This window comes from Cupressus sempervirens, chromosome 3, assembly GCF_028749045.1.
Source record: "Cupressus sempervirens isolate cs-2001-9-10 chromosome 3, ASM2874904v1, whole genome shotgun sequence".
NCBI lineage: Eukaryota > Viridiplantae > Streptophyta > Pinopsida > Cupressales > Cupressaceae > Cupressus > Cupressus sempervirens.
The window spans coordinates 897,939,353-898,193,411 of NC_143120.1; the positions used below are offsets into that span (position 1 = coordinate 897,939,353).

The window sequence follows — 254,059 nt, forward strand, 5'->3', positions numbered from 1 at the left end:
TCAGGACATTTTCCAATATTCTTAATTTTCACAGTATATCATTTTTTTGGATTTTTAAAATATATCATTTTTTTGTATTTTTGAAATATATCATTTTTTTTAATTTTCAAGATCAATAAATATTTACAAATAATATACAATGCCCCCAAACAAAAATAAGGACCAAATTCTCAAGCAAGATCACATCATGCAATCCCAATGTCTAGCAAGGTAGATGGTGGAAGAAATGAAAAATAGGAGAATGAAAGAGAATAAAGGGAAGAAATCCTCAAGGGAAAACTCCTCAATAGTACCCAAGCTAGGGAAAATTGTCATGTAAAGCACATTTGGACAAAAAAATGAAAGGCTAGCATAGGATAATTCATGAAAGCATAATGTAAAAGTGAGAAAGATGCAATCCAAAGGAGTAGACATGTCAAGAGGCTTCATAGAATTGTGTTTTACTCTTTTTTTATTAGATCAAGACCAAAGGGGTAAATGGGAAAAGGATAGCAAAAGACTAGAATGAATGGAGGAAAATAGATATGAAGGCTAAACATGAACGGAATGAAAACAAGATCATCATAAGATAGCTCACAAGATAGCCAAATGTTTGTGCATAGGTCAACATTATCAAGATCAAAGAAATAAGATAAAATGGATGAAAGATGTACAAGAACTATGCATGATGCCTAATTGTCAATTTTTCATCATGGTACTTATCCAAGGAACCACAAGGGAGTGGTTTTCACCATAGGATGAATTTATTTCTCTTTACTTTTTCTACCAAGGTGCCTAATTACCAAGTTTTCATCAAGGCGCATTTTCAAAAAAATAAAATAAATAAATAAAATTCTTTCAATATTTTTTCTTTTTGGAATTGTTAGAAAGAGCTCAAGTTATTTCAATTTAAATAGTGCTCCTATAGGAAAGATGAGTCATGATAAGCCAACACCATATTTAAGTATACTCAAAGATGCTAATAGGATGATGGAAATGAGATGGTAGATAATGTATATGGAGGATAAGGTTTTATGCTTTGGAAAGATAGGAGAAATATGGATAGCAAGTAAGTGTAGGATTGAAAATATTGCATATGGGTAGGTGAGAAAGTAGGCAAAATCAACATCAACACACAACTTGAAGGGTTGTGAAATGATGGAGTAATCATGGAGGAAATAGTTTGAGGTTTAGATGTATGAGGAAGTAGGAGAATTTGGAAGGAGATTGAGTGGAATTCTTTGGAAGCTTCTTAGGAAGATTTTTGAAAGAAGATGGAGTGGAAGCCTTTGGAAGCTTGAATGCCAACTTTGACATATTTCCAATATTCAAGTTTTTCAAAAGAGACTTGGGAATCCATATAGCTTTAGATTTTTATTTTTATTTGGATGCTTTAGAATGTATTTCTTCAATGATGGATTTAGGAACCCATATTTTCTTTGATTTAGCTCTTTGGGTAGTAGACCTTTGTAGTCTCTTGAATAATTGTTCTTTCTTTTCATTCACATGTCAATTAGATGGGACATAGTGATATTCATTTTTAATGGATTCTTATGTTTGTTTTCAAATTGATCATCAAAATTGCTTCCAAAAGACTTTGGATTTGTGTATGAATAAGGTTTATATGACTGGTTCATATGGATAGATAAATGAGAGTTCATCAAGGATAGTATCTTTATTGATCTCGAGGTATGATAGGAGAGCCAGGAGATGAGATAGGAGTGAAAGTAGGATATGGAGGAACATAAGGTCCCAATATAGATGGAAGGTTTGAAGGCTTTATCTTTGATGGATAACAACCAAGGATAGATTTAGGAGATGCAAAGGGATAGTGAATAGGGATATTAGAATCTTTAGAATGAGCAATGTGACCAAGGCCATCAATAGACTCATGAGTATCTTTAATAGGAGAAACACCTTTGATAGGAGCATTTGAAGCTTGAGCATAGTTTTGAAGTGAACATGGAGAAGTGGAATAAGAAGGGATTCTTTGATCTTGACAAGTTTCTTTGGATAAAATAGGCATATAACTTTATTCACAATTTTTAGTAAGCTCAAAGGAAATAGTGGAAATGGTGTTTTCATTATACTTAGGAGGTGGATAAGACATAGGATACGGAGATGTGACATCTTGATCTTTCTTGAAATTTTTATTTTTATCTTTTTGAGAGTCCTCTTGACATGGATCCACTTCTAAGGACAAGGGAGTATATGAGGTTTGCATGATAGGATCTTGAAGGGGTAATGAAGGACTAGCTAAATTGGGCATAGTAGACATAACGTTGCATGAAGGTTGAGGATGTTTAGTCTTAGAAGCATGAAAAGGGTTTCCATCCAAGTTTAGATTAGCTTGGATTTCTTTAAGAGGTAGCCCTTGAGGATAACTATAGGGAATCGGATGATAAGAATTAGGACCTTTTTTGATGGAAGAATGTTGGATAACTTTGAAGCTTTGGGAGATGCATAAGTATTGGAATAAATGAAGGTATCAAGGAAACCATTAGTAGACATAGGTTCATCAACATGATCTTGCTCAAGAGAAGCATATTCATTACATAGGTCTTTAGGAATTTCAACATCAGTGATTCTGTCATCAATAAGATCTTGAATTGTATGTTTGAATGCAATGCAATCTTCAGTTTTATGACCTTTGCATGTATGGTAGCCACAATAATGATCATCTCTCCACCAATAAGGTTTTACCTCAGGTTTATAAGATGTAGAAAATTTGTATGGTAAAGTAATGATCTTTTTTGCAACTAAGGTCTCAAGCACCATGTCATATGAATATCCCAAAGGAGTAAAAGTTCTCTCAAAAGTATAGCTAGGACCATTTTTGTAATCCTCATATCGATCAAAGATAGGCCCATCATGAAATATTGGCATATTCTCAAAGGATTTATTACTCACTTTCTCTCTCAAGAGGTCTTTGGATCTATAAGATGAAGACAATTGATGTCTTGGAGTAGAAGATGTAGACCTTGAAAAAGAGAAACTAGTAGGTAAGCCTAGATATCTTTTAATGGTAGAGGAGAACTCATAATCATTTAAACTTGATTGAGGTTTGGTAGGTAATTCTAGATACTTTTTAATGGCACAAGAGAACTCATAACTAGCTAGACTTAATTGAGGTTTGGTAGAATGGGGTTTGAAGGCCATAGTGGTTTTGAAAGCATATAAAAGGAAAGAATCCTTAAGGCTCAATTTGATGGATGTGTCCCCTTTTGTTCAAAGTGGGGAAGGTTCTAAAAATTCAAGCACATTAAACACACCAACAACCTATTCAAGTTTTTATAAGTATGCACAAGCTCAACTAGGGGATGTCCTCAATATATGCAAGGTACGTGAGGCCCAAATTCATAGATGAAAGAGAATACTGCCAAACAGTTGGAAGGAAATAGTAACCGAATCTCCACCTTCACTTCCCGAAGGTATAAATTTCTTTGTGGCTTAGCCAAGATTGACAATATTGCTACTTCCAAGAGACCTGTCTTTAGATTCAAGTCACGCTAATTATACTCTGCTAGAACACAAGAGTTGAGGTTCTCCCCTAGAGTGATCACTTCTCTAGGCAAGTCCCCTAAAATAAAAATAAAATCAAGATCCCTCATTTAGGTTCCCCTCAAACTCCTCAACAAGGATGCAAGAAGAAAACATCAATAAGAAAATCTTGGGGATTAAAAGACAAAGGGGGTTTTTTATTTTAAGCTCAAATCCAAATGTGAATGATTCATTTTAAGCCCTTTTTTCAATGTTGGGAAGACACACCAAACAATTTGACAAAATAAAGAAAATTATTGCACACTGAAAAAGAACACAATGATCACTTTTTATAATTCAAATGAGAAGGTTTGGAATGTGTGCACATTGATTTCACGCTTTCCAATTTTTTCTATTTTTTTCCCTTTAGACCTCCAAGTTACCTTCACAAACTTCAACCAAGTATATGAAATCATGCAGAAATAGGAAAATTCACATGAAAACATATTGAACTATTTGATTCCATGAAAAATGATAACTCATATCATGCATTGAAGTTTGTGCAAATAAAGTGCAATTTAATCATAATTTTTAACCTAGTCAACAAGATTGAACCTATATAATATGAATTCAGATCCAAAACCCTAAATGTAGAAAAGTGACCCCTATCAATAATCAAAGAGCTTTTCAAAAATGTTAGAATTTTGAAAATATCTTTTCATTTGCATCCTAGGGAGTCATTTTTTTCAAAACAGACCTATTTTTGCAAATTGAATTATTGAGCCCTAATATGATCTCTAAAATCAAAATACAAAGAATAGACTCTATTTAGAATTTAGATAACTTTCCAAAAATACAATTTTTTTCTGAAAAATGTGCTAATTTTCTCACAAAAAATGATTTTTCATGAAAAATCATAAAAATTTGAAAATACCTCCAAAAAATATGAAAATTACACTGGAGCTTTTCTTCTATGTCTCCACCTTGGAAAAACAATTTTAGATCAAAATATCTAGTCGTTTGGGAGATATGATCAAATCTTTTAGATCTAGGGTTTTTTGTCTCCAAACAAATCCATACAAGGAGGTTAGATATTAAAATGTCCAAAACCAACAAGTAAAGGTGGGTTGTCCCATGGTGGGTGCCAAAAAAATGTATGCCTAAAATGTGGGCACACTTCTATGACTCATTATATCCAAGATTGCTCAAGAATGAGGTCTCGAATGGCGGCTCATAGCTCTCTATTCATGGAGTGCAAGGGTTTGTAATGGAGGCCCTCAGTTTGATCTAGTTTGTGCCCATGCAAGTACACCATAAAAAAAGAGATTCAAGGATCAAAATATGACTGCAAATGAAGATGCAAACTAATCTAAATGATGACAATGCAAAATAATGCAAGATCTAATCTATTCAATGCAAGATCTAAGCTAATATGAAAATGCAAAGATAAAACCTCATGATGATGGAAGCCATGGATGCAAGAGGGAATAAGACAAGAAGATATAAGTTCTCCACAAAAAGTTTTAATGCTCAAATTCCTCCAAAAATTGCTCTCTAAAACTACAACATAACTATAACCTAGAGTGTGTGTATGTGTTCAAACCTGCAGCATAACAATAGAATAATTGTGGATGTATAATCATGGATGTCCAAAATGAGGAGAGGGCTCTCCCTTATAAAGAAAAATATGGAGGTGAGAGGCTTCTAGAAACCAATATAGGAAAATAGAGTTTGATTCATGTGAGACAAAATTCCACCAATGAGAAAAGAGGAGTGTTTGAGAAGAAAGTGGAAAGAGGAAGAAGAGGACTCTCACTTAGAGATATGTGCATTTAATTGTAGAGAAAATAAAATAAAAGATTTATTTAATTTCTTTTTTCAAGTGGGTTTAATTTTTATTTATTCAATTTCCTTTTTCATCAAAAAGAGATATTTAAGTGGGAATTGTATTTAATTAAAAGGGAGCAAATTCTTTTTTTATTTTTTATTTTTGTTTTGGAGAAAGGGGTAAAAATTTATTCAGAAAAAACCAAATTACAAAGGCCTCAGGCCCAATCCATCAAACCACTACCCAAAAACCATTAAGTTCTATCTTTTTCCACTAAATGCTCAAAAATCCCCACATAATCAAGAGGAAGATCATCCCTATCAGAAATATCCCAACCAACTCCTTTCTCCAAAGCCCATTTAGCCAAGACATCAGCAACCCCATTCCATTCCTTGGGAATATGACAAAATGAGATCTCATCTACAAAGCTACTCAAGTGAAGAATCTCTCTAACAAGAGAGGCAATATGCCAGTTACAGTCCTCAATTCTCTGGTTACTTATCATGTCCACAACAATCTGAGAGTCTGATTCACGCACTATTCTCCTCCATCCAAGAGAGAAAGCATGCTCCATAGCTACCTTAATGGCTAAGGCCTCCATCATGTTATTGGAATGAACTCCTTTGTGAATAGAGAAAATGAAACAAACCTTGCCATCTACATCTCTCCCAATCCCTCCCACACCAACCTGTCCAAGATTTCCACGGGAGGAGCCGTCAATGTTAATCTTTAGGACACCGTCTGGTGGAGGTCTCCATCTCCTTGTCCTACACACTCTTCTTTTTAGAGGCTGAGATCTCTTATTGCTTCTACTACCCAACCCTTTTTCCACCAATCCAAAATTCTTAACTGTCTTGAAGTCATCAAAATCCACTGGCTTTGTCATATCACATTTAGCATAGATGGTTTCCTGAAGCCTGCTCAAGATCACCTGCCACAATTTGGTGACTCCCAGGCTGGAGTTAAAGAAAATATGATGATTACACTCTAGCCAAAGATTCCAAACAATGAAAGAAGGTCCAACAACCCAGGCCACTTGGAGGAATGAAGTTTTTGCAAGGGATCTACCCAAGCTATCCCAAAACTCAATAAGAGATTCAGCATGAATGCATCCATGACACCATGCCTCCCACCACTTATGCCAGATTTCTCTAGAGAGAGTTCATAAGAAGAATAAATGAGAAAGATCTTCTCCATGCATCCTATAGAGGGGACAGAGTGAAGGACCCTAAAATCCTCTTCTCTGGAGGTTATCCCAAGTAAGACACTTTTTTTGAGCAACCAGCCAAAGAAAAAAATTACATTTAGAATCTATTCCAAACCTTTCGCCACCAAGGAATTTCTTGGATTTCATTACACTAACTATCCAACCGAGCATACCCCTAGGCCACAATGTAAATACCTTTAGGGTTGGGACCCCAAGCCAGGATATCTTTGTCCTTAGAAGAACTGCATAGCCTAAGAGAGAGAAGATTGGCCAGCTCAGCTAGAATCTTTGAGGAGCCCCCCGAGGGCCAATCCTGAGGATCTTTCCAACTAGCCACAGTCATCGAACCACATCTCTTCATAGTTTTGAAGTGAATAACTTTGGCCCATCCTATAGTTGAAAAAATTAGACATAGAGGTTGAAGATGAGGATGGCTGGAGAGAATGGGAGGATAGCCATCCCAAGAGTCTTGCCAGAATAACACACTTGATCCCTCATTACATATCCAAAAGAGGTCGTCCTTGATGAGAGGAGCACCTCTTTTAAGAGTGTCCCAAATAAAGGATCCCTTACCATCCAGCTCCAGTCTAGGAATATCCTGAAGATCCCCTCCTGGGAAATACTTATGGGCCATAATTTTAGCCCAACTGCAATCTTGATTCTTGCACCGTCTCCAATATAACTTAGCCACCAGAGCCTTGACAAAAAGAGCCATACATTTAAGGCCTAATCCCCCTGCAAACTTAGGCAATCAAATAATGTCCCACTTGACCAAGTTCTATTTAGAAGAGAGGATATTGCCTAACCAAAGGAATTTTCACAACAAAGCATCAAAATCTTTCATAACTCCAATGGGAGGAGTTGCACCAGACACCTATAAATGGGAAGAGCCTGAATCACAGTCTTGAGGAGGGCGACTCTTCCAACTAAGGAGAGCCATCTATGAGTCCAGTGACTCACCTTGCTATGAAATTTTTCCAATAGACCTTGCCAATAATCTTTTAGTTGAGTTCCTAGAGCTAGTGGAACTCCAAGATAAATCAAAGGAAGGGAAGAAACCTAAAACTTTAGATTTCTAGCAATCTTGACCTAAATCAACTGAGGAGTATTAAAGAAATAAATAGATGATTTACCTTCATTAATCTGCTATCTAGAAGCTTTCAAATAAGTATCCAAAATTGCTCTAAAGTTCCTTGCTTCACTTATGGTAGCTAAACCCATCAATCCAGTATCATCCACAAACTGGAGGTGCATGTATGATGGAATATCATTGTGCCACTTCCAGCCTTGAACTACTCCCTTTTCTACTTGAGATTTTATAAATCTGCCCAGAGCCTCTGCCATAATGATAAATAGATATGGAGAGATAGGATCCCCCTGCCAAAGCCCCCGAGAAGTAGAGAATAGATCAGTAAGTTCTTCATTAATAAGGACTAAAAAGGATGTGGAATTCACACAACTAAGAACCCAATCCACCCACTCCATATCAAATCCAAAAGCAAGAAGCACACGACCAAGGAACTCCCAACTAACTTGGTCGTAAACTTTAGCCAAATCCAGCTTAATAAACATAGCCTTTTCCTTGGATGTGGCCATAGAATGAATAGCTTTTGAAGCAATAACCACTCCATCAAGAATCTGTCTACCACCAACATAACCTCCTTGTTCCTCGAAAATCAAAGAGGCAAGAAAAGGTTTAAGCCTTTCAGCAATTAATTTTCTAATAATTTTGTACGTGACATTACATAAAGCAATAAGTTTGAATTAATCCAACCTATTAGCTCCATCAATCTTGGGGATGAGAGTTAGGAAAGTAGCATTTAGGGATTTGAGCATTTTTTTATTTTGATATGATTCTCGAACAACTTCTAGAAGATCAAATTTAATAATCTCCCAAAACTCCTGGAAAAATTCAATGGGAAATCCATCTGGGCTCGAGGCTTTACCTTTCTTCATACCAAATACCACCTTCTCCAGTTCTTCAAGCCTAATAGGTTTTAACAGATCTCTATTCATACTGCCAGACACAAGATGAGGAATGCAATCTAAAATAGCCCTTGTCTCCACCAAAGAAACAGGTTCCTCCTTGGAGAAGAGCTGAGAGAAGTAATTAGTGGCCTCTAAAGAAATTGCCTCCTTGGAAGAGAGATGATCTCCAAAAGAAGAAACAAGAGAAGTAATGGAATTTCCAAACCTGCAAGCTTTAACAGTGTTGTGGAAGAAAGTAGTGTTTATATCTCCTTCTTGCAACCAATCCACCTGAAACTTTTGTTTCCATAATATTTCCTCACGAAGCTCTCATTCTTCAATCTCCTTCAGAGCTGAGGATTCTTCAGACATTAAATCAGGAGTCATTCCATGGTCCCTGATCTAGCGAGTGACATTGTCCAGCCTAGCCTAGGCTCCTCTTAAATGCTCTTGAAGGTTCCCAAAACATTATTTATTCCACTATTTCAGCCTAAATTTCACATGCTAAAGCCTCTTCTCAAAGGTGTACATGGAAGTACCATGAGGGGGCCTGCCCTCATACCACCAAGCTATCATGAGATTCTAAAGGGAAGGATCCCTCAACCACATTAGCTAAAACTTGAAAGAGGGATTCTTAGAAGTCTTGAAAGAAGAGACAGAGAGCCTGATAGGCTAGTGGTCAGAGCCTCTCCAATCAAGAATTTTTGAACTGGTGGCCCATCTAAAATTCATCCAAAAAAAAGATACCAAGAACCTATCAAGCCTTTCAGAGATAGCCTCCATCCCACTTCTTCTGTTATTCCAAGTGAATATACCAGAAGTAGGTTTAACATCAATAAGGTTCAAAGAACTAATATTGTCTCTAAGCATACTAGAAGAAGGACCCAATCAAGAAATCTCGCCCCTCTTTTCCTCAAGATTAGTAACCGCATTAAAATCTTTAGCAACAATTCAAGGAAGGAAAGGGTCTAAAGATCGGACAAATATAATATGTGACCACATAAGATATTTTCCAACTAAATCAATAGGAGCATAAATATTGGAAAACAAGCACCTTTCACCTATCTCAAAGTGTGAAGCCATAAAAGAGATGGAGGATTTTCTCGCAATCCACCACAGGGGAGTCACCTTCTTAGGATTCTAGAGACAAGCAAGACCACCTGAGCTCCCTTGAGCACCTACTACCTGCCAGCTACCATGGGGCCATAACTTTGGTCCACAACTATTCAATTCATTAACTGAAAGTTTAGTTTCCTGAATGAAAAAAACATCTGGAGAGTGAGAATCAATCAATCTATGAATAGCCTTTTGTCTAGGGATACTGTTCAACCCCCTAACATTCTTTGAAATAATAATCATTTAGAAGATTGTGCGAAGTGGGAGTCAATGGGCTTCACAAACCCCGCTTCAACCAACATCTCACCCATCATCTTAACTTTCTCTTGATCCATTTTCCTTCCACTCTTAGGAGATTTTTTTATGGTTCCTTTTTTAGAGGGCTTTTGTTTTAAGCCTAATATGGATGTAGCTTTGGAGCCTTTTATGTTTTCAATCACTCCTTTCTTGCCAAGATGGGTAGAGGCTATGATGGACAGTTATGGGGATGTGAACCACCAAGACTATCACAACATAACTCCTGAATCAATTGATCTACACCTACTGACTGGAATTTATTTCCTCAGGAATCTGGACTAGATTTTCAACTTCCTCTAGCTGGGGTTCCAAAAGAGAGCCATCACCTAGAGGTGTCACAATAGGTAAACCTTCCTCCTATATCAAGGTCTCTAGCACATTAAACATATTGAAGGTGTCATCACCTTGTCTATTCGTCCAAGTTCTCTTCTGCCCCTTTCCTTTATTATGTGGCTTCACTAGGATAAAACCCTCCTTATCTCCAGAGGGACCAGCTGGCATAGGGGTTTTACCCTTTTCATCCTTAGGGGTCAGCATCATGGTTGTTGATGATTGAGAAAATTTATTTCGAGGGCATTTGTGTTGCAAGTGTCCATACTCACCACAAATCCTACACCTGAAGGGTAGAGTCTCATAGTCCAACTGTTGAATCCATGAACAATGACCTAAGCAAATTTCCATATAATCAGGTAGTGAATTAGTAAGATCAACCTCCACACATATTTTTGCATATGAAATTACCTTCCAATCTTGTGTTTGGGTGGCTGACCCAACTAGTTTCCCAAGCAGAAGAGATATCGAATGAAGAATATCTTCTCTCCAAAATTCCAGTGGCAGACATGGAAGCCGAATCCACACAAGGACCTGAGACGGGATCTCCTCGGCAGAATTGAATCCAGTGTGCCAAAGTTTGATGAATAACCCAACTTGGTTAAAGAAGTATGGGCCTCCTTCGAATAATTTGTTCCTATTCGACATGCATGAGAAGATAACCATAAAATAATTGTTAGTTGCCAGTAGAATTTCCATATCCCCTTCTAGATTCCAAGTCCGATGTGCCCATGATTTCAGCATAGGTAGAGGGAGTCGAAGACCCAAGAACTTGCATATGAGTGCATGCTTGCCCCAATATTCCACATCTTTTAAAACTTTCTCCAGTTGAATAACCAACACTGGTCAATCATCAAATCTCTCCAAACACCCATTCTTCTTCTTAATTCAGATAGAACCTTTTGATGAAGCCACGTTCTCTCTAGATGGGCTATTGTCCATCTGGCCTTTAGCCCCTCCTCACATTTGAAATGATGTATCAGCCATATCTAGATCCTTAGTCAAAATTTGAGCCCTAGGGGCTTTCGATTGCCCCATGCTCGGACTAAAATACTTAATCTCCAAGCTAAACTCCAAAAACCTAACCCACCAGAACCCAAAAGTGCTTCCCATGCTGCAGAGGAAAGAAAGCACCCTTTGAGTGCCAAACTCTGGCTGGCCCTGACTTCACAAAAACCTACAAAGCTTTCCTCATCGCTCTCCACTCCTCCAATGCAGAAACCTTCTCCAACATGCAGGTGAAAATCAGAAAAAGTGGCTACAGATGCACAGGAGCAGCAGGCTTAGGGCACGCAGGCCCTACCCTCGCAGGATGTCCATTTGCAGCGCAGAGCTATCAAAAAAAACTCATTCACCAACTTATTAGATCAGAGAAAATTCTTTTAATTAAATAGAAAATATTTAATTAAATTAAAAGAGGGGTTTTTCTCTTAATTAAATAAATGTGGATGAATTTAATTAAAAGAGAGGTTTTCTTTTAATTAAATGGGGACGTATTTTATTTAATTAGAAGGGAGATTTTCTTTTAATTAAACAAGACTTAGGATAAAATTATCAACCTTAGGAAATATTGAAATAATCGAATTTGATCAATGAAATTGATTTGAATTGATTTACTAAAATATTGCAGACCATTGATTCAGGAAATTGATAAATTGAATAATGGGGGCCCATAGTCTATGTGACCATTTTAAGGTGCATACACATATAAAGGGCCAAAAGTGTCATTTTTTTTTTTTGGGGGGGGGGGGGGGGGGGGCTGGGCGCGGGTGGGTTTCTTGTGTTCTTGTGTCTCTCTTTCTCTCTTATATTCTTTTAATTCTTTGCATCATGGGTTTACCTAAAACTCCACTTTTAACTTCACGCAATTATACTACATCGAAAGATATTGTATGGAGTAGACTAATGGAAAAAGGTTTAAATTTATATGTTGATGGTACAATTGTAAAACCCACTAATGTTGTTGCAAAAGTTGATTGGCAAGTTAAAGACAACCAGGCTTTAGGAATTATTAGGAGTTGTGTTCATAGAGATCTCTTTTTCCACATTTCTAGCTTTAAGGATGCCAAGGGTGCTTGGGAGAAACTTCAAGGGTTGTATGGTAAGGTGGGTGAGGAAAAGGGATTCCAAATTGAGGATGGTCTACTTTTATTGGATCCTAAGAATTTTGACACAATTTAGGACTATGTCAACAAAGCCAATGAATTGAGACCACTACTTAAGTATTGTGGTAATCCCATGAAGGATGGTAGATTGATTCAATACATCTTGAAGAGGCTACCTTCAGAGTATGCATATTTGGTTTCAAGTTACAACACTCATACGTTGACCATGGGAAGTGCCTTCACTAAGCCTTCATTTGATGCATTTGCAGAAATGTTGATGTTGGAACAATCAAAGTTAATAGATATGGGGATTCTCAAGTCATCCAAGTCTACAACATTGGTGGCTACTAATGAGAACCAATCAAATCAAGGAGGAAAAATTTTTACCAATAGCAAGAAAAAGAAATGGAAGCCAAAATCACAATCAGAGACACAACAATCTTCCTCCTCACAACAAGGAAATTCTTCTTCCAACAAGAAGGGAAACAACAACAACAAGGATAAATTATTTTGTGCATATTATAAGAACCCAAATCATGATGAGTATCATTGCAAGACTAATAGAATAGATGAGTTGGAAAACTTACTTAGGAAGAACAAAATCAATGTGCCAAATGCTTCCAAGGATTCAAATCCATCCACTTCACAAGGAAAAGGGCAAGCATTTATGGAAAGTTCAAGTTCTTTACGGGAATGGATCGGGTGCTTCATATCATTTGGGTTCTTCAAAAGTAAACTTTTCTTCATTGAAGCAATCTAAGGTACCTCACATCTTTGTAGGGAATGATACACAAGTGGAAGTTGAAGGGAAAGGACAAGTTGAGATGGAAAATGGAGAATTCAAAGACATTCTCTATGTTCCTAACCTTAGCACTAATCTCCTTTCAATTTACCAAATCACTCGCTAAGGAGGTGGCAATAAAGTTGAGATCCTTCCTAATTCAATAATGGTGCAAAATCTTAAAGATGATTCATTGGTTGTAGTGGGTAAAGTCAATCATGACAAACAACTTTATTCTTTCTCCCACTTTGTGCCTAAGTCTCCTTCACATGCCATGTTTACAAATTCACAATCACAAAGTAAATTATGGCATGAGTGATATGGACATCTGGCCTTCCACTATCTTCATCAACTTAGCTCAAAAAATATGGTCAAAGGTCTACCTACAACCAACTTTTCTAAGGGTGAATGTTCAACTTGTTCAATGGATATGCATCTTGAAGAGAAGTTTGACAAAGGGAAGTCTTAGAGAGCATCAGTTCTTCTTGAGTTTGTTCATATGGTTCTAGCAGGCCCTCTTTTAGTGACATCTGTTAGCAAGGGTCACTATGTCCTCACTTTCATTGATAACTTTTCATGCTACACATGGGTCTACTTTCTTAATCACAAGAATGAAGTGTTTGATAAGTTTCTAGCCTTCAAGAGTCATGTTGAGAAGCAATCAAGTAAAGCCATTAAGGTTATTCGTATGGACAATGAAAATAGATATGTGAACTCAAGACTCAAATACTTTTGTGAACTTGAGGGTATTGATATTCTAAATCTAGTAGCATTTAGTCCACAAAAGATAAGTGTTCCAGCAATGAGGATTAGAACTCTTAAGTCAATGGCAAGTTGTATAATTAAAGCTAAGTTTCTTGATCCATCACTTGAAGCAGAAGCTATAAGTAGTGCCAATCACATCCTTAATAGGTCTCCTCATAATGTCTTGGATGGAATGACTCCTTTTGAGGCATGGTGTGGAAGAAAACCAGTTGTGAAACACTTCAAATTTTTTGGTTGTCTAGCATGGGCACATATATCTTCAAGGGAATGCAAGGCACCACCACCAAGGCCTTGTAGTTTCATTGGATATGACGAAGGTGTTAGGGCATATAGACTTATGGATCCTAAGACTCACGAGATATTCATAGAGAGGAAAGTTCACTTTGAGGAAAGTTCACCAAGCTTATACTCTAATCCTCTCCATACTTCATACATTGTGGAAATTGATAGTGACAACAGTAATAGTTATTCAACAGGTTTAGATTTGGGGGATCCTATTGACAAATCCAAAACAAGGTCACAACATTAGCCCATTCCACATGCATACATTGCTATAGTGATAGGTCCATGTACTTCAAAATAGTTGGGTACACCTTGTCTTCTAGTTCTAGCATCAGGGGATGACTATATAACAGATATTTTAGGTTTATTTGTGGAGCCATACATAGCAGATTCGGGAGACATCATTGATGATATACATCTTCTCTTTGATGAAGAAGATCTTCTTCAGTTGTTGCGAGGGAACACTCTGACCCTCTTGTCCATTCTCTACATGATCAGTCTTACCAGGTTGATATGATTGTTGATCCTTATGTACAATAGTTGTAGGAGGTCTCTTTATCATTTGAGGAGATAGTTGGTTCTTTGGGATATCTTCTACAGCTATCCTTGTTAGATGTGAACTTTTTCTTTTTAGTAGTGTTGAAAGGGGTGACTGTTAGTATTGACATAGGGATATTTGAGCAAGTTTTAGAGACACCATTCTACACTTTGGGAAAGCATCTCATATGTACCTATGACATTGTTTCTTCCTAAAGGGAGGAACATTATTTAGTAGTCATGGATCAAATTTTACATTTATCTTAGAGAAGCTATCACTGATCGACATTCTACATTTGGGGGGGGAGGGTTTGGGACTACCTTGTCTTCTTTATTCTTCTTCTCTCTTATGGGGGGGACTTTTTCCTCTTATGGGATTTTGTCCTTCTCATACTTTCTCTATTGTACATACTTGATGTATGGTGTAATGGGGGGTCTCGATTACTCCATCCATTCATGCATCTTGTTTATTCATCTCTCTTTTTGGGGGAGGTTTTTTCCCAATAGGTTTTCCCTCTTGCTCCACTTTCAAAGATATTTCATTGCATTTGTACATGGGTACCTAACATGGCCTAGTAGCTGGGATCCATCATGCATTTTCATTATAGCTTTCATAATCTTAAGTGCATTCCCCTAAGTTGCACTTAAGGGGGGGTATTAGTGTAAATAATTAATTATTATTACACTTTACTTAAGTTTACTTAGGTTAATGCATTATTTTATTATTTATTAGTTAGACACCTAGGAGTATGCACACTCATCTGAGTTGTCTTATTGACAACACTGGAGTTAGCATCTCATTTTAACACATGGTATCTACAACACACGAGTTCACATTTTTATGTGAGTTGTGATGCAGACAGTATAGTTGTTCACACTCTAATTAAGCACAAGGTGTCTACAACATCTTTTTACATGACACACCTATGTAAGCTTATCCTCTCATCATCGTACTAACTTCTATGCTCAATGGAGGATAATCCACTCTTGGTGGACATGTGGTTAGTTGTGAGACTTATCACTTTGCTAACTCCTAGTCATTCTAGAGGCCTTTTTACGTAGGAACTTCTAGTGTATGTACATCAATTCATTTTCCATATTGTTATTCTGATCATACTTTATTGGTCCATATTGTGCTAGTCCTTGAGCTTCTTTATCTTTTGTGATTTTTCCCTAAGAAAAATTCTTACATGGTATTAGAGCTATACCAAATTCTTACAAATTTTGATTTCTTTCTAAATGCAAAACTTTAATAAATATGCTTCCAAAGAACACACCAAACAACTAAAAATGAAGATGAAATTGATTTGAATAACACTGATTACAAATAGGAAAATATGCATCTATATCAATAAGACATTAGGGCAGAAAATTCTAATATAAAAACTTTGATATAAATTAGATTACAATAGATTTTAAAAATCCTACCAATTCCCTAAATATCTATTCTCAAACAATGCAAAATGTAGTAGATAAAAACCTGGAATTGCTCCAAAAATATGAATTTGTCTATAGCAAATCACTGTAGCAAATTCCAACTTATTCGTTACTCCACAAAGCTAGCCCTTAGCCACAAATTTGGCACAATGAAAAGACTAATTTTCCTTCTCCAATAGTTGCAACCCTTTAGAAGATATTTCACCACCTCAATTATGCAAATCAATGGGAGTTTTCATTCCCAACGATCAATATAACAACTATAGAAACCCTTGGCTCCACAAGCTATCCAAAAGAGTAGATAGCAACACAACACATTCGATGCTCAACAATGAGGTTTCCCTCCTTATTTATTCTTTTCCTTTACCCTTTTAGAAGGAAATAAAATATTATTTAATTGCACTCTCTAGAAGCTTCCCCCTTTCCAAGGAAATAACTAGTTGTACTTCTAGAAAATGCACTCTCTAGAAGCTTCCCCCTTTCCAATACAATAATTAGTTGTGCTTCTAGAAAATTAAATTAATTAAATATAAAATCACTTTTAAATTTTAATTTATTTAATGACTTTATAAGAAGTTAATTTAATCAATTTCTCCTTATTTCTCCACTTAGCTTTCAGAGAATATAAAGGCTAAGAACTCTATTGAGATGTTAAAAAGATGGGGACATTATAGTCTACCCCTCTTGAAATTACTTGTCCCCAAGCAATCTTAGCTCTGGATGCTATAAAATTTCTTCATTCTCCCAAGTGGCATCCTCTACTGGTAGGTCCTTCCACTTTACCAAGTACTCCTTAATAGTACATCTCCTCAAATTCCTCTCCCTAAACTCAATGATAGTCTCTGGTACTAAAACCAATTTCCCCTTATCATCCAAGGGTGGAAGCATGATAGAAGGAACAATCTAGTGTCCTAATTCATTTTTGAGACATGACACATAAAAATATATATGGACTCTACTCTCTATCGGTAAATCCAACTCATAATCCACCTCTTCAACTCTCCTAATCACCCTAAAAGGCCCATAATAATGGAGCTTAAGTTTTTTGTTACCACTCTTCTTGAGAGTGGACTGAGAATAAGGCTGCAACTCAAATATACCATATCACATACCTCAAAAGTCTACTCAGTCCTCTTCTAATCAGCATATTGCTTCTATTGATTATGTGCCTTGGTGATATTATCCTTAAGAGCCTTCACAATATCTTGACTCTCCTGTAATAAGTCTCTAGCATTGGGCACTTTACTATCTAATAGCAAAAAATCTATGAAATTAAGTTCCTCGTATTCATATAATGACATGAATGGTGACATCTGGATAGACATGTGATAAGTGGAATTATTACAATATTCACATAGATATATCCACTTAACCCAAGCATTTTGTTGCCTTGCTATATAAGTCCTATGGTATCCCTCCACCCATTTTTTCACTATCTTTGTCTGACCATCTTCTGGGGGTGGTAGCTAGTACTCAAAGTGATATCTATCTCGCACAATCTAAACAACTCCTACCAAAAGTGACTCATAAATCTACTATCCCTGTCGTCGACAATGCTTCAAGGTAAACCATGCAACCTAAATACCTCTCTAAAGAATAAATCTACCACCTATGTAGTATAGTAGTGTTGATTGGGAAGAAGTGGGCAAACTTTGTAAGCTGATCAACAACAACATATATATACTCTCTACCCTAGGCTCTCGATAGTCTTGTGATGAAGTCCATTGATAAACACTCCCACTTTCCATCAAAAATCAGAAGTGGCTTAAGTAATCTGGCTGGGTAAGAGTGCTCTTGTTTATTCTATTAGCAATTAGGACACTCTCTAACATATTGCAACACCTCATCTTTGAGTCTTTTCCATGAAAAATGCTACTGAATCTATCAGTAGGTTTTGTTAAAATCTAGATGTCTTGCCATAGGTAAGTCATGATAAACTCTCAACAACATCATCTTCACCTTTGACCCTGGCACCAAATAAATGTGCACTTTGTAAATGATGATCTCATTAACAAAGTTGAAATCACTATTCTAGATCAATCCATCTATGAATCCCAATGCCCATGTATCCTTTGCATATTCTACAAGCATCAAATGTCTCCAATCCTCTGATATATCTGACATCAAGCTCAAGTGGGGTCTTTGTGACAAGGCATCTACTACTACATTATGTGTCCCCTTGAAATAGGTAATATCAAAATCATATGCATATAATTTACTTACCCACTTATGTTGCCTGTCATTAAGATCTTGTTTCCTTAGGAAATGTTTCAGGCTATTGTGGTCAACTTTTATGTTGAATTTGCTACCCACTAAATACTGCTTGAATTTGGCCAAACCATACATTATGACCAACATTTCCTTATCATAGATGTTGAAGCTCTTCTCAGGCCCCTTAGGCTTCTTACTCTCATAAGCAATCAGGTTTTTGTCCTATATAAGCACCACTCCAACACCTTTGCCAGATGCATCATAGTGCAACTCAAAAGGTTTGCTAAAATCTAGTAATGCTAGTACTAGACAAGAAGTCATCAACTCCTTGAATTTATCAAAACACTCTTATGCCTCAAGAGTCCATAAGAAAGCTCGCTTTCTCATCAAGTCCGTTGAGGGTGTTGCATGCCTAGAATATCCACTAACAAACCTCCTATAAAATCCACACAACCCCAAAAATCCTCTCAACTATGTCAAGTTCACTAGAGTAGCCCACTCAGTAATATCATAAATCTTTTTCAGGATCCATGTGTACTCCCTGAGCACTGATAATGTGACCCAACTATAATAACTCTAATAATCCCAAATCACATTTGGACTTCTTTGCAAACAAGGACTTCCTGCTTAGAATGTTCAACATAGTGTCTAAGTGTCACACATGCTCATCCCATGTCCTACTATACACCAGGATGTCATCAAATAAGACTAACACAAATTTCCTCAACTAATGCTAAAAAATCTTGTTCATTGTGGACAGAAAAGTAGTTGGAGCATTAGTTAGCCCAAATGGCATAACTACAAACTCAAAATGGCCATAATGGCATCTAAATACAATCTTCTTTATATCATGTTCTCTGACTTGGATCTAATGCTAGCCTAATCTCAAATAAATTTTGGAGAATAAACATGCTCCATGTAGCTCATCTAATAACTCATCAATCTATGGGATGGGGTACCTATTTTTTATAGTCTTCTTGTTTAGGACCCTGCATCTATGCACATCCTAAGAGTTTCATCCTTCTTCTTTACCAAAACCATATAAGAAGAAAAAGGTGACTTACTTGGTCTAATGTTCCCCATAGCAAGTAGTCCCATCATTTTCTCAATCTTATCCTTCAATCTCTTTGGATGCATGTAGGGTGTGATCATGATGGATTTAGCACCCTCCTCTAGCTTAATAATATGTTCAATACCTCTATCTAGAGGTCTACCTGGTGATATTTTACTAAAAACCTTGTAGTGCTTGATTCTCAGTTCCTGTATGTCTAGGTGATATTCTGATTTTTGTTACCCCTATAATGGCATTAAAGTGCAATGGGCTGCCCACTCAACCTGGTCATGTCTCTACAAGCTCTCCATGCATCTACAAGACATCATACTAAATCCACTATCACAAATGGCCTTAATTATATGGATCTTTCCCTCTGACTGAAACTTCATCTCCATATCTCTCAAATTCAGAGTGAACTCCCCTATGTCATGTAACCATGTCATACCCAAGACTAAATCTATATCACCCATGTTAACAACATAAAAATCTACTTTAAAATCAAAATTGTTGATCTTTAGGGGTAAACCTATAATCTTCCTGTCACATTTGAGAATGTAGCCATCAGCTATCCTCACTCTTAGACCCTCAAATTGCTCCATCTATATCCCACACCTCTCAATAAATCTAGAATCAATAAAATTGTGAGTAGCACCTGTATAAAGCAAAGTAATAACTTGATCACCAGCCAATACTGCTCTCATCCTGAATGAGCCCTCTTGTTGTGCACTAGTGAGACGGGGCTCATTAAGTCTACCCTCAGTCTTCTCATCACCTATATCATCTGCGCCTTCCTTTTCTTCAATCAAATCCTCATTTTCAGATTGTTGGTCTAAATTTTCAAAATTAGAATCCTAATAATATACCCACATAACCCTATTTTCCCCTTTGGCCTCAAAGGATAGTCATGGTTCATGTCATAGGATCCTTTGCAATAAAAATAAAGTTTTTTCTTCCTTAAATCATTCAATGTCTCTCTATCCAAAGGAACAAATAATTTATCTTTATTTTCAACCTTTGTTTCATTCCTATCATGTTTCTTGAAGAATAGTTTTTCTTTGCTAGATGATGGTCCCTTTGACTGAAATTTATTTACTAGGGTTGCTTGTTCCATACTTCTATCCTTCTTAATTTCTTCTTGCAAATTGAATGGATCAAAGACTTTTACCCAACCCTTCAATGGTTTAGATAATCCTCCATGAACAAAACAACCAATCTCTTATCTGATATATCTAGCACCATAACGGATAGCCTCTGAAAATCACTAATGAAATACTCCAATCCACCTGTCTATCTCAACTATGCCAACTCCTTGAAGTAGACTTCTGGATCCTTCCTATCAAACCTCTCTACCAACCTATCCATGAAGTCCTGATATGAAGTCACTTGGTTATGCTAAAGGGTAACCATCCCATGGTACCACCAATCATGTGTAGCTCCCTCTAAATGTAGTGTGGCATATTTTATTGCCTCCACTTTTGTCATAAGTCTTAGTGCTAAGAAGGTATGAAGCTTTTGAAACCAAGCTTGCATTGTCATTCTACTACACCCATCAAATGTAGTTAAGGAAAGCTTCCCTGTAGCCTACTTTAACTCATTATCCTTGCCATGAGGTCTCCTATTCTATTTGACTACATAGTAGTGTTCTCTTATTTGGTTCACAAACCTCTAAAAAGTCATTCTCTCCTATACCTACGGTGTCAGTAATTTCCATTCATCATTAGAAGACATAAGGATATCTACAAATGTCTCATCCTCAACTTCCTCTGCTAGCTCTTGTACTGGTTCCTCTCTAACAAAGGTAAGACATGTGGGTCTGTCTGCTATTCTAAAAAGAGGTTTATGAGTTCTAGTCAATCCCACTATAGTCTTGTTATCCTCTTGTTCCTAATTTCATCTATCTTGTGGGTTCATGCACTCAACCATGGTGGTGAGTGCCTGTAAAGCCTAAGTCATTCGCTCTTGTCCTATAACCATTGCTCTAAAAAATTCCCTTGTTTCCTGATCCTCATTCCTATTGTCTCTTCTTGGGCTATGCTCTTGCTTATGACCCATGGTGTTTGGCTGCCTATTAAAATCTTGTTCCATGTCAAACAAAGCTTACCTGCAAGTGGAAAATTTATGAGAGCCAACCCCAGCTGGCTACATGTGCTTTCTAAATTCTCAATATGGCAAGATTTAGCTCTGATACCAATGTAATAACTCCAATAGGTTATAACTTTGTCAAACACAAAGTCCTCTCTAATTCACTTGTTTGACATTTTGTCAAACACTTTGCAAGCAATAGATATATTGCATATGTAAATTTTGATTGCTTTCTAAATGCAAAATTTTAGTTAATATGCTTCCAGGGAACACACCAAACAACTAACAATGAAGATGCAAATTTTTTTAATAACACTAATTACAAATAGAAAAATATGCACCTATGTCAATAAGACACTGGGGCAATAAATTATGATATAAAAACTCTTATATAAATTAGATTACAATAGATTTTACAAATCCTACCAATGCCCTAAATATCTACTCTCAAACAATACAAAATGTAGTAGATAAAAACCTAGAATTGCTCCAAAAACATGAATTTTCTTGTAAAAATTCCAACTTATTCCGTACTCCACAAAGTTGGCCCTAGGCCACAAATTTGGCACAATGAAAAGACTTATTTATCTTCTCAAATAGTTGCAACCCTTCAAAAAATATTTCACCACCTCAGTTATGCAAATCAATTGGAGTGTTTATTCCCAAAGATCAATATAACAACTATAGAAACCCTTGGCTCAACAAGCTATCTAGAAGAGTAGATGGCATCACATTTGATGCTCAACAATGAGGTTGCCCTCCCTATTTATTCTTTTCCTTCACCCTTTCCAAGGCAATAATTAGTTGTACTTCTAGAAAATGCACTCTCTAGAAGCTTCCCCCTTTCCAATACAATAATTAGTTGTGCTTCTAGAAAATTAAATTAATTAAATATAAAGTCAACTTTAAATTTTAATTTATCTAATGACTTTATAAGAAATTAATTTAATCAATTCCTCATTATTTCTCCACTTAGCCTTCAAAGAATGTAAAGGCTAAGAACTTCACTAAGATCCTAAAAAGATGGGGACATTACAAAATAGAAGGCTAAACTATGTGTTTCAACATTAACTTGATTGGTCTATTTAGACCCATTGATTATTGTCACAAGCTTTTAAACATAATTATATAAGGATTGAATTAGGACATATATATGTTAACCTTACATTAACTGTAAACTACAATGCAAAGGTTACACCAGGGTATTATAGTATTATAATTATAGAAAACTACTTGATTCACCCGAGTGGGTTTATGATGGCGAACAATTTTATTAGGTGAGTAAAGCTCACCAGTGACTATAGGAATACAGCTACATCAAAACAATTAGAAACTAGAACTACATATTCATTAGAGTGAGTAGTTCAAGGGTCTTGATCTTATGGATACAAGTATGTAGGCATCCTAGTAGGTGGAGTATGCCTCCAGTGTGCAGATGCCTTGGACATAGTTAGGTAGCCTTGGACATAGTTAGGTAGCACTTAATCATGTATGTATGTATGTAAATATTCTCCACTTAACAGTGTCATCTGTAACTATAATTTTCAAATAATACAAACCATAATAATTTCTTATAATTCTATGGTTCTCTTTGTAAGTTTATAAAATTAAAATTTAAAAATTAATTGCATTTATGTACATTTTTTTCAAGTTTGATATTTCTCTTTTTCCTAACTCACTGTCCAAAAATAATTTTTCAAAACACATACTGACTAGTTGGAGATTGAGCCAAATAATTATAAGAACAATTGTGCCAAAAGAGTTAAAAAATATGATTGGTAACGATAAACATCTTTTTACACTCTTTTTGGCATAGTTGTTATTACATTTTATGATTTTTGGTGAGAACAAAATTTCAAACTAATCAGGTAGGTGATCCAAAACTAAATCATAATTGGTTGAGGCATGTTTAAATACCTTATTTCACATGCTATTGAATTGTATGTGTTTATATGCTACTATTAATGACTGTTAAAGGATGAACTAATGTTAGATGTTAGCTTTGGACATAATAAGATTATTTTATGGATGCTCATAATTTTTTTTTACTTCATGTGATAATGAATGAATTCTATATTTTATTAATAAATTAATGTGAGATCCATCTCTTCTTAGGTACTCTTTCTAGGCTATTGTACTAGTTCTTAAGCACATTCCCTCTATCTAGATGTTTCAACAAGGGGAAATGTAAGTCTTTGGGAGCTATAAAAATTATAGGTAGTAATTATAGAAATCTCATAGATATCAACATCCTTGGAAGCTCAAGACAAATCCTCCGTAAGGAGTGTCTAGATAGCAAGTCTACTAGGATTCTCTACTTACGAAATTTACTCCCTTGTACATAGATAACTGAGCTTTCATCTTGTCTTGTGATAAGACCTATTTCTTTATTTAATAATAATTATATAAAAACATATATTACAATTCTATATTATTTTTTAAATTATTAAATGCAAGTATACCACATAGACAATTCATGCGTGTAATCTTTCTTGACCTAAGTGCATTACGAAATCTTCTAGAAGTATTTGAGATTTATTATCCCTAGAATGCCACAACTCATATATTAATTGACATATTTCATTATGAATGTGCATTGCAAGTTGACAACAAGCATAAATTATTTGAAGGAGAAAAGATTATCAAAATTAAGATTATAAGAGCTCAGATATAAAGAAGAACATAAAGGTAAATTAAGAAAGTTTAGATGTTTTTGATCTCATACAATGTCAATCAATTTGGGTTAAGTGAAATGGTTGGTCAATATTTTAGCCACATTCTGATTATTGATGCCCATTTAATTTAGTAGTGCTGAAAACTACTTTCCTGGCCTAAAATAGGAACTTTTTTCATTCCCTCTTTTTTTCTACCAATTTTAAGCACAGTATAAAACTTTCAATAATATTGCTTTGAATGCTCTATTAAGATGCATCTAATTTTCCCCCAAACAAGAAACCACATTAGATAATTTGTTGCCTAATAAATTCAGACAAAGTTTTGACAACGTAGGAACAAATGATATTTTCAATGGCATGGAAAAATTGAGTTGATTTTTATTTGATTTTGGCTATTAAAACTTTTATTTCAAATATATGTTTTTCTTCCAAATGCCATGATTTCTAACAAGAAAATCTAGCTAAAATATCATATAGAAATAATAGAATATATCTAATAATGTTAAGGGAAAATTTGTTCAACCTTTTAAAGAGTATCTATATTTAATGATTTCTTTCTTTTGCAATGGGGTTTGAAATATGTTTACTTGTCTTTTCCTCTTAATTATAATTATGTTTTCTATGTGCTCAAGAAATACAAGTTTTTGAAATTCCAATTTGACTTCAGTTAGATTCAGGAAAATTAGCTAAGACAGGGTATTAACAATGTAGGAACATGTTGGGAAACTTAGTGGACTATGTTATTATTTGTTCTATGTTTGCTAGTAAATTTAACTAGAATATTTGGATCTAGTAGATTTGGTATTTTAAGCCTATCTTATTAATAGTTAAGAGAATTATAGATAAATAACTTGATTTAAATTCTATGGATTTTGAATTGTATTGGCACACTCTCCCTACGAGGATCCTAAATATCTATTGTTGATGTTAATATGATCTAGTTGTTGATTAGCTAGGTTGAGTACAAATTCCTATAGAGTTGTCATCATATTAGGTACAATAAAATGAGCAATCAGTTGTTCCCAGCTAGCAAGATCAAATATAATTCTCTAAGATGATAAAATTGCATATGCAGATGCATCACTTGAATGTCAGGCATGAAGTGCATTCCCCAATTTATAATGAATGATGGGATATAAAGGCTCCATAGGTTGGCCCAATAATGGAAGAAAAAGATGTAACCATGCATGTATTGGCAAGCTCTCCCTGCGAGGATCCCAAGTATCTAATGGTATTGTTAATTTGGGCATCACTATATGATCCATAATGTAATGAAGTACTAAAGCTGGTAGTAACTTCTCCCATGTCTCCAGAAAATGTAGTATAGGTTCAGGGTCCCTTGGCTCCTAGAAATTTGTAGCAACTATTCTCACTGCTAGAAGAATAACTTCAAGTAAGAGTTGAGTGTAAGGAGTTGAAGAAGTAAGTTCTGCTTCTATATAAATGCCTTAATCACAAGGCTCATTCCCATGCAGAATCCATAACCCAATTTTACACACACACACACACACACACAAGCCATAACATAGTTAAACAGGTCTAGTTGTTGATTACCTAGGTTGATTAAAATTCCTATGGAATTGTCATCAGACTAGGTACAATAAAAGGAACAATCAACATTATTTTTATGTAGGATCTCAAGCTAAGTCACTTGGAATGGGTTGAGTGAGTTTGATCCAGAAAGTTATGAAGTACTAAAGCTAGCAGAAATTTCTCCCATTTCTCCAAAAAATGTAGCATAGGTTTAGGGTTCCTTGGCTCCCATGAATTTGTAGCAGATATTCTCACTATTGGAAGATTAACTTCAATGAAGAGTTGAGTGTAAGGAGTTGAAGAAGAAAGTTCTGCTTCTATGTAAGTGCCATAATCATGAGGCTCATTCCCTTGCAAAATCCACAACCCAGTTAAATATACATATATATCAACTAAGATAATCAGAAACAAGACCCATTTAACTAGGTTATGGCTTATTTCTTTCTAAAAATATCTACTATGGTATGTTTTGGTAAAAATTTCTTGCACACTCTACCCATTTTTCCTGGTCTGCATTATTTTTGTGAAAGATCTTGAGGTAAGTCACTTAGCACCTTAAAAAATATATTTGTATATATATACATACATGCACACATGTATTTATATATGTATATATGTATAAGTATGTATGTATGTGCCCTTGTGATCATTTTATTTTGTTTGTGTGCCCTTGTGATCTCTGCATCTTGTTGGCATGCCCTTGTGATCTCTATATATGTGTGTATGTATGTATATAAATAGCCAGATCTTGGCATAATAGAAAAAGAAATAAAACTCACTCAACAAGTAGCATGGCCATAGATGTGATGGCAACACCCATTGGTAAGTAAATTCCTCTTTCTCTCTCTCATTTTTCATGTGTTTATTTCACTTGAACTATTATTTCTTATGGAGCATTTTCTAATGCAGAGCCTCACCTTGGAAAATTCTAGAGGAAATTAATCACTCAACTAAGTTGCATCAAGGGGCACATACACCTTCAGGAATGATTATAAACTTCCTCAAATTGTTAACCGACTTTCTCAATACCTACTAATAAACTAACATGCAACCGCAACATTCTTAACCTCCTATCACCACATTTTGGTTTCCTACATCAACTTAATAGAATTTGACCCTACTCTTCTACAATGTATTTGAAAATACCTTTTTGGGAAAAGAAAACTTTACATCAATCGGACTACAAATTGACTACCAAATAGCATTTACTCATATCCAAATCTATACCACCTTTTCTACTTGCATGGATTGAAAACCCAATAACAAACAAATTATTGAACATGACATACTCTGTCATTCTCCCAAATTTGCAAGTTTTTTTCAAATTTGAATCAAACTTTGTCCACATCACATATCAGTTATGTATTTTTTTAACCCATTGATGAATACATAAAGATATTCACCCGATTCAATAGCTTTCTTCCATGTGGATACAAGAAAAGATCATTGAAACAAAAAAACAAAAGAAAATGAAAACAATATGATACATACTCTTCCATGATCCCAGAAAATAGATTGTGGAGAGTTTAAAAGACTTCCATCAATTTCTAGAACTCTCAAAATAGTAGATATTCATATACAAATAAATAAAAAATTGTATTTCTTAAGATTGCTTCAAACCAAAAAATTTACTTTAAACTCAAAACCAATCAATATACTTGATTCTAAAACAAAACCATTGATAGATCCATTGAGTTCAAAATATCAATTTAGAAAGAAACACAGGAAATGGTATATCCAAAAAAAACCATCAACTCATAAGAAATCAGTAAAACTCAAAATAACTTTATATATCTCTTGGTATCTAATCTCTCCCCCTTCTATTACGAAATTTACCTTTTTAAAATACTTTCCCATTTTTTTATTGGGAATCAAAAAATTTCACATTAAAAACAAGAAAATGAAACCCATTTTGGAATCATGAAAGATCAGTCAGATATCAGAATCTGCTATCTATTTTTTCCATTTTTTTAAAACTTTTTGTAGCCATCGATTCTTCAGGTTCCTTAATTATTTAAAACACACACAAAACTCTTAAATAAAATTGACTCAACTTAAAATGAAACACACTTTGTCCTAAATGGCTAAAATTGGAAGGCTTAAATGATTGTTATTCTATTTATGCCACCACATCGTAGGACTTTATTACAAACATCAAAATTTAAACACACTTTAAAACATGACATTAAATTTCTTCATAATTTATGTACTTCCTATAGCATATTTAACCATGTTAGTTCTTGTAGAAGTAGTTGTCTACTCTGCCACTACAACATTTTCTAATACTGGATTCATTTTATGTAGGAGGTGATGAGGACATTCCTAGACGTAGATGTCAGATGAATTTCCCATGACAAATGAGCTTCCACCTTCATGTGGTTGGTCCTGATTAGTAGAGAATATTAAACTATTCTTAAAACCAAGTGAAGCTCAACAACAACCTATGATTGTATGACAACTAATTATGTGAATCTTTTGGTTTCAAGCATTGTAGAAGGATGTCATAATTCAATATGCAATGCCAATTCATATGCATAAGACATTAGGAGAAGCTAAAAAATGAACAAATTTGCATTTTTGTTAGAGGTTTTTAATTAGGTATTTTAAGTTATAGACCATCACAAACATTGTTCATGATGATGGTCTATAATTTTAAAAACTTAATAGATCTATTAAATAAATATAATCGTGTTCTATTTTATTAGCTTTGCCTATTGTCCATGCATTTGAACATAGCTGCATGTGCATTCTCAATTCAGAGTGGCAAAATCTTATTATGGATGTGAAAGAAAAATGACATGCACTAGAAGATGGGAAAATGATGTCACTTTTGCAGGTGTGGAACCTTTTTTTGTACTTTAAACATTGATCATTTCTTAAAGATTTTAGATGTTAACTGGGAACTTAGATGTTAGGGGCAGGAGGGGGGGAGAGTGGGGGACAAATGAGCTTCCACCTTCACATTGTTGGCTCTGATTAGTAGAGAATATTAAACTATTCTCAAAACCAACTGAAGATCAATATTAACCTATGATTGCATCATAGCTATTCAACATTTGCTTCCATTTTTTAATTATTAATACAACACATCATCACAATTGTGACAGTTGTCCGTCTATCCCACAACATTCCTACAACATGCCCATCCTAATTGTGATGGAGGTTTCCAACGGCTTATCATGTGACTCATAGCATTTATGTCACATAGATTTTGCAATTGTGACAGTGTCTTCTACAGATTTCTGTTGCAATTCTTATAGTGAAAATGAATGGTTTGCTAGTTTGGTAGCCCAATTTATGACACTTGTATCCATCTCAATTACAATGCTAACCCTTTCCATCACAACTTGTGATAGCAAAAGTATGATGCTCATATGACAGGAGCTAATTTTGACTAATGTCAATTAGGCAACAGGATATTGTCGTAATTGCAATGACCTATCATTGCAATTCAGGCCCAAATGTAGTAGTGTAAAAACATTTTATTTAATCATTTTATTCCTCCTACAAGAAGATTGTTTTTTTTTACAATGATCTGAAGGCATGCGCATCTTCCTTTTTTTTCCTTGGTCCTCTTCTACATGGGGTGAAGTTCGAGCATGAGGGAGGATTGATTCATCCCACCATCCCTTAAGGAATTATCTTGTTTCATCTCTAAACTTCAATTTCATTCCTTAAAATTTTTCCATCTTCTTCATTGTTCTATGTGACTTATGAGATCATTGATTATATCCTTCCCTTTCCTCATGACATTGAGAGCCAAAAAAATTTCTACATTTTCTTAGAATTTTTGGATGATAGCTTTTGCCTGTGAGCTTTGGTTTGCTTTCAAGTGGATTCTCTCTCACAACATGGCATGGAAGTTTGTTGGGTATAACACATACCCGAAGAGGCTTGCAGAGAGGTGGAAATAAATGTTGTTCATTTACACATTTGTTTTATTATCATAAAAAGTGGAAGTCGCATATGTTTGTTTCTCTACGAGTGAAGGTCTTATATGTTTATTCCTCTTTGAAACACTACAAAAACTTGGGTGTTGTGTTATGTTTTTATCTTGTAGATATAGTGGAGAATCTATTTACAAGCTACCTAGTGTGGATGTTATCATCAATACAACAGATCTATTCAAGGAGCTCGCATTGATAACTTCCAATATAGTTCTTTTTGTTCTTGCACTTGATTATCGAGTAGAAAAAAATTATTTTTATATCTGTGCATCTCCAATTACTTTCTACTTTCTTGTAGGAACTTTGAACTTTGCAAAAAATGGGTGCCATTCTACATAAAGTTCAAAATAAAGAATAGAGCACCCTTTATGTATTTCTCCAAAGAAAATGAGTCATCTGATCTTAATTTTGTCCAAGAATGGCAAGACATGAAGGTGATGATGATGTGATTAAAATAGAGGAATAAATAGTTCATGTGTTATTAAATCATCATGCCTCCTTAACATTGTTAAATGATATTTTGTAGGATGAGTATGAAGGTTTCAAGAAAAGGATAAGCAAAACATTGGAAGAAAAACAAGTTCCACCTAATTTTACTTCTCACCACAGTGTTGTTGGTTTTGTGTATAGAAGTTCGGATGTTAGAAACCATAAAAGTATAGTACATGTAATAGGGAGAGTATGAAGTTAAAATGATTGTTTATTATGTTTTTGTAGTATAAAATTTAATCAAGATAGTAAGAGCTTCTCTACAAGATGAATATATCACACTATTAATTATTTATATGTACAGGTTATTCATGAAAACAAAATGGTTCATGACAAGAAAGTTGATGCGTTGCCCCACCTGATATATATTGCTAGAGAGAAATGCCCCAAGGTCAGCCATCATTATAAGGTTGGCACCATGAATGTCATGTTTAGTAGATTTTTGTTATTTATCTTTCTAGAACTTATTTACAAAGTTTCTGGTATAAATTGTGATTGAAAAGGTTTTTGAATAATTGTTTGGAAATTTTAATAGTAATGTCAACTATGAAGAATAACATGAAATATATAATATTGTACGATAAACTATGATAGGTTTTGATGGTATTGAAAATATACATTGTTTCTTAACAAGATTTTTATTGATCTAATGTGGTGTTGGCTTTTTAGGCAAGAGTCTCAGTGTTGATGACAAATGCTCTTTTTACACTAAATCTGGACAATGATATTCATGTCAGTAATTACAGAGCTATACAACATGCTATGTTTTTTTTTCCTTGAATGTAAATTAAAGAAAGAGAGCAGTTTTGTTCAATTCCCCCAAGTGTTCCATCGAAGTCTCAAGGATGATCCATTTGGAACCTAGTTGAAAATACTTGTAGAATTAAGAAATAATTTACTATTTTTTTTCAACTAATTACTCAAGAGCTCTATAGCATTTTTATTCAAGTTATTACATGATTATAGATGTAACAATGGATATGTTGGGTGTATGTAGACTATTGGGAAGGGATCAAATGCACTTCAAGGCCCTCTTTATGGAGGAACAATTTGCTTTCATAGAAGAAAAGGCTTGTGTGGGTTGCCACCTGAGATTGATCAACACCACAAGAAAGGAAGTGAAAGGCAAAGACAACGTAATAGCAAATCTTTCACATTAAATTGGCTTAGAGATTGAAGTTCAATAAATGGCATGTCATTTTACCAAATTCAAATATTTCACATGAAATAATGATATATATTACTACTTTTCTTTTAATATCTTAATGTTCATAATAGTGTTGTATAATAACAGTAAATATTTAATTGTTTTTATATTTAGGTATAACCTTGATATCTTTGTTGATTTTTATTTTTGTTATTGACTATTTGTTGTGTACTTACAACATTGTAAAACTGTGGGAGTCCTTTGGAAAACTCCCCAAACCTTATTAAAAAATAATAAATTATAATTTCAATCTCATTTGAAGCAAGCTTTCTAGAAGTTACTTTTATAGTTGTACAACACTGTGTTTTCATGTGCACGACAAATATAGTGTCTAGTAGATGTTTGAGGTAATTATGATAAGGACTCTTCTTTTTTACTTTCTTTTATTTACTAAGATTTTATTGCACTCAATCCTCTTTTAATTTATTGTTTTTAAGAAGCTTCATCTGATAATGAATTATTATATTTTATTAAATAAAATCTTTTTATGGAAAATGAAATGTGAGGAACACTCATGTTGACATGTGGTTGGAATAGTGATTTATAAAAGGCTTATAAAATTTATTTTATAAACCCTTTAAATAATCAATCAATAACATGTATGATGTTGCGTAAGAAGAGATTCCAGACTTTGCATCATCTTGTTTGTCTAAGCCATTATGGAAAGCATTTGGAGAATCGCATGCCCTAGTTGAAGCAGTTTGGGCTATACTAAGTGACATTCCATGCAATATCCACACCCTTCCTTCCCTAGTTACAGAGGAAGCTTTGAAGGTTGCTAATTGTAGCTATGAAACCAAAACTGCTTGGGGCAAAGTGGTAGAAGATGCATAACCTTATTTGTTTCTTAAAAATAATTCCTACTCAAAGATTTCCCATCATCTTGTATTACTCTTATCAGATGTCCACTATCCATTTGAAATGCAAAATTTTATTTTTGGATTTGATTGTTTATGTTTTCTTAATCATCAATTTTTTGGATCACACTCCACAATCCATCATCAGGATAAGAGAAAACAAGAATGGAAAAGTGAAATATGCATACCAATCATATTTTTATTTTTATTTCCCTTTGGTTGGGCTTGGTCTGTACATTTTACTTTTCAATACATTCTCTCATCCTGATGATGAATCGTGAAGCATGATCCGAAATATTAATGCTAAAAAAACATACACAATCAAATCCAAACACAAAAATTTACATATCACCTTATAAATTAGATATTTGATGCAACCCATTAGAATATTCCATAGCATAGATGATAACTCACTTTTGACTGGTTGCAGGTGGGATGGATTTATGGATCTATAATTGAGGATATTATGACAATAATGAAGAGTCATAGTCTAGGTTGGCATTCCATTATGTCCAACTAGAGGAACTAGTTTTCATGTGATGTGCAGCAACCACTAGTCTAGATACCCTTGTTTAGCAAAAGAGATGGGCAGTAGGACTATAATGTCTACCCCTAGTTGACTTTCTTGTTGTATTGCCAGATTCTTTTAGGCCAGAGTTATGATTATGTTTTATAATTAGCAGTACTTGGTTACTGAATTTCATTAGATGTATTTGATATTTAGTTGATATATGTGTTGAGTTACTTAGTTATTTAATGTGTTTGTGATTATTATATGGTAAAACATGTATGTTCTTACAATGATTTCATTTATCTCATGATGATAGTTAGATGAATGGTTTATATGTAGTTCTATGGTTACTTACCCCATACTTTCATGTGTGTGGTGTACTTGTCTATTTTACTTTATGATTGGCATTCCTAATGTGGTTGAGGGAGGGAGTCATAGTCACCTGCTAGTCAGGATCTACATGATGCACCACTCCCTGCTATTGCCTATTTATTTTAGATTATATGTGGATGTACATGCTTGAATTTTATGTAGATTGTAGGTACCGGGTATAGACTTCCTTGAATTGCTAGAATGAGTGTACCTATCGCAATGTCTCAATGGTAAAAGAGGGGAGATAATTCTTGAGTCCAAATCCTAACATTAACCCAATTGTCCTAGAAAGTAGGACAAGTATCTAAGTTGTTTTCCCTTCCAAATTTTTCAAGTGACGCAAATTCATGATTTTGACCCTTGAGTTTGATCTAGTATTTTGTACTTTATGATGGGTTTCATAGTTCATCTTGTGTGTCTATCATGATTTTTAGATATAATTAAAACAAATTAAAAGAGTATTTAATGATTTAATTTAATGAAAATATCATATCAAAAATTAATATTTAATTATATTTAATTAATTGAGAAATTAATTAAATAAAAGAATTAAATTTAAAGATATATTGAAAAGTTCTAATTTTGATGTGATCATATTTATTTAATTTAATAATAATATAAATTAATTAAAGAGAGAAAGAAATTGATTTAACAAAAATATTTTAATTAAATTGTAAAAAGGTTGCACACAAAAATTAAAATATAATAAAAATAATATAGGAAAAGGGGTTTCACATGATTGCAAAATCAAAACCCTAATTTGGGGAAAAACTCTTTATTAGGAAATAGAGTTCATTTCTCCATATCGAGGTTTGGAGGAGCCAATTTTTGAGAAGAGGGTTTTGAAGGAAAAGTGAATTGCTTGTGAGTTCTGTGTAGTCGATTGTTCAACATCAGATCCAGGTAGGATCTCATGGGTTTTGCATAGTAGATTTGTCATTTGAAATATCTATTTTCTCCATGTTTGCATATCTATATTTGGAATTTAAGTTAGGTTGAATCCCTTGTTGTGAATTTATTTATTTCTTTTCAAAAATATATGTATACAAATTAATGTTTGAAAACCCTTATTCAATGAATTTTGGAAATTCATATTTAGCTAATTGAATTCGAGTTGGGGTTTGAATAAAAAGGAATATTAGAAATTTAAAAATCTACAAATTTGATAGTTCCTAATTTTCTTTCTATCAGATCTATGTTGGTTTCTATTTAAAAATATATATCTATATTTATATATGTATTTATAATTGAATATATCAAGGTTATTGTGAGGGCATTGTCTTGTTTGTTTTAATATAAAACAAAATTTATAAATGAAATTTATTGAATATGGAAACCTACAATTTTTCCATGGGATGGTGCCATTTTTGTTTTATGGTATTTTTTTTTTTAATTAATAAAAATAATTACAAATTGAGTGAAGAGGGATCATGATCTCCCCCCCTCATGGTTGCCAAGGTAGCTCGGCTACGATGGTAGCAAGAACTGCCAAAGTAGTGAAAGCTGCTAAGGCAGTGAATGCTGCCAAAGTATTTTTGACCAATCATGATGTTTACTAGAGGCTTGGGGGTTTCTTCCTGTGATGATGTTATGGCTATATTTTGGTCATGATCTTTTATACATGACCATGGTGATGTGTTATGTATTCTCTATGATGATATTGTTTGGATAATTGTGGTGCTTTCCAGTTTTCTTGTGTAGAACTGAGGTGAATAGTGTGACTTTTCTAATGTAACCTTTGAGTCTTCGATCAGTTATCTTTTGATGCTTTCTAATTTCTTGTATAGGACTAAGGTGATTTTTTTTTTAATCTTTTGGTACTTTCTAGTTTCTCATATAAGATTGAGGTGATATTGAGATTTTTCTTTAGGTGCTTTCTAGTTGCTTGTAAAGGACTAAGGTGATTACTATGTTTTATCTATAAGTGCTTTCTAATTGTTTGAAAAGGGTTGAGGTGAAAATTTTGATTTTATGAGTTGTTTGTTTATGAGCCTAGGGTAGGTATTCTATATGTACACTGGGAAGTGGCTTGCAATAGAGGTCAAAGCCCTAAGTGGTTTCCTGGGTAACCCATTGTAAGTTTTTTTAATAAGTGATAACATTACATTAAATGAGAGTAAAATGAATTAATAATAGTCATTTTTTTCCTCACCCATGCCTCGAGTACTAGTATAGGCTAGGATGGGAGTAGAGAGTATGTTTGGTTGCCTAAACTATATGCAAGGATACTGGTGTTGCATAGAGACACTAGGGGGCGGAGTCTAGAGAGGCTACTAGGGTAACCTTAGAGTTGGCTCATGTGATGACACTTGCCCACTTACATAGTAAATTTCCTATGTCTCTTTGTTGCCTCTAGGTTTAGATGATACTTGTGTCTTGGTACCCTTTGAGATATTTTTCTATTAGGATTTCCTTGACCTAGATGTTGGTTATGATTTGTGGTTTGATATCTATATAGGACTTGAGTTTATCTCCTTAGCATAGTGGGAGTGGTCCATTTAGGTTAGCACAAGGTTGGTTGGTAGTGCATTTTTATTATATCATTAAGATCTAATAGTTGGATGTCAATCCCAAATGTCCTTGTGCATTTGATCCTTTCTTTCTAATCTTATGGTTTTTGTTGGATGGTTATACTCTATTTCATTATACTTTATTGTAATATATCTTGTGAGATTTTGTATATTATTGATGATGTATATTCTTTGAGCTTTTCTGCAATTCCTCTTTCTTCCTTGTAAAAATAATGACATCAGTAGTACAGTCACTGACATATACATAGGTGCTGATGTCAGCATTTTTAATGCCAAAATTTGATGGTCATTCACCCATCATTGTTTGATTTTTTTGTCCTAAAGACCTATTGTTAGTTTTTTTTGCAATATCTTGAGCATATGATGGTCTTTTTCAATCTGAAAGAAGTGTTAGAAAGCTAGTTCAAAGATGGAGACAATAGTATAGGTATTTTTTGGATTTTTTTTTTACTTTTCTACATATTTTGCACTTGAAGTCCATTGATGATTTCTATCTTCTGGGGGGCATAACTTCTTCGTTATAGCTCCAATTTTTAATCCAAAAAAAGTAGTGGATAGCTCGCCACGAACCCTCTTCAAATTCTCTACTATTTTTCATTAGTATTCCTCAAAGGTACATTTGATTGGAAACTAATTTTTTTGCTCTTCTTGTTTATGCATTACTTCTACTAGCTGAGGTTCAATTGTTGTATTGTGGGGGATGTTTTGTATTATTTTTTCTATTACTTATATCAGTAACCTAGAACACTTTTCAAAAAAATTCCAACAACTTCTAAGACAATGGTAAGGACCTCTTCTTGTCTAGAACTTCTAGCCCCTCATAACTATCACACATGGAAGACCTTGATGACACGGCTTCTTTGGTCAAAAGAGTTGTGGTCTTGTTTAGATGTAGTGTAACTAGTTTTATAGAGGCCTTTTTAGGTCATGTAGCATAGGAACAAGATGGATGAGGCAATACAATTAATCTTTTTACAAGTATCTGACAGTCTATAGTTTTATCTTGATGGGTGCAATACCTCTCTAGCTATGAGGACCAATCTTGAAGGCTTGATTAGTATAGTGAATGAGTTCAGGGCACTTCAGATTGAGGCAGAGCTTACCTCTCTTGTACCAAATTCTTTTCCTTCCATTGAGGACTTCTTGATGAAGTTCAATCAATAGAGATCTTTATTCTAGGGTTGTGGGAAGACCAAGACTAACACTGAGTGCATTTATTTGATTATTTCTAAGCTTTGTGGAAACTTTTAGATTTTTGCTTCTACCTTAGATATTCCACCAAAGATTCTTTGAGTAATAGATTTACCATGCTATCCTTTGAGGTTTTTTGTGACCATATGACTCGAGAGAAATATAAGCTCTCTCAGTTGGATTCTCTCATAGGCTCATAGAATTATGAATTGGTAGCTCAACCATCTTTAGGGACAAAGGAGAAGACACATAAATCTCATTTTGTAGAATTTTGGATTGATTCTAGCACTCACAATTCATCATGGCTACCTCCTCCTAAGAGGGGTAAGTCAAATCCAAAAAGACCGAAGTGTGCTTATTGCAATAAGCCTAAACATTATGAGTCACATTGTTATGAGAAGAATTTAGATGGCTATGCAAAACAAGTTTCAAATTTGACACCTCTCCTTCAGAAGAGAAACCTTGATATTCCTTCTACTTATCATAGATCTTCTTCATTGTCATTATTTCAATAAGACGGTAAAGATATAGGAAAGTGTCATGCACTATGTGAAACTAATATTTCTAATTCTTCTAGATGGTTGCTGGTAATCTAGGGTAGGTAATATATGTGTATGTTGGGAAGTGGCTTGCAATGGAGGTCAATGTCCTAAGTGGCTTCCCAAGTAACCCATTGTAAGTTGTTTTAATAAGTGATAACATTAAATTAAATGAGAGTAAAATAAATTAGTAAGATTTATTATTTTTCCTCCCCCATTCCTTGAGTGCCAGTATAGGCTAGGATGGGAGTAGAGAGGATGCTTGGTTGTGACCTTGCTTTGTTAGTATGCCTTGTTGATACAAAAGGATACTGGTGTTGCACAGAGACACAAGGGGGTCAGAGTCTACAGAGGCTGCCAGGGTAACCTTAGAGTTGGCTCATGCAATGACACTTTCCCACTTTCATGGTATATTTCCTGCGTGTCTTTTTTGCCTCTGGGTTTAGATGATACTTGTGTCTTGGTACCCTTTGAGATAGTTTTCTATAAGGATTTCCTTGACCTAGATGTTGGTTATGACTTGTGGCTTGATATATATATGGGAATTGAGTTTATCTCCTCAGCATGGTGATGTTACATGTTAGATGTCCTTGTGTAGTTTATCCTTTCTTTCTAATCTTGTGCATTTTGTTGGATGGTTATACTCTATTGTATTGTACTTGATTATCATAGTTCTTATGAGATGTATATTATTGATGATGAATATTTTTTGAGTTTTTATACCCTATGACTTGTACAGTGGATGATTAAGTATTCTAATTATGTCAAGTGGCATTTGATAAATTGTATATTATTTAAATGGATTTGTACTTGTAATAATTCTATGATGTGGATTTGTTGTGTATTGGATTTAGTATTAATTAAATTTGAATGTTTTTCAACATCATGGAACCCTTAAGAGATGCAATTTATTTTATGATGGTTGTCATGTATGTGAGTTATTGCTTCCACTATATTTTATCTCTTGTTGTTATTATCTTTCTTTTTTTTAAATGTTTGACAAACTTAGTAAAACTTTAGGTTATGGGTTCCCTAGCAAGGCATTACAAGGACTACTTGAAATATTTGTAAGCAAACTTTGTCCTTTCATTGGAATCAGAAGAGGCATTATGAGGTAGAGGATGCTTTATGCTTATTTTTTCCTATGGGTTGTTTGGTCAATACTAGTTATCTGCTATGGCTTACTTCCTATCATGAGTCTACTATATCATAAATCATTCTTGCCCAAGGTTACTTAAATTTCATTTTATATTAATATCATCTTATCTATCTGAATTGAAACACACTAGTAACCTATTAGCCACTAGTCTCATCATATAGTTGCGTTGTGACCAATATATTATGTGTTTTGATTTAGATCATCTTTAGGACAAGATAAGTTTTGAAAAAGGAAGTCAATTTTGACTATTTAACAATTAGACTTTAGTGTGTGATGTTTAAGCCACCCATTTGATTCATTGAGTTGGTGCATCTTTAATCATATTAGTAAATGAGTCTATGTGATTTCATCTAACCCACCCAAACAAGTCAAACCATAGAACACATTGCTTAAATTATATCATAAAGATGGGCAACAAACCACTCAAACAAGTTATATCTTATAATGTGTTGTTTAAACTATATAAAAAAAGATGAACTCTTTTTTATTTATAGATTTGTATACCATAATTTTCATTTTTTAACACTAGTTTTACTACTAATGTAGATTACAGAGGTTTCTTTTCTAATTGCACTAGCACTCTTCCTCTTATTTTATGGATATTAGCTTGTGCAATAAATTCTTCTATGGTGTTCTGTAAGAGAGTGGTGGAATATCCAATTCATGCGGCTCACTATGTGCACATCTTCAAGGTTCATTGCACTATTTGATGTTGTAGAGAAGTTGTTGGGATTGTCTAACACAGTATTTTTTGTGACTCCAAAGGGGTCAGAGAAAGAAGAGAATGGTGATGGGGGAGAGTTTATATTTGATTCCACTACATTATTTATCATACCAACTATAATATTATTATTAAAATTAGCTTGCCTTGCTTGGAACATTGTTTCAATTGTGAGCAGTGTCGGTGAGATCAAAGAGAGGCTATTTGTCTAGAGTATTTATGCAGTGTTTGGGTAATCATATTAAATCTCTAGTTGTTTTTGAAAGGATCAGTTAGAAATTGAAAGAGAGGCACTCCTTGGAGTGTTATCATGAAATATTGTGCTTTGGTTTTCTTCATATACACTACTCTAGCTTAATTCAGTGAAGCATGTTTTTCCTATCTGCCAATCTCACTTATTCAAATTGTATGAATCTTCCTAGAAATATTCTTCTATCATGGAATGATTTATCTTTCATCCTTTCTAGTGAGGAACTCTTCTTCCATTAACAATGTGTCTATAATTTTGTACCATTTCTAAATATATATTTTTAACCCACTAAATTCTTCGAATAAGAACAATTAGAAAACAACAATATTATAATTCAAATATAAGTTGGAGAGGCTCTAGGTACTTGATAAGTATGTTGTGTATGGAAATTACAATTGATTTTTGTTTTCCCCCTTGTGAACATTTCTGTAGTTCCTTTCTCAATAGCAGACATGCAATATATTTTTCTATGTTACTTGCGTAGGTCTCTTATAGGCATTTCTTTATATGCTTGACATGAATTTTCATTTTAAAATATAAATATATTCTCTTCTTTTTTTGTATCCATGCTGAAATATTTTTCTACTTTCAATATATAAAATGTCAATAGTTTAAAATGTAAATTTGAGATGATAAGTTATTTTCTTTGAGTATTTTGATAATTATGAAGTAATTCCATATAGCTTTTAAGGATTTTTTATAACTAACTAACCATCTTCCTTTTTCTATTCGATTACATGGAGGCAACTTCTCAAAGAGAGATGGTAAACACTTGCAATTTACTATTATTTGATTACTTAATAGATGGTGTATATCTTAAGTCTCATGGTAAAACATACTCAATGTAAAGTATAATATGATCTAAATCCAAGAACCTTCATCTTTCCTTATTCTAGATTGGGATGCTTGCAGGGATGTTGAATGCAAAGATAATACTTCTACAACTTCAAGTTTGTGTGCCCTATTCTATGAAGTGCATGTACATGCGATAACTGTAGACACTTTACCTAGAGTTATGTTTAACTTTTTTAATATCTTTGTTGGGTATATGAAGATACCCATGGAGCCCAATGCTTGTAAGAAGACCTTTTTTATTAATGATTATTAATACAGTACAAATAGACTTGAACTCTTGAGATAACTACCTAATATAAATTGTATCTATCTTATTATTCTCAAGAATACTACAGGCATTCAATCTATTGGGAATTTAGTGTGTAGTTAAAATCTAAAACTATATGCATGGTTCTATGTAGGTGCATTGTATCCCTTAATTCTATATTATTAATATAAATTACAAATGTGGATCTATACCGAGACATTCTTTTTTTTTCTTTAGTTTCCTAAAAAAATATGATATTAATTCCTTTTAGATCAACAACTTTGTATAAAATCTAAACAAGTCAATGTATACACCAATCATGTTATTTAGGAATCATGTCTAAAAAAAGATAGCAATAGAAAAACTACTAACAACAAGTGAAGAGGCATTATAAAGTATTAGGCTCTATTTTGCATCATAGTGAAGAACACATTGAATAACCTGGGTATGGCAAGATACTTCTCGTAGTTTTGTTCCTATGATTTAAGTCTAATCATTCTCACGCGCAAAAAGAAATTGGTAACATGCATTTATTATAATGTTCCCTGTAGAATAACTTAAATTCTACCCTCGGTCTAAAAGATCTAAAAGGATCCTAGGTTATGAGAAACCAATAATTTATAAAGGTTATATAAAATTAAATAACTGGTTATAAAAAAAAATCTAGTTCACCCTTGGTTTTATTCAAATTTGAACTCCTTTACACTAGAATTTATTAATGAACACCTTATACATTGACAGAGGAAGGTAATAGATAATATTATCCACACCCAAGTCTGTACCCTTAGTTTTATGTGAATTTGAACTCCTTTACACTATAATTTATTAATGAATACCTTATACATTGATAGAGGAAGGAAATAGATAATATTATCCACACCCAAGTCTAATATGATTTAAGGTAATCTATTTTGAGCACTAGTTTGATATTGAGGGTTGACAAGATGTGTATAAGATAGTACTTATCCATTTATTGTTTTCTAGTTAAACCTTTATATTTTGCAATGGCCTACTGATGATTTGTCTAATATAATATCACACTACTAGTGCATGCTTATTATGGTCATACATGGGTCATGTACACTCTTCACTGAATGTGTGCTAGGTTATGAATCATTTCCTATTTGACTTCTTCAAATATGTAATTGATAATTCTCCTCCAATCTACTAGCTTATATATATATATATATATATATATATATATATATATATATGATTTCCTTTTTTCTTCACCAATATGTTTCAATGAACTCTTCCTTGATAACATTAAGTGAACTAGTGAATGTGCAAGTAGTTGTGTTTCACACCATTGTTGCCTTGTATAGGTCATGTTTCACTACCTTGTATAGGTCATGTTAACTAAAGTGCCGAAGGTGTGAACATTGTAACCCTCATTCGACAAAACATTGGTGGGTTCATAAAAAACATTGGGTTTTGTATATTTATTTTTATATCTTTAGGGATGGATGGAGTAACTCACCTAGATGTTGTGGTTAGAAATCATGTAAGCATTGGCCACACTAATTCCACCAAACATTTAGAAAATGTTGTAAAACCCTACCTTGACTAATTTTTATATTTCTTCAATGCCCTACCTCACTCAAACCATCGAATAAGCATTGGAATCCATCATTCAGCATTTTGTTTAACCATTAATAATATTTATTTTGCATAGGCACATTGAAAAACTCAATTGATAGAAATGTTGTTTCTTTGTTTGATGTTTCATATACAGCTATAGTTACAAGGATTAGGCTTCATGAGCTAAGAACACTATAGAGACCATAGTATGGTCAAAAGAGATTTTTAGTTTGATATTGAGGGTTGACAAGATGTGTATAAGATAGTACTTATCCAGTTATTGTTTTCTAGTTAAACCTTTATATTTTGCAGTGGCCTACTGATGATTTGTCTAATATAATATCACACTACTAGTGCATGCTTATTATGGTCATACATGGGTCATGTACACTCTTCACTAAATGTGTGCTTATATATATATATATATATATATATATATATATATATATATATATATATATATATATATATATATATATATATATATATGTATGTATATATATATATACATACATACATATATATATATATATATGTATGTATGTATATATATATATACATACATATATATATATATATGTATATATATACATATATATACATATATGTACATATATGTACATATATGTATATATATATGTACATATATGTACATATATGTATATATACATATATGTATATATATACATATATGTACATGTATCTATATATATATGTATATATATACATATATGTACATATATATGTATATATATATATATATGTATATATGTATATATATATATATACATATATGCATATATATACATATATATGTACATATATGCATATATATACATATATGTATATATATATATATGCATATATGTACATATATGTACATATATGTATATATATGCATATATGTACATATATGTATATATATGCATATATGTATATATATATATATATATATATATATATATATATATATATATATATATATATATATATATATATATATATATATATATATATATATATATAGATATATGATTTCCTTTTCCTTCACCAATATGTGTCAATGAACTCTTCCTTGATAACATTAAGTGAACTAGTGAATGTGCAAGTAGTTGTGTTTCACACCATTGTTGCCTTGTACAAGTCATGTTTCACTACCTTGTATAGGTCATGTTAACTAAAGTGCCGAAGGTGTGAACATTGTAACCCTCATTCGACAAAACATTGGTGGGTTCATACAAAACATTGGGTTTTGTATATTTATTTTTATATCTTTAGGGATGGATGGAGTAACTCACCTGGATGTTGTGGTTAGAAATCATGTAAGCATTGGCCACACTAATTCCACCAAACATTTAGAAAATGTTGTAAAACCCTACCTTGAATAATTTGTATATTTCTTCAATGCCCTACCTCACTCAAACCATCGAATAAGCATTGGAATCCATCATTTAGCATTTTGTTTAACCATTAATAATATTTATTTTGCACAGGCACATTGAAAAACTCAATTGATAGAAATGTTGTTTCTTTGTTTGGCATTTCATATACAGCTATAGTTACAAGGATTAGGCTTCATGAGCTAAGAACACTATAGAGACCATAGTATGGTCAAAAGAGATTTTGGGTACTATATCATTGTAGGATATAGTGAACTCTTGTATCACTATACGAAGAAGGCCTAATATTTACATAGCAATGAGTGATGAGGAAAGTATATTGCTATGACATATAGCAATACCTTTTATTGCTATACAAAGAAACTGCAAAAAAGATACAGCAATGAGCAATAAAGGAAGCTTATTGCTATAACTGTTAAGTTTCAAGATTTGCACCCTTTACTGAACTGGAAAATGTTCAGTAACCCTTACTTAACATGTGGTTCACTTCACTATATGGGACTGGACAGTGAGATGAAACCTCTAGATTCTAGGCTAGCTCCTATTGAATCTCTCAGTGATAACCTCTTAAAACTTAAAGAAAACTTTGAGGGAAAAGGGGAAGAATTTACTAAAAACCAAAACCTAAACCTAAAGTTTAAACTAAGTAGGTGATACACCAAAAAGGGGTATGGAAATGTAACCCACATGCAACAAAGAGGATTATATAGCTTTATGAAATGCAGATGAAGCACAACTTCCTGTAAAGGCTTGCACAAATGATTTATAATAAGGTTTTCCACTAAAACTACAAAAAGAAAGATAAACTAATATACCATTGACAATTCCACCATTTAACCAGTTACCTGCTATTCCCAGCCAAGAAATTACCATGGCAAGCCCTTCGGGTACTACAGGCCCTTCACAAGAGCTGCAAGAGATAAAAAAATAGTCAGCTCAAGATCGAAAACATGATGCAAAATTTTAGTAATGAGCTAGTTAATCCTAAAAAGCAGTAGTTCCAGCCTAGGCCGCCTTACCAACAATAGAATCCAGTTGTAAATATGCCTTACCAATAGCAAAATCAAGGTTAGGCCCAAGGAAATAGACAACCATTTCAAGATAATGCGATGAGTTATAGGAAAAATATCAATCAAAGGCCTTTTCAACCTTATAACCCAGCCCCTCTTAATGCTACAAATCCAATAAGAGACATAGTCCCCATGCAAAATAACCTTGCAGCAGATTTTGAGTGGTGTTACCCCTGTAGTGAACCACATAATCAAGCCACTTGCATGAATGGAGTTATAAATTAGGCATTAATGGTACAAAATATGGTGGTAGGACAAAAAAATGTCACTTATGATGCATCTAAATAGCAGCATGATGCACCTACTCCTGAAACTGGTTTCCTTAACTGGCAGAAAGATGAGTTTTGTGTAATCAATAATGACTCACCAATATCAGCAAATACCTGAGCTAAGAAAAGAGCCCTTGAAGTAGAGAAAATAGAAAATAAGGGTAAACTATCAGATATTGTTGAGCCATCATCAAGTGCCACAAATGCAGTGGGAGACACTCACGTCCCTATCGCCAAAGAAACCGTTCATAGGCCAGTGGAGCATGGTGTTGTTAAAGCACATCAAAAATTACACTTTGCTGCGCCATTTAATATCATGGAGAACATGAAGAAGATGAACTTGTCTATTTCAATGTGGGAAACTTTGGCCATTCCTGGTCAAGTGGATATCTTGCAAAAGGCTCTCTTGGATGAAGCAAATCTCGCAAGGGTGATGGATGAACCAGCAAGAACAGTGTTAACCAACGCTGATGAAAAGGGGGAGGACAGAGATAAAATTGCCAAGGAGCCAAATAAGGTAATAAAACCACCTCCTTTCTATCTTTCCTTGATCATTGGTGATAAACTAGTCCATAATTGTATGGTAGATAGCGGAGCTACAAGTTCGGTCATGCCAAAAAAGATAGCTGACCAGTTGGGACTAAAATACCAACCCATTGAAAAGGGTGTTGTTCAACTTGATGGAACATCTATAGGTACTATAGGCATAATTAGAGATGCAAGTTTCACCCTTCATGCTTGTTCTGATGAACCAGCAAGAACGGTGTTAACCAGTGCTGATGAAAAGGCGGAGGATAGTGATTGCCAAGGATCCAAATAAGGTAATAAAACCACCTCCTTTCTATCTTTCCTTGATCATTTGTGATAAACTAGTCCATAATTGTATGGTAGATAGTGGAGCTACAAGCTCAGTCATGCCAAAAAAGATAGCTGACCAGTTGGGACTAAAATACCAACCCATTGAAAAGGGTGTTGTTCAACTTGATGGAACATCTATAGGTACTATAGGCATGATTAGAGATGCAAGTGTCACCCTTCATGCCTGTCCTAATTTTTCTATCCAGTAGGATATCTATGTTATAGATTTACCTCCATACTTTTCCATCTATTTGTCTAGAGATTTCACAGCAAAGATTGGTGGTTACTTGTCATCCGATTGGTCCCACATGCTTTTTAGGACTAGATATGGCACAAAAGTAACAATTAAATCTAAGTTACTTGCAAAAAACCACATAGAGCCTTATGTTCCTAGTGTTGTCAATGTGAACCTACTTGTATTTGACTAAGCAGAGTGTCATACAGTTGTTGAAAATTGAACCCAGCTAGACGATGTCCTAGATATCCTTCTTGATGAATGGGCATCAAGTCAAACCTATGAAAACTAGTTTTATCAGATGACGAGTGTTGACTTGGGGACCTATATTATACATGAGCAAAATGAAGTTGTTCCCAATTTGGTCAAACTGGCCAATCAGTTGGGGGAGTCCCAAGATCGGCTATGGAGCATGTTTTTCGATGGTTCAAGGGGTAAACAAGGTGCTGGTGGAGGCGTCGTGTTGGTTTCACCCGAAAATGATAGGTACTATGCCACTTTCAGATTCAATTTTTCTTGTACCAATAATACAGCTGAGTACAAAGGGTTAATTTAGGGATTAGAATGGGCAAGAAAATGTGGTATTAAGTGCTTGAGGGTATATGGTTATAGTGAACTAGTAGTAAATCAAATTAGATGTCTGAATGCTACAAAAAATGACATTTTAAAGTCTTATAGACATCGTGTTTGGGATTTACTTGAAAATTTTGATGCATTTAATATACTGGTTATGCCTAGAAAAGAAAACCAGCATGCTAACAGAATGGCAGTTGTAGAAGCTTAGTATGATATTGTTAAAAGTGTTTCAGCACATACTAATCAGCAACATATTAGAATTATTACCAGGACTTCCATTCCTGATAATGATGTTAGTTGGCAAGTTTTTGACAGCAATGAACAAATTTTGCAATTTTTGCTAGAAGAAGACATTTTTGCCAATTCTAACCAGCAGAGATATAAAGATCAGTATGGTGATCAGGTGATACAATTGAAGAACAACAAGTTGCCAAAGGGTCTAGTAACGCTGGAAAGCATTTTCAATTCAGATGATCAACTAAAACCTGGAAAAGCCAACTTGTTGTTCAAAGAAAACCAGTATGCAGTTCTGGAAATTGCACCTGGTAAATGCCTAAAATTTTTCAAAGTAAATTTAGCTAAAGAAAAGGAGGCTTTTCTTCATTTGTTCCAAGAATTCAGTGATGTCTTTGCTTGGCAATATAGCGACTTAAAAGGATTTGATCCAAGACTTGCACAGCATACGATAGAGCTAGAACCAACAGTTAAACCAGTTCAATCAATCCTAAGCTGGAACCTTTGATGCAAAAGGACGTGTTCAAGTTGATTGAAAGTAAGATAATTTTCCCTATCAAACACACGAGCTAGGTTGCTAACTTGGTCCTGGTAAGGAAGAAAATGGAGAGTTACGGCTGTGTGTGGATTTCAAAGACTTGAATAGAGTCTCATTGAAGGATAGACACCCGCTTCCATCCATGGAGCAGATATTATAGTGTATATCATGGGCTGAAAGGTTCTCTTTGCTGGATGGATACTTGGGTTATAATCAAATCCTGGTGAAGGAGGAAGATCAATTCAACACAGTGTTTACAACAAAATGGGGAACAATGGCGTACAAGAGAATGCCATTTGGATTGTCCAATGCTAGAGCAACATTTCAGAAAGCCATGGAAATGGAATTTGGTAATCTGATGTATAGATTCATCTTGGTTTATTTAGATGATGTCACTCTTTATTCACAAAAAGTAGCAGATCATATTGATCACCTGAGATAGATTTTTGAGCATTGTAGAAAGTCTGGCATCTCATTAAATCCCAAAAAGAGTACTTTTTTTGTGCATGAGGGAAAATTACTTGGATACATTGTATCTAAGTCAGGCATCACAGTAGACCCTGAATGAGTTGCAGCAATTCTAGAGCTGCCTCTACCACAACACAAAAAAGGCCTTCAAAGTTTCATCGGCCGTATTAATTTTGTGCAAAAATTTCTACCTAATATCACAGCTCTTCTCAAGCCATTAACAGCCATGCTTAAAAAGAATGCAATTTTTACATGGACAAGGGAGGCCAAGGAGAATTTTTAGGCCATTAAAGATGCATTGGCAGCAGCACCTGTTCTAATCAATCCTGATTTTGGTAAGGATTTCATTCTTTATGCATATGGTGGTCATGATGTGATTTCAGCCATGCTGGTACAAAAAAATGCAAAGGGATTGGAGCAGCCAATCACATTCTTCAATAAAGGACTAGAAGAATATGAGCAAAGGTATAGTTTTGTTGAGAAACATATCCTTGCTATTGTAAAAAGCCTTAAAAAATTCAAGCACTTGTTGATGCATAACAAGGTCATTTTGCATGTCACGCATCCAAGTTTCAAAGAATTCCTCTTGAGTAAAGACTTGAATGAGAAGAGAGTCGATTGGATCACATGCGTCATGGAATATGACGTAGATATCCAGATAACCAAGCTGGTTAGAGGAAAGGGGTTGTGTGAGCAAATTGCGAATAAAGACATTTCAAAGCTTGAGGAGCAAGCAAATGCTATTTTTCTCATCAGTGCTGCTTGAAGCAATGATGGAACAGCGAGCTGGTTACAGGATATGATCCATTTTTTGAAAACTATTCAATGTCCAGCCACCTTAGATTGAGCAAAGCAAAGGTATTATTGCTTGCAATCAGCCCCTTTTGTGCTAATAAATGACATTTTATACTGGAAAGATTTCAATGGAGTCCTTCTTAGATGCATAGATTCAGATCAAACTGCTCAAGTGTTGCATGAATTCCATGATGGGCATTCAAGAGGACATTTTTCTCCTAGAAAAATAGCCTATAAGATTCTCCGAGCTGGCTATTATTGGCCTGATTTATTTAAAGACTGTCATGTACATGTCAAAAAATGCACTAAATGTGCCATGTTTACAAGAAAAGATAGGTTGCCAACTTTGCCCTTGTAGCCAATTAAGACTGAACAGCCCTTTCAGAAGTGGGGCATTGATTTTATAGGGGCCATTAGCCCTCCATCAAGTGGATCATTACAGCCACTGATTATTTCACACACTGGACTAAGGCAGTAGCATTAAAGGATGCAAATGAATCATCAGTCTTAAGCTTTTATGATGACATTATGAACAGATTTGGAGTACCAGATTCCATTATCTCTGATAATGCACTTGCTTTCATTGGAATGAAAGTCACTAATTGGGCTTTTCATCATGGAATATATCTCAGTACGAGCTCTAATTATTACCCGCAAGGTAATGGATTAGCAAAATCTTCCAACAAGAATCTGATAAGGATCATCAAGCACAATTTGCAAGAGAATCAGAGAGATTGGCATTCGAAATTGAAGGCCGCCTTATGGGTTGACAAGATCACCCCAAAGAAAATCATTGGAAACTCGTCTTATAGGCTTGTTTATGGGAAAGAGGTCAGATTGTCAATTGAGACAAAATTACTAGTGCTTGATCTTGCTACACAACTGGTTTTATTTGAGGAAGGTGACCCTATGCTAGTGCGGTGTGCCTAGTTGATGGAGCTGGAAGAAACTAGGAAAAAGGCCATGGAAACCATGGAATATCAGAAAATATAGATAAAGAGGAGCTTTGATAAGAGAGCTCGAGCTCTAGAATTCCATGTTGGCAACATGGTACTGAAGTGGGATGTTCTCAAGAGCAGACCCGGCCAGCACAATAAATTTGATCACATGTGGACTGGGCCATTTCAAATTGTTGATTGTAAACAACACAATGCTTACCAATTAGCTACCATGGAAGGAGACATCCTACCAATCCCTGTGAACGGGATCCATCTCAAACCATGTTTTGAGGTATGATTTTCAGTCCTGCCTTGTACATAATAAGTTAGTTTCCCTTGTTTTCAATAAGTGCATCTACATTTTAGTTTAGTTTTGTTTCTGTTCTAGGTTAGCTTCCTATTTTGTTTGTAGTTTAGTTTAGTTAAGTTGCTGGTTTATGTTGTGGAGACATCATATCGACTCATTTCATTCATGCATGCATAAATATGTGTGCTTAAATGCATACACATATCTAACATACACATACATACACACATATATATCGCTGCAAATAAATGTCTGGCTGCAAGCCATACATATCTGCATACCCATGCATACGCTGCATACATGCTTTCATCCAAACCCACACATCCACCCATGCATCAACCAAATGGTCAACTATGACTGTTTCGACTCCTAAAGCTGATACTTGAGTTCTAACCCTACATACCCATCAATCCAATAAGAGTTTCCGATCTTATTGAACTCACATGCATGCATTCAAAACTGAACCAGCAACTTTAGAAGTCACTTTTTGTCAGGTCTAAGTGCTAGGAATGCATAATCAGACTCTGTGCCCAATGAATAAGAACAAATTGGTCAGATGTCAAGCAGGTAGACATACAGCAAAAGTTGCCAAAAATGTTACCAAAATTTCACACATGCTGAATTTTACTTTAAGTAACATCACTAAAAGAATTTTGTAGGAAGAAAAATTCACTTTCTATTCACATTTCATCATTTTGTAGTCATATATGAAACCATGTGCAAAAGAGATACAATGTTCATTGTATAGATCATCAACTGATACGTACAATTTTCATTTTTACAATATGAAATGAATTAATATGCTGAATGGAGAAAATCTCACACAAGCCATGAGGATAATTGATTAATTTTCTTTCCTCAAGAAATACACTAAAAGATAAATATAGACATGAAAGAAATAGCAATAGAGATAACCATTCATTGCCTGTTGCTTTGACTGGTTATGGTTTCTTTTCCTGCCACACCCATCTAGCTTTGAGCTCCATGATCCCCAACAACTGCAAAAAACATAAAAAGAACTGAAGTTAGATCTCAAGAGATCTAAGCAATGACTACCTATCTCTATGACTACATATTCTATCTGTCAATGCATTTTGTCATGAAAGAAAACAAGCAGTGATATTGGCATTTAGTGCTGAAAGAAATAAAACTATTTATGAGTGTCACAAGCCCGTGCTCGAACCTTATAAGATATGCAATAGGATAAAGAAGATGAATAGACTAACAAATCTGTATTATGAAGTTATTTATGAACATGTGCAACAAGCAAACAGGGATACCCAGGAATGTTGTTTGCATCTTATTTTCAGCAAAAATGGCAAGTACCTCAAATATAAATTGTATTTATAGCAAGTCATTTATGTTTGTATTGAGCATTGAAAACATCTATTCAGATTTTTCGATCCACAATGGAAACATGCAAATTGGAAATCAATGAGAAACATCTTATGCAACATGATAGTAGGACAACAAAAATCAGATGAAGTATTTCTCAAGCAATGTGATACTCATAAAGCATGTACAACTACAGCTACAACAAAGTTTAGCAACATGTGAAATCATCAATCAGCTCAAGCTGGAGGACTTTGGCACATTAATTGATGTATGGAAGCATTCACAAACAAATTAAACATAAAGGAGCAGCAAAGCAAATGAATGGTGATGTCTTCAGAATAAAATGCCAAGGGGCATTGCCATCCTAATTAGGATGACAAGGTATTGTTCATAGGCAATGAAATATCAAAGAGACAAAACTTTAGTTTTTTTTTTGAAACTTATGTTTCACATATGTAAGAATGAAAGCTATAGTACGACAAATAACCATTTTCAGCTTGTAAATGGCTTGTGATTCTTTAGCTAGTGACCAAATGTTGTATGATGCAATAGGTGCTAGTCATAGCAATGACAGAAACATAAGACAGAAACATAAGTAATGTCCATCAAGATACCTAAAAATGCAGCATTATATGAAGTTTCAAAATCATTTCTAAGGATTATGGACTGATACATCTGAATAACAGCTTCAGTTGGGGCTAGAAACACAAAGGATGTATAACTTAGTAGCCATGGGACTATATAATAGGTAAAACAAATGACAAACAGGGGGAGCATCTTTTCAGCATACATGTACACAATTAGGAGGGACTTTATTACAGTAAATTGTGTTGCCTTTATCATAGCAAATTATGATTATGATGTACCAATAGGTGAAGCTACAATTTCTTCCTACCACTCATCCATAAGGTATGAGAGTAAGATTAATTGCCAAGGATGCAACACATGAAATTATAAATGGAAGAAGATGTTATTTTAAATTAGCAGAATGGGCTGATGGCAATGATAGACTAGGAACAACAAAGGGTCTTCATGGGATTACAAAGGAATTCATCATTAGTCGAGTGCAAGGTGTCATCTTTACTAATCTGTGTGCCTCTAACACCCATGGAGGAAGCATTACCTACAGGTGTACCCAAAAGAGAATTGAACAGTTTCCAGCTTCAAAGGGAGAGACAAAGCATGGCTAACAAATTCCTGCCACTCAAGTTTTAAAAATAAAAAAATCAAACAACTCCATAAAAAGAGTTATAGAAGGCATCATGTTTGGATGCCTCAAACATTTTGCTACAGATATCAACCAAAGCCGACACCCGCATATTGGAAGAAAAATTTGTATGTTATGATCTACATGAGAAACCTGACTTGGATTTTGTTACAAAGTAAGAGGTATTGCAAAGTCCATATCCCTTCAAGAAATCCAACAAAAAACTCAAATATGGAGAGTTAAATTACTACTAACACATATCATAGTGACAAATGAGAAAAACAGCATGAGATTATGCATAGGAACCCCATTCAGATGTTTTAAAATGTAACAACTTCAACATCAATGGTGGCCAACAGGAAAAAAATTAAATAACCAAATGCATTGAGCTACTTTTCAAACTCTTTCAATGGCAGCAAGCAATCGATTTTCTCATTCCAAAAGCAACCTATAGGTGTATCAAAAAGAGAAAGAACATATAACAGCAGAGTTTTTTGATACCTTTCAGCAAATACATCGCATGGCGGCTTCATTGAAGAGAAATAACCTGCAAATCCCTCAACAAATGGTGGCTTCGACTCTCAAGTGACAGCAAAACTCAAGCATGGCGGCCATCAAACTTTTCATGGCGGCGAATAACTCCAAGAAATCCTCCTAGCCGCAATCCTAGAATGGGCTTCTAGAACATGCGAATGTAAAAATGGATGACACTTTAGGGTATTCGAGCCTTCTTATGCCCTGATTTATTTTTCATAAAAATTTTAAATCTAGAGAGCATTCTATGGGATTATTGTCCCTTTGCAATTGTCTTTGTAATTGCTTTGCAAGGGGGGGAATTTTACCCATGTTTAGCATTTTTTCATTTTTGTTTTGCATATTGTTTGTCTTTTTATTTCTTTTAAAAGGTTCAAATTAAGTTTATTTCCTTGCAAAAAATAAATTACTATAATATAATTTATTTGTGTTATTTTAATAAGTATCAATTATTCTGATGGAATATTAGTTGATTTAATTATCACTTAATATTTTATAAAATAATTAATATTTATTAAAATAAAAGGAATAGATCGTATTATAATAAATTATTATTTAATAAATACTAAATGATTTATGTCTTATTTATAAAATATAAATCATTCAATAAATATTTTTGTGCAAAGAAATAAACTTTTAATTTCCTTTTAAAAAGGGTTAAAAGATAGATATTTTGCAAATCATTATGACTAAATGTTGAGTCAGGGGTGAAGTTTTGTTTAGATGGAGGAGTTATTGCATTTTGGAGACCTTTTTGGAGGCCTGCCAGGAGATGTGACTATAGTTATGAGGGGTAGTTGATGATATTATCAAGCCATGTCTTTTGGGTTGTTTTGTCCCCCTTTTTGAAGTCTTTTTAGGGACTGAAGTTTGGCCTTTGGAGCTGGATCTGACCCAGCATTTATGGTTTTTGAGAAATGCAGTTGGGAAAAGGTGTTAAGTATGATTTTTTCAACTCATTGTGGAGGTTCTAATTTGGTGGATGGAAGTCTTGTGGCTATTCTCTAAGTCCTGGACTTCATTCTACAGAGTTTGTAATTCATTTTTGGAGATATAATATAGGTTATAGTAGTGCGATTATGCTTGGTGAAGTTATCAGTGAGCCCTTTTCCTTTCTACAATTTATGTGTGCATTTTAAATGATTGGATAGGTTAACTTGTGAATGTTTCATTATTCCTTATTCTTTTATCTCATTTCAGCACCTTTGTGTAGAATAGTAAGTTTGTTTGTAGGTTATAACATATTTTTTAGTTGAAATTAGTCAAAGGGAGGTATTAGTTTATCTTTCTTTTTGTAGTTTCAGTGGAAAACCTTATTATAAATCATTTGTGCAAGCCTTTACAAGAAGTTGTGCTTCATCTGCATTTCATAAAGCTATATAATCCTCTCTGTTGCATGTGGGTTACATTTCCATACCCCTTTTTGGTGTATCACCTACTTAGTTTAAACTTTAGGTTTTGATTTTGGTTTTTAGTAAATTCTTCCCCTTTTCCCTCAAATTTTTCTTTAAGTTTTAAGAGGTTATCACTGAGAGATTCAATAGGAACCGGCCTAGAATTCGAAAGTTTCATCTCACTGTCCAGTCCCATATAGTGAAGTGAACCCCATGTTAAGTAAGGGTTACTGAAAGTTTTCCAGTTTAGTAAAGGGTGCAAATCCTAAAACTTAACAATAACATATAGCAATCATCAACAAACAAAAAATAAATATAATCATTACACTGATGAGCGATAGAGATGTTGTATCGCTATAACTCATGGTGATGAGTGTTTTCGATGATCGAAAAGGAGGAGATATCACTATAGAATATAGTGAACTCTTCTATCACTACACAAAGAAGGCCTAATCCTGACATAGCAATGAGTGGTGAGGAAAGTATATTTCTATGACATATAGTGATCCTTTTATCGCTATGCAAAGAAATTGTAAAAACAATATATCAATGAGCAATAAAAAAGGCTTATCACTATAACATATATCAATCATTGGAAAATGGAAAACAAATATAATCATTATAGCTCGATGAGTGATAGAGATGTTATATCACTATAAGTCATGGTGATGAGTATTTTTAGTGATCGAAAAGGAGGAGATATTTCTATAGAATATAGCAAACTCTTCTATCGAAAAGGAGGAGATATTGCTATAAGTCATGGCGATGAGTGTTTTTGGTGATTGAAAAGGAGGAGATATTGATATACAATATAGTGAAATCTTCTATTGAAAAGGAGGAGATATCACTATAAGTCATGGAAATGAGTGTTTTTGGTGAGCAAAAAAGGAGGCTTATTGCTATAACATATAGTGATCATCAGTAGTTTGATCAAAATTTTGAACAAAGCAAAGAATAGTCAAAATTTTAACGATAAAAATAGCAAAAAAATAGTTTGTCAAAAAATGAGTCAAAATATACTAGTGAAGGGTTCCATAATGTTGAACCACGCATATAATTTTAATTAAGATAAATCAGACAAATAAACAAAGTCCATGTCATAGATTAGCCACATGCACAAAATTGCCTGAAGTAAGATACACTTATACATAAGATGCCACATGACATAACCAAAATGCATACTCATCCTCTGCACATGTTGCAAGGTATGAATTGCTAAAAGAATATATGTCATGATAAGATATAACATCCTATAGGATCTCAAATAATTAAAGTACAAAATACCAAAGTATGACCATAGAACAAAATCACAAGATTAGAAGAAATAGAACAACTAGACAAGGTACATCTAGCATCGGCACCCAGTTATCAAATCTCAATGATATAAGAAACACTACCACCCGACCTCATGGAACCTAAATGTCCCACTCCCACTATGTTGAGGAGATAGTCTCAAGTCCCAAATAGATAACAATTCAAAAGTCAAAATAAGAATCTAGGTCAAGGAATCTTGATAGCAATCTATCTCAAAGCTACCAAGTACACAAGTAACATCTAATCCCAAAGGAAAAAAAATACACATAGGAAATGTAACATGTATGTGGACAAGTGTCAGGAAATGAGTCAACTCTAAGGTTACCCTGATAATCTCTCAAGACCTCATCCTCCTAGTGACTCTATGCAGCATTAGTAACATTTCTTACATACAAGGCATACAAACAAGGCAAGGTTACAACCAAGCATCCTCTCTACTCACATCCTAGCCTATACTAGCACTCAAGGCATGGACAATGTAACACATTAACTCTTGTTAATTTATTTTAACCTCATTAATGAGAATAATATCACTTATTAGTACAACTTATAATGGGTTGCCCAAACAACCTCTTTCGGGCTCTAACCTCATTAAAAGTCACTTTCCAACATACACATAGATAACCTACCCTAAGCTCATAAAGGCATATCTCATTAAATCACAATATTCAACTCAGTCCTATATAAGCAATTGGAAGGCACCAATAAACAATTTATCAAAACCTCTCAAGTTAAACTAAGAAAAACACAACACATGAGCTTGCAAAGAAGAACTAGATATCATCATAGAAACATGTGAAATATTGCACATGGGTTGGGAATGAAATAATCATGACAAAAAAAAAATCACATATAAGCATCATACAAACAACCACTTCCCAAGCCTCTAGTAAACATTCATATTTGGCCAAACTACCAAGTTTCCCAAAAAAATCGTCACAAGATAAAACATGACATCTCGGCATGCATTTACAACAATTGTAATTATTTAACCCTTTTAGTTTTTGATATAATTTCCTAGAATTTGATTTGAGTAACGTTTCAAGTTTTCATTTTCAAAGTTTTCCTAGTTTGTAAGGGTTTTAAATTTAGATTGATCATCCTAGTTTCCATAGTTTAGAAGAATCCATTTCTCGTAAGATTGTGCTTTTTATTTAATTCATGATAATAGTCATTATTATTTACTTTTAAAAAATTATGATATTAAAAAATATGTTAGAGAAATCCCATTTTCAAACTAATACTTAAAAAATAGTTTTAAACTATGTTAATATTCAACTAATATCTAAATTTAACAAATCAAATCTAATTTAATACCAAACTATATTTAATAAAACTAAATTCTTTTTTTTAATACTATCAAATACAATAGTTTACAGATCATAAAATAATTTAATAATAATAAAATTTATCAAAATAAACTAAATTATAAAAAAACTATATTAAGAAAACCTTACCTTCTTTTTAAGCTCCTAGGCTAGCTACTATGGCATCTCGTGGGGCTTCTTAGCAGCACTTATGGCTACTACAACAGCCTTAGTTGTTGCATCAGCACGTGAGCTCCTATAATAGCCCTCATGCGTTTCTAAGGCACGATGGGGGGTAGGGTGGTGGTGGCCTCGCTTCCTAATGATTATTATTATTATTATTATATTTTAAATTAAATAGAGCACCCCCCCCCACCCCCTTGCCTTTCAAGTATTGAAGCCACTAGAAAAAGGGGGTTGCCATAGTAATATTTTATTATTGTGGTAAGTACCATATATTTTTAATAACTTTTTCAATATATATCTGAAAGGGAAATTATTTGTAACCAAATGAATTTATAAAATAATAATATTTTCTTGATTCAAACCCCTACCCCACAAATCCATTTTCTAAATTCAAGCTTTTTGATTAAGGGTTTCAATTTTGTTGTTCATAAATGTTTCAGTAATGAAGAACAATAAATTTTTCGACAAGGGTTTTAATTTCAAGTATTTTTTTAATAAGAAAAATTGATATAATAGGCACAAAGAAAATAAATGTGTTCAAGAGATCTCCTACAATGGTTCTACAAAACCCTACCTCAATTTGATGCTATAAATCTAGCAATTACTTTATGCTTGTGAAAAATCTTGCTTCCTAGAACCTTTGAAAAAGTCTCATCTTTCAATTCTAAAATTGCTCCTCCAAACCTGTGTGTCTAGAAATAAGATTGAATCTCTTAATGAAGAGTCTAACCCTACCTAGGGTTTGCAATTTCACAAACATACAAAGGCTTCTCATTAAAATAAACTTTTATTATTTAATTAAATTTAGTTCATTTCTACATGGTTTATGCCCTTTAATTATAATAATCTTTATTTAAATTACTCCCACTTCATTTTTAATAAGTAAGATGTTTTTAGATTACATATTTATTATTTCAACCAATATTAAAATTTAAAGTCCATTATGTGAGCTTCTTGTTAGTGGAAGCCAAATTCCAGTGTTTAATCTATAAACATTTGCTAGGAAAGGTGAGTTGGTTGTTAAGCAACAAATTCGTAGTCTAGTCAGCTTTCGTTAGGTATCCAAGGTGGGTGTTGCTGAAATAATTATTAAATAAATAGGAATGAAAGTTAAAGAATTGTGCATTATAATAAACTTTAAATATTATGAAGGAGCAAGAAAAATTATATAGATTTCTAAAACAAAGAAAAGATATGAACATGATGTAACTAATCCTGAAGTAAGAACTATTAAATTCTTTCTTTTTTGTTCTCAATGGAAGGTTGCTAGAATATAGGTAGTAAAGAATGAAATATGTAACCATATACTACAATTAACTAATTCAAGGAAATTATTTATTCTAAACAAATCAACCCCTTAATAATCAAGAAGATAAAAGATAGAACTGAGCTTAAAATTTTAACTTAAATTAAAGGGGATAAGTTCTTAACTATTAAGTTTCAAAATAGTCAAGAATTAAATTTAGTTTCCAATTTTTCTAATCAAAATCAGAATATGAATAGATAGCTAGTACTTGTAGACACCTAAATCCTTTACAAAATAAAGTATTTTTTATTTTCTGGAAAAGTCCCTGATGACATCATCATTTATTAATTAATTAATTATTTTATTTATTTATTTATTTTTATGCCATTAAATCCCTTTATCTTAATTAAAAATATTTAATTAAGGAATCCCTCCCAAAAATGTTTAAATCTTATTTAAACATTATTTCCTTATTTATTAATTATTTAATTAATAAATTGACCAAAAATCCCTAAATAAATAATTTATTTATTTTTTGCCCAAAACTTGGCCAATTTCTTTAAGACCACTAACCTCTTCCAAAATCTTCTAATCCTTCTTTAATTTCGATTAAAGGCTAATCCCATCATTTCCTACCCCTAATCCCAACTCAAAATATTTAATTAAGATTAAATATTAATCCTCATGTTTATTAAAAATATTTTAATAAATATCTCCTCAACCCAAACCCTTGAAATAAATAAAACTTTATTTATTTCTTAAAAACCTTATTTATCCTCATCCTAGGAAGTTATAGACTCTTCTAGAAAGTCTTCATCCTCATCCAAAGCCTAGACTCTTCTAGAAGATGTGAATCCTTATCTTTGACCCTAATCCTAATCCCCCCTAACCTTGTAACAATCCCCAAACATGGGTTAAGACTTGCTAACCCAAGCCAAAGCCAACAAATATCTCCTCCTTCACCCACCCTCATTAAATGTCATCCACTTGCCCATCTCTAACAAGCCTAATCCAAGCCTTAATCATTTGCACATTCCTAAGTCAAGCTTAAGACTTTCTTAATCCAACCCAAGTCAAAATATCTCAACTCTCTCACAAATATCCCAACCATAAAACTATATGAAGCCCACAAAGTTATAAATGACTCTTACAAGCCCATTCATTGCTCTTACAAGCCATTATGATGGTCTTTATGAGCTTTGAGACTCTTTCGTTGACCCCTCAACCCCTCTTGCTCTAACAAATGACCCTGTGACATGTGTCACTCCCTGATTGGTTGTAAGGAAGCACAATCTATGTGCTCTCCTCTCATTCAATCTAAAACTTCCATAAGCTTTCTCCCATCCTTGCATCCTAGCCCTTGATCCCTCAAGCCCTATGCCTATTTAAGGAATCCTTTCCCAAGCCATTTTAAACACAATCACCCATAGTAACAAAGTAATGCCATTTTGATTATGAAGTAAAGCCATAATGCCATTTTTGAGAAGCCATGTTACATCAAATCCATTCACCCAAGCCAAAATCCATCAAGAACAACATTGAAGCCTTTGGAGAATCGAGCATACATCCTATCTAATTAGACAAAGCTACTCAACAAGAGAGCTTCTCATTGAGAGAGCCCATTAATGGCTCATATTCTCAATTGAGAGCTCATCTTAGTCTATCTTGAAGTTATGTTTATTTAGTTTTGTGAATACTTTTGATTTTATATTTAGTGTTCTTTACATTACTAATCCTCGTATACAGTACTAACTTTTTTAAAAACCAAGTTTGAAGTGGTTTGTGATTGTAGAGAACCAATAAGAAATTCCTCATCAATAGAGCAAAAAGCTTAAAAGGAACTTGAGGTTTAGGCTGTGATTAGAAATATCGATGGACTATTGAAAATAGACCTACAAAATAAATTTGGATTCTCCTCCAAAGTTCCAATTGTATTAGAATTTAGTTATTAAACTTGGTAATAGGAGAATTTTAGTATAGAATTTTGTATTATGATTATCAAACTCTAAAACTGGGGAATGCCCATTTTATAAATGTAATCTATAAAGGATTAAGGTCTCAGGCAAGATTGGAGGTTTTCTTCTTCGTTCTTTCCTACTAGTGCCCCTTTAAACAGAGAAATGTGTAATTATATTTTTTATTATAATATAATATAAAAGACTTCGACCATTTACTAATAAAATTATTTTAAATTAAAGTCCATTATTTAAATGCAACTTCTAAATTTATTGTTGTTAGATTAAATATATATAATTATGTGAAAATTTAGCCATAATAGATGTAATTGCTTTCATTTCTAAGTTTAGATTTTTAAATTAAATCTTTTAAATTTCAAATCTATTATTTAATTAATTTTCAATTAATTAAATATAATATAATTATTTTTTATCCATTATAATTTTTGTTTAATTAAATCATTTTAATAATCTCTTTGGCTGATATAATTACACTTTTAAATCACAAAAGGCATACATACTCAAATAGGAAACTTGACTAAAAGAAAAAGTATGAAATCAAACTCAAAGGTCAACATCTCAAATTCACGTCACCTTAATGAATTCAAAAAGGTAAAGAAATCAATGTTGTCTAGTGTGGAGCCTGATCAGTTCCCAAGTGGGAGATTCTTAGTTTGTGGTGACTGATTAGGGAAGTACTATACATACTTTGTTATCACAAATATTTTATTGGTAATTAGATCCATAAATGGAATTACTCACAGTCATTACCAAACCATTCCAGCTTTCAGGCAAAGAACAAAAAGTCAAGAGAGCCCTAATTTCTTCATCAAAATTAATACCCATAGAACATAACTGACTAGTAACAATATTAGACTCATTTAAATGATTTGCAAAAGATTCACCTTTTTCCATTATCATATTAAATAAACGCTTCATGAGAAATACCTTATTTGAAGCAGAGGGTTTTCATACAATTTTTCTATGGTTTCCATCAACTCTTCAACTGTCTTTACTTTTGTAATGTTAAATGTCATCGATGGTGCTAGGCATAATCATATGCTTCCAAGTGCCTTTTGGTCTAAGAGATCCAAGTCCTCATTTGTCATAGTTCCCTAGTTCTTGGTTTTTCCTTCCAATGACTTCCATAAATCCTTTTGATAAAGATAGTCCTCCATTTACATTTTCCATAACTAAAAGTTCTTCCCATTAAACATGTCAATCTTCAGCCTACCCTCATCTACCATTGCTCCCACTCAACCGTGAGACTTTCCTACAAAGGATAACTGATAAAACAACCTCGCTCTAATACCACTTGTTAGAATTAAACCATAGATACAAATGTCAATTACATGCGAAAATAAACAATATCATAAAACAATAAATCTCACAGAAGAGAACACAAGGCACGAAGATTTAATGTTGTTTACCCAAACCCTCTGTTGATTACAACCTAATTACAATATGTAATCCCTTATGGCTCAATACCACCACAAGAAGCAATTTCCACATCACACCTTATGGAAAAATCCCTAACCCTAAGCCATTTTATACAAGTATTTTTATTGCTTTAGGGTTATAGTTAATTACAATGTGTTCGCCCAAAATTACGGATAAAATATTCACGATAAAATAGGCCCTGAACCCCAAAGAACTATGAAGTATGTACAATACTTCCTTGATCAAACACCACAAACTAACAATCAAATACTTGCCCTTTATCTTAGGATAATTAGGCTTGGGTTCAAGATTTGGACTTGAGAACTATCTCCCATATTTTACCATTGCAATAGGGTATGCTCATCTTGGAAATTCAAGGAAGTTGATGCCTAGTACCTGCAATCTACATAGAATTCAAACATGCACATATGTGTATATATCTAAACTAAATAGGAAATGGAAGGAAGTGGTACATCGTGTAGATCCAACTAGTAGGTGACGACGAATCCCTCACTCAAGAACATCAGATACATCAAACATAAAGTAAAACATACACGTACACCATACTCATGGAAGTATGGGGTAAGTAATCATAAAATCACATATAAATCATCCATACAATTGTCATCATGAAAATAACTTAAATCACTATACGAAGTATAAAAAACATCATTATCAAATGAGTAACTATGAACAATGACAACATATGAATTATCTTAGTACAATATAGTTCATCAAACATATAATCCAAACATGTAAATAGTATCAACCAAATATGATAACCAAGTACCATTACTATATCAAATCATAATATCATGCAAATTGGCCTAAAATAATTCATCAATGTAACATAAAGCAAACTAGGATAGGAACTACACTCCCCTAATATTATTCTCAAAATTCAAGATTTTGGCAATGCTTGTGATTATTAAAGAAGCTTACTTTGATATGGTATTTTGTGGGTAGAACTCATTCTGAAAGAATGCTTTAAAAATGGGTTTCCAAGTCCTAAAGTCCTCATGGGTTCTAGCTTGAGGGTGTTCAAAGCCTTACCAAGGTATTTTTTTGTTTTAGTTTGCTAACCCTTCCTAGTGTCTTTCTCTTCTTATCCTTCATTGGAGATTGTTCTAATTACTACGATTGTTGTGATAGTTAAACCAGTGGTGCTACCAACTATTTGAAACCCTACTTCTCAGAAGATTGGGGTGTCTATGGGTGCCTCTAGACCTACTTGGGTTTGCATCCCATAAGTAGCCTCAATGATAGTTTTCAAACCTTTATAGAGGTCTCACAGCCCAGATGATCATGGAGATGAACTAGAAAGTGGTTTTGAGAAGTGGAGAATCATCTGTAGTAGAGATTCTTCTCCCACCTTTACCACCAATTGCTTCATGCACAACAATTTCTCCTCTCTTAAGGAAAAAGATGGCATGTAAGAGTTGTTGTCATGAATTTTCTCTCATGGAATGTGTGTGGTCTCATAGACTTTTATCTTAAATATTGTGCTAGACACCACATCGGCTTAATATCCTAGATATTTTGTGTCTCTAAGAAGTCAAAATTTTAGGGTTTTTACTCAATGTTTCTTGCCATTTTATTTGGCTAGACAATAATATCTTATCTTCCTAGCATGAAGTTGTTCAAGGTGGTGTAGTTACTCTTCTTTCACCTCATTTAATTTTTTCAATTATTTCTCATGGTTCTAACCCAATACACAGGATTGTATGGATTGTGTTATCTTTCAGTAATCATTCTTTTGGCATAGTTAATGTTTATAATCCAAATGATGTCGTGGAAAGATTGTAGCTATGGAATCGGATGGAAGATTCTTTTTCACCTACCACTTGGTTTGTATGTGGGGACTTCAATATGGTTGATCATGTCTCTAACAAAGATGTTATTTTACCTTTTTGATGGAAAACTAGGGAAAGAGAATCATGGTACTACATGTGTAAGGCCTTCTTGATCCCAATCCCCATAGCTACCATTTTGGTGGAATTTGGCATACTTGGTCTAAGTTTAGAGTTGGATCTGAAAGGATTTCTCATGTGATGAATACCACACAATATTTTTTCTCTTTTAATGAAGATAGGGAATTACCTCTCATTCCTCTATCAAATGTGACATTGTCAGACCACTACCACATTCTTTTTACTATTATCTAGAAAACATCTCAAAGGCATCATTCTAAAACATAATTTTTCCTCAACGCATCATTGTTGAGTCATTCTCTCAATATGGCTCACATTTTGCATGTTTGGAATTTAAAGCCTTGAATTCATGCCCACATTGGTTGGATTTGATGGTTGAATGATGCCATCTAAAATTTATTTGCATCTATGAAAGATAACTTTCTTTTTACCATAGGATTCCTATGATGCAACCATCAAAGGCCTATGTGTGACCTCTAAGGCTCTGGCCATGAATATGTTCGATTCAGATCTCCAACTTTGGCTTTTCAATCTCTGTCATTAAAAGTAGGTTGCTACAAATTATACTACTAGAGTTTCTCATATCAAGGTTTGACTTTACTGGCTTGATATTGGAGACCATGCCTCAAAGGAACTATTTTAAGCTCTCAGATGTTGTCACACCTCTGCAAGGATTAAAAAAATTAAGGTTAGAAGATCTTCTCTGACCTAGATGACATTCTTGAAGCCTTTGTCTATAATTATGAGAAAGTTTTCACCTTAGAGGATAACTCTTTGGAAAGGGACCAAGCTTTGAAGGAATGCATAGTTGTTACTCCTAATTGAATTGCAGTTATGAAGTGTTCTTTCTATTAGAAAATGCTCACCCTCAGTGACCTCAAGGAATATTTCTTATCTATGGAAGATGACAAGGCCCTTGGGTGTGATGACATTCCTTCTAAATTATACAAATATTTTAATTATAAATCACTTGATCATCTTATTAACAAAGGAAACATCAAATTCATACCTAAATCTAGTTATCCTAAAGATATATTGATGCAGGAGCATCCTAGGTTTCCTTGGAATCCTACACTTTTGTTCATTCTACTAGTTTCTATCGAGTAACTAGTTTTCAGTTGATGCCGAGTGACCAGTTTCCAGTTGATGTCAAATGACCAGTTTCTAGTTGATGTTGAGTGACCAATTTTCAGTTGATGTCGAGTGACCAGTTTTCAGTTGATGTCGAGTGCCAGTTTCGAGTGGATGCCGAGTAATGTTGAATGCCAGTTTCCAATTGATGTCGAGTCATCTAGTGGGTGTCAAGTTGTTTGTGTCTGGTTCCTTTTTGGTCCAACTTTGCTCGCATTTAATTTTGGTATAGGTAGTTATATTTGTTGAGAACTGACTTGTGGCTTCTCTAAGCTCTAGAAAGTTTTATAAGCCATTCTGGTAAGTATAAATAGAGTTCTTAGGCTTAGATTAAAGAGATATTTGCAAGAGATTTTTAAAAAAGAGCAAGATATAAGTCTGGAAATGCAAATTTGAAGCTAGATCGTGGATCTGGAAGTTGTATTCTATATCTAGTCATAACCCAGAAGGCCTTACAGTTGGGCATGTATGATGTTTACTTGATGAATTAAATAAAGATAACTTGTTCTCTCTCCTTGGTGTTGTGTTTGTGCTTTGTTTTTTGCTATGTTAACTCTTGCAAGGTGGTTTGGATAGTTGGGTGAGCCTTTGGCCCTAGTTATTCACCCTCTTGCCTATGTTTGTTAGTATTAGAGCTTGAGGTTCTTCCTTGTGGAGATTGGATCATGTAGAACCCTAATTTGGATTTGATTGTAGGGTGGTAGATCTATAGATTTGACCTATAACTTGCAGAGGGTTACGATCTTGTAGGAACTTGATTTGTAAAGATGGTTCATGGTAGAGGAAATAATGTTGATAATGCTATATTGGATCAGTTGAGACAAATTCCAGCTAGATTAGATACTGTGGAGACAACTTAGAGGAGAGGAGCACATCTTGATGATGTAAGTGATGATGAAGTAGTAGCACCAAACCATAATCCAAAACTTGAAGAAGACCAAGATGAAGCAAGATTGTTGAGAGTATTGTCTAGAGCGAATTTGAAGCCTGCTTTAGAAGTTATTCCTTATTATGGAAAATTGGACACCAATATTGTGTTGGATTGGATCTCTTATATGGAGAATTTCTTTGAGTATGAAAAAACTCCTGATAATAGAAAGGTGAAGATTGCAATCACTAGGTTGAAAGGTCATGCATCTCTATGGTGGGAGCACTTGCAAACTGATAGACAAAGGAGAGGAAAGGAGAAGATCAGAACTTGGCCAAAGATGGTGAACAAGGTAAAGAAAAAATTCCTTCCTGCTGATTACCAAGTTAGCTTGTTGAGAAAGATGCAAAATTTGAAGCAAAAAGACATGATTGTGAAAGAGTATATTGAGGAATTCTATAGAGTGGACATCAGATCTAGACATGTGGATGATGATGTTGAGAAACTTGCAAGGTACATTAATGGATTAAGATCTGGAATACAAGATGAAATAAGTTTTGTGAAGCTAGAAAGTGTAGAAGAAGCATATCAATATGCCTTGAAAGCTTAGGAGATCTTGACAAAGAAGCATGAGCAAAGACAGAGAGGTAGAGGTGGTATATTCCAAAGAGGTAGAGGTAGATCTTATGGAGAAAGTGGCAAATCTGATAGTTCTATGTAGGATAAAGGAAAATTTGAATGGAAGAATGATGACAAAGGTAAGACTGAATGGAAAAGTGGTAATTCTTACCTAGAAGGCACTAATTCTTACCGAGGAAGAGGTAATTCTTATTCTAAAGGTGGATTTCATGGTAATTGTTTTAGATGTAGCAAAGAAGGGAATAGATCCTTTGAATGTAGATCTCCTGAAGGTGGGCAGAATAATAGAAATACTATGATTCAAGAAGATGATAAGGGTTCACCAAGTGGACCTGAGGTTGGAGAAAATTTGATGGTGAGAAGAACCTTATGTAATAAGGGAGGTGATGAAGAACCTATTTTAAGGAGAAGTCTTTTCAAGACAAGATGTAAGATGGCCAAAAAATGTTGTAAAGTGATCATTGACAGTGGAAGTTCTACAAATCTAGCATCAGAAGAGTTAGTTAAAAAGTTGCAGTTGCAGAGGCTGAAACATCCCAAACCTTATCATGTTTCATGGATCAAAGATGAACATAAGATATTGGTAAGTGACCAATGTCGTGTGAAGTTCAAAATTGGACATTACTTTGATGAAGTTTTGTGTGATATTATGCCCATGGATTGTTGTCATATTTTGTTGGGTAGACCTTGGCAATATGATAGATATGTTGTACATGATGGAAGATTGAATTAATATACTCATTTGGGTAAATGGGAAGAAATAAACATTTTTTCCTTTGATTGAAGTTCTAGATGAGATTAATTGTACAACTATAAAAATTTGCATGGTTAATGGGAAAAAATTTGAAAAGGAAGTGAAGAAGAATCAAGTTTGTTTGGCTATAATCCCAAGAAAACTAAGTTTTGTCAATGGAGATCGAGTGCCAGAAAACAATGTTAATCGAGTGCCAGTCAGTGATAACCAAGTGACAGATGGTACTATTGATCAAGTGCCAAGAGAAATTACAGAGTTGTTGAATGAGTATAAAGGCATTATTGCTGAAGATATTCCTGATGGTTTACCTCATATAAGAAGTATAAGTCATTGTATGGATCTGATCCCTAGAGCTAGTTTGCCAAACAAAGAACCATATAGATTGACACCTGCAGAGAATGAAGAACTTAACAGACAAGTGCATGAGTTGTTGCAGAAGGGTTTGATTAGAGAAAGCTTGAGTCCATGTGATGTACCTACTATATTAGCACCTAAAAAGAATGGAGAATGGAGAATGTGTACTGATTCTAGAGCCATTAACAAGATAACAGTGAAATATAGGTTTCCTATGCCAAGGATGGATGAAAAAATAGATTGTTTGAGTGGAGCAAAGTATTTTACCAAGATTTATTTGAAGAGTGGCTATCATCAAATGAAAATCAGAGAAGGTGATGAATGGAAGACTACTTTCAAGACAAAATATGGTTTGTATGAATGGTTGGTTATGCATTTTGATTTGACTAATGTACTTAGTACTTTCATGAGGTTGATGAATGAAGTTCTGAAAAGATTCTAGGGTAAATTTTTTATTGTTTATTTGGATGATATTCTGATATTCAGCAAGACTAAGGAAGAACATCTTGAACATATTAGACAAGTATTATAAAGGTTGAAATAGGAAAAGTTGTTGATTAATCTAAAAAAGTGTTCTTTTATGCAAGAGGAGATTTTGTATCTAGGACTTGTGATTTCAGCTAATGCATTGAGGATGGATCCTAAGAAGGTTAAAGAAATTTTGGAATGGCCTACACCTAAGAATGTGAGTGAGGAAAGATCATTTCATTGTTTGGCTAGTTTTTACAGAAAGTTTATAATGAATTTCAGTGTTGTTTGTAATGCTATGACTGAAACAATGAGGGGAGATAAAAAGGAATTCAAGTGGACACATGGAGCTGATAAGAATTTTGAGAGTTTGAAACAAAAGGTTGTTGAATTACCTGTATTGGCGTTACCTGATTTCAACAAAGTATTTCAAGTTGAATGTGATACAAGTGGTAATGCAATAGGATCTGTATTAAGCCAAGAAGGTAAGCCTGTTGCTTTCTTTAGAAAAAAGTTGAATGATGCTAAAAGGAAATATTATGTGTATGATCAAGAGTCTTATGCTATTGTTAAAGCATTGAAGAAGTGGAGACATTATTTGATGCCTAAGGAATTTGTGTTGTATACTGATCATAAAGCTTTACAATACTTGGGAAGTCAACATAAATTGAATCAAAGACACATGAAGTGGGTTGAGTACTTGCAGAGTTTTACATTTCTGATCAAGCATAAGAGTGGAGTTACTAACAAAGTTGTTGATGCATTGAGTAGAAGATGTTCTTTGTTGACTAAAATGAAGGTTGAAGTTCTTGGTTTTGATGAAATGAAATAATTGTATGATGTTGATCCTAATTTTTTTGAGGCATGGAGAGAGTGCAGAGCACCAAATCTGACAAATCACATAAGTAAGTATGATGAGTATTTCATTCAAGAAGGTATGTTGTTCAAAGGTATTTAGTTGTGTATTCTTAGAAGTCCTATGAGGTTGAATTTGATTAAGGAAAAGCATAGTGGTGGATTAGCTGGACATTTTGGAATTGATAAAACATTGAGTTTGCTAAAAGAGAAATATTATTGGCCACAAATGTATAAGGATGTTTAGAAATTTGTGAAGAGTTATGGAGCTTGTCAAGTTGCAAAAGGAGTGAGTCAAAAATACTAGTTTGTATACACCTATTACTATTCCTAAGAAACCTTGGACTAACATTAGTATGGATTTTGTTCTTGGATAGCCTAAAATAGTGAAAGGGCATGATTGTATATTTTTTGTAGTGGACAGATTTTCTAAGATGGCTCATTTCATACCATGTAAGAAGACATCAAATGTTGAGCATGTTGCTAAACTTTTCTTTAAAGAGATTGTGAGATTGCATGGATTACCAAGAAGCATTATTTCAGATAGAGACAGTAAATTTGTTGGTTATTTTTGGAAGACTTTGTGGAAGAAGATGGGTATTGAATTGAAGTTTAGTTCTAAATTCCATCCACAAACAGATGGATAGAAAGAGGTTGTGAATAGAAGCTTGGATAATTTGCTGAGATGTTTAGTTGGGAATAAGCTGAGTAATTGGGAGATGGTATTGGCACAAGCTAAATTTACATATAACAATTCTATGAATAGGAGTACAGGGAAGACACCTTTTGAGATTATTACTAGAATGCATCCTAGAGGTATATCAGATTTGAGAGATGTTGCTAGTGAAGAAAAGAGAAGCGCTACAGGAGAAGAATTTGCTGATTTTATGGAGTCTTTGCATAAAGAAGTGAAGTTGAGGTTGGAACAAAGCAATCAAGAGTATAAGGAGAATGTTGATCAGTCTAGAAGACACCATGATTTTCAAGTTGGTGATGAGGTGATGGTTCATCTAAAGAAAGGAAGATTACCAGTTGGAACATATAGCAAGCTAAAGATGAAGAAATTTGGACCTTGTAAGATACTGAAGAAGTTTGACAGTGGTAATGCTTATGAAGTTGAGTTGCTTGATGACATGGATATATCTCCTATATTCAATATTGCTAATTTGTATAAGTATCATGAGTCAGATAATGAAGTTGTTGTAACTAATGATTATCCTAAGAAACAGATTGAGGAAGTTGAACATATTTTGGATCAAAGAGTTGGCAAGAGTGCAAGAGGAAAAGATTACTATGAATATTTGGCGAAGTGGAAGAACAAACCTATTGAAGATGCTTCATGGATTTCTCAATTTGAGTTGGATTCAGCTCAGGTTTGGACATCTCAATGATTCAGGTAAATCATTTCTTTCAACCCTGGTTTTCTAATGTAGCAGTGTCCTGGGTTTCCTTTGAATCCTGCACTTTTGTTCATTCTACCAATTGCTGTCGAGTAACCAGTTTCCAGTTGATGTTGAGTGACTAGTTTTTAGTTGATGTTGAGTGACTAGTTTCCAGTTGATGCCAAGTGACCAGTTTCCAGTTAATGCCGAGTGACCAGTTTCTAGTTGATGCTGAGTGATCAGTTTCTAGTTGATGTTGAGTGACCAATTTCCAGTTGATGCTGAGTGACCAATTTTTATAGTATGTCGAGTGCCAATTTCCAGTGGATGTCGAGTGATGTTGAGTGCCAGTTTTTAGTTGATGCTGAGTCATCTAGTGGGTGTTGAGTTGTCTGTGTCTAGTTCCTGTTTGGGCTAACTTTGCTTGCATTTAATTTTGGTATAGGTAGTTATATTTTCTGAGAGCCGACTTGTGGCTTCTCTAAGTTCTAGAAAGTTCTGTAAGCCATTTTGGCAAGTATAAATAGAGTGCTTAAGCTTAGATTAAAGAGATATTTGTAGGAGAGTTTAAAAAAAGAGCAGGATATAAGTCTGGAAATGCAAATTTGAAGTTGGATCGTGGATCTGGAAGTTGTATTCTATATCTGGCCATAACCTAGAAGGCCTTATAGCTGGGCATGTATGCTATTTACTTGATGAATTAAATAAAGATAACTTATTCTCTCTCCCTGTTGTGTTTGTGTTGTGTTTTTTGCTGTGTTAACTCTTGCAAGGTGGTTTGGATAGCTGGGTGAGCCTTTGGCCCTAGTTATTCACCCTCTTTCCTGCATCATATATGCAACTAGAGACCTATCACTCTTTTGAATGTCTCCTAGAAAATTATAGCTAAAGCCCTACCTCTCAAAATCTAGCATCTTTTTCCTTTGATTATTCATCCTGAGAAGACTAGTTTCATCAAATCGTGATACATATTCAACAACATTATTGTTGTATGGAAGGCTATGGAATTGGACCGTCGATCTAAGAAGCAAGCTCTCTTTCTCAAAATTGATTTTTCCAAGGCTTATGATAGTATCGAATGGCCCTTCACTCTTGCTATGCTTCCAGCCTTAGGATTTGATCCAATTTTTATTCAATCACTGGAGATGCTTTTTGGGGATGCTTCTACTTAGATCACCATCAATTTAGAGCAACTTGAGGCCTTTGGGATCTTTAAGTCCTTCTGTCAGGATTGTTCGCTAGCTCCATCTTTGTATGTTCTTGCTACTAAAGGATTTGGATATCATCTTGCTAATGCCATTTCTTCTAGCCATGTTACATACATTTCTTTGTCTAAGTCTCTTACTTTTCTTTTCAATGGGAATTTTTCTAATGATTTCTTCCTCACTCTAATTGAGGATGAGGACAATTTCTTGAATACTCTCCAATGTTTGGATACTTTCAATTTGGCTTCTAGGACTGCCATTCAATGACACAAAACTATGTTCTATAAGGAATCTTTTCTCCCTACCCCACCTTGGCTTTTACAATATCAGTGGAAATGGATTTATCACAGTGATATTTTCCACTTTCTGGGTATCCCTCTTACCTTTCAAGCTTCACTTGTTCACCTTTGGAATGTCATTCTTACCAATATTTCTAAAGAGTTGGATTATTGGCTCATGAACCCCCTTTCTTTGGCTGGTAAATTCCAAATTTGTTCCAAGGTTTTGGCTAGTACCCATGTTTACTATTCCTCATGTTGGGCTCCTTTTGAGGCCTCTTATTTAAATCTCAAGAATCTTCTTAGAGATTTTCTCAAGACCTCAAGTTCTAAGCATCATGGATTTCATAGAGTCACTTTGGAATATTATTGTTTACCCAAGGAGTCTAGGCTTTAGCCTCATTTCCACATAGAAATAGGGTATATCTTAATGTGTTAAATTGGTTATCTAAGCTCTCACTAGAGATGAAGCCTAGAAAAATTTTCTCAAGCATTGCATTTCCTCTAGTTTCCTAGTCAATAGACCTATGTAGAAGAGGATTGAATTTTAATCCATTATTATCACTTCAAAACCTATGAAAATCTAGGTCTCCTTTGTTCCCAAAAGCATCTAGAGAGCTTGGGAGGCTATCAAGCCTTGGCTTCATTAGGCTAGAGATGGTTTCTAAGATGGGATTTCCATGAATCAACATAATCTTCAATTGTCACCCTTGTTTTCCATTCAAGGTGTACCTCTTGCAAAGATTCAAGGTGCTAGTTTGTTGTATTTTTTTAATGTGAAATAAAGACTCCCAAAGATCTCTTTTCCCAAGATAAAATGATTCTCAGGTCATGAGAGGACATGCACATCCAATTTTAACTGACTCGTCTAGATCATCAAACTTTTGATGAATTGGCCTTTACTTTACCTTCCCATATGCTTCACATGTTGGGCATCAAGCTTGTCAAGCCATGGTTGAAGTAATAGAAGTGGTATCCATGTATTCCTCTTATCAATTACAAGCCCAAGATATCTATATTTGGTGCCTCCAATGGTTGAGACTCTCAACCAGTATTGGCACCTCCAGTCTTTGTGGAAAAATTGGAGACATGTGTTTAGCACTATTTGGAATTTCATCACTAAGCCAAAGATAACACACTTTACCTAGCATGTCCTCTTCTAGGGATTTCCTCTGGGTCCTCAGATCAAGAATTTGGGTGTTCTTGGCCCTCATTGTCCTCTTTATGGGCAACTAGATTCTTTCCTACACATCTTTTGGTTTTCCATAGAGCTCAACAGTATTGGCTTTGGATACATGACTTTTTAAGGCCTTTTTAGCTAGAGATCTTTTTCTAGGCATATGGTTATGCTAGGTAATTCCCCTAGAATCCCTTTCAATTTTACCCAGATTTTGCATTCTTTCATGATGAAGATTATTTTCACTCTTTGGAAAGATAAGGATGTGGTTTTATTCACTCACAAATCTATTGATATAATTGTATTTATGTACACTAAATCTTGCATATGTAATAATGTGATGACACAAATTCAATTTTGAGCCAACAAGGTGGCTCTTGAGGTGGCCCACTTGAAAGAGCTTCTCAATCATTAGGGAAATATGTCTTATACGATTTCTCGAGTGTTTTTAGATTTCACTTTGGCAGATTAGACTCCTCAATAGGGTCATCATTGAAGTAGTATCTCCTTAGCCCACCACTTGCACACACCACATTCATAAACTCCCCACTGCTCTCCCACCAATGATTAGGATTTCTATTTTTGCAACTTTTCCTTTCCATGATGGGGTTCTAATTGGTCCTTAGTTGCTCCTCCTATTTCTCTTCCTGCCACTAGTTGGCCTACTGGTGTTTTTGACCCCAAGTGGTCATTCCCCTTACTAGATCCTATAATTTCTCCTCTGAAGATAGAGAGAGAAGAAGATAAAAAGAAAAATGCTTCTACTAATAACGAGTGTGATCCTCCTGGGCCACCCTCCAACCCTGCTAATGCTTGGGGTTTTCATGATCAACATGATCCACTTCCCTTGGCTAGCACTACTCTAGTTGTGTGAAGGTCATTTATATTTATTTTTTATGAATAGTTGTTTGATTTTTGGCTCTGCCATGTGAACTATCGTGGGGTGATCTTGTATCCCCCAACCCTTTTTTTTGAATATATAACTTAATTTTTAATTAATAGAGAAGGGACTATTCATAATAAAAAAAAATAGCTACACTAATTATTATTTTATTTACTATTTATGTTTCATTAATTATTTAATAACTAATAATTGTTCAAATTTAAAATTATTCATTTTAATTTATTCAACTAAAATCTTAAATTAATTAAACTAAGTTATTTAACTAATTAAATTAAATTAATAACCAATGTAATATATTATTTCTTGACATATACATGTGCACCGTCAAATAGGCTTCTGAGAATTGAAACAAAAATAAAATGAGTTAAAATGGAAATAAAATTATGACTTCAAACAATGACTGTGAACACTAAGTCCATGCTTAGTCTGTGATGTTTAAAGCTTTCCATTATTTGGAAACATTTGGTATCCATGTCCCATGCCTCAAATTTTATGGCAAGACCTTTAGTTTCTTCTTCTAGCTCCATAATCTTATTATTCAGGTGAAGAATCCTCAAAATAGTCTCTCACAACTTCTACTATATTGTTAATGCACTAGAGCATAGTGATGCCTTGTGATGGTCTTATAAGTTAAAGAAATAAGTTTAATTATTTATTACAATTTATGTCAGGAAACTGTGTAATTAATTGAATCAAATTATAGTTATGTAATGTGCTAAATATTTTCTTTTGTCTAAAATATATTTACCTCTAGTTTAGTTACATTATGTTGGAATTGAATCTTTGGTTGCACAAATTAGATGCAAAGAAATAATAAGAGACATAGTGAACAATAATAGCACAACCAACAATATACAGATATACATGGCAAAACCTTGACAATATGTCAAGGAAACATCCATGCGGAAAGTATTGGTAATCTTATTGCTGAGAAGAAACTCAATTGCATCTCTAACTTCATAATTGCTACTGCAATAATACTCTAGAAAATATATAATATACCTTCACAAAATAGAAAGATATATAACCTCTTGAAGATAAGAGAAAAACTCTCAACATATAATAAAAATCAATTTATTCCTCAAAAAATTTGAAGTTTCCTTTTGAAGATAAAAATTGTTCTTTTCTAAAATAGAGAAATATTGTTTTCACAATATTGTTTTTTTCCACTTTTCTCCATTATTGTCATTATCTAACAATCTCCACCTTGACAAAAATTTACCTAACACTTTCCCAAGATCATGTATCACTTCTTTTTCAAACCAAGATAAGTCACACTCTACTTCATCTTCTTTGTTAGCATTGGTTTAGTAAACATGATTTTTTCAAGAGATATTTCACCTTCTTCAATAACATCTCTTAAAAAATGGTACTTAATGTTGATATAAGATTATTTTGAAGTAAAGAACCTGTAATGGAACAATCATTATTTTTCAATGATGTCAAACTTGCTACCTATTGGTAAGACAATTCCCTTTTGGTCTGAAAGATGTCATTTAGTTGATTGATGAAGAGGAGATAACAATAGCACCTAGAGAAAGGTTGAGTTATTTGGTATGTAAAAATAGCACTAAGACTAAGTAAGACATTGATACTATAGTGTATTTTTTATCTACATAAAGTCTAAAATGAAAGATTACTCAAGTTAAGACTGGAAGAAGATCAAGTATAAAAAGTGTCTGTTAAGCCTTGTTGAGCAGTAAGTGCAAGCCGAGTAAAAATCAATGGCAGCTGAGTGAAAAAAAGACGTGTCAAGCAAAGATGAAAAATAGTGAAAGTTGAGTGATTGGTAGTATATCCTTAGTAAAGTTTAGTTTATGTCGAGCATCAGTAAACTTTAGTGCTCATCGAGTAAACTAGTGTTAACAGAGTGGAAGAATGATATAGAAGCCAAATGGCATCACATTGATGTCGAGTGCTAGTAGATATGCTAAATTGAAGATTTGACAGATCTAAAGAGATTTTTTTTTCTTGAATTGTGTGAAGCATGTGGAACATAACTATGATGAGTTGGTCACATAGAATTCAAGGTAAACCATTTTGAGATAAATTCAAGGAAAATTGAGGAAGAACTTTCTAGAGGAACCAAATGGAAAAGTGGGTAGATTCATTGTATCTTACCTAATCCTAAAATGAATGATTTTGGTTAAGTGGAAAAAGATCTTAATTCTCTATTTATAGAGATAGTTGGTCAGAAGCAAAGAATGTCATGTGCAAGAACCTAAGTAAGACAAGGATTCTATGGTATTGCTTCATTTAGTGGCTAAACAGAAGTGGCTGCAGCTAGCATGCAAAGCAAGAAGGCTTAAGAGTATGAATGCTTGAAGGGTGAAGAAGCTATCAGAGTTGAAGTGTGTGAATGCCAAGAAGAATGGAGAACTAAAATTGAGGTCTATAATCTGCAAGTAATTTGTAATTGTAAGAATTTTCCTTAGGAAAAAATTCACCCAAGATCAAGGAACTCAAGCACAAGCATAAAATAGACTAGAGTATGATCAGAATAACAATATAGTATTCAATTCATGTACAAGTACACTAGGAGTGCCTATATATAAAGGCCTCTAGAATGCTTCTAGAATGTCTAAGAGTTAGCACACTAATAAGTCTTACAACCAAGCACATGTCCACAAGGTGTGGGTTATCCTCCAGTAAGCACAAGAGTAAGTGTTATGATGAGAGGATAAGCCTACAAAGGTGTAGCACAAAAAATAATGTTGTAGACACCATGTGCTTAATTAAGAGTGTAAATAATTGTGTTGTCTACATGACAACTTAGTTAATTATGAAAACTCTGGTGTTGTAGACACCATGTGTTGAATTAGAGTTTCTTACTTTTGTGTTGTCAACATGACAACTCATAAAAGTACGCAAACTCTTAAGTGTCAACCTAATAAATAATAAAATAATGCATTTACCTAAGTAAGCTTAAGTAAAGTTTAAATAGTGAATACTTATTTACACCAACACCCCCCCTTAAGTGCAACTTAGGGGATTGCACTTAAACTCACAAATACATGATGGGTCCTGGCTATGAGGCCATGTTAGGTACCCATGTACAAAAGCAATGCTCTACATATAATTTGATGCAATGAAATCTCTCATAAAGTGGAGAAAGAGAGAAAACCTCATGGGAAAAACCCTCCTCCAAAAAGAGAGATAAGTACAATAAATAAGATGAGAGAGAAGAAGACCTCAAATGAGGAAAAGATCCCTCCCAAAAGAAAGAAGAGAGAAGTCAAGGGACTCCCCTTTCTACAACATCCTGCACCCCCAAGAGATCTTTCAAATGAATTTACTTGACCTTAGTGAAGGGTTTGGTGAAGAATTCTATGACCTCCTCTATTGTAGGACAATACTATAATATAATGATCTACTCATGGATCAGCTCTCTGATGTAGTGCATATGAACCTCAATGTGTTTAGTCTGCTGATGTTGAACTGGATGTTTAGAGATCTCAATAGCACTCTGATTGTCACAATGTATGACTCTAGGTTTATGTAGATCAAATCCAAACTCCTTTAGGACGTGTTGTAACCAAATAGCCTTTGCAGCTACATTGATAGCTCCTCAATACTCAACCTCAGTTGAAGAAAGAGTGATATTATTTTTCTTCTTACTCTGCCAACAAATAGGGTTGGAACCAAGGTGAAACATGTAACCTGAAGTAGAATTGAGAGAATCAAGGCCCCCTACATAGTCTAAGTCTATATATCCAACCATCTGAAGTCATGTACTTTCTGCATAAAGTATCCCATGTGTTTGTGTACCCTATATGTAGTGCAAGATGTGCTTGGTGGCCTTCCAATGAAGCTCATGTGGCTCTTGCATGAAGCGAGAAACCATGCCAACTGCAAAAGCTATATCAGGGTGTGTATGTATCAAGTAGATGAGACTCCCAACCAACTATCTATACAATGTAGCATCAACAAGTGGAGTGGTACATTTCACCTCTAACTTGACACCTAAAATAAAGGGAGTAGGAGTAGGCTTGCAATCACTCATGTGAAATCGAGAAAGCAAGTCAAGAGCATACTTGGGTTGATAAAGTGTAATCCTTGTTGAAGACTATGTGATCTCAATACCAAGGAAATAATGTAGTAAGCCCAAGTCTATCATAGCAAATCTGTCTTGCAAGTAGGTCTTGACACTTGCAATGATGGATGAAGTACTGCTTGTAATGATCAAGTCATCTACATAAAGCATGAGTATCAAGTGTGAGTCATCCCTCTAAAGAATGTAGAAATTTGAATCAGAATGACACCTGTTGAATCTTGTTGAGAGTAAGAAGGAATCCATCTTGGCATACCAAGCTTGAGGAGCCTACTTAAGACCATAGATAGATTTCTTCAATCTAAAAACTATAGTAGAATCCTATATGAACCCCTATGGCTTCTCCATATAAATCTCCTCATGAAGATCACCATTCAAAAAGGTACTCTTTACATTCATCTAAAGTACAACCCAACCATGATCTGTAGCAATAGCTAGTGTCAAGAAAATGGAGTTCATATTGGTGATTGGTGCAAAAGTCTCTATATAGTCAATACCTAGAACCTATGAGAAACCTTTGGCAACTAGTCTAGCCTTATGCTTATCCACACTTCCATCCACTAAAAATTTGGTTTGATAGATCCACTTACATTGAACCAACTTTCTTCCCTTAAGAAGGGGAACTAATTCCCAAGTGTTGTTTTTAATTAAAGAGTTATATTCTTCCTCCATAGCCTTGTCCCATTCTGGAATCCCTAATGCTTCCTTAAATGACTGTGGATCTGAAGCAATGTCAATATAAGCATGTGGAAATGATTTTTCTTATGACCTTGTCCTCTGAGTGTTTGAAGGATTCCCCACCAATGAACCTACTAAATCAAGGTTTTGTTGTGCCCAACAAGGTTTACCAGAAGAAGAAGGAATGTCCTCAACTATTTTTGGACCCTATGAAGGTGGTGTCCTATGAGTCAAAGTTGAAGGAATTTCATCTTCTAAGTCACTATCATCATTATTATCACTTTCCATGAAGGAGGAGGAAGGAGGAGTTGAAGAAGCTAAACTTGGACAAGTTTCTTCAAAGTGAACACTCCTCTCAAAAAATATTCCACATGTCTCTGGATCCATGAGTTTGTATGCCTTAAGATGGTCAGGATATCCAACAAATATAAAAGGTTTGATTTGAGGTTCTAATGCCTTTCACTTTTGTGGAGGTATAATACTTGGTTTTCTTCCACACCAAGTCTCAAAAGGTGTAATTCCATCTAAGGCCTTATGGGGACTTCTGTTTTGGATGTAATTGGCACAACACATGGCTTCTATCAAAAACACTTGATTTAGAGACTTATGTTGAAGCATACAAGTGGCCATCTCCTTAAGGGTTCTATTCTTTCTTTTAGCAATACCATTATATTGTGGCATGTAGGCAACTTAATGTTGAGGATCAATACCCTCATGAGTGCAAAATTCTATGACCCTGGAGTTGAAATATTCCCTAACATTATCTGTTCATAGAATCTTGATGGCTTTCCCTAATTTTTTCTCAACTTGACTTTGAAGGTGATAAACTTATCAAATAATTCACTCTTATGAGCAATAAAAAAGACCCAAGTGTAGCATGAAAAGTCAGCAATAAAGGTGAGAACATAGCAAGTCTTGCCAAAAGATGGTACTGGAAATGGGCCAGCTACATCACTATGAACCAATTCAAGAATAGCAGTAGCCTTCCAAGACTTCCCCTTGTCATATTTCTCTTTAGGATGTTTGTCTACTTCACAACCTAGACATACACCCTCTGAATACTTAACTTGAGGTACACCAATGACCATATCCTTGCTGCTAAGTTGTTGAAGGTAGCGATAATTGAGATGTCCAAATCTCTCATGCCATAGTTTACTTTATGAATTTCAATGAGTCAACAAGGCAAGGGAAGTGAACTTAGGCACAAAATGAGAAAAAGAGTAAAGTCTTGTCTCATGATTAGCCTTTCCAATCACCACTATAGAATCATCCTTGAGATTTTTCACCACAATTGTATCAGGAAGGAAGTCCACTTTGTTGCCACATCCATAGTGAGTTATCTAGTAGATGGAAAGAAGGTTGGTGCTAAGGTTAGGAATATGTAGAACATCCTTTAAGATGCCATTGTCCAACTCAACATTCCCTTTCCCTTTAACTTCCACTTGAGTTTCATTACCCACATAGATGTAAGGTACATTTGATGGTTTGAAAGAGAAAAAATGCTCCCTTGAAGTACCCATATGATGTGTAGCTCCTGAACCAAGAACCCATTCCTCAGCATTGCTTGTCCTTGCTATCAAAGATTTTTCCTTACCTTTTGAAGTGGTTGAAGATTCCTTATCCTTATAGGCATTTGGTACATCAATTTTTTGTTTCCTCATTAGGTTTACCAATTCATCAATCTTCTTATCCTTACACTCATGTTCATCATGACCATTCTTCTTACAGTAGGCACAAATTTTCTTCTCCTTTTTGTTGGAGTTCTTCCCTTTCTGATTATTTTTGGAAAAAGACTTGCCTTGTTGTGAGGAAGATTTTTGAGTGGAAGAAGATTGATGCGAGGAAGATTTTTGTTTAGAGGAGGATTGTTGTGTGTCATCTTGTGGCTTAGCCTTCCACTGCTTCTACTTCTTGTTGGAGTTTTTACCACTTAAATTACCTTCATTAGCTACCAAGGCTTTGGTCTTGGAAGACTGGAGAATTCCCATACTCACTGAATTGTCATGTTGTAAGACCATCATTTCTAAAAATTTCTCGAATGAAGACTTAGTGTAGGAACTACCCATTGTTAATTTGTGAGTATTATAACTGGAAACAAAAGGAGCATATTCAGGTGGAAGATGAGTCATTATATGTTTGATCGTCTTTCCATTCTTGATGGGTTCACCACAATCCTTAAGTTGTGCCCTATACATGTCTACTTGGGTAAGATAGTCTTTGATGGTATCAAAATTCCCAAGATCCAACTTGAGAAGTTTATCCTCAATGGTGTAGGCCATATCTTCATCTACAATCCCATACAATGCTTCAAATTTAGCCCAAACCTCTATTGGATTGGTAAGTTTCCTAACATGATATTTGATAGGATCTAAGATATTCTTGAGCAAGGTTCCTAGGGTCATTTCTTGTTTGGATTCCTAGTCTTCTTTTCGAGCCTCATCAACATCAGTAGGAGGTTTCTTTGCTGCACTAGTTACATAACGCAACAAACCCTTTTCAACCAATGGTTCCTTTATGTTTTCTTTCCAAGTAGCATAATTATGTTGAGTTAACTTTGAAAAAGAACCCATAACGCAAGAGCACAGTATCAAGGAGACACAAGAACACAATACACACCCCTCATTTTCACTCAATCACCCCCCCCCCCAAATGAAAGATTTTGGCACATTATATGTAGTGTGTTTACAATAGGCCACTTGTCAAAATGAATAAAGTGGGCTTCTAGTTTTTCTATTTACAACCTCCTTTTGGAGTTCAAATCTGGAACTTTACAATGTAGCTTAGAAATACAACAATTTGAAGCAATACAATGCAAAATAGAACCTATTTTTGAAAGTGGTATTTTTGTCGACACAAGCCTATAATTTAATTATAGATCTAAAAAGTAGACAAAAAAATATGCACTTTCAAAAAAAAAAAACCTAATTTCACGTCTAGATGAGCCCATACAGAGCATTTGAGGTTGCAAAATACAGGATTGGACAGGTACAATCACCAAAAAATGTTATTTTTGACAAATCAGTGCACCAAAACTAGAAAAGAACTATACCACTAAAAATTTTAGGAAATTCTACCCAAAATTTTAAAAAAATCACACCTGATTTGGAGTTTGGATGACTAATTTATGGCCTCTCAAAGTCAGACTTTCAAATCAAAACTAAATCTAGGAAGGGGTCTAGAGATGAAAATAGGAGGTTAAATTTCATGGTCAAATGATTGTTGTAGTAGTTCAAATTTTCTTGTGGATGATAGTCAAATGACTGTCAAATTTAAGACAACAAATTGATGACATCAACAAAAAGTTAGCCCCCTAAATGACATCATTAATGATGTTAGTAGTGTACAAATTGTACAAACACCTACATGTGTTATACGGGCATTTAAGAAAATCTAATTTGTCAAGTGATGTGGCAATGTGCACTAAGAAGGATGATGTCATGGCACTATACAGTGCTTATCTCAGGTACAGACTTGGCATGCTGACATGTTGGGAAGTGCCTATGTGGCAGGTTCTACACTAGCATTTGATGTGGAGGTTGGGCCATTAAACAAGTGACACTTGTCACTGTGCTAGCACTGGTGACACTAGACATGGCCCACCAAAAATTGAACAGTGGAAATGGAACTATGGAATATGAGCGTCGGAGTCTTTAAAGCACACACTAGAATCTCTGGTGGGTTGGCAAGGACATACAGAGATCAATGGTCAGAAGAAAAAATGGTGTTGGGGACCTATTGAAATATCCCACATGCACCCTGTGGAATGCTTCAGCAGGTTTTAAAAGAAACCCCATTGAGCATAGTAGCAAAGAAGGTCGCCAGATCTAGTTGATGTGCCCATCAGTTTGTGGTGGAGCTCGGTTGGTTGGAAAAAGGTGGCCGATATTTGAGTAACTGGTCCCAAAAATGATGCCAAATCTTGTATGGTGTAGTTTGGATTTGATTGTTAATAAATGGAATATTTTGCCAAATATTCTCTATGGGGGCTAGGGTTTCACCACCCAATTGCTACAAAAAAATTTCCCTACAGGCCGATTAGGCCTTAAAAAAATCTTAAAATACGCTCCAAAAAATGCAAAAACTACAAAGAAAAATAAAATGAAGATCTGAAACTCAAATGAACAAATTGATAATGACCATATTGAATTTGCAAATCAGGACTTCGGGTGCCAATTTGCCAAAAAAAATGGCCTCAAATTTGACTATAGCCTAAGGTAGGCAAATTTATAGTCTAATTTCACTGATTTGATGCTCCGGCTGCAATGGCAAGGTCTGCTCTGGCTCTAGATGCTCCCAATGACTACAAATGCTCCAAATCTGAATTAAGTCCCTTTGAGAGATGAAGCAACAAGGTCTCCAATGGCTATGTGAAGAGAATCTCCCTCAACTCCGATACCATGTAAGAATTTGCCTTAGGGAAAAATTCACCCAAGATCAAGGAACTCAAGCACAAGCATAGAATAGACTAGAGTATGATCAGAATAACAATATAGTATTCAATTCATGTACAAGTACACTAGGAGTGCCTATATATAAAGGCCTCTAGAATGCTTCTAGAATGTCTAGGAGTCAGCACACTGATAAGTCTTACGACCAAGCACATGTCCACCAGGTGTGGATTATCCTCCATTAAGCATAGAAGTAAGTGCGATGATGAGAGGATAAGCCTACAAAGGTGTAGCATGAAAACTAATGTTGTAGACACCATGTGCTTAATTAAGAGTGCAAATAATGATGTTGTCTACTTGACAACTCAGTTAATTATGCAAACTCCAGTGTTGTAGACACCATGTGTTGAATTAGAGTTGCTTACTTCTGTGTTGTCAACATGACAACTCATAAAAGTATGCAAACTCCTAAGTGTCAACCTAATAAATAATAAAATAATGCATTGACCTAAGTAAAGTTAAGTAAAGTGTAAATAATGAATACTTATTGACACCAACAATAATTTTTTATTAGATCAAGCTTTACCATTACTTTCTATTCATTGTATCAATCTAGGGTAAATCTTTTGGATTAAGGTTGACCTAACAATTATTTATAAATCATGTAACTGGGTGAAATCCTAATGGAATTATCAAAAGTCCTTTAACAAGGCTCACTCCTAATAGGGTGATGAAAATCATTTAACTGGGTTGTTGGTAAATAGATTTGTACTTTTTAATTTAACTCTCAAATGTCCAAATCTGAAAGAACAACCAGATACCAATAGTTGGATAATCTATCTTCAGGTTGATAGATTTCCTCTGAATTGAAATGTACAACCCCCTTATCAAATGATATTCAATGAATTTACTAGTTCCTAAACTAATTGGGTACATTCTTAACCTGAGAACGGAAGAGGGAAAACCAAGCTAGCCCTAGACAAAACTAAGCTAGCCCTAGACAAAACTAACTCTGGAAAATTTTAGCTCCTAAACCTAGCCAATGCCAAGAACCCACAAATTCTATGACTTCTTGATATTGGTAATGCAATATGAATGCAGATTATGTGAATGCAATGACATGAAATGAAGATTAAACATCCTAATCTTTACAATAGGAATGAATGACATTACTTCGATCTATCACCCATTCACTATTTGAATAAGAATGCAAGATAGTGTTCAAAACTGACTATAATGATACTCTGATCAAAAGTGATTAGAAAAAGTGATGCTCAAATACTCTGATTCACAACAAAACCTTTCTTGTTTTAAATACAACAAACACAACCCTCTAATTATATATGCTTGCAATCTATAGCCAAATCTATTACAAAAATTGAATGTTAATCTCCCCTGCATAAACAAAAATATAGAAACTAAATGCCCTCCTCTCTACTCTAGCAATGCCTATTTTTGCAGAAAAGAAGAACCCCTAATCCATCTCAAAATTTACCATAAATACTATCCTTGTAGCAACTATTTAGTTTCTCTGTTGGTGACTTTTCAGTTACTAAAATTGTCCTTTCAGTTTCTTACTTATGACTTTTCACATTTATGTCTTCACAGCTTTCGAGTTTCTCTTTCATATTTAAATCCATTTCAAATATTTCCAAAACTTTTCTTTTTATGCAGCACCGATCAGAACCTTTCAAATTCTAAAAGAAATATCATTTAAATGAGATTTCTTTTTAATAGAAGACCTACCATCTGCCCAATAATTATGTCCATGTATCATAATTACATTTTCTTGCCCCTTGCAAACATCAGAAAGCAAGGACCTGTGCATTGCTTTCCGAATTGATTTGTCTTAGTCTTGGAAATCTATCAATTTGTGAATGTTTGTGGTAGAGTTTCCCATGGCACAGCTTGATTTGTCAAGAGTTAGATAAACAATAGCATCAATCTTAATCTCTTCAACACCATGACTAACATCAACTAAAGAATGAATAAATTTCCCCAAGCCATGTGATGCAAGGTACATAAAAATGATAGTGAAGCCTCAAAGGCCCTTCCAACTTTTTCATCTGCTCCACTAACATAACAATGGTTTCCTTCTCCTTGTATAATAGCCATATAGTTTATATCATGACCATGGTCTTATGGATGGGAAATTTCATGCCATGATATTTCTAGTTTTTCATCCTTATGCTTTTCCCAAGGAGCAAAAATTAAAATTATTTGATCATGACTGGCTAACAATTTGCCTAGATTTAGCCCATCCTAGATCTAATACTATTGTAAAATTCCCTAATGGAACTAGCTAAGGCTACCAATCTTCAACTGAAAGACCAACCTTTTTCCAAAGATGAAAAGATCCACCATATCCATGAACAAAAATGGCATCTCCTTTTGGACTCCATAGACCCCCATAAAACCCTAAAGCAAAGTGACTTAATTCTCCAACTGTAACATCATTTATCTAGATTCCTATCTTCCTCTTAGCTCACCATATCATCATTGTCATATCCACCGATGTTGATAAAGTACTCTAAGGTTGTATCCAGCAAGCATTATTGTTATCAATACACCTCTTCAAAGGAGGTTGCCAACTTACAAAATATACCCAATCTTCATGTCCAACAAGAAGAGATTCTAAAGAAACTTGCCATACAAATGGCCCCAATTTAAATATAGGTCCTTCAATATATGTTTTTAAACTAATGTTATGGATGCTTTGTGCCTCCTCTGTAAAATCACTCAAAGAACTATGGAAAGATATTTTCCATATCCTAATAGTTTTATCTTGGGATGAACTTGTAACAAAAATCTCCATCCTACCCTCAGCTATTGTAGGAATTGAAAATCCAAATTGTGTATCCAATCTTGATGACCTTTCAATTCACATGTAGGTACAAACTGAATCAAATCTTAAATTGTAGCCCGACCTTCCCCTTCCTTTCACTAACATATAGATGAACTTTCTTGTCAAGTCCTCCCATGGCTAAAATCCAATCTACAGCATTTCCTAGCAATTCAGCAAAGGCAAGAGAAAACATTTGTTCTTGTACCCACATGTATAGTTTGCAACATGGACAAATTATAGTCACCTCCAAACTGGCTTGGAAACCCAACTTCCCATACATAAACAGTGTTGTCTGAGGAAGACGATGCAAAGATTCCATCAAGATTATTAAGAATAGCACCCACAATGCAGGTGACACTTTTTTTCATCATATTTTGGCACTTGCAATACCCGTCTCCACTTATTATGTGAAGGAAGCTAAGCCCAAATCATGATGACTCCATTAGCACTTCCAAACAGTAGGAACTGTTCTTCCAATGGACCATAGTCACATTTGTAAATATCCTTATTCTAAGGAAGCCATTGCATCCATCTCCAATAAATATTCTATGCACATCAATGTTTATCAAAGGATCTCTCTCCATCCATGTTTCCTTTCTGTTGTTCATCCATGACCTCTTTATTTCTAATTGTCCATGTTTAGCCATCTGTGAGAAGAACCTCAAACTCTAAAGTTGAAATGGCTTAAAATAGTTGAGAAGAAAATACAACTATTGAAATCACTTTGAACCATGGTAGTGGGATTTGAATCTTCTTCAAATCAATAGCCAAGTTTCCTTATTGGGTTCCCATCTTAATGCATTTGTTTCAAAAAACTCTGCTATCATTCTCCCTATATGGGCCCGAGCATCTACTTATTCCTAGTTGATGAATATGGTACCATTCTTTATATGATCCTGAAGTCTTCCTTGGTATACTAAAACCATTGAGAAATACAAGTTCATTATGATCATGAAGTGGGTGATGCTATGGGTGTACCTACAGTGTTGTGGTGACTATATTATCATTTTGTCAAACAATCACCATGATATTTGTGAATTCTACCATGATTCATCCTCACCCCAAAATTGAGTTTGGTGGATGTTCTTCAATTCATCCATGTCTTTATTGGCCACAAGACTTCCCTTGAAGCATGGACTCAGGAATTGAATCCTCCACATCCACAAGCTCATGATGTCTTTAAACTTTGCAAACTTCCCCTTTCATGCCATCAATCAGGTTTCACATGTATACTTTGGGATTTGCGTAGGGGATGAGGTGAACCTTAGATGTCGATCTTTGCCTCTCCATAACAATGGGATACTCAGCGAGTAGGCACTCCAGTGATGTCCATAATCATGTATCTTTCAAATGATTTGAATTACATGATATATTAGAATGCTTATGTTTAGACCTGATTGTTTAAATGGTACTTGTGTTTCTTATAATATATCCTTTTTTCTTGAAACTCGCAACCCAAAGACTATGTATATCCAAGTTGATTCATCAAGCCAGATGAACACAAAATTGATATTGGTAATGATTCTTTTAATCTATGGGATGCCTTCAAACAACTTGTCTGTTGAATCCAATAATGGGTTATTTGAGCATAAGAGAAAACATAGTTTAGTGGCCCATTCTCAAAGACCTCTTTATATTTTCATTAGTCTTGTGTCCTATTTTGGGTGTTTGTAATAGCCACCCATAGGATTATACTAAGAACTAATGAACATTTGATTTTGAAACATGAGTTAAACTTGAACTAAGACTTGGAAAGATGAATCTTGTACCTGGAAAAACTTTAAAGTTGTAATGGTGTGCCTCCAAATTCTCCAATTTCACCTCTGAATATTCTTCTTAAACTTGAATTGAGACTATGTTTTGAAGTCTACACTTTGAACCTAAAATGTAGGCTTTCCTTGAACCATTAATTCTGCATGAAACTTTGAAATGGAAAATTCTGAATTTCAAACCTAGACCTTCATACCGATGATCTCATTATCTGAATAGGTAACTTGTGCTTATGAAGTTGGGCCCAGAGTCCATAATCTTTGAAACTATAAGTCAGAATCATAACTTTAAATTTGATTTCAAACTAAGTGCTATGATATCTGAACTATATCTCAAGCTTTTCTCATTTGAAATGACCTTCTAAACTTTGTGGATCAAGGTTCAAGTTTAGTACATTCTCTTAATACTATCTTCTTACAAGTCAAATCCTGCAACATCATAATCAACAAAATAGACCAACCAAATATTTACATGATGGGGTTGATTTGGAAGTTTAAAACTGGGAAACTAGAAATATGCCTACACAGGTCACATTTAACAGTGTGTATTGTAACCTTTAATAGGATTGGTCTTTCATAGGGCATCACTTAGAAGAATGAGAATTAGTAGCATGTTAGTAGTGGTTTTTCCCAAATTGGGTTTCCAAATAAAATCCTTGTGTCAAATGTGTTATTAAATTTGTTATGTTTAATGTTTACATTTCTGCAAAGTTGTTTTGACCTAGGATAGTAACCTATAAATTTTAAGTATTGTATGATCGAATGGATGCATGCATAATAAGGTTTTATGGATATGGGTCTACTAAGCATTGAAAAGTTTTATTTGTACATCTAGACCTTGGATGACTAATTCACCACCACCCCCACCCCCCCCCCCCCCCCCCCTCTCTCAGTTATTTGAAAGAATTCCAACACTTAATGTTGATATGCTTAGTTTTGTTGTGATAATCTAGATTTTTAGCCAAATGAATAGCACTTTGACTATCAAATTATCTTGCACTTTTCCAAACTCACCTAAAAAACCCTTCAACAAAATTGCATCTTTACATGCATGTGAGACAACCATATATTCTACTTCAGTTGTGGACTGACCAATTGTCTCTCAGAGTTTTGACATTCAACTAATTTCTCCAACTGCAAGAGTAAAGACATAACCTAATGTAGATATCTTTTTTTCTAAATCATCTACAAAATTGGAATCAACATAACCACACATTGAATCTCTACAATTATTATGGGTGATACAGTAATTATTTGTGCCTCTAAGATACTAAAGCACCCATTTCATTGCCCCCCAATGCTCTTTTCCTAGATTTCCCATGTATCTACTACAACACCCAATTCATGTGAAATATTTGGTCTTGTACATACCATCACATACTTTAAACTTCCTACTATGTTTGCATATATGGTACACAAGAAATATAAACCTTTTCTTCCTTAGTACAAGGACATAAACTTGAAGAAAGATTAAAACTAGAAGCCAAAAGGATATTCACAAGTTTCACATTTTTCTTATTGAATCTGATGAGTATTTTCTCCATATATTTCTTCTGTGATAACCAAAAGCTTACCACGTTCTCTATCTTTGTGTATCTCTATACCCAAAAAAAACTTCTTCTCCTACATCCTTCAGAACAAATTTTCTATCCAACTGAGCTTTCAACTTATTAATTTCAGCCATCCTCTTACTTTCTACAAGAATATCATCAAAATACAATACCAAGATAATGAATAAGTCATTTTCTAAACTTTTAAAGAAAACAAAATGGTCGTACTCACTTCTTACAAATTTTTGGCTCACCATGAAGGAATCAAACTTCTTGTACCATTGTCTGGGTCACTCCTAGGTGACTACTTCAGGCCATACAATAATTTCTAGAGTTCACCAATGAATTTTCTATTTTTTTTTAATTTTTTTTTAATTTTTCTTTTGTGTTTGTGTGTGTGTGTGTGTGTGTGTGTGTGTGTGTGTGTGTGTGTGTGTGTGTGTGTGTGTGTGTGTGTGTGTGTGTGTGTGTGTGTGTGTGTGTGTGTGTGTGTGTGTGTGTGTGTGTGTCCTCATCTAAATCTCCATGTAGAATGTTTTTTTAACATCTAGTTGCTCTAACTCAAGATTAAGTAATGCAACTAATGCTAATACAATCCAAATAGAAACTAGCTTAACAACTGGTGAAAAAAATTTATGAAAATCAATATCTTCTTTTTGATAATATCCGCTACAAGCCTTGCCTTGTACCTTTCAATTTTACCATCAAGACCCTTCTTCAGTTTGTATGCACACTTGCTTCCTGATAACAACTTGGTCCACCATCATTAGAATTCAAAGAAACTAATAAAATGAAATCATCATACCTTTTAGGAGGATTCTTGACTTGTGTAGATCACCTAAAAGATGGTTTTCGTATTTCCATGATTTGGATTGTATATTTTCTAAATCTGTAGCTTCTTCTTTAGAGAGATCTTCATGCTATTTTTCTTCTATGGAAGGATGAGTTTCCAACTAAACTTGTTAATATTGTGTTACTTCTCCCTATTCCAAATTATTATTTATAGATTTTGATTTTTTTAGAGAGGATTCATCAAATACTAAATCTCTACTAATGATGACTTCATGGGTAGTAGGATCCCACAATCTATATCCCTTAACTCTATCACCATAGAGAATAGAGGAGTATTTCTTGGATTTGGAGTCTAGCTTAGAATGCAGAGTTTTAGAAACAAGAGCATAAGCATCACAAGAAAATATTTTTAGATTTGAAAAATTACACGAATTACCTATCCATACCTCTTTTCAAATCTTTCAATCTATTACAATTTACGGTGACCAATTTTACCAAATAGCATGTTGTATTAACTGCTTCTTCCCACAACTCTTTCTTCAATTTGGAATTACTAAGTGTACTTCTTCTTCTCTATAGAAGATTCATATTCATGCATTCAACAATGCCATTTTGTTGAGGAGTGTAAATTGTGGTTTCATGTCTTATGATACTAGCTTCTTTGCAATAATTCTCAAACTCTAAAGATGTGAACTCACCTCCATTATTTGTTCTCAAATACTCAATTGATCTTCATGTATTATTTTAAACAAAAACTCTAAATTGTTTGAATACACCAAACACATCAACTTTAATTTTAATGAAAAAGACCCATACTTTTCTTGAGTATTTGTCTATAAATATCACAAAATATGATGCTCCTTTATAAGAAACTATGGGGGATGGACCCCAGACATCTAAATGGATATAGTATAGAATATCATTGCTTGTATGAACACAAAATTTAAACTTATGTCTATATTGCTTCCCAAAAACACAGTGCTTGTGAAAATTCAAATTCAAATATTTTAAGTTTGGATGCAACTTATGATTTACCATTACCTTTAGCCCTTTCTCGTTCATATGACCCAATAATTGATGCCATAAACAAACATGTTCATCACTTTCCTTAGATAATATTGTTGCATGACTTATATATGTATTTCCTTCTAGCCTATAAAGGTGGTTTCTGACTTTTGTAGCCTTCACTACCACTAAAGTCCCCTTGGAGACTTTAAGAAATCCACCTTGACAAGAGAATTTATAACCACTAGAATCCAAACCACCCAAGGAAGTCAAATGATCTTTCAATTTTGGTATATACCTTACCCCTATTAATGTCTTTACAATACAATAAATCATCTTGATCCTAATACTCCCAATCCTAACAATCTTACAATAAGCATTTTTTCACATAAAAACAACACCTCCATCAACAAGCTAGTAAGAAGAAAACCAAATCTTGTGGATACATGTGATCAAAAGCACTAGAATCTAAAATTCATTCATCTTGATATTGTAGAATATTACAAATGGATACCACTTCACCAACTGTACCTAAATTTACCTCAGCTAGACTCACTTCCTTTTTGGATTCATCAGTCTCTTCCTTTCTTTTCCAAGAATCTTTCTTGAGATGCCCTACTTTATTGCAATACCAACATTTTCCCTTACTCTTTTTGCCTCTTGACCTTGATCTATATTTATCTCTCAAACCTTCCCCTTTTTTGTAAAATGACCTCTAGCCACCATTACTTCTAGTGTGGAGGTTTCCATATTAGACTTCCATTGCACATCTTTAGAAAATAAAGCTCCCATGACAGAATCAAATTCAAGGAAGTCATTTATACTAAAACTAATAGAAGCAACTAAGTGATTCCAAGATTTGGGAAAAGAACATAACAATGTAACTATTTTGTCTTCATCTTCAATTTTTACATCCATTCTACCCAATTTACAAATTAGAGTATTGAAAACATTTAAATAATTAGAAATTTGTATACCTTCCTTAATTTGCAAGATATAAAGTTTCCTCTATTGACATTAAGGTCAAATCATTTGTCTATTAGTGACTTAACACTTAGTTGGTCACATTTCTACCAATCTCCATATCTAGAAAGAAGAGTCTCTCGAGCTTCACAGTGTCTACCGAGCATCTGAGACAGAATGTAGTGTAAGTCATGCTTCACAGTGTCTATCGAGCTTCTAAGGCAAAGTGCAGTGTAAGCCGAGCTTATTAGTTGCTACTAAACTCTTTAGTATAAGAAATGGTGGATGTAGTGTTAACTGAGCTCTATAGTATCTACTGAGCTAGCAGCATTAATGAAGTGAATGAAGGTAGTGTTGACCAAACCATTCAATGTCAACCGAGTATATTGAGTTCCTCAGTGTTTTTTGAGTCATCTAATGTTGATCAAGTTCTTGTTATCCCAAGTGATCAATATGGACCAAGCATCTACATCAACCGAGTGCCAGAGTTTTTCGAGTGTTGACAAGTGTTGTTGAGTGTCAAAACATCACCTAAGTGAACTTTAGAACCCAAGTTACAATAGTAAGCCAACTTTGTAAAGATTGTTTGAATTTGGTATTGTAGTTGAATCCATAAGGTAATTTATTGGATTGGCATATATATGTAATATATCTTTTCATATCTAATGAGATGTAATATGGAATAACAACAAGCAAGAAGCAGATAAGTGTGAATTAATAAGACTACAAGAAGTATAAGTAAAAGTAGAGTCTTAACTATCACAGTCATGTGATCATTTGTATTTCAAAGGAATCTCATTCAGCAGACTGAGTTGTAGATTAGAGCTTAGCCATTGATTCATCCTAATAGGTGCATTAGTCAAATCCTCTAACCAAGTGGACTTAACAATATTTTCCAAATCTACTAACAAAGTGCATACTTCATTGTATGTTGTAAATCCTTTCACAAGCTGGACCTAACAGTCCTTATTGCTCCTAACAAGGCAGATCATCAGAAATGATCAATTGTAAGCTTTACTATGATAACCTTATACTATAGTAATAAAGCTTGTGGGTATCATCCCCACCCCAGTTCTATGTTCTATTTGGAAGGTTTTTGGGTTACCAAATATTGTGTCAAGTGTTATGAATGTTTTATTTCTTTCATTCTTTCATGCATGCAATTAGATCAAATTATATGGTGAATCAAAGTATAAGTTTTATTGGTTCCTAATTCACCCCCCCCCCTCTGAATCACCCAATCTATACTAGAATTACAAAAAATTGGTATCAGAGCATTGGTTTTCACATCATAATTTTAGTAGCTTGAGAAAAGATCAGAAACAATGGAAGTATATAGACTGGAGAAAGCTATTGAAAATGAAAAGTTGGATCTACAATTGGCCATGGAACAATTCAATAAAATGAAGGAGAAGCTCTTTGAATCCCTGAAAAGAAGAAAAGATCTCGCAACACAAATGAATGATAATATCTACATTGAAGAAAGAATTAAAGACACTTGTCAAGAAATAAGTTCAAATGAAGTTGATGCAGCAATCACGGATCTACTTGAAAAGAATCTTACTCTTCATGAAGAAGTCATAAAGCTGAAAAGAGAACAAGAAATTCAATCATTCAAAATGTGTAAAGTCATGGAAAAAATGACAAATAAATTCAACAACTATCTCTTCAGCAAATAGCTCTGATAGATGAAATCAATTATGCAAATCAAGAGCTTATCAACTTGAGGATAGAAAATGAAAGATTACAGAATGATTTCAGCATAGAGAAACAAACCAATGAGAGGATGATGAAATCTCATGAAAGCATGAATCAATTGAATGTGCAAACTCAATTTAGACACAAAAGCAAAGCTAGATTAGGATACATAGAAGAAGGTGAATCATCTCAGCAAGGAGCTCAAAGAAATAAAAGTCCTATATGTAATCATTGTGGAAAGATAGGAAATACATCAAACAAGTGTTGGAGCAATGGAAAATCAAAATTCATTTGAAAATGTTACAATTGCAAAAAACCAGGACATAGAGAAAGTGAATGCACAGATAAACTTAAGTTTGAAGGGAAGTGTTTCAATTGCAAAAAACAAGGGCACAAATCTTTAGAGTGCAAGTCTAAGAAATAGAACCTAGCTAAATAAATTATGAAAGCTATATTTGGTTGGGATCACAACACATGGTACAGATATCACTATTGTGGTGAGCATGGGCACATTGGAGCAAATTGCATAAAACATCACACAAGGAAGAGAGACATTGCAAAGAGATGTTTTGTAAGCACAGAACTTGGACATCTTGCCAAGAACTATATGAACTGAGAAGAGTTGGAGATTAAAAGAAAGAAAAGGCTGACAATATCAAAAGTCAAATGAGGTAGCAATGGGTAAGAAAATCTCTTGAGGATGAAAATCGAAGTAATGAAAGTGTTGACGCTCGAGTCAATGAGTTGGGTGACTCAACCATTTCAAACTAGTTATTTATGGAGATTTATGGAACTATGATTCAGAAAGAGATATCTCACATCAGTTCTAGTTAGCAAGAAGAAGATCCATATTAGCATTCAAGATGCACAAGGATCACCAAGTTGGAATGATAAATGAAGTAATGTCTTAGACCTTACCGAGCATGGTCGGGTTGCAAGACCTAACTGAGCTTGGATGCAGATGGCAAGATCGGAGTTTGTGCCAAGTTGAAGACACTACCAAATTGAAGACTCTGTTGAGTTTGAAGTTCTTACCGAGTTGAAGGTATCTTCTAAGTGATGAAGACATAGTTGAGTTGGACAGCCCATCATCAAGCCAACTAGTGTATGACACATTAATGGAAATTTTAAGACTAAATTTCATTAAAAAGGGAAATTGAAGGTTATTGTTTCACCATGATTTTCAGAGAAAATAGGGTGAAGAATATTCTAGAGCCCCTGACAAATTTAGAGCAATTTTTTCAAAGTTCTTTCCAACATTCAAAGTTTTATCGATAAGTATGTCATCTTCTAGCAGCAAAGTTAAGAAAGGTTCAGAGATGTTAGTTTGAGGAGTTGATTGTAGAGCCCCTGCATTCAAACTAACTCTAGGTATCGCTAAAGAACTTGACCCAATTGGAGTGCAATCCTAGATTCTCCCAGGGAACTTTTAATTCATGATATTAAGTTATATTATCAATGTTCTATTCAAGAGCTAGAAACCCTAGAAATGAACCAGGCATACAATGAGTTGTGTGTGGATGGGAGCTTGAAACTCGAGCACAAGCATTTGGAGATGAAAGATTTAATGTATATCCTATATATGCCAAGAGATTTCCAAGGGAAATGGATTAGGTTAATCCTTAGCTAAGTTCGCGACATGCATTTTTGGTTGGATCAACCTATTTAGATCAACAAGAAGATGATTGATAGAATCACAGGGTTGTCAATGTTGAACAAAGTGAAAACCACCAAAACCCTAGGTCAAGTCAAACTAACAAAGAAGACTCTTGCTGAGTGGGATGGTAGAGGCATGAAGTTGAATGGTGTAACTAAGATGGAGATCAAGTTTGGCATCCATATCATTTCCCACAAGATCTATAGCTCAAACAGATTGAACAGTGTTACATACGAAGTTGTTGACCTAGCATACAAAGTTGTGAAGAACACTTCATCTTTCGACCTTGCCAAGCTACAACTCAATCAATCGAGAAAGAACATGGAAATCATTTGGTCATCAAAGAAAAATCCATGTAATTTCGGATCTCTTTCAACCTATTTATTCTTTTATGTACAAATTTTTTTCCCATCCAAAGGCACTCTAGCATGGAAGAAGGATATACCATTTTTGTATCAAATCAATGAATTTATTGCAGAGATGGGTGATAATTCTAAAATCATAATGGAAGCCTACTTTGAGACATTCAAAGAGAAAATACATAGTAGATATAGGATTCCAAAGAAGTTAGTGGAAGACTATGAGCAAGATATCTATTTTCTAGTGGATTGTGACAAAGTGCATATCCAAGAAATAAGGCCTAGAGTGGTATGGATTAAGCCTCTTGGATATGAGGTTAACATTGATGACACAAGGGATATAATTGAAGCTCTTGTAAATGAGCTAGTAGATCCTAAGGAACCATACTTTGGTACCTATGAGGAAGCCAAGGCTAGGATTTCATTGGAAATAAAACTTCCTCAAGCTATGAAGAGAGGAAGAAAGCAAGTAGAAAAGATTCTAAAGGAAACCAAGAAGTCCAACTCTCCTCTTCTACTAACAGAAGGAAAAGGAGATGATATTGAGGAAGAGGCAAAGGAACCTGTAGAGGAAGAAGAATCTAAGGAGGAGGAGCCACCCAAGAAGAAAGGGAAGGTTATCATAACCAAACCTACAAAGTCCTCCCCTATTGTGTTCACTAGAAGATCAGAAAAATCTAATAAGAAACTCAAATTGGGTGATGATGATGAAGAAGAAGATCATCAAGTAAAATTCAAGAGATCAGCCCTCACCTTTGAAAAAAGATTTAAAAGAATTCAAGATGGTGGAGGTATGTCTAACTTCAAATTTTTGAAGTATGAAACAAGGACTAAGGCAATGCATAAACAAATTTAAGAAGCCCTAGTGGCTAAAATGGAAAAAATATAAGTACTCCCTAGAGGAGCTGACAAAGAAATTTTATGATATCCTACTAAAGATAGTAACACATCATTGGGAAAATACATTAAATGTTTTTAGGGACATTAGAGAAAAAACCTTGAGACAACTTATGTCGATTCTATCTGACAAAGAAGTGGAGGAATCATTGAAGGAGAATGAAACAAAGCTGACTCCCAGATCCAATGCATTACTAATCCTATCAAAAGACATTGAATCAATTGTAAAGTCAAACACAATTACATGGAAGGACATCTATGTGTTTCACAAGCCTAGTGAAGAAGTTGTGCAAATTGATGACAAAGATGATGAAGGAGTAGAAAATGATGATGAGGAAATAAATGATGGTAAAATAGATGAAATTGAAAATGTAGAAGAAGATGATGGAAAGGATGAAGAGGATCAAAAAGCAGCAGCAGGAGACCTTCCTAAAATTCAAAGTATTCAAGAATTGGATCCTAATAAGATAGCAGTAGAGATAATGTCCTCCCTCCTTCTCTCTCCAAGTGAAGCCTTAGTGCAATCTTGCTCAGAGAAGACTACCTAACCCAACTAACTAGTGGAGCAACACTACCAAGTGTAATGATGAGTGAAGGTCCCATCACTTAATCTATTGAGCAACAGGCTCAAATCATCTCGGCATTAGAATCACAACCAACATCAGTAAGTTTTCCTATTATAATTGTTGTTGATATTGTTTCTACTGTAGCAAGTGCAATGACATTTCAGGTCAAGCCTCAACTGAGCACTGAAGTTTTAAAGAAAGATAAAGAAATTATTCCCTTAGTTATTTACAAGAAAAAGGATAAAGAGGTAGATGCCTCTATTGAAGAAATTGATCTAGAGGAGGACATTGTAATACCAGATTGGGATCTTTCTAATCTAACTCTTGATCAAATGGATACCCTTGGTGAGCTATGGAAGAAGAGGGCCAACCGAAAAAGGCTTAGAGTGGAGAAGAAAAAGAAAAATCAAGCGCTTATAGATATCAAGAGCATATTCATTGATGCACTAAACATTCAGGTTGATGACAAACAACCAATTTTAGATCAATTTGTTGACATTGTTCACAAGCATAGTGAGGAAGTGGATGGACAAGACAAGCTTTTGTAGAGGGAAGAAAGAAAATTTGAAAATAAAGTGTTGGAAAAGGTAGCTCACAATATTGTTATTGACCAAGTGGAGTTGTCCACTATTCTTTCAATTTTTGAAAATTCTGTAAATAATGTTGTTTCCTTATTTGTTAAATTGAGTGATACATCTAAATTCACTAAGGAAATAAAGGAAAAATTGACTAAGATAGATGCTGACATGAAGGCAAGTGCACATCAATTGTCACTTGATCCTAGCTGCAGCTCCACACATTTTGTAAAGATCAAATATTTGATAGATCTCCAGGAAAAATTCTTGAGGGAAGAATCTAGGATTAGGGCTACACTAACAAGAATAAAGGGCATGATACTTTCCAACATGGATGCCATGCAAAAACATATTGCACGTGCAAAAACATTGGTCCATGATAATAATTTATCTATAGTTGATCACATGATGGAACTATCAGCAGAGCTGTAGATAGCTTTGCATGCATCAAAAGTTTTGCAAGAGAATTGAGACAAGACAATGTCCATAATTTTGAAGGTACATAGTAATTTCCTTTCACCATTTTGGATTCCGAAGTATTGAAGAAGCATTGCAGCATGAAGAAACTTTGGAATGGAGATGTATAGTAGCATCTCACATTTTTGCAAAATGAGAAGACTGCCTCACAAAAATACATGGGTCATTAATGTAGATCTTCCCTTTTTTCTAGTGGACAATTGACAGGTAGCAAGGAGACCTCCAAGATGTGTTAGATCCAATGGATGTCGTGCAATTCTAGTCTTTGAAGCCTTGGCGAGACTCCACAGTATGAAGAAACATCAAAATGGTGACACGCAATAACATCTCATGTTTTGCTATTGGACAAATTGGACAATGATCTTTTAATCTACTATTGAATCTCCTTCATCGATCTGTGCCTGTGCACGTTGGGATAGCTTAAATGCCAGAGATGGGACCCTCCACCACGTGGTGGAATTCTAGATTTTAGGCCTTTTCAAAACATTGCAGCATGAAGAAACTCTAGAATGCAAACATGTGGCAACATCTCGTGCAATTTCAGGCTCTAGAGTATCAAAGAAACATTGTGGTATGAGGAAATGTCAAAATGGTGATGCATGGTAGCATAATGTTGGAAGTATGTGGACCAATCAAAGACAAAAAATATTTTCCACCCAAGAACCCACAAAAGTAGAGCTGACACATGTAGATAAGTCAACATCAACATAACTCTGTTATCGTAGACCCATGGAGCCAATTCATCTGAAGCACTTATTGTACATGGCACAATCTTGGGTTTTCATGAGGATGAGTAGGTATATCACAAAAATACAAGAGTTTTTGATCCTTCGCCATGTGGCATGATTTTGGGTCTCAAAGCCTTGAGAAAGCATTATAACGTGAGGAAATGTTGGAATAGCAACACATGGAAGCATCTCGCGCTTTCAAGGAGATGGGCATATAGCTCGCAAAAACATGAGGCTTCAAATCTTGTAGCATGAGTCACCTAACCAAGAACAAACCAAGTTGAAATTTAGTTGATGAAGAAACTGAGCCAAGACAAAATGTTAGTCGCCAACCTTAGTGATGCTAACCCATTGCAAAGAACCTAGCCCATTAAAGGTTTCTCTGATCGGATATCAGTGATGGGTTGAATGGAGGGATAAAATGGCCAATAATTTCATTTTAGTTGTTTGAATAAGGGTTGCCTTAATGTAGAGTTGTTGTTTGTGGAGGCTTTCTACTTAGTAAGTCATTCATATCAGTTCAAAATATCATAATTTCAGTGGTGGAGGTTAATATCAAACATATCAGCCTCCCAGTTGAGGCTCAATGCCATATCATAAGTATCGGTAAAATTATTGTCAATTTTTGGTATATATATTTGGTACAAAAGCTTTGGGCTCAGTTTTGAAGACCTAGACATGCCCAGATGAGGCCCAAACCTAATAGATGGGCGCTTGTGTTGATCAAAGCATGTAGATGAAAAGTTGAGGATTCTGAAAAGGGGTTATAATATAAAATCAGAGAAATGGTTTAAAATTTATGGCCTTCTAAAGTTGGGTGGACCAAAACTTCCAAAACAAGTGTAAAAGTTGTATTTGGTCAACTCTATATGTATTGTTAGGGTTTGTTGGCCCTAAGTAGTAAGTTTGAGTGTCTATAACTTTCCTGGGTGACATAAAATTGCTTATTTAAGAAATTCCCATAGATTGTCTAGGACAACTCTAGGTGATAGTTTGTTGCTTTTCCTTGCAAATTATTGTAATGAAGGTGCTAATGTGGGTTAGCATATTGTAATTCTAAATTCTGTAAATTTCATATTTTTGACAATGATAAGAAGCCTATATTTTATTCTCAAAAAATTATTTTTGTTTCTTTGTTTTTCTTATGTGTTTAAGGTATTAAGAGGATCACCCTTCATCACCTTCACAAATTTTCCAATCGACAATGAACCAACCAACAATAAAACATCTCTTTTCCCTCGTTAAATGGGTAGCTTTGGTCTTTTGGTTCTTAAATATAACTCTAGATCTTAGGGTTTGATCAGATTCATTGAATCTATCCATCATTTTGTCCTACAACTCCTTTCTTAAAACTTTTAGAAACTTCTCCTTGAATCCTTGCCTTAGATTTCTCAATAAACTAAATTCATGCATTAAATACACCATCTCATCAATCCTCCACATTCACACATTTTCACCAATCCAAAAATTTAACTATGACAGCCTCAAATTTCAACTCTCTCACAAACCATTATTGGCCATCAAGTCAAGTTTAATCAATAATATGTATTTGAGCGATAACCAATGATCAAATAACATGCATTTTTTAGCAAGCCCAGCTTAGTCAATAATGTGTATTTGTTGGCAAATTTAGAAAAAGAAATGATGATGTAATTAAATCTAATGTTAGTGAAGTGATAACTATATCATATCAAGGATGAAGATTAATTGATAACCAAAAATAATAGTAAAAGATGTACATGTCTGATACAATACATTATGATATGCTTGATACCTTAAAATAAGTTCTCCATAGAATAAAGTGACTAATTATAATTAGTGGTACGATACAAGTAGTGCCATTCTTCAAATAAATAGGGGTTTACCTTACCATAGGGGGAGGGGATATAAAATGAAATGATTATGATTGTAGAGATCTTCTAGCATGGGATAAAGAGCTCTTAGAAATAAAATCCACATGCTTTCACTCAATAGTGCTATTGTAGCATTGAATACTAGCATAAAAGAGACTCTATCGATATACATATCTATGAATTATGTATCTATTGATGTTGTGTATCAGTATTGAGACTTAATTTTGGCATATTTAAAACTCAACCATGTCAATGTGATTTTCTTGTCTCTAAAGGATTCAGATTTGTCAATATTCACATGTGGTAATAGAGAGGATGGGGAGATAGTCTATCTTAAGGACTATGTACAAGTCCACAATAAACTGGTATAGTCACGAGTTCTATGCCATCGATGGATTATAGATGCAATATTGTAATGTCCCCATTTTTAGTAGGTTCCTACAGTTGGCTAGGTCAGTTCACCATCACAGCCCTCATGAGTTGGCAATAGGATTTGAGGATATCAGTTATGTGGTTATAGGCTTTCCAATAGCCTATGGTGTGTTTTGGCTCTATTTGAGGGACTTACTATTTATAATAAGTGAAACTATTGGTTCTAATGAGCTCTATTGAGTTAGAAGAGTTGAGTGATGCTCTTAATTTTTATTTCGGGCTTCTAGTTTAGGCTCTAAGAATCTTGAAGGGAGCATATATTTATAGTAAGTCACCTAGTCAAGTTCATTCATCCTCTTTCATCATCAAGATCACTTTGGTGTTGTAAGATTTTGATTCTAATGCTTCTTCAGTTGTTTTTGCAAGATGGGTGAATTAATATTATTGTCCATCAACATACATTGAGGTTGTTGTTTTTGTTGGTGTTGTTGGTTGGTCACCTCAGAATCATAGCTTGTTAGAACTGGGACAAAAAGTTTTAAATCGTAGGAACAAGAAACAGTGGCGTTGCGTGCCAAAATATTAAGTTATGGTAGAAAAGGTCATTTTGCAATTAATAAATTACATTAATGTTATATTTTAATGTGGTGTAAGTGGAGTTCTTTTGGGAAACGATGTCATTTGGAGATTATAAATATGAGGACATTTGATTAGAAAAGCATCCAATTATTTGATTATCTTATTTTCTCTTGTTGTCTTTGTGACATTTCTAAGTCTGGAGTTTGCACCCTTGTTGAAGTATAAGGGTTTGGATTGCCTAGTAATTCACAACTAAAGTATTGTGAATTATTCTCTAAGGATTAATCTTGTAAATGGTGCTGAGGTAAACAACTTGCCATTTCTCCTACTGTCATTTACTATGTCTAGGGAGATCCATATCACTGGAGATTATTGTGCGGGTTTGTACAGAGAATTTATTGAAATCTAATATCAATCTGTAACTGCATTAGAGGGGTTTGATCTGGATATTTATTGCTATCATCTTTATTTGGGAGATAACATTTTTGGTACCACAGACATCTACAATCATTACCAAGGTTGATATGTCACTCTTGGAAGGTTGGACATCATTCCTCTAGGGTCTACAATTCAGATTTTAAAGTTGTTGCAAGCTACAGCAGGGCTTGCGTACACAATTGAAGGTCTGTAGACTTGAACCAAGAACCCGCGATCTGATATTTCAAACCTGCATTTAAATCTTGGTCCACATTAGTCATTGGTGGATTGTGTGCATTCATATTTGGGCTACGATTAGAGTCTACAAACCTAAGATCCAAACCTGTGATTTGATGTCATGGTCTTGTGGCCCAATTCATGAGATTTGTATGTAATTCTAGAGGTTGAGATTTTGTTAGAGGAAGGTGGCTATTCATATCTAAATTGAGCTCTGAGCATTGGGCCAATCGTTCTGCAATAATCTAATCAAGTAGAGTTTTTCAAACCAACATTGTTGTATTGAATATATTAGAGGACTAATTGTAATACATAGGTGCATGAATTAATCACTTAGAAAAATCTGAACTGGTGAATTTATTATTTGCAAAAATAATCTGGCATAGTCATTTTGTGATTTGCATTTATATCTCTTGTGAATTTGATCCAAGGAAATGAAGATACTCTGATATCTTATTAATAGTAGTCATGAGGTTGCAAGACAAGTGTTTTACATAATGTCTAACCACTAAATATTAAGGAAATTAGTGATATTTGAAGTTGTGATTAGGCAAGGTCATTACAAATATCCCACTTCATCGATGAGTATAGATTCAAGGTCCCACTTCATTGGTGGAGGTACGTATGATGATGTTTGTGCCAACATATGGGTGACATGTATTTAGAGTGGTAAGCCTATTACCAATTTATTTAATGTTATTACTAAAACTCTTTTTATTTTTGTTATTGGTGATATTCACACATTTATATATAAGATGAATAATTCATAAGAATCAAGAATGATTCATAGAAAGATGATGATATTATTATCTATTTAAAATCATGTAAAAATAAAAAGAGATGCTATAATCAATTATGTTGTTGTTAGTAAGGAGAATGAGATAAATTACTAACATTCTAATTAATGTTGACATTCTTATTTATACACTATAAGGATTACCTTGATCTTTTCTAAGAATGTTCTTACAGGAAAAGGAGGATTGATACCAAATTCAAAAGGAGTCTAACACATCTTCAAAGCTAAAGGAGCTTAGAAGATTGATGTTCATAGGGATTCTAACACATCTATCCAAAGAAGCAAATAGAGGATATATTTTAGTTGATCTTTGAATATCTTGATCATATCATAATCAAAGGGAGTTTTGACTTCATATTACAAACTTTTGGTATCATGTGTGTGACTACATGATTTAATGGGTCTATCCCCTATGTATATCATGAGGAAGTGATGACTTCCAAATGATGTCACTTGTATTTGCAAAAGTTACTGTAAAGTGATGATCTTACAATAAATTGTATTATGAGAAATTGAGTAAATGGTGAATGTCTTGTAGCTCAATATTCTAGAAGGTCATTACTCAAAGAGTATTTAGTGAATAACATTGATATTCTGGGAGGCCAATACTTTTGATATTAGTTGTGATATCAAACCTTATTTTGAGTATTTGGTGAATATCATTGATATTTTGGGAAGCCAATACTCTTGATATTAGATGTGATATCAAACTTTATTTTGAGTACTTGGTGAATATCATTGATATTCTGGGAGACCACTACTCTTGATATCAAATGTGATATCAAAATGATGGATATCTTCTGATCAAAGATATCTTTAAGCTTTCTAACTTGATAATACTTTGAGGTAATACATATGATTATCCTCCCTAATCAAGAGGGAGGTTAATGTTTGATAGTTTATATCGGACACACACACACACACACACACACACACACATATATATATGATTAAACATATTATTATATTAATTATCTGATTATTGAATAGACATGTTATATGAAGGGACATGTTTATTCATGGCTTATACTCAATATAAATGTAAGTGTTTGTTACATTTGGAAAACACATACCATAAATTATGGCAATGCAATTACATTAGTGATCCTTCAAAACTAACATATGTAACTTGTATGGTAATGGTCATACATACATCTCCCTCTTACATCTATAGATATTGGATGGTAACTTGATAACATTCCTCCCTCTTTGACAAAAATGCCAAAGACATCATCAACTAGATCCACCATCTTCTTGTCTCTTTCTAACTGATTTCGAAATATCACTCCCTCTTTCATCTTTGACTTGTAGCTTCATCTACTCATGCAATTGACCATCTTTTCAAAGTTTTAGGAAACTCCTAAGGTGTGACCTTCTACATCAATCTATAAGATATTCTGATCATAACAATTGATTCAATGTTGTATCTCTTCTCAATTTTCTTCAAATAGGGGAATGACCCCTAACTTACCTCTAAGATACACATATGCATCCTCAGGTAATGCATTATTGAATATATCATCTATATACTCCTTTGTGCTCACGTATTCCAATCCTAATTTTTTGTCTTGTACTAACTCTTTCAAGTAGTGATACTTGATTGCAATGTGTTTGGTCTTTGTTTACATCACGTGAACTTAGATATGTTTATAGCACTTGTGTTGTCACAATATATCACCAAAGGTTCAGTAATCTCTCCTTTTGTACCTTTCAAAAATTTCTTAATCTACACAATGTTTAAAAGATTAATTGCTACATCAACATGCTCAGCCTCTACTACGGATTGAGAAATACAATTTTGCTTCTTACTTGTCCATGAAATTAGCTTCTTGCCTAGAAAGAAAGAGCCCCCACTTGTATTCTTTCTGGAATCAATGTTTCCAACCCAATCAGCATTTGCATAGACTTTTGGCTCAAACTTGTCACTCTTCTTATACCATGAATCATAGTCTTGTATTAATTTCAGATATCTCAATATCCTCTTCATAACCATCATGTAATTTTCCTAGGATTAGCAGAAAATCCTAAAACAATACTAGTAGCTAATGCAATGGTAGGTTTTCTATGTACAACATATTGAAATTTGTCAATCATTTACCTAAACAATTTCAAATTCACTTCACCAAAATCATCATTCTTTGAAAGTTTGTCACTAGTGACCATAGGTGTTTCAAGTGGTCTTGAATCTTCCATTCAAAAAAAATTAGTATCTCCTCAAGACATACTTTGATTGAGTAATGTATATACCTCTCTTCATTTGATAAACTTGTAAACCAATAAAGAATTTAATCTCTTCAAACATTGACATCTCAAATTCTTTTTTCATCTCATTATAAAATGATTTTCACAACATGTCCTGTCCTCCAAATATGATATCATCAACATATATTTCAGCTACCAACATCTTGTTCTTAGATTCACTTTTCAAGTACAAATTGCTATTATCATTAGTTCTTGCAAAACCAATTTTCACCAAATATGTATGTAGCTTTTCATGTCATGCTCTAGGGGCTTGTTTCAAACCATGTAATGCTTTGTACAGTTTACATACCATGCTCTTCTTGCTAGGATCAAAAAACCCTTCAGTTTGTTCAACATAAACCTCTTCTTCCAAGATTCCATTTTAAAATGTAGATTTGACATACATATAGTATACCTTGAATCCTTTGTAAGTAGTATATGAAAGTAATGTTCTTACTCCCTTCAACCTTATAACTAGGGAAAATGTCTCTCTATAATCAATTCCTTCCTCTTGTGCATATCCCTTACAAACTAGTTTTTCTTTGTTCCATGTGACTTCCCTTTTTTCATTCAGCTTGTTTTTGAATACCCACTTGGTTCCAATCACATTCTTATCCTTTGGCCTTGGTACCAATGTCCATGTCTTACTCTTCTCTATTTGATTTATTTCCTCATTCATGGCTTTAATCCAATCTTCATTCTCCAAAGCTTCTTTGACTAATTTAGGCTTAACCTCACATAATAAAAATGTATCATTCTTCAACTTACTTCTTTTCATAACTCGTAAATCTTTGTCTCCAATGATTTGATCAAGTGTATGATTCATTCTTACATATTTCTCTACGACAAGTTCATGTCTTCTCTCTTCTTGTGGTATTTCACTTTGTCCTTCTTGCTCATCCGCTTTAGTTATCTCTAGCTATAACTCAATATTGTCTATCTAGTGTTCAATTTCCTCTCTCTAATGTTTGTCTTTCTCTCTCTGACTTGACTCCTATAGCCTAATGCTTAGCAGCTTGTTGATTCTTGGCACAACTTTTCTACTAAACCTTGGCAGTGCCTGGTTGTTGATGCTCGACAACCTCTTTCTCCAACTCAAGTAATGTACTAGATTCTCCTTCATAGATGTAGATAAAATTTATATAATTTTTAGGTTCTTTCTTGCATTCTTTATTCTTTTCTACAAATTCATCAACTCTAACATTTGCACTTTCCATAATTTTGTTAGTGTTAGATTTCAAACATGTTTATGACTTTCTTTTAGTGGAATATCCTAAGAATATACCTTCATCACTTTTTGCATCAATTTTTCCTTTCCTTGCATCTTTCAATATGTAACACTTGTTTCCAAATACTTTGAAATAATTGACATTAGGTGCATAGCCATACCAAAGTTAAAAGGGATTTTGTCTATACGTTTCTTGACTTGAACTCGGTTCAATTTATAAACAACATTACTTAGAGCTTAAATCTCCAATACTTTTTTGAAACATTATTTTCCATCATCAGTGCTCTTGCATAATCCATGATTGATCTATTTCTTCTTTCAGCTATCTCATTTTGTGGTTGTGTCCTTGGTGCACCCATTTCTCTTTTGATTTCTTTGTCTTTACAAAATATATTGAACTCATCTAATATGAATTCACCACCTCTATCTGATCTCAAGCATTTCAAACTCTTATTCATTTCCTTTTCAACTTCTGCCAAATACCACTTAAATATTTGAAAAGCATCATATTTTTCATTATGAAACATTGCAGTCATCATTCTAGATAAATCGTCAACGGATAGAGTAAAGTACTTGTTACCATAATAGCTTTGCACTCCAATAGGACCACATAAATCAATATTAACCAGCTCCAAAATATTATTAGAACAATAGATCTTGCTTCTGAAACTAGACTTTGTCTTTTTTTTTTTGCATTTGAGAGTGTTTGCACATCACTTTATCAAGTTTTTTCAATCTTGATAATCCTCTTAATATTTCTATCTTACTAGTGTTAACCAAATTATCAAAGTTCACATTACATAGCCTTGTATTTCATAACCAAACATCTTCAATCAGACATATATCTTTAGATAGATCTAGATAGAAAAAGTTACCTCTTGTTTGTTCTCCACTTCTAATTCATTCCCCAGTAGCATCATAGATTTTTTCCTTCTTCTTTTGGAATTCAACTTGGTAGCTTGAATTGATCAACTATGCCACACTCAACATATTATATTTTAGTCCATCAACTCAAAAAATATTTTCACATATGATCTTGTCATTCAAAATAATCGACCCTTTACCTTTCACATGACATGGTGCATCATTTCCAAACTTAATACTACTTCCATTATAATGTTCTAGCTTTTCAAACTTACTTGTCTCAGTAGTCATATGATGTGAGAAACCAATATCAATTATCCATCTATCATTCTTACTCACATGTGAGATTAAAGCACTTTTCTCAAATTTTTCATCTTCATCAAATTCGTCTTTCATTGCAACATAAACAACTCCTTCATCATTTTCATCAAAATCACTATTAGAACCATCTTCTTCAATAATGTAACAAAATTTCTTACCTTTTCCTTTATAGTCTTTGTTACCTCTGTTGTCTATGTTGTCTCTCCTTCCTCAATACTTGTTATCTTTTCTTTCTTCCTTCTCATCTCTATCAAGAAATCTTGCATCAATATGACCAACTTTGTTACATGTAAAATAGATAATAGGAAGTTTACCTTTGTATTTTCCTTTTCCTCTTGGTAGCATTCTTGCCAATAATCACTCAAGATCATCAAGGTCATCATCTAATTCACTATCATTCTCCACATGCTTACTCTTTTTCTTTATTTTAGATCCATCAAGAGTTAGTTGAGACTTGAAAGCACATTCAACACTATAAGGTGTATAGTTATCAAAATTTAATGAATCAAATGCAGTGAGTCTGCCAATTAGACTATCCAAGGTTAGATCATAACCAAGTGTACATCTCAGTTCTTGAATTGCAAGTACTCTAATTGCATAGATAGAAAGTGAATTTTATCACAGTCTCATCATATATGTTTGATCCATCTCCCCTAATTGCATTAACAACATCCTTGATTCAACCACAATATCGTGCAAGTCTTTCCTTCTTCCATTCTCATGTCATCAAACTTGCCTCTCAAACTTCCTTCTTTAGCTCTTAACAAATTTTTGTCTCCTCCATGGATTTGTGCCAACTTATCCCACATTTTGTTTGCAATAGTGCAATCCTTCACATCATCAAATTCAGCATAACTTGGGGAAGATGATAGATCTATCATCATTTGATTATGCTCATACTTCTCCTTTATATGCTCAACCATGATGGGTCTAGGAACTTCAATATATTCATTTTTTAGGTAGTATAGTGCAGAATCTCCAACTCAGGATAGATTCAATCTCATCAAGCATTGTCATGCTTGAAAGTTATGTTTATTCAACTTGGGTACCTCTCTGTAATACATCTTGATCTTTAACTTAAGTCCCTTCAAACTTTCCTTACACACACCAAAGCTTTGCTACCAATTTTTAGAATGATTAGAATAACTGAGGAGGGGGGGAATCAGTTATCCTCAAGTCTATATGTACCAATTCAACTTTTGACAACTTTAAACAACTTACTCAAACAGATAAATCCACTTGGTCCATATGGAAACTCATTAGTTATTCAACTTATTCATTCATCATTTAGCTCTTTATTAAGTATATGCTGACTAATAGAAATAAATAACAATAAATAGCATGCATCATGAAAATAAAATTCACATGTATATGACACTAGGATTTAATGTGGAAACCCAATTTGGGAAAAACTACCAAGTAACATGCTACCACTTTCACTCTTCTAAAATGAGCTAGGTTAAGAGTCAACCATGTTAAAAGATTACAAAACATGTTGTTAGGTGTGGCCCTATTAAAGGATTTAATCACCCTATTAGGAGTGGCTTGGTTAGAAGTCTTTAGATTATTTCGTTAGAATGTCACCTTGAATAAAGGATTTTACAAATGAGTATTAGGCCAACTTTGACTAAAGGATTTTACTTCTACAATGGTTAGAAAGTAACAACTAGGTTGATTTGATAAATACAACTCATTATAGTTGTTCAAATATCCATTCAACTCATATTGGTTCATTAATTGGACTTCATCATATTCTTCATCTTTGATGTACTTGGCAACTCTTCAAGCAATCACACTTCACCAATCTTCTCACTTTTCTTCTGCTACTTTGTTCTTCACAAGTCCTTCACAAATTCACCAATCAAGAACAAACCAACCAACAATAAAACATCTCTTGCCCCTCCTTAAATAGGTAGCTTTGATCTTTTGTCTCTTAAACATAATCATATATCTTAGGGTTTGATTAGATTCATTGAATTTGTACATCATTTTTTCCTAAGACTCCTTTCTTGAAACTTCTAGAAATCTCTTATTGAATCCTCGCCTTAGATCTCTCAACAAAATCAATTCATGCATTAAATACGCTAGCTCATCAATCCTCATCATTCATGTATTTTGACCAATCCAAAAAAATTCAACTATTTCAGCCTCAAATCTTGATTCTCTTACAAACTGTTATTTTGCTAACTCTCGGTCATAATTGTGTTCTTCTACTCAGTCATCACTTGGTAGCTCAGTCTCTACTGATCTATCTTTCTTGTCTTACACTAGCTCGCTCGATTGTCACTACACTTAGTTGCTAATTCATTTTCCTTCTTCGTCTTGCTCGTCCATAACTATTATTCAGCTATCTCGGCTATCTCTTAAGTCTCTTAATCTTTTTCTTCAACTTCTCCATTGACCTTGTAAACCGGTACTCGATCAAGTTTATGTTTTACTCAAAAACTCTTCTATACTTCTTGACTCAATTTTCTTCTCCACTTTATATAATGATCAAACAACATATTATCTTTTCAAATACCAACTGATCAAGTTCTCATTGTAATTCCATCTTATTTGCTCCTCTTTACTCAACAACTTCAACTAGTTTATCTAGTTATTTCTCTTTTCAATTCCTCCTCATTCATCAGCTAATTGGGCAATCTACATTGTTAGCAAATATCTCATGAGTAAGATTTGACATTAATGACATCATAACAATTGTTCCAATTGTAGTTTCCAAAAAAAGTGACCCTCAACATCTGGTACTCTTAAGTACTGGTGTGGTAGTTGACTTTTCCTTTAAATTTTCAAATGTTGATTGACACTTTTATGACCAAACAAACCTTTTCCCTTTTTTCTATAAAGTTAAGGGGTGAGCTATCCAAGAGAAGCATTTAACAAATTTCATGTAGAACCTAGCTAATCCCATTAAACTTCTAACTTCTGACACATTTTAAGGCATAGATCATTCTTTGATTTCTTTAATCTTAGTAGGGTCTACTATAATTCCTTTCACATAGATAATATTACCTCAATACTGAATTCCCTTTTGATAGAAAGAGTAATTAGACAATTTCCCAAACAACTTATGCTCATACAACCTTTGAAGAACTATTTACAAATGATCTTGGTGCACTTTCTCATTCCAAGAATAAAAATAAGGATATAATCAATGAAAACCAATACAAACTTATCTAAACAATCTCATAACACACTATTCATATGATTCATAATGTTGTAGGGGTATTGGTTAATCCAAAGGGTAAGATTATGAATTCATAATGCCCATAATGGATTCTAAAAGTTTTTTATGAATATCTTCATCTTTAATCATGAGTTTATGATAACCCGGTCTAAGGTCACTCTTAGAAATATGGATGCTTCTCTTATTTGATTAAATAGATCATCAATTTGAGGGAGTGGATATTTGTTTTTTATAGTGGCCTTTTTAAGCATTACAAAATCTATACACAACCTCATGGTTTCATCCTTCTTTCGAACAAATTATACCGGTGCTCCACAAGGAGAGACACTAGCATAGCTGAGTTTTTTATCTAATAATTCATGCAATTGAACTTGCAATTCACTCCATTTTGTGGTAGTCATTCTATAATCTATGCTTTAAATATGGGTTCCTCTCTGGGCACCAAATCTATGGCAAAATCGAATACCCTAGAAAGAGGTAGTCCAAATAACTCTTTCGAGAACACATCTTGATAATTCTTAAGGTAACAATAGCTTTCTGCAAAAGATTCCTTCCTTCCCTCTTTGATTTCCTCATCCTCTAAAATTTAATCATTTTGATAAACCTTCTCTTGCATCTCATTTATATTTTATGTTTTTACTGCATAAATCTCACACCCTTTTCTTCTACATCTCTTAAGTTACATGGTTGATATTTGATGAGTTTTAACTTCATATGGTATTCCTTGAGTAACCACAAGGTTTCCAGTGTCATCCAAGAATTCTACTATTTTTGCAAGACAATCCAATTTTGCCTTATGTTCACTAAGCCAATTAATTCCCCATAATAATATCATAAGATCCTAAAGGTTCTACATACAAGTTAACCTCAGTTGCAAAGGTTGGGAAGTCTACTTGTGCCTTAAACAAGTATTGATCTACTCGAGCCATTGACTAGCTTGCATACTCAATAGTCCAAGGATTTGTAATATATACAACTCTTTTTGGAAACCTACTTAAGAAATTTGGAGATATAAAATACCTAGTAGCTCCAATAGCCATATATCAAAATTTCTATAGGGCCCATATGATGCCCTGTTGGATGATTACCTACTACTACATGGGTCCTCGATTGAAAAGTGGTTTGTAGAGGTGGTAATGGAGGACATGCTTTATGATTAGATGTGCCCTTATTAGGGGATTGATTGGCATAATGATCTCTACCATAGATAAAGAAACCTCTTACAGGTTCTTTCTTTTCATTTCCCTTGTTATTATTACTTTTGAAATTGCCTTTAAAATCCTTACTATTGTTCACCTTAGATGCATGTTTTTTGAGCTTGAAATTCTTAAAATTCTTTTTGTAAGTTCCTTGGTTAGAACTAAAGGAATTCCAATTTTCCTTCATTTTGTTGTCTTGGGTGGAATCATCCTTCTTCAATCTTTTCTCTTGCATGATAGCCTTTTATTGGGCCTCCTCCATGGTTTGGGGTACTAGTACATCTACGGCTCCCCAAAGTTTGTTATTCGGACCCATGATGAATTTCTTGACCTTGAAGTTTCCATCTTGCTAACAAGAAGGGACATACTTCAAAAGTCGAGTAAATTCACCAAGTCCCCTTGTTTAAGGTTTTTAAATTCCAACACTTTTTTTGTCATAATAGAATTGGGTCAACCACTTGTATTTTAAATATTATTACAATTTTTTTCCAAGTAATATTGGAAGTCTTAAGACTCAACTTCATTTTTACTATATTCCCACCAAGTAGCAACTTCTCCAATAGGATGATAAAATCCCCAAACATTTAAATTTTGAATTTTTTTCCATCTAGGTTAACCATGCCCCAATGACATCTCCAAAATCAAATTCTAAAAACTTTGGAGGTTTGACTTTCTTTGTCACTAGATAATTCATTGGCTATTGGATTCTTCTTTTGAATGTCCAATTGAGTTGGAATTGGCCTATTCTCTTTCTCTCTATGAAGGGATTTTTCTGATTCAATTTTGGGAAGGGGTGAGGATTGCATGTCTTCATGTCCTTCCCCAAGTTAATTTATAGATCATTCATTCTTTGTACATTTGCATCATTCGAGATTGGGTATCAAGAAGCACTCAAACAAGTTGGTCCACGAAACCTCGTGAGTTATCCTCCCTAGATACCTCATGTTGTTCTCGATTGTTGTTTTCATTGTTTGTCATTGCTTTTGAACAAGTTTTCTGAAATAAAGTTGGTTCATCCATCAATTTTCTTTTTAAGTTGGTTGCTAAGCAAAAAGAAGAGGTAACAAATAAATAACATTTTCTCTCAATGCTTTCTTTATTGATTTCCATTCCTAATAAAGACAGTGGATTTCTGTTGTGACTACAACTACATTCATTACAAAATCTACTCACTATTGTGAACACGAAATTTCACACATTATTTTTTAAGGAAATTGGACACCATATCCTTAGGTATTTTGTCCGTTCTCTTCCTTGGGCTCATCGTTCCTAGTACAAGGTGCATAAAATATCATAAGTAGATCATTTGAAAGAAAAAAAATCTAGTCATGGATAATCTTATTTCTCATAGCAACCTCCTTGGTAGGAGTCCATTTGACCCTTTCCTTTCATATTTTATTCAGGGCATAAGCTAATGTTTCATCATCTCTAAGCATAGAACATCATGAGTAATCATAATTAGGCATGTTCTTAAATACGGAGTTTTAACTAGATGATGAGATTTCTTCTGAGGTATCATTCAAGTTCTCATCATGCTCTCATTCAAATAATTGTCTCAGTTTCATAATCAATGGTGAACCCAAGGCTCAATGTTGAACCTAGCCCTAATATCGTATGTAACAACATAAAAGTTAAAGGGCTAATAACCTGAAGATATTCTTTATTTTTATCAAATTGAAGTAAAAATAGTTACCCTTCACATGAAAAGAAAATAACATAAAGTAACTTGTTAACTACTAATCATAACTACCTTCTCATGAAAAAAACTTAACTACCAACTGAAAGATTTAAACTACATTTTTGATGAACTAGAAAGAACGATCAGAATAAATTAACTAACTATATTACACATGATAAGAAAAATCTTAACTACCATTTCATATTAACAGGAAAGTAACTACATAAAATATGAAATTAAAGCTAAGATAAAGATGCAACTAAACGAAAACAATGGAATACTAACAAGGTTTAGATCATACCGCCTCAAGAGAAGTAGGAACTAATCTATTTTGTTCAAGTCTAAGCATTTGGAGAAGAGGAAAAAAAACATTGAGAGAGGCTTAACCTCACAACTACAAACCTAGTATAATCCCCACTCTTTCTCTACTGAGAATGGCTCAACCCTCTACAGGATAAGGCACATGTACACCATCTCATCTTGATACCTAAGCAACCTAGTGTTAGTGTCAACTACATAGCCAACTAGACAATGGGTACCTCCGAAGAGACTATCCATCTAACTATGAGTTATTCTAACCTCTGGTGATCATAGTTGCATGACTTTGCCACTAAACTAACCCTGGCTAGGGATTTCCAAAGCACACTATGTGCTCAATCACCTACCACTTGACTTAACAGACTTAATTAATATCCAACTCTCACTATGAGTTGACTAGATTCCAATTATATTATTTTTCATAGTTTTGATTCATCTTTATGATTTTGCAAGTCTATCAATATGTCCAATTCATATGGAGTACACTACTCATCTCATCCATTCTTTGTTATCCTTGATGATCTCTAGTGTGATTTTCCAGCTTGCATTATAAAAGATTCAGTTATGTAAAGTAATTTCTTTCTAAACCCACAAATCAAAAAGAAAGTCATGATTTATGTGGTCAGATTCTTTCATCCATTGACAACTTCCATATATCTCAGGGACATATACTTTTAATGTCACTATATTTTGGAAGTATAATGACATTCTCAATTGATTCTTCTTGACACATTTAATTAAGTTTCAGAAAATATTATGTAACAGACGAAATGAACAACCTATGTGTGCTCTTGGCATGGCTAGAAAGATAATTCCATTATAGCTCATGCAGACTATTTATATTGCAAACAACAATCTGCCCGGACCGCCTTTGTGCATGTTATAAACGATATACTAATGTCCATTAATATGGAAATAAGCTAAACAATGTCAAAGGAAATACGACCTAAATAAGGAGCTTATGATTTGTAGTTCACTTGCTCTCCTAGCTCGACTTAGTCAATGATCAATGAACTTCAAAATGGATTTTATTAGTTGGTATCATAGTTTATGCATTACTAACTCAATATGGCAAGAAAGTTCGAATAAAATGACACAATTACAAATACAACTATTATAATGAGTGAGTTGTCATCTAGACAATGAATTGTTGCGAGCTATAATGACAACTTGCTTTGGTTCATATACAATTGGCAAATACAAAAATGCTTGTTGCAAAGAAGGAAAACCTTGTGACTTGAGAGAAATGATATCATTTTCCTCCAGCCAACAAGGAAATGAAAAGAGAAAATATGGAGTTACGATTTGCATGAAAGAGAAAGATGCCATAGGCATGCAGTTGTAAGTTACAATCTTCGCCAATGGAACAGGGAATATTATAAGAAATATAAAAGTCCTAAATAATAAAAAGAATTATAAGGGTTGATGAACCTTTCACAAGTTAAAATTAAATTTGATATGGGAATTGAATCTTTAACCATACTATTATATAAATAATACTTATACTATTTACGTATACTTGTAAATATTATTATTATTATATGTGCACGCGCGCGCGCACAGAGACATGTGCGCGCATAATTAGATGACCTAGTCAGCTCAGAGTGGAAACTTGGTATAGTGTCTACCCTAGTTTGTTTTTTCCTAGACAAAGTTGTTTGGATAAATACCTGATAAACTCGGTGGCAAGTTGGTGTTTGTGCCCTTATCCCTCTCTATCAATGCTTCCTCCCCTTCGTTGCACACTTGCAATGAAAATAACGTAGGGAAAGTACATTTCCAATAAATTTTAATCTTTTGTTTCCTAGACAAGACCCTATATTATCTTCGAATTTGAAAATCATTGCTTTGGGTTGGATATATATATATAACCAACTAAATGACTTAAATGACCATTATAAGCTAAATATAACAATTTAACTTCAATAAACCCCCTTAATGATCATTCTTCTAAATACAACATGTTTGTCCTAAAATTTTACAAGTTTGTCGGGGCTCAAGCACATGGGCAAAACTGTCAATAGTCTAATGCTTAGTTTGAACAACAAATTGGTACATGAAATGACAATGAAGCTACACATATTTTCTACAATTATGAAAGACTAGACTTTGGTAAGTTTTAGCATCCCTTAAATCATCAAAAAAATATCAAACTCACTCACAGGGTACTTTTGGTTCTCCAATATTCTTTTTAAATCCCATGAAATGATAAATACTTGTGATATTCAATAAAATGCAAAGAAGAAAAATATAAGATATTAAAAAATATCTCTCCATGATAGAAATGATCAAGAACTAAAGACAGAAAAATTTACTAAACTAGCTAAAGTTTATAAAAACTGACTAGACTGCTAAAATAACTATTATTGATTATAAATATAACAATGTTAATTTTAATATTCTATCGAAGAAAAAATTATATCTACAAGTCAACTCTTGGGATAAAAAATTATCATATATATACCTTCAAGATGATTCTTTATACATTGAAATTAGATTAATGCCACCACTAGACTTGGAACAAGTAAAGCTCCAAAGGCTATCGCTGGATGCGTCGCATAAAGCACCATGGATATAATCAAAACTGCTCCATTAAAAGGAAATATACCATATTCCCTTAATAGATATTTTTAACCGATTCCAACCATCTACAACATGCTCATACCTTTTAATACACACAAAAAACAGTTTAAGTACATATAAGATGCTATATCCCAGTCTATTCATGATGGTAGTCAAAGACACTGAAGTCATCGTACATGATAGTTCCATCCTGATTGTAGTGGAGGAGATAGTAACAATTCTCACAAAAGAATGATGGGTTTTCAGGAGCCCATTTGTCATCGTAAGTGATCTTCTTTGCACGATAGATATCACAGATGGTACATTTTCTATGACGCACACGAGGCTGAAATGTCAGTAGAGGGTAGGCAAATTTATTTTGAACATCTTCTGGATGAATTAACCGCATATCCCTTATAACAATTCCATGCTTACAATCACCCTGATTGTGCAGTAAGAATAATCATAGGTCAATAAAAATTCAGAAACTCAGTCAAAACTCAAAAAACAAAATACTAGAAGAAAATTAAATTGCATCTTTTAATTACGTTTAAGATTTGTTCTGTGGAAACAACAAACAGAAAAACAAGCGAATAAGATAAAGACCTGTTAGTTTTATGGCATCAATTAACAACGAATCTTCCAGAAACACAAAACATAAGTTTAGATGTAACAAAAGCCCAAGCAATGAATGTGATGCTAGCATTTCCTAAAGCTTAAAGTCGGACTTTGCTACCTAATCTTTTATGCTTAGTTTATCATTAAGTCTCATACCTGGTGACAGTAAAGGTACCGAACACCTAACTGAAATTGTAAATCAGCAAAACAAGTTGTAGACATGTCTGTAGACCTGAAGAAAGGAAGTTGATCTGATGGCAAAGATTCCTGAAGCAACACTCTTTGTTTCTTTTTAAAGCCAGCTGCTATTATGGCTTTCCACTTTTCAAGTGCTTCACGTCTTTCATTATTGAACCAGTTGATGATTGGCCTGCTATAGTCATTAGCCATGGGATCCCTGAAATCATTGTAGAACACATTCTGTTGGAAAGATAGGTATTGTTAGTAAGAAGACGAAGGAAAATTGTTACAATCATGTGAAATGTTTATAGAACTAATGAATTGTGAACATGACAATGGTTGTAGTTCTCAGTTACCTCAATAAGAAAATATCCTGAAGGCACATGCTGTCCAGCCTTCAGCATCAACTGATCCGTTAAGCAATATAACTTATCTCTCAGAACTGTGAGCGGCTGGCTTCCTAAAACCAGAAATTCTTGAATCTACAGTAAGAGTGAATAACAAACAAAATGAATAAGCTTACAACAGTTAGCAATATATGAAGGATAGAATAATAACAAGTCATTAGGGAAAAAAGGCATTCAATATTACTAAGTAATTGGTAAATATTTGCTTGTTATCAAGAGGTCTATATATAGTTATATAAAAGAATAAAATGATGTTTCCTTAGGAAACGATTGTAAAGAATAGAAGCATTCTATTCTAGCTAAAAGAAAGCTAAAAAAGCTAACAGATAACTACAGCTAACTAAATATTAGAAACATTCTAGTATTTATAATAGATTACAAATAGATTATCATTAACTAATGATAGATGGTTATCTATTATCGTAATACCCTCTCTTAATAGTTAATATATCTATAACACCAAGCTGCCCTCTGAATTTGACAAACTTATCAGGACCAAAAGGCTTGGTGAGAATGTTTGCAGTCTGATCTGTGGTAGGAACATACTGCAAATCTATTGTCTTGTCTTCAACTAGTTATCGTATGTAGTGACAGTGAACATCCACATACTTGGTTCGTTCATGGAAGATTGGATTTCAAGCTAACTTGATAACGTCTTCATTATCAACAAACAAAGTAGTCAGTCCTACTGGTGACATCTACATATCCCAAAGCATCCAATGAAGCCAAACTACTTCACATCTTGCCTTAACAATCCAGAGGTATTCGGCCTTTGTAGAGGAGAGAGAAATTGTCTGCTGCTTCTTATTGGTTCATGTGACGGCACCGGATCCCAAACTAAACACATATCCAAAAGTTGTTTTTTTATCGTCAACAGAGCCTAGCCAATCTGAATCTGTGAACCCAATGAGTCTAGGATTAGAACTTCGAGAGTAAAGAAGTCCATACACTAAAGTGCCCTTCACATAACAAAACACATGCTTTGCGACCATCCAATGATCAGCCTTCGGAGCTGTCATAAAGCGTGAAATGTAGTTGACCATGAAGTTGATGTCAAGCCTAGTAGCAGAGAGGTAAATGAGGTTGCCTACTAGTTGCCTGTATGCAGTATCATCAACAAGAGGAGAATCAAACTTGGCTGATAACTTGGGACCTTTCTCCATGGGTGTAGATGCAAGCTTGCAATCCTGCATATAGAATTTGTCTAATAGAGCCCTGGCATATTTGGACTGAGAGATGAATATACCAGAAGACTGTTGTCAAACCTCAACACCTAGGCAATAATGCATGAGTCCAAGGTCATTCATATCAAAAGACTGGCATGAATTTTGTTTGATTCCCTGAATCAAAGATGTTGAACTACTAGTGATGATCAAATTATCCACATAAATAACCAGAAGGATGATGTCACTGTCAGTAGTCTTGATGTACAAATTTGACTTTGAAGAACTCCTCTTGAAGCCTTGTTCACTGAGGTACTTATCAAATTTTATGTACCATGCCCGAGGGGCCTACTTCAAGCACAGAGAGCTTTGACCAATCTAAGAACCTAATGGTCTTTACTAGCAACCTTGAAACCAGGAGGTTACATCATGTAGACCTCTTCATGGAGATCACCCTTCAAGAAAGCACTCTTGATGTCCATCTAATGGACCTTCCAGCCAAATTGTGTTCCCATGGCTAAGACTAATCTCATTGTGCTCATCTTTGCAGTAGGACCAAAGGTCTCTTCATAATCAATGACTTCACATTGAGAAAAGCCCTTCGCAACTGAATGAACTTTGTACATATTCAAAGTACCATCAGATTTGTATTTGATTTTGTGAACCCATTTGCAGCCAATGGGTTTCTTCCCTGGTGGAAGATTAGAAAGGACCCACGTGTTATTCTTCAACAAGTTTTGGTGTTCATATGTCATGGCCTACTCCCACTCTGGAATTCCATTAGCCTCGGAATATATTTGAGGTTCAAATACACTATGAATGTTGGCCATGAGAGCAAAGATTACAAACTCTTTAGTTTTGCTCCTTTTCCAAGCAGTTCTCCCATCAATGAGCTCATCATCACGAAGATAAACAAGTGTCTTAGCCCACCACTTAGGCCGGAGAGGAGAACAACCAACATTAGTATCAGGAGATGCTTGGTGATCAAGTTCCTCATCAAAAGAATCTCAATCAAACTCAAGTGAAGCATCTACAAATCAAGGTGATCCTACAGGAGAAGCTGGAGGTGTCTGTACAAGGATAATTGGTATAACTAGAGCTACTAGAGTCTTCCCATCAGGTGGACCTAATGGAAGCCTAACTCCCAAATTATGAGCCTTCATAGGCTAGTCTATTGGATTAGGAATAGGAGAAACATGCATGAATGGTCCTCGTTGCTCATCAAAAACTACGTCACGACTATACAGGAGACGAGATGTCTCAGTGTTGATCAAGCAGTAAGCTTTGTGAAGACTACTATATCCAGCAAGCATGAGTTTCTAACTCTTGGCATCCAGCTTGGTGCGTGACACATCGGGCATCCAAACAAAAGAAAGAGAGCCAAAAACCTTCAAGTGACTGATTTTGGGTTTGCGAACTGACCAGGCCTCTTCCAGAGTTTTACCTTTGACTGCCACTATTGGTGACCAGTTCAAAAGATAAACTAAAGTGTTGATTGCTTCTACTCAAAACTTCTTCGAAACATATCTCTGTTCGAGCATGGATCAAGCCATCTCAGTGATTGTTTTGTTCTGTCGTTCAACTACACTATTATGTTGTGGTGTGCAGGGTGTGGTTAACTGTCGTTTGATGCCATGAGTATCCAAGAAGCTAGAGAATGCATTAGAGCAAAATCCCCCCCTCCCCTTGTCTAATCTAAGAGTAATAATAGATTTTTCAGACTCTTTTTCAACTAAAGGTTTAAACCTTTGAAATACAGGAAATGCCTCTGATTTCTTTTTAAGGAAATACACCCACATTTTTCTATTGAAATCATCAAAAAACAACAGAAAATACCTAGACCCAAGAACAGAAGGAGAGAACATAGGGTTGCAAATATTGGCATGAACAAGTTGAAGTACCTAAGAAGCTCGCCATGAATTGCCACTTGTGAAATGTGTACGATGTTGCTTCCCAGCTTGGCATGCATCACAAACTCCAAGATGCTAAGTCTGAATCAGCAATCCAAGGACAAGCTCATCCCGAGCAAGCTAAGAGAGATTATGCACATTTAAGTGCCCATATCGCTAATGCCAAAGTGTGCTAACAGAAGACTAGTGAACATCCATAGCTAAGTCCCAAGAATCACCAAAATCAGTAAGTCGAAAAAAACCATGATCCTCAAGACCCACTGCAACAGTGGACTGAGTCACTCAATCAGTAATGGTACACTAATGTGAATTGAAGGTGACATCCAAGTGTGGAGAATATCGCAGTAATTGACTGACTAAGAGGAGATTTAGTTCCATCCGTAGAACGTAGTACACATCGAGGAAAATGAGATTCTTCCTAGTAGACTGAATCTAAATGTTGCCTTTACTGGCAACGATGTACTATTTTCCACCACCAAAAATAACAGAATTTGCATAAGGCTGGTAGGCAGTGAACCAGTCTCTGCGACAAGTGAAATGACGAGAGGTGCCTAAATCAATGTACCATGCAAATGACTTCACATGATCTGCAAGTCTTTTAGCTGTGAAGGCGTAAAAGGCAGATTCCATCTGCTCAGTGTGCTCTGCACTGTTCTCTTTGGGCTGCAAACCTGATTTCTTAGATTGGCCAGCTAAGCATTTCTGACATTCAACCTTCATGTGACCAAACTTGTGGCAATAGTTGCTTTAAATGTTCTTCTTCTGGGAGCATCTGAAGCTAGAGCAAAAGACTTCTGCTGAGACGATCGTTGAAACTTGTCTTTATCCTTCTCAAAGGATTTAGCAGCAAAGGCTTGCTCTATGGAGCTGGAGCTGGAGCTAGAGCTACTACTGAACTGTTGTTTCCACCGATCTTGTTGAAGCAAAAGTGTGTAGAGATCAATGAACTTCAGATCAACACCAGAAGATGTGATGTTGAGAGTCTCGATAAAATGCTCATTGCACTTTGGTAAACTCCGAAGAGTGATAACCACAATGTCCTCTTCCTCCATTTTGCGACCGTCAGCAAGCAACTGATCACAAATTTCCTGAATCCTATTCAGGTGAGTCTGGAGCGAGGTTCACTCATCCATGATAATAGAAAACAGAGTGTTCTTCAAGAAGAAAGCTTTTCTTTTGTCAGAAGTCTCATGAAGACCTTTGATATGTGTCCATATCTTGGCAGTTGTCTTGCCAGATGGAATTTGAGAGAGTTGATCATTAGCCTCGGATAATTTGAGAAGCATCACCGCCTCTCAATTATTCAGATCCCATATATCCTTATCAGTACCAGGAGCAGTCAGACGCTTCGTAACACCTAGAACAATTTGATCGGTATTTTGATATTCATAAATTGCTATGATCCACTGCTTCCAAATGTCATAATTTCGACCATTAAATTTGGAGTTGTGCTTGACCAGAATTTTTGTCAAAGATGCTATGGCATGTTTTTCAATGAAAAAATGTGAAAATCTATGAAGGCATGTTCTGCAAGGCACAAAAACGGAAGACCTAAAAAATTTGAAGGATGACCAAGAAGAGAGCTCAAAAAACCCAAAAAAAATATGTTGTCGGTTTCTGAATGCGCTAGCTCAAAAATTAAGGCACCCAGAAAAAATGGATGACAACCCAGTTGAGCTCTTGAAAAACCCACCAAGAATTTGGAATCAGAAGAAAAAATAAATTGAGCTCAAAAATTAGGGTTTCGAAGAAAACTCTAGTTGGTAGCCATGAAAGGTCAAATTTGCAGAAAATTGGAGTTTGCAGGCAAAGAATGACTGATTTTTTCAAAAAAAAAATGGAGCTTCCTTGTAAAGACTTCGCTGTAGGTGAATATTTTTGTAGAAAAAATGACAGATTTGCAATGTATAGGAGCGCAAATGAGGCAAAAATGACTGCAAAGAACACCACAGAAAAACTCCAAGAAGCCACGATTTGCTCTGAAACTGTACTCCCAAGAACAATGGTATTGGATGGAGCTATTTGCAGACACAAGCATAGTGATTGCATTAAAAACGACCAAACGTGACTGGACAAACGCGATTTGCAGAAAAAGAAATGCCAAAAAACGGGCTTGGGTGTTGATAAGTGTAGCAATTTGTGTATGTGCGCGATTTTTTCCAAAGAGATCATCATTTGCAAACAAGAAACCCTAGCCGAGCAGCATAACAAACGCGATTTGCAATAAAAAAACAGTCGCATTTTTCCAGTTTAGAAATTTGAATTTGTAGATGGAAAAAAAAAACTTATACAAACCAGGGCTCTTTGAAGCAAAAAAAAATGAAAAATAATTACGAAAATAAGAATATGATAATTTTGACAAAGAAATTATAATTTTCAAAAAAATTATACGCATTAGCTCGGATACCATATTACAAAGTAATTGGTAAATATTTGTTTGTTATTAACAAAGACCGAGAGATCTATATATATAAAGGAATAAAACAATGTTTCCTTAGGAAAGGATCATAAAGAATCGAAACATTTTATTCTAGCTAAAAAAGCTAACAGATAACTACAAATCAATAAATATTATAAACATTCTAATATTTACAATAGATTACAATTAGATTACCATTAACTAATAATAGACGATTATCTATTATTGTAATATTCAATTCACACAAAATCTAAATTTCTCAAGGATAAAGAAGCAAAAAGGAACAAATCCCTGATATTATTTCTAGAACAAAACACAGCCATTAATATTATACCCTCCTTTCTTGGAATAAGATCTTGCGGTTCCACTGACCACTCTTGTATTAAGGTACTGTGATATTTTTTTGATAAAAATGATCATATTAATGAATTGGTATTTTCTCAAGAATCCCTGAAAGGCTTCTGTAGCAAGGCCATGTGGCTTGGTATAAAAGAATATACTTAAATCAATGTTTACTTAGTTCAATGATTGACAAGAGCATATAAATGTACCAAAACATAATTAGTAGACCGGCATTCATATCTATTTTGCATAATGGCATATTATCATCTAGAAGATAAAAATTATAAAAGGATCAATGTATCTTCTAGGAAAAGGCATGAACCTGCATGTAGCAATTTAGAGGGCAGTACATCTTGGAATTTTTAATCCTTGCTTTAGGTTTATGCTCTTTCCATGTACAATAGTAGCTTCACTTCCATAGTTTATAACCCTTATATCGGACATGAGTTCCACATGTACATCAGTAGCTTCACTTCCATAGTTTATAACCCTTACATCTGACATGAGTTCCATTGGATTGAATGGGATTCTTGCTGAAATCTGGTGCTTGTTTTACTGAATAACTTCACCAATACCTCATTATTTTAAGCCGCTTATATATATGTTTGATTACCTTAATCCTACTTTGCAGGCTTAAATGTTTTGCCTAAGCAGGGTTGAGTTGCTAACCTTGCTTATGAGGTGGTCTTGGAGAATCTGTTGATTCTATTGTTGCTGTTGGATGTAACTAACAAGCAAATTGACACACTAGAAAATTTTAATTCTAATAGTACTTCTATAATATTCCCAAGTATCAGATAGCTATCTACAGAAGTGCCATACGTCATGATTTCCATCTCTAACTGTCAGATGCTACAAATGGTTGGATCAAAGCTATTAAGAATGGTTAGTGCTTCAATGATAAAGAATTCCAAGTACTAGATCATAACTAATGATCAGGAGCATTAAGAACCACAAAGAAATACAAAATCCAAAGGTTAGAAACAAGTCCAACCAGTGACGAGGGATATTTTTTTCAAGGGGAACTTTACAACCTCAACAAAAATATAAATGTATTTTACCTGCAAGTTGAAATGAGAAAACTGCAGAAATCAGGAGGATACAGTCAGACTGTAAAACAGGGGAAAAGTATTGACAAAGCATAAATAATCCTGGTTTGTAACAAAATGCTATCACCAACAAATCTTGTGAGCACACCCAACACAACTACTCATGTGAAGTTCGGACTGCTAGGGTAGCCTATCTATTTTGCATTCATTGCATACTCAAACTTAGATTGGTGGAATTAATAACAATGCCTAAGAATGACAGTTGCATCATTGACACACTGGGCAACTCATGAAGAATATCAAATCAGGAGAGTACAACCAAAACTACTGATTAATATTGAAATGACATTGATCATACAACAAGACTATGCAAATAATACAAGCCAAAGATATGCACTCATTCATCAATGAAGAGATCATCAAATAAGTTATCAACCATCCGATTGAATTCTGACATAACTATTTTATATTCTCTACAGACGTAAGTGGCAATAATCTACTAAAAGTTAGAAGTTTTGATAATGTGAGTACAAATAATAGAATTAGCAATAGCAAGATACATCTAAGTATTAAGAAGCTACTCAAAACTGCTATTCTATATCCAAGGTCTTTATAGACTGTTATCAGTCATACCATAGATATCAGAGACAACGAATACTTTCAGACCACTGTAGCATATATAACATTTGCACTATGATAGACCAGTAACAACAATCACTTTGCTGGTATTACAGACTTCTCTACTCCAGTCAGCGACAATTAAGAGTTCAGATCAAGCAAGCAGAAGATTATAAATATCATCTCCATACGCCTAATTTTGATGGCAAGGCAATTCTGACTAAATAAGTGGCAACATACTTTTTTCTTTCAGAACCTTTGACCATCGGGGGGTAGAGTAATTTCTGAATGACATTGTTCCTTCTAAGATTTTGATTGCAGACATAGCCGGCTATGTGACACGTATATAGGTGTATCATCAAATGGTTTTGTCTATTCTCCTTGTTTGATATTTGACATATGTTGCATCACGACAAATCTCACACTGCTTCCATCGTATCAGATTTCATGGAGTGTGTTGTTACAAGGCAGATTGATTATTGTTGCAAGTCATTCTTTATCAGACATGTCAGCAAACTAAATCCGATAAGAGGAGGTAAGGAAGGGCTGTGCAGATCATTCAATACCCAAGGATTAATTATGTACAAACAACATTCATTCTCAGATGGGTGAATGTATATAAGAATTCTTCTGTGAGAACAGAGTTTGCAAATCTATAAAAAGCTAAGTTCTGGACATTGTATATTCAGAGAGCCAGTGTATACAATAATTAAATAACAAGAAGTGGGACAGCCTGAAATAAATATCTTGCAATTAGAGTTCAGAGCAAATAATCATATAACAGTTATATCAAATAATACAAACAAGTTCTAGAAAGGCATATGCAGTCGTTGTGAATTTGGAGAATTTACAAAGACTAGAAAGTTTGAAAGAGAGATAGCCCAAGCTGACAATGCTAAAAGAGAGATCTATATTGTGCAAAGATTGAAGGATATGCATACAAATGAATTATTGAACATGCTTTAGAAACTCTAAAGAAGATTCTTAAAAGATAGCCTAAAGTTTTATGAACATCGAAGCATGAAAGAATCACTTCCTTTCTTAACAGGGATTCAAAGTCTCCTAATATGGACATATAGTACATATTAAAAATCTGTTTCAACATTTAGTACATATATGTCCATATTAGGAGACTTTGAATCCCTGTTAAGAGATTCCAACCTTGTTAGGAGTTGTGCCAACCCTGTTAGGAGTTGTGGAAGACAGAAGGACCCACTGTCCAAATAGCTTCTAGGGAAAGACCACTAAGGTCACTATCCAACTGATCTCTCAACTATTCCTTGCTGAATAATTGTTTGTACTAAACTTCAACTTCTTTCCTCAGTCCTATCAACTGGACCAGTCATTATCAAACCTTGTAGACTAGGTCATGAACTTCAGTTCCAAGTATTGAACTTCGGATCACACAATAAAACCTCGACAATGAAGTTTCCTTTACTTTCACTTTTCTCTTCTTAACTTTGCAATTTGCTCTTTCTGTTGCTTCCAATCACTTGCATCATCCATGCATGATAAAGGAAAATGTCCTTCCTTTATACCAAATCTATAAAATAATTCCTGGAGTCAATTGTTACATCTTCTCAATTAATTATTATAGGACCACATAAAGAACACATTACACTTAGCAATAACATTAATCTTTTGTCTTGTAACTCGAATAACTTTCCATACATGTAACATTATGATGAGCGAGCTTAGCCACCTCATCTCCAACATGTCTTTTTTACATATTTATCTTTGGCTTCTCAAAATAAGAATTTTGCTAAGAGATATAAAAAGTTTACCAGAACATGCCTCTGTAAACTCTATCTCATAATAGTCTTCATCGAAACTTGCATAACTTCTTCTAGACTTAATATCTTATGCTTCCAAGGTTAGCTACATATACTAGACACATAGTATAATCTCCCTTTAAGGTTGCTAGTGAAAGTAATCAATGATCTATCTGCACCAATTTGATCTTTACCGTTGTTTTTTTGTCAAATATCACAGAAAACTGCTATGTTGACATCAATGACAAACACAGTCATGAATGTAACATATCATCATGATAATGATCTGATCATATTTCTACAATACTCCCCCATAGGAATATCATCAGCATTCATGCATTCAACAATCTCCCCCTTTGGCATTGATGACAACATATATGAAAAATATCTAGTTCCAGGAATACCAATTGCAAAAGACTGTTAACCTTTCTTTTCAAATCTTCTTCATCGATCATTTTCAAATCCTCTTCATCAATCATTATCCCCATTGCTATGCATCAATGTATTTTACATCAAACTATTTTTCCATGTTGTACTTCTCCTATTGTACTTCTTCCCAACTATTTTTCATGTTGTACTTCTCCCCCATTGACATCAATGTCAAAGGTTTCAACAACCATCAAACTTTGCAACAACTATTTTTGACTTGCTCAATTGTCCAAAGACACTATTCAAAAACAACATCCAAAAAGAATCCTAGATGACTTTGTCCATCACAAATACTCCCCCATACAGGAAGCATCAGCATTCAGTCTAGACAAATGATAGCGCTTTGTTACACTGGATTGGTACACTCTTACATCATCTATTTTGATGTAGGAAGGGGAATAACCCCTAGAATACCTTTCAAATACTCAAAAGTCTCTTTGGGAAGAGGCTTAGTGAAAATATCTGCAATCTACTCTTTAGTGTTTACATATTCCAATCTAATTTCCTTTTCTGCAACTTTCTCTCTCAACATGTGTTACTTGATAGAAATGTGTTTAGTCTTAGAATGCAACACTAGATTCTTAGATATATTTAATGTTCTTGTGTTGTCACAATGTCTGGCAACAGGTTCACTAAATTCTATCCTTGTATCCTTCAGCATCTGCTTCATCCAAACAACTCGATTATAATTGTTTGCTTCTGCAACCAATTCTACTTTTGTTATACTTTGTGAAGTTAGTATAAGTATATAAAGTGAAATGTCGACCCTTATTTGGCATTATCAATCATGCAAGTATTATGTGTGAGTTATACACAATTATGAATTGGTGCAATATAAACCGATCTCCATTAGCAATTGTTATTGTTAACTAATTTATATTAAGATATAAGGAGGAATGGCCATGTCTCTAACTAGAGACATGCCCATTCACCTATGTACCGTATCACAAATTATTTATATAAAATGAATTCATTCTTGCAAGTATCGAAATCAATTAATACGAAGCAAGATCTGGAAAACAATAAAAATTCAATGAGTGAAAGCATTTCATTATATCTGACATTACAGTACGTCCATATGTAAGGTTTTGCCTCATAGGAGATCGAATCTGCATCATATCAATGTTCAAAACTATAAGATTCTAAAGAAAAGAAATTCATTCTATAAATCTGATATAAACTTAGTAAACATTCACGTAAACTTTCCAAGTTTTTGAATGTCTCTTAAAGTTGCCCTCTTGGAAGTGAGAGGCACTAAGTGATAATTTACGGTGTGAATCAAGGTATTCCTAGTTCTTAAGGCATTCTTCTTGAATTTAAGTTTCTCCACTTGGTCTTGTGGCACAGATAAATCTTCTTCCTCTTTAGACTGAAGTTCATTTTTTTCAAGTGCAAGAACTCTAACCTTAGATGTGTAAAGTTTCTGCAAATCCTGTGTGATCAAACTGAAACAATACCTTCTCCAATGCTTGCTGAAGATTACCTTTGTTCAGACTTGTATAAGAGATGTCAATAATGAAATTATTATTATGAAATCTTTTATTTCTGGAAGTGTTTGATTAGGGAAGACTTGCTTAAAGGAGCAGACTTGATGTTATTTGTGTGTCCTTTAACTACAACTATACCCTTCATAAATACCTTACCCAAAAGGGGCATGACCCTATCTAGGTTGGCCCATAAACTCCTCATAACCGGCACCTAAAGGATGTAATGACATGTAAACAGTATTAACTAGGATTAGTTAAGGTTTAACACTCAAACAAATAAAACCTAAGGGAGATGTCGATCATGCCTACCAAAAGGAGCAATATAAATTTAGGCTTTCATAAGGCATCAAGAGAATGCCAAGGTCTATGCGATCTGCACAATCAAATCAGTATGTTGATCAGAGTTACGGATTTAACACTCCCTCTTGACTTGATAAACATAATGACAGATAAAATATCTAGCAACATCAATTAAAATGAATAAGCATAGATTGATAACCTATATCTATCTAAATCATTCTTAGCTTGTGGTATCATTGAACACACGATACTATGTCATATTACTAAACCTGTGATATGACATATCACTGATATTAGTGATAACAATATTGCAAAGAATACAATACACAGGTTAAATCAAGAGAATAATTAAATTCTTCATTTATCCAAGTTGTGACTCATAGGTACTGGTATTCCTATATCACAACATGATCCTGAGTTAAGATCTACCAGAAAACAAGATAAACTCCAGAGAATAATAAAATTCTTCCTTTACCCAAATTGTGACTTACAGGCATAACAATGTCTACATCACAATGTGATCTTGAACTCATCTAGATCTTACAATAGATCTCTATTGTTTAGCAAATTATCTAAGAGATCGTCATCTCTCATAATGTCTTTTATACAAGTGTTCATTATCTCAAAGATCGTCACCTCTTAGATAATGAATACAAATGGTGGAGCCCATAACAGTCAATAGCCTAACAATAAAATTATTTTATAATAATTCAAAGAATACAAATGTATTACAATTCAACCATACCAAGTCTTTTCTTGAAGTGCTCTATTTTTACTCGAGAGAGAGGCTTGGTAAGAATATCTGTTGTCTGATCTGCAGTGCAAATGTATTCTAATTTTACAATATTCATGTCTACCATATCTCTTATATAATGGTAAAGAATTTCGATATGCTTAGACCTGTCGTGAAAAGCTGGATTCACGGAAAGCTCGATTGAACTCTGATTATCACAATGAATAATCATAGGATTTATGGCTTGACCAAATAATCCCACAAGTAACTTTCTAAGCCAAACTACTTCCCAAGAGGCCATCGCTGCTGCAATATATTCGGCTTCTATGGAACTTTGTGCTATTGAAGACTACTTTCCGCATATCCAAGATATCATTGCTGAGCCTAAACTGAAACAACATCCTGAAGTGTTTTTCTTGTCAATAACACTTCCAGCCCAATCTGATTTTGTGTATCCATGTAGTCCAATTCAACTTTCTCATACTTGAGCCCAACGCTAAGAGTGTCTTGTAAGTATCTCATGATGTGTTTGACTGCAACTAGGTGAATCTCCTTTGGTTGGCACATAAACTAACTTAAGATATTAACAGCATAGCAAATATCAGATCTTGTATTTACCAAATACGTAAGGGACCCAATCATTTGTCTGTAAAGAGTAGAATATATGGAGGGTGATTCTGCTGCTGCTTAAGTTTATGTAGATTAGTCTCGATGGGAGAAGACATAGGTCTGCAGTTCCACATTCCAAATCTTTTCACGATATCTAATATATACTTTCTTTGATTGAGTATGATGTCAAAATTCTGCCATACTTCCAATCCTAGGAAGTAATGAAGGAGTCCTAAATTTTTCATCTCAAATTCTCTGATTAGATCTTTCTTGCATTGATCTATGAGATGATCATCACTTGTTATTAGTAAATCATCAACATACAATATCAAAATTACCATATCATCTTTATCCCTTTTATAATATAGATTTAGATCAGCTTCATTCTTAGAGAATCCTAAGCCGGTGAGATACTTATCAATTCATTCATACCATGCCCTTGGAGCTTGTTTAAGCCCGTAGAGAGCTTTCTTGAGCCTGCAAACAAAAAATGTAGGGTTATGAGTTTCAAATCTTTCAGGTTGCTCAAAGTATACCTCTTTTGTAATATTTGCATTTAGAAATGTTGTTTTTACATCTATCTAATGTACTTTTCATCCCTTCGATGCTACAACAACTAGGACTGCTCTTACAAAGGTGTATCTGGCAACAGGAGCAAAGGTTTCTTCATAATTAATCCCCTCTTTCTGAAAGAATCCCCTGGCTGCAAATCTAGCTTTATATTTTTCAATGCTACCGTCAGCAGCATGCTTCATTTTAAATATCCACTTGGAAGAAACAACAGATTTTCCTTTAGGTCTTGGAACAATTTCCCAAACATCATTCTTCATAATGGATTGGTATTCTTTCGTCATAGCATCCTTCCAAGCTGTATGTTTAGTAGCTTCTAAAACATAGGTTGGTTCTGATTTAGACAAATTATTCATGTTTGTTGCATAACTAGAAAATCTTTTGAGTCTTTTGCTTTCTCTGAAGGTTTCAAATGGTGCAGCAAAGTCTTGTGCTTCCTCTACTATCTTAATGGCCCAAAGCGGTCTTTTCTTAGAATTTTGAGTTTCTTCAAGATTGAGATTTTGAATTTCATCTTCAATTTCTTCAAATGTTCTCCCTCTGAGACTCAGATTCAATATTTTCTTCATAAATAGGTAAGGGAGAGGGATCTCCAGAATTAGGCTCTTTTGAAAGCTAAATATTCTTCAAAAATTACATCCCTACTAAGTTCAATATTTTTCTGACCAGGTATGAAAATCCTATATGCTTTAGATGTTTCACTATACCCTACAAAAATACCTTTCCTCCCGCAAGGTTCTAACTTAGTTCTCTTATCTTTTGGAACATGAATATATACTAGGCACCCAAAAATCCTAAGATGGCTTATATTAGGTTTAACCTTAGTAAAGACTTTTTCAGGGGTTTTATCTCTAAGGTAGGAGTGAGGACTTCTATTTTGAATATAGACAGTAGTACAAGAGACTTCTACCCAAAGTTAATATTTTAGATTTTGATCAAATATCACAGCTCTTGCAACTTCTATAATTGTCCTATTCTTCCTTTCTGCTACCCCGTTTTGTTGTGGGTTATAAGAAACAGTATACTCCCTCTTAATTCTTGTTTCTTTACAAAACACTTTAAACAAATCTGAGGTATATTCCCCTCCATTATCAGTCCTAACAGTTTTAGTTTTATGTCCTGATAAGTTTTTAGTTAAAGTTTTAAATTCTTTAAATCTTTTAAGAATTTCTTCTAATTCTTTACATTTTAAGAAGTAAATCCAAGTTTTTCCAGAGAAGTCATCTATAAAAAGTATATAGTACCAGAATCCTCCAAGAGAAGGAACAAACATAGGTCCACATAAATCTGAGTGGATTAATTCCAAAATATTGTTAGTTTTTCTAGTGCTATCATGAAATGGACTTTTGGTGTTCTTACCCAAAGCGCATCCTTTGCATATGCTTGAGTGATCTTCATTCAATTTAGGTAAACCAGTAACCATCTTCTCCATAGTTGATAAGGTTTTGAAATTTAGATGTCCTAACCTTCTGTGCCATATTTCGTTTATATGAGCAGCTTCATAAATTAAGGCTTGAATAGGTCGACTAGGTTCTGAATTTAATTCATACAAGTACCCCTTTCTTTGACCAATCAATTTTTCTTTCTTAAATGAGTTCTTAGACCAGGTCATTACTTTACCGTCCATGAATGCAACATTATGTCCATTATCTTCAAGTGCTATAACTGCGATTAGATTCCTTTTTATTCTTGGTATATAGAGTACTCCTTTGAGAAGAAGAGAACTACCCAACTTTAGTTTCAAGGTGCAATTTCCAATTCCTTTGACAGAATGTGTTGAATTATCACCTATGGTGACTTCATCATTAACTTTTTTTGATATAGAGTCTAGTGCTTCTCTATATCCTATAATATGTCGAGATGATTCACTATCAATTGCCCATGCCTTACTTAAGACTTCATTTGATAGTGCTGAATACAATACACGATTCTCAAGATCATAGTTAGGTTCTTTCCTAGTAATGTTTGTACAGTTTACTTGTTGTTTAGAATTCTCAGAGAAATTAGATCTGTATTGTCCAAACTTTTTGCATTTGAAGCATTTTATTTTGGATAGATCTTTCTTAGTTTTGTCATTGTTTTGATTACCTTTCTTCTTCTTGAAGTGCTTCTCCTTACCTTTATAGGAATTTGTGTTGAGAACATGAAGTTCTTCGTCTTCAGTTTTCAACTTTTCCCCTTTCTTAAGTTTTTTGGATTCTTCCTGAAGACAATCTCCCTTAAGTCTATTGAAGTCAGGAAGATTGTCTCTAGCACTTACTCCTTGTGCAAATGTTTCCCATGAATCTGGTAATCCATCTATAGCCATCAGTGTTAATTCTTTGTCATCAATTATGGTTCTTATACTTGCAAAGTTCATCTATTAGACTGGCAACTCTTAGGAAGTAAGAATTCATTGATTCTCCCTTCTTTCTCTATATAAGATTTATTTATCTTTTTAGTGCGAGGACTCTAGTTGCATTGTTAACCTCATATGCATTCAATAATGCATTCATCGTATTGAATGATGTTTGATGTTTCGTTAGCATGGGTACTATTTCACTTTTTACTCCATCTAATATGATCTGCATGGCTTTCTTGCTTCCTTTACTCCAGATAGTTTTATTAGGTTCAGTATCAGGTAGCTTGTATGTTTTATCAACTAACTGTTTCACATCATTTTCTTCAAGAATCATTAGGATTTTGAATTTCCAAGCATCGAAGTGTTCTTTCCCATCAAACCTGTCCTCAGGTCTAATTGTGTATGTCATTGAAGATAGGAGAATGTTGCTAGATACACTCAGTCTGATTGTTTAATTTGCAGAGCCTAAGTTCGACTACCAGAGCTCTAATACCATGTTAAGTTTTTGCAAATTCTGTGTGATCAAACTGAAACAATACCTTCTCCAATGCTTGCTGAAGATTATCTTTGTTCAGCCTTGTCTAAGAGATGTTAATAATGAAATTATTATTCTGAAATCTTTTATTTCTAGAAGTGTTTGAATAGGGCAGACTTGCTTAAAGGAGCAGACTTGATGTTATTTGTGTGTCCTTTAACTACAACCACACCCTTCATAAATACCTTACCCAAAGGGCATGCCCCTTGAAGGGACATGACCCTATCTAGGTTGGCCCATAAACTCCTCCTCATAATCGCCTAAAGGATGTAATGACATGTAAACAGTATTAACTAGGATTAGTTAAGGTTAAACACTCAAACAAACAAAACCTAAGGGAGACACTGATCATGCCTACCAAAAGGAGCAATATAAATCTAGGCTTTCATAAGGCATCAAGAGAATGCTAAGATCTGTGCGATCTTCGCAGTCAGATCAGTATGTTGATCAGAGTTATGGATTTAACACCATGAAGTGGCATTTGAGACATCTTCAAGTCTATCTTTGACCTTGAGACCGTACACCATTTGCAAGACTTGATATTGCACCTTGAAGTTGAGAGATGACCAAGAACTTTTCAGCAATAGTGAAATCGGAACACAATCTTCTCAATCCCACTCTGATACCATGTTAAATTTAGTATCAGATTAACAAAATTGCTTAAGTAAAACAAATTCTACAAGATCATGCAGTATATACCTTGGGAAAGCCTTCAATTTTGAAGGTGAAAACCCCAGCAATGAATCTTTAATTTTATTGATCAAAATGATAGGAGTCTGATTACAACTTTACCCAATCACTAGGCAGAAGAATGACTGCAAACTATTAGAATATATCCAACAGCTATATATGGATCTAATCTGTATGATATAATGTAGATCTACAATATAGATCTTCTGACCTCCTGTATCCAATTGATCTGGTGCTTCTTATTGCAATTCAATTTGCTACTCCATGTTGTAGCTATCACTTGAATTGGATGATTGAATGAAGCATTTGATCTTTCATTAATTTGTGCCTTAAACCTCCAAAAGACATATTTCCTAGTTGGCCAACCACCTTATAACAATTTTATTTTATTTTTTAGTTTCTTCCAAAGAAGCCGCCACATATACATGTTATGTGAGGCCAACCAGGCATATGAAGGTTCCGACTGAAGCTAAACAGTAACATCCCTGCCTTCTATGCATTTATGACCAAAAGACCTGTAGATTGTCTTCTCTAGGGTTGACTGACAATTAAGAGGGGGTATTAGAATATTTTGTTATTTTTAGTTTTCTACTATTAGCTAGCTTCTTAAATTCTTCTATCACTGATCATTTTGGAGTTTTATTTATTATTTTATTTTGGACTTCTATTTTTGGAAGACTTTTGCTTCAGTTTGAACCTCTTGTAATGATCTATATTTTCATTGTGTATCATTCATCGAATACATCAAATGTTTAAACAATAGTTATATACCTGTGCTTCTCTTGGGTCACTATAGGTTGGATAATATAAATTATTCTAGATACAAAATTTGGATTTCATCAAAGAAGAACAAGCAGCTGAATACTTTTTCTGTTATACAAATTTGATTAGCTTCCTTTCAGATGCAATTTAATATTTCCTGAGGCTTAATAATAATAGTACACAGTACTCTCTATTTAAAAAATATCTTCAAAGCAACTTTTTGCAACTTTTCAAGACACATTTTGAGTTCTATCAACCCTAAATGGATAAAAAAATAGAGAATAAGACTCAAAATCAAGTTTGTAACAACATAAAATGAAAGAAATATAAAAGAACTTTAACTAGTTTTATTTTAAATAAACACATCCTAGGTTTTCAAGGTACCCAAACTACACACATTTACAAATTCAAAGAAAAGTATATCTCAAAGCACCATGCTAATCACATATCAGGATATTTGCCACTAATGTAAAAATTGAATATTAAATTCACTACTTACAAGCATCGAACTTATCATACCTTATGTTCCTTCCTTATATTGTGATAAAACTCAATACACAAAACAATTTCTGGGTAATGCACTGGCTCATGCTCAATCTGGTTTGTTGTCTTTGTCTGCATAAAGATATAAAAAACATTAGATAAGAAAAAAAAAAATTTGTTAATGTCCAAAAAGAGACCACAAAAGGGTCTAAGGGACTGAAAGCATATAACAAAAGGCACTGCCAAGAGCAAGATGACCAAGCAGTGAGCTGAGAAAGAACAAAAAAGAAAGCAAAAGACACAACAAAAGAAGAGGTTATACAAAAGCCATAAAACATAGAAAAGTCAAACAAATTTGATAGATGAAATCAAAATAGTTAATCGCATTGCTCCAAAACATATGTTGCAAACAAATGGCAACAAAAAATGGTTGGAACTCCATTATGAGATCTGACATAGTATTGTGTCTAAAATGTGTTCAAGCTCAAGGATTTACAATACCTCTTGCAATGACAAGAAATTGTTAGTTATCCTTTTCTAGTGCTAATAATTCATAAATACAGGAAAAAATGTGCACTTTATTATTGAAGGAAAAGTTCAATATATACAAAGAGGATTCAGTTATCACACTTAATTGATCATGTCAAGCATACCCAAGCTGTAATGTCACCTTGTGGGATGATTCTTTAACTTTCTCTTCAATCACAAGTTCCATTAAATAAGAAAGGTAAGATAGATAGAGATATAACTTTTACCAATTAAATGTCTTTAAGCAAGATATAAACTGATGGAGATACTGCAATCATGTTAGAAAATATTTGCAATAAAATGGCATAAGACCAACTATTTCTATTAGGGTTTAAAACCACACAAGTACAAATGTGTATAATCATCGTAGTTCATTGGATAAGTCAAATCACATCATCAAATCTATATTCATTTTTTTGTAGTCAATCACAGTAGGTTTTGAATGAGGTAGCATGAAAGATTAGCCCAAAGCAGTCCTCACGGTGAGCCCAAAGGTGGATTTTATACCCCATTGGCCCCAAGTCACAAGCTCATTGGGCATCCATCATGGACTGGCCTACCTACACACTCGCCTTTGCACTCCCTATTCATGTCTCCTTATTCATCCTATTATGACTATGATTGGTCCAATAATCAACCATCATAGAGGTTGAAAAGGAAACCATAATAGGATCCCAGAAATCCTCCCATCTAAGCCCAAGAGTGGACTTTATACCCAATTGACCCCAACTGACAGGCACAATGGACATCCATCATGGGGTGGTCTACCTATTGCTTCCAACATTAAAAAAAAACATTAATGATTTAGAATTGTATTTCACATCATTAACTAAACCAAACACATAAGAGATTATATGAGCATATTACTCATGCATAAACAGCAGAGTTGCATGGACACCGGTACGGTATCGGATACGGGTACGGTATCGGGTACGGGTACAGTGTCGAGTACAGGTATGGCCAATTTTTGAGACCTCTTATTTGGGAACGGCAAATACAACACTCTTAAAACATATATATATATAAACAAATTTTCAGAGTCATTAAAGAAGTTTTTCATTATAATGAAAGCAATATGAACACATAATTGCGACATATTCCAAAATACTATAGTTAGATATAGTTTTATTATTAAAACAAAATTCAAATACAAAAATAGTTTGGTAGAATCACGTGCTATCAAAAATATTATCAATGTTCTCTTGAAACTCGAGATCTAGATCATCAAGATTCTCTAAAGAGTTAGGATAGCTGGATTGAGTATGACCACCACCTTGACTCTCAGAACCCATTGACGATTCAGCGAAGGGTCCTCTGACCATGTCAGAATTCTCAACATTGAGGTTGAGATGTGTCAATGCATTTATGGATACATCAATGTCACTTATCTCAGGTTGTATATCCCAAAGTCTATTAGGTCCTTTGATGTAGTCTGTAGAGGAATGTGACAATAGACGAAGATTAGAGTGCACATAGACAAGGTCCTCTTCTTTGCTGGCTGCCAACCTATTTCATTTCACAGAATGGATAAAGCCATATGTACTCCAATTCCTCTCAAATGCCGAAGAACTAGAAACCTACAATAAAAGAGTTTTATATTATGATTTATAAGTTACAATTACAAAGACACAAACAATCAAAAGCATTTGAAATAAGAAATAATTCTTATTAGAATAATTAGTATAAAATCAAACCTATGATAGAAGCTTGATTGCTAGCTTTTGCAAATGTGTAGTCATGGCACCATGGAAGTTCTACCACTTTATAGGATCCATTTCTTTTTTATCTGCCATTGCATCAACATCTGCATAAGTTCCATCAGAGGAAGCAAATGTCCCAAACTCATCTCGAATCTCCACAGCAACTCTAGGATCTGTAAACATTTTCTAAATCTTTTTTATATCCTTCAACAATCTCAACATCCCTATTTGGTGCTGTCCTATTTGGCAATGCTAACATATCAGCATGGTAGTACTTAGGGTTTAAAGCATAGGCCAAAAGTTGCAATGGAGTTGTCATTTTATCCCATCTTTTTTTTTATTACATCATATATTTGCTTATAATAAAATTCAGAGGGATCTTGCTCTTTTTCTATAATAATATCTATAACTTGCTCCACCATTGTATCTATGCAATCATAGATGTCACCTAATATTGGCTTATCAGTATCACATCGACGGATCAGGGTGTATTGGCCCAATGAAAGATAGTAAATATTCTATTTGAGCCCACCAATCCTCATCAAGAATTAACCTCCTGACATTATTTGCTCTATCTGTTTGTGATTGTCTCCATACTGTCCAAATGTCCCTAATCACCATAATTTTCAAAGCTTGTTTGACATCAACAAGCCTTTTGAGAACAATGTAGTGTGTGGCAAAGCGTGTTTCAACCACCTTCAATAAAAATAAAAATAAAAACATTTTAAAACCATATAAATCTTAAATACATTTCAATAAAAAAACAATATGAATATTTTTGAGACAAGACATTTACCCTTAACAACTCTAGCTTAGGGAATTGTTTGTAAATGGCCTGTGACATGTGATGATTACAAATAAACATCTAAATCTCTTTGGCTTCTTCATAAATCTTTTGTATCCATTAAATTTTGCCTATTTTTTGGAGCATCAAATTCAACGAATGAACTACGCAAGGAGTCCACCAAATTTTTGGATATCTTGCCTCCACGACCAACCCAACTGCTCTGCATACTTTTGCATTATCTGTGATCACTTGAACAACATTTTCTGGCCCCACAGATTCAATTGCTTCAATTAGAATGTTGGCAATAAACTGTGTATCTTTTTCTTCAGCCTTGCATTCCACTGTTCTCAAAAACCTTGCCCCCTTTGGGCTCATTGCAACCACATTGATTAGTGGTCTATTTCTAGCATCCTTCCATCCATCACAAATGATGGAAACTCCTGAAATTTGAACTGCTCTTCTTTTTATGAGCACCAATGTAATTGAATTGATTTCCTTGATTCTTCTCCTTCAATCTGCATGCTCTTATTTGAAATCTGCGTACCAATATTTCTTTAGTATCTACATGAATACAAGTACTAACACATGTTGTACATATATATCTGCACCCATACAAAGCTGTATATATTCTATAGATCTGAAAGATTCTTGTGATTCTCTGCTCTTAATCAATCTGTGATATCCATGTAATTTCTCCCTATCAATGCCCTTTTCATCCTCTTTAGATCATCCCTTTAAGCCACTTAGTGTACCTCTTCACCAAAGAGATGACACTCCAACAAAGTCTCTAATCTCTCAGAATTTAAGAGTTCAATCCAAGTTGAGGAGCATATCAAAAAAGTAAAAGGGGAGAGGGCAAAGATAGATATTGTTTAAGGTCAACACGGAGAACTAATTTTTAGGAAAAGTTGCCTTTTTGCTTTTCGCTTTTACAAAAATTTTGTATTTTGCTATGCTCCAAGGGGACGCATCCCCTATGAAATCCCACCCAAACCCATCCCTGGGACAATTCGAGGATAGGAATTTGTTGTCCCCAAAGGCGTCCCATTTTTGTGAAATCTGGTATCATCCCTGAATGCCATTTTGGGAGCAGCAAAGTCCGTGGGTATGGCTAGAAGCCCTCAAGACAGCTAAGGGACAACTAGAAGTCCCCTACCCATCCAATGGATTTCTAACCATCCCCTATGGCTCAAGCCATTTTTCGTCTACCAGTGTTAAAAACATTAGGCATACTTTTAATTTGAAATCGTGATGGTGCCCACAAGCATTTGAATTTTGTTATTTTGCTTATCAATTCAAATGTGAAATCTTAAATTAAGTCCAATGCTATTTATTAAGCTTCTAAAATGTCAATGATGAATGCTTTATCAATGTTATGATATGCATATTTGAAACTTCTCTATATTCCCTATTTTTAATAGTCGTCCCCTATTGTTACCTATAAATTGGCCCTAAATCATACTAGAACGAAAAACACATACCTATCCACTAAACCATCCCCATCGTCAAAACTCCATGGAACATATGTATTTTGGCATTTAGAGGCCAATCAGAATCCTACTTTTTTGTTTTCTTTTTCTAGATTTGGAAATATGCTTTTGCTTTGTCAATTTCTATTTTTTAACCTTTCTATTTTTGGAACCATAGAGATTGTGCCTACAATTGAGAAAATTTTGAATATTCTGGATTTCTAGAATTCATAGAAATTTGTGGAAAAATATAGTTTCCAAGACCAAGTTCGTCTTAATTGAAAAACTTACTAAGTGTTTGGGAATTCCTTAGTAGGAGATGAAGTCCAACTTCTCAAACCAATGTCAAATCCACCCAAATAGTGTAAGTAAACTACTTTAAATGTCATCTTAGATGCACCTATTCAGCTCCTAGCGAGAAGGAAGAAGGTTTTTCCTAGGGGGAACATCAACAGAGTACTAGAAGGGATCAAGCAATCCATGGTGATCCCAATAGACCCTAGCAAGGTAGAAGTCTCAAGAACCAATCGCAAGCCTGACCTGAGCAAACCAAAAAAGTAGCAATGACACTATGAAAACAATAGGCGAGCTAAGCGTATATGTGACACCCATCACCAAAATCAGCAAAAGCCTGAAGGCAATGAAGGTTCAAAACCAAATCAAACATGGCCTCAAGCCTGAAGGAGCGAGCTCCAAACTCTACACAAACAATGTTGTGTGGGATAAATTGATTGCACCGAATGATGCGGTGGAGGAGAAGAATTTGAACCCACTCGATAAAAGCCCGATCATAGTCCATCAAAGAAGACCCCACACCACTAAACCATAGAGAATAGTACGTCTAATAAGCATGTCCCTAAGTGTCATTTAGGATAAAGTGTCCTAAACGAGTCCAAGAGAACTTGACTGCAAGTATATGTATGAGGAAGAGATCTCCACCTCCAAAACCTTGAAGATATGGAGGTGAAAAGTCTTAAGCGTATTGAATACCATCACCTTGGTCTTCCTCAAACTAATTGTCAAATACCGCAACTCACAAAAAGACCCCAAGTGTCATATCTACAACCCCTCTAGCGAGGCGGCCAAAAGAACCATGCCATCCAAAAAAAAAAGAATGGAGATCATAGCTTGGTGGTGAAGGCAATCGTCCCCACAAAGGGTATGGTCATGAAGGTACCTCTCCATCTTAAGATGGTCAAAACGCTCTTGTAGTCTCATGATAGCAGCCAAAAGAATCTCAAAAATACTAATATCACAAAGCCCCTAACATAGGGTTGACTTTAGGTGTTACATCCCATTTTTTACTTTTAATTTAAAAATGTTTTGAAAATAAATTATTGTCATTAAGGTCTCATGTGAATTGAAAATGGTTGATTAAATTGGTTATTCATTATGATTTCACGTGAATTGTAATGGCTGGTTAAGGTGGTTACTTGTTATGATTATATCATTTGCATTAAAAATATTAGAAGTGTACTTTCACTTTGTTATTTTCTTTGCATGTGGGCAACGAAGGAGGGGAAAGCATAGAGAGGGAGGGATTGGGGCATGAACACCAACCTGCTGCCGAGTTTGTCAGGTATTCGTCTAAACCCACCTTTGCCAAGGAAAGTAGAAGGGCAGACGAAGTAATACCAAGTTTCCACTCTAAGCTGACTAGGCCATCTCATTTAAAAATATATCTATAGAAATAAAAAATTGTTCTCTTTAAATTGGATTATGGATGCTCTGCACTATCTGATGTTGGATGTATTATATTATATATATATGTAGACAAACTAATATGTACAAGTATACGTAAATAGCGTATCGCTTATGTTGGGTGGATATTTTGCAACCGACAGTTTTGGGTAAAAATCCAATCACAAAATAGGACGACCAGTCACAACATGTGAGACAAAGTGTCTCCTACCTTAAAGGGAAGGCTCCTCCTTCTCACTGTTTCTTGGATCAACTCAAGGTAAGCAAAAAGTCGACAGATTTTATAAAATGGGTGTTACCAATATCCTTTCTTCTTATCTTCCAAGAAAAAATCTACTTACTCATGAAGCGAGCAATGGGTAGGGTGAATCTCTAACTACACTTCTATCAAGAGCTGGAAATAGTGATACCGATAAATCTTCACTAACTCAAAGGCTAGCTGACTATATATCGCTTTGGCTCTAAGTCCAGTCGTAATTCTATATAGGAAAACTTTACAATTAGGGCACAAAGACTCCTAAAAGTAAAAAATAAGTTAACTATTTTGCGAATTAAAAGATAAGTAAAAGCTACAAACAAAGCTTCTAGTTATATATTTCCACAACCACTCCCAGTCAAAGCTTCAGCTCCGATTGCTTCTTAAATCACTAAGCTCTTTTATTGAACACACAATAATAACATGAATCAAGAAAATAGGCACAAATTACAGTCAAAGCTTCTAATTTTCTCTATCACAATTCTTCCAATCAAAGCTTCAAATCCAATTGCTTCTTTTATTCACTTTTCTCCCAAATTCGTACTACACAATCAAAGTTATGCTTGCACAAATGTGGCAAAGCTTTCTTGCATACAACAAAAGATGATTTTTACAATGAGGGGGCACTCCTTTATATAGGCACAGGAGTTGAGAAAAAGGTGGAGGAAAAAGTGGGAGCAACTCAACCAACTTTGAACTAGTCTAACTAAAAGAGAAAATATAGGGTTATATGCAACTCGCATTACATGTAATTACACATCTTCATGTAATACATCCTCTTCAAAACATAAAAGAAGAAGAAAAAGAAGACAGACAAAAGAGAATTGAAACAATCCTACGGATTGTTCTGAAAGGCCGTGTACTTGGCGATGCAATCTCGGATGATCATAGGATAGGAAGTTCCTGTACTTTGTACTGTTGCATTCATTTTGATAACCATGATGTTGCGTCTTTTGATAACCTCTGACTTTGATGAATTGTCCGTTGTCATTTGAAAACTTGATGTAATGCAACTTTTCTCGCTCAAGTTGTCGTGAACTCTCCTTTGTAGATCATCACAAACTAGAGTCTTTGACACTTTGAAAACCTTCTTGACGATATCCAAATCTAAACTCGAAACAACTTCCCATCAGCATCTTAACCTCTTTCTTTCTTTTTTCTTTTTTGACATAATGTGCTTGGCGCATGGGAATGCGTGCAAATGGAGATTGTTGATTTCCAAAATGTGACTTGGGATTTCAAGATGTCATTGCACTATAAAATGATTACATGTAAGTGCAACATGTAACAAGGGATGGAAGAATGAGATGGAATGCAAAGGCAAATGGAAGATGCGTTTTACATGTAAGTGCAAATAGAAGAGATGCAAAGCATGTAAGGACATGGGAAGCGGAAAAACATGTATTTATCATGGAGGCGTGAATACATATGGAGAAGCAAGAATGAAAATGGAAGCAAAAAATGGGATTACATGCATGTACAGATGGTGAATGAGATGAAAAACATGCAATCGCATTTGTCAGATGAGATGTGATGTTTTGTGACATAGAAAGATGGAGATGGAACGTGATGATGCTTTCGCATGAAGTGAAACAAAAAGTTCTTGGGAAAGAACTTGCAATTTCTCCAAAGTGGAGAAAACCGGCAAGCACAAAACATTAAAACTTAAAAGAAAAACGTACCTTTGGAAAGTGACTCAAAAATGTCAATATGCAATGCACTTCAACACTCAAATTCGAATTTGGAAATTGGGGAAAAACGAAAAATAAGAAAATGAACAATTTCTTTTTTTTTAAGAAAAAATGCACTTTCCATGGCATTGATTTCAACAAGTGGCAATCATCAAGCAATAATGTGCATGGAAATAGCAAGATAAGCACGAATAGATGAGCAAGTTCGAAAATGTCCACTTACTTAGAGGTTAAAGAGCCAAAATAGCAAGTTTTATAGACTTGAAGACCAATTCTTCCTCAAATCTGGTTTTTCAAACTTCTTCTTGACTTTTTTCGTACTTGCATTCAACAAAAATTAATGAGCAATTAAGGGTCGAATTTGACATGAAAGTGCCAAATAAATGGTCTCCAAAAACAATATCATGCATTTAAAACTCAAAAACAATCCCTCTTAATCAAAGGTATGGGCTGGAAAGGCATATTTTTGAGTTTTTTGAACAAAAAATGACTTTTTTATGCAAAAATCTGAGCCGTTTTTGCAAAAACGTGGCCAAAAAATGCATATTTTTGAGTCATTTTTTACTTGTGAATGCAAAAAACAACTTCCCCAAATGCAAATACATGGATCAAAATGCAAAAACGTGGCTCCAAAATGCATAAAAGTGGACTTAAACCCCAATTTTCTAGGCATTTTAAGCAAAATCATTATTCATAAAAAGTGAAACAAACACGTTTTGGCTTCTAAAGTTGAAAATGTGTATCACAATGCAATGACAAACACTTAAAATGTCAAATCGATTTGGATTGGAGCAAAAACATGGATTAAAAATGGATTTTTTTTTAAGATCTTTCCAAAAATGTGCCCTTGGAGGGAGTTTGGAAAAACTTATTTTAGCTTGATAAATCCATTTTTGATGTTAGAAAATCCATTGCCAAGCAAAAACAACCCTAATGGAAGAAATCTCATGCAAATCCATTGAGAAAATCTCAAGTTATGATCAAAATCGAATTCTTGGAGGGCAAGAACATGTTCTTTAAAATCGGACTTTTTGGAGGTCACTGCACATATTAAAACATGTTTTTGGTTAAAATCGGACCTTTTTGGGTCAATTGCATGTTTTAAAATGTGTAAATCATCAAAATCGGACCTTTTGGGTGCTATTACATATTTTAAGTTACATCTCACATTTTAGATGCAAAGACATTAAAACTTCACTTTTGATGCAATTACACCAAAAAGGTCCACTTACATGATAACCTTTTGATGTAATGACATCAAAAAGGTCCACTTTTGATAACAAATTGAACTTTATATGCAGTGACATGTAAAATGTCCACTTTTGATGGATTTTACAAGTAAAGACATAAAATGTCCACTTTTGATGGCTTAAATATGCACAGACATGAAAAAGGTCCACTTTTGATAGATTAATACTTTTAAGTTGAAAATTATATGCAATGACATGTAAAAAGTCCACTTTTGATGGATTTTACATGTAATGACACATAAAATGTCCACTTTTGATGACTTTAAGTGATTTAATTAGCACATGTCAATTTAAATTTATTAAAATATTGCTTAAGTGGGACATTAATTATATTTACATATCATATTAACAATATAACATGTAAATATCAGTTAAAAAGTTGTAGTATTAAAGTCCTAAAGTCCTCGAGGATATCTATACAATCTAAGTTGTAGTATTAAAGTCCTCGAGGATGACTTCTCCAATCATAGAAATCTAGGTGATGCTATCGTACAATTCACATAAGGGGTCCCTGTCAAGGCTATTGTGGATAGCATAGAGGAAGGACGTCGGAGGGAAGAAGAAAACCCTAAAAAAGATGTCTCTAACACAAGTGACAATGCAACATAACCAGACCAACACGAATCTAGCGGAGACATCCAATAGGACAATAGAAACTGAACCTCGAAGTCTGTCACTACCAAGACAAACAACCCCACCTAAACCTCAAACCTCAAGAGAACTAATAGTCTCATTCTAGAAAGATGACATCAAGTGAAAACTAGCGAAGGTAGGAAGAGGTTGAATTAAGCTCTCATGGGTGAGGAATAGCAAATCTGAGGAATCCAATGTGTCCATAAGAAGGCCAAGTGAGGAACAGATTGAACCATTGTAGTTCCAGCATCAAACCTATAAATCCTAGGGCTTCGAGACACCCCCTAAATCCCAACCCTTGGAGTGTCACTTAGCGGTCGTAGTCACGGGTCTGGTCTCTCCAATGGGAAGAAAATTGTCTCTATCACAGCCCTAAGGTTTCTGATCATAGCCCACTAGTTGTCGCAACATGCATCAGCCACAACAGTTCCAGCATGTTTAAGCTCTGTAACCTGAGATTTAGTGAGATCCTCGACTAGAAAAATCTTAGTTGGCAAAGGGAAGGGTTTCCTATGTGCTTTGAGCACACACAAACAGTCAGCAGAGTTGAGGAACTGCAAGAATAGTGTGGGATCATACCCAACCCAAGCCCTATCGAGAGAAATATCTGGAAGACCAAGCTGATAGCTGAGGAAAGCATAAGCAGCATCTAAAGGATCGATGATAATGGACAGTACATGAACTTTCAAGTTGATTTCCCATGTTCTCCTTGTACATTCCTCAACAAGTTTTGATTGTACCAATTCCTCAACCCCTATAAGAGAAGGACCAAAATTGCCGCAAATAGTCACCCACGATTTCAGCTGTCTCTCTGTCTCAGCTTTGAGCGATTCCTGTTCGTTCTCAAATTCTGATTGGATTTGATGAGAAGAATTCAACTTTAAAAAAAAATTAAGTCTGAAAGAAAGCAAATCAATTCTAGCAAAAAAGAAAAGGAGAAATAAAAAACAAGCTTTTCATCCAAGAGGAGAAATTTGATCCAAACAAAAACAAAAGAAACTCAAAAAAACAGAAAGAAGGCAATAAAACAAAGCACGTTGATTTCTTTTTGGCTATTCACAACTTCTATAAATACAAGTCTTGGCTTTGCATTCATTCTCAATGTTAGAAATGCAGGTTGTGGAGTTCAACATTTAGCAATTCTTCTGATTTCAGATCAACGTGAAGTTAGATGATGACTTCTGAACTGTCAAAAGATGAATTGCATAAGACAATTTCATGTTTTCTGAAGTGTTCTGTTAGAATTTCCACATTCTCTCAAGTATATAAGCAATTTTCAAGCCAAATCTCCTCGTTTTCTTAATGTCTTCCAATCCAACTAACAGGTTTATGAAGATTATTTGCTGACTTGATGAAATTTCTTAATCTATATTCGGGATTTTCCGATTTTAGTCTGCAAGTTCTCACAGAATTTATAGAGAAATTCGTCATTGTTTTTTTTCCATGTTACAGACCTGATTCCTGATGGAAAATTCAAAATATCATCAAATTGAAGGAGAATTTTGGATGAAGAAATGCAAAGTGAAACAGAATTGAACTTAAAACTCCATACTTTGCAATTTAAAACAACTACCTTTCCCCTAGTTTATATTACTTTTGCAGGAGGTAGATGACAACTCAAGGGAGAATTTCAAAGAAAGTGCAGATGACATTCCAGAACAGAGGAGCACAGTTTGATTCCGGCATATCATCAAAATGGAAAAAGGTTGGAGATACCAACCTCGGCTATGTGGACCTCGTAGATTTTAAGAATAGAATGTATGGTCTTGACGGATATCTTCCTTCACATGCAGCTCAAAGAATGATAAGGAACAGAATTGTTCAATCAGCTGGATTTCTAACAGCAATACAGAGCACTGAATTAACTGTAGAATGTGCCAGACATTACAAGATCCTGGAAAGACAAATTACAGTACCTAATGGAAAATTCTTGGCCTATCATGGAGAATTAGCCATCAAAGAAGCTTCTGGTATCCAAAATACAATTCTACAGTATAAAAAAATAAAGAAGGAGCTTTAAAATTTTATCAAGCACAGTCTGATCTCTTTGCAAAGATCAACAAGAAGCAATGGTTGCAAAAACCAAGAGCTCATCACAGCAAAATTCCCAAGAAACTTCTTTGGACAGATTTGAAGGAAATGTATGGAAATCTTGTCTTTTACTTAATGAGTAATGGGCACAACTCATGGGCACAACTCAGGCCTTCCCATTTGAACCGAGCATGTTTTATTTTATCAAGAAAAAAATAACTAAAGTTGAGATGATCAACTGGGCTAGAATTGTCAGTGAAATTTAGATGAGCGGCTAAGAGTGTTGGAACACACAAAGGCTTGTAGCATGAGTTCCTACCTCATCTACATGCTGGCAAGATGTTACAAGAATCCAGAATTGGATTACATAAACAAAGTGAAAAATAAGAAAGGTCAAATAAAAGTATTTGATTGCTACCCACAAGTGCATTCAGAGAATAATTTCCACTTCAAAAGAGTTAATGATGCACCCTTCATGTACACTGCAAGAAAATTGCAGAGAGTCACTCATCAACAGTACTCACAGAATGCCAAGAAGTTGATAAGCAAATTTGGGTCTTGGTATACCCAATCCCCTAGGTTCACCTATTTGAGAATCTAAGGGTTTGCAGGATGTCCTTACATACCAGATGATTTAGGTCTGGTACTGGATTATTCTTATGATTTAGGATGAATAATATAAGAAAGAAATATTCCCCAAACGTACCAGAAAAATCCATAAACTAAAGAATAGTTTTGGGTAACTTTTTTAAGTTTGGAACATCCAATTTGGGATAAACATTAAAAACCTTTCCTAAAAAGTTCTAATCAAGCATGTTCAGAATAAAAAATTGAACAAGTTAAATTCAATTTTTTTAATCTTCTTTTTAAAGCGTAGGTTCAGAAATTAATAGAAGGGTGAAAAATGAAAAAACAGGCTTCTAATTTTTTTGCAAACATTGTATTGGGAAAAGATATGGGGCAATACATATATACACAATCACAACCAAAAGCTTTTAAATGATGTAGATGATTTAAGTCTAAAGTAAACCTTTAAAAAATGTCAAAATCAAAAATCCTTCCAATCTATTTGTCTCGCCATATACTGTAAATCTAGGTGAATGTTAAACTTCCACTAAAAATGAAAATCAATATAAAGAGAAATAAAATAATAATATTCTGCTGAGCTAGATAATGAAAAGCTCAAAACATCAATTCAAGAGACTGAAAAAATAAAACTAAAATTGAACTACACTTGCATCGGATTATGAAAATTGACATTGCCAATAATTGATTTATCAACGACTGCATCATCCTTCTAGAATAAAGATACTTGATTCTATTACTAAACAAACTTAAGTTCCAATTCATCAAAGATTCATATACAATCAATTTCAAAGGATTTCTCTCCCAAAAGGACTTAGACTAACACATGTTTTAAAATTTAATGACAGTGTAAGATCAAAGCTTTTTAAGAATGGGAGTGTATTCCCACTAAGCATAATGCTTATTAGAGGAAGTTTGTAACTATATATACAATGCTTATTAGAGGAATTTTGTAGCTATATATAACCTTTTTATGTCACCATTTAACATTGGTGTCCATATCATCTTTCACTCTTTTCTTTAGCATTTCTCATATGAATCCTTTATAAATTTGAAAAAATAAGCAATTGGTCAATTAAAAATGCTAATGCACAGAAGCAATCCTTATCAATCCAAAATGAGCATAAAAATGATACAACAAAATAATTAGTGAAGCTTGAAAAATTAAAAACCAAGTGATGGGTTGACTTTCCACTAGAAAAATCTGTATAAAAACAAAATGAAGTCAAAATGCACAAACCTTCAACTTAGAAGTGATGAATTTTAAGGATTTCAACCTTTCCATATTATCATACTTTGTAGATGTGCTTTCTTGACGTTTTGATCTGCAATGAAATGCAGGATAATCAGTCAATGACCGAATTACATTGTGCATGCGATGGGGCACTAGAAGACCATAAAAGAAAACCTTGAAACTGTTAACAGAATCCTGAACCTAAAACAACTTTAGTCACAACGGAATGCATACATCAGTGAATGGAGTTTGGAAGTTGCTTTGTCTTCCTCTTGTTGACATTTTATTTTTGCAAGTGACTCTGCCTTCTGTATCTCATCACTCTGATTAACAAATCAATGATCCAGAAATGTTAGGGTGAAGAGAAACACCACTGTAATATCTATTGTAGAAAGACTGACTGAATTATGTTAGATTATACATCCAAACAGAAATATGAGATAAAAAGGAAAATTAATTAGGACAACACATGCTTAACCAAAGATTGAGTACATTTATTTTTTTTTAAACAAATCCTGTAATGTAAAAAATAGAGTTTCTTGAAAGAAGTTTTAGAATTAAACAACCTCAAGTTCTGCAGCTCTTGTCTCTCTGTCATAATGTCTTCCTCTTCGCTTTTTATTTGATCTACTATGAGCAGCAATGCACTGCAGACTTGGAGCAATATTTTCTGTGTCAACAGTTAAATCTGTATCAGATGGAGCATTGCCTTGAACTTCCTGCCCTGACTCTTCTCCTTGAGATTGGCCTTCACCAGATTGAACATGATTTTGTGCTACACTGCAAAACATATAGTGTAATGTATATGGTTATGCTATGAACTTAATGTGTTATTACAAGTGAGCTGATAAACATATCCAAAAGAAGGAAAATAAATACAGAAATTGAAACAAACTATAAAAGTTTATTTACAACACAATACTCATAGAACCTTTCCAGCTTTGGCCTATAGCCAACCACTCCATGAGATTACTAGTCAAGAAATGTAGGCATATCATCTTGCTTTTATTGATTTCCTTATTTTTGGCCCATTATACTCATCAATCACTGCTTCTCATCTACCACAAAACGTCCATGAATTCTGAAGTCCAAGAGGTCATAGGTCAAGAATTGGTGAAACACAATAATTTCAAACGTTGAAGTTTAAAAGCAAAAACATAGAACAGATGATATAAAACTGAAAGATAAATGGAAGTCCAGAAAGGTCGATTCTTCATTCTAGAAAGCAAGGTTGTTATTTTGGTTGCCTTGCAATCAAAAAGTCTGAAATCATCCAACATTACATAACTTATAGCTGTCACTGTCTGTGAAAGTATATTAGTAAAACTAACACAGGAGCATCCTTGGGTTGTTGGCAATCTGCATCGCCCAAAAAGACTTCCTTTTTGTTTATCTGTTTACTATTCATTGGGCAGTTTTCATGTTGTTTTAGCTTGTGATCGATCCAGCAGACTCATTTCTTATGTGATCCTTATAGCGTGGTCTAGGCCTCGTCGACTTCCTTTGTCTAGCTTTGCGTGCTGTTTCAACACTTCCAGATGACATTATCTTAAGATTGGTCCAGTCCTGTTCTGGCTTTCCTATTCTATCTGCCAGATTGGCAAGATGAGGCTTGCAATGGAGATTCACGACATGGGATGCGTGTTGGCACATTGTTCTATGTTGTAATATGTTTCTATATGTTCACATGGCATGATGCATTCATCTGAAGATTATTCTTATGATTTAGGTCCTTACCTATCTGTTTGTAATATGATTAGTTTGTCTTGGAAATTAATGATCAGATAAGCCAATTTGCAACTCGCTATCTTGTATATAAGTAGGGTAATAGTTTTAGACTAAATGGCGCAAGGTGGCAGCATGAGGTGTGGCAAAAGTGATAGATCGTTGAAGGTAGAGTAAAAGCAATTGGAAGGTTAGGTTTGTTGAAGGTTCATAGTTTTGAGGAATAATCAGTTGCAAACTTGCTAGTAATTGGGGTTGTAAGATCTGCATTTGCAGGCCAACTTGATGATAATCCAGTAATTCTTCCATATTGCGTGCTTTGTTTCTAAGTTTTTTTGTGCATTTCTATTGTCGCTAACTTTTGTTAAAAAGGTTACACATCTCCTTGGGGCATTCTCTAATCTTGGCTGCGTAAAGTGGTATCAAAACTAGTTCCGGTGCTTGTCGATAGCTGCAAGCACTTGGAATATCGTGTTTAACTTGCATCTCTTGTTGTTGTCGAGTGCAAAAAAATGAGTTTCTGATATACTTCAACCGGAGGCTAGTGCAAGGTGGTAAAAGAAGGATTCCCAATTGGAAGATCGGAGATCACACTCGTGAACATAGTTGTGGACTGGCAAAAGATCAGATCTGACCTACAATTGTGGTGTTGCACAAATAGGATTGATTGGTTGGTGAATTTGATAAGTGTTTTGGATACCAATCATACCTAATTGCTTGAGGCAAATTGTTTGTGTTGATAGATTGTCGAATTGGATTAGGACAGTCGACACTTGTGATCAGATCGTCGAACCTGAGGAATTGCAGATTGGCATCTTGGTAAACATGTCACCTAGAAGAGTGAACCCTAGAAAACTACAGCAGATGATGGAGGATTTCAAAAATGAGATAAGGACGGAGATCTGAAATGCTTTAGCTAGGGCTAGGAGAAACCCTAAGACTGAAGAAGAATTTGAGGAAGCAATTGAAGACCATGAGACAGTTGAAGTTGAGATACCTGCTGAGGAGGAGAGATTGTTAAGAGCTAAGGCACAAATGTGTAAGAGTCATAGAATTGATGTTGCATGCTTTACTGGTTCTTTACATCCAAAAGAATTGATATATTGGATTAATAAACTAGAGGATTACTTTGAGCTTGAAGATGTTAATGATCCACAGAAAATTAAGTTAGCACAGACTAAGTTCAAGTGTCATGTTGCCTTATTGTTGAAGGAATTGCAGAAAGATAGAGAACATAATGCTGAACCTAAGATAACCAGATGGAGGGTTATGGTTTCTAGACTAGAAGCTAAGTTCATATTAGATGCTTATGAACATTAATGGTTTAAGAGGTTACAGATCACAAGCAGAAGGACAACGCAAGTAGTAATGGGCTCTATATAATGGGTTTGCAATTAGAGTTTTTGAAATCTATGAGTGGTCTTCTTTCTAAGTTATAAGAATTGGATTTATGTTTATCCGAAATGGACCAAACTAATTGGAGGCTCTTGAATTGGACTTTGCATCCCACAATGGTTTCTTTAATCCAACACACATTATTGGAGCATCTGTGTGAAGGTGTGAGATCAACGGTTACTTCTTGTCTCGGTGAAATTATCAGAATAATAGCTCCTATTACACCTTATAGTGATAGCATCTTGAAGAAAGTTCTACAATTAATTGTTATCAGTTTATATGGATTTCATCATGTTAAAAGCCCTAGCTTTGGTAAAAGGGCTAAAACCTTGGAACTTATGGCAAAAACCAGATTTTCTACCATCATGTTGGATCTCGGTTGTGAAGGAATGATTCTTCTGTTGTATAAATGTTTCTTAAGTGATTTTAGGAAATATCATCCAGATATTGTGAGAGCTTGCATAAAAACTATTGTGTCCTTCATATCAGATGAGGATGATGATGTATGTAAACAATTACAATCAGATTTGTTGGCAACTTGGAGAGGGGAATATAAAATCTCACATACAGCTTATGAGCTCATGGAGGAATTGATTGAGCATAAGATTGAGAGGTTCAAGGATCGCATGATGCATAGTGTGTTGATATCGAAGGGCATACAGGTTTCAAGATCTCTGAAAATGTGCAAGAAACAAATGAGGAAAGAGAAGCTTTGTTTCACATGTCCGCATACTTGGTCACTTGATCACATTTGTTATATCCCAAATTTTGACCTAATTTAAATTATTATGGCCGTTGAGTTGAATGTGTTTTCTTTTCTATTCATGTGAAAAGGGTAGTTAAATATAACCATTGTATCCTATGAAATTGTTTAACTTTTAATGAGGATGGTTGTTATCCATTATTTGTCATATGATGATGGTAGTAGTTAGCAGTTGATTGGTTTCGGAATTATGGTTATTAACTAAATTCCTTGTTAAATATCAATGTTAAATGCTATTGTGGATTTATCATGGAACTTGGTACTATTGTGGAAAATTGTTGCACAGGTGATTGCAGGAGTAGACAAAGGGGAGAAGCATTGCATAACGGGATATACGGAATGGAGTACTACCTTAGTCCATCTATCTGATTGAAAGGTATGACCTCTAACTATCTTGGTAAGGACCTAGCGACTTGTATAGCAAGGTACAATCATTGGACACGCATGAGAGGTAGAATCATTGGACACGCCTGAGCTATTAGATAAACATTAAAAACATTAATGATATTAACTTAATTAAAGTACATACCTTTATTGGATTATGGTTGACAGTTCCATCACTTCATTAAAAAACATATTTATGTACGTGCACATAGATATAAAAATAAAAGTGACACCATGGTATTATTTTTATACAAGATTTTATCTATTTGATACGTACATTTAAATGCATGTACAAGAAGATAAAATAATCTTCCAAATGAAACATGTATTTAGATATACATATTTAAAAGATACGACCTTGGATAAACATTTAATATAATGCCATCTTAATAAAATATATTTACATGTAAGTAAATAAATATGCTTATAACTTATCATTTTGATTTATAACCTTCAAGTTCTTTTCCATATTAATTTATTTTCTTTTAAAAGGATGAAATGTACACTTGGCATATGCTATTGGTGATTCAAGAAGACAAATGTTTTAACTCTTTAAGAGTTACGGCTTCTTGGAAGCCTTAGATATATCGAATGCCTCTTTATTTATGGAAGCCGAGAGAAGCCAGAATTATTACTATTATCATTTTTTTTACTTTCACATGATTTACCTATGCTACTTTTCTATGTTATTTCCATGATCAAACTTTGCTGAAAGTCGTAATTCATATTGGCTCTGAGAATTGCATTCAAATTGCTCACATTAAGGAACCAGTTGTTTAGCATCAAGCCAAAGCTCGCATTCCTTTAATTCAAACCAGGTTATGTGGTCTACCTATCAAATTAGATTGTTATTTGTTTTTCCTTCTTAAAACTGCTTTCGAAATTACAGCAAGTGGGGATGTGTCCATGAAATTCCGTAATGTATCTTAATATTGCAATATCAAATCGATACTCCTGTAACGCCCCGCCAAGGGATCCAAAAGAAATAACCTAAAGTTTGACTAAGTTTGATAGCATTTTTTTTTTAAAAAAGAAAGTATAACATACACATCAAACACAAAGTAGCGGAAGCAATAACATACATAACAGGTTGCATTCCTTAAAGATCCCATGACATTGAATCACATTTAAAATCTAATCTAAAACTAAGTCCATCATTTAATACATCCATAAGAAAGAATAATGAAAAGTCCAATGTCCATAAAATATACAATTGTTCCGAATGCCTCTTGGCAAATTAATTCGGAATGCTCATTCATCCACTGTACATGTCACAGGGTATGAAAGGCTTAAAAGAATATACATAAGCAAGATAAATATACATCATCCTCTTCGGATCCATGATACACGTGCAATAAAATAAATGAAACCATCCATCATACATAATAAATCCATACATCAAGAGATATACATCCATCATAAAATGATACAACATCCAACATATAATATAACCATCTATCACAATGATCCATGAACAGAATGAAGGTATATGCCAACAAGAATACTCCAGCCACGGTGTCTCGGACGGATCTCAATGGTAAGAGTAAAAAGCACTACCACCCGACCACGTGGAACCTAAATGGTCCACTCCCACCGCGCTAAGGAGATAGTCTCAAGTCCCAAATAGGATAACAAAACATATAACATAAATACTCTCCAAGTCCAGGAAATCCTATAAGTATGCTAACTCAAAGGTTCCTAAAATAGATTGACATCTCAACCCAGAGGCACCACAAAGACACGTAGGTATCTATTATGTAAGCGGGAAAGTGTCATCGCACAAATCACGTTCGGAGTTACCCGAGCAGTCCCTTAGGACTCTCGGGTCCCTAGTGATCCCTGCGGCCTAAGTGACAACAGTATCCTCTCGCACTGACAAGGCATACTACGGAATGCAAGGTCATAACCAAGCGTTCTCTCTACTCCAATCCTAGTTTGTAATAGCACTCATGGCATGGGCGAGAACATACAAATATCTCTTTTTAGGTTCATTTAAGTTAGTATTAAGTGTAAAGTTATCACTTATTAAACAACTTACAATGGGTTACCCCCAGGACCACTTAGCGTCCCCGGCCCCCATTGCAAGCCACTTCCCGAAACTGCATAAAGATAACCTACCCTAAGCTCATGAAATCACAAATCACATAATCATAGCAAAATCACCTCAATCCTATACAAGTGACTGGAAAGCATCATAAAGATAATCATAGTTATCACATCAGTTCTCTACGAGCAATTGGAAAGCAACAAGATAAATCAAAATATCCATCGGTTCTCAACAAGCAACTGGAAGTAATCCAACAATATTGATCAATGACTCATAATGGTTATTCAGGTGTCTCATAGCATACATTCCACTATTTCACCAAGACACTGAAAACATAATAATCAACAAAACAAATATACTCATCATAAACATACCATCACATAAATGGTTGAGCAATAATGACCAAGATCGAGTCAACATGATACCACACTAACAAAACCCCCAAGCCTCTGGTAGACGTCCTATAACTTGATCAACAATCTAGTCAACCCAAAAGAATCCCAAACATACATAGCATAAGGAAAACAAGATACAAGCACATTTCTTTCAATTTTAAGTTGAATGTGGAGATGGAGTTTCCATTTCAAATTTTACTAACAAGTGATGGAATATTTTCATCGTTTTCCTTATAGTAAATTTAAATAATAGCTTAGTATAAAATAAATATTTACCCCATGATCAATTTCCCAAATTTACTAAGGTAAACATTATTATATTGACTCTAAGCTGATGATGATAAGATTCCCGTTGATTTTCATTAATCTAGACTTAAATTAAATGATCACCTAATTTAAAATAATTAATTAATATCTTTAATTAATTGTTCACAATATATATCTTATAAACAAAATATTATTAAGTAATATTTTATTTATATATAAAAAGTATTACAAATATTAATCTTATTAATAATTATTATTAATAAAATTAATAATTAAAAATTTATACATATAAAAAAAACTATTAACAAATGTTAATAATTTAAAAATGATAAAATAGAATGTTAAAAAAAAAACCCTGCGTTTATAGCCCACGTGGTTTTAAATTAAAGTTGCCGACCGCAGGCCAGGCTATTGCGGTCAGCGGCAACAGTGCCGCAGGCAAAAAGTGGGGACGGGGTGGAGTAAAACCCCCCTTCCCAAAGTCATTTCATTTTTTTTTTTTTTTTTTATTTTTATTTTTTTTAAATATATATGAAACGAATTTCCAAGAAAAACGGCGTTTTTATGAAAAACGCGTTTTTTATAAAAAACGTTTTAACAACAGAACTTTGTAAATAATGAATTCGATTATAATCAAACCTATTTTAAAAAGAATATATATTTACTGTGTAAATATATATATATATATATATATATATATATTCTTTTACCGAAAGTTCAGAATTAAATCTGATAGACAAAAATCTAGATCCCCATTTCTTATTTTGTTATCAATATTTTTAGAAGATTTTCCAATAAGATTTCTACCCTTTTTGATAAGTTTTCACAATTTTCAATCTATTGGGAAGAAATTATATTGATCAATTAAAACATCCCATATACAGAATAATTTTCCAATATCCAGAATTCACAAGCATGATATATATATATATTCTTTACCAGAATTATCCAAACAATTATTTAGCAAACACGAAGAAGACAGGAATTAAAAGAACGTATTTGAATTATGCAAATCTTCACAAGTGTCTACCTGGACACTGATGCTAATTTGCCACGCTCCAGAAATTTGTAGAAAACAATTCCCCTTTCAGAACTTTCTCCTTCTCTGAAATTTTTCCTTCTTCTCCTCCAAAATTTCCAGCCCCTTTGAAAAATGAACCCCCAATTTGTGATAAAGGAGTTCTCTCCCTATAATCGGGGCATTAATCGTGCATTCCCCTCAGAGAACTCTTTGCTCACACCTTTTTAACTCTTTATTAACTTTCATTTATCTTTCTTTTATCTTTTCCATGCACATACAATAATCCATTAAATTAATTTATTTAATTTTTACTTGACCTCTTTTTAAATTGATTTATTCAATTTAATCTCATGCACGTATTATGCAATCATAAAATTTTTAATAATTTAATTTTCTTTTCCCACTTCTAAATTTATTTTTGAACAATAATTTTGATAACTATCTATTAATTTTAATAATAATATTATTTAGCATTTATTTTAAAAATGCACTCCAAATATATATATATATATATATATATATATATATATATATATATATATATATATATATATTATTAAATTAATTAAATATCATCATGTTCAAATTTAAACTTATAGATTTATTCTCAATTTTAATTCTTTTTATATGACTCTTTTATATAATTAATTTCTCAATTAATAAAATATTAACATAACAAATAATTTTTCATTAAATTAAATTATTAATTAAATCTTTTTTAATTAGACTTAATTAACAGAAAATTCACCAAAACTCATAAAGTAAAAATACGAAAATCCATCATAGTTAAACACATACAAAATTCAACTAAGGGTTTAAAATCACGAATTAACGTCATCCGACGCATTCGAAAGGTACATGACTCAGATACTTATCCTAATTGTCAATTAGGACGAATGACTCAAAGGTTTAGGATTTGGACTTCAGAATTTATCTCCCCTCTCTTACCATTGAGATAATGCGATAAGGTACGCTCATCTTGGCAATTCAGGGAAGTCGATACCCAGTACCTGCAACCTGCATAAAACCCACGCATGTACATACACAATATATACTAAGCTAAACAGGCAATGGCAAGAAGTGGTGCATCGTGTAGATCCCGACTAGCAGGTGACTATGACTCCCTTCCTTAACCATGTCATAAACATCATACATAAAGAAAACAAACACGCACACCATACACATGCAGTATGGGGTAAGTATCCATCATAAAAGACATAAGATAATCCATCTAACTAAACATCATCAATAATCTAACAGCATTATAATAATCATCATGCACACATGAAGTATAGAGTACTAAGTAATCTCATCATATATCAACTGAGTCTGAAACAATATCTAATAATCTCAAGATAATGCTACTAATTATCAAACATAAAACTTGGCCTAAAAGAGTTTGGCAATGATAGCAAAAATGTAACTAGAAAAAATATAGACTAGGGGCAGGCACTACAACTCCATGAGTCTAACCTTTCCATGCTAAGTCAAGACTGATTGCACATGATAAGTCCTTACATCTTTGTTTACTGAAGAATTTCCAGAATCAAACTAATTTATTTTCTTTCCTTGCAAGCTATTAAGATCATTTTCAAGTTATAGAAACTATGATATGATATACTGGAATATGTAATATGCTTACACAAACTGAGGTTCAGCAGAAGGAGTTGGATTATTCTAACACCTGGGACTCTCGTAGCTGTATGGCCAAGGAAGAGGATGAAGAGGTGAGAGAGAGAAATCTGTAATAACATGAAACAGAATCAGTTGTGACATAACAATTATTTATTATTTTAAAAGGAATCATTTAATAGCTCATGCATGTCCATATTTCTTGTTTCCCTGTTGTCAAGTCAAGCGGTGGTGATCGGGAAATAAAAAACCATCCAAAAACCTTGGCCAAGGTCGTTAAAGGCATGCTAGAGATATGTCTGTCCATGTAGTGCTAGTTATTCAGACATGTCTGTCCATAACTGTGTGGACATTCTAAACATCAGTATTTCTCGGATGGCTGGACTAGTAGTACCCCAAGCCTAGTCCCGAGGTAGGGAGGACATTTCTTTTCAAAAGATTGTGTGAGGATGGATATGGTCCGCAGTTGGGAGGTTAAGCCTAGGTCAATGCTTCTCCTCTTATCCGAAAGTTGAGGCTTGCACAACCAATTAAAGATTCATCAATTACTTTTTAGTAAGTTCTTTCCATATCTCTGCTATGCATTTATTTTCCTCCTACATCATAGTAGTATACAAAGAATGCTAGGAATAATTATTTCAGTTAAACGTTATTTCAATTAATCATTATTCAGTTAGTCATTATTTCAATTAATCGTTATTTCTGTTCATGTCTCATGAAATGGATCTTATGTTCGGAAGTTAGCTGAGTAATTAATTTCATTTCTACTTGAAAACAATTATTAGTTCTTTCTTTTTCTATTAAGTAAATTCATTTGTTACAACATGTTGTGAGGTTTTCACAACATCGCCCCAAATCTTTGGGGACCCCCCTTTTTTCAAGCAGGCCTTGGCAATTTTCGCGGGTGCTGTAAGTCTTTGTTTGCCTTAGTGAATTTTCGGAGTTGTCTAGAGGTTTCGAATCGGTAATTTTACACCTTGGACGTCTTGGTCTCTAGGAGGGATTCAGTTTATTTTCACCTGGTGCTAAACTTGATTTTCCGGAACATGTAATTTTGTCCTTAGGCCAAATAGAATTCAACAACAACATTTGTTTGATGGTTAAAATAATATCTAGCAGGACAAATTTGCAACTTTCGGACTTAGATGGATTTTTTGGAAATTTGATATAATTGTATATGCTTGAGCATTTTCAAAATGAATTTGTGGACTTAGTTGTTTTGGAATTCTAAAAAAAACTTTGATGGTGAAAAGAAATTTTTTGATGATGAAATTGAATTTTGAATGAAATTGAATTGCCAAATAAGGATTTATTTTAAGTGAAAATTGAAACTGTATAGCAAAAAATTGAAATCGGATTGAAGTGCAAAATTTGATTAAGTTGATATTAAATTACCTAGAGGGGGATTTCAAAATTTTAAAAAGAAGTGAAATTGAAATTAATATTAAAATCATATTTTTGGGCTGAGTGATTGTAATTTGGAAATTTAATTTGGCCCCCTTTGTATGTTAAATTCAATGTATTTTAAGGCCTAAGAGAGGTGAAATTCAAGGTAAATTATTGGATCCACAATGGGGAAGGTTTAAATCTATATTAGAGGCCTACATGACTTTTTTTTTTTAAATTTAATTTTAGGGCTTATGGTTATTTCGGATTTGGCTATTTTAAACCCCTTATTTAATTTTATTTCCCTCCAATGCAAGTAGGCCCTATTCAAGGAGGCAAAAGTTTGGTATAAGAAGAGACTCCTCTTCGTTTCTCATTCCAACTTCTTCCATTCTGTTGAGAAGCGAATTAGTGTGGAGGGGGAGCATGGTTGATTGTGAGGTCTGATTTTCCGATTTTTGGCAACAATTTTCTGCCCTAGATGGCCGAAATTTGCAATAGGGCAGAGTTTTAAAGTGCAGACCCAAATTTGCAGCAGAGGTGCAATTTTGAGGGCAGAATTTTGGAGGTTGGCGATTTCGGCTTGGGGGGGTTGTGATTGCTTCCTGGGGCAATGATTTCTGCCCTAGCTGGGCGATTTTGAAGGTCTGAAATTGGCCAAAGGGCAACAAGGTTGTCTTGGAAAGTCTGATTTTTGTAGAATTGGGCAAATTTCACGAGGCAGAATTTGCATGAAATCTGATTTTGCATATTGGAGAATTTTCAAGAGAGACAAAGTTGGTGAATTCTGATTTTCGCTAGAGATTCATTATTTGCAAGGACTGAATTTTTGAGATCAGATCTGAACTTGAAGAGGCCCGATTGTTGGTAGAAGGTAGATTTAAGGTAAGATTCTCATTCATTTTTAGAGGTGAAGATTGGTTTTAAAGGCGGATTTTATTCTTTGTTCTTGCTTGGTTTGTTTCCCTTATCTTCTTCTTGCACTTTTCATCCACCACTTCATCATCTCCATTAATAGGCTGAAGTTGGGAGATATAAGTGTAGATTTCATGATAGGACACTTGAAGAGGCAGAAATAAGCTAGACCACCCTAGGATTGAAATTGGGAGATATAAGTGTAGTCCATCCTAAGATAACAAAGAGGCAGAAATAAGTGGTAGTCCCACCCCTAGGATTTAAATTTGGAGATTTGTAAGTGTAGAGATTGGATTTAGAGAGGCAAAAATAAGCTAGATTCCATCAATAGAAAGAAGTTTGGAGATTGATAAATGTAGTCCATAACATTTAGAACAAAGAGGCAGAAATAAGTGTTTAGGATGGTGGATGTTAGTACAAACAAGAACCCAAAGGGAACAAATACCAAAAAAAGACAAGGAAGACATGATGCCAAAGACCACCTTCTTCTCGAAAGTGAGGCGAGTAAGTGACACCAACAATTGACACAATGAACACGGTGCAATTGAAAGGCATGATAGTGGTAATGATGGATCAGGCGGCCAAGTTCTTTCAAGATAATCAGGATGCTTACTTCATTCATCTAAAGCAGAATTGGTTACACGAACGCAACAGGGGAGTTACCAGGTCGTCAAAGCTCACCCGATCAGATTTCAAGTCGAAGTATGGTGACCTTATTGTGCTTCTCAGCCGGATCATGGGCATGGCTCAAGGTATGCAATTCGAGAACTGGATATACTATTTTATTAATGAAATTGAAAATGGAAAGAGAAAATTTGATTAGGCTAGAATTATAAGTGAAAATTTAGAGTTGTAACTTATGACAATGCAAAATCAAAAGCAATTCTATATGGGGTACTACCTCTTTTATTTGATTTAGAGGCGGTGAAAATTGAAAAGTGAATCTCAAAGAAGAGTGAATTTCAAAGAAAAGCAAATTTGGAGGAAGTGATTTGAAAATATTTGAGGCTAGGGAAGGCTTTGCTATTCATGCAAACCAAATTCAAATAGGAAGGTTAGAAAAGACCAGGAAGGTTAAGGAAGGCAAGGATAATAAAGGAGGAAAGCGAGACGAAAGGTTGAAAGAGGTCAAGTTCGATTTCAAGGGGGTGGCCAAGAGCAAGACTCTCAAATTGCAAGGAGGTTCACGTCCGAGCAAGCCACCGAGGCCAAGGTAAGATTACCCCAAGTGCATGGAGACGTCACCCTTTCAAGGTTAGGACATCAAGTACAAGCAAGTTCAAGTGGTGATGAGAAAGTTTCTGAGCTCAAGCATCGAAGGCTTCACCTCATCTCAAAGATTAAATTAATTAATAAGGTTGATGAGGTGGCAATTTCCTATGCATGCAATTAAATCATGCCAAGTGTCCTATGTTCTCATTGGCTGACAAATTATTGTAATTTTCTCATTGGCCCATAAAGTCAGTGCCCTCATGTAATTGGTTGAATGATGGTAACCCTAATTAGGGTTTGTAAGGTTTAATCTTGGCCCTTGATTTTGCCTCTTAATCTTGGCCACTCGTAATTTTGAGCCTCTATATAAGGTCATTTTGTTCTCATTTGTAAAGGGGAGTTATGTTGGAGAATTGTTGCCAAAATACTATCAAAATTGTTCTTTATTCATTGTTGTGGCTTGCATGGTGGATATAAATGATTATTTTGGTGTATTTGCATGTTTCTTCTCATCTCTCAAATTAAAGTAGGATTTCATTTCATGTTGTTAGAGTAGAAGTAGATGGCTAGTTGTATGATGATGTTAGTGAATGTTTGATAGGGATCTATATACTAGGCCACTAGCATCCTAGTGGCTTGTTAGGAAGCCTTGTGTGGTAATCTAGTCCGATCGCTCCCAAGTTCTACTTGCATTTCATCTTTCCACTTGTACTTCAAGTTGGGTTGGAAGATAGGTCTTAGTGTGAAAATCCTAAGAGTATCCCTTAGAATCATTGCACCAGTGGAGGTAGTGTTGCTGGCAAGCTTCCATTTGGTTGCATCCCTGTCCATTTGCTAATTTCTTCATTTATAGGAGTAGTAGTAGAGCAGTAAGCAATTAGTGGTAGGAGTAGTTGAAAGTGAAAGTGATCAATGAGAAAAGGAACAAGTCAAGCAAAGCAAAGTACCACCAAGTTATCTTCGAATGAATAACGTAAGCCCGCCTATGTGATTAACTAGCAAATCACATTAATATAACTGAATTAGTATCCACAAGTGTAAGGAACCTTGGTGTTTTCTCATGTTCTTCATGAGTATTTAATTTTCAAGAGAAGGTTGAGTGTTTGATATTCCATATCAAGTATTCAATTGCTATATGTTATGTAGTGGTACAAAACTGACATCAACACAACATTTATGAGGACAACAAGGAAGAAGAGTCAGCTCAAGAAATTCAGATCAGCACTGAGGAAGTTAGGAGTCCTATAGTTCAGCTCCAACATAATAATACCCAAGCTTGCAAAGAGATGGAATCAGCTCTGGGTAATGTTGAGGAATATTCTAGCATCTTATTTGGTGACCTAGAAGTGGTTATTAACAACCCTTTTAATGACGATGTAAATCTACAAGATATTTCTGAGATAGAAAATGAGCCTTTCTATGAGAACGAATTATTTGAAAATGATGACATGATAGCATGTGAGGCCATACATTTAGAGGAGGAAACTACACTTAATAAATCTGAAAACAGTGCAGTAGATGATGAAATTTCTTCCAACCCAGGGGCTGTTCAAAACTGTAATGATGAGCTAGACGACAAGGATGACACTAAACGAGCTGATTTGAATGATCAACCAGAAATTTCATGCCTAGATGAGGAATTTAGGGCATATAACTTGGAGGATAAGCTCAAAGTTTCGGATGATATGGTTGTTGCAGCCTTAGTGCATTTTGATAATATCCATAAAAGTCTTTAAGTAACTTTGTGGGACGTTCAAATTGAGTAAAAGGAAAAGAGGATAGTGAGTGGCTACACCTACACACACTAAAAAGGGCATTGAAAAAGATGAAATCAGATTACTTGAAGTTTCTCAAAGATAGAGATATGGCCATCAAATAGGCAGATGATAAAGAGGAGGAAGTAGATGAGCTTTGTTTTCAATTGAGTGCGACACAATACTCATTATACCAAGCTGAAAAACAGATCTCTACGCAGCCACTCACAAGGAAGATGGTCCTAATTTCCTAGAAGTGGTTATTAACAACCCTTTTAATGACGATGTAAATCTACAAGATATTTCTGAGATAGAAAATGAGCCTTTCTATGAGAACGAATTATTTGAAAATGATGACATGATAGCATGTGAGGCCATACATTTAGAGGAGGAAACTACACTTAATAAATCTGAAAACAGTGCAGTAGATGATGAAATTTCTTCCAACCCAGGGGCTGTTCAAAACTGTAATGATGAGCTAGACGACAAGGATGACACTAAACGAGCTGATTTGAATGATCAACCAGAAATTTCATGCCTAGATGAGGAATTTAGGGCATATAACTTGGAGGATAAGCTCAAAGTTTCGGATGATATGGTTGTTGCAGCCTTAGTGCATTTTGATAATATCCATAAAAGTCTTTAAGTAACTTTGTGGGACGTTCAAATTGAGTAAAAGGAAAAGAGGATAGTGAGTGGCTACACCTACACACACTAAAAAGGGCATTAAAAAAGATGAAATCAGATTACTTGAAGTTTCTCAAAGATAGAGATATGGCCATCAAATAGGCAGATGATAAAGAGGAGGAAGTAGATGAGCTTTGTCTTCAATTGAGTGCGACACAATACTCATTATACCAAGCTGAAAAACAGATCTCTACGCAGCCACTCACAAGGAAGATGGTCCTAATTTTACAACCAAGGAGATCGTACAAATTGTAGAAGAGATCCATACCCTTGGTCAATAAGAAAGTGAATATGGCGATTCCGCTTTCTCCTACTAAAAGAGGCACACTATGATTAAGAAGGCCTCAAGGACCAGCCAAAAGTCAACCACAAGAATTTTGATTTTTACAACAGCAGTTATGTACCTTCACAAAATCATGAGGGAACAATTTTGCCACATGAGGCTGAGGATAGACCAAGTGATACTAGTTCTAAAATTTCATGTGATGATCTGTAATGTCCCTACCATTAGGGTTACATTAGAATACATAATCATTGTAAAAGATTGACCTGATCACAATAAATCTAGTTAAATAGCTTATATCCTTAAGAACTAATTAACATTTGCAACAAATGTTCTCCACTGGCATAGCCCAGAGCATATACAATATTCATCTTAGAATGCCCTCCACCAAGTTATACTTGGATCATTCTCCACCAATTACACTTGGATCATAATGTGACATTCATATTAAATGTCCTCCACCAAGTTTATACTTGGATCATTCTATAACATTCACAATAAATGCCCTCCACCAAACATAGTTTGGATCATATCATGACATTCGCAATGAATGTCCTCCACCAAGTATTACTTGGGTCATAAAGATTATATCCATTAAGTATTCCAAATATCTATTATGAATTAAAACAATATATTAATTATTTATTCCATCAAAAAATGTACTAACTCCAAATATCTATTATGAATTAAAATAATATATTAATTATTTATTCCATCAAAAAATATACTAACATCTTATAATCTATTAATGGCTCTTATAGTATCAAATATTTAATTATATTCTTGAATTGAAAATTATTTTCCCAACATTATTTGAATCACAATTTAAATAAATTCCCAATTTCCCACCCATAAATATAAAAGAAAAGTCATGTAATAAATATCTTTAACAAATAAAAAACAACTTTTCTAATTAAATAAAAACTTACCTTTATATTACATACCTTTTATATTTGACTTCCACTAATTTCGGGTTTCATCTTATGACTTATATCCTCACCTTTTTCAGAGTCAAGGTTTGACTATAATATGAAATCCTTAATATGGAAGATTCCTTATACTTGATTTGCCCTCATTTTACTTTGCACTTTATTTTCTCATTTTCCATCCGCTCATTTAAGATTGCTTTTTCTTCATATATTTTACAGTGGGGTTATTTTATTTGGTCCATATAATAATGGGCTTGATGAATGTGAAAAGTCACCCCTTTGTTTAACAAATGATCTAAGAGATATTTTTCCCTTTCAATACTCCCTCCATGTCGTATAGTTGTCCACTTAAATATATAGTAGTACATTTTGGACACGACTATTCGAAGTGGTGTGTGCTCTATTAATTATATTCATTTCTAATAATTATTCATTTAATCTAATATTATTATTGTAAAAATAGTCCATAGTAACTATTATGGTATCTTATTAGTATTTTACTTGTGCTATCTGATTATTTATCTAATAAATATTATTTGATTGTATGTATTGACAACTATATTTTATTATTCTAATATATTTAATTTATCTTATATTAGATGCCTATCAATTATAACTAAAAATATAATTATTATATTTTTCTATAATTGGGAATATTACATGATGATCCTTTCCTTGGTGGAGGTATTAACTTGATTAGTGACACTATGTTGAATTAGAAATTCAAAAATTTTCCTTAATGCATAATGAAAGCTTCTATAATTCATCTAGAGATTTGTCACTCAGTTTTCATCATTTGGTAGCTGTTAATTTATTGGTTGGTGATTTTTTCTTCGTCTATGCTTTAGCTATCAGTGGCATTGTCAGATTCGCCTTGGAATATGAGAGTGATTGAGTTGCATGGGCATTTGTGGAGACATGACCATGTGCTACATATTGTACCTAAGATGGATTTTTCCCTATACATGGAAACAGTGTCACCTTCAGCATCATACTTAATGCTAGCAAATCTTATAGCAGCAACATTTGGTGGCCTAATAGGTTGTTCCTCGTGCATATTGGAGGTGTTCTTGACATATATTGGGTGGATTACTCATTTAGATGATTACTATAAGAAAACGGTAGAATGATAAACATCTATTTCTACTCCTAGGATCATATGGATAGCCTGATTTGGGGTCTATGTGTGGACAAGATGAGTGCTTTGCTTCTTATGGATTAACATAAGTTGTTTCTCAGCTTGAGGTTTAGTGTTTTGATTTCTAGAGTGACGGAGCAGATTGGTGAAGCAATGTTTTCCAAACTGACTTGGGATCCAACAAGCTTTTGGAGAGATGAGTTGCATCCCAATTTTTGGCTTCACAGTGTGGTATGTCCAGATTTCAATTGTTGCAAATTGGGCTATAGAGCTACTTGAAGATTTATATGGGATACTGGTATAATTGCAGATTCATGATTCCTTGAGGACAAGCAATCTCAAGGAGGGAGGACTATAATGTTCCTTTTTTGGGACATTAGAGAATTGCAAACCCACTTCATTTAATATTCAAAAAACGTATCTTATTTAGAGCTGAATGAAATTATTAAAAGTCATTATAGTATTGAAAGGGAGAAAAAGGAGATAAAAAGGGGAAGAAAATGGAAAAGAAAATTGGGAAACTGAATAGTCCAACTTTGAGCATTAAAAGGAGGGAAGCTAGATTCATTTGGCATGTTTTGGTTTCAGATTTCTCTTCAAGAAATTGGGAAAGCTTCGAGCTTTTTTTCTAGAACCTGGGGACAGAAACCTTTAGGCTATCCTGGTGGATTGACCGCAAACCCGGTTCATTATTTGTCGTGAATTCACAACAAAGTTCACATATGGAGTTACAGGTTATTTTCAAGTTTTTTCCAATCTGGTTGTTACTACTCTGTTTAAGATTAAATTTTGTGATTGTTGTCATATTATTGAATATTATAATGCAATAACATTTCTAAGGTTGTTGATTTGAGTATTTGTTGGTTTTATAGTTGGATAATTATTGAATTGTTGCATGCAATTGTTGTTTAAAATTTTTGTGATACATTTGGGGAACTTTGGAACAATATCTGGTTTGGGACAGTACATATTGGAGTTGATGAAATCCAACTCCGAAGACGCCCAAGATCACCTGCATGTGAAAACCTATCAAAGAGAAGCCAAAGAAGGAAGAGCGCGGAGCAAGGGGAAAACCCTAAATAGACATGAGAGAGAATATGCAAACACAAGAGAAAATGTATTTACAATATGCTATGATGAAAATACAATGAGGGAGCCCGAATATAAAGAGCTCAAGGAATCTTCTAGAACAAGCTAGAAGATGCTAGGAGATAAGTGTGACAACTAAGCATACATCCACAAAAGGTGGAAAGTCCTCGAACAATGTGAAAGGATAAGTATGACTTGGGAGAGAACAAACTCCCGTATTGTCAACAACTTTTAACAAACTCCTAGACTACAACTAATAAATAAATGCATTTACCTAAGTAAGCTTAAGTAAATAGAATAAATAATTAGTAAATTAATTATTTACTCTAACACCCCCCCTTAAGTGCAACTTAGGGAAATGCCTTAAGCTCACAAAACTAAGATAAAATGTAGGATGGGTCCCGGCAACAAGGCCATGTTAGGTACCCATGTACAATGCAACAAATGCAACCTCTGTAAAACGGGGAAAGATAGAAAACCATGTGGGAAAAACCCTCCTCCAAAAAGAGGTAAGAACATAATGAAGAACTGAAGAAGCCTCCAACTAGGGAAATGTCCCCTAAAACAGGAACAAGAAGTGATCATGAAGAGCATCACTGAAGCACGAAGAAGCCGCAAATCTGTCAAACTGCTGATCTGAAGAACATCCAAGGAAGAAGAAGGCACAAACCGAGCGTGTCTATATGGTAGATGATCCATCTCACCGAAATGCATACGTAGCCAGCCACTGCAATCGCCTTGTACATAGAATCAACCACTGAATACATAGTTCACACTATCGAACCATCGAACCACAGATGCATTAGAACAACAGAACAACCCCCCCTTAATGCAGACAGGGTGAGATGACAGGCAACTGAGAAGGTGGGCCAAAGTCTCCTACAAACAAACCAAGAACGACGAGAGAGGAAGAGGTACAAACACCTATAAAGACACGGTCAAACTGACTCTGCATGGGCTAATGTCGTGGAAGGGACACTCACTTGACAAAGGGAGAATGCCTAAAACAGCAAACAACTATCTCCCCCATGGTGCTTTATAAAAATAGTGCATGTACAACTAACTCAAAAACAACGTTCATGAACCCGAAATGCAAAAATGGCACTTTATCTCAGTACGATACATAAAAGTGCTTCAAAATGATAGCTACAATGACCAAAACTGAAAACAAGCTGATACAAAACAAAGTACAACCTACAACAAAGGAAACCATACTAGGAAAATGATCCTCGGGCCTAAAACACTCAAGATATCCACCATATAGCAAAAACACTAAAAATATGATAGAAAGAGCATGGGCCAAAATCTAAGAAAAAGGACCACATTTCTGAAAAGATGACAGAACCAGCTTTCCAAAAATATAAAGTTTTCAAAAAACAAACATGGGACGCAAAAGATATGCATGCCAGAGTCAAAAAAAAAACTTTAGACTTCAATTGAAAAAATGGGCAACAAAAAAGCATCAAAATCTAAAGATACCTACACCAATGTCTCCGTCTCGGAACCAGCGTTCTGGCACTTCTTTCGGATCGGAAAAATACCTCCGTATGCTCAAATTATGGCCAAAAAACCAAAGGCAGGTCCAAAATGACTTAGAAGGAGAGTGCAAGAGAAAGGATGATGCAGTGCTGACGTCAACATTTCACGTGATTAAAATTGATGGCCCAAAGCCTGTCAACGCAAAAAAGATGCCACGTGGCAAACACATGGCAAACTGGCTGACGTGGCAGGGGCCACGTGGCAATGCGCCACATGGCAACTCTGCCATGTATCACGCAGACTGCAGCTGAGTTGGCAGAAAATCCGCTGACGCAAGCGCTGACTGGCTGACAAGTGGCAAAACCTCCACGCGGGCGCTGATAGTGCAGAAACGCTAAGGGGGCGGAGCGGCAGGAAGTGGTGGTGCGTCGGTTAAAACCACCGGCAGAGATTGCTATCGGAGTGGCAGAAGTTGGTGGAGGCAGCGCAGAGAGAAGCGCCATGGCAGAGGCGATGCTCGGGGCGACACTGCCTGCGGCGGCCACTGCGGGCTGTGCACAGGTGGCGCAGTGGCGGCCCCGCAATGGCACGGCGGTGGCCCCTGGGCGGCGCGCCCCAAATAATTCTTTTTTGATAAATCGTCCGTACAGTCCGTACGGCAGCCTGTAGGGCTAAAAAAATTTGCCTCCTGGAGCCATGTCTCCAAAAACGAAAAGTTTTATATGAATGTTGACTGCAAACGGCCTTCCGGATCCAATGGCAGTGTCCGTTTGGGCTGAAAGTGCTCCAAAAATTTGCTGATCCCTTAATTTGACGAAAAAATGCACAAACAAACTAGGGTTTGTGACTCCAAATCACGGCTTCAAAAATCCTTCAACGAAGCAACAGCAAAGAGGCTCTGATACCATGTTGGAGTTGATGAAATCCAACTCCAAAGACGCCCAAGATCACCTGCATGCGAAAACTTGTCAAAGAGAAGCCAAAGAAGGAAGAGTGCGGAGCAAAGGAAAAACCCTAAATAGACATGAGAGAGAATATGCAAACATGAGAAAATGTATTTACAATATGCTATGATGAAAATACAATGAGGGAGCCTGAATATAAAGAGCTCCAGAAATCTTCTAGAACAAGCTAGAAGATGCTAGGAGATAAGTGTGACAACTAAGCATACATCCACATAAGGTGGAAAGTCCTCGAACAATGTGAGAGGATAAGTATGACTTAGGAGAGAACGAACTCCCGTATTGTCAACAACTTATAGCAAACTCCTAGACTACAACTAATAAATAAATGCATTTACCTAAGTAAGCTTAAGTAATAGAATCAATAATTAACAATTAATTAATTATTTACTCTAACACCCCCCCCCCCTCCCAAAAAGAGGTAAAAACAACATGCTGAAAAAAACATGAAGGAAGGATGGCCTCAACCAATCCCCCCAAGGACAACTTCCGTAACCCCAAGCATTGACCGCAACTGAAGAAAGCATGGAGATGCAAAAGGTTTAGTGAAGATGTCTGCAACTTGACTAGCGGTAGGAATGTACTCTAATGCAATAACACCATCCTGGATCACCTGACGGATGAAATGCATATGCAACTCAATGTGCTTGGTACGCTGATGTTTCACCGGGTTGCATGAAATGTGGATGACACTCTGATTATCGCACCACAAAACAGTGGGACAATCAGGAGGAAATCCAAACTCAGTCATCAACTGACGAAGCCGTAAAGCCTCCTAACTAGCAAGAACTGCGGCCCTGTACTCAGCCTCTGTAGATGAAAGTGCTCGAGCATGCTACTTCTTGCACGACCATGTGATGGGACCAAAGCCAAGGCAAAACACGAAGCCAGAAGTAGACTTTCGATCATCAACATCACCGGCCCAATCTGAGTCAGTGTAGCCAACAATGTGTGGAGTCCCCGTAGTGTAATGAATGCCATACATAAGTGTACCCTGAATGTAGCGCAGAATATGCCTAGCAGCTTGCCAATGACTCTCATGAGGGTCCTGAGAAAATTGAGAGACTAGGCCAACCACAAAAAAAAGATCATGGTGGGTGTGTGTCAAGTACAATAGGCTGCCAACCAACTGCCGATACAAAGTAGCATCTACTGTAGATGAGGAGAGACAAAGTAACACCCGACTGAAATGGTGTAGGAGCAGCCTTAGAATCAAGCATGTGAAAGCGACGAAGCATGTCAAGAGCATACTTCTATTGATACACAAAAATGCCAGTAGGAGACTGATGAATCTGAAGACCAAGAAAGTAGTGCAGCAAACCAAGATCAGTCATCTTGAACTGGTCCATTAGTGCACGCTTAACATCCTGGAGCATGGATGACAAACTACCTGTAAGGATAAGATCATCAACATACAAAACAAGAATCAAAATCTCATCACCAAGATGCTGAATGTACACTGTGGGATCAGAATGGCAACGAGTGAAGCCAGTAGACAGCAGAAATGAGTCCATCTTCTCATACCAAGCCCTAGGGGCTTGTTTGAGACCATACAATGAACGTCGAAGCCTGCAAACCAAGGTGGGATCCTGCACAAAACCTAGAGGCTGCTCCATATAAATCTCCTCAGTGATATCACCGTGCAGGAAGGCACTTTTCACATCCATCTGATAAACTGACCATCCCTGTGAAGCTGCGAGGGATAAGACAAGGCGGATAGAATTCATCTTGGTGACAGGGGCAAATCTCTCGGAGTAATCAACACCCTCGACTTGCGAAAAACCCTTCGCAACAAGACGAGCATTATGCTTATCAATGGAACCATCAGCAGCATACTTAGTGCGATAAATCCACTTACAACGCACTAGTTTTCTCCCCTTGGAAAGAGAACAACGATCCCATGTGTGGTTCTTCATCAAAGAAGAATATTCCTCCTCCATTGCACTGTCCCATTCTGAATGTCTTGTCGCCTCCACAAATGTCTAAGGATCAATATTAACAGCATGACTGAGTAGACTAGAACCTTCCGTGTGAGAACAGGTGCGACGGGATGTGGATGGGTCACCAGCTAGAGATCCTGTAGCCTCAACAGCAGCTCGAGCCCATTTAGGCATTTGGGGAGGATCTTGTGGTGGAGGTATATCGAGATCACCATGATCATCATCCTCATCATCCGTGAAACAAAGTGGAGATGAAGAGGGAGTAGTGGGAGTTGGAGGAGGCACTAGAGGTGAGGAATGAACTGTAGGAGGACTCTCATCAAACTAGACATCCCGTCGAAATAGGACCTCTCTGGAATCAGGATCAAATAACCTATAAGCCTTTACATCCTCGCAGTAGCCAACAAAAATCAATTATTGGCTCTTTGGTTCATTGCTTTCCTCTAAGCATCAGGTACAAATGCATATGCCGTACTCCCAAAAACTCTGAATGACGACACATCAGGCTTGACACGGGACCAAGCCTCCTCAGGAGTCATATGTCGAAGTGCCTTGTGAGGCATCCGATTCTGAATGTAGTTGGCACAATTGACTGCCTCTACCCAAAAACATGAATCCATGGACCTAGACTGAATCATGCAATTTGCCATCTCCCCAAGGGTTCTGTTCTTTCTCTCGGCCACACCATTCTGCTGAGGAGTGTAGGGCACTGAAAGCTGATGCTGAAGACCATGCTCAAAACAAAAATCTCTGAAAGCCTGGTTCACATACTCCCCCCCATTATCCGTGCGTATCCACCGAATAGAAAGCCCAGACTACTTCTCTACAAATGCCTTGAAAACTCTAAATGAGTCGAAGGCATCAGACTTGTACTTAAGAAAGTACACCCATGTGCGTCTAGAGAAGTCATCAATGAATGTAAGCACATATCTAGCACCCGAAAAAGAATGAGTAGGAAATGACATGAGGTCACTATGAATCAACTCCAAAGGTGCTAAAGCACGAGTGGCTCGTCCATGTGGAAAAGAATCCCTATGTCGCTTGCCAAGTGCACATCCCTGACAAACACCATCTAGACAAGAAATCTGGGGAAGCCCAAGAACAAGTGCCTGTGTGCTCATCTGCTGAAGATATCTATAATTGACATGCCCAAAACATTCATGCCAAAGTCTACTTACTAAATCTGCATTGGCAAATAAGCATGAACCTGTGTCATCAAAAGACTCAAATCCATCAAATCTGTAGAGGCGTGATCCAGAGTCAACACTCCCAGTGGCCACGATCATCTCTGGATCATGCAAGTCCCAAATAACCACATCATGTGGTGAGAACTCGACTATCTTCACAGAGCCAGAGTGGCAATTCTGATAGATAGACAGAAGGTTCATCGAAATATCAGGAACACAAAGTACATCCTGTAGAGAGCCCCCGGCCAAAGCAACAATGCCAGAACCCAAAACTGAAAGTTGTGAAGAGTTCCCAACTGCAATATGTGTGGTGGCACAAGGAGCAAGTGAAGTAAGCAACTTAGGAGTGTTTGTTAAGTGGTGAGAAGCCCCGGAATCAAGAATCCATAAAGGCGTTGAAGTCGTAGCTCGTGCAAAAAGAGCATGACCTTTCCCTGCAGGTGGAGATGAAGACTGAGGAGCTGAAATGTGATGCTCCTTCATGGCTTCCTCTAAAGCCTCTAATCGTTTCCAACACCTGGAAACTGAGTGTCCATCTTTCCCACAAAAACTACAGTTCTCACTCGATTTCTTCTTGGTCTTGGAGGTAGACTCACCCAACTTTGAAGAATCTTTACCCTTGGAAGGGTTTGCTGGAGGATTAGCTGGAGGCTTAGGATCAGATTTTGATGTGTCTTTCTTCGATTTGCCTTTCTTCTTTGATTTCCCCTTAGAATTTTGAGCAACCAATGCTTGGCTGGAAGAGCCAGAGCCATCCACCTGTTGGATCTTTGCCTGTTCCCTAGTCAACCTGTCACAAAATGTCTCGAATGTAGGCATCCTATGTATGTCTCCAAGGGCATCCATGGTGGAGTAGAAAGTAGAAGAAAAAACCTAATACTGCCCCTTCAGCTTTGAGAGTATCAAAAATATGCACTCATTATCAGTTTTGTTCTTCCCACATCCCTGTAAAACTGCATGTAGGGATTTGAACTTCATCAAAAAGTCCTCGATGGTGGGAAAGTTGCTTGGTGACAAAGAAGTCAATTCTACATCCAACTGAAGTGCTCGGAACTCATTCACCTATCCAAACAGAGTCTGAAATTTCTGCCAATAAGCCTGTGGAGTAGTCAAACCATCCAAGTGAAACAGCAGACTGTCTGAAATGTTGAGTGCAATCAGTCCCATGGCTTCATCCATCTTGTTCCTGTGCTGTAGAACCTCAAAAGGGCGCATAAGAACTGGCTGATTCTCATCCAGACAAGACCATAGACCTCTTGACATGAGAAGCCTAGTCATTTGTGCCTTCCAGGTGTGGTAGTTGTGTGGTATGAGACGGGTCACAGATGGATCCGCCATTGAGAGAAAGAATAAGACGGAAGTAGAAGGGTCTTAACTGAAGTAGATTACAGAAAAGAAAGACAACCCCCCCCCCCACAAACGTACAAGTATATCCCTCAAATACCACAAAAACAACTATGGAAAGCCAAAAACTGGAAAAGAACCTAGATTTGTTGATGACTTAAAGCAAATAATCACTCTACTCAAAGCAATGAAATAGATGAGCAATTGGGAAATGGATTGAGGAATTTCATGGGGCAATGAGATGACAACTCGATTGCACCTGCAAACCCTTCAAAATATAACATTAGCACTCTTAGATCCAATCAAGCTAATGGGAAGGATGCCACTTCTAACCATTAAGAAAATGACAATAGAATTCTACTACGATCAACACCTAGGGTACCCAGACCATCCTTCTTATCTAGAGAAGAACCACTACGAGAGGAAGAAGAAATCGATACACCAAATAATACTTAGATAAATATGCAGAAGCTTACTGAAGACTTGACCCAAAAATTAGGAGTAACCCATTTAAAGAATAATTTAAGGCTAGAAAAAGAACCCTAGAAGAGACCTGACTTTGAGAGGTCAAGGAAATTTGTCACCCATACATTGATCCAAAAATTGAACACGTCTATCTCTCAACTCCATGGTAGAAGAAAATGTGATCAAATTTATCATCTTACATTTGGAACGGGTTAAATGCAACTGATGGCACCATAGCTTGATTACTCAAGGAAAACAAAACATAACAACCTATGAAGACTTTACACAATGTCTTGTAAACCAATTTTACCAAAAACACTATGAAGGTATTTCAAAGAATTAACCTGAATAAAACAAGAATCTACAGAAGAATATATTACCAAATTTCAAAGGATATTTTTCATCTCATCTTCCTTGGCCAATAATGCTTCATATGCTGTACTACCCCACTCCATAAGATAATCTCTGTCGGCTACCAACCGCATATAATTCTGTCTCAAAATTCGAATAGCCTCCCATAAAGAGTGGATCTCTGTCAAGGAAAGATAACTGCCTCCCTGCTCATCACTAGTAGGAGAACCCCATCCATAAACTGCTAACAACTGGCGAGCAGCATCAAAATGTTCGCACGCAATAGCAATGTCTCGCTTGCCAACTCTCAGTTGACTAGACACATGATTGTGCCGATTGGTCGAACTCCTATACTCTATCCCTGGTACACTGTCCAAAGGAGCAACCTCAGAATAGCTATCATCTATAATACTCAGATCCTGGGACTCTCTTGTAAACTCTGTCATCTCTGAGAAATCATCAACATGTGACCTGACTGTAAAAGGAAACTGAGTCCCTGCTATATGCGCTAACTCCCGAACTGAGCTCACCTCAAGACAAAGCTCGTCCACATGTCTCTCAAAATCTTGGAGAGCCAACTGAATACACACCAAGGAATTTTGAGTATCCTCCAGCTCATGAGAAAGCCGATCAACCTCCTCCTTCTTCTTCAATGCATCTAAACAGATCCCTGCAAGATTAAGGAGATGATCGCGATCTGAAAGTAGGTGTATGTAACTTACCTTCATTGCCTCCATGTCTTCCTTGATCTGCTGTAAGTCATCACAAGAAGAACCTGTTGTGACTCCTTTCTGTTTCTCCTGCAGTTGAATCATCCAAATGTGATTCTCAATCAATCCATGCATCTTGTCATGATGAGATAAAGCCGCGACAACATCCTTGTCCCCTGTCTTCAGCTGGCTTGCCAAACCAAGTGAAGAGCTACTAGCCTCTATCTCATGTGAAGAAGCATCCAACTGTGCTTGATACTCATTTTCTGCAAAGTCTTGAATGCTCACTTTCTGATCAACTGTACTATCCTCAAACATGACAGTATCCTCAATAGCTGTAACTTCATCTAGCCCAACTGTACTGGAATCACTATTTGTGTCAATCACGCAATCCGGTGTGCCTATGATATCACCTTCTGATGCAACTGGCTCAACCTGCACAACATCTGAAACCCCTTCTACTTGTGAAGATGATGCAAATAAACCATTACTTGAAGATGTGCTAATGTCTCCCTGTATTGAATCAACATGTCTGTTAAACTCCTCATACAAATTTCTGTCTGTCTTAGGGAAGGTACGATCCTTAGGCCTATTAAAACATTCAATCAGTCTCTCCTTAAACTCCACATAGGAGGTAATGTGTGCATGACCCATAGTGACCATACCATGATGCCACCACTTGTGTGCTAACCCATCCAGGTGAATTGCTGCATACTTAATAGCTTCTTCCTCAGGCATAGGGTTCATTTGAAAATATGTGTCAAGCTTTTGAACCCAAGCTCTTGCTGTAGACTTCCCCGAGCCATCATAAAATGGTAACTGAAGTTTCCCTACTCTCTTCCGTAGCTCATAGCTCTAGTTCTTGTCATGTCCACGTGGCATATGCTTCATCCGCACATCTATATACTCCCTAAGGGTAATTGCAGCTATAAAATCTAGACCTCGGGCTTCCCAATCTCTCCTCAGCTGGTCCTGTATATCAGTGATCTGGGGCTCTGGTACGGGCTGCTCTGGAGCTCTAGGAGGAAATGTTGGAACCATGGGCCTCGAACTCACTGTCCTAGTTTGCTGGGGTGCATGACCGAAATTGTTCTCAACTTGTTCGCCACCATTATGTGCCCCATCCTGAATATTACCATTCTGATTATTTTCTCCAACCACATTAGCATTCAACCCCATTTGACGAGCCATCATTTGCATCATAAGCTCAAATCTCTGACTCTGTTCCTGTGCTCTTTGCTCTGTTGATCGCTGTCCCTGTGCTAAGATGTCTAATAATTGTAAGAATCTTTCCTTTCCCTGATCTAGACCGGCATTCATTTTGTCAAACATTTTTCTCTCTATCTGGCTAATCTAAATTCCCAATGAGACCTCCACAGGATGGCAGGAAACCGCTCAGATACCACTATAATGACCCTCCTCAAATTTGCTCTCAAACAAATGCTGATGAAAGCTCAAGGAATTTCATCAAACAATTCACATGCAAGGGACGTATGACTGATATAGTATTTCAGCTGGCTTTAAATGACTCTTTTTCAATTTGCATCAATAAGAATCTTGTGCTAGAAGACTCCAAATGGACTACACAATGGCCTAACATGAGTGTGCTACTAATTTTGACAATATTCAGTGCATATATATGATCTAAGCATGAGAAATGAACACCTACAGCCAACTGGCATTTTTACAAACAGTTGGTGTGCAAACTAACTAGCTAATAAATAATGATATTGAATTGCTTAAATGACACCAGCAACTATTATCTTTTTAATTTGCAAATGAAATTTCTAATACAATGCTCATGAAATATGGCCAAGACTTTTGGCATTTACATGGATTACAAAATGATAATGCTGGTATAATGCACACTTACAGCGGAAACTTATAACATCCAAAAACAACAATACTAATAAAGGAACCTGGTTGTAGATGGCTGTAATAATTTTCTTCAATGCTGCCCCTTTTGCTTTGCTTTTCCGATTTGCTTTTTCGGACTGCTTTTTCGGCCTGCTTTTTCGGTTCCGCTTTTTCGGACTGCTTTTTCGTATTTGCTTTTTCAGACTGCTACCCTGTTGAATCTCAAGACCATATCTTTCAATGGCATCAAGATTTCTAGCTTGAAGGGATTTCGTCCTTCAAACTATTGAGACATAATCTCCAGAAAATTTCTCAATTTCTTTGATATTTCCCAAGCATGCTAAAAAGAAGCTCTTCCATTTCTTTTATAGTGTTCTCACAAGAGCTCCATCTTTCGTTTTTTCAATGTGGGATAAAAGATAACTCCCTTTATGTAACTTATGTCTCCAATGTGTTATAAAATAAAGGGGACTCTTTTAATTTAAATATTTCCCACAAACTATAGTCTATGCATTAATAAAGTTAAATATATAAATTTAACTTTATAAAATAGCTTTATCAATGCATAACAAATCTTATCAATGATAAACAAGTCTTCTTGTCGATTTAAAACAATTACCATCGACATACCGCTGCCACTGGATGTCCGACCATATCCAAGATGACTTACTATAAATAGTAAGTATGCCCAAAGTTGCCTCAAAACCCCTTAGAAAGACCTGCAACTGAAACTATCTAGGTCAAATGGCCTCTAAGTCCTTTTAATGTCCTGGTTAGCCTACGGGACCATGGGGAAATAGGCTAACGACAACATCATGCTATGAATGCTAAAAAAGGGGACATCACATATCCTAAGCATTTAATTATTTAACGTTTGTTGCCAAGTCGACTTGTGTCTTGAGGGTGTATTTAATGAAAGTGTTTATTTAATGTAACTTGCTAGGCCAACCTGTGGCTTGATTTAATATAAGTAGAGGGTCTTGTGAACTCTAGAATCATTCATTCAGCACTGAGTTCAGCATGAAGTAGTTGAGAGGAGCGAAGTTGGGCAAAGTTAGTAGCTAAGTGTGGGCTTGGGAAAACAAAAAGGTTGCTTGGTGGCTTGCGAGCACAAGTTTAGATTCTTCTTGAGGTTTCTACCAGATTGTGGGTCTGGGCTAGCTAGGGTTTGGATCTTGCGAGGTCTCGCAAAACTAGTATTGTTTTTGCTTTGTATATGGCCATAACCCAAAAGGCCTTACAACCAGGCATGTTGGATGTAAATCTTATGATTCTATTATGAGAATTGGCATTGTTTTGGGTCAAAATCTCTATGTTATTGTCATTCTTCTGATATGTGGTTATTTGCTAGGGGCTAGGGCATCTCCTTTGGGAATTCTCCTGCCTTGTAGTACATCAAGTGGTATCAGAGCCTAGTTGTTCTTGTGGTGTTGGTTGATCTTGTGGATTTGTTGCTTTGGGTTTTCGAAGATCATGGAAGATGCCTCCAAGAAGATTGGACCCTCGGGCAATAGCTAATCTCCGTGATGTTATAGAGACTAAGATTTCAGAGAAGGTTAAAGCAGATTTCAAATCTGAGATGGAGTTGATGAAGAATAATATGGTCACTGAGATTATGAGAGCCATAGCTGGTGTACCTAGGAATGTAGGTACGAATGTGGGTACTAAAGATGGCTGAGGAAGTTGCTGAAGACTTTGAGGTTGTTGGATCTGGTGGTGAAGACAAAGCTGATCGGATGGAGAGACCTATGGAAGACGTAACTGGTCAATTGGAAAAATCTAGATCTCAGTTGAAGAAATTGAAGCATAAGATGGATGTTGCTAATTTCTCAGGTACTCTGAATCTTGAAGACCTAATTCATTGGATTGGTGAATTGGAAGACCACTTTGAGTTAGAGAATACTATTGATCTGCACAAAGTAAGGTTGGCACAGACTAAGTTGAAAGGACATGTTGCTTTATGGTGGAAAAAATTGCAAAGAGATAGAGAAGAGGAAGGCAAAATGAAGATCACTGGGTGGAGATTGATGGTGACAAAATTGAAGGATAAGATCATTCCATCTGATTATGAACTTGAATTGTTTAAGACGCTGCAAAATTTGTAGCAGAAGGATATACTGAGGAGTTTTACAAGTTGACTGTTCGGTCTGGGCATAGAGAACTTTCTAAAGAAAATGTGGCTAGATATATCAATGGCCTGAGATACAATATCCAAGATGAGATCGGTATGTTGAAGATTGATTCAGTTGAGGATGCTTATCAGTATGCTCTGAGGGCAGAAGAAAAGTTGAAGAGAAGACATCAAGGTAATTCTCAAGGGAAGGAAAAGAAGGAACACTCTATGAAGGATAGATAGATTGATGAGGATGAACCAAAACCTGTTGAGCAAAAGAGAAGAATAGGTAGAGGTGCATTTAAGGGTACTTGTTTCAAGTGCGGTGAAGGACATAGAGCTTTTGTATGTCCCAATGTTGACAGGAAGGCTGGTGATAGAAGAGTTGTTGTTGTGAATGAGAATGCAAACTCATTGAATGAGCATGAGGTGGAGAACTTGTTGGTTCGGCCAGTGTTGTTTGGTAAGAAGGTGTTGGAATCTTGTCAAAGGAGGAATTTGTTCAAGACTCGTTATAAGTCTGGACATAACTGTTGGGATGTGATTGTGGATGGTGGTAGTACTGATAACCTAATTGCTAAGGAGATGGTTCAGAAACTTGGTTTCAAGAGAGTGAGACATCCTTGTCCTTGTAGGATCAGTTGGTTGTACGATGAACATGCTTTGCAAGTGAGGGAGCAGTGTCTTGTTAATTTTCAGATTGAGCAGTATGTTGATCAAGTGGTGTGATATTGTTGACATGAGTAGTTGTCACATATTACTTGGTAGACCTTGGCAATATGATTGCAAGAGAGTGCATGATTGTGTCAAGAATGTGCTTACTATTGAGAAGAGTTGCAAGATGAACATGCTTTGGAAGTGAGGAAGCAGTGTCTTGTTAATTTTCAGATTGGGCAGTATGTTGATCAAGTGTTGTGTGATATTGTCGACATGAGTAGTTGTCACATATTACTTGGTAGACCTTGGCAATATGATTGCAAGAGAGTACATGATTGTGTCAAGAATGTGTTTACTGTTGAGAAGTGTTGCAAGATGAACACATGCTTTGGAAGTGAGGGAGCACTGTCTTGTTAATTTTCAGATTGGGTAGTTTGTTGATCAAGTGTTGTGTGATACTGTCGACATGAGTAGTTGTCACATATTACTTGGTAGACCTTGGCAATATGATTGTAAGCGTGTGCATGATTGTGTCAAGAATGTGTTTACTATTGAGAAGGGTGGCGAGAAGCATTCCCTGATTCCTTTGTAGAATGCAAAGCTCAGTAGGAGGAACCTGAGTTTTGGTAGCAAAGTTGAGTTGAAGGATTCTCGAAGGGTTAGAGATCAGCGTGGGAAACAAACCTGTGGCACACCAAAGACAAATGTGAAGATGACAATTGCAGCAAAAGATTTGCAGAAATGGAACAAAAGCAAGAGTGTACAAGTTGATAACTTGGAGATGTATGTGAAGAACTAGTTCAGGGTTTATTTGTTGAACCCTAGAAGATTTTCTTCCAACTATTAAGAACGTCTTTTCTTCACCTAGGGTGTCTAATGTAGGAGCATCTTGGGGTAGTCGGCAATCCTAAATGCAAGAGTGTCAGGCTCAGATTTGTCGATTTGTGGTTTGCACGGCTGGAGATGTGTTCGAGGCACATTGGGGAACCTTGTCCTAAGCACATAAAGTTTGGAGTAATCATGTTGGAGTTAGAGCCTTTTTGGTGGTTGTTGGTAACATGTGCCTGATTTCCTGGACAAACTTTGGAGATTGCTTTCACGAGCTTTGATCTGTGGGAGTTGGCTCATTCACTCTTGGATTTGGATAGTTGGATGGCATGTGGACCTATGTCTAAGGGCCTGCACTCTTATGTTGTCATATGTGTTAGTTATGCATTGTAAACTTGGGGCTTGTCCTAAATTTTAGTTATTTCATGCATTAAATGTTTGTTCTCAAGCCAACTTGTGGCTTGAGGGTGTATTTAATGTGAGTGTTTATTTAATGTAACTTATTAGGCCGACCCGTGGCTTGAGAGGGCCTTGTGAAGTCTAGATTCATTCATTCATCATTGGGTTCAGCATGGAGTAGCTGAGAAGAGAAAAGTTTGACAAAGCTAGTAGCTAAGTGCAAGCTTGGGAAAACAAGAAGGTTGCTTGGTGGCTTGCGAGCATAGGTTTAGATTCTTCTTGATCTTTCTACTAGATTGTGGGTTTGGGCTAGCTAGGGTTTGGATCTTGCGAGGTCTTGCAAAATTGTTATTGTATTTGCTTTGTATTTGGCCATAAGTCGGAAGGCTGTACAACCGAGCATGTTGGCTGTAAATCTTATGATTCTATTATGAGAATGGGCATGTTTTGGATCAAAATCTTTGTGTTATTGTTATTCTTCTGTTGTGTGGTTATTTGCTGGGGGCTAGGACATTTCCTTTGGAGATTCTTCTGTCTTGTACTATATCAAATGGTGAGGTACAAGTTGTGGCAAGCCTAATAGGTTTTCATGACCTGTCGGGTCATCAGCTATGACCCGCATGGCTCACCACACTAGGGGACCATGCCATGACTTGCAAGGTCCTACAAGCACGATCCGTGTTGCAGCAGGCCCATTTAGATTGGTAAATAAAACAAAAAAATAAAGTGTTTACCTTCTTTTTTTTTTAAATGTTTTCTATTTTTCCCTAAAAGGCATTTTATTTGCTTGTTATGTGAAGAAGAGAGAGAAAGTGAGAGAGAAATAAGAACAAGTACTAGGCTCACAAACAGCAGAGAAGAAAAGCATTAAGAAGTCCACAAAATTGCATTTGGGGAAGCCATAGGTTTGCATTGAGAACATCAAGGAGTCCAAAATATTGTTCCATGACTTCTCAACTCATTTGAAAGAGGTGAGTGTTCATCTTTGCACATTTTGTTGTTTTTTTGGTATGCTTATGGATTTTCCATTTTTTTGTTAATTTTTTAAACTTTCCAAAAATGAATGTTTTCCATTAAATTATAAATTGCATACTTTAATGAGAATAGTAGGATAATAGAAAACTGTAGACTTTTTTAAGAAAAAAATTTATACGTCTTTTCAGTTTTTTCTTAAATATAATGCACAAATGTTTATTTGTAATTTTATTCATAATTTTGTCTTATTCCTACAACCTTCAAGTTTAGAAACATTAATTTTTCTCAATGCCTCCAAAGTGTGAATCTTGGAAATATATTGAAGACTTTCCTAGTAGACAAAAAAAATCAAACAAAATGCTTGTTCTACAAAGAGATTTATCATGATGGCATCAATAGGTTTAAATACCATATTGTCAACATAGATGTCAATGATGCTGACCAATGTTTATTAGCAACTATCGAGGCAATTTGTTTCTGTTATGTCCTATTAGAAACAAATATAGAAGAAAAGCAAACTAAGAAGAGGTAACGGAAAGAGTTAAATGCTATTGGTTCCCGTTCATCCATAGCCACATCCACAATTGCATCCGCATCTTTAGGTCATGTTAGATAGGGAACTTCCATGCCTTTGTTTCGTCCAAGTCATAGAGCTTCTACTGCTGCTACTTCTAGTGGCATTGTTAGCCTCGACCTTAGAGTCTGAAAATTGAAGTTAGACAGTCATTTTGTGCCACACACTACTACTAGTGCACAAACCTACCTTGAAAGCATGAATTGGAATAAGGTCCATGATGTTGCACGAAAACAAATTTGCAGGTTTTTGTACTTTCGCAACATTCCATTTGTTGCAGCCAGGCAATTCTTTTTTATTTGATTACTTAAAGTTTAAAATTAAATTTTAAAATTTATAGTTTGAAATTGAACTTTGTCATCTCTAATGACTAATCATAATCTATTTGTGACAGAACTCCTTATTGGCAAGATATGATAGATGTTGCAACCATTTGTGGGGTGGGCTTTAAAGCTCCTAAGTAGCCCCCTCTTGTTAGGAATGGTTAATGATGAAAGTTGAGCTAGAGCACCACAGACAGTCTTGAAGCCAAAAGGGTTGCACCATCCATACAAATGGTTGGACAGATAGAAGGAATAGGACACTCCTAAAATTTCTTGTTTCCTGTAGAGGTAATTGATTATTCTACTTTCCTAATGCTTGAATAATTTATATTTTGATTTGTTGATTGATCCATGATAATTGATTATTATTTTGCTTTATTTTCAACATCCACAATATTCTTGAAGTCTATTGATGCTTCCTCACATATGAAGAATGCCACATACTTATGTGAAGCTATTGTGGAAGTCATGTAAGGTGGGGGGAAAATGTGGTGCATGCGGTGACGAATAATGCAGCAAGTCATGTTGTTGCAGGCAGACTCTATAAACTTTTTAAAGTTTTGATATAGAGAAGTCTATGAGTTTATTTAAAATTTCCTAACACATAAATTTCTAATTAATTTATAATTGTTGCAAGTAAACTTTTGATGGAGAGCCACACAAAAAAAAATTTGTCTCCTTTTGTGGCCCATTGCCTTGACCTCATGTTAGAAGATATTGACCTCGTCTTGGGATGTAGTCTCTATAAGCTTTAGATGTTTCATTGTATCCTAAAACTATTCCTCTTTTTCCAGAAGGTTCTAATTTGGATCTCTTTTCTTTGGATCTATGAATGTAAATGGAACAACCAAAGATTCTTAAGTGGCTTATATCAGTTTTCACTTTTGAAAATGCTTCTTCAGAAATTTTGTTGTTTAGAAGGGAGTAAGGACATCTACTTTATATATATACAGCACTATTTGAGGCTTCTACCCAAAGAGAAGTATTAAGGTTTTGGTCATGTAGCATTGCTTTGGCTGCTTCTACAATGGTTCTGTTTTTTCCTTTTTGTTACCCCATTTTTGTTGAGGATTGTAACGAACAGTAAACCCCCTCTTAATCCCAGCATTATTGTAGACAATTTTGAATTTTTTTGAGACCTATTCCCCGCCATTATCTGATCTATTCTCCGCCATTATCTGATCTTAATATTTAATTCTTTTACCAACATATTCTCTACAAAGCTTTGGAGTATTTGAACTTCATTAGTACCTTGTCAAACTCTTTAATTTTAGGAAGTATATCCAACTTTTCCTAGAACAGTCATCTACAATGATAACATAATACAAAAATCCTCCCAAGGAGGCTACTGTCATTGGCCCACATAAGTTAAAATGAATGAGTTCTAATGCATCCTTAATTCTATTTTCACTACTATGAAATGTGCTTTTAATGTTCTTTCCCAAGGCACACCCCTTGCAAGTTCCTTCGTGCTCTTGCTTAAGTTTAGATAACCCTATTACTAATTATTCCATTAAAGGTAGAGCACGTTACTGAAGATGTCCTAATCATTTGTGTCAAATTTTGCAAGAATTTAAGGATTCATGAATTAATGCTTGGGATGGTAAGGTACAAAGAATTGGGGAACTCCTATAGTGTGAGCTTTCTTGATGTTCGAATTTTTAGTTCAGGCTTGAACTTTATTGTCCATAAAGGTAATTTGATATCCTTTGTCTTCAAAAGCTAAATGGAGACCAGGTTTCTTTTAAACAAATAATACGCTTGTTAGGTGGAGAGAGATGTCAGAAGTCAATTGTATGGTGCAAGTTCCAATTCCTTTCACAAGATAGTTTGAATCATCCATAATTGTGACATCCTCATCTGATTCTTCCACAAGGCCATCTAGATTTTTACTGAATCTTGTTATGTGACGTTATGCTCCACTGCCAGTAACCCAAGTATTGAGAATCGTAGAGCCTTGGCTTGAAAGGGCTGAATAAAACACAAGTTTTTTTAATTCCTTATCTGAACTTATTCTATTAACTTCAGCAATTGAAGCTTGAGGTTTCAATCTATCAGTGCATTTCATCGCATAATGTCCAAATTTGTCACATCTAAAGCATTGCACTTTAGATAGGTACCTTTCTCTTTTAAAGGACTGCTTTCCTTTTGTGTCCTTTCCCTTCTTCCTCTTGAAGTTGTTTTTCTTTCCTTTCTTGTGTGCATGAGAGTTTAGGACTTGCATATCATCGTTTCGTGAGTTCAATCCAATCCCTCCAGTGATAAGTCTAGAATCTTCTTGTATGTAGTCAATTTTTAGACAATACAACATAGGGAGCTTGGATCGTGCACTAATTTCTCGAATGAAGGATTCCCAAGATGTAGGGAGACCATATAGAGCCAACACTGTTAATTCTTTGTTGTCATTAATATGACCGATGGTGGAAAGTTGATCTCTTAATTCTGTTATCCTTATGAAAAATGACATAATAGTTTCCCCTTTGCTCATCATGATATGATGAAATCATTGTTTCAATGCAAGGGCTCTACTAGTGTTATTTATTTCCTACATATCCTCTAGAAATGTAAACATGTAATATGCAGTGTTCTATTTTGAAATAGCTGGGACTATATGATCTTAAACAGCATCCACTAAGATTTCAATAGCCTTGTTATTGTTTTTCATCCATTATTACTTTTCACTTTCTTCATTGAAAGTGGAAGATTCTTTCCACAGAAGATTCTAATTCATTTTCTTTTAGAACGAGCAAGATTCTAAATTTCCAAGATACAAAGTTTGATGCTCCTTCAAGTCAATCTTCAAATCCGACACCATTCACCATTTTGTACAAAATTTGAAAGTTTGGTAAATTCTGAAAGTAGATTTATATTATCCCTTTTAGTAAATCTGATATGGGTCTTCTTTAACGAAGCTCCGATACAGCATTATATATATATATATATATATATATATATATATATATATATATATATATATATCAGATTTACACAGTGAGGAATTTTAGTTTATTTCAAATTTTATCTTGAATATACTGATATTGCTGCCAATATCGTGTTTGCAGAATTAGTATAATGAATGAACAATTTTGAGTATAAGTTACTGTACTTTGAAACATGTATGATCTAAATACTTTGTAAGTATTGCTGCCTCTATTTCTTGTATTCGCACCAATTGATTTCAGTGCTTTCCAAGATTCATTTGTTATGATATATATATATATGATGTTTATGAGACATGTCTCTCCTTGAAGAATGTCTTACTATGATCAAAGCGATGCTTCATCTTCATAACAATCAGAATTAGCAGTGATTATAAGTCAATGTTAACTGAAGTATTAATCGACATTAAAAAGTCGGTACCTTGAACAGATCAACACAATAATGATATCAACTTTGAATGGTCGGCTATGACCAGACTTAACACAATAATAATACCGACTAGAGTGGTCGATTATTATCAGATTTAACACAGAAATAATATCGACTTCAATGGTTGATTATGATCAGATTCAATAGAGTACCAATATTGACTTAGATAGTGGATGGAATTTACACAAACATTATTTAACACAAGGTTAATCAATTTCAGCTTTATGGGATATGCTCAATGGTTATTTAATAACAGTATACATATATATGTATGTATATTTAGTATCCATATTACAATTATATATGTGTGTGTGTGTGTGTGTATCTATATGAATATATGTATATGTATATAGTCACAAGAATGTTATATAAATCATTATTATTCATATAACCATTATAACTTAGTTAAATACAGATACTAAGTAATGTATTTTGATCAAGTATGAATTTGCCAATTCCACCAATCTGACCGACCCTATCAATCATTAGCATACATAATCTCATGTCTCAATTAATCTTCTATCCACATGCAATGTCCCCATTTTTGGCAAGATTCTGCAAATGATCATGTCAGTTCATTATAGCAACCCTCGATGAGCTGACAAGGGGATTAGGGGGTCCCAATTGTGGACTTACTATTTTTATTAAGTCTACTTTTGGCCATTGCCATTTTTGGCAATGCAATGGGTGGCTCTAGCAATTTTTCTGACCTACAGTGGACATGGTTATTAATTGCATGAGCTCTTATTTATTAATTAATTATTAAACTTGCATTGTTATAATAATATTTTATTATAATAATGATATTAAGAGATATTACTAAAAGAGTTGTGTTGGAAAGTTTCAAGAGCTGAGTTCTTTTGGGAAACTTTTGTCAACAAGCGATTATAAATATGAGCTCATTTCATGTGAAAAAGTATCCTTGAATATTTATTTGCTTTTGTTGCTTTGTGCGGGAGTTTCCGAGTTTACTGATTTATGGGCACTTGCTGAAGTATAAGGGTTGTATGCTGATTGGAGCTTCCACTACTGAGGTATAGTGGATCAAATTTAGAGCTCTACAAATTTGAATTTATAGACGTCTTCCATTTCTGTTAGTCTTGTAGCTTCGGAAGGCATTGGAATTGGAATTTCCTATAGGCATCGGTGTCTGATTTTAGGTGCCCATTTGGTCTGATAACTGGTGTCTTGCATTTTCAAATATTGAATCAGTTATATGTGTATTGGGATGTGATCTCATTCTGCAAATTTGTGATAATCATCCTGAGAATTGGCGTTGGAGTTTGGAGGTCTAGGATTGTGCCGCTGGGAGTCATTTCGATCTGAAATTTGGCGCAGGGAATTCTCATTGTCTGGAGTCGAGATTCTCCTTTCTTGTTGACATAAACTTCTGCACATTTGGAGGTCATTACTCTTTATAGTTATGCATCCATACACTTGTTTGAGCGATGGCATTGAATGGTTTGAATCTGCATTCTAATTAATTGGTGAAAGAGTCACCACTTTCCATTGCAGTAGTTGAGAATAATACATTATCCCTCAAATTAATCTCCCTTGGATATCCACCTCAAATGAAATCTTCTCCACTCTATATCCTCCAACGTAGGGAGCCACACATCACAACCATTCACAATTACCACCCTTCAAAAGGGTCACAACCCTTCATCATTTCTGCCCTTTAAAAGAGTTAGTTTCTTCTTATCTTCCCATTCCTTTCTTCTTCCATCAACCCTTCTTTTAACTCTTATCCTCCACATCCCCTTTCAAATGAACTCTACTCCCTTTTATATCTTATGTTGAGGCAGTCATAACTCTTCATTGCATGTAGCTACCTTTTATTAAACTTCATTATCTATTTATTTTTATTATCTAATATTAGTTCCCATTTCAGAAACTGCACATTACAAACGCTTTCAAGAGGAAACTCGTCACTAAAAAAGACTTTCACAAATATATTATTCTAATCGAAATAGAAACAATACAACATTGTCTTTTTAGAGAAACAATCTAAAAAGCAATTCTTCCACAGTAGCTCTAACATACACGCACAACGCATAATTGTCTTTGATGTTCAACTTGTCTAAAAGTGTCTTACCTTGACTTATACAAACAGCTACAAATAAGCATTCTCATGGGAAAACTAATTATATAATTGTCCAATCGACCCATGGAATATAAACAGTAATACAACTATAATCCAGTCATACATGACATCAAGATACCCCATATAACACTAAATATAACTTCTCCATGTGGAGAAGTCAATTTTTTTGTCGCTGCCCACACACTGAGTCAATAACCATTATTTTCAATATCACTATGCATATGTATTTCCAATATAGCCACCAAAAACCAACTTTTAGCTGTTGGTATTGTTTTAAAGTTTTCACGCCATCACCCCATTGCAAATGGACCCTCTTTTCACTTCAGCAATAGGCTTAAGGTGGTTTAGGAGCTTTAGGTGATAGCACCTACTTTGAGCCTCTAGTCCTTAGAGTAGAGGTTTGGGTGAGGTCCTCGAGAGAGAATCTAAGACAATCAGCCCCTTGGAGCTAGGCAGTGATATCATGAAACCATTGAATGGGCAGCTTAAAATAGCCTAAATAAGATAAGATAATAGTATTAATGTCCAACAAAAGACCACAAAAGGTCTATGGGACTAAGATTTTACAATAGGACAATAGACAACAACAGGAGCACCAAACGGTGTCCGAGAAAAACAAACAAGAACAAAGAGGAAAAGAGAAGAGAAGCTCAAAGAAATGCCAAGGCAAAGATTAGGAGTCATTCTTTGTCGAAAAGAAATCAGTCACAGAAGGATAAGACTACAAGAGGACATGAACCCTAATCTATCTTTGTGAGTTCCTGGAGGAGTGTCACTGACGGAAGAAACTGTTGCGAGGTCTAACAGATCTGGAATGACCAGTAGAACTGGTAGAACTGGACAGCCGATTCACACCCATAACGGGAATAAGGGTGAAAAAAATGTAGTAATGAGCTAATCAGAGGTATGCCAAGAAGGAAGTACTGATTGAAAGGACTATAGCGGAGTAGGGTGGCATCCTAAAGATAAAGCATGAGACATTGCTAGTAAATGTAACTGAAGAAAGCTAAAAGAGAAAAATAGTCCCGAAACAGACAATGAAATCTTCCTCTAATCTCATAAAAGATAGGGCAATGGAAAATAAAGTGAGTCTTTGTCTTGACCTCCGCTAAAATACACAACTAACAAATCCGTTCTATGCTGTCAATATGATGGTCGATCTGAGCCCGAAGACGATGAGAACCAACTTTGAAGGACCCCAGAGAGATACGCAGAACATGACACCAACATCGAGATAGATAACTAGGGTGAACAATAACCCCATCATAGATCTCCAGAAAGTGCTCAGCATAGAAGGCCAACCTCGGACATAATCCATCGGTTAGTCCAAGTGGTGATAATGTATTGTCTGTAGATATCCAGTCTAACATGCTCATTTAACTCCTAACGTGAGGGGAGGAGATGAGCAAGGGCATTCAGCGAGAACTGGTATGGAGGTAGGCGGTCAATATCAATCTCGACTGAGCTCAACAAAGAGGATGCCTGCGCATACCAGCAACAAGCACAAGAGCTAGTATCAGACCTCGCAATCGCAATTGAGGAGTAGTACACCAGGTAGGAGACAAATCTAATGAGGAGATTGTCAATCAGATCAAGAAAGGAGAAACATGAGGTGGAATTCTACTTACATATCCACACAAAGCCTCACCTTTTAACCAAATTGAGGATTAAGTGCAGTTCAAAGGGGGAAGTGACACTAAGGCCAAGTTGGGTAAGTTTGGATTAGGAAGCCAACCTTGGTGAAATCCTCAAGATCCAAGATTTCCACCAAAGCAATCCTCTGATTTTAGATCTTTGTCCAAAGAGAAGGGGGCTGCCTCTAATGGAATTAACTGCATAGGTGATCAGATGAAAATGGTGAAACTCTAAGGGACTAGGGCGATAAAATACAGAGGTAAGGTGAGATATCTGATCCAGACCAGTTACTTGAAGTGGCGTAATTCTTGAGATCTCAGGATTTCCAGCCTCAAAATCCTTACTTTATGAGAATTTCTGCCCCCTTTATAGTGCGCAAAAGTGGATCGAAGTTAATGATTTAGGCATGAGGGAAGTTGCCTAAGTAGGGTAATACTCTAATCAAAGGAATTCCGCCACATAATTCCTCTAAATTCAAAATTTCCACCCCCAAAGACATGCTCACAATTTGATCAAAGTGATTAATTAAGGCTTGCAAGGTGAGAAGTAGGAGGAAATCTACCAAGTGGTATTGATAGATCAGGTTTGGTTTTGCGAAGTACAAAAAATGAAATTCTAGGTGGTAAAATTCCTCTGGTTAGAGGAACTCTGCCCACATAAATCTTCCCAATCAAAGAAGTCTACCCCCACAAAGCCTTAGTGTGATGAAGATTAAATTCCATCAATGCAAAGAGTTGAAATTGGAGTTCAAGCAAATGGAATGACAAGTAAGGATGCAATTTTCAAAATTGGAAAGTAATGTTTGAGGAATGATGCTAGCAGAATTCCCCTCATAAGAGGATTTCAACCATGGAAATTCCTCTATAGGAGGAATCTCCACCCAGCATTGAACCTCTATTTTTGACATGATTTCAAGTTTGGCTGGTGGTGGGGGGGGGTGATTTGTGCATGGGTAAGAATTGGTGATTAAAATTAGTGATCAAACGCTGCATGACAAGGATATATAAATCTAGCAAATGGTGTAGAAGGGCAGGTTTTTGAGTTACAATGACAAAGAGGCAGGGCCAAAGTTGGGGAAATTCCTCTAATCAAAGGAATTCTGCCCCCCCAAATTCCTCTAATTTTGAGAACTCTGCCCCTTCCTAAACCATGTTTTCTTTGCCAAAATCTAGCCAAAGATGACAAGAAAAACCCTGGCGGAATTCCTCTGATTCAAGAAATTCCACCTAAAATTTTACTCCTTGGATATATGATTTTATTTTTATTTTTTAAATGAAATTTCTTTTGACCTCTATCCAGGTCGGCCTGCAGAATATAGGGCAGTTTAAATTATTAAAATCTAATTGGCCCCTGGTCAGGATCAATCCTTCTAGGGAGACGTGCCCCTTGGCCATGTCTAGTGCCTATATAAGAGAGCAAAGGGCAGTCCATTTCAACATCAAACTAGCAGCGATTCACTTCTGCATTAGGAACCAGCAATATATCTTGTGAAGGCAGCCAGTCTGTATCCTTAAGCGCATTAATTCTCTCCCAGTGGTGGCAGATTCGAATGAGAGGGCATTAGGAAAGAAAAATCTGGGCTTGTCATAACAGCCCAAAGTCAAACAAATCCAAAGTTCACATTCTGATAAGGCCATTTCAGATTGCAATAACAGAATCATTTTCACCAATTAGATTGAAAGTGTGATCTCAGGATTTCAAAATGGCAATTAGAGGAAGGTAGAATCCAAAGAAACTTTATCTCATTAAAAATTCTAAGTTTATCTTCTACATTTTGTTGCTTACCATCACTTCATGACCTTAATACTTCTTTTATCTTGCTTTTGCAAGGTAAGTCGAAGGGAAAAGAGTGTGGAAGCTGGCTATTATCGAATGCAACTTCAATGACCATGGACTCCAAATAAGAAGATGAACTCATCAAATTGTCAAATGAAAATACAAAGACCGTGATCCTTCAAGTGGATGCAAGGTGTTCAAGTTTAAAAACTAAAATACCGATGCGCCTAGAAAAGGGCCGGATGTAGGTGCAGATGCTTCCTGATGCGCGGATGCATTAAGAAGTTGCACGGGTGCTAGCAATCATCATTTGAAAACGGATTCGATTCAATTTAAATAAAAGTGAGGGTGTCGTTTAGAGTAGAAATGACACATTAACAAAGCAGTCACGGAAGTGAAGACAGACTAAAGAGGCACCCATTCTTGATTCATAGGCGACTACAGCTTGCATTGCAGCTTGGACTGTCGACAATACATTTGGACACATGTACTATTGTAAAAGGTCGAATTGAACTACCCCTTCACTTTACTCAAACTTAACAAAATCCATGCAATACAAGCAATCAAGTTGTGTGCCGTCATCATTACTTCTTCCGCAAAACAAGAGATATACCCCACTAATTTAAATTGGATCAGTTGACAGTGAAGAGCTTGTATAAGTCTTGGCTAATACACCCATTAGCGTTGAAATTGTCATTGAAAACGATTTATGTTAACATGGGGCCTTTTGTCTTCAATGCATTTAATTTCACAGGGCAGGTTACTAGATTCCTCATGTCATGTCCCACATGTCGACAGCTCTCAATTAGTGGGATAATGTCATAATGTTTGTATATTAAGTTAATTATAGTGTGTGTATATATATATATATATATATATATATGGGAGCACCCAAACACATCCAAAATCCTAAAAAACAAAAATCTGTGCATCCACGCATCAGCATCAGAACCAGCATCAGTAACTTAGTTTAAAACAAAGACAAATCCAAACACAAAAGGATATCATCAAGTTCACAGGCACAATCAAGTTCAAAGTCAAGATTAGAAGGTCAAACCATCAATTCAAGTCATGGCAATGGGAAAATCAAAAAACTCCAAAGGATGGAGGATATTCAAAGGATCAAGAAATTTGAAAGCATGAGCCATCATAGTCATCCTTAAGAGGTTGATAGTTTGGGAGAGTTAATCAAAGTTAGAAAGGTCGAGAATCAAGATTTTCTTCATCATGAGAGACTTTCTAAGAATCAAGCAAAACATATTTGCAATTTTCATAGATACATTCCACAAACCAAGATTCAAAGCACATATTCTTCGACAAATCTACATGATAAGGTTGATTATGTTAGAGTGGGGTTGTCGTTGCACCAAAAGATTGATCTGTCAATGCCCGATACAACCACTCAACTTATAGTACACAAGAGGCAGTTAAGCCATTGTCATGAATCCCAAGGGGAGCACTAAACAAATTTCCAACAATCTCCCCCTCAGTGTTACTCGAGGGTCTGAGGATTCGAACCTATGACCAAGCTCTGATACCAACTATTAGAGTGGGGTTGTCGTTGCACCAAAAGACCGATCTGTCAATGCCCGATACAACCACTCAACTTATAGTACACACGAGGCGGTTAAGCCATTGTCACGAATCCCGGGGGGAGCGCTGAACAAATTTCCAACAAATTAGGTGGTACCTAGCTATCTTCTCTACTTAGAAAATTCCAAATTCAAGCACAAACAATCAAATCATGCAAAGTGTCCTATTTGCTCATTGGTTGGAAAAATCAGTGTAATTTTCTTAATGGCCCATGAATTGGTTCCCTCATGTAATTGATTGTAAATTTAGCAACCCTAATTAGGGTTTATGGGTATTAGCCTTGGCCCTTGATCTTCAATCAATCTTGGCACTTCATGTAATTGGACATCTATTTTAGGCCAACCTTCTCATATGTATTCATTAGTTATTAGGAGATTAGAGTGGGCTACCTAAGGAAAAGGCTTGATCAAATTGTTGCTATGATGCTTTTGAAGTAGTATATGATTCATTGTTGGTATTTCATGGTGAATTACTTAATATTGCTTTGAAGTGTTTCATAGTTTTTTCTAGTGATCCCAAACTTGCCATGAGTTAGGCGAGCTGGCGAGCAGAGTCAACTCTCCCAAGTAATGCTCACTCAACTACTTAGCTCACCGAGTAATGGCTTATAGCTAGCCTAACTCGGCAAGCTGGCAAAACTCGCCGAGTCTAAGCATGCATAACTCGGCTAGGTCCGCACATATGCTTGCAAGTGTACTCTGCAATTCAACACTTGGCCCAAGGGGCGGGAAGATTTATACAACATTTAAGTATAAATACTTAAATTTGTCATGATGCTTGAGATAGGTTTCAGCTTCATACGAGTTAAGATGCAAAGTCAAGATTCTGGGGGTTTCCAAAAAATTCCAGACTCAACCAAATTCCAAGATTCAACAGGCCTTCAGCACTCTATCCCCCCATAACCTATCTTGGCTTTCTAAGTTCAAACTGAAGCTACAACAAGGATTGTCTAAAGGTTTTATGTTTTTAACTCATTTCATCCAAAATCCTTTTTGTTTCAATTCCATATTCCAGACAATTTAAATTTAAGTATATGATGGATTTAGCAGTTATGTTCCTTGTTTATATATGTGATGAAAAATTAGCTTCCATTTGATGATGTTATAGTGTCTTTAAGTTGTATTCAATAAAGGGTGCATGAAACAAGTTTTAAATCATTAAAATCTCTAAATCTCAAGGGTTTTCTCATTTTGCCAAGTTGTAGCCGAGTCATTGGCGAGTCATAGCCGAGTAACAAGTCAAGTCAACCTTGCCAAGTTTTTGAGTTTGGGAACTTAGTTTTTTCCCTCTTTCACTTAGATTAGATCTATTTTCATTTTAAAGTAGTTTAGTTGAATGGAAGCAATTACAGATATTTACTTACTTGACTCAAACAAAAATCTATGCTGCATCAAGTAGAGTCCAAGTTATCCATGATTCCTTGCATTCCTAATTAGAAGTAAAAGTTAAGTAAGAATTGAAATGGGAATTGGAAAATCAAAACTCTATTTTCAATGCACATTGTGAAGCCAAATATTTAGAACTGCAAGGGTTGATATCTGTTGACCTATTAATGTAAGTCTCCTAAGTGATTACCAACAAATCACATTATTTTTCTGAGCAAGTATCCACACTAGAAGGAACCTTTAAGTCATTTCAGGATCTCACTTTGCAAGCTTAGCATGAGAGATTACTTCACTCAAGAGAGGATTGGGTGTATGATGTTTCACTCCGAAATATTAAATATTCGAATTTGTATGTTGTAGTGACAAAGCTCACATCAACGGGTAGCTCATACAAACATGACTTTTGACAACAAGTTTGTGGCTCTTCAAGAAAATCATCCTATTCTCAGATTGTGTTGTATGAACTTCAGGTCTATCACAAGTTCTCTTACATCAGTGATGATGCTATAAAAAATACTAATTACACGTGGTTGTGAGTTTTTCCTCTAAATGACTTGTGGTGGTTGTCACAATGCAAGCACATGCAGGCACACCATGTATTCTATGTTGCATTTTCTGCCACAACATCGCCATGTGTTAGTCAACATAAATGCCATACTGCAACAGCAGAATCTCATTGCATTTTGCTGCAAGTATTCTGTAGACAAACTCTTCCTACAAGGACAAATTAGATGCAGCATTTGCTATGTCAATTCAAACAACAATTACCATTCTTATTTTGGAACTGATAAAAAAATAGATAAATGCTTCTAAAAACGACTTGCATTGGAAACCAACTTATATCACTGGTGATTTTCCAGAATCAATTATGATTTTCAAAAGCCTTGAATCTCTAACCAACACAAAGTTTTAAGTTTCAAAATAAATTTGAGTGGAGCAAGCAACAACTAACAATTTAGACAACAAATTGCAAGACACAGAAATCAAATCTATGCATTTACAAGAAGCTTACCTTTTAGTTGATGCAGTTGTTGGAAGTCCTGTTTTCCTAGAACCCTAAAAATGAGTAATCACATTTCCCGATTGTAATACAAAGGAATAATCATATCAACAATCACATTTAATTCCAAATATGCAAAAATATATTGCTGAAAAAGGCTTCAATAGATAATAAACATATACCTTAGACGCCTCTTTGAAAGCTCTATCCACTAGCTCCTCATCAGTGATTATTTTGAGGTCATCAACCCTGTGCATAAAGAAACACGAATACCAATGTTTTCTCATGCGATATTGATAATTACCATTAATATCAAATGGAGCATAACTAAAAAATGAAAGGAACATCATACGAAAAAAAAGAGATAAAGGCTGGTGATACATTAAGCCACACAGCCATGAATATTCAATATCATTACAATGATTACATAGAAACCAACAAGAATAGATCATTGGTCTTTATTATTTATGTTGATGAAAATTCAAAAACATGTTTGCAGAATCCTGGTCATCCATAAATCTTACTACCGAATTAGCTTTCAGGCCACTGCAGAAGCTCCCCAAATATTACCTTCAAACTTAAAAACATACAAGAATTTAAAACAGTTTAGAACCATCTTGAATTGTTAGACTTACATAGTATTGATTTCATAGAGAAATTAAATAGCATAAGTTAAGAATCTTAGAAGACTTTGGAAGAGAGTATTTTAAAGGCAACATCACTCAGTGAAAATTTTATTTAACAGCCCAATGAAGTACCATAATTCTTGAAAACTGACAAACTGGGTTCCATTACTGGATTCATGTTCCTCTATTGTATCTTTTAGATGCCTTGACCACGGGAATTATTTCAGGATAAAGTATCATTGCTTCACCTACTTTAATCTGTGCTTCTTTAATGAAGAACACAGATGCATATTATTTTTTAAAACTGATAAAATGGATTCTTCATTTTGATCCTGTTGGTACCCATATAGACCCAGTAATTAAAATTTTCAATTTATGTTCTTGAGCTCCTTTGAACAATGGTTCAAAGCAGTTTGAAGTGGTTCGATTTGATTGGAACAAGTTCAGTATTTCTTTGTTTCGGAATGGTTCATCTTGCAGTTTCATTGGTTGTCAATATTGAAGTTCAGCTTCTAGTTTCTAGTCTGAGTTCAAGTTCAATGGTTAAAGTATACAAGCAAAATTCAGATTCATGATTTGAGATGCAAATTCATTTGATTTAGAGAAGTTCAGAATCCATGTTTGATTCAACACCAGATTTCAGTTTCGACTCAAGGTTCAAGTTCAGAATGATAGGCAACTTGTTGGTATATAGTTAATTTTCAAAATACAGATTTCAAGCTTGTGGATGAAAATTCAGGGTGTCGGTTGATGTTTCAATAAGTGATGAGCTTAAGACATCCATTATCCCTCATCATATGAAGATGCTTCTACAAGAAGAGTCATCTTTGTTAAAAAGATTGAGCACATTGATATGTGAATAGATGTGTACGGAGAATAGTAAACATAGGAGGTGCATATAAATAATGCAACAGATCTTGAGGGCCAAAGTGACTCAATATATGTCGAACCTCACATCATCCCGAGCATGGCTGGATGAAGAGACATTTGTCATCATTTAGAGACAAAATAGCATGGTCAATAGTTGACTCGGAATTGCATGCAACATGTCTTACAAACTGAGTGATATCATTACTACCATATCCCAGGTGGAGAATCAGAAAGAGAGGATATAGGTATTCAGTGAACATATCACTTGAGGTTTGCTAGTGAATCCTGAAGATCACACCTTCAACATAACGTGTGAAAGCTCAAGACTCCCAAATCAAAGGAGATGAATCAAGAGATTCATGCATTGCAAACTTTCTAAATGTTTTTCCAAACCCACAAGTACACCTATCGAGTTCTGATAAGTTTGGGGCGGCCCTTCACAAAGGTCAAATCTGAGATCACTCAATGGATGCATTTCATGGATTGATTGAAACAAGCTTTGAGTCCAGTTCAGAATGATGAGAAAATCATCGTCAAGGTGGAAGCATCGAGGTCACCGAGAAAGGCTTAAAGACTCCAAAGCTCTTCACAGTCGTAACCCGAGAGTATCACATGAACACTATCAAGGGCTTGGTGGCATTTCTTAGGAATAACAGACTCTTCACACAGAAACATAAGCAAAGTGTTGGGAGATCTCAATTAGCCAACGAACTTGAACCCGTGATAATAGATACATAAAAGATACTTTGAAGTGCTTGACGTAATGATCATTGCCGTAAGCCTTCAATGAAGACACGTGGCTACAAGTGTCACCACTAAACAATCTATCATGACCTCGATGTATATGTGCTAAACGAGATGGTTAGCTCAAACCCGAGTTGATAAGTAATCTCAAACATGAAGAAGGAGCTTCTTCCGGTCTTTTGATCAGCTATCTCGATGAAATGTCATGTCTCTGCTTTGACTCCAAGTAATGGTGGTGTTCACAGCATATATGGCAATTGTTTGACAAAATGCCCGAATCATATAAGCATTGTTTAGTGTATGTCATTGGCGGTTTACATTAGAGGAGACACGATTTTGAGATTCAACTCGTGTTGGCTTCATTCCATCTTCGAGCTCGAAGGTAAAAGTCCCAATATAAGGAAGAACAAGCTCCTTATTGTCGGTCGAGACCCTCATGGAGGATAAATACAGAGATATGCAACGTTCAAGCACAGGCTCAATCTACAAAACGACAGATTCTCAAATGGTCAACCACGGTCTGCCACATGGGATACATTGAGCACATAGATTGGTAGCTATCCATCGTAGTTTGAAATTGCAACGTGTTATTCTATGCAAAGATGTCGGACATGGCATCTATCACACCGCAAGTAATTTCCAATGATGAGCCAATGTAAATATTCTTCGATGTCAGGGAATTTCAGATAGTTCTTTCAAAGTAGGAAAAACTTTTGAATTTGATGCACCCGAGTCATAACCGAAGGATGTTAGGGACATTCCAAGCTTTCCATTTTCTTGATTGGCAGCAACAGTGATATGATGTTGGATTACATTGAACTTCAAAGTCTCAAGCCTTCATTCCATAAAGATCCCAATGAATAAGGAATGGGCACACGTGGTATCAATTGTCATGGCATGTCAAGCATCCATACCGGGCACAACATCAAGAACCAAAAATAGAAATCTTTGAGTAACAGATTTAATTAATCCTCATATAATGGATAATTCTCTAGGAAATCCACATAACCTTTGAAGCAATATATGGACACATACCTAAAATATTGAAGGGGGAAATAAATCCAAAGAATAAGGAAATCAGTTCTCGCATCTGAAAAGTAAGTTATCGGGAATAATCAAGTGATAAATAAGCCGGCATAAGCAAGTAGAGGGGTGCCAATTTTTGGGGGAGAGGGAAACTGCTCTTTTCTACAAACTTTGTGCTACGAGAGGGGGAGTTTTTCTGCTTCTTTCTTTTTCTGATTGTAATGCAGGGGAAGGGAATTTTTATTTTCAGATAGCGATTATTGTACAGCAACAACAGAATATTGATTATTTTGTTGTGTTTAGAGGGGATAAATAGTAGTATATTAAAACTTTGAGTTTAAATGCATGTTTTCTAATCAATATTCAACTTGGAGTGGTATTATTTTTCTCTGAACGTGCATCTATTACATTTGATCGTCATCACGATTATCCTTTGGACTTGGTGCTTAGGTTTTGTCGTGTATTTTAAAGGAATAGTTTGTCTTTTCTTTGTGTTATTTCCGTAATGTAATGCTTGGATAAATGGACTTTGTGTCATTTATTTTCTATTTCCTTTTAGTTAGTTAGTTCTCCCGCATCTATATCATGTTTACGAATAGATGTTTGTAAACCTTTCTTGCTTTCGAGTTAAAAGCATTATCAATCATAGTGTAGTTGATTTATTGTAAATCTTATACGGGGAGCTGTACCAGGATAAAATCAAAGGGCGCTTATGCTTTTCAATAGCGAAGTGACCCAATTATTATTGCTTATTCAATCTTCCTATCTGGGCACTTTGGAGTTAATCTGTATGTATTTCTTTGGAGGACAATCTGTTCACTAACAGATCCATATTTCATGACTACAAAAACTAAGACATTCCTAGCTGTTTTAAACAATAATTTTGTTTAAACAAAAATACTAGATAACATATCACAGTTCTTTAAATTTGTTGGATCAAACAACTGAGGAAACTCATACAGACTTTCGTGTTTGCCGAAGCAGATAAAATAAGTTGCTCTGTTTTGATATCAAATATGACACTATTGTTTGGCATTTATGTTCCTCAAGCTATCAAGAAAGTTATAAAATATTGCCACAATTTCAAAGAACACAATTAGTTTATTTTGAAATTTGGGCTGTGAGAGCAAGGAAAAATAGGGAATAACAACAAAAACATAAAAATACATACAACTAAATCTTCCAAGACATTTACAGCATGGCAAGTGTCGACAACACTCGGTAGCATCCCTATGACTTAGGTAGATTATAACAATGAAAGACATGTCTCATGGATTTAAGACTCTCACATCCTATAAAGATTTAGTTACATGCAAAGAAGAAAAAGTATAAACTATGAAGGAATGTGTAGAATATAGAAATCGTAATTTTGACATGAGATGTTCTCAAGGAACATACCAAATAATACTTGTAAGTTTAATAATACTTTTTTGCAGTCTACTATTTTTTGCAAGTGAATATTGAAGATAGCCAGAATGGATAAACAAGATGCAAATCTAGGCAATTGTTTGGTAAAATGAAATATGATCCTAGCAGTCAGAATTTCTTAATTGATAATATATGCAATGTTACATGGGGATGTATCATATCTACTTCAAGCAACTGAAAAGAAGGTGGCAACCCATGGTTGAAATTTCAGCCCCAATGGTCTTCACACCATCTTCTAACAGTCATTCCACCTAACTCTTCCTTAACCTACACACCAAAACCTAGTGGCACAATTAATGTGCATGTCAATTGCAATTTGAAGGAAATAAGTCTGTTCACACCAAGCACAGTTTCCTCATTATCCCAACATTTCCACATGTAAACTGGATGTCTAAACTAAAGATTTATAAATGCTGATTTTTCACTCATTTAAAGTGTTTGTTGCTTTCCCAAGTTTTTGGTTTAGCAAAGTTTCAACTAATGCTCGGGCATCAGATGTTGTAAGTGTGAGCTGCAAATGAAGAATGTTAGTTGAGTTAGCTTGGACAGTTGTTTGTCCATATGTGATTATTTAGTAAATGATTGTTTTCATAACTAATTAGTTAGAGTAGGGACAATTTTTTAAAATAATTGACCACTTTTAGAAGCAACTAGAAACAAATTTTGTTATTGGTTGTTAAGTTGTTTTTAATCTCAGCCATCGATTGAGAATCAATCTCAGCTGTTGGTTTTCCAACAGGATTAGTATATAAGGGGGTCAAGGGGCATTTGGAGAACACAAGTTTGTAAAGTATTTGCAGTGATAGCAAATGGTCTTGCAGTGTTAGCAAGGGCGCAGTGATAGCATTGGGGATAGCAGTGGAGGATAGCAGTGGAGGAATATCAGCAGAACAAATTGGAAGGTTGTCGGAGTTCTACAAGTAAGAGACAAGGAATTTTGTATCTCTTGATTTGCTGAAGTTCAATATAATTCCTCATCTGTAGAACTGGTTTTCCCAAGGATGATTTGTCCAAAATTATTGTGTCATTGTGTTGCTTATTTCTTTCCGTATTTTATTGGTGAAGTTGCAGTTGTGTTATTTTTCGATATTAGTTGTGAATTAATTTTCGACGGTTAAATAATCGTTTAAGATAAGAGATTAATAATCTAGCAGTGGAGGAATATCAGCAGGACAAATTGGAAGGTTGTCAGAGTTCTACCAATAAGAGGCAAGGAATTTTGTATCTCTTGATTTGCTGAAGTTCAATATAATTCCTCATCTGTAGAACTAGTTTTCCCAAGGATGATTTGTCCAAAAATATTGTGTCATTGTGTTGCTTATTTCTTTCCGTATTTTATTGGGGAAGTTGCAGTTGTGTTATTTTTCGATATTAGCTGTGAATTAATTTTCAACGATTAAATAATCATTTAAGATAGGAGATTAATAATTAGTGACTGCAATGGTAAATTTTCACATGGTATCGGAGCAGTGTTGAGGGTACAAAAGTTTTGCCCTAGGAAAGAAATTAAGGGTTTATTAAACCTAGTTTGATCTCTTTAGATTTATTATTGCTTTAATCCCTTGAGATGGCTTCAATTGGTTTGAGAGATCAGGACAAATTGAATGGTGCCTTGAATTTTGGTGTCTAGAAGGCTAGACTTTCTTTGTTGTTGGAAGAGAATGGTATCAAGGATTATGTTACCAGTGTTGTAGTTGTACTACAGATGCAACACAGCTTGCAGCATACAAGGACGATGCCAAAGCAAGGAGGATAATCCTTGATGGTGTCAAGGACCATATTGTTCCACATATCTCGGAGCTAGATACGATAAAGAAAACGTGGGATGCCATTTTGAATCTGTATCAAAATGCTACCACCAATAGGAGAAGACGTCACAAGTTACCTCACCGGGCTTAGACTTGTCAAGGACAAGTTAGCAACTATTGGAGATAGCCCTGGTAATGACAAGCTAGTGAGAATAGCCCTAAATGGGTTTACTAAGCAGTGATGTGTCTTTGTTCAAGTTGTCAACAGACGAGACACCTTACCGAGTTGGGATCGACTATGGAGTGAATTCAATGAGGAAGAGTTTAGACTAAGTCTTGTCAATGGGGCCAACAAGACTCGAAAAAGTGTGGTGGAATAGGAGAATGTTTCCCTAGCGGGAAAATGGAAAACAAAGAAGGGGTCTAGCAAAGGATCGAATTCGCAAAGTGAGAAGAAGGACCTACCTAACATCAAGTACATCAAGTATGGAGAGATACTATGGTTGAGGAATATTCCTCAATAATGTAGAAAGATGTGTGAGAGGTAGTGCCTAGACCAACATATAGGGCAGTAATCGGATCACGCTAGATCTATAAGATAAAGCACAGTGCAAATGGTAGCATCGAGAAATACTAGGCAATGAATGTGGCAAAGGGGTTCTCTCAGAAGGAGAGAATAGACTATGAGGAGACATTTGCTACAGTGGCCAAGTATACTTCTATACGAGTTGTGATCTCATTTGCAGCACAAATGGGAGGCAAATTCATCAAATGGATGTCAAGACAGCATTCCTTAATGGTGAGTTGAAGGAGGAGGTATACATAGAGCAACTAGAAGGCTCTATAGCACATAGCAAAGAGACCCACATGTGCAAATTGAAGAGAGCCTTGTACGGACTCAAGCAGACTCCCAAAGCGTGGTATGAGTGCATTGACACATACTTGCAGGAAATGGGCTTTGTGAAGAGTGAGGCAGATGCTAACCTCTACTACTTGGTGGTTGGGGCTGAGGTTCTTGTTCTTTTTCTTTATGTGGATGACCTATTTCTTACAGGTGCACTAGGGCTCATAGAGGATTGCAAGAGGGACATTGCAGAAGAGTTTGAGATGAAGGATTTGGGACTTATGCACTACTTTCTAGGCATGGAGGTGTGGCAAATAGATGGAGAGATTTTCCTTAGCCAAGGGAAATATTACATTGAAATCTTGAAGAGCTTTGGGATGCAGGATTGCAAAGCCATGTCTACAGCCATGATCACAAATTGGAGGAAGGTAAATACATCCAAGGAAAAAGATGTAGATCCCACCTTATATAGGCAGTTGATAAGTTTGCCCATGTATTTGGTCAACACCAAGCCAGATATAGCATTTGCAGTAAACTCTCTTAGTCAATTCATGGTTGAACCAAAGAGAGTTCGTTGGACAACAGCTAAGCATGTGTTGCGTCACTTGTGTGGTACAGTTGAGTATGGGATCAAATATGTTCGAGGTGAAGGTATCAAGATGAGAGGCTGTACTAACGCAGATTGGGTAGGAAGTACAGTGGACAAAAAAAGCACTTCAAGGTGTTGTTTCAGTTTGGGATCAGGAGTTGTATCATGGTTCAGCAAGAAGCAAAATTCTATGGCTTTGAGTTCAGCAGAAGCAGTATACACAGCGGCTAGCGTGGCAACATGTGAAGCTATATGGCTTTGAAACTTGTTAGTGACCTTATTTGGTCAGAGGGTTGAGACTACTGTGATACACTGCAACAATCAGAGTTGCATCAAGTTGTCTGAGAATCCAGTGTTTCGTGATAGGTCTAAACATATAGAGATCAGATATCACTTTATCAGAGACTATGTACAGCAGGGGATCATTCAACTATAGTACCTACCTACAGAGGAGCAAGTAGCAGACATTCTGACTAAGGCATTGGGGAAGACAAAATTCATCTTCTTCAGACATAAGTTGGGTGTCATGCAGAACAACTTCCTTGCTAAGAGGGAGTGTTAATTGAGTTAGCTTGGATAGTTGTTTGTCCATATGTGATTATTTAGTAAATGATTGTTTTACTAACTAATTAGTTAGAGTAGGGACAACTATTTTTATATAATTGACCACTTTTAGAAGCAACTAGAAACAAATTTTGTTATTGGTTGTTAAGTTGTTTTTAATCTCAGTAGTCGATTGAGAATCAATCTCGGTCATTGGTTTTCCAACAAGAGTAGTATATAAGGGGGTCAGGGGGCATTTGGAGAACACAAGTTTGTGAAGTATTTGCAGTGATAGAAAATAGTCTTGCAATGTTAGCAAGGGCGCAGTGATAGCATTGGGAATAGCAATGGAGGAATATCAATAGGACAAATTGGGAGGTTGTCAATGTTCTACCAATAAGAGGCAAGGAATTTTGTATCTCTTGATTTGCTGAATTTTCCTAACTTCTTTTTGCAAGTCATACTCAGCAAGAAAGGCCTTCACTTTTGCAGGTGCAACCAAGGGGAGCCAAAATAGATGCATTTGGATTCATTGCAGCTATCATGGCTTCTTTTGTTTTTGTTTTTCCTTAATTCATTGCAGCTATCATGGCTTCTTTTGTTTTTGTTTTTCCTTACTTCTTTTTGCAAGTCATATTCAGCAAGAAAGGCCTTCATGTGTCTAATAATCTTTGGAGTTGTACTAGGACAGCCTTCCACACCTTGCCCAGATATTCTAACAAGGTGGTATTTTAATTTATTCATTCCACCTATAATCCATTTGTCACATTATGTGCAAGTCACCTCTCCCCTTTTATTTCCCTTTATTCCATACTTCAATGCCTCAGCTTTTGGTATTCCTAATTTTGGGGTTGCCTTACCCTTTCTATCCAAAGTTCACATGGCTTTCATAACATGAAAAAAATTTAAAATTCAATAGGATACCATGGAAAAACAACCAAAAATTGATGATGAATCATTTGATAACAATAGTATTCAAAAACAAGATAAAAATGCAGGAATAAGTCAAAAAGGGAAGTAGAAAAAAAATTCCAACATTAATATTTACTTGATTCCTAATAGATGGAAAAGAAAAAAGAATAGAAAAACTATTTCCCTGGATATATTTTATTGATTTGATGTTGATTGTGCAACACCCTAAAACCCTATTATGACCAAGAGCAAAGAGTGAATGAATGAAAAAAAATTTAAAAAACACTTTATTACAAGACTAGGCATGTTAACTAGGCAACGCAAGTCCATGAGAAAGACTTGTGAGATCCGATGTCCGACACACACCAGTCCATGCCTCAGACTCCCAAGTCCAAAGACAATGACTCACCTAAGCGTGGCTCGTGAGTTGAATCAGCTTACCATGGACTTGCAATTTCGTGTAAAGTCTTGCAAATTTTTAAACTATGATGCACACAACATAACAAATAGCAGCAAGCCAACCTGAATACACAGGTGGCTCAAACAACCTAATCAAAAACCCTTTAGTAGGCTGCACAAATGACATGCAGACAACAAAGCTAGCCATATCAACACCTCTTTGATAGCTTTTATGAAGCAATGTGAGCCACTCATAAATGTCTGAGCTTGGCTCAAACCAAAATGATTGATAATGTCAACCTGTTCAATGCCAAAACTAATTGAAGGATTATCCTATTATTATTGGTGGTGAATCACTTGATTCTACGATGTGAAATGTATACAATGATAATCCTTTGGGAGTAATACCATCAAATTGATAAATGATGAAACAAACTTCTACAATTAGCTATTATATCAGGGCTTGCCAGAAATAAGTATTGCTACAACGCAATAACAAATGGGTCTTTGCACTGTTGCACTATGCTGATTATATATTTATTAAGGCACCGTTGTCATAAAAATCAAATTAATATATTGCTGATATCACCCTACAATACTACCCAGACAGCTGATATCAATCACCAACAACTAGGAAGAATTTGGTAACAATTGACCTAGCACTAAGCTACTTCCACAAACATCCAAAAAGCATGTTTGCCAACTATAATAAACTATATGTGGTTGATGAAGACCTGGAAAACTAGATACAACTTCACCATTGAACATGTAAACCTATAAATTTCTATGGAAAACTTCCAAAGGATCAACAACCTCAATGCAAAAGTTTTTTGAATGATATTCTCTGGGATGGACACCATTAAAGAACCATTAAAACAGATAAAAAAGGCAGCACCTCTATTTACTTGTTCATACGCTGTCTTCCAAGCATGTATAACTAACTTCAAAGAAGTACAGTCCCCGTCAAAAAATCTCCACTCCCTTTAAACTTGTGCAGACAACAAGATGCAGTTGGTAAAGCATTAATTGGCAATAGAAACACTAAATATTAAAATGGAAAGATTGCAAGCAGAAAAGGCTGTAGGGAAGGTACAACAAGCATACTTGTACTAATTGCTCCAAAACTTTCCTTACCACACAAAACTTATAAAAAGGCCACGAAAAACTTAAACAATACAAAAATCTTAAGAATATCAAAATCATAGTTCCCAGACTCTCCAAGTCTTGGCGAGTTCCAGGTCGAGTCACCTTGATCAAGTCTTGGTGACTAGTGACTCCGAAAACTCAATCTAGGGAGAGCTCCCCAGAAACCTAGTTTTTGCCAAGTCTTGTCGAGTCCTACAAACATTTTGTCAAGCCCCAAGTCAAGTCAGCCTTGCTAAGCCATGTCGAGTTTGAGTCTATGTTATAACCCCATCTAAATAGGATTTATATAATTAAAATATAAATGAATAATCAATAAAAATATATAATTATATTATATTATAATCATAATATAATATAAAATAATATATTACATTATAATAATAATGTTTAAGTATGAAAATGAATCAAATGAAGGTTAAATATTATCATATAAAATAAATTAAATAATTAAATATTACATAGATGATAATAAATAATTACGTAATAATTATCTTAATATTAAGAAATAATAATATAATAAAATCAGGCAAGAGCCTACAACACAATAGTAAATGATGAGTCTCTTATTTAGGAGGTCTTGGGTTCGAGTCTACTTGAGCTTACTAAATAATAATAATTAATCACCACACATAATAATAATTAATCTTGGCTTCAGCCTCTTTCCAATCAAAAATAATAATTATGATATAATAAAATCAATTAAATGAAAAGACACCTTTTCTCATGACAAAGTATATAGAGGAATATTAACATCGAAAAATAGATACACAAAGATTTAGCTATTGGATTAGTCCGCAAAACCCTACTCTAGAAATCTAAGATGCGTTAAGCTAGCTCCTGATAGGGAATATTACATGGGGTATCAAAGCATGTTCCTTTCAGCTTGAGGGTAAACAAAAAAAGGAAATCAATTTCTTTAAATAGCAGTTAAGAAGAGGGAAAAAGAAGAAAGATGATTAGAGACAATCATGGAAAGAGAAAAACCTCCACTATATTCAATAGATAGATGACAATAAGGATAACATGATGGAATGACGAAAAAGATGAATACTTATAATAAATAAGAAAGCTCATTGCTAAAATAAAAGGAGATTGTTTATGGTTTGGGAACATCTTCATTGGTATGGACGATAGTGATGGCGTCATTGAAAGGATGAAACTTTTATGACTGAAAATTGTATCAAACTCTTCCCTACATATATCTTGAAAAATTACTAACATGGGAATAAAAAACTACGATGACCAAAAAACTCAAATCCAAGATTGTGATAGATTAAGCGGTGAATGATAGATAACACAAACAGTAGTTCATAAATGGACAGAAAAGTAATAAATTGGGGATGAGGAGGTAAAGATATTTAACATCCAAATATCAGAAGCTAACATGAGAATGGGGAAAAATTGATATACTACACATCAAGTCTTTTTCTATTGATGATATGGTAACAGAGAATAAGATAGATATAACGAACAATTTATTGATATTGTAAATCCATTCAGTGCTCATAACACAGTCAATATAGTAATAACAAGCATATACCAGAAATACATGGCAAGTTACAGGTATCTAACAGAAGGACAATGAGAAAGAACATCCGCACGATCAGGGATATAAGTCTAGTTAGCAGTCAAAGAGTAGATGAGTATGCACCCATCAATTTTATAATCCAGTAAACAATTCATTCAAAATCGGCATTGAATATTACAATTAGCATTGGATATACAGGAATCCAAATTAGAGGTTTTAAAAAGAATAATTACGCATACAGACAAAGGTAAAAAGGAGAATTATCGATTCAGCAAGTTTATAGAAAGCATCAATCACTCCTTACAACACATCAAGTATATCTATTCAGAGTGTTATTAATTTAAAAACACGAGTAGCAAGAACTATAATTCAGAAAATTATCCAATCAACGATTTTCTATGATGTTAAATAACTCATACATCCCATTAATTGAAGGATCATAGTACTAATATATGGCCAAGTTTGAGTATATGTTATAACGCGTTATAGGAAAGGCACACATAAGATTGAAGATTGCGTAGGAAGGGAATACCATCTAATAGAAGTAAAAGGGGAGTTGAGTGAGGTATAGAAGTGTTTTGTGCAAGATGACATATATGACATAGTCAAGTTTCCTAAGCGTGCCATTGGAATTATCAATACAATATTCAGCGACAAGGATATTGATCTTGATACCATTATGAATGACATGAGGTAATTCACATTGCTAAGGCCAAAATTACGCTAAGTTGTAACTGTAGTTCATAAGTTTGAGGTTAGGCAGGTATCACTAGGTGCACTTGAAGTTACAGCTTGGAGCCTTCATTGATAACAATACTATAAACAGTATGATGAAGTATATATAACATGCATTACATAATCAAAATATATAAATTGAAGTATATATAATATGCATTACTTAGATAATAATATTTATATTAAATGTTATTTAATGATTAAATTGATAATCAAAATACATAGATTGAAGTATATATAATATGCATTACATGGTTAGAAATATTAATATTAATCATAATATTATTCTTATTAACAAATAATAACATAATAATAACATTAATAAACAATAATATAATAAAATCGATTAGATAAAAAGACGCACCTTTTAATCATGACAAAGTATATAAGGAATATTTTGACCAGAAAATAAATACATGAAGTTTGGATATTGAACTAGTCTGTGAAACCCTAATCTAGAAATCTAAGATAAATTAAGGTCAGTCCTGACAGGGGACATTATAGTCTTGGAACTATGATCAAAAACATTCACCCTCAACACCAAATTGGAGTATCTTAACTTGCAACACAGTTGTGACCTCAAGATGAACTCGGCTAGAATACTTTCATCAACAAAACTAGTACCTTTAGATGGTTCCCATCCTTAAGAAATATGAAAAGAATTCAAGTCTCTGTAATGTTCTGCAAATATTGAGTCTTGAATCAGACTTCTAATTCAGTTCTGAGATTGGCTGAGAATGATCTTCTTAATATTATCAATATTAAGTATGTTGTTGAAGGTTTATCTTGAATGTAGATTCAATGTTCTATTTCCAAACTGATAATATATAATATTGCAGACTTATTGATTGCTGGAAGTGAGATGCTTATAGCAGCAGACTGTTGTGAATTGTGTGTCCTCTAATCTGCATCCACAACCGAATATATACCTTGCTAGAGGATGTGTTCCTTAAGGGACATAACCCTTCACTTGACATTTAATAATACCTCTTCCTAAGTCAGCAATTTCAGGACACTTAGTTTAGGATTTAACTAACTAAACATTAGTTTAGTCAAACACAAACAAAGACATCCCTAGAAAGTCGCTGGCACCTATAGGATAAGCAAGTATAAATATTAGATGCCAATCTTAAGATATATCAACACTAAGAGAGGTACGGTCTGTACTGTCAAACCTGTAGGATTATACAGGTTAGAACCTTAACACTCCCTCTTAACCTGATAATCCTACAGAGAGATTTATATCTAGCTATCATCAATACAGATGAGTAAGCAAGTATTAATACTCTATATCTATCTGTCTCTTATGTGGTATCATAGAACACATGATACAAAGTCATATTACTTAAACCTGTGATATGACAAATCACTGATACTAGTGATATTATACAGGATAAATTTGAAGGGTAATCTCTTCATTTATCCAAGTTATGATTTCATAGAAACTGGTATCATAACATGATCCTGAGTTTTAAGATCTACTAGAATACAGGATAAACCCGGAGAATACCAAGATTCTTCCTTTATCCAATTTGTGACCCATGAACATAACAATGTCAACATCACAATATGATCTTCAACTCATCTAGATCTTACAGTAGATCTCTACTATTTAGCACATTATCTAAGAGATCGTCACCTCTTATAATGTTTCATACGAGTATTTATTATTTTCTGAGATCATCACCTCTTAAAATAATGAATACAAGTGAATACAAATGGTGGAGCCCATAATAGTCAATAGCCTAACAAAATAAAATTATTTTATTAATAATCAAAAGAGTACAAATGGATTACAACTCAACCATACCAAGTCTCCTCCTAAAATGTTCTATCTTTACTCTAGATAGAGGTTTGGTGAGTATGTCTATTGTTTGATCTGCACTACAAATGTATTCCAATTTCACAGAATTCCTATCTACCATATCTCTCACATAATGGTAAGGAATTTCAATATGCTTGGATCTATCATGAAAAACTGGATTCGCCGAGAGCTTGATGGAAGTCTGATTATCACAATGAATAATCGTAGGATTCATGGCTTGCCCAAATAATCCCACAAGTAACTTTCTCGGCCATACCGCTTCTCGAGAGGCCATCGCTGCTGCAATGTATTCTGCTTCTGTGGAGCTCTCAACTATTGAAGACTGCTTTCTACATATCCATGAAATCATTGCTGATCCTAAATTGAAATAGCATCCTGAAGTGCTTTCCTTGTCTTTAACACTTCCACCCCAATCTGAATCGGTGAATCCATGCAAATCCAAAGCAAATTTCTCATATTTGAGTCCATAATTAGGAGTGCCTTGTAAGTATCTCATAATGTGTTTAACAACAACTAGGTGAATCTCCTTAGGTTCACACATAAACTGACTTAAGGCATGAACAGCACAACAAATATCAGGGCTTGTATTTACTAGGTACATCAAGGACCCAATCATCTATCAGCAGAGAGTAGAATCTACAGGAGGTGATTTTGCAACTACTTCTTCAAGTTTATGCAAATTGGTCTCCTTTGGAGAAGACATAGATTTGCAATTCCACATTCCAAAATTTTTCAAGATATCTGAAGTGTACTTTCCTTGATTCAGTATGATACTATCAGAATTCTGTCATACTTCCAATCCTAGGAAGTAATGGAGAAGCCCCAAGTCTTTCATCTCGAATTCTCTAGTTATATCTTTCTTGCACTGATCTATAAGATGATCATCACATGTGATTAATAAATCATCAACATACAATATCAGTATTACCATACCATCTTTATCTCTTTTATAATATAAGTTTGGATCAGCTTCATTCTTAGAGAATCCTAAGCCGGTGAGATATTTATCAATCCTCTCATACCAGGCCCTGGGAGCCTGTTTAAGCCCATAAAGAGCTTTCTTGAGCCTGCAAACAAAGGCATTAGGATCATGGGTTTCAAAGCCTTCTAGTTGCTCTCGATAGACTTCTTCTGAAATCTTTCCATTGAGAAATGTTGTCTTTACATCCATCTGATGTACCTTCCATCCCTTAGATGCGACAATTGCTAAGACGGCTCGAACGGTAGTATATCTGACAACAGAAGCAAAGGTTTCTTCATAATCAATCCCTTCTTTCTGAGAAAAACCTTTGGCTAAAATCTAGCTTTATATTTCTCAATACTCCCATCAGCAACATGCTTTATTTTGAATATCCATTTGGAAGAAACAACAGATTTTCCTTTTGGTCTCGGAACTATTTCCCAAACATCATTTTTCATAATGAACTGGTATTCTTCTATCGTAGCTTCTTTCCAGGCTGGATGTTTAATAGCATCAGAAGGATTGGTTGGCTCTGTTTTGGATAAATCAATCATATTTGTTGTATGACTAGAGAATCTTTTAGGTGTTTTACTTTCTCTCACTGATCTTGAAGGTGCAGCAAAGTCTTGAGCTGCTTCAACTGTTTTTATTGCCCAAAGTGGTCTTTTCTTTGAACTTTCCTCAAGGCTTATATTTTCATCTTTGACCTCTTCTAAGTTTTCCCTCTGGGATTCAAATTCACTAATTCTTTCAAAACTTGATAAAAGAGAGGGTTCATTGGAGCTTATTGCTCTTTTGAATGCAAGATCTTCCTCAAAAATTACATCTCTACTAAGTTCAATAGTTTTTTGTCCAAGTATGCAAATTCTATATGCTTTAGAAGTTTCATATACCCTATAAAGATACCTTTCCTCCTAGATGGTTCTAACTTGGTTCTCTTCTTTTGGAACATGAATGTATACAGGACATCCAAAAATTCTGAGATGACTTATATTGGGTTTTACTTTAGTAAATACTTCTTCAGGGGTTTTATCTTTAAGATAAGAGTGAGGGCTTCTGTTTTGAATATATACAGCAGTACAAGAGGTTTTTGCCCAAAGATAGTATTCTAGATTTTGGTCAAAAATCATAGCCCTAGCAGCTTCTATAATTGTCCTAGTCTTTCTTTCAGCTAGCCCATTTTGTTTTGGGTTATAAGGAACAATGTACTCCCTCTTGATCCCTGATTCTTTACAAAATCTTTTAAATAAGTCTGAGGTATATTCTCCTCCATTATCTGTTCTAAGGGTTTTAATTTTATGTCATGAAAAGTTTTCAGTTAATGCTTTGAATTCTTTAAATCTTTGTAAGATTTCTTCTGATTCCTTGCATTTTAAAAAATAAATCCATGTTTTCCTAGGGAAGTCATCTATGAACAAGATATAATACCAGAATCCTCCAAGAGAGGGAATGGACATAGGTCCACATAAATCTAAATGAATTAACTCAAGTACATTATTTGCTTTCCTAGTACTATCATGAAAGGGACTTCTAGTGCTTTTACCCAGAGCACACCCTTTACAAATACTAGGGTGATCTTTATTTAATTTAGGTAATCCGGTAACCATCTTTTCCATAGTTGATAAGGTTTTCAAGTTTAGATGCCCAAATCTTTTGTGCCATATTTGATTTGAATCTTCTGCTTTGTGAACTAGGGCTTGAATGGATCTATTGAGTTCTATATTCAGTTCATACAAATATCCCTTTCTTTGACCAATTACTTTAGCTTTCTTGATGGAAGAGTTCTTAGCCCAAGTTAATGCTTTGTCATCCACGAATGCAACATTGTGTCCATCATCTTCTAATGATGTAATTGAGATTAGGTTTCTTTTAATCCCTGGTACATAGAGTACATATTTAAGAAGAAGAGTATTTCCTATCTTTAGTTTCAAAGAGCAGCTACCAATTCCTTCATCTGAGTGTGCAGAGTTATCACCAATAGTAACTTCACCATTAACTTTCTCTGATAAGGAGTCTAGAGTTTCTTTGTATCCCATTATATGTCTTGAAGATCCACTATCAATTACCCATGCCTTATTTGAGATTTCATTTGATAGAGAGGAATGCAAAACACGGTTCTCAGGGTCATAAGTCTCTTCTTCTCTAATGACATTTGTACGATTTGCTTGTTGTTTGGAATTTTCCAGACAATTAGACCTATAGTGTCCAAATTTTTCACATTTGAAACACTTTATTTTAGATAAGTCTTTCTTGGGCTTTCCATTCTTATGATTTCCCTTTTTCTTCTTCAAGTGTTTTTTCTTGCCTTTATAAGAGTTGGCATTAAGAATGTGAAGTTCTTCATCTTCTACTTTTGGTTTTCCTCCTTTCTTTAGTTTTCTTGACTCTTCCTGAAGACAATCATTCTTGAGTCTATTAAAGTCCCAAAGCTGATCTCTAGCACTTATTCCTTGTGCGAATGTTTCTCATGATTCTGGCAATCCATCTATGGCCATGAGTGTTAGTTCAGTGTCATTAATGATGGTTCCTATGCTTGATAATTCATCTCTAATGCCAGCAACTCTTAGGAAATAAGAGTTTATCGATTCTCCTTTCTTTCTCTGGATGTGATTCAGTTGTCTTTTTAATGCAAGGACCCTAGTTGCATTGTTTACTTCAAATGCATTCTGTAATGCATTCATCATATCATAGGCAGTTTGGTGTTTCGTAAGCATAGGTATGACATCATTCTTAACTCCATCCAAGATGATTTGAATGGCTTTTCTATTTCCATTTGTCCATATGGATTTGTGAGGTTCAACTAGTGGTTGTTTAGATGCTCCATCAACAAATTGTCTAACATTGTTTTCTTCAAGAATCATCAAGATTTTGAATTTCCATGCTTCAAAGTGTTCCTTTCCATCGAATCTGTCCTCAGGCCTGATTGTATATGCCATTGGAAATGGAAGACAACTACTGAAAAAGGTCTGATTACTAAAAAAAATTGCAGAGCCCTAGGTCTGATAACTTGGCTCTGATACCATGTAATGTTCTGCAAATTTTGAGTCTTGAATCAGACTTATAATTCAGTTCTGAGATTGGCTGAGAATGATCTTCTTAATATTATCAATATTAAGTATGTTGTTGAAGGTTTATCTTGAATGTAGATTCAATGTTCTATTTCCAAACTGATAATATATAATATTGCAGACTTATTGATTGCTGGAAGTGAGATGCTTATAGCAGCAGACTATTGTGAATTTTGTGTCCTCTAATCTGCATCCACAACCGAATATATACCTTGCTAGAGGGTGTGTTCCTTAAGGGACATAACCCTTCACTTGACATTTAATAATACCTCTTCCTAAGTCAGCAATTTCAGGAGACTTAGATTAGGATTTTATTAACTAAACATTAGTTTAGTCAAACACAAACAAAGACATCCCTAGAAAGTCGCTGGCACCTATAGGCTAAGCAAGTATAAATATTAGATGCCAATCTTAAAATATATCAACACCAAGAGAGGTACGGTCTGTACTGTCAAACTTGTAGGATTATATAGGTTAGAATCTTAACAGTCTCACTCAAAACAAACCTCAAACATGAAATTAGTAACCCTTTTCTATCAACAACTCTTTTTGTAAGATTTAGGACGAATAAAATATTCGTATCCCCTTTTTATTACGAGGTAATTGGTAAATACTTGCTTATTAATAACAGAGACCGAGAGGTCAATTTATACAAAAGGAAGAGACGATGTTTCCTTAGGAAACAATCGTAAAGAATAGAAACATTCTATTCCAGAGAGAGCAAAAAACGAAAGCAAACTAAAGCTAAAGATATTTACAAGATAACCATCAACTAATAATAGACGTCTTATCTATTATTGTAATACCCTCCCTTAATGGTTAATCTATCTAACACACCAAGCTGTCCTCTGAATTTGACAAACTTATCAGGACCAAGAGGCTTGGTGAGAATGTTTGCAGTCTAATCTGAGGTAGGAACATACTGCAGATCTATAGTCCCGTCTTCAACCAGCTGTCGTAAGTAATGACAATGAACATCCACATGCTTGGTTCGTTCATGGAAGACTGGATTCCGTGCTAACTTGATAACGCCTTCGTTATCAACAAACAGAGTAGTCAGTCCTGCTGGTGACATCTACATATCCCCAAGCATCCGACAAAGCCAGACAGCTTCACATTCAGCCTTAACAGTCCCTCTGTATTCAGCCTCTGTAGAAGAGAGAGAAACTGCCTGCTGCTTCTTGCTGGTCCATGTGATTGCACCGGATCCCAAACTGAACACATATCCAGATGTTGACTTTTTATCATCAACAGAGCCTGCCCAATCTGAATCTGTGAACCCACTGAGTTTAGGATTAGAACTCCGAGAATACAAAAGTCCATAATCAGAAGTGCCCTTCACATAACGAAGCACACGCTTTGCTGCCATCCAATGATCAGCCTTAGGAGCTGTCATAAAGCGTGAAATATAGCTGACTGCGAAGCTGATATCAGGCCTAGTAGCAGATAGGTAGATGAGGCTGCCTACTAGTTGCCTATACGTAGTATCATCAACGGAAGGAGAATCAGACTTGGCTGATAACTTGAGACCTTTCTCCATAGGTGTAGATGCAGGTTTGCAATCTTGCATTCGGAATTTGTCTAACAAGGCCCTGGCATATTTGGACTGAGAGATGAATATACCAGAAGACTGTTGCCAAACTTCAACACCTAAGCAATAATGCATGAGCCCAAGGTCAGTCATATCAAAAGATTGGCATAAGTGTTGTTTGATTCCCTAAATCAAAGATGCCGAACTGCCAGTGATGATTAGATCATCCACATAGATAACCAGAAGGATGATGTCACTGTCAGTAGTCTTGATGTACAAATTTGAGTCTGAAGAACTCCTCTTGAAGCCTTGATCACTGAGGTACGTATCAATCTTGATGTACCATGCCCGAGGGGCCTGCTTCAAACCATAGAGAGCTTTTACCAATCTGAGAACCTGATGGTCTTTACCAGCAACCTTGAAACCAGGAGGTTGCGTCATGTAGACCTCTTCATGGGGATCACCATTCAGGAAAGCACTCTTTACGTCCATCTGATGGACCTTCCAGCCAAACTGTGCTGCCATGGCTAGGACTAATCTGATGGTGCTCATCTTTGCAGTAGGAGCAAAGGTCTCCTCATAATCAATGCCCTAACGCTGAGAAAAGCCCTTTGCCACTAAACGAGCTTTGTACTTATCCAAAGTACCATCTGATTTGTATTTGATTTTGTAGACCCATTTGCAGCTAATGGGTTTCTTCCCTGGGGGAAGATCAGAAAGGACCCAAGTGTTGTTCTTCAGCAGGCTCTGGTGTTCAGATTGCATGGCATGTTCCCACTCTGGAATTCCTTTAGCCTCGGAATATGTTTGAGGTTCAAACACACTGTGAATGTTGGCCATAAGAGCAAAGTTAACAGAATTTATAGTTTTGCTCTTTTTCCGAGTAGTTCTCCCATCAATGAGCTCATCATCATGAAGATCAGCAAGTGTCTTAGCCCACCACTTAGGCCGGAGAGGAGAATGACCAACAGTAGTACTAGGAGATGCTTGATCAGCAGGATCCTGATCAGAAGAATCTGGATCAAACTCAGGTGAAGCATCTTCAAAACGAGGTGATCCTGCAGGAGAAGCCGGAGGTGGCTATACAGGTATCACTGGCAGGACTGGAGCTGTAGGAGCTACTAGAGCCCTCCCATCAGGTGGACCTAATGGAAGTCGAACTCCCAAATCATGAACCTGCATAGGCTGGTCTGTTGGATCAAGAACAGGAGAAACAGGCATGAATGGTCCTCGCTGCTCATCAAAGACTACATCGTGGCTGTATATGAGACGAGATGTCTCAACATCAATAAGGTGGTAGGCTTTGTGAAGACTGTTATATCCAGCAAGCATCAGTTTCTGACTCTTGGCATCCAACCTGGTGCGTGAAGCATCAGGGATCCAAACAAAAGCAAGAGAGCCAAAAACCTTCAGGTGACTGATTCTGGGCTTGCGACCTGACCAGGCCTCTTCCGGAGTTTTACCTTTGACCGCCACTGTGGGTGACCGGTGCAACAGATAAACTGCAGTGTTAACTGCTTCTACCAAAAAACGCTTCGGAACATGTCTGTGTTCGAACATGGAACGAGCCATCTCGGTGATTGTCCTGTTCCGACGTTCAACTACACTATTCTGTTGTGGCGTGTGGGGTGTGGTGAACTGGCGTTGGATGCCATGTGTATCCAAGAAGCTGGAGAAAACATTAGAACAAAATTCCCCCCCATTGTCTGATCTAAGAGTAATAATAGATTTCCTAGACTCTTTTTCAAGTAAGGGTTTAAACTTCTGAAATACAATAAATGCATCGGATTTCTTTTTAAGGAAATACACCCACATTTTTCTACAGAAATCATCTACAAACAGCAGAAAATACCTGTACCCAAGAACAGAAGGAGTGGCCATAGGGCCGCAGATATCAGCATGAACAAGCTGAAATACTTGAGAAGCTCGCCAAGAATCGCCACTGAGGAAAGGTGTGCGATGTTGCTCCCCAGCCTGACATGCGTCACAAACTCCAAGGTGTTGGGTTTGAATCTCTGGCAAACCAAGAACAAGCTCATCCCGAGCAAGTTGTGAGAGATAATGCACATTTAAGTGCCCATATCGCTGATGCCAAAGTGTGCTGATGGAAGATCGCCGAGCAGCCATAGCTAAGTCCTGAGAATCACCAGAATCAGTAAGTCTGAAAAGAACATGATCCTCAAGACCAACTGCAATAGTAGACTTAGTCGCCCGATCAGTGATGGTGCACTGATGTGAACTAAAGGTGACTACCAAGTGTGGAGAATGTCGCAGCAACTGACTGACCGAGAGTAGATTTAGTTCCATCCCTGGAACGTAGTACACATCAAGGAATATGAGCTTCCTCCCAACAGACTGAATTTGAATGTTGCCTTTACCAACAACCGTGTACTCTTCTCCACCACCAAAGATAACAGAATTTGAATAAGGCTGGTAGTCAATAAACCAGTCTCTGCGGTGAGTGAAATGTCGAGAGGCACCTGAATCAATGTGCCAGGCAGATGACTGCACATGATCTGCGGGTCTTTTAGCCATGAAGGCATAAAAGGCAGATTTCGCCTGCTCAGTGTGCTTTGCATTGTTCGCTTTGGGTTGCGAACCTGATTGCTTAGACTGGGCAGCTAAGCGTTTCCGACATGCAACCTTCATGTGACCATACTTGTGGCAATAGTTGCATTATATGTTCTTTTTTGGTACCATCGGATGCTGGAGCAGAAGACTTCTGCGGAGATGATTGCTGAAACTTGCCCTTATCCTTCTGAAAGGATTTCGCAGCAAAGGCTTGCTCAGTGGAGGTGGAACTGGAGCTGCTACCGAACTGTTGTTTCCACCGATCTTGCTGAAGTAGCAGGGTGCAGAGATTAGTGAACTTTAGATCAACACCAGTAGATGTGATGTTGAGAGTCTCGATAAAATACTCATAGGAATTTGGTAAACTCCGAAGAGTGATTACCACAATATCCTCTTCCTCCATCTTGCGACCGATGGCAAGTAACTGATCACGGATTTCCTGAATCCGATTCAGGTGTGCCTGGAGCGAGGTGCGCTCATCCATGACAATAGAAAACAGAGTGTTTTTCAGAAAGAAGGCTCTGCTCTTGTCGGAAGTCTCATGAAGACCTTTGAGATGTGTCCAGATTTCGGCCGCTGTCTTGCCGGATGGAATCTGAGAAAGCTGGTCATCAGCTACGGATAATTTGAGAAGCATTACTGCCTCTCGATTATTCAGATCCCATGTATCTTGATCAGGACCCGGAGAAGTCGGACGCTGCGTAACACTCAGAACAAGTTGATCGGTGTTTCGATATTCGAAGATTGCGATGATGCGCTGCTTCCAGGTTCCATAACTGCGACCATTGAATTTGGAATTATGCTCGAGCAGAATATTTGTCAGAGATGCCATGGCACGTTTTTCAATGAAAAACTGTGAAAATCTGTGAAGGCACGTTCTTCGAGGCAAAAATACGGAAGACCCAGAAGAATCAGAGAATGACCCAGAAGAGAGCTCAAAAAACCCAAAAGGAATTTGCTGTCATTTTCTGAATCCGTTGGCTCAAAAATCGAGGCACCCAGATAAAACAGACAACAACCCAGTTGAGCTCTCGAAAAACCCACCAAGAATCTACAAACAAAAATTTTTTCGACCCCAAAAATTAGGGTTTCGAAAAAAAAAGGCCCTAGCTGAAAAAAACTTGAAAAAACTTCAGATTTCTTGATGAAAAATGGTCGAATCTGCTTCCCAGCAAATGATTAGAGACTGAGATGTTGCAAGACAAAGTGTGACCTCCAAATGATGGCAGATTTGCAAAGGTTTGTAAAAAAAAAACGCAGAGCCGCGACTGATACCACGTGAGCTTGCTGAAGAGAGAAGCCACGATTTTCACCAAACACAGAGCCGTGAGTCTGAAGGACCAGACAATCCATGGTAAAAAATACCAATAAAAAAACGCGATTTGCAGAAGATGTTAGGCAAAAGAAATCGCGATTTTTAGATACCAGCTAAGAATGGTACAAAACGACCACGATTTTCATGCAATTTGCAAACCCGTAATTCGGGAATTTCTCCAAGCAGAAAACCCTAGGTGGGTTTTGGAGAATTTAACTGAAATAATTTTGGAAAAATTTAAACAAATAATTTCAAGAAGAAATTATAAATTTTTCCGAAAAAATTTAAGTATTTAGCTCTGATACCATATTACGAGGTAATTGGTAAATACTTGCTTATTAATAACAGAGACCGAGAGGTCAATTTATACAAAAGGAAGAGACGATGTTTCCTTAGGAAACGATCGTAAAGAATAGAAACATTCTATTCGAGAGGAAGCAAAAAACGAAAGCAAACTAAAGCTAAAGATATTTACAAGATAACCATTAACTAATAATAGACGTCTTATCTATTATTGTAATACTTTTTGCTCCTTATTCCACTTTAATTAACATAAACAATTTTAAGTGTGGAAGCAAATGTTCACCTTTTCTCCCATTGAGCCCAGCGCCACTTTTTTGCACAACTTAGAGTTACTTTTTTAATAATTGAACATAAGTTGTTTTGCCCATATTTGTACTACTAGCAAAGTACTTGCCGAAAAGACTGGCCTACTTTTCTAGCTTGATGATTTTTTATGACTTTTACTGGCACCAAAAACTCGGTCGTAGTTGTAAACAGCACTTAAAGACAAAAAAGGCCCAAATTAATTTCATTTCTCATTGCATCACTTGTATTTTGCTTAGAGGGGGAAAATGGTCTTCCAAACGCATGCAAACTGATTTCTATCGATTTGAAGCGGATTTGAGGCAGATTTTAAGGGGATTGGAGGTGGTTTTTGAAGAGGATGGCATCCATGATTTGGAGAGGCGGACTATGGAGGAGGGAGCGGATTCAATTTCACACTGAATAGCACTGAGTTGAATGTGTAGTCATTACTAGTATCAAAAGAAGCCAAAAGCAAAGCTACATGTAGTATGGGGGATGAGACATGGACTGAGTCAGACATACCGAGCAAGGAGGCACAGTCATGCCCAATATATGCTTCTAGGACTAGACCCTCTAGTTCTACCTCTCCCTTAGTCTTTACTAGAATTGGGAAGAGGAAGATGTAATTGTACATGTACTTACTTTTAGTTTTACATTATGAATTTACCATTGTGCTTCTAGCCCCATTCCTCAGGAGAATACAATTTTGCATCCACTTTGTGTTTAAATATATCTAGACTAAGCTTGTTTCTTTTGTGTTCTAATTTATTCACTCGTTGGATGCATATTATCATTGAATTTGCAAAAAAATGTATTTTAGTTAAATTTTATGCAATTTTTGAACTTCGCGAGTTTGTTGCCAAACACTAGCAGAGTTTTTCCCAAAAAAAATTCAGGCCTTAGCGCATTTTCCAACTATGGTTTTGAAAACTTAATTGTTTAAATTACTCTCTTTTCCAATGTCACTTAGCTAACCCATAAAACTTTCGAAAATAAAACTAATGGCCAAATAATTGTTCCCATTAAAACAGGGCCATTTATATCCTTCCCCATTGTTGTTCAGCACCCTCTATTTTATCTACTACTCCTAAAAGGGACCATTATAATTTATATCCTTCCTCTTTGTTGTTCATTTAGACACCCTCTATGCCTATTATGAGTAGTAGATAAAATATAGACATTCACGATTCAGTATAAACCAGGCAACAAGCTTAAGCAAACCAAACAATTAAATCATCAAAGAATAATGTCGTGCATGTCCGCACCTTGCTACTGCGTATGTCATATCAAATGAAATCATCTTTATGGATTATAATATTGCTGTCATAAATAGGTAAATATGCAACGTGTTTTATCAAATATACAAGATGTTTATGCAGCTCATTAGTTTTTGACTTAGTGACCAATAATGGGGATCAAATGTGCATAGGGTATAACTATTGATTGGCATAGTCATTCTACATTTTATTTGAATAAAATTGCTTTAACGTATACCTCGAGTTTATTTGAGCCCAAAGTGTAGGAAAGACTACACATTCTCGTCAATCAGCCATTAATCCTCCTTAGCCTATTGATGAGCCTTCTTTTACCTTCTTGCTCAGAAATCCAACACCCTAAAGGTAAGAAGAGGTTTAAGATTGTGGAACAGCAGTTTGCCGACTCAACAGATCAAACCACACTCTAACTTTAAAGGAGAAAAACAAGTAACATGCCATAAAAGGAAGGCCCTCATAAACATTGGATGCTGGATGGAAAAATAGATGAAGATTTCAAATTTTAAATAGCTACCATATTACTCCGAACAGATTCAAAGTTAATTTCAAACTAGAGGCCTAAATCTAGTTGCAATAAAAATCAACAAAAAATTCAAGAGAATGATAGAAACTAACTCACGAAACATCAAACTCCTCAATATCAATCAAGTCATCATGCAGCTCTTCATGAAGTCTCTGCAATCATTCATGAACTTATTAGCCCTCTCAATCAATTTACCATGAAAAAATGGCAAAAAACATACTGATAAGAAAGCGAATAGAAGAATTCAGAATGACATGCACAAAGCCATCTAGATCATTGCAAGTGCATCTACATATTCCTTCATCTCACCAAATGGTAAAAACTAAAAAATATTATGTTTCAATTCTCGTTAAAAGGATAGAAGGCAATAATTGGGCAATTCTGATGGTTATACTACTTATGTCAGCAAACAAAAACCTTCTTAGAGTATAACCAATAGGACATGCTAAAACTAATTTCCATTTGGCAAACTTCAATTAAGTGGAAGGACATTTATTGTGATATCCCCTATGCAGTAAGTATTTAATAATTAAATCAATCAATTGATTGCATATATAATTAATTAATTGAGTAATTACTTAAATATATAAATACTAAATATTGAATAGATGAGTATTAATCAATAAATAAAGAATTATTAGATAACAAGTAAATAATTATTAAATAATACATGAATATTAATTATCAAATTTTTAAGTTACTAAGTGATACATTGTTGCTTCCATTGAATATTCAGAAACTTATTTCTAAAGCAATGTTACAAATAACAATCGCTTATAAATCATTATCTTCCTTTGAATGACTTAGAATATGATAATAAGTAAATAAACAAATAGTAATATATTAATAAACTACGTCTAAAATGCCAGCCTATTCTGCCATGATTCCTTGGATTCACAACTTCCCTTGACCACACAAAGATAAGACTCAAACTATGAACCTAGGAGAAGATACAGGGAGAGAAGAAAGTGAACGTTAAGCACAAGAAATGAACACACAACATTAAGGAACTGATCGGTAAACTGATACGATGGTCTAATGAAGAGGTGCAACAGAAGAGACACATCTTCTGACATTGCACCCGTCAGTCAACCAAAAAAGGATATAAATCACCATTCAAGTATTATTTCGAGTGCAAAAATTAGGAAGAAAGAAAACACAAAAATGGACTAGACAAATAAGAAAAGGAGAAGCCAAACCAATCATTAGCAATGATACTAGACAAATCAGCATACTCAGAGAACAGGAATAAAAGGCAAAAAAAGTCATCGCAGGAAAAAAGACATTCCATCATCGTCTATAGTAGGAAAGAGTTCACCACCCTGCAAAACACATCAGCAGTAAACAAGCCTGTCAACAATACAAAGTATGACAGCACTTTCTACCTTGTTATCGATATTGAATATCCCAGTCACCTATAGCATTGGATGGTTCCATTTTCATAGGCTTGGTGTGGATAGCAAATGATTGTGAACTCCCTCTTAAACCAATATTACATTAATTTTATGGATATTTCTTTAGAATAAAGAATTCTCTGAGTCCAAGTTTGGATTACTAACTTCAGTGAAGTAAGCTTGATGTTTAAGTTTGTCAGCACATATTATTGTAGTGTGCCCATAGTTGCCGCATCTATAACATTGTACTTTGGAGTAGTCTCTTTGTCTCTTGTGCGATTGTTTATTATTAGAGTACTTGCCTTTTTTTCCTTTTTAATTTAGTGGTGAGAATCTGAATGTCTTCATTTTTGGATCCATCACTGATTCCTCTAGATATTAGATTACACTCTTCTTGAATGCAGTCTATTAGTCAATGAAATTTAGGGAGTTTGGAACGAGAACATACTCATTGTCTAGAATTTTCCCATGAAGCAGGGAGTCTGTTTAATGTTACCATAGTTAACTCCTTATTATCATAGATGTGATCAATAGATAAGAGTTGGTTTCTTAATTTCGTTATCCTCATAAAGTATGAGGTGATGGTTTCTCCTTTATTCATTTTTATATTAGAAAGTTGATTCTTTAGAGTAAGACACCTACTAGTGTTGTTAATTACAAACATGTACTCTAGTGGTTTTAGCATATCATATGCAGAGTCCAACTTTGAGCTAATAAGTAATAAATGATTTTTCACACCATCCATCAATAACTCCTTTGCTCTCATATTCTCCTTTTCCCGCTGACTATTTTCATTGTCTTACTTAGGTTTAGGAGAACTCACTATAGTTATTAGGTCCTACTTTTTCAGAATTAGCATCATTTATAATTTCCAAGCTTCAAAATCTGAAGCACCTTCAAGCCTATCTTTGAGTCTCATGATGTTTACCATCTTGAAATAGTGTAATGATTTTTCAACAAAAGTTATAAAACAATTTGATCTGATCTTTTCTTCAGACCTTCTCTGATACCATGTTGATTTTTGTGATCAGATTCATATATAAAGTTTTGATTCAAATTGTTGAATATATGCAAAAGTTCTATGCTCTTTGTATTCACTTATATAATGCAAATAGAGATCTTCTGAAATAAATTGTATTTAATAAATATATATAAGTTTTCAACTTATTTAATGTGACAAATATCCTCTATCTCCAATCGGTAGTCAAGATTCCACAAAGCAAACTTATTAAGTGATTTTTTTTTTTTCGATTTTCACTTCTGTTAAATCTGCATATATCTACATTTAAATAGGGAGTGAAGCATTTTCTTGAGGGACATGTTGTTACATCCCAATTTTTGACCTAGCTTGAACTATAGCCGTTGAGGTTCGCATGAAGTTAGTTGGCACTTTAATTTGATATAATCTGGTGAAATGGTAAGATAGTTGGTCGTTATGATTTCAAGTGAAGATGACATGTTAGTTGATCGTTAATCGCAAATTCATGGAATTAAGATGAAAGGTTAACTGTTATGATTATTTATGATTAAATAATTTATAATTTAATTACGTAGAAATTCCTTGTAGGGAGCATGTCGAAGAGGTGGAAGCATTGTCAGAAAAGAATTAGGCAGGGCATCACCCTCACTGGGCAAATGGGTAAAGGACCTAGCGATTTGAAATAGAATACATCTGCAGGACTCGCATGAGTTATTTAATAATTTAATTAAATAAATTTACTTAAATATACAATGTATCTTAAAGGATTTTAATTTATCTTTCATCATATTATTTTTAATAAATATTTAATTACGTGCATTTAAATATAAAAATGATTTGGCACCATTATCATTTAATAATTTAATAGTTGTACATTATTATAATGTTCGAATTATAATAATTGTATTATTATAATCTTCGAATTTTAATCTTCCAATTCTTCTTTCCAAATTCTTATTTTTCTTTTATTCCTTTTCTCTCGTCATGGTCGATTTTGTAACTGGAATTCATATAAACTTCTTGGGAATTCGAATAGATCTTGTAACTGAAGGAAGCCGTAAAGTCTGGCTCAAGTCTATAATATGAAACCATTAAACGTATATCGGCATTCACTCTTGCTCTCAGCATTCATCCTTGCTCTCGGCTTTCAAGCCTTTCAAACATTCGAACCCTCCCTGTTAGGTTATCAATTTAACTTGCAGAGACAACCCGATAGCAGTTATACTGTGCATACGGCTGAGTGGTCTTGCCGCGGGTCTCAGCTAAGGTTGGCGAACTCATCCAACACACCAAGCTACTTAGTTAATCGGGCAGAGTCATGTAAGAGTTCCAATACATTCCACAAACCATTTTTCATTCCTATCCTGGTTGGTAATGAATATGAAATTGCTCCTTAGTTGACGTCTATGTTCATCGGGTTTCATAGAAATAGCATAGGATGCTATGTCTTTGTTTCAAATAACAAGTGTATCATATCTCTTTCATTTCTATTTGAAAAACATAATACAAATAATAAGTCTGATGCCTCCCATATTCTGATTTTAAGTTGTCGTAATTTCTTTATATGAGAAAAGATAATATCTCTGAGTTCTTTTATGATTCAAGACAAGAGGATAACATTCCAGTATTTAACCATTACAGCCTGATTGGCATCTATAAATATCTCATTAAGTGAACACCAAGGAATTCACCAGGTGAAGATGCCAGTACGTGGTGAAGAAGTTGTAAAATATTGTTGTGATCTTTAATCTGATAAGACCTAGGAATCACCAGCTTGGAGGCCTGAATGGGGTGAGGAGGTGAAGATAACCGACAAAATGAGGTTGACATCAGTATTCATAAAAATGATACATAAAACATTTCTAGAGCTTATGCATGTTTCACTCAGGAAGAATGTTGTCAATTTTGAGATCTTTAAAGAATATAATCACAGAATGTGAAATAATGATTGTATGTAATCTTCTTGAATAATTGTTAGAGCCATCTGCTCTGAGAATTCCGGATACCTGGAACTCACCCGGTTGTGTAGCCGAGAAGATGGGTGATGAGGTGTGAGAAAGGAATCATCAATAATATGAACCACTATCAGTTATGACATTTCAATATTTATCATTTAATATGAATTAATTAATAGCTCATGCATATTCCTGTTATGGTGATCTCCTGCTGCCAAATCGTATGGTGTGTTATATATCATGATGCCCAGTGGATGGTAAGATGTTCCCTGTCAATTCCAGGTAGGGAGGGCGTTTCTCGTTAGAGATCGTGTGGGGATATGTTGTGGTCTAAGGTTGGGTGGTTAAGCCCCTGACAATGTTTCACATCATTCAAGATGTCAAACATGAGTGAGACAGAGATAAGCTATGCATTCAATTATTTATCAAAAACAAGTATTAACACTTTTATGATTAATATACAAGAAGGTAAGATTGATTGAGTTATTTAATTATTTCACTTAGATGCAAGAGATAGATTTTATGGATTGTTTTTCATTTATAAGAATAACGAATATAAGTATATGTTCTAATCTTGAGATACTGTCACAATTAAATAATTAGAAGGAAAGGAATCCGAAGTCCTAATAGATTGAGAGATGATTGGAACCCTAAAAGATACAGTGGTATTGGAACCCCTAATTGAACCCGTAGTATTGGAAGCCCTAATTGAATCTGTGGTATCAGAAGCCCTATTTGAACCTGTGGTATTGGAAGCCCTATTTAAACCCGTGGTATCGGAAGCCCTATTTGAACCCGTGGTATTGGAAGCCCTAAATGAACTGATGGTAAACGATGCCCTAATTGAAATAGTGGTATGTGATGCCCTAATTTTAAATATAGTAGTTTTTTTAATTGTAATCATCATTTGATTTTGAGATAGCGGATTTTAGGTGATAGTCGTCTTGTGATATTGTCATATTGGTATTTGTGGACTAACCCTAGTGGTTGCAGAAGCATCCCTAGTTTGATTTCGATCTCAGTTTTTTCGAGGTATGTGTTTTCAGTTTCTGTAGTAATTTCATTTGATGGTATTTCAAGTTTATAGTTAAGAAATTTTGTCTATCTGATTTTAACAATAAATCTTATTCACATGAACATGAATAATATAATTGTCTTCCCACGAAACGAAGTAATAATTGTTTTCTTTGAGTATGTTAGATGTTAATTTAGACCCAGGGAAAACGGGATGTTACATATGGTATCAGAGCACTGGGTTCAACGTTGAAACCTTGGGTCCCACACTATTCCTGAGAAAACTAAAAAATATAAATGTTGAAAAAGATTTATTTTGCATAACAGATATTGCAATTAGAACTTGGAAAAACACACTGGAAAAATCATTCAGAATAGCTAGGAAGGCTGAAATGATATAAAGTGGACAAATGTATAAACTATTTAAAAGATAAAAAGGATTGGCAAGTTGAGTGGCGGAGATTGGGTTTGTCAACCCAAATTTTGAAATCCTTGGCCAGGGTGGAATTAGGTTGTCCAGACGCTTCAATTATTTTGTCAAATAACTGTTGGGACTTCAATTAGGCAGATTTGTCGAAACAATTGATCTTTGTTGATTGTCCAAACGCTTCAGTTATTTTGTCGAATAACTATTGGGACTTCAACCCACCTGAATACTCAGATGGCAGGACCAGAATGATGTATATGCCTTATCCTTGGTGGGAGGGCCATTCTTTGTCAAGAATGAAAAGATTAAAATGGGTCCAAATGCCGAGGCTTGCGCAATCCAAACACAATTTATATAATTTTGATAAAATGTTATCTAAATCTGTCATGATCGGGTTTGTCGACCCAAATTAATGACAAAAATAAATTGTTACCTATTTGAACTTGAACTGAATGAAAACAAAACTGTGAACCATGATCCTTTCTGATGTTGGTTAAACGACAAGATCATTATGTGCTCTAGTAAAGAGTAAACACACTTGCATAACTGGAACTGTCAATACTTGTTTACAGTTGTAAACTTGTACGAAATGGGCATGGAAGCCTAAATCATAGAAATAGAAAAGATGAATTTCCAAATATTTGCAGATAAATGATGAGAATACTCGATAAGAATCTGATGAATTGTTTCAGATGTTATGATCTTGATTTGATGATCTTGCATAGTATATCATGTTTTTACCCTTTGACACACTACTGTACATGTATAATACACATGCAATGTTGACTTTATATATTGAGTTGTTGTATATTACTTTGGAGATGAAGTGTATATTTGATGATTATTATAATGAAATGCTATTGTCATAAGATGGGCAAAGAGGCCAAGATTACGTAAATGGAAAAACATGGATCTAATAATCTTTTTTCAGGTGATCTGTAAGTTTACCAAGATGATCTACCCATTAATAAGTGCCTTATGCCAAATGGTATGTATAAGTGATTTAAATTAAGACCGAGAACTTGTTAAATTTCAATTTGGAATGTTTATCTTACTTCCAATCATTGAACCCTGAAAATTCTCTTAAATGAAGATATCAATATGGAATCAAACTAATGATATGGTAAGTGTCTACATGAGTATGACAGGGATACAGAATAGAATCAACTCAATTAAGCTAAGATGACCACAAGAATGGTAAGGAGAACTCAGTGTTTAAATTGCAGAGGTCATCGAGGACAATGAACCACAAGGAGAATGGTATGTTACATTCCAATTTTAAAATACTCCTCTATAATATTCGTTGCAATTTCAAGTTCATCGAGGATGATGAACCACAAGGGGAATGGTATGTTACATCCCAATTTTTGACCTAGCTTGAAATATAGCCCTTGAGGTTCGCATGAAGTTAGTTGGCAGTTTAATTTGATATAATCTGGCAAAATGGTAAGATAGTTGGTCGTTATGATTTCAAGTAAAGATGACATGTTAGTTGATCGTTAATCGCGAATTCATGGAATTAAGATGAAAGGTTAACTATTATGATTATTTATGATTAAATAATTTATTATTTAATTACGTAAAAATTCCTTGCAGGGAGCATGTCGAAGGGGTGGAAGCATTGTCAAAAAAGAATTAGGCAGGGCATCACCATCACTGGGCAAATGGGTAAAGGACCTAGCAATTTGAAATAGAATACATCTGCGGAACTCGCATGAGTTATTTAATAATTTAATTAAATAAATTTAGTTAAATATAAAACGTATCTTAAAAGGATTTTAATTTATCTTTCGTCATATTATTTTTAATAAATATTTAATTACGTGCATTTAAATATAAAAATGATTTGGCACCATTATCATTTAATAATTTAATAGTTGTACATTATAATAATGTTCGAATTATAATAATTGTATTATTATAATCTTTGAATTTTAATCTTCCAATTCTTCTTTCCAACTTCTTATTTTTCTTTTATTCCTTTTCTCTCTTCATGGTCGATTTTATAATTGGAATTCATATAAACTTCTTGGGAATTCAAATAGATCTTGTAATTGAAGGAAGCTGTAAGGTCTAGCTCAAGTCTATATTATGAAACCTTTAAACGTATATCGGCATTCATCCTTGCTCTCGGCATATAAGCCTTTCAAACATTTGAACCCTGCCTGTTAGCAATCAATTTAACTTGCAGAGACAACTCGATAGCAATTATACTGTGCATACGGCTGAGTGGTCTTGTCATGGGTCTCAACTAAGGTTGGCGAACTCATCCAACACACCAAGCTACTTAGTTAATCGGGCAGAGTTATGTAAGAGTTCCAATACATTCCACAAACCGTTTTTCATTCCTATCCTGGTTGGTAATAAATATGAAATTGCTCCTTAATTGACATCTATGTTCATCGGGTTTCATAGAAATAGCATAGGATGCTATGTCTCTATTTCAAATAACAAGTGTATCATATCTCTTTCATTTCTATTTGAAAAACATAATACAGATAATAAGTATGATACCTCCCATATTCTGATTTTAAGTTACCGTAATTTTTTTATATGAGAAAAGATAATATCTCTGAGTTCTTTTATGATTCAAGACAAGAGGATAACATTCCAGTATTTAACCATTACAACCTGATTGGCATCTATAAATATCTCATTAAGTGAACACCAAGGAATTCACCAGGCAAAGATGCCAGTATGTGGTAAAGTTGTAAAATATCGTTGTGATCTTTAATCTGATAACACCTAGGAATCACCAGCTTGGAGGCCTGAATAGGGTGAGGAGGTGAAGAGAACCAACAAAATGAGGTTGGCATCAGTATTCATAAAAATGATACATAAAACATTTCTAGAGCTTATGCATGTTTCACTCAGAAAGAATGTTGTCAATTTTGAGATCTTTAAAGAATATAATCACAAAATGTGAAATAATGATTGTATGTAATCTTCTTGAATAATTGTTAGAGTCGTCTGCTCTGAGAATTTCAGATACCTGGGACTCACCCGGCTGTGTAGCCGAGAAGATGGGTGATGAGGTATGAGAAAGGAATCATCAATAATATGAACCAGTATCAGTTATGACATTTCAATATTTATCATTTAATATGAATTAATTAATAGCTCATGCATATTCCTATTATGGTGATCTCCTGCTGCCAAGTCGTATGGCGTGTTATATATCATGATGCCCAGTGGATGGTAAGATGTTCCCTGTCAATTTCGGGTAGCGAGGGCCTTTCTCGTTAGAGATCGTGTGGGGATATGTTGTGGTCCGAGGTTGGGTGGTTAAGCCCTTGACAATGTTTCACCTCACTCAAGATGTCGGACATGAGTCAAACAGAGATAAGCTATGCATTCAATTATTTATCAGAAACAGGTATTGACACCTTTATGATTGAGTTATTTCATTATTTCACTTAGATGCAAGAGATAGATTTTATGGATTGTTTTTCATTTATATGAATAACGAATATAAGTATATGTTCTGATCTTGAGATACTGTCACAGTTAAGTAATCGAAAGGAAAGGAATCTGAAGTCCTAATTGATTGAGAGAAGATTGGAACCCTAAAAGATACAGTGGTATTGGAAGCCCTAATTGAACCCGTGGTATTGGAAGCCCTAATTGAATCTGTGGTATCGAAAGCCCTATTTGAATCAATGGTATCGGAAGCCTCAATTGAACCCGTGGTATTGGAAGCCCTAAATGAACTGCTGGTAAACGATGCCCGAATTGAAACAGTGGTATGTGATGCCCTAATTTTAAATATAGTGGTTTTTTTAATTGTAATCATTATTTGATTTTGAGATAGCGGATTTTAGATGATAGTTGTCCTATGATATTGTCATATTGGTATTTGTGGACTAACCTTGGTGGTTGTAGAAGCATCCCTAGTTTGATTTCGATCTCAGTTTTTCTGAGGTATGTGGTTTTCAGTTTTTGTAGTAATTTCATTTGACGTTGTTTCAAGTTTATAGTTAAGAAATTTTGTTTATCTAATTTTAACGGTAAATCTTATTCACATGAACATGAATAATATAACTGTCTTCCCATAAAACGAAGTAATAACTGTTTTCTTTGAGTATGTTAGATGTTAATTTAGACCTGGGGAAATGGGATGTTACACACATCCATGAATGGACATGTCCTACGTGGGAGACACATCCATTTGTTGACATGTCTCTCCCCTCCAAACAATACCTCAATCATTATTAGCGTCCAACCTAAGATAAGTTGTTATCCCTGATTGGTATAAGACAATATCCCTGTCAAAGCATAGTCAAGGCAGATTTCAATATATCGTGTACAACAAGACCATCCAGGAATCGCGGGAGGCACATTTATATTTGGTATTAATAGAAAACCGCCAGACATAAAGAGTTAACTATTTGTTTTATATATATAACGAATATTACCAAATGCCTTCTTTTATATTAACTTACCAGACTTTGTTAGAAAGAAAACCATTCGAAACATGTATGTTCCCTTTGCCATTTAAGCAAGTACATTGATTTGCAATGCTTTTGTATTATTTTATTTTATTTAAAAATCCAATATAATGAATTCAGTTGGCTACTTAGCCACTGGTCAAATGATCTACTCTTGTGGAGAACCGATCAATAAATGCAACGAAACTTCTAATCTTCTTGTGCATGCCGCCCAGTTTCCAATTTTATTTTATTTTAGTTTCCAATTTTATTTTATTTTTGGTCTAATTGCTGCTATTTATTTTGGACATGCAATTTGAACTAAATTTTTTGAAGTACTTGTCTAATAATCAAAAGTTTTCCTTGTTATGGTTTATATTATTGGGAATATAAATATGGAAATAGGAATACTTATTCTCGAATACTTATTCATTCTTGAATACAAAATGGAGGTACGTATTATTTGTTTTATATTTTTATTTTTTTGTTATATATATATATATATAACAAATAATTAACTCTTTATGTCTAGCGATTTTCTATTAATACCAAATATATATATAACAAATAATATATATATAACAAATAGTTAACTCTTTATGTCTGGTGGTTTTCTATTAATACCAAATATAAATGTGCCTCCCACGATTCCTAGATGGTCTTGTCGTACACCATATATTGAAATCTGCCTATATATATATATATATATATATATATATATATATATATATATATATATATATATATATATATATATATATATTTCATTTAAGTATTACTATTAACACTTTAAACAATATACTCATAACAAAGAGTTTAATCCTTAATGTATTTACATTTTAATATTTATGTTTATAAAATTAAAGCTATAAAACACTAACAATAAATGTTGCTAGATCCCCTTCCTCTATTGTAGCCACCTCTGCTACTAGAATCCCCACTATGCTCTGTGAGTTTGGATTCTCATTTGTGACCACTGATTTGAACTTCTTCCCTTACCTCTACCTCTGCTACTTGATTCATGCTTCTTTTTGTTCTTTTCTTGAACCTTAAGTGCTTGCTAATAACAATTATGTATTGTATTTGGGCTCAAAACATTGATTCTTGTATATTCCACCTCAAACCGTTGAGATACCTTGCAAATTTTATACTTTCATCTTCCAACACCTTGGACCTTAAGCATAATTTGTGAAATTCCTTTGTATAGGCATTTAAATTCAACTCTTTCTGTCTCAAGTTCTGTCTTTTCCTATGGAGTTGAATCTCATAGTCCTCTAGTAGATAGGTTTCTCTGATCTTGTTCACCATACCTTTCCAAGTGGCAATTTGATTATTACCTTCGTTTTCCCTTTTTGACTATACAAAATTCCACCAAGTCAAAGTAGCTCCCCTCATCCTGCACTTGGCAACCTTAACTTTTTGGGCCTCACTAACACCCTCACACTCAAATTGGTTTTCCAACCCTTCTATCCACTCCATCACCAAATTTGGCTCCATCTTGCCACTAAACAGGGTTATCCCTTCCAAAGCCTTACCACCTAATGCTTTCAAAGCCTTCAAGAAAGGTTCTTCAAGTAATCTAGGGTTTGGTTCAAGAAATTTATCTTCCTTTGAAATTTCTTTACCCTTATGCTTGGTTTATTTCACCTTCTCACTGACTTCATCAGTCTTCACTTGGACTTCACCCAACTTGATTTCAATCTCTGCCAACATTTCCTTGAGGAGTTTGTCTTCCACCTCCTGTTCTAGGACCATTTTGGCCAACTCCACATTAGTTACCATACTGGTTTCTCATGTCGATTCTAGTTCTAACATATAGCCCAACTAACCCAAGTCTTTTAGGGCTCTGATACCAAATTAATAGAATCACCCTAGTTATGCCTCCTACTCAATGATCCTAGGTTCTCAACGAAGTCTTGATGAGTTCTTGATCTCCCAAGAATCAAGCTAACTCAACCTTGCAAACTCCCTTCCTAGGATGTTCTACCAAGATTACAGTGCCTTCACCCTTACTTAGTCTTCACCTTAGCTTTCAAGTAAACCAACCTCAATGTTATGTAGTGTGTCTTGCAGGGGTGTGGAGGTCATGAAATTCCACTTGGTTCATTGAACAAGGTACAAAAAGCTCACTTCTATCCTTCTTTTGCTTACCGGTCTCTTTAGTCCTTCAATTAGGCCTTGTAGCCTTTTTAGGCCTCAATTAGCCCTCTATTTCTAGTTTTTAAAGCTTGACTCACAAACTTCCAAAGGGCTTTCCAAACAAATGCCCAATTTAGATACCCTTCTTAAAACCCTAAAGGATTTTGTAGGTTTCATTCCTCCATGAGTTTCGTACATGCCCTCACACAAAAATGAGGGTTTCTAGGCTATTTCAAGGCTTCTCTAACTAGCCACAGGTTTGAGGCTTCAAAACTTGATTAAATGGATTCAACTATCCTTCTAACTATGGAGACACCTTGTTTAGTCTCCAGCCAACATACTTTAATCATTGGATTGATTCATCTAATCACCTCCTGCAAGAATCAGCTATCTGATGTATGTATCCACCTAGTCAGGTTATCAGCAAACTCACCTGGGGCAAGACCTTAAAATTCAATGACTGCATTTTCTACGCCCAAACCAAAAACATTGTATAGTACATTGGCTTCTCTTTCAATCCCTGAAAAGCCGTCAAGATTCAACGGTGGAAAATTAAGAAGAAGCCATTTTTCTCCCCAAACCCTAGTTTGGTCCAGAGAATGCCAATGAACTTTGGATTTTTATTGCACAAAACAAAACTGAAAGAAGACAATCTAAACTATCTATCTACAGTGGAAAATCATTAGTTTCAATCCATATCATACAAGATGCACAAGTTGCAAAGAGACTATACACAGTTTTGTAGTAAACTGTAAAGCTTTTCAATATTCAATTTTGCAAAGTGAAGCAACCAACCATGCTCAATGCATGAGGAGGTTTATATGAGTGTCCCCAAACTGTTTCAATTGATTTCAAAGTGCTCCCAACTATTTGGCACATTTTTGCATTTTCTTGCCAAAAGTTGTTAAGCAACTTTTCAAAGTTGCAAAGTTGTCATTGACAACTTTTTGCAACTATGAGCAACTTTACACATATCATGCTTCCTTGCACCAAAAAGGTGTATAAACATGTTTTAAGGTATTTGTAGCCTATCTAGACTGTAAACATGCTCTCCTAGCACTTAGACCAACTTTTTGCATACTTAGCCAAATTTGGCACAATTGTCATATAGTGCAAATTGAACAACTCTTGGCCAAACTTGCCACAAGACAAACTCAACACACTAAATCAAAACAAAACTCAGACTAGGCTTCTCAAATAGCCCTTATTACCATCTAAACCAGTCAGAGGTCTGACAAGCCAAAATTGATAGGGTTTTCCAAATAACCCTAGGGTGCTCCTGCACCACAGAGACATCTTTTTCTTCATTACACCTAACCTAAGACAGGTGGGTCATTGCTTGAGTAACAAGATTTAAAGCTAAGACTTCATCTGATTTGAAGAGTTGCTATGGCCATTGTCATGTTGAATATTGGCTGGAATAGAATTGAAGGATTTTTAGCTATGAGTGAATTCAGAAGAAAAGAGTTCAGATCAAAATAAGATAACATTTACGATATATCAGTGCCTAGAATGATAGAAGCAATTCAATCCAACTCTTAGAGGCAAAAATATTTAACCATGTGGCAACACTACTTTGATTATGGATAGGGATTTTGCCATTTATAAGCAAATCTTTGGCCTTTCAGTTGTTGTTAATTAACATGCAAGACATGATATAAAAACATATATAAGGAATTGTGTGGATATGAAACAGAACTCGAAAGGTAGTGATCATTGATCTATACAAAGAGAATATTTTCCAAAATGGAGGAAATTGAATCGCTAAACATTAAGTTTGACTATTATAGTAGCCTCTTTCTTAGAAATACAATACACCAATGTTTTATTAACCATTTTATGCTTTGAAAGGGAATAGATTTAGACAACCACATTCTCTATGGTTATACGTAGTGATTTTTCAAGACCAAAGGAAAACTAGTTCGGATCTTTTGGATATTCAGACAAGAACAAACATGAGGAAAGAAGAGAACTTTTATGATTACAGTAGTGCAAAGATTCTGTGAGGAATAATACATATTTGAATACAGGTGCTGTTTCCATCCATATTTCATAAGTAGTGGTAGACAACAAGCCATCTCTAGTGAATATGAATAATCCACTTAGCACGTGTTAAATCTAGGTAACTCACAGAAGTAAAGCATGGCATTATCCAGAAAACAAACCTTTCCAGGACCACTCCAGATCAAGAACACATAGCCATGGAGTTTCGAGCTCTCTAGCTCATACATTATCATACAAGTAATGTTTCATAGTATATCAGATTTATGTGACATGTCAGAATCCAGATGTGTCATTTTGAATCAAACTTGACCGATCCATAATGAAGAATATATTCAGAAGGTTAATATTGAGATTGCCTAGCTACATATGATTTTGTGAGCAGATAAAAATGGGTTATCTAGGTGCATTGGCCACTTTTAATCAACAACAATGTATGCTAACCTCTCCATCTTACCACTCTAACCAAGCACATAGCACCAGTGAGCTATCCCCGTGCATTGGCCATCTTCAATCAACGCCCGTACTACGCAATCCACCTTACCACTCTCACCAAGCGCGCAGCATTAGTTTTTCACTGTTGTTTTAACAAATAGTAGCAATTACGTACTCCCTTGATATTTTTATCTGGGCACTACTGATATGATAATTCGCATTAAACAGCGTAGTAAAAGGAAGAACTGGGGAAGAAAATAGAATAATTGGTTGAATTGCGGCCATTTTCATCGCAAATGCATATAACACATACTTCAAGTGATGAAATATATAGATATAAACTAGGTTTAGAAAAACAGAAGTGTGATGTATATGTATATGTATATGTATATATCTCTGTGTGTATGTATATATGTATATATATTAGATTTAGAAAAACAAAAGGTATGAGAATAATTCTTACAGTTAACTGTTGAGTAACGGATGCTTGAAATTGTGGAATACTTGTATAGGGGCTGACCAATCCGGGCATGAAAAGGGGTCCGCCTCGAGCGCCCAGCATAGAACCCCTCGGCTCTGCTTCTTTGGCCTGTAATTGAAGAGAATCGTTAACATTTTCCTGGTGTTGAACTTGTGCTGAACCTGACGATGGACCTTCCCGATTATTAGCATGTGGACAGATTATATATTCATTTGAAATCGCTGTCCTCGCAGCCTCTGATGTTAAGCCTGTGGAATCCTTGTCCATTGGCGTTGTTTTCCGCAATCATGTAAAAGGTTGATGTTCCTCTATTATTCTTCCATCGCGAACAAGGTACACACTCTGACTCAGATCTATTAGTGTGCCAGGTGACACATTGCAGCGTAACAGGGCTTTAGCAAAGAGCTATATCTGTGCGTAAGAGTTTGCAGGGGTTTCCGGTGGGCTTTTTGCAACCCTTGGCTAAATAGCCGAAAAAATGCCCTGACAGGTTTTTTAATTTATTAATTATTTTTAAAAATATTAATTAAAAAACCTGTCATGTCAGGTGCTTGGGCTCTTATTTTAAGGGAATGATATGATATGATATGATAGATTTTAATGACATCCATGAGACTAAATTAGTCTATGGGACCCATGCAGTCACCCTCCCGAGTCAGAAGCAGAATTAGTCAGTTGCAAAGTTTTGGTTAACTTGGCTCTCCTTTCCTGAAGTTTGATAATCAAATTCATTGTTCCATGAGAAATTAGAAGTTCCATGAGAAATTTTTTTGGGGGTCAGAAGATTATTTAAAATCTTTTCCTTCAAAATAGTAGCGCTTATGTTTTTAGTCCTCTCAAATTGAACGGGTGAAAAAAGGTGGGATGTGACAAGTTATGCTCATTCTTAGGGAAAAGTTATGCCACCTGACAAGATGTGCTCATTATTTCCCACTAAAAAATAAAGGATTTATTAAAATATTTTAAATTTTTAAAATCTTCTCAACTTCCACAAATTTAGTAGCTAGAATTTTTAAACCACAATACATGGGACCACTCACTTTTAAACATTCCAAAAAACTCTCAACAACCACCGGCTCTATTTTGAAGGAAGCCCCCTCCATGGGACCCTAGCCTTTAGCCTTTTTTTTCACCACTGTATGTCATTAATTTTGTATGTTTGTTTGCTATTAAGATTTAATAATGTTAGTCTATGTTTCATGAATAGTAGTGGTTCCTAATAATTTATTTCTTATAATAATGAATAAAATACTTAAGATTATAGGCAAAAGTCTACAAACGCCACGGTTATTTGTGAGTCTCTCATGTGGGAGGTCTTCAGTTTGAATCTACCTTCACTTAACATATAATAATAATTAATTTCAACAATAATAATAATTAATCTAAAAATAAAATACTTATGATTATATGTAAATATTTGTTAAGTCTTATTTATGTAATATATTTTATAATTTTTTATTAAAGTGGTATTAAAACTTGATATTTTAAAGAGTGTTACTAATAATTTTTAGAAACTCTCCTAAGCATGTAATGTTGGCAATTTTCATTGTCTTGTATTCTCAATCATTTTAAGAATTTTATGGACTTATCAACCACTTATCTTGAGGGTTTTGATAGATTTTTTATTCAAGCATACTGATTTTTCATTAGTAGAATTAAAATTATTAGAATTCCACAATCTATAAGAATATTGTTGTCATTTCTAGATTTGATTGTGTTAATTTTTTTACATCAATGTTTATATCACGTAGTGTGTGTTGGATACAATTGTTGATTGTGTATTGTCTTTGATGTTACACAAATGTCATATCAGCCATTAGACAATGTCTACCGAGCTCAGATGGTTAGCAAAGCAATTTATAGTGACTACCGAGCGTTCCTGAACATTACACAGTAAGTTAGCTCTTACCGAGCTCACTCGAGCATCAAAGGATTTTGTAGCAGAAAGTTAATGTTAACCGAGCTCCCAAGGTTAACAAAGGGAAAGTCAATGACTACCGAGTTCACCCGATCATCGAAGAGAAAGTTAGCTTTTACTGAGCTCACTCAGTAAGCGAAGGAAGGTCAGTGTTTACCGAGTTAACTCGATCTCCAAAAGAAGTTGCAAGGTTTGCGGTGTTTACCGAGCTTCACTTGGTTAACACTAGGGAAACCATTCTGGAGCAGTGGTCACTGAGCTGGGTCGGGCAGCGAAGAATTTTATTGTTCTAAAGAATTAAGTTCAATTGTTTTGTGCAATGTTTGTAGCCGACTGATTTAATATTTTTTAGTTGTTGTAACTTGTAATTGAGCCGACTTGACAATCTGTAAGGTATATATGAAAGGTCAAGTTGTGAATTCATGTATATGTAAGAGTGTGGATGCATAAGAGTGCGAATGTATGGATGAAAATGGAATGAGTGAATATTGAATATATGAGCGAATGTTGTGGAAGGATTAGATATCCTTATGGAGCTGCAAAGTTGTATTCGAACAGTGAGGATCTAGTGAAGCAGAACAGAGATCTGTATTCAGCAAAGATAAGTTGCATATATTTCAGATCACTTCATTGTTGCTTTCTTATCATTGTAACAGTGATTTAAAATCTCTTAATAGAGTTGGTTTAACAGCCATTTTGTAAATCCTCTAACAAGGTGACAATTCAGTTGAATTGTTCTAAAGACCTCTGACAAGGCCACTCCTTACAAGGTGATTAAATCCTCTAACAAGGTCACACCTAACAGTGTGTTTTCTAACCTTTAACAGGGTTGGCTCCTAACAGGGCTCACTTCAAAAGAGTGAAAATTTGTGACTAGTTACTTGGTGGTTTTTCCCAAATTGGGTTTCCACGTTAATTCTGGTGTCTCTTGTGTTCATGTTATTTCATTTAAATGCATGCATGTTAATCACTTTAAATGCTTAATAAGTTAACAGAACATCTATCAAGTTTTAGCATTTATTTGTGTGGTTACCAAGTATCAGCAGCAACTATATTTTAAAACATCTAAGGATCTATAGATTTATTTTTGTGGTAACTGATTCACCCCTCCCCTCTCAATTACTCCATCTCTATTTTCAACAATTGGTTTCAGAGTTTTTGGTGCTTGCAGGATAAGATTTCAAGGATCTAAGCCAAAGATCAGGATGTCTTATAAAAGGGAAATTCCAAGACTTAAGAGGAACAACTTCTCAGTATGGCAAGGGTTAATGAGACTTCATCTAGCTTCTATTGGAGACACAGGACTAAAATACCTCGATGAAAAATATGCAGAACCAACTGGTACACTATCTGTCAATGATATTGTTGAAAAGAAGACCCACAACATTATGATGATAGATATAGCATCTGCTCTTAGTTATGAAGAATTTGATGATATCAAGGACTGCAAATCTGCTTTTGAAATGTGGGAAAAGTTCAAAGAGATCTATGGAGGAGATGATAATGTTAGAAGAGCCAAAGTAGAAAGTCTGAGAGGACAATTTGATCAAATGAGAATGAGAGAGGATGAAAACATTGCAAAATATGTTGAAAGAGTCAAAACATGTGTCAGTGCAATCAAAGCATCTGGAGGAGATATCAAGGAAGAGATAGTTATAAGTAAAGTTCTCAGAACTCTACTTCCCATTTATGCAATCAGAGTTTCTGCAATTCAAGAAAGAAGATGTGAAGCAAATCATAAGATAAACCTAGAGGCCATAGTTGGAAGATTAACTACATTTGAACTAGACAACTTTGACAACTATGTTCCAGCTTCCAAGAACATTGAATCGGCATTTGAAGCCAAGCTTTCACTCAAGGAGAAAGGCAAAAAGAAAAAGGAATCTCAGTCAAAAAGTGAAGATGAATTAGACCAAAGTTCAGACAGTGATCTTGAAGTAATAGAAGCCCTTCTAGCAAGGAAATATTCTAGAGGCAGAAGAAAATACAAAGGTAAAGTACATCTAATCTGTTTTTCATGTGAAGAAGTTGGTCATATTGCTGCTAGGTGTCCAAACAAGCAAAATAAAGATGAGAAGAAAGCATACAAGTTCAATGGCAAGAAAGACTTCAGATCATTCAAGGATAAAGGTAAGAAAACATGTTTTATGGCTAAAGATTCTAATGATTCTAATGATGAAGAAGAAGATGAAATTGTCTACATTGCTGTGAAAGATGAGTCTGATAATGATGAGGAAATGGAACTCATTTCTCATATGAGCAAAAATGATACATGGATCATAGATAGTGGTTGTTCTCATCACATGACTGGTGACAAAACTAAGTTTGAATACTTTGAAGACTACGATGGTGGTAGTGTAAGATTTGGTAACAATGAACCTTGTTGTATAAAAGGAAGAGGGAGAATCTCTCTAACCAAAGAACTATATATGTGATAATTCCTATTGGGTAGAAGGACTAAAGCATAATTTTTTAAGTGTGGCACAGCTACTCAATAATGGATTCAAAGTAGAATTCATGCATGGTAAAGCAATACTGTTGGATGGCAAAAGAAAACTAATTGGATCAGGTACCCAAACTAAAGGTAACTTGTTCTATCTTGAACTAGATGAATGTTCATGTTTCATTGCTCAAGTTGAAGAAAGTTGGTTATGTCATAAAAGGTTGTGTCATTTAAATTTTGATAATTTGGTAAAGATAAGCAAATTCAAGAAAGTAAGAGGCATTCCTAACATAAAGAAACCTGAGGTCGGTCTATGCAAAAATTGTCAGATTGGTAAAATGGGAAAGACTAGTTTTAAAAGTAAAAACTATCAGTCTAAAGATATATTAGAAATTGTGCATACTAATTTATGTGAACCCATTGGAATTGAAAGCTATACTAGAGAAAAGTTCTTCATTCTTTTTGTTGATGATTACTCAAGAATGATGACAGTCATGTATCTAAGAAACAAATCAGAAGCATTTGAAAAGTTCAAATGGTATTTGGCCAGAGTAGAAAAGGAAACAGGGAAAAGATTAAAATGCTTGAGGTCAGACAGAGGTGGAGAATTCATTTCACATGAGTTTAATAACTTTTGCATTGAAAGAGGAATCAAAAGATAGGTATCAGCCCCTGGAACACCCCAGCAAAATGGAATAGCTGAAAGAAGGAACAGATCCATCATGGATTGTGCAAGAACTTTAATGATTGAAAAGAGCATTGCTATCAAATACTGGAAGGAAGCTATCAGCACTACAATTCATACCCTGAACCGAGTACAGCTGAAGAAAGACTCATTCAAAACCCCCTATGAGTTATGGTATGGCTATAAACCTAATGTAAGTTACCTTAAAGTATTTGGAAGTGTATGTTACATTTTGAAAGAATTTAGAAAAGGAAAATTTGATGTGAAAGGTGATGAAGGTATATTCTTTGGATACTCATGCAAAAGTAAGGCATATAGATGTTTGAACTTGTCTACTCACAAAGTCATAGAAAGTGCACGTGTGAAAGTTGATGAGTTTGCAGAAAGGACTGAAGAAGAAAGCAAAAGGGAACTAGAAGATTATAAAAGGTTTGTCTTCATTGAACCTGATACAGTATCAGTTACATCAGAGAATCAGGAATCTTCTACTCCCAAGTCATTTGTAACCGAGTTACAGGAAGTTCAAACCGAGCCACAACAAACCAAGTTAAATTCAGTGTCTACCGAGAAAGTGTCTATCGAGTCTTAAGGACCCGAGCCAACATCTACCGAGCAAATGTCTACCGAGCCAGAATAGACAGAACCTGAAGTTGAAATGCAAGAGGATAATAATGAAATTAATTTAAAAGGCAAGGAACCTATATTAGCTAAGTATGTCAGGAGACATCATTCAGCAGATCAGATCATTGGAGATAAATCTGAAAGAACCATGACAAGAAATAAGTTGAAAGGTACTTGTTTACTTGTTGATTTTGAACCTAGAAATATCAAAGATGCATTGGGAAATGATAGTTGGATTGAAGCTATGAATGAAGAGATAGAACAGATAGAAAAAAACAAGACATGGACTCTTGTACCTAGACCTAAAGACAAAAATGTGATTGGAACTAAGTGGGTATTTAGAAACAAGTAGGATGAAGATGGTAAGGTATCAAGAAACAAAGCTAGACTAGTATGCAAAGGATATGCTCAAGAAGAAGGAATGGACTATGGAGAAACTTTTGCTCCTGTTGCAAGATTAGAAGGAGTCAGAACCTTACTAGCATATGTTGCTCACAAAGGATTCAAAGTTTATCAGATGGATGTCAAGTCAGCATTCCTCAATGGTATACTGGATGAAGAGGTTTACATTGAACAACCTGAAGATTTTGTTGATCTAGATAAGAAGAACATGGTCTGCAAATTACACAAGGCATTGTACGGTCTGAAACAAGCCCCTAGAGCATGGTATGAAAGATTGCATAACTATCTTATTCAGATTGGTTTTCAAAGAACTAATGATAACAGTAGCTTGTATATAAAGGAAGGACCAAATAATAAGATTGTCTTGGCAGAAATATTTGTAGATGATACTGTTTTAATAGGGAATGATGATCTTTGCAAAGAATTCTCAGAACAAATGAACAAGGAATTTGAAATGTCTATGTTTGGAGAGATCAAATTCTTTGTTGGTCTTCAAATTCAACAGAATAAAAATGGTATCTACATCACTCAATCAAAATACATCAAGGAGATATTGAAAAAGTTTGGAATGGAAGATTGTAAACCAGTTGAGACTCCTATGTGTACTGGATCAAAACTTACCAAGGAAGATGAATCAAAAGAAGTAGATCAAACATTGTATAGATCTATGATTGAAAAGTTGCAGTATGTAGTTCATACTAGACCAGATATTGCCCTTGCAGTTGGTATTGAAGCAAGATTTTCAGCAAAACCAAGAGAAGATCACATAATGGCAATCAAAAGAATAATGAGATATTTGAAAGGAATTGAGGATTATGGTTTATGGTACAAATTTGGAGGTAATCTAGATTTAAAAGTGTTTACTGATGCTGATTGGGCAGGAAACCTTGATGATAGAAAAAGTACAAGTGGAGGTCCATTCTTTCTTGGAAAGAGGTTGGTTTCTTGGATAAGCAAAAAGTAGAATTGTATATCCCAATGTACAGCAGAGGCAGAGTATGTTGTTGTAGCAGTAAACTGTTCTAATATTGTTTGGTTTAAACAGTTGTTGGAAGGCATGAAGATGGAAATCAAAAAACCAGTTGTTATGTTCTGTGATAATACAAGTGCAATCAACATATCTAAGAATCTAGTGATGCATTCCAAAACCAAGCACATTGCAATAAAATATCATTTTGTCAAAGAATTGGTGCAAGATAAGGAGATCATATTATAATATGTTCATACAAAGGAACAAATTGCTGACATATTCACAAAACCATTACCTAAGGATGCATTCTTGTATCTAACAGGTAAGTTAGGGGTCACTCCCCTATCTAAAGTTCACTAAAATGAAGTTTTAGTGATGCATCAACTCATACCAGGTTGAAGATCTATCAGTTGATGCAGCATAATCAAGAAATATTGCATATGAATCAGTACTAAAGGTACACTGAAATTCATTTGAGTTGAGTTGTCTTTAGCATGTGTTGTCAAAGAGGGAGAGTTTTACTGTCATATCTCTCTGAAATTTGTTTAAAATAAAGAGTTTGCTCTGTAATTACTTCACAGAGGGAGATTACTGTAAGAGGGAGAGTTTTCTATCTTAAAGGGAGAATTGTTATGTTGATATGTTGTGTTTCCATATAAGAAAAAGACTTATTTTCAAATTTCATTCTATTATGACATGTTGTGTTGCCATCAATGCCAAAGAGGGAGATTGTTGGATACAATTGTTAATTGTGTATTGTCTTTGATGTTACACAAATGTCATATCAGCCATCAGACAGAGTCTACCGAGCTCAGATGGTTAGCAAAGCAATTTATAGTGACTACCGAGCGTTCTTGAACATTACACAGTAAGTTAGCTCTTACTGAGCTCACTCGGGCATCAAAGGATTTTGTAGCAGAAAGTTAATGTTAACCGAGCTACCAAGGTTAACAAAGGGAAATTCAATGACTACCAAGTTCACTCAGTCATCAAAGTGAAAGTTAGCTTTTACCGAGCTCACTTGGTAAGCGAAGGAAGGTCAGTGTTTACCGAGTTAACTCGGTCTCCAAAGGAAGTTGCAAGGTTTGCAGTGTTTATCGAGCTTCACTTGGTTAACACTGGGGAAACCATTCTGGAGCAGTGGTCACCAAGCTGGGTCGGGCAGCGAAGAATTTTATTGTTCTAAAGAATTAAGTTTAATTGTTTTGTACAATGTTTGTAGCCGACTGATTTAATATTTTTCAGTTGTTGTAACTTGTAATTGAGCCGACTTGACAATTTGTAAGGTATATATGAAAGGTCAAGTTGTGAATTCATGCATATGTAAGAGTGTGGATGCATAAGAGTGCGAATGTATGGATGAAAATGGAATGAGCGATTATTGAATATATGAGCGAATGTTTTGGAAGGATTAGATATCCTTATGGAGCTGCAAAGTTGTATTCGATTAGTGAGGATCTAGTAAAGCAGAACAAAGATCTGTATTCAGCAAAGATAAGTTGCATATATTTCAGATCACTTCATTGTTGCTTTCTTATCATTGTAACAGTGATTTAAAATCTCTTAACAGAGTTGGTTTAATATCCATTTTGTAAATCCTCTAACAAGGTGACAATTCAGTTGAATTGTTCTAAAGACCTCTGACAAGGCCACTCCTTATAGGGTGATTAAATCCTCTAACAAGGTCACACCTAACAGTGTGTTTTGTAACATTTAACAAGGTTGGCTCCTAACAAGGCTCACTTCAGAAGAGTGAAAATTTGTGACTAGTTACTTGGTGGTTTTTCCCAAATTGGGTTTCCACGTTAATTCTAGTGTCTCTTGTGTTCATGTTATTTCTTTTATGCATGCATGTTAATCACTTTAAATGCTTAATAAGTTAATAGAACATCTATCAAGTTTGAGCATTTATTTGTGTGGTTACCGAGTATCAGCAGCAACTATATTTGAAGACATCTAAGGATCTATGGATTTATTTTTGTGGTAACTGATTCACCCCTCCCCTCTCAGTTACTCCATCTCTATTTTCAACAGTGTGATCTGAAACATTGATGTAAAAAAAAATCTCTGTGATTTGAAACATTGATGTAAAAAATCATACATAATCGAATCTAGAAACTACGGCAATATTAGTCGATATATCAAGTTGACAAACCATGTGATGATAAAACTCTCTCCTCTACACTTTAAGATCGATAAGGTTTAACAAGGTATAAGAAGATTCCAAAGTTGATAATAATAAAAAATACATTTATTTAAATTATTTTGAAAACAACAATAACTAAATTGGGCTTTTGAGAAGACAAAAACATATATTTTCATATTGTTAGACAAATTCATTTTCATGTTGTTATAAAACAATAGTCTTTAAATATATGTCAACACATGTATATGGGAAAAGGGGAAAGACTAAGTAAATATGCTTATTTGTATCATTAAGAGAATTGTGAATGAATTAACAAGATAAATTATAAGTTTTGAAGATTTGTAAGTCATATTTAGAATAACGTAAGAGGAATCTAATAGATCAATGTTTATATATGTGCAAACATGATCATAAACGTGTTACCTCAAAAAGTTCATATTTATACTCAAGCTTTAAAAAACTTTGATTTATTGAGCTTTGTGATGTGCAAACATAGTCATAAACATATTATCTCAAAAAGTTCATATTTATACTCAAGCTTCAAAAAAATATGATTTATTGAGCTTTGTGATGCAAAACTTGTATTCTTGAGTACATTTGCATTTACTGAATTTTATTAATTCATAATTATCTATTAATTGTGCATAAAAAAATATGTATATTAATACTTGATTGTATAATTTAGATTACAAAACAATTACTGCAAATATCTACTTGGAAATATATGACTACTATTTCCTAAAACAATTGAAATGAAGACAATGTTGCTCTCAACACAAAATGAAATTCATTACTTTAATTATCTAAAAAAGGAGGCATGTGTACCATTCCAAAAGATAAACTCAAGAAATAAATGTCTTTCTTCCTTGTTATATAAAAAATATTAAATTTTCTTATACCACTAAACTACATAAAATATACACCCCTTATTACAAGTCTAGTATTTTTTATTTATAGCTAAATAACAAGGTTCATCTCACTTAGATAATAGACACTTATCAAACTTACTCTCATTTAGTTGAAACAAGACTTGTAAAGGTGTTACTTAAGTCTAGATTCTTTGAGATCAAAAGGTAGATGAAGGATTGACAATTATTACCAACGATACTTGGTGCACCAAGTGTCATGCCCAAAACTAGGGCAAAAACACAACAACATTTTTTTTTCATTTTTTAAAGTAATAACAACTATGTCAAACAAATACTAACATTGAATTCATATTGAAAGATGGCGACATGATAAAGTGAGTTCAAGTCACAAGGTTTAGGTAACAATTGAATTTGGATTACATTATATGAGGATATAAAGTCGATATTCAAACATGGGTTTGAAACCCTAAGTTATAGTGCTACGAGAACATTCAAGTGGATTAAGTTGATTGATTAAACCATAGTTTCATGTTTAATAAGGTGTGACATCATTTTTTAGGAACATTTGATCAGTAACATGAGTTATTTTAGGTTCAATATAATACCTCTAACCCTTATTTCATCACACTAGTTCAATCCCTTGGGTGTACTAATCTACACTTATAGGTTTACCTATCAATACTTCAACACTTGATCCCAATTATCAACATAACTCATTAGAACTAATTAAAATATTAGATATTTATCATAAATCTAATTACAACATACAATTGATCATCTAACATAATCCTTCTAATCTTTGCAAGTTATCTAATCAACTTTTATCTATATCACTTCTAACATTAACAACCTCTAATAATCAAGTTACTAAAACCTTATATATTTAATTAAATATTATTTTTTATAACTATCATCCTAAAATCATTAACATATCAAGTCATCAATTGATAATTCAACATTATATAAACTTGAAACCACAAATTCATTTACATAAATATCTAAAATCCAAAAACAATTACTAACCATTAATTTCCTAACTAAACCAATTTCATTCCTACCCATTACTTATCTACTAAGATGATGCTATATAATAGCAATTATTATTATCCCCTAACATCAAATTTTAAATCTCTAAATACAAGTATAAATATCACACATGACCCTAAACCCCTTTCCATTATATCCTATACATATATATTTCACTTACTAAATACTAAACAATCACTAATACATGCTTATTACTTAATAATTCTAACTACACTTTACTAATTTAAACATCACATGCCTTTGAAATCACCATCATAATACTCTATTAAAAAGGAACTAAACTTAATTTGGAAAAAAAACTAAACTAAATTAATTAACAGCTAAACAACTACCCAACACCCTAAGCCACTTGGCCACTACCCAAACCCATCCTCAAGTCTTGGGCATGCATCACCAAGTCTGGGTGCACTTACTTTCAAGGACTGGGATGTCCTTTACTTGGGAGAGCACACCAGCACCTTGGAGAGTGCATGATGTAATGAGGGAAGGCCTTTTAAAAAGATGGTTAGAGAAAAGGTAAGTTGAATGTTTACTTTGGGTTTGTTTTTATAAGTTTATTTGTTGACTTTGTTCCCTTTTCATGTGCAGGTCTATGTGGAGTTAATTTGGGAGGAGGTTGAGGCAAGTGGGAGGTGGGTCCCATGTGACCAACCTCTCCCATTACTTTTAAAAAAAAAACTAAGGACATGAAACCATTAATGGGAGAGGGGATATAAAGGGTCTTATGCAAGCAACCCCTAACAATATATATTAGTTATTTCTTAAGTTATTTAATTTTAATCATAACATATATTTGAGGACCGTAGACTAAGGAATATTCTCTACACTTTTTGTGAGGAGAATTTTCATTTACCCATACATTTTCCAACATCATAGCATCATGTAGATGCATAATTTGGTTTTATGTCAACATATCTTTTATCTCTCTCTCTCTCTCACTTTTGTATTGGCTCATGGGGTTTAATTATATGGGTATTTTAAATTTTCTTATAGGTTGACGGGGGTGATTTAATGAAGTGTTCCAATAATTCAATTAGGACTTTAGATCTATTGGTAAACCATTTGATTTTCTAGGTGAGGTTAAAGTGCAATATAGGATGGATGTATGAATTTGAACATTGAATCTTTAACAAGAAATTTTAGGAAAACTATTCAAAATAGATTTAAATTTCCTCATGAAAGGCCATGGTCCCATTAATGTCAATCCCTCATTCTTTCATTGTTGGAATTAAATATTTCAAAGATAATTTATGAAACAAATAACTCTTGCTAACTATGTTAACTCAATGCATTTGGAGATAAGAATTGAATTGAAATCAAGTGAAACATTGTCACATAATATGCACCTTCTCATACAATATAACTTCATTCCTATTATCAATTATGAAAAATTACAACATTTGATCCATTTCATAGATCTTCATCAAGTTACAAATCTATCTTCAATACATGAATGCAAGATACAATATAAGATATCATAATGGAAAAGTTTCCAACACAAATGACTCGAGAACACCATCCAGGCTCCAAATCCAAGCTTTCTCCATCAATAAACTATTCAAAATCTACAATTACACATAGAACTAACCATAGAGAGATCACCTCCCATCCTAGGTCTCAAGGAGACCACCCATCGAGCTTGGAGAAACCATAGGCAACCAAGTGACAATCAAATCTAGTCCACAATAATACAACCACAAAAATAACACCCATCCAAGGTATACACAATGGAATTCACCTTGAATCCATGACAAAGGGGTGAAGGTGGACTACCATGTAGGAGATTGCCAAATGTAAAACATACAAGAAACATGTCTTTTCCAAAGCTAGAATTCACATACAACTTCCATACTTTCTTCTCCTTATCTCCCCTATAGTAGGATCAATAATATTGGCATGCAAGGGCTCATACACCTTGCATTTCTTCCCTCTTCTCTCCATCAAAAGAGACTCTACACTTCAATGGAGTCCAACCAAATCCTTCCCCCATACTTGGACACTTCTTCCCTATCCAAGGGTGAGCAATGTCATTACACCCATCACAAATTCCCTCATAGAAAATCAAAAAGATGAACAAAAAAATAATGAAATCAAGCCAAAATATCATTCCCTTACATTACAACAACACCAAAATACATGAAGCACTATGAAAGAGAAATAATTCACATGCTAGTCTATTTGCAAACAAGAACAAGATTTACATGGCAATGGAGGTGACTAACCTTCACAAGTGTTATGGTAAACTGGTGTTTAAGAAGAGCCCAATCCCTTTTTCTTGCTCCAAATCCAAAACCCTAATGTCTCTAAAAGTAGAGAGTGGGTGAACACCCAATATGTTCTCCAATAGCCTCCAAAAAGACCTCTAAATCCTACACACCCACCAACATTAAATTTATAATTAACCCTTAGTCCTTTGGCTTTCACTTATCCCCTATCATTAATACAAGATTGGAAAGGAGTATGGGTTTGGGGATAGATAAAGAGCCCACTCAATTCTCGCAACATGTGGGAGATGAGATATTAAAAGGGTCACCAGGGCTATTAGGGGGTTCTAGTAGTGTTAGAAATGTCCCTAACTCGTACCCCTAACACTTAGGTACTTAGATTTTACTAAAATTAGCCCCTTGACCACTTTTTGGCCTTTAGAAGTGACTAGGAAAAAAATGAATCCAAATAATCTAATTGGTGGGACATTATAAGTATCTCAAAACAAGGGGGTTTAATTAGGTTCCTAATAAGTTAGTTTGGTTTAGGATTAGATTTCCAACCTTAGTAGACATGTCGTTACATGCACACATGACAAGTGTCAAGTGACACTGTAAAATCACATTACACAACATCTGACATGTTACTAATTACATATGAAAACACCTAATACATACATACAAATTATGACTGCAAATTAAATCACTTAACAATGAGGTTTGAATCTCTTCATTAGATTCAACCTTGGTTTTATAGTTTGCACATATGGTTGGTTATTGTTTCTCCGATAAATTTCCATGGTAACTTTCCTACACACTCAATTTGAATATCAGTAGCTCAATAAAATCACA

General features: G+C 35.0%; 1 protein-coding gene and 3 pseudogenes across 1 annotated transcript; 2 read left to right on the forward strand and 2 right to left on the reverse strand.

Annotated features, from left to right (window-relative positions):
* The first annotated feature begins 29,461 nt into the window (after nucleotides 1-29,461).
* On the forward strand, nucleotides 29,462-31,280 carry LOC149569690 (cellulose synthase-like protein H1; annotated as a pseudogene).
* Nucleotides 31,281-34,522: 3,242 nt separating this feature from the next.
* LOC149569691 (cellulose synthase-like protein H1) lies at nucleotides 34,523-39,549 on the forward strand (annotated as a pseudogene).
* Nucleotides 39,550-84,770: 45,221 nt separating this feature from the next.
* Nucleotides 84,771-86,250, reverse strand: LOC149569692 (elongator complex protein 2 pseudogene; annotated as a pseudogene).
* Nucleotides 86,251-116,400: 30,150 nt separating this feature from the next.
* SRD2 (snRNA activating complex family protein) lies at nucleotides 116,401-240,376 on the reverse strand. The gene is made up of 11 exons (XM_089822418.1): nucleotides 239,885-240,376; nucleotides 224,747-224,802; nucleotides 198,039-198,105; nucleotides 197,869-197,912; nucleotides 150,375-150,588; nucleotides 150,043-150,131; nucleotides 149,815-149,899; nucleotides 135,980-136,075; nucleotides 117,681-117,806; nucleotides 117,301-117,564; nucleotides 116,401-116,968 (listed from the first exon to the last, which is right to left on the reverse strand). The coding sequence occupies exons 1-11, from the start codon at nucleotides 240,167-240,169 to the stop codon at nucleotides 116,684-116,686; spliced, it is 1,611 nt and encodes a 536-aa protein (XP_089678544.1). The 5' UTR covers nucleotides 240,170-240,376; the 3' UTR covers nucleotides 116,401-116,683.
* Nucleotides 240,377-254,059: the final 13,683 nt, after the last annotated feature.

Excerpts from the sequence above, each read along its gene's own strand:
- SRD2 (XM_089822418.1), bottom strand. The coding sequence starts at position 240,169 with ATGGACAAGGATTCCACAGGCTTAACATCAGAGGCTGCGAGGACAGCG. Across the intron at positions 150,132-150,374 it reads CAAGAGCTGCAGAACTTGAG|AGTGATGAGATACAGAAGGC; the intron begins GTTGTTTAATTC and ends TTTGTTAATCAG. Across the intron at positions 117,807-135,979 it reads ATATAAGGAAGGAACATAAG|ATTCAAGAATTTCTGGTTTT; the intron begins GTATGATAAGTT and ends CTCTTACTGTAG.